This window comes from Pleurodeles waltl, chromosome 2_2, assembly GCF_031143425.1.
Source record: "Pleurodeles waltl isolate 20211129_DDA chromosome 2_2, aPleWal1.hap1.20221129, whole genome shotgun sequence".
In the NCBI taxonomy this organism is placed as follows: domain Eukaryota; kingdom Metazoa; phylum Chordata; class Amphibia; order Caudata; family Salamandridae; genus Pleurodeles; species Pleurodeles waltl.
In genome coordinates this window covers 593,074,837-593,363,194 of record NC_090439.1, presented here as the reverse complement: position 1 = coordinate 593,363,194, position 288,358 = coordinate 593,074,837, and the positions used below count along the sequence as shown (strand labels likewise).

The window sequence follows — 288,358 nt, the reverse complement described above, 5'->3', positions numbered from 1 at the left end:
CACTGCATGCAGTATTTAGTGGGCACCTCTAGACCTGCAGATCATATTCCAAGGACACAAGAAGACCAGCAACAAAGAAGACCCAAGGCTCGAGAACTGTATTCCTGCTGCACTAAGAAAAAGGTGCCAACCCCTGTCTGCCGCACCCAGAACTCGACAATCACCACTGAGAGCTTGCTCGGGCATTGGACGGCCTCTAAAAATCCCCAGAGGACCTCCACTCTTCTGAAAATTGCCAAAAATCTCCCTCTATAGTGAAGGCATCACTCTTTTGCAACAAAGACCCAAAGACCAGTGAAGTCCAGTTCACTAACTGGCTGCTGACCAAGGAACCGGACGCTGCAGCTGGACCAAATTTCACCTGAAAGAACTGGAAAACAAACCCTGCAAGTCTGCCACGTTTAGTGCCACTGCACCCTCAAGTGGCTGAACCGTGCAATAGCCCGGGTTACTGATCCCTCAACGTTGGACTACAAGAAGAAAAGTCCACAACGGACTCCCAAAGGACCAGGAGGAAGCCCCAGTCGAGGGATTTCAGAAACTACCAGATCCACCCACCAGAGTGGCCCTGCTGACCTGAAAGTGACCCTCAAAGTGACATCCCTCCTGCACCCTGCCTTCCTGGGCCCTGCATCGGAGAACAATTGTGCTCTAAGCATTCCACACCCCTTGCAACGTCTACACTCCAAGGGGCCCACCGGACTTACCTTGAAGTCCACCTGGGCCTCGTTTTTCCAAGTGGTCCACCGCAGCGGTCCTGCACCAGCTCCAAGGACTATTCAGCTGCCCTTCCAGCCAAAACCATGAACAGCCCGAACTACTCCTGCTGGCCCACAAGACTTCTTGATGGCCTTGACCTAAGAACAAAAGAATTGGTAAACGCATTGTCTGATTTTAAATGCATTTTTAAAGTTTTCTCCCATTGATTCCGTTGATGCATAATTATGCACAAACATTTTTTTTCTAAACTTTGAAAAATCATAACTTATAAAGTACTTACCCAATTTTGATGATCTTGTTCTTTAAAAATTCATACAAATCTGAAGTATTTTTGTAAATTGGTCTTGAGTTATTCCTTTGAGTGTGTGTTTTACTTTATTGATACTGTGAGTACAACAAATGCTTTGCACTTCTCCATGATTGGGCTAACTGCTCGACCAAGCTACCATATAATTAGAGCATTAGGTGGTCAGTTTTTACCTCTGTAAACCAATGTGTGGTTGCTCTAGACTCTCTGCACAGTGTGCCTGGTTTTGCACACTACATACTGTAGAGAGACAGTCTCCTACACTGGTTAAAGAACGTGCTGTCCGGCTGGGTATACTTGAAAGACAGGAAAGTTCACTGTGTAGCAGTTCATAGATATTGACAAATTATTACAGGTAATAGGTAGTCTTGGCAACGTTTTGCATTGTCTACTGTGGACACTTCAGGTTCAACAAATTAGTAGTACCCCTGGTGGATGTGTTAGTGCGCTTCAACCCAAGATTAATAGAGGGTCTCCTCAGGATAATGAATTTGACTGGCCTAACATGCAAATGCATCTAGCTCCACAGTAAATGAAAGCACGCAGGTAGTTTGGAGCAAGCTGGGGGGATCGGATGCCAGAGGGATCATGTCATTCAGTCCAAAATGACTTGAAATTACTCTTTCAAGATAAGAGGTCTGGAATATTTTTTAAACAAGTAGTTTCAGCCTGCTTGGTGCTGATTGTTACCCCAGGACGAATCAGGTGTATTTATTTAACTCAAGTAAAGCCGAACTCAGGGCAGGCTTTAGCACTGGTCGTGCCTTGTGGCACCCTGTGCGACACTCCTTTTTGGCGCCCCCCCCCCATGACCTCCACCTCGGATTCCTCCACTACCACCGAACAAAAGTGACCTGCATCGCTCCATAGACCCTGTCTCACACAAATTTTAAAGTGCTGGCAAGGGCTGGTTTTACTAATCCACTCAGCTATCCACATCTGTTCTTTGCAGCAGGCATATTAACCCTTTGTGCTACTTTGTGGTGAGTCAAAACTGACGTTGGACAAAACTCCATCTTGCTCTGTCAGGAACGTTAATAACAAGAGCAGTGGCGGTTTCTGTACATGGGCGTCGGGGCTCCGCCCCCTTTACAATCACAAACTAAGCAATCATTTTTTTAAAAAAAATAAAAAATAATACCCTCCTTTTTAACTTTATCAAACAGGGGGGACACTATCTTCCCCACTCACCAACACCAGCATTGTTGTTGTTGCTCAGTGTGGCAAGTGACGTGATGTCACATGATCATTTTAACTGATCCCCAGGCCCAAAGTAAGTCTATTTGCCGGGCTGGCAATCTCACGTCCCTGAGGCCTGTGAGGTCATCAGCTCAGCAAAGACCCAGCATCAAGGCCTAGTCTCCACCCCTGATGACGCGGAGGCCAAGTTAGCCCCAGGCGTTTTTGATTCAAGCCCTGATGCGCATAGCCTCCACGTCAATCAGGGAGTGGAGAGCATTGTCACCCCATCCTTTCCCAACCGTGGGTGGGACCTCACCCCATGACGAGCTGGGAAAGGGTGTGGCAGGCAGGAAGACCCGGACTGAAAGCACTGCAGGACAGGTTCCTGTTGCAGTGTTGCGAATTGTGACTTGTAGTGGTCGTGGACTGTTGTCTCCAAGTCAGAGAAGCGGAGAGCCACAGTGTAAAAAACACAAATAAAAGGTAAATATTGGTTTTGTTGATTGTTTATGATTATATTTCTGATTTAACTGTATCTATTGTACGCAGCCGTCACCAATGTTCGACTACATGACGGTTCTTTAAGGCTCTAATTGGCCATTACGTGCAGAATATAAATTGTGAATGACTAAATATAAACTACATGCAGGGGAACCGGGTTTGTGTCTCTGCGTCGGCTCAACCTCCTGTGATCCTGGGCAAATCACTTCATCTAAATCTCCCTGTGCCTAAAAATAAATGAATGTGTCTTTGTGTAAGGTAACTGGCTCTGATGTAAAGTGCTCCAATACCTACTTACACCCTGGCATGAAAAGTTTTTTTTTTTTTTTGCTACTACGCAGTAGGGCACCTGTAGGCAGCACACGCAATGCTGGCTGTGACTCAGACACACCACAGACACGAGTTAAGTTACAGTGAATGCAGTGCTTTAAATGGGCCGGTACTGTCCTGTATGGAGTACCAGCACTTTTTTATTTTAAGAGGGAGAGTACCTCCACTTCTCAAGAAAAACTTGATACTTTTAATTGGAGAGTACCGGCACTTCTCAGAAATAAGCAGGTACTCTGGCGCAGGGTACCTGCACTTTTATTTTTCCATTTCAAGCGCTGAGTGAATGTCTCTTGGTGTTTTGAAGGCCACAGTGCTTGAATATCAGGGCTCTGTGCTGTATGTCGAGACTGCGACTCGCTCACATCAGCCTGTGCGTGGCGGTGGTGGCACGCATGCAACTGCAGATAGATTGTGAAATCATGGCTGTCAGTGCTAATGAATTATGGTAGAAATTGATAGAGCGCAATTGTTTGGCAATTGGAAATGCGCAGCTTAATTATAAATGAATTGATTCATTGTGAGTGACTGGCGTCCCCGAAGCAAAGTTGAGCTGCTCTGGCCGATGCTGTGTTTAAATCTAATTCTGCGTGGTCTGAAGGGTACACATGGGCTACTACTAATTATGATCAGCAGTGCAGCACACCGAGTTGAGTTCCTAGATGTTGACACCTCACCTTACCTTCAGCTCAGAGACATACTGGTTGAAAAATATTGTTTCCAACTATACTAAAAATGTCAATTAGAGAGGATGTAGTGTTTCTGTCATACTTGCTTCAATTTATTCACAGCTCACTGCTTTCCACTACACAGTTTCTGTTTTAGACTGCCGGCATAGCTGGGTGTTATATCACTGTGTTATTACAATTCTTAAAATAAATTGACATAAACAGCCATTGTAAACTATCCGAGCCAGCTTCACCTCCCCCATAAGCACCCAAACATGATCTCTATTGTAAGTCCTAAAGTTTCAAAGTTTTTCAAATGAGGAAAGACCTGTTAACTTTTCCAAATTTATTGCCAAACACTCTGGTTGATTTGATCTGCTGCTTGCAGATATAAAGAAATAAAACTTGAATAATTCACAATGAATTGTCGCCGCACAGCAAAGGCCAGAGCCTGGTGTTTTCTTCACCAACAAAGCTCTACAGACGGTCCTGCGAGCCCTGCCTGTTTGCCAAAATCAGGGTCTTCTGCCCCTTCCAAATGCAGCCAATAAATGTAAGCCGTTTTTTCAGGACGTAAGCAAAAACACAGACTGTCTGGTAACAGATCCGATGGTCTTGCTCTGTAGTTTACTCTGCTGTAGAATTATCTTTGGGAAAAGGAAATCCCTGAGAAATCCAGTTGCCTTTGATCATACACACTAGTGTGCTCTTGTGACAAGGCCACAGAGTTAACAGATGTGCTGTGCAGTGCAGTAAGCTTTATCTACAGCACACAGTGACGGAATACATATTACGTATAACTTATAAGATATATTCTTAAGAATATCGATATACCTTATAAGTTAAATAAGATGCGGAAGTGGCAACTTACTTCCAAGCAGTTAGAGAACATCTTCCTGCCTCTTTTAGCCTTTTGTAATAATCATAACTTCTAGCAACTTTTTGAACAAATTGTATATTTTGCAACAGGACATGTTTTATTGTAAAGCGCGCTTAACCCTTTGGGTAATGTTTGCACTTTATAAATCTTCTTGCTTTCTTAAATTTGCTTTAAAATGCCCATTTGCTCACTCTTTTTCCAAAATATGGCTGGAAGGAGAACACCCGAACCCTCCGCATGATGGTTGGGCTCACTGGCTTTGCTCACTCTGCGCAACATTCATCCCAAACGTTTACACTCCACCACTTTCAAAGGTCACAACGCGCCACTGCACAAGAGTTATCTTGACAATTTTTAATGTTGCCTGACAGATGGACACACATGGAACTTTGCTTCTGGTGCTTTTAAATTCTAAGTTACTACTAAACACAGCGCCCCCCTCGAGGTCGGCCCCCAGTGTGGCCACACCAGTCGCACTCCCCTAAAGCCAGCCCTTGCCGAACTGACCGAGTTGTGGCTTTTTACAAAAAATATTACAGACCTTGAATCGTGGAAGAACCATTTCAAGTCATTTTTGGACCGACAGCCGTAATCTCTCCAGCATTGGACGGCCCTGTATTGCTCCAACATACCTTTGGACTTCATTGAGGAGCTTGTGATATTCAGTAATGAATGCCTCGTGTCGTGCGCGGCAAAAGAAAACAAACACACACGCGAGGTATGGTGCCGCACTGGAGTCGCGGGTAACTTCCAACAACTCCAGCGCTCCGATTTTTATTTTCCCTCGCGCCCGTCCCGGAAGTCCTTTTTCCTTCCGGTTCGGTGTTCCGTGGCCGGTCTCAAAGTAACTAGACCATCACGGAATATTACATCCCTCCCCAAGTTGGATCAAAAGTTGTTCTGCATACAAAGGGGGTCATTTTGACCCCGGCGGGCGGCGGTCGCCGCCCGCCTGGAGGGAACCGCCATATGGCCGCTCCGCGGTCGAAAGACCGCGGAGGCCATTCTGGCTTTCCCGCTGGGCTGGCGGGCGACCGCCAGAAGGCCGCCCGCCAGCCCAGCGGGAAACCCCTCCCCACGAGGAAGCCGGCTCCGAATGGAGCCGGTGGAGTGGGCATGTGCGACGGGTGCAGTTTGCACCCGTCGCGTATTTCAGTGTCTGCTAGGCAGACACTGAAATACACAGTGGGGCCCTCTTACGGGGGCCCCTGCCGTGCGCCGCCATGGGGGATTCCAAGGGCAGCGGTAAACCGGCGGGAGACCGCCGGTTTACCCTTTCTGGCCGCGGCAGAACCGCCGCGGTCAGAATGCCCTTTGGAGCACCGCCGGTCTGTCGGCGGTACTCCCGCCGACCCTGGCCCCGGCGGTCTAAGACCGCCGGGGTCAGAATCACCCCCAAAGTCTTTTAGCTTCTGGCTGGGTGGCGGATTGGGTCTCAAATTGTACCTTCCTGTCTGGGAACTGGCCTCCCCTCCCTGGGTCGCTGGGGCGGCACTCACCGGTTGCCTCAAACCGCTTGGTCCAGCCGCCGGTGGCAGTTCACTCTCACAATCTAGTTCAGGGCTCTCGGTGGCTGAACAGCCAGGGAATTGATCCTCCACTTCCTGATCACCGGACGTCTCCCCAAACGTTGCTTTCTTAAACCACGAGATGTTTCGTGTCACTTGATCACTCCCTTTCTTTGCTGTCATCATGGTCCCGGACACCCTCGTCACTGTCCATACCCCAGGTTCATAGGGTGTGAGGAATTTCCATCCAGGCTTCCGATCGTTAACGATCACCTGGTCACCGATTCGAAGGTCTCTTGTCCTGGCCCGCCTTCCTCTGCTCACTTTATCATTGACTTCTTTCCTCTTGGCTTGTGTCTGTTTCAGGTGATAGGGGTGGGTTTCCACCCAGGGGCAGTAGGGGTGGTATCTCGCCTCGGCCCGGCAAGCATCAGTGACCAAGGAGTCTGGCCAGTTGTACAGTGAGGGGTTCCTCTGTATTCTCGTAAAAACTGATAAAGACTGAGTTCCGGGTCAGCGGTTTCCAAAACAGCAATTCTAAGGGCTTTGTTGAGCGTGCGCATGAACCGCTCAACCTCTCCGTTGGCTTGAGGCCATAGCGGCGTGATTCTTCTGTGCCAGATGCCCAAACGCATCATCATGTCCTGGAATTCCTTCCCGTGGAAGGGTGGCCCATTGTCCGTCTTAATTTCCTCCAGGAGACCGAACATGGCACAAATCCTTTCAAGAGCTGGACCCACCTGTGTGAAAGCAGTGGACGCGATGACCTTGACGATGGGATACTTAGAATACCCATCTATGAGCGCCAGGGTGGTCCTGCCGTCCAGAAAACTTCCAAAGTCCAGACTGACCTGGGCCCAGGGTTTGGTGCAGGCTTCTTCTGTCAGGATTGGGGCTGGTGCTTCGGGGCTAGCGCTTAACTGACATGCTGGGCATTGTCGCACGCATTGGTCCACTCCCTCTTCGAGTCCAGGGAACCTCACCTTTTCTTGCATACGCGCCTTCATTTTTGTCATTCCTTGATGTCCTCCATGGGCTAGTAGGATCACATGATGTTGTAGTTGGCTGGGTATTACGAGCCGGTGCCCATGAAGAAGAAGGCCATCTGCTGTTGAGCTTAGCTCCTTCCGTACTCGCCATAATTTTGTTAGACGCTCCCGCTCAGGTGGGGTCCACTGATCCGTGTTCCAGAGGAACTGGTGCCATGACCCACCTTCCAGCGCCTGCTTCACGCGCAGCAGCACCGTATCTTCAAGGATCGCTTCTGAGATCTCCTTCGTGCTGAGGGTTTTGGGACAACTCCTCTGGGCGAGCGCATGCACATGCGCCTCAGTGGCTGCCTCGTCTTGATTGGGGACTTGAGTCTGGTCTGGAGGGTGCCGAGACCGGAAGTCTGCTGGGTTCTTGGCCCCTGGTTGGTACACCACCTCCATGCCAGAGTGTTGCAACTGGATGGCCCATCTTTCGATCCGCGGAGGCGGATGTGGTGCACTCCCCCTGAACAGGGGGACAAGTGGTTGATGGTCTGTGACCACTCGGAAAGGTCTTCCTTTGAGGTATAGGTGGAAATGCCCGCACGCCCACTTGATTGCCAGGGCTTCCCTCTCGGTCTGGGAGTAACATTGCTCTGTGGGCGTCAAGGCTTTACTGGCGTATGCTAAGGGAGCCCACCGACCTGGTTCACTTTCTTGGGCTAGCACTGCCCCGAGGCCTACTGGGCTCGCATCAACAGTCAGTTCGGTCAAAATATGCCATCGCAGTGTCACACAGGAGAGCCTTTTTGAGTTCTTGGAACGCTTCTTCTTCTCGGTTCCCCCATGCCCACGGTGCATCCGCTTTCATGAGGGCTCGGAGTGGCTCTGACAGCGTGGCCGGTCTTGGGATGAATCTGCCACAATATGTTACCATTCCCAAGAAACTCCTCACTTCAGTCACAGTTTTTGGGGTAGGGGCTTTTCTGATGGCGCTAGATTTTCGGGGATCTACTTGGATGCCTTCCTGGTTGAAGACATATCCGAAAAATTCTATTTCTGTCTGGAAGAAAACGCATTTTGTCTCGATGGAGAGTAAGACCATGTTCCGACAATCTTTTGAGAGTGTCTCTCACCTGCCGATGGTGGTCTTCTGCCGTTACGGAGTATATCAGTATATTGTTGCTTACGTTCATTACACCTTGTAAGCCTGACAAGGTTTGTCGAATGGCATCCTAGAATACCTCCCCCGCCGATGACACGCCGAAACGTAGGCACTTGTACCTTCTCAGCCCAAGGTGTGTCGAAAACGTGATGATGTACCTGCTTTCCTCCACCAGTCGGAGTTGGTGATATCCGGCGTTTAGGTCTAATTTGGAAAACCACCTAGATCAGTTTAAATCGGTTATTATATCGTCTATAGTTGGTGTAATATGCCTTTCACGCTTAATGGCCTGGTTGGGCAACCTCATGTCGATGCAGAGGCAAATTTTTCCTGGTTGTTTCGGCTTCTCCGCGATCACCATGGGGGATACCCAGGGAGTGGGGCCGGATACCTTTTCGATGACTCCCTGTTCTTCAAGGTTGGCCAGTTCTTGTTCTACTAGTGGTCTTAAATGAAACGGTATTCGCCGGTGTCGTAGTGCAACCGGCTTCACGGCCTTGTCAATATGTAGCTTGATCGGGGCGGCTTTAAGGCAGCCAAGGCCTGCAAATAGTTCTGGGAATTCTTTAAACATGTCGTCAATTTGGCGCGACCATATATTTCTTGCAAACGTCACCAGACCCAGCTCCTCTGCTGCTTGACTGCCAAGCAGAGTGTCCACCTCTCTGTCGACCACATGGAATGTAGTGTCTATCATTCTTTCCGACGCCTTCAATGTTACTGCCATGCGTCCTTTTAGAGGTAAAGGCATGCGACTCCCGTAGGTGAATATTTTGGTGCTTGATGGTGCCAAGGGTGGACGTGGTTGGAGGCGACGATATTGTTGCACTCCCATTACATTGACTGAGGCTCCTGTGTCTATGAGGGCTTTGACTGGGGATCCTGCTATTTCAATCATACACGTGGGCTGAGGTCGCCGGTGCCTCTTTAAATCAGTTGTAAATGATATTAGAAATACTTCTTCCTCTTCGTCTTCTCCTGGGGATGAGTCCTTTAATGCATGGCGCGATGATGGGTAATTTGCCCTTCGTGTCATATGGTCATCTAGTGATAGTTGTTTGACTGCTCTGGTCAGGGGACGCCTCCCTCTTGATCCTCTTCCTCTCACTCCTCCTTTGCAGACAGCTGCAAAGTGATTAAATGTTCTGCAGTTGGAACATGTCCTCCCTTGCTCCGGATAGTCTCTTGGGTTGTGTTCATCTCTCCCACAGTATTCACATCGTCCCCCTGACTTGGTGGGAGCATATGTCTTAGTTTTCCTCCTTGTTTACGATGATTGTACTGCGTCGGCACGTTCTGTTTTGACCACAGGGGTCCTCTCTGGCGTGTGTGATATTGCCATGTCCATCTCAGCTGCTCTTGCCGCCGAGAGATCATGGGACCGTGCCATGATCAATATCTCCTCCAGAGTAAACTGTAAACTTTGCACTTGTATAGCGCACTACTCACCCGTTAGGGTCTCAAGGCGCTGTACTCATACCGCTGTGGAACCCTCCTGGCTTTTCCCTGTCAGTCACCCACTCCTGGACAGCCCCAGGGTGTAGCCAGGCATCCAAGCGTTGTGAGGGCTGTTGTGGAGATTAAGCAAGCTATTGCCCAGAGTTACAGAATGGGACACATTAATTAGATTAGGCACCGAGGCGAGGATTATCTGGTCCAAGGGAATTGATCCCAAGACCCGCTGAGGTGGGAATTGAACCCTGGTCCCGGACCAGATCTCTGCATCAGGGTCTGCCTCTCTAACCATTGTGCCATTGTGATGTTTGGTTGTCTCAGTATTAGCCCGCTTAGAGTCTTGTTTCTGCGTCCCTGTATTATTTGTGCCCGTACCTCTTTCTGTTGATCATCGTCAGTGCACATACTTGCCAGTTCCCGGAGGCGAGCGTAAAACTGGTCGATGGATTCTCCTTCTCTCTGTCTTGCTTGTCGTAGTTTGAATCTTTCGAAATCTGGGTTTAGTTGAGGATCGAAGTGTGCATTCAAAGCCCTCTCCGCCGCCTCGTAGTCGTTGTGGGCACCTGTGTTTGGTAGGTGTCTGAAGAGTTTATATATTTCGTCACCTACAAAGTGTAGGAGCAACGACCTCTTGACTCCTCCATCCTTCTCACGGGTGGCCACAAAATAGTTCTCCAGGCGCCCAACCCACACCTTCCATCTAGGTGACGCTGTGGCGGGATTCGCAAGCTCACTGAACGGCGGTAGTGTGCCTGTCATTGTGTGTTGTGGCAGTTGATGGGTGGCGGGCGCTGGTTCATCAGCCATAATGAATGCGTTCTGCGTGCTCGTCGTCTCAGGCTCACCTCTCTCAGTCTGTTGTGTCATGGTGCACCCTTTCTGCGCTCACGTCGTGGTTTGTCACAAGCTGTTGACGTTTTGGTTGGCGCAGTGTCACTTTGTGATGTGCTGGAGTGTGACGTTTTCCTTACTTCTCCCTCCTGGGTTTGGTGTCGGTGCATCTCTCTGACTTGGGTCTTGACACGCTCATCTGCCTCTTCCTAGCAGGTATTCCTGCGCTGCACGTGGTCCCGAATCTGGATGTCCTGCATCTTATCTGGCCACTTGACTGAGCAGCTGGCTCACCGTCTCAGTATCTGTAGCCCAAATAGCAGCAGCAGGTGTCCTCGTCGGTTGTCTGGCATACATATGCCACAGCGCGCGTCCAGCACGTGTCAACAGATGTGCCAGAAACTACCCTCGTCGCCAGTGTGATATTCAGTAATGAATGCCTCGCGTCGCGCGCGGCAAAAGAAAACAAAAAACACACACGCGAGGTATGGTGCCGCACTGGAGTCGCGGGTAACTTCCAACAACTCCCGCGCTCTGATTTTTATTTTCCCTTGCGCCTGTCCCGGAAGTCCTTTTTCCTTCCGGGTCGGTGTTCAATGGCAGGTCTCAAAGTAACTAGACCGTCACTGAATATTACAGAGCTACCTGCTTTGACCTGCATGCAAGGCCGAAGAAGCCCCTCTCCTCATTTCGGGTCAAAATGCGCTGACACATCTATCAAAGCAACACATGGCGATAAGGAACAACTAGGAGCCATTTTGAAAAGGTGGATACTGACGTTTCCCGAATTATACAACCAATTACCCCTGATTCATCTCTTAGTGTAAAGGACAGACAGGCGATTCCTAACCGTATTTTCTTTCCTATAAATTATCAACTGGGACTTAGATTTATCATACATATCATCAGTGCTTAATTTGTAAATAAAAACGTGCTGGTGCTCAAAGCCCTCCTCTTAAACATGTGGCTGCTGCAATTAAATGTGCTAACACGGAATACTGAGGCAGCGTAATCCCAAAGCCATCTCGGGTCTCTTCAATCCATTTAAAGCCCCTCCCTGACCCTTTAGCTCACTCTTGCAGCTTTCTGCTTTCCCCCATTGTGAAGCTTTTTCGTGTTCCTCTTCCTCCGTTTTTCCCAAATGTGTCTTTTGCTCGCTGTAAATGCTTGAGGCAGAACAATAAGCTTCGGCCCTCAAAAATAAGTGTCAGTGCTTAGCACCGGTTTCAACAAGCACAAATTAAGCACTGCATATTATTATATATATAGTTTTTGAATATATTGTTTTGTATTGAACCTATGTGTGACCATTTCAATAATTTCTAAAAGATGGTTTTATATGAAGTATTAAAATGATTAACTACTTCATTGTTCCTTTCAACGATATAATCATCAAAAAACGTTTAGATGTGAGTTTTTTTTCTTAGTTTTTTCCCAGACTTAGGCATGCATGGCAGGAATCTCCTCAGGTAGATCACCCAAGAATAGAACCCAGACTTTCCATCTGAACAGCCTCTGCATGGCCACTTTATCATGATCACCCTTGTATCCAAGGTCAGAGGTTTGATTTCTCAGTAATTAGGTAGAATTCCCCTTTCATCTGTTATCATCCATCGTACAGCATCTCCTTTGACGCTGCTAGGCCACTCCATACCGCCACTGAGGAATGTGGACGTAAAAGAGGCGCCCTGTTACAGTGAGGAGCCCTGCACTGGACGACGGCACCCACCTGATCCAAACAAGGCAAAGGCTGTAAGGTGGCGGATAGCTGCTGAGTCGGGAAAAGGCAGCAACTGATTCCGGCGCACTGTGATAGTGGCACCCCCAACAGAGTCCTCGGCTGCGCGTGCCCCATCATTGAGGAGGAGGTGAGGAAGGCTGGCCTAACGTGCAGGAAGCATGGCAGGCAGAGAGATGAATGAAGTGATGGCCGGTGAGGGCAACTGTGATCCAGTTAACCAGCCGGTGCAGCCGGCAGAAGTTGCCAGGGAATTACGATTCTTGTAGGTTTACTGAACAAAGAATCTGGATTTTATTAAGGACAAGGAAGGTTAGAGTGCTTGGAGAGGGGTATGGACCCTGTGGAAGCTGATGAGATAGAGGTGGCCATTTTTTGGCATGGTTATTTGAAAAACATTTGTCTTGTAATACAGTCAATTGTATAGATCTACAACCGCAGCTGCACATTCTTTGCAATAAGGGTTATCAGTTGGAAGGAATCCTTTGATATGCAGAGTAATGCAAGGGATTCGTTTAAAGAGACTGCCTAGACTGAAATATCAGACATTGTGGGATGTTGATTTAGTATTCAAGTAATTTATTTCCTGGCCAGATAATAGATTTTTGAAGGTAAGGGAATGGACTTGGAAGTTGACTACCTTATTAAGTTTAATTTCTTTTAGAATAGTTTCAGATGTTCGAGATTTAGAAGTATTGCATAGATTTTTTCAAATAGATGGAGTGTTTTTTGAGATATGCAAACATACTAAAACTATGCCCGAATCTATATTCTACCCCAGATTTGATAATTTGCCAAAATTGTGTGTGGTCAGATGTCTGATGGAGCATGAAAGTAGAATGTCGTATAAAAGGAGTGCAGGAGAAAATCAATTGTTAATTTCTTATGTGAAATCCTTTAAGGCAGTTGCCAAGGCAACAATTGCAAAATGGGTTAGTGCTGTAGTGAAAAAAGCAGGTGTGGATTTATCCAAATTTACAGCACATTTGGTAAGGGGTGCGATGGCAAGTAAGGTTTGTAAGATGGAAAGTCGTTTGGAAGTCATTTTGAAAGCTGCAAATTGGTCAAATGCTGAGACATTTCGGAGATTTTATTTCAAAGCTGTAGAGCATGTTTCAAAATATATTTTTAAGAACATGCATAATGCTATCCTCCTGTCTTGATATAAAATGATGATTCTTATAGGTTTACTTAATAAAGAATCGAGATTTTATTAAAGACAAGAAGGCTAACATTATCCCACCCTCCCTTCCCTTTTGGAAGGATGTGTACACAAGTTTAAGGATATAGATGTTGAGAAGATCAGAGAGTGATAGAGGAAAGAAGACAAACACAAAAGGAAGAATATGGTGGACATGCTGTATTTAAGGGATTCGAAGTTCTATTTCATTGTCATGTTTTCTTATTCTGATTTTGAAGCGTTTAAAGTTGCTGCTCAGAAGTGGTGAATAAAAGGTTTATGCATAATGTTATCCTCTTGTCTTGACATAAAATCTGGTTCTCTAGAGTGTTGGGCCCCTGGAGGTGAAGTGAGGAGCCAGAACTGCAAATGCCAGGTCCTGGCAGGCATCAGGAGCCTAGTGGATGCTGGGACACACGGGGACCCCCACCTTTCAGACGATTGTTGTGAGTGCCCTGGCCTATCAGGGTGGATGGGGGCGGGGAGTTCTACAGCCTAGTGAGTGTCACAGCCATTATTGGCTGGTGTTGGCTCCAGGGGTGAAGTGCACAATGCCCCAATGCAGGGAAGACTCTGTGGCTGCTCCTGCACCTCCCCGGTGTGGTGGGCAGCATACAGCTGCAGGAAAGCGGTGAGACCCACACCCTCAAACACTGGTGGCAGGTAGTATGCAGAGGTGACCAGGGTCGTTGTACCTAACAGTACTGAGCGACACAAGGGCCTTCTGTGCATTCGGACACATGGGAGGCCAGTAGTGAATCTCACAGATGCCCCCAATGAAAGACAGGATGGTGCAGGGGGAGCCTCGAAGGCCCAACAGGGATCCATTGACAAATACACCAAACTTGTCCCGACTGAGGGGCCGCCCTCATCTATAGGCTCAGCAGGCAACCTGTCAGGAATACGGCCTTGCGCGGTCCAGGTCCCGCCCGAAATTCCACTGCGCAGCTCTGCGGCGCTTTATGTGCACCACTTGTCATCCCCTCTTGTTCCAAAGGTGGCCGTCAGCGTCGTCTGCACTGTGGCAAAGCTCATAGAGCTGCAGGTTCAGGACATTGGAGGACAAGATGCACTTATCAGTGCTATTCCATGAAGGGACTACAATTCCCATGTTTTTAGAGGCAGCAGCCATCTTGGGGTGTGGCAGGCCTATAAAGCCCAGCCGTACCCAAGCAGTCAGACCTCGTGGGGGTTTCTCTGAAGAAGAGCAGAGTTCCTGCATGGCAGAGTGACATCCAATCGAAGTATCCTTGTTTCCATGGTGAATTAAAAAACGAGTAGGTCGTACTTGTAGCTGTAAGGCCTTGATGAATTCAATTTTGGAGGAAGTTGTTACTTCCAGAAGTAAAGCGCCCCTTAGCACAACAAGCAAAGCATTTTCAGTTTCCAGAGTACAGCGGCGTTGGCGCAATGATCAAAGGCGTTTCAGAGCACAGGCTTTACGCGCTCTTTGCACGGCAATTCAAGCACTTCAGTCCACAGATTTAAAGCAGTCTAAGCAGGCAATTCAAGCGCTTCATTCCACAGGTGTAAAGCACTCGGCACAGCAATTCAAGTGTTTCTGTCCACAGGTGTAAAGCGCTCTTGGCACGGCAATTCAAGCTCTTCAGTCCACAGGTGTAAAGCGCTCTTGGCATGGCAGTTCAAGCGCTTTAGCCCACAGGTGTAAAGCGCTCTTGGCACGGCAATTCAAGTGCATCAGTCCACAAATGTAAAGTGCTCTTGGCACGGCAATTCAAGTGCTTCAGTCCACAGGTGTAAAGCGCTATTGGCACGGCAATTCGAGCGCTTCAGTCCACAGATGTAAAGCGCTCTTGGCACGGCAATCAAAGCGCTTCAATCCACAGGAATAAAAAGGCTCTTGGCACAACAATCAAAGTGATTCAGGCCACATGAGTAAAGCGGCCCCTTAGCATAACGAGCGTAGCGCTTCAGGCAAGACAAGTAAAAGCACTTCCTGGTACTATAAGTAAAGCGCTTTAAGTTCAATGAGTAAACACTTTTCGGTCTTTATAGTTGTGAATGTGAAAGTATTTTTGGAGGTAAGCAAATCATAGTTTTCATTGTTTTTTGGAAAGCATAATATGTGAAAAGCATGTTTAATTCTTTGAGATTTTCTAGGTCATGATCAAAGGTTTATGTTATGAATGCATAGATGTTACAGGATTGATATTCTGAGTATGATCACAGTGCAAAGCTCTTGCCATCTCTTGGTTCTGTAGTCGTAGTTTATTCTTGTTCCATGATTCAAAGAAGGGGTATTTGCCCTCATTTCAAAAGGGGTCTCCATCTGATATCACGGAGACGCATTTAGTCAAGAGTCTATTGATGAGTTATATTTCTATGAATGAGTAAGTGCATGTTTGTTCTAACCTTTTCTTTTCAGATCTCTCTCCCTGCTGTTCCCTACCCTTCCCCCTGATTGGCTTCATCATAACTCTGTGCTATGATAGCTTTCTGAGTTGGTGACGCCGGAAGGTGGGCCTTTTGTTCAGCGGCGTGCAGATCCAGAGGAAAGGACACTGTGACACAACCTGCCCTGGCAGAGTGATATGCTGTCCACATCTGCTGTACTCCAGGCTATATCAGAATCCCAATAAGCCCGTGAGGGACAGGTAGATTAAGTGGGATCAGAGGTGCCCCTCATTCATTAAGACTGGTGGAAGGTGACCGAGGTCGAGACCTGGATCTCCTCTGTGGAAGATGAACTTAGAGCCCTGAAAGGTGACGTCACAAAACTCTAGGAGACCACCCTTCAACTAGAAAAGTGAGCTAAACATATGGAGTGCAGATCTTGGTAGAACAACGTATGCCTCATGGCAAACCTGTTGGGCCTGGAAGAAACTCAACCAGAACAGTTCTTCACCAAATGGTTCCATAGCTAGGTCACAGAGGACCGGTTAACCGCTTGCTTTGCCATTGAACATGCACACAGGTCCCTCGCTCTGCCCCCGCTGCCAGACGCTACCCCCAGACCAGTGATTCTCCTGCTCCTCAATTATGCAGACAGTGATGCCATTCTAGCGGCAGCCTGCAGCCAACAAACAGTACTGTTAGAGTCGATTAATGTGATTATCTTCACAGATTATACACAACCGTGCAACAACAGAGGCATATTTTTACGGCAGTGAAAATTAGGCTTTAAGTGATGCAGATCACATGCATGCTTATGTGCCCGGCAAAACTCAAGGTCATCTTCCAGGGGAAAGCTCCGCTTGTTGAAGATACAGAGGAGACATGGAGCTAGGTGGATGAGAAACGTCCCTCAAGAACAAACCAGCTGAACATTGATCCACAGAAATTGACACCTTGAGGGTTTCCTTTCCACAACAAGCCAAGAAGACAGGAAAGCACAAACAAACATTGTAGGAAGTTGGCTCTGTATGTACTATTTCAAAGTAAGAAACAGCATGCACAGAGTCCAAGGGTTCCCCTTAGAGGTAAGATAGTGGCAAAAAGAGATAATTCTAATGCTCTATTTTCTGGTAGTGTGGTCGAGCAGTAGGCTTATCAGAGGGTAATGTTAAGCATTTGTTGTACACACACAGGCAATAAATGAGGAACACACACTCAAAGACAATTCCAGGCCAATAGGTTTTTCTATAGAAAAATATATTTTCTTAGTTTATTTTAAGAACCACAGGTTCAAGATTTACAATCAATATTTTAAATGAAAGGTACTTCACTTAGGTATCATAGGAACTTTGAATCAGCAAAATAGCATGTACAGTTTTGGCAAAAATGGCAATAAGCTATTTTAAAACTAGACACTGCAATTTTCAACAGTTCCTGGGGGAGGTAAGTATTTGTTAGTTTTGCAGGTAAGTAAACCACCTACAGGGTTCAAAGTTGGGTCCAAGGTAGCCCACGTTGGGGGTTCAGGGCAACCCCAAAGTTACCACACCAGCAGCTCAGTGCCGGTCAGGTGCAGAGGTCAAAGTGGTGCCCAAAACGCATAGGCTTCAATGGAGAAGGGGGTGCCCCGGTTCCGGTCTGCCAGCAGGTAGGTACCCGCGTCTTCAGAGGGCAGACCAGGGGGGTTTTGTAGGGCACCGGGGGGGACACAAGTCAACACAAAAAGTACACCCGCAGCGCCACGGGGGCGGCCGGGTGCAGAGTGCAAACAGGCGTCGGGTTTGCAATGGAGTTCAATGGGAGACCCAGGGGTCTCTTCAGCAAAGCAGGCAGGCAAGGGGGGGGGCTCCTCGGGGTAGCCACCACCTGGGCAAAGGAGAGGGCCACCTGGGGGTCGCTCCTGCACTGGAGGTCGGATCCTTCAGGTCCTGGGGGCTGTGGGTGCAGTGTCTTTACCAGGCATCGGGTTCTTTGAAGCAGGCAGTCGCGGTCAGGGGGAGCCTCTGGATTCCCTCTGCAGGCGTCGCTGGGGGAAGTCAGGGGGGTCAACTCTGGCTACTCATGGGGTCGCAGTCGCCGGGGAGTCCTCTCTGTAGTGTTGTTTCTCCGCAGGTCGAGCCGGGGGCGTCGGGTGCAGAGTGGAAAGTCTCACGCTTCCGGCGGGAAACGTGCAGTCCTTTAAAAGTTGTTTCTTTGTTGCAAAGTTGTTTCTTCTTTGGAGCAGAGCCGCTGTCCTCGGGAGTTCTTGGTCCTTTTAGATGCAGGGTAGTCCTCTGAGGCTTCAGAGGTCGCTGGACCCTGGGGAACGCGTCGCTGTTGCAGTTTTTCTTGAAGTGGAGAGACAGGCCGGTAGGGCTGGGGCCAAAGCAGTTGGTGTCTCCGTCTTCTCTGCAGGACTTTCAGGTCAGCAGTCCTTCTTTGTCTTCAGGTTGCAAGAATCTAGTTTCCTAGGTTCTGGGGAGCCCCTAAATACTGAATTTAGGGGTGTGTTTAGGTCTGGAAGGGCAGTAGCCAATGGCTACTTTCCTTGAGGGTGGCTATACCTTCATTGTGCCTCCTCCCTGAGGGGACGGGGGCACACCCCTATTCCTATTGGGGGAATCCTCCAAAATCAAGATGGAGGATTTCTAAAGGAAGGGGTCACCTCAGCTCAGGACACCTTACGGGCTGTCCTGACTGGTGGGTGACTCCTCCTTGTTTTTCTCATTATCTCCCCTGGACTTACCGCCAAAAGTGGGGGCTGTGTCCAGGGGGCGGGCATCTCCACTAGCTGGAGTGCCCTGGGGCATTGTAACACGAAGCCTGAGCCTTTGAGGCTCACTGCTAGGTGTTACAGTTCCTGCAGGGGGGAGGTGTGAAGCACCTCCACCCAGAGCAGGCTTTTGTTTCTGTCCTCAGAGAGCACAAAGGCCCTCACCACATGGGGTCAGAAACTCGTCTCTCAGCAGCAGGCTGGCACAGACCAGTCAGTCCTGCACTGAACAATTGGGTAAAATACAGGGGGCATCTCTAAGATGCCCTCTGTGTGCATTTTTTAATACATCCAACACTGGCATCAGTGTGGGTTTATTATTCTGAGAAGTTTGATACCAAACTTCCCAGTATTCAGTGTAGCCATTATGGAGCTGTGGAGTTCATTTTTGACAGACTCCCAGACCATATACTCTTATGGCTACCCTGCACTTACAATGTCTAAGGTTTTGTTTAGACACTGTAGGGGCATAGTGCTCATGCACCTATGCCCTCACCGGTGGTATAGTGCACCCTGCCTTAGGGCTGCAAGGCCTGCTAGAGGGGTGACTTACCTATGCCACAGGCAGTGTGAGGTTGGCGTGGCACCCTGAGGGGAGTGCCATGTCGACTAAGTCATTTTCTCCCCACCAGCACACACAAGCTGGCAAGCAGTGTGTCTGTGCTGAGTGAGAAGTCCTTAGGGTGGCACAAGACATGCTGCAGCCCTTAGAGACCTTCCCTGGCATCAGGGCCCTTGGTACCAGGGGTACCAGTTACAAGGGACTTACCTGGGTGCCAGGGCTGTGCCAATTGTGGAGACAACTGTACATTTTAGGTGAAAGAACACTGGTGCTGGGGCCTTGTTAGCTGGGTCCCAGCACACTTCTCAGTCAAGTCAGCATCAGTATCAGGCAAAAAGTGGGGGGTAACTGCAACAGGGAGCCATTTCCTTACAAACATGATCGGTGACCAGCAGACTAAACAGAAAAAGGGACTCCTCACTTTCAGAAGAGGACCACCCAGAGGCCACAGGCCTTGCCTCACAGTGAGATGAGGAGGTCTGGGGAACTTCAGGGCTGGGGCCTGAGGGCATGGACTCCCCTCGTTGCTGTGATCCCCTGCTGAATAACCTGGAGTGGAGGGTCAGCAGAGGTGGATACCAGGAACTAGAGCAGATGCAGACCCAGGAGAGGAGACTGAGCTGGAGGAGCCACTGGACAATGTTGGGGACCATATTGTGACTATTACTACTGTTATGGGTGTCAAATCTGTGTTTTTGAACAATGTTGTGAGGTTTGTGTTACTGGGCGACAGATACTTCCATTCTAGAAGTGTGGGGTGAGGGGAGTTACATTGCAGGAAGTGTACATGGTCCAGCGGTTGGGGAGGTTCATTGTTTTTTCTTGTTGACAAGGCTGTAGGTACATTCTTAGTGATACCTCGAAAGGAAGGCCTACCAGGGTCCCTCCGCCACCAGGGTGTGAAACCTGACCCCACAGGTGAGATGCAGGCAGAAACAAATAACAGAAATGCTGAGAAGAGCTTTATCGCTCCTCGGATCCAGTGCTTTTTCCCAGCCAGACTGGGAGTCCCGTGACTCATGACAACCCATGGCAAGACTTACATTAGGTGATACAGACCGACTTAAGCTATCGTCCTGGAACATTAGCAGCCTCCTGAACAAGATCAACAGGGGTTGGGCACACAATATGTTTGGAGGCATGCACCTGCGTCGGTGCTGCTTCAGGAGACAAATCCTGCAGATAACCACTGCTTCTGCTTTAACAGATGTCAATATACAATGCTCGCACTCACATGATATACTATGGGATTGTGAGGGTTGGCGATTCTGTCCAAACAAAATCTTCATTCCAGGTAGTAAGGACTTTGCCGGATCCGGGGGCAGATTTGTGAGTGTGCTGGACTCCCGAGGTAGGAAATTATTGCTTATACTCAGTGTGCACCCACCACTGCCATCTTCAACAACCTATCTTAGAGGCATTAAGCCACATCCTTATAGAAACAGCAGCCGATTTAGATATCATAGGGGAGGCTTAAACGCTGTTGTGGACATGTAGCTCTATAGATCTGCCTCAAGACCACCACATGCGCACATTCTGTCTTCTTTGTCACAATTTATATCTGCCCTGGGGCTTCTTAACCTGTTGAGAGTCAGACATCCTTTGACTAGAAATTACTCTCCAGGGCCCGCAAGTCATTTTCCTGCTTTGACTATATCCTAATTCCATCTGCAGAATGCCAAGCCACCATGTAACTGAATATATGCCCAGGGGATCTTAGGCCACACATCACTCTGAGTCATGTTGGGCTCCAAGCTCCTGGGCAGAGTAAGGAGGAACAACTGGAGATTAACCAGCTTGGATTTTCAAAATAGTGAGGTGGTAGCAGAGCTCCATAGAGAATCCTCCCTCTACTTCGATGAAATGGTGGGCATGGTGGGCTTGTCTGGGGTGGTTTTGGGAAGCATACAAAACAATGTTTTGGGAAAGGCCCTAAAGCATCATATCTCACAAGAAACAACACAGGGAAGAGTGGCTCATAGCACTTGAACAAGAGATTCATGATACAGAGGAGGCATACAAGAGCAATAAGGCCCAAGTGTTTTTTTAATAAAGAACTTTATTGGTTTTTCAGAAAAGGAGAGTAAAATAATACAAACATAAAATGGTAAATGTGTGACACCGATCGGTGCTTAGAGACAGCTGCTACCCCAACCCCAGGACAAGTCCTCGTAGAAAATCTTAACAGGTGTTGTATTTCTCGGGAGAAATTTGATAAGACCATTCAATGGGTGAACAGGAGGAGCAGGCCCCAACCCCCAGAGTTCCAGTAATGGTAGAAGGATCCTCATGTACCACCTGGAGATCTTAGTCCGTTTAAGTGCACAGAGTTGCCTCCCATCCCCCCCACACCTTATAGTACTTATTTGGGCAGCCTCTAGCTTCATATACCAATTTTTCACGTCGGGCACACCAGTCCATGCCTCGTCTCCACTTGGTCAAGACCGGCGCTACTCCAGCCTTCCAGTTCGCCACTATATTTCTCTTAGTCACCAGGCATCCCATTCCCAGGAAGATTCTCTCCACTCTTCTTAACCCTATGTCCCCCATTATTCCCAACCAAAACGCCTCCAGCGCCATTTCAAGTTCACAGCCCAGGACTCCAGAAATCTCCAGAAGGACCGCCCTCCAGTAGGCCTCTATGGATGGACAAGACCACACCATGTAATAAAAGTCGGCATTCGGGCCCGAGCATCGAGGGCAGTCAGCCCGGGACCTGAGGCCAGCCTTAAACAATCTAACGGGCGTGAGGTATGTTATGTGGAGATATTGGGATTGTATTAATCGGAAACGGGTGGCCATAGTCAGGGTGCGGGGCCATTAATGCTTCTCTCCAATCTTCTTCTGCTATGGGGCCCAACCAGTCCTCCCACTTCCGGCGAGGCCCCTCGAGTGGGCGGACTGTGTTAGCTATCAGGGAGTGGTATATCTGTGAGATCCCTCCCCTACCCAGACTCCCCATCAGCACCTTTGCCTCCAAGGGGCTGTATTCAGGTATAGAGTCTCCTACTTGGACGTGTGTCAGTAATGCATGACGGAGTTGTAGGTATCTATAGAATTGGGTTTTATTCAAGGAGAAGAGTTGCTGGAGATCTTCAAAGGATCGTAAATGTGACCCGCCCCAAACATCTCCCAGTGTGGAAATTCCTATGTTATCCCAATTCCGGAATCCCTTCAGCGCTGAGGATTCGGCAAACCATTTCCCTTTACACAATGGGGTTTGCTGGGTGAGGCGGCCCCACCAACCCGAGATGTTCTGGGCCTCCCGCCAGCCCAGCAAGACCACTCTAGTCACTTCGGGCAATGATCGGGGGACTGGGAGGTCGTATAAAGCGTTGAGGATCGCAGGATAGCCCAGCCTTTGAAGTTCCAGTCAATATGCTGGGTCTGACCAACCACCCTCCCATCAGTCGTTTATCACGAGTAAATGCATTGCCAGATGGTAATAGTAAACTTTGGACATTCCCAGGCCTCCATCGAAGACATCTCTCTGACAGGTAGCTAGGGCTAATTTGGGGCGAGAGTCGCCCCATAGGAAATGATGCGCCACCGTGTCTATATCTTTGAACCATCTTCGAGGAATTGGGTGTGGGAAGTTCTGCAATAGGTAAGTGCTATTCTGCCGAGCAGGTTGAGGGGCAGGGTACGCCAACAGTGGAGATCGGCTTTAATGCGTCGGGTAAGTGGGGTCACGTTTAGCGCCCACGCCAGTTCCGGCAGCAGAGACACCTGTACTCCAAGGTATCTAAAACAATTGCGCCTGATCGGGATGCCTTGCTGACAGTCAATGCATTCTCTAGAGGGATGCAGGGGGACCAACAGGGACTTGCCGGGGTTAAGTGCCAGGCCCGATGCCTCGAAGAAGAGACCCAAGAGCCGCAGAACTCGGGGACCACTTTTGACGAGGTTGGAAAGATATACGAGCACATCATCTGCATATAACGCTAAGCGGTCCTCAGGTCCGGCGGGCCATGACCAGCCCTCAATCAAGGGGTCCTCCCTCAGCAGTTTCACCAGGGGCTCTATCACAAGCGCAAAGAGCAATGGGGACAGCGGACATCCCTGGCGGGTACCCCGACGTATGAGGAACTGGTCTGAGATCACCCCATTCACCAGGACGCGGGCGGTCGGGTTAGTGTAAAGGAGCTTCACCAGGCCGCGAAACCTGGGCCCAAAACCGTTGCTCAGCAGGACGTGTTCCAGGTACGACCAGTCTACAGTATTGAAGGCCTTCTCAAAGTCTAGTAAAAGGAGAGCTAGGGGTGATTGGGTGAGGCTTTCCCGGTGGGCCAGGGCCACGTGCAGGCGTCTAATGCAGTGTCTTGTGCTACGCGTGGGCATAAACCCACACTGGTCAGGGAGCACCAGTAAAGGGAGCACTTCTTTCAGTCTGGCAGCCAGGATTGTGGACAGTATTTTGATCTCGGTGTTTAAAAGAGAGATGGGACGGCACGCTGAGCAGGGCTGTGATGGTGGTTGGGTCTTTGGGATCACCACGATTGTTGCCTGATCAATTCCTGATGGGAAGCAGCCAGTTTTCTTGGCTTCTTCGTACATGCTTAGCAAATGAGGGCCCAGAATGTCTCCGCATCTACCGTACAGTTCTGCCGGGAACCCGTCGGGACCAGGCGTCTTTCCTGGCGCCAACATGGCTATCACCTTATTGATCTCTTTGAGGCTTAGGGCTTCCTCTAGGTTTTCCCTGGTCGTTTGCGAAATCTTTAGGAGAGTGATTTCATTCAGGAGGGGGGATTCTCTTTCAGCCTTAGGCCGGGGGCGCTCCGCGTAGAGTCGAGTATAGTAGGAGGAAAAACATTGTGCAATGTCACTTGGTTTCCTGGACTAAGCCCCTGATTCGTCAACCACTTCAGGGATAACTCTATTTGCTAGTGGTCGAGTGGCCAGCCAGTGTAAGAGCTTCCCGTTTTTGTCCCCCCAACCGTATATTCGGGCCGCTGATGCCCGCCAGAGATACTTTGCAGTTTCCAGCAATAATTGTTTAATCTCGTCTCTGACCGCAGTGAGCTGCCTCAGAGTAGGAGCTGAGGCAGAGACCGCATGTTGGTGCTCGAGTCATAGCGCCCTGGCCGCGAGGTCCGACACCCGTGCGTTGCGAGCACGTTCTTGCACATGGAGGCGGTGTTTGGCATATCCCCGTAAGGTAGCTTTGCACGCAGCCCAGACCGTGCCCGGCGATCGCACCGACCCCATGTTTTGTTCATAGTATTGGTTAAGATGGTTCTGGATCGCCAGTGTGTATTTGCCATCTTGTAAGTGCCATGCATTCAAGCGCCAGGTCGGGCGCTGTGTGGGCTCTGCACCTCCTAGACAAATTTGTATTGGAGCGTGGTAGTGGTAGTATTTCAGCCCCAGCGACTCAGGCCATGTCTAATGCCGGCATGAGCACCAAGTTGATTCTAGTGTGTGTTTGGTAGGCTGCTGAGGTGTGTGTGTATTGCCGTGTCCTAGGGTGCCAGACCCGCCATACCTCACACAGGCCAAGGCTCTCAGCCCAATTATTTAGGCTTGCTGCTCGAGATGAGCGGATCGCAGATATGACGCCAGATACATCTAGTCTGGGATCTAGAACAGAGTTAAAGTCCCTACCGATTAGGGTTGTCCCCTGGGGGAGTCCCGACAGAATCCCACGGAGTACAAGTAGAAAGTTGTCAAAGGCTGCCGGGGGGACATAGGCGCTCACTAAGGTGATCGACCTACCGTAGAGTGAACCGGTCACAGCGGTCACTCTCCCCTGGGGGTCAGTGTGGGTGGCAGTAACCGCCATGGGTAGTGAGCGATGGAGCAGGATGGCCGTTCCCCTGGAGCCCCTCGAGAATCCCGAGTGATAGACTCTATCGTACCCTCCATGTGCAAGCATGGGGCATTTATTGCCCATTAAGTGGGTCTCTTGTAGTAATACTATGAAGGGGGCATGTCTGCGGAGTGTGCTAAAGACTGCGGATCTCTTGAACTTGTCAAGAAGTACGTTTACATTCCACAAGAGGACTTGTGTCTGTGAGGGGCAAGCGTGGAGCGCCAAGGTGTGTTCAAGTGTTGAGGGCCCACCTGTGGGTCTAGGGGCAACCATCCCAAATAAGAGGAGGGGATGAAGGAAACCTTAAAAAACCTTATTGAAACCCTATAACCTAATCCCTTAATAACTTTCTTACCCCCCAACTGCCCCCCACCCCATACTTCTACCCCGGAAGCACCTGTCGCCCTATAATCCAAACTAAACAACACAGCCAGGTAGACTGCTGTTGGAGTGGAGTGGTGGACCCCTCCCTTTAGACGGATCTTCTGCAATTTTAGATAGATGCCGGCACGGGTCCGCAGGAGACAGACACCGGCCTGAGAGCCCCAGGGTCGGGGGAGGCCCCGTCCGGGGCAGCATACATCTGCGCCGCATCACATCAGTCGTCCCCGAGGCACCTCATAGGGAGCCGTGCCTCCACCGTCAGCCAAGTGTAGGGGTCTGGCTCAAGCGCTCTCCCACCATTACGCTGTCCGGGTCTTGGGTTTCTGAGGCGTCTGGGGGGGTCCCATCAGCCCGAGAGCCAGGATCTATTGATTTGTCCTTGTCCTGAAGGCATTCAGGGCTTCCTCGTCTCCCACGTCGAGACCTGGTGCGCTTTCGACCTCTTCTTGTGTCCGCTCGAAGTGCAGGGCAGCGAGTTGGGACACCCCCCGTTGGGTCAGGAGGACCTCTTCGAGCTCCGACACCTTCCTCCGTCAACCAGTCCCATGTCTCTTCTGGAGATTCGAGGAAGTGGGCTCTCCCATTCATAAGGACCTTCAGGCGTGCGGGGAAGAGGAGCATGTAGGAGAGTTGCATAGCTCTAAGTTTTTGTTTGACATGTTCATACGACCGGCGTCGTGTTTGGACTTCTCGGGTGTAATCTGGGAATATCAGAATTTTATGGTTGTTCCAGTGAAGATCACCACATCTTCTGGCTTCCTTGAGGATGTTGTTGCGGTCTTTAAAGTTCAAGAAGCATGCTATCATTGGCCGTTTGGGTCCACCCGGTGGGGGTCACGGTGTCAGAGCTCTGTGTGCTCTTTCAATTGCAAACCAGGGCAAGAGAGCTTGGTCTGGGACCCAGGATTTGATCCAGAGCTTGAGGAAGTCAGGGGCCTTGTTTTCTTCCGCTCCTTCCGGAAACCCTACGAAGCGCAGGTTGTTGCGCCTGGAGCGGTTTTCGGCAACTCCGGCTCGGCAGTGTAGTTCGCCCGTTCGAGTCTATAGTTGGGCCTCCTTGGACCTGAGATCTGCTAGGTCATCTTCTGTTTGGGAGACACGGCTCTCGACCTCCGTAATTCTACCCACCGCGTTTCTGAGGTCTTGCTTTATAAGGCCCATGTCTTCGCGCACCTCTCTGATCTTAGTTTCTATGGCCAACTGCGAGGATTGGATAGCCTGAAGGATTGCATGTACCCCATCGGGGGAGGACCCCCCGATGCCAAGTCACTCCCGCTCCGGGGGGTTGTTGGTGCGGTGAATTGGTCTATCCTCTGCTGAGACGCCGGAGGCTGCCTGGTGGCTCTGTCCTTGCCCATGGCAGCACCGAGATTCAGTCCAAGGCCTCCTGCGTTGCAAACAGGGTTCCTCTGGGCTGTGTTCCCCCAACGGTTTCCTGGTGTTCTCTACTACTAATTCGATGGGTCCTCCGGGGGGGGGGGGCCTCACATTCAATTGGAGGGACACCGACCAGCACCTTGTGGTCTTAGGAAATACAAGAGAGGGTTTCGCACGTAAGGGCACTCCAGGGTGGTATTTCCAAGCGGAGAGAGGGAAGGGCGCGCCCCCAGCGGTCCCACGCAGCCAGGTGGGGGCCGTCGGTCCAGACCCACTCCGCGCCGCGCCACCCTCAGTCAATCAGTCAGGCCAGGGGTTCTTGTTCAGGGGGTCTCTGAGGTTGTTTTATTTAGTGACCCAGAGGAGGAGGGCGTTCTGGGAGGTGGGGTTAAGGCACACACTCCCCCCCCCATCAAGAGGCCCGACTTTGGGCCGTATTGTCTAATGCCTTACGCATCTCCTCCAGCCTCTGTTCCCCGGGTGGTTTAGCAATGTCTCTAGGGGCCCAAAACTGCCCAGTGTCCAGGGGGGGCCCCCAGGGGGTCCAGGCGCCTCACCTGTTTCACCTCACGACGGCCGCTGGTCCACTCAGCAGGATCAGTGGGCCAGGGCTCTCTTCGTTACAGCTGTTTCTTACTGCCGCCGAGGACCACACTTTCAGGCGTCTCGGCTGGCTGGTTGGATCGCCTCTTCTCTCCGGGCCTGCGACAGCGCCCGCGACCAGGGCCGACTGCCGGAATTCGCCACGGCGTGTTCAGCCGGGCTGCCCGTCTCAGATCCTTCACAATGGGGGGGGGAGCCCCGCCCCCGACTTGCGGCACGGGGCTGGCTCCCGCACCCACGAGGGCCTCTTGTGCTGCCCACAAGTCCGCTCGAGTGCGTCTCGGCCCCGGAGCCTGAGGGCCCGGCCCGCACCCTTTGATGTTGCTCCCGCCCTTGCCCACTGCCGCAGACCGCTCAGGGATCACCCGGGCCACCGCTCACCGGGTCCGCTCGTTGCCCCCCTCCGACTCACTCACTCTCTGCCCTCCGCTGATACTGATTGTTTGGGCGGCAGCGTCTCGCAGATCACGGGCCCCGCGGCCGGCCACAGCTCCCGGCCGCCATGTTTCAACCTCCACTCTGGACCCGGTCCAGGTCTGCCTTGTGTGTGTGGGCCCGTCAGCAGCCCATTCAGCAGGATCGGCGGGTTCTCGGGCGAGCTACGGCTCCCATAAAGACCTCCGGGGTTAATTATACAGGTAGGATGGTAATGGCTTCAACGGGCGGATGACGGAGGGGTCCGGAGCACTCTTAGAGTGCGACCGCCATTGTGACGCCCGAAGCCATGCCCAAGTGGTTTTAAATTGCCAGGAAGCCCTCTGCAAAGAATACTATGCCCTTACACATGCCTTGGCAAAGCAATACTTCCTGGTGACTTAACGGAACCTATACGAAGTAGGGGACAAGGCAGGTCGCCTCTTGGCATGGCTCAGTAGAAGAGGCGGTGAGCAGTGGTTGAGATGGAGGCGCCTGATGGGACTCGCATCACTACAGATTGCAGGATTGTGAAAAGGTTTGCCCAGTACTATCAAGGCATAATATAGCGAGAAGCTTTCTGCCTCGAAGGAAGATGTAGGGGCCTACCTGGTTGACCTGCCCCTCACATGCTCATGGGAGGAAGACAGAACTTGCCTAGAAGTCGACCTCTCTGTTGATGAACTGACAAAGGCTGTGTGCCTAATGCAGTTGGGGAAAGCTCCTGGCACAGTATGCCTGTGGAGTTCTACAAATACACTCTGTTGGTAGTGGGACTACATATACTTGTTATGCTGGAGAAGGTGCTACAACTAGGTGAACTCCCATTCAACGTATGTTAGGCAACTATCATAGTCATACCCAAACAAGGAAAGCAGCCCACCTAAAAATGGAGGTTAAGATCCTCTCAAAAATATTGGTGCACCACCTTATGAAAGTCATCCCAACACTTGCACACAAGTACGAGACAGGCTTTATGCCAGGCAGAGCCACCCGGCAAAACCTGAGACTACTCCATAACTGGTTAGACTACCTCCATAACAAACAGGAACGGTGAGCACTATTTGCTTTGGACGTGGGAAAAGTCATTAATTCCACCAGCTGGAAATCCCTTTTCCAAGTCTTAGATAGAGTGGGATTTGAACTGAGATGCTATGGCTGAGTGCGGCTGGTTTACTGCCGCCCGACAGAGAGGGTGAAAGTGAATGGTGTATTCTCTGAGGAATACCAGCTGAAACAAGTGATGAAGCAGGGTTGCCAGTCACTGTTGCTGTTCGCCCTGTTCGCCCTGAAGCCATGGAGAGCTGTCTGAGACTCAGGACAGATATAGTAGGTATTCCAGAAGTAACGGGTGAGCTGGAGAAAGTGTCTCTATACGCAAAAGATATACCAGTGTACATTGCCGAGCCAGTAACCCCATTGAGTTTTCTCAGTATTCTGCCCCTTTGGACGCTATGCAGGCTACAAAATTAGCTGGGACAAATTCATCCTGTAAGAGATAGGTCGCTGGCTCCCTACAGCTGTGATCCCCCTGGAAATCATGGTCTCAACAGAGGGTTTCCGATAGATGGGGATAAATATCACGCAATGCCCTGTCCTTTTTCTGGAGCGGAACCTAAAGGCGGTCTACCAGAGGTTCAGAGAAGACATTGACTGCTGAAGATGCTTGCCTCTTTCAACTATGAGCAGTCCTGCCCTCTTTAATATGTTCAAATTCTTGGGGCATAGCTAGCACAGCCAAGATAGCAGATGCACTCTCAAAAGACTCCGCGTGGAAAACCCTGTTATCTTTAATTAATCCTACTCAGACAGAGCATCTGATGCCACTGCAGAAGCGCTGTATCCCCTAGAGGCTACTGTGTCTATTGATACCCTTCTTTCACCTCTCACATGTACGAAGGTGAAGCCCCAACTGCCTATGTCGGGAGTGCGAGTGAGGCCCTCTGACTGAGGAGCGTTGGGGCCTGGCCCACTGGGGACACCCTGCCTGGTCTGGGGAGGCCAGAGGCGGCTGCAGTGACGATACGACTCAGGCCTGCCATTGGCAGGACACAACTGTCCTAGGGTGCAGCAATACAACATCAGAGCCTGGCAACCGGAATACATATTATGGAGCAATTGAGCCCGCTGGCTAAGTGCAGGTGAGCTGGGGATCGCATTGTTGCTTGCCCCTGAGACGCTACACCTTTCTTCTGGGTGCCCAGGCAGCCCTGGATGAACTGAGCACTGAGGCATTGCCAACTGCTGCTGACAAGTTAGGGAGGAGCTGCACCAAGGCCTGCCCGTTGGATACACACAAGAGTGCCAGGGACCCATAGGCGCATCATCTTGCCGCCGTGCTGCGACTGTGAAGTTAGAGGGCCAAGAGCATTGTCAGGTCCAGGCCTGGGCCTCTGAATTCTGGCTGAGCACTGCCGTCTGAGGTGGGAGGGGATCTGCGCTGAGGCCTGCCCGTAGAATGCACATGAGAGTGCCAGGGACCTGTAGGAGCGTCATCTTGCCACTGCGCTGCCACTGTGAGGTTGAAGAGAGGGCCCAGAGACCATGTTGGGCCGGGCCTGAGCTGCTGAGTTCTGGCTGCGCGCTGCCGGCTGAGGTAGGAGGTCTGGACCTAGGTGGATGCGAGCGAGAGAGTACAGACCCCCCCTGCAGTTTGCCTGGGCCTAGTGTATTATTGAACTGTGCCAGATACTGCTAAATGAGAAGCGTGGCCTGTACTTTACCACTAGTATGTTCAAGCGGGCACTTTTGCTTCTGCACTGGCTACAGCACTCAACAACAGAGACATGAGAGGCATGGGGCAGATTCAGGTCCAGGCTTCTATGTTATTGCCCAGGGTCCTTTATTGTGAAGCACGTGTCACCTGGCTACCTCTCTCCTTGCCCCCCCCGCTCCTGGATTGGACTCTAAATTTGGCACCCCGTGCAGGAACGGGCCGAACACTTGGACTGGGAGCACATACATCTGTAGTAGAAGCCGCAGAGGTGCTTTAACGGTGCACAGATAAGGTGGCACACAACCAACACCCCAAGCTTGCCACCTCCTGATCAAGGCTATCTCACCTTAGCGCACAGAGCATGACCACACTGAAATGCAGAGCTGACCCCCAAGTTGGCATTTAACTGATGTTTTTTCTGCCAGCACCAGGCATTCGAGCATTCTTCTCTTGGATATAAGAGTCGTTGGTATATGCCCAGTCTCACCCACTCGAGCTTGATTGTTTGCATCTTGGAACTTGCCCTGGCCCAACAAGTTTCTTCCTACTGGATGCCACCCTTACCTGACCACTGAACGACACCTGAGCTAACTTTCTGGTGGTTGATGGTCTGCATGGTCCCGGGAGCAGCTCCAGCGGGTGCCCACCCTGCCTCTGCATTGGTTGACCTTGCTGACATCGTGGTGGCCAGAGAACAGGAACCTGCATCGAGGTTACCTGCTCCATCACCCCCCAACGCATTCCTGAGACTCACCATACTGACTGACGGCTTTGGGTGTGTCTGAGACGTGACCACCGACTATGGGCCACACACATCCTAACGCGCAGAATGCATTGACAAGCCCTGCACTGATTCCTGCCGAATCTGAAACAGAGATGTCAACACTATAGCCCCGCACTTCTCCAGCATCCATAGAGGATAAATTAAACATGGTACTAGCTACAATTAAACACTCCAGAACGTCATTATAAGCCAAGACTGATAGTGTGGCCTCAGATTTTACACTCTTACAAGCAGACCGTCATAAGTTTGAGGACCGAGTTGCTCAGAAGGAGCAGGCTCTCCAAGACCCCCAATCGCAGTTGAAGGATCTAACCTCATCTCAGAAGACGTTCCGAGAACACGTCACCTTTACGTAATGGAGAGCTGAAGATGCAGAAGGGAGGTCGAGAAGAAATAACATCTGCAAGGTTGGACTCCCGGAGGATAGGGAGGGCCGAGACGCTGTACGTTTTATGGAATAATGGCTGTGAGAACTACTCCCTCCACACATGTTCTCACAATATTTCTCAATTGAAAGGGCTCCTTGTGTGCTGGATAGAAAGTCTCCGCCAGGGCCTAACTGCCACCCAATGATACTAAAATTGTTGCACTTTCAGAATAAAGACTTGAAACGGCACAAAGCCAGGAGAATTCAAGAGATTAAAAGGGATAATGTTCAAGTTATGTTTTTCAGTGATTACACAATTATGGTCCAAAAAAACACAGCTCTTACATGGCAGTAAAGAAGCGACTTCGGGAGCTAGACATGAAGTATTTGCTACTCTTTCCTGCACGCCTGAGCATGGTTGCTGGAAGCACCACACATTTTTTTGAAACTGCTAAAAACGCTTGGCACTGGCTGGACACGCAGGGGCCACACACCTCTGGCCTGTCTCAGTCGGATGCATAAATGCCCGAGACAACTGGGCAGTCACTGCCACCGGATTCAGATTGAGATGGGCTGATCATTTGCATCCCAGACTGCTCTAGACCTGGAACAAATCACTGTGGAACAACGTCAGGTGCTGCAAGATGCTGCCACTCTTACTGACAGGGCGAGGTGCTCTGGCAAGGAAGATGAACTGCCCCGCTCTTCCAGCGACGAGAGCTCTATCGTGACCTGACCCTCACATGTGGAGATGGAGCCCCCACCTGAGGTGACCCCACAAACTGCCAACGACATCATGTGACCTGCCTACGTATCTGATGTTCCAGCATAACGTCCCTGCAATGTAATGTAAAGATACAATATTCATATGCTTCAAAGCCCTGTTTATCAGAACCCACCAATCAGTGGTTCATTGTTCCTCCTAATATAGATAGTCACTATATGCTTATTCTAGAAACAACTATGTTTTGCTGATGCTGCACACTACTGTGATATTATTTCTCTGTTGTCTCTGAATTGCAGGGGTTGTAGCTTCTCACGCTTCTGCTCCCCCTTAAGCGTGTGTACTTAATAGTATTCCTATGAGACTGTTACAGACTAGTTTGGGTAGGGGCTCAGTTGGTGCACAGCTGTCATAGTGTTCATGATGATTGCTTTTATAGCTATGCTGCATTACGTTTTATTACACATGCTACACATCTTACATTTACCCTCAACAGTGCTGCGTTCATGCTTTCTGTGACAATATAGCGCTGCCACTACCACTCCAGGACCACTGTTTTCCTACCCCTTGTCATTACTATGATCCCAATTAAAGTGCTTACATGGAATGTTTGTGGCATTCACACTCCCAGCCGGAGATATGCCATTTACTCAAACCTCCTCAGACATGGCATAAATATTGCCTTCCTGCAGGCATCACACATCACAAGCCAGGGAGCTTCTAGAGTACAAAGACTCTGGAAGGGACAGGTCTATGCCACTGATTACTCCTCCTATGCCCGCGGGGCACTCCTTTGGGTTAGACCAGGCCCTTCATTCACGCAAATGAGGTGGTTGTGAACCCAGAGGGCAGATATATTTTAGCAAAGGGCAGATTGGATGGTTGCCACGTCATATTGGGAAGTATATACACCCCCAGTGTGGACCAAGGAGCGTTCCTACACTCCACATCTCAGGTCCTTTCATGCTGCAGTGGTCTGTCTTGGTTACTGGGGGGCAACTAACAGCATGCTTGACACAACACTCAACAGATAATTTACCCCATTATCACACACTACCACTTCCTCTAACGGTCAGGCCCTCACCTCTAGGCTGTAGCACTGGGGCTTACTTGATTACTGGTGAAGTCGTAATGAAACCCTACAGCTTATTTCTTTTATTTGGTCCCTCATTTGCTACATGTGAGGATTGACAGCCAAGTGGGCATGCCAAATTTTGCCAAATTTTGCTCCTTGCGTAATGAGCATAGATTACCTGGGCCACAACCACTCTGATCATAATCCCCAATGCCTTTAATTTGCCTGGGACACATGCACCTCCCCCCATCCCGACGTGGCACTGGCAGTGCTGGAGGACCCACCTTTTCGCGAGTCTGTCAATGCGGCCATTAAAGGGTACTTTGATAATAACACTGATACCACAACAACGAGATCTACAGAGTGGGATGCATTTATAGTGACACTACGGGGACTCTGCATGGGGGTCTGTTGGAATATACATCCACAACTAGACACTGACGTAACACGCATAGAAAGACGATTGATGCATCTGGAGAAAGCAGCTACAACCAATCCATACAACAGCCACAAACTTGAGGGAGGCCCGAGGCGTGTACCTCGCCTTCCTCGAACACTTACATTGCCATAATTATTCCTCCCACTCAGCCAAAACACATGCAGCCGCTGACAGAGCTGGCTCTCTCCTGGCGTGGTTGATATGTCACGAAAGGCCAAGTAACCCCATAGTAGCACTGTGGTCTGCTATAGGACCTCTGCTATATACCCAACACAGCGTTCAGTGCAAATTGACAAATCACTATACCTCCCTATACCGCTCAGTTTTAGTGGCCACTGCAGAAGATATTACCTCATTTTTAGCCACAGCACCCCTACCAAGGATTACCCATGACCAACTGGAAGAATTAGATGGCCCCACCACACCTCTCGAAGTAAGGGAGGCAATAAGTGCATTAGCGACTGGGAAGACACATGGGCGGTCATTCTGACCCTGGCGGTCAAAGACCGCCAGGGCGGAGGACCGCGGGAGCACCGCCGACAGGCCGGCGGTGCTCCAATGGGGATTCCGACCGCGGCGGTAAAGCCGCGGTCGGACCGGCAACACTGGCGGGCTCCCGCCAGTGTACCGCCGCCCCATTGAATCCTCCAAGGCGGCGCAGCTTGCTGCGCCGCCGAGGGGATTCCGACCCCCCCTACCGCCATCCAGATCCCGGCGGTCCGACCGCCGGGATCCGGATGGCGGTAGGGGGGGTCGCGGGGCCCCTGGGGGCCCCTGCAGTGCCCATGCCACTGGCATGGGCATTGCAGGGGCCCCCGTAAGAGGGCCCCTAAATGTATTTCACTGTCTGCTGCGCAGACAGTGAAATACGCGACGGGTGCAACTGCACCCGTCGCACAGCTTCCACTCCGCCGGCTCGATTCCGAGCCGGCTTCATCGTGGAAGCCTCTTTCCCGCTGGGCTGGCGGGCGGCCTGAAGGCGACCGCCCGCCAGCCCAGCGGGAAAGTCAGAATTACCGCCGCGGTCTTTCGACCGCGGAACGGTAACCTGACGGCGGGACTTTGGCGGGCGGCCTCCGCCGCCCGCCAAGGTCAGAATGAGGGCCATGGTCCCAATGGCCTGCCTGCAGAATTCTATAAGGCGTACACTGTACTCCAACTAGATGCGCTTTATACTGAGGTGTTGGAAACATCTCACCTTCTGACCTCCCTCCGCAAGGTGCTCCTCATTTCCCTGCCAAACCCAAACAGGGACCATACAAACTTAAGCTCATATTGCCCATTGGCACTCTTATATATGAAATATAAAACCCTGGCAAAATATTAACGGACCATCTGTCTTCGCTGGTACCGAAATTAGTACATCTGGATCAGAACAGATTTGTTCCAGCTCGAAATACCTCATTTAATGAGGCAATTATTTTGCATACTGGACTGCTGCCCATCGAGGTGGCCTAATGCTGGCTGCCTGGTCCTTAATTTGTAAAGGGCATTCAATTCACTGGAGTGGCCATACTTGTTTGCAGTGTTGCCACGCTACAGTGTTGGCGACCATTTTCGAAGGCTTGTTCATCTACTCTATACACTCCCTTCAGCCCGCGTCAAGGGGCTCTCGTTTCTGAGTTCATTCTTATAGAGCAGGGCACAAGCCAGGGATGCCCGTTGTCACCATTTCTGTTTTCACTGGCAGTGGAGCCTCTGGCGGTACATCTTCGCTCATTGGGTAAAGATTGGGGCATCCCCCTAGGCGACGGTATCCACTCGGTAACTCTCTACGCTGACGATCTACTCATTTATCTGAGAGACATATTGTCTATTCTTGAATCAATCCCTCGTGCCCTTCGTCGCTTTGCTGCACTTTCGGGACTAGGAGTCAACTGGGCTAAATCATGTGTTTTCCCACTTTCCCCTCAAATTCAAGACCCAGGAGTAGTCTCCTCTACACCTCTCCTGAACTGGCAACCACACACGTTCAGATATCCGGGCTTACAAATCTATCACACAGCTGAGGATCTGCTCGATGGCAACTTGACACATGCTGTCGTGTCCCGCGATCCCAGATGATATTTTGGCAGTGGCTAGCCATGTGGCACTTCTTAAAATGGTGGCGCTCCCCTGCTTACTGTATTATTTTGACAATCTGCCCGTTAATATTCATGCCTCCTTTTTCCGTTCTTTTGAGGGAACAATCCGAAACTTCATATGCACTGCCTCTAGATACCGAGTGGCACTCCATAAGCTATATCAGCCCACAGATTGGGGAGCTTGGCAATAGCCAACTTCGAATAATATTACCTGGCATCCCAGCTCCAGTGGCTCACAAGATGGCTGGCAGCATTGCAACTTACTGACACTGCTACACTCCAGCCACCCTGGAGTCAGTATAGAATTCTCCAGCTGTTCCACCCATGTGCTCGATCCCCACCACCCCACCCAGCACTAAGGTGGCACACCGATGTTTTAGGCGCAGCCTCTTCCTTACAAAGTCGACTTCTTTATGCCCCAGCCTTAGTACTCCTGGGCATGCCACATGGTGGACAATAGACCTCAACAGTGGAACTTTCCACATGATATGCTGCGGGGTCCAGTCGGTTGGAGATCTGAACAGAGACGGTACACTTCTGTCTTATGAAACACTGGTAATGGATATGGGACTTCCCACTGGACAATTTCTCTTACACACCTCGATGATTGGTACACTACAACAAAAATGGGAGGATATATCAGGTGAGCCCTCTATGCATCTGGCCATTCAATATTTCCATGTCCTGGGTCTGGGACAACACTTGGTACACCGACTGGCTGGCTCTTAGCGATCCCATACAACGCCATCACTTGCATCCCCACTTGGGCACTGGGAGTCAAACTTACAGCCCCCCTGCTCTGACAGGGATTGGTCTGCCCTGCTGGAAAGTCGTATACGCATACCACGGAATGCACTGTTCTGCTTGATTCAGTTGTACATTATGCACAGGGCCTATCTCACCCCTCTAATGTAAACTGTTTTTTCCATTGCATCACAGCTGCCTGCCCCTGCTGTACACTAATAGATGCGGATATAGTATACACGATCTGGGCGTGCCCCCACCTGGCAGCCTTCTGGTCTGGTGTCACACGCTGCATTGTGCATTGTACCAGCAGGGACATTTTAGATGCATGGGAGGTGTGTCTGCTGGGTCTTTATCACAGGAGCAAAAAACATAAGGTCACATCCCATTTTATTGACCTGGGACTAATTGTGGCTAAACGCCTAACAACTCATAGGTGGAAATTGCCTGAACCCTCTCACCCTACAGCTTGAATAGAGTCACTAACAGCCTTGGTACAGGTGGAAACTGTGGCCCTACATACAGAAGATGCCGCGGGATTATGCAAATACCCAATTGGCCAAAATTGGGATGCCATAATGACTGATTTACAAAGAGACATTCCTGATACGCCCCGGTTCCAGGACTCTCCGGCGATATGTGACTCGGCCACTAACGGGGAGGTCTTAAATGTCTGGCCCTCCACTGGGAACTAATGTTTCCTGCTTACAGTGGAGGCCACCTAAGTGGAAACCGGATTGGTCATTAGGATGGGGGCTGTGCTACTACGCACACACAAATCTCTGTAATGTCTATCATGGGCAAAACATAGCGTAGCATGGGCTACCATGTCAGTTAACGTTGTTATTATCCTTCTTGTTCACTATTGGTTGTCCCAGTTGGGACCTTTAAGCTACTTGTACCAATTATTGTGACGTGCCAACAAATGTGTGCAATGTATGTCTTCAATGGTGTCCTTCATGGTGGACTCTGCTGTAGATATGCTCCAACTTCCTTATCGTGGTTTTCCCAACTCTACACTATAATATGGAGTGTGTGAACTGCGTACTAACCATAACATGTCCTTCTCTCTGAGTCCAATATGGACTGGTATGATATGTTGGATACAAGCATTTATCATTGTGCAGGATGCGTTCACTAAGACATATCATTATTGTATACTTTACCCCTGATGTGATTGTACTTGGAAAATGTTTAAAAGAAATGAACAGATTTAAATAAAAAAAGATGTTCTAATTCTTATATGTGCTCCAAAACACTCCCTGGCCAGCGCTACAGAGCTTCCTCAGCAAGTTGGAGGGGACCCTGCGCTTTCTTCTCTGGGATGGCAGTAACCTCTGCATTGCACTTGTACCTTACATAGGTCTGTATACAATGCCAGCAATGTACTACCATACCTCAGGGCACACAACATGGCCTCCCAGCTACAGACAGTGAACAAATAGAATCACACACCCCAGGACGACCCAGCAACAAAGTTAGAGAGATATTTGATGGAAGGTAAATCTCAGTCTCATATGCATGAAATTTACAGTTGACCCTTCAGGTCCCCCTGCTGAAACCCATGAAGGCTTCTCTTGAGGCCTGAGACAAGGGGTGACCTTCAAGGGCTGGAAGGGTCAATTATCTCGAAAGACCCCCTTGTGCGTGGGTAGTCAGCTGCGAGAGCTGCAAAAGTTGACAGAGATGAGACTCTTGGACCTCATAGGGATCTCAACCCTTAGAGACCTAGATGGGAGTGAGGGTATGAAATCATTCCAAATGCACTGGAGGAATATGAACTACAGGACTCTCTGTTTTATTAATACCTACAGATCTAACATGCTCTACGCACAGAGGGTGTTGCATGGGGAGAACTAGAAGATTGTAGTACCATAGAAAGCTGGATACTCTTGGAAGGGATGTCATTTAAAGCTATCTTGTATCCTTACCGCACACTCATAAACAATAGCCTCAATAGTCTCCGCCCCCTCAGAATCAGGTGGGAGGTTGACATGGGCCCAATGGAAGACGTGAGCCCGGAAGCAACATTGATGCACCCCCGAAATGTGGCGATAAAAATGAGTTTGAGTCATACATCTCAAGGTCCGCCATAGGATCTACTGTAGGCAATAGTTATTCATGGTGGGCAGGGCATAGACCCCCAATTGTTTGTGATGTGAGGAAGGGGCAGGTTCCTTTCTCCACACGATGTGGGAATAGCCCCTTATATAACGATACTGGCAGGCAGTAAACTCGAGGCTGACTTCCATCCTGGGGAAACGGGTCTCTTATACCCCACAATTTCTTATAAAGGGTATCCCTAATGTCGTCGACCCACTCAGGAAACAGCTTCTTTTCTGTACTTTAGGCTTTGCCCTGGTGAAGCAAACTATTGCCAGAGGATGGGACATGCCAACCCCCCCATCTCGACTCTAAATCAAGAGGTCACTGGTATGGCAGACTGTATGGAAGTAGAAAGGGTGGTCAATAGAGCACAGGGCTGCTCGAACAAATTCCACAGTGTGTGGACTCTGGTTATAGCATTATGGTCTGGAGCAGGAACCAGTAACTTACCCGAACACCCTGGTGGGAAGGGGTGGCTCCCTAGGGGAAGGTGATCCCTCTGGAACACCGAGAGCACAGTCTGAGGACTAATGGAAGTGGGGAGGGCCAGGAGAGTGCCCCGTTGGCTGGGACTACATCTCCCTATCATGTCAACTGGGGTTTCATAGCACTTCACGCAGGAATGCTTCTGCATTTGTATGTAATGTATGCAGATTGCATATTGTACAGTTGTGATCTTCTGGTTTGTGTTGTCACCATTCCAGAAAAACAATAACAAAATGTTTAAAATAAAAAAATGACAGAACTCATTCTGATCTCTGAGAATGCAACAATTATGTCCTTTTAGCACTCTCTGGGTCTCTCCAAGTTTGAGCCCCAATCAAATCCGGCACAGGTTGAAGTGTCCAGTTTCCTTAGTAGGCTTTGATGATACCCACCTTCGACAGTCGGTGGAGCCTGTTTTATGATATAATGCACATACTCTTCTGCAGCTGAAGAGTGCTATGTACCAGAAGGAATCATAAAAAAAACTGTCTGTATTGTGCAGATTATTCTAAAATAGTTGTGTACTCTTAATACCTACCTTTCAATATATAGCAGCTTTGAGTCCTGTAATTCCCAAACATTGAGCACGTGTTGTATAAAGTGGGAATTTATTTCAATACAGGAATAAGTGAAAATGTTCACAGGCCCGTACAATCACCAGATGCCTTTTCTGTTTGATGCCTCTTCTGACTTTTCTAGGGTGAATCTGGAACAGGATCACTCTGTTAACCCCTTTGCTGCCGGGCCTTAACCCCCTAAGGTGCCAGGCCTTTTTTGGCTGTTTGGGGCAGTTCGGGCTTAGGCCCTCATAACGTTTTGCAACCTACGCCAAATTTGTGTCATTTTTTTTCAACATCCTAGGGATTCCAGAGGTACCCAGACTTTGTGGGTTCCCCTGAAGGAGACCAAGAAATTAGCTAAAATACAGCGAAAATGTTGTTGTTTTTTAAAACATTGGAAAAAAGGGCTGCAGAAGAAGGCTTGTGTATTTTCCCCTGAAAATGGTATCAACAAAGGGTTTGCGGTGCTAAAATCACCATCTTCCCAGCTTTCAGGAACAGGCAGACTTGAATCAGAAAACCCCATCTTTCAACACAATTGTGGCATTTTACTGGGACATACCCCATTTTTACTATTTTTTGTGCTTTCAGCCTCCTTCTAGTTAGTGACAGAAATGGGTGTGAAACCAATGCTGGATCCACAATGCTAAACATTTCTGAAAAGTAGACAAAATTCTGAATCCAGCAAGCGGTAATTTGTGTAGATCCTACAAGGGTTTCCTACAGAAAATAACAACTGAAATAAACAAGGTCCATGCTGGTTGGTAGCCACCACCCCACTATTTTTTTTTTGATTCCCTGGCATCTAGTAGACTTTCTACCTCCCCCCGGGTGTGGATCGGGGGTAATAGCCTAAATACAATTTGTCCCCCAGGGGAGCAACCCTAGCCTAAGGGGTCGCTCTTTATGCATAAAGTAAATTAAAAAAAAGAAATTCCCTGGTGTCTAGTGTTTTTTTGCCCCCAGAGGGGCAGAAATGGCCTAAAAAAAATGGCCTAAAAATAAGCCTAAGGGGTCGCTCCCCACATATAACAAAAAAAACATTAGCCCTGGTGTCTAGGCGTTTTCGGCCCCCTGGGGAGCGATCCTTCCCTCAGGGGTCACTCCCCACATATAAAAAAAAAAAAAAACCACAAAAAAAATATCCCTGGTGTCTAGGGGTTTTCTGCTCCCCCCCCCCTCCCCAGGGGCGGCTCAGCCTAATTGTATTAGGCCGATCTGACCCTGGGGGGGGGCAGAAAGGGCCTAAAAATAAATCATCCCCTTGGGGAGTGGCCCTTGCCAAGGGGCCGCTCCCCTAATGACAATTTAGAGACAATTCCCTGGTGTCTAGTGGTTATTTCTGCTGCCCGATCGCAATGCGAGAGAGACATGAAAGGAGAGGAAAGGCCTTTCCTCTCCTTTCATGCCTTTTTCGGCCCCTCTAATGATCGGAAGAAAAATGCAAAAGCATATCTCTTCCGATCCGTGCTGGAAGCTGGGCAGGCCTCTGATAAGGTCAGCCCCTACAGGGGGAATAGGGGGTGGGAGTGGAAGGGGAAGCGATTCCCCTTCCATCCCTGCATTGGGGGCACTGAGGCAGGGCTCATGGGGGGACCGCTAGTACCAGGACGCAACGGTTACGTCCTTGGCGCCTCTGCGCCACAGCCAACGACGTACCTGTTACGTCCTTGACTGGCAAAGGCTTAATACGGTGCTTTAACCACTACTTAAGTGTCTATGTTTGTATGAAAGATTGCCATGCGGTTAGCTTCTGCAATGCGTACAATGATCAGGTCAACTGCAGTTTGTCACTGTGGGACTCCTGGTATATTTGACGTTTTTTAGTCATGTCTTGCAGGGTTGCAGTGGTTTAAGAAAATCCTGAACGTATCATGCATGTTTTTCAGCTCTCCCAGAAATTAAGAAAGTGACAGCACATTGGAAAACATTACAGAAAATACCATCTCTAACTCGCTTCTCCCAGAAGACAGCACAATGGAAAAAAATGCATAAAATACAATCTGTAACTCACTTTTATAAGCCTCCCCCAGAGGTTCCAGCATGGCATTTCCGCTGGTACATTAAGTGAGTGTTCTGTTGTGATTAATGTTTGCTGACGAGGACTCCTGTGACCAGAATCCTGTTGTCTCTGTTGTGGTGGCCGGAACTGGGGTACACACAGGGTCTGTTGGACAGGGTCGGTGCAGTAACAAAACCACCAGTGATACTGTGTTACTGTGCTACTCTTGTCTTTCCCGCGAGAAAGCAGCTATATTTATTCGCTTGGTTCACCCCGTCACGGTTGCAACCACTATGTGGTCACATGGCAGGGTTTAACATAAGGAGTCCCCTGGTAATGAGGCACAGTGGGTCGGGCCAAATGACAACACAAAACATAACATTCAACCCACAATTCCGAGGAAGACAAATAAGAGGGTGAGAGAAAGAAAGAAAGAGAGAGAGCGAGAGAAAGAGAGAGAGAGATGGAGAGGGAGAGAGAGAGAGAGAGTGAGAGAGAGAGAGGGGGAGAGAGAGAGAGAGAGAGATATGGCAGGATCGCTTTGTTAATCTCTTCCACTTTCAGTCCTTGACGAAGTCTATGAGCTGGGACTAGACGCTGGTTTGGGACTGAGATCCCTGACTCCGCTGACTGGTTCCAGACGGTGACCTTGGGCCTTCAGGTTCGGTCATTGAGATGCCCCAGGGCATGTCATGCAGAAAGTGAATGTGATCATCAATGGCAATGCCTGTTCCTTCTTTAGGATAGAATATCTCAGGGTTCTCATTGTCAGAAACACTCTCTCCATCATTGATTTGTTCTGTTTCACCAGATATTGTCAGTTCCTTATGTGTAGGATGGCTGGCAGGCAGGTAGTGCTTCAACAGAGCTATGTTTCTTGTGATTGTCTCTGCTCCCTTCGCAGCGGTGACCATAGTGCCTTTAATTTTTACTATTCTCCAGGGAACGGACTCAAAAGGCAGATTAAATTTACTACACGGATGCCGATCTCTTACTAGTACCAGATCCCCTGTCCGCAGGTGCCGGTGTCGGGCCTTCCTCTTGAGGGACATCTTGTCATTCTTCGCTTTCATGCGGAGAAGAGCGTCTGATGCTTTGTCTTGGAGAGCAGAAGGGGGTTCTTAGTGAGGTATAGTGCCATTCACGAGACGATTGAAGCACAAATTATTTGGACTGACTCTGGTAGTGGAATGTGGGGTTTGCCGGTACCCTCAGAGGAAGGCATACATAGTGCAGTCCACGTTTCTCCCTTCAGCCACTGCAATGCAAATTGTTTGTTCAACCTTCTCATCAGGCGTTCCACTTCCCCATTTGCTTGGGGCCTCCGAGGCATAATTCTTGGGTGCTGGATGTTTCATGATTTGAGATAGTAAGTGAAATCCTGACTGGTGAAAGGGGATCCATTTTTCATGAGCAGTTTGTGTATGAGTCCATGTGTGGCCATGATTTTCTCAATACAATGAATTATTTGATTGGCTGATGTGGTCTCAACTATTTCTAATTCAGGGCACTTGGAGAAATCGTCCACCATGACGAGCATCTGGGGCCATCCGGTAGTCTGCCAAAATCTGCACTAGCGCAGTGCCATGGGATTGGTGGAATATGAGTTGTGATGATAGGTGAAGGAGGCTAAGCTGGAGTGATGGCTTGGCACATTGAGCATTGGCTGATGGTTGTCTCTACCAAATTATCCAGCAAGGAGAACTACACTGTGTCTCAGCCTGGCCTTTGCCTTCACAATGATTTAATGGGTGGAATGGGCAAGGTCCACTACCCAGTGTTGTAGGGCATAGCGTATCACAATGCAAGGTCCTCTCAGCAGGCACTCTTCTGGAGACTTCGCAAGCTCATCCTGGACATGTTGTAAGGAGGTGAGGGTCTGCCCCGCTTCCGGTGTGCGATGGGGAAGGTTGCAAGTTACTTTGTCCCAGTTACTAGAAGACATGGCGGTCTTTGCCAGCTGGAGGCAGTCATCCTTTTGAGTTCCATAAGGATCTCTTCCAGCGACATTGGTAGTGGCCTTTCTACTACCAGCTTGACATATTTGTTGATTTCATCTGCTTCCGTCTCCTCCCATGTAGTGGCAGGTCTGGCATGCTGGGATAGATAGTCAGCTGGTGTTAGCGAGCCGGGGCGATAGACCACCGAAAAACAGTACTCCAGGAGCTGAAGAATCCATTTCTCTATGGTGGTTTGGAGGAAGATCCAGAGAATAGTGGGATGAGAGGCTTGTGGTCTATCTGAACTGTGAATGGGTGTCCATACAGGTATAAAAGGGAATGTCAACATCCCCAGTGGATGACGATGGCCTCCTTCTCAATGTAAGAATACCTCTGCTCCATGTCTGTAAATGCCTGGCTGGTGTACGCCACAAGGGCCCAGTCCCCATTACTCTGTCTATGGGAGAGTATGGCTCCCAGTCCTGTGGAGCTAGCATCTACAGATAGTTCTGATTCCAGTCGTCGGGGTTGAAATAGGCATGGGAGGTATTCTCGGACAGGGTGTCTTTTGTACCTCGGGATGCTTGTTCTTGCATGGGCCCCATTCCCACACAATGGTGGGCTTCGTTAGTTCATTGAGGGGAGCTGTCAGTGCTGTGAGGTATGGAATGAAACATCCACAATAAGTCACCTTCCCTAAGAAGCTTCTCACCCCTGTGACGCTGGTGGGTGCCAGTGCAGATTGGATGTCCTGGACCTTGGTTGATGTGAGGCATGGCCCCGCCCTCTGAGAACTTATAGCCATAGAAACTGACTTCTTTATTGAGCAATGCACATTTGTCATGGTGTAGTGTGAGTCCATGGTCTATAAGCCATTGGAAAGTGGGCTTTAACCTCTCTAGGTGTTCTTCAAGGGTCAGGGCATGTATCAGGATGTCATAACTGGCATTAACGGTCCTGGTGAGTCCTGCCAGTACCCCCCAGATCATGTCTTGGAACACCTCAGCCGTGCACGAGACTCCAGAGCTGAGGTGCTTGTATCTTCAGAGGCCTACGTGATTGGAGAAGGTGGTGATGGGCCTCGACACAGGCATCAGCATCAACTGGAGGTAGCCTGCCCAAATATCTACTTTTGAAAACCATGTGGAGCTGCTCACTTCGGGTACTATATCATCCACTGTGGGCATCAGATGCCTTTCTCGCAAATCACCTGATTAGGGAGGCTCATGTCCATGCATATCCTGACCTCGCCAGGCTGTTTGGGCTTGCGAGCTCCAAAGATCAGGGATACTCATGGCGTGGGGTCATCAACTCGTTCTATGATGTCAGCCTCCTCTGGATTCTGCAGCTCTGCTTCTACTTTCAGGCAACAATGAAATGCCACCCGGCGATGACGGAGGGTGACGGGCTGGATCGATATGTCTATGTGCCGGTGCACAGTTCGGTCTTTGAGGCATCCAGTGCCTTCAAACAGTCTTGAGTAGGCTGCTATCAAGGCATCAATTGCTGACAGGTGTACACTGTACGTGAACATGATGAGTTGAAGACGTTCTGCAGTCTTGCAGCTTAGTAACATCCCGACCCACTCGGGTGACGTAGACTTTGACTCTCGTGGTCTGATCTGCGTGCGTGATCTTAGCTGTGAAGGCACCAGCTAGGGGTAGTGGCATTGGCGAGCCAAAAGCATACACTTGCGTGTTTGTGGGTCACAGTGGTGGTGGACCAGGAAGGGTCTGGAACACTGGTTCACCATTCTATTAATGGAGGCGCCTGTATCGATGAGCACCGAGACGAGGTGCCCTTCCACAGTCACCATGCATTTGGGAATGCAGCATCCTTTCCTATTTTCAGGTTGCATTGCCTGGATGTCGTCAACCTTTCCTTCCATGTCATCGTCGTCCATTTCATCATCACTGTCTGGCATGCTTGGCAGTTCTTGGATCTGCGCAACTCTGGTCTTTGGTGTGGATTTGATGGTTGTGGACTTGCAAACCTTTGCAAAGTGATTTATCTTGTTGCATGCTGAACACCTTTTTCCTTGTGCAGGACTCTTGGTGAGGGTAGGGGTCCCCACACCAGTGGCATGTTTTTGGAGTTGTGATTGGTTTCGGGTGGACTTTCTTCCAGTCTTGCGGGTGGCGGTAATGGCATTAACTGGTTTAGTCTTAATTGGTCGCTGGAGAGCAGCTTCCATGTGTGTTGTTTTTTGGATCGACCTAATGTCAGAATGTTGGCCATCAACATTCCTGGCACCTGGAGTATGTTTTCCCGCAATTTGGTAGATGAACACCCTTGTATGAACTGTGCCCTGATCTCATGTTTCGCATCCAGCAGAGTGCACATGCTGGACAGTTCTTTCAACCAAGCGTAGAATGTATCCACTGACTCACCCTGTTGCTTCCTCACTTGGTGTAGTAGAAACCGTTCATAATCAGAGTTTGCAAGTGGTTCAAAGTGCGTTGTGAGTGCTTGTATTAAGTGTGTTGTAAGTATGCTGTGGTCACGCTTCTACAAGAGACCGTGCTATCTTGTGTATTTCAGCACCTCCCAAGTGTAGGAGCAAAGGGCATTTCCTGACATTTTCCATTGCCATTGCTGCGAAATATGTCTCTAGGCATTCTACCCGATCCCTCCACTTAGCTGCGAGAGAGGATGGAGGTCCATCGCAGAGGAAAGGCTTAAGCACCGGAATTAACGTCATCTTAGTGCAGGAAAGCTGGAAGTGCCGCAGTGGGGATGCACTTCGGTGTGGTATACTCGTCTTTCAGCTTCCCTCCCTTTTCTCTTTTTTTTGTGTTTGCACAGTCTTTATTCTGTCTCCCATGTAGGTGTTCACAACATGTGAGGAGTGAAAGAACCAAAAGTCAGTGGCCACATGGTGTTAACGATTGATGTGGCAAAATGCAGCATGTCCCCCACAAGCATTCAGACAAACAGTTGTGACATTATGCGTGAAACAGGATACAAATGAGCTGTGAGAGTGAATTGTACGACGTAAGACAAAGAAACTCACAGTTCCAGGCCAGGCCCTGTCGGGCTGGGAGGCAGAGCATCACTGCAGCATGTACAGGGGTAGAAAATGTTCGAGGAAAGATGGCCTCGAGGTGGAGCCTGCGTGTGGTCTAGCTCAGTGAGTGCTGGGGCTCCATTACTGGACGCAGGAGTGAGGTAGCCCAGGCCATGAGGTGGTGAAGCGAGGAGTGATGCTCCACCTTGGGCCAGCTGCAGAGACTTCAGGAAGGTCGCGGAGGGCAAAGCAGGTACCGAGGCAAATGGCACAGGGACACCGGGTCCTGCAGAGGTGCTCTGCGTGCGGCAATTGGTCTGGGTAGTGTTGGCTGAGCTAGCGGTGGCAGCAGGGACCTGCTTATCACCAGTTGTTGTGGTGGCCGGAACCAGGGTACACACAGGGGCCTGTTGCGCAGGGTTGGCGTAAGAACAAAATATCCAGTGACACTGTGTTACTGTGCTGCTTTGTCTTTCCCGTGGGAAAGCAAATATATTTAATAGATTTGTCCACCCCATCACGGTTGCAACCACTATGTGAACACATGGCTGGGTTTCACACAAGGAGACCCCTGCTAATGAGGTAGCACTGGGTCAGGCCAAATAACAACACAAAACATAATAGTCTCTTTGCTAGTGGAGGAGGGCCATTGCTCTTATAATGTAGCTCATGACCTGCAACTCTGGATGCTTGCTGATGAGGACAAGAACTCATGACCAGAGTCCTCCTGCCTTTTTGCAAAGGAAGGGGCTTTCATGCTTATAGCGCACCTCATTGACCAACAGGATGGCACGCACTGGATAATTGCTAACATGGACCAAAATCCTGTTGCCTCGTTGCTATCCTCGGAGGACTATAAGAGGGGCCTTGACAGGTGTACCAAGTCAGTGGATTTAAAATGTATGTTAATTGTGCGAGGACATGAACAATCTTGAAATATCTGTAGACAATGCTCTGTTCATAATGTGCATTATAGTGTTGACACCGTATGTTGAGCTACTACCTCTCCAGTCCAAGGCCCAAAAAGCTTTAGTATTATCATCCTCAATCACAGAAGATATACATTTCCAATACTCTAAATCAGAAAGTTGCTTAACAGTCTTTCTGTGGATACTCAGCAGATTTCTCACCTTAGAATATTCCCCAGGTGCTAGACTGGATTCAGAGATCTTTCATAGCAGTGCTGTCACAAGCAGTTCCATACCACACCAGGAATGATTGAGCAGACACACATATAAGCAATATCAGTGCCCAGTCTTGTCCTCCTTTTCCACACCATCAGGAAATTAAATGAAAATTAATTTATAGTTGCACAGCTACTTCAAAGGGTGTTCCAGCACTAAGCCATGGGTGGAGGTGATTAGATTTGAGAAAATAGCAAGTTTTTCAACTTCTTTTGAACTGCTGTTCCAATTCAGCTAGCAAAGGTCAGTAGGAAAATTGTTCAATGCCAAAGGACCCAGGTAAGAGAAAGAGCATCCACCTGCTCTGGAAAGACAAATCCTGGGTACTATGGCAAGGAATTAAGCGTCTTGTTCAGGAGATATGTATGTTCCCTAGAATTAAGGTAACTGGGTCCAGTAAGATGTAGATCTCTGTGGATGAGTACCAGAGTTTTAAACAAGATGTGTTTTCTCACCAGAAGCCAAATTATGGAGTGCAGAAGAGAGCAAATCTGAGCTCTAAACAGAAGCTTAAGAAGCAGGTAAACAGCTGCATTTCACGCCACCCGTATCTTGTTGACCAGGTATTGAGGGAGGCCATTAGCTGATTTTCTACATGGAAAATTAGACATAGATCATTAACAATTGTTGTATACATTCTGCTGAGTATTAACTTGGAACGATTTTAAATGCAAAAGGAGTCCACTCCATAAAATGGGGGGGTGGAAGGGCAGTGAGGAACCTGTGGTTAGACAGAATATTCACCATAGTGCAGTCAAAGGTAAGTAGCTTGTTCTTCTGAAGGATACTTCTAATCGCAGATTCCTCACCTTAGAACAGATGCCAAAGCAATACCTGGATTAGGTGGAGGGTCTGCGGAGTGGGCTCAGACCAAAACATCTTGCAGAACTCAGTGGGCAAAGTGTTCTTCCCAGTGTACCTGGCTGTCAGGGCAGTAGTGCTTCGTGAACGCCCACTTCACAGTCTGGCAGATGCCAAGGACTGACACCCCTTGCACCAAATAAGTGGTAGGTGCCTTGGCCCTGGTAGAATGCACTCACAGACCTTCTGAGGAATGCTTCTTTGTCAGTTGTTAGACTTTTCATCCTTGGCGTGGTCTCCCTTAACTTTTTGCCTCTGATGCACAGGTTGTTGATGTGTGCTGGACTCTGTTTTTGCTGTTTTTGTTACTCTGGGCACTTTGCCACTGCTTACCAGTGCTAAAGTGCAAGTGCCCTTTTACAAAATGTGTATGTAATTGGTTGATCCATGATTGTCATATTTGATTTACTAGTAAGTCCCTTGTAAAGTACACTAGAGGTGCCCAGGGCCTGTAAACCAAATGCTACTAGTGGGCCTGCAGCACTGGTTGTGCCACCCACCTATGTATCTCTGTAATCATGTCTCAGACCTGCCACTGCAGTGTCTGTGTGTGCAGTTTTAAACTGTAAATTCGACTTGGCAAGTGTACCCACATGCCAAGCCTAAACCTTCCCTTTTTGTACATGTAAGGCACCCCCAAGGTAGGCCCTAGGTAACCCCAAGGGCAGGGTGCTGTGCATGGTTAAGGTAGGACATATAGTAATGTGTTTTATATGTCCTGAAAGTGAAATATTGCTAAATTCGTTTTTCACGGTTGCAAGGCCTGTCCCTCTCATAGGTTAACATGTGGGCTACCTTTCAATATGATTATAGTGTAGATTCCCATAGGGAGCGGATAGACATGTGGAGTTTGGGGTCTCTGAGCTCACAATTTAAAAATACATCTTTTAGTAAAGTTGATTTTAAGATTGTGTGTTTGAAAATGCCACTTTTAGAAAGTGAGCATTTTCCTGCTTAAACCATTTCTGTGGCTCTGCCTGTTTGTGGATTCCCTGTCTGGGTTAGTTTGACAGTTGGGCTGGTTGCACCTCTCACTAGACAGTGACACAAAGGGAGCTGGGGTGTAGTCTGCATTTCCTGATGAGCCATCTGTGCTAGGAGGGAGGGGAAGAGTGGTCACTCACACCTGAAAGGGCGGTGCCTGCCCTCACACAATGCAGTCTCCAACCCCCTGGTGTGTGTCTGGGGCCTTGCCTGGGCAAGGCAGGATTTCACAAACAAGAGAGACTTTCCTTTGAAGTGGGCCTACTTCAAAGGGCAAAATTGGTATAAGAAGGGTACCACAAAACAACAGACTTTAGAACACTTCTGGAAACTAAGAGGAACCTCTGGCTGGAGAAGAGCTGAAGAGCTGAGGAAGAAGAGCTGCCCTGCCTGTGACTGTGCTTTGTGGAGCTATCCTGCAGTTGCTGCTTCTGCCTGTGCTAGAGGACAGAGATTGGACTTTGTGTTGCCTTCCTTCTTGTGAATAACTCTTCAAGGGCTTGATTTAGAGCTTGCTTCCTGTTGTTTGAAGTCTCAGGGACAGCAAAGACTTCTCTCTGCCAGCACCTGGAGCCTCTGCTGGGACTCCTACTCTGCCAAGTGGTGCCCATCCAGTTCCTGGGACCCTGAAAGGAGAAGCTGGCAGCCCAAGAGTGAGAAATCCACACACTGACCGCCGTGTGGGGAAAAGATTGATGCAACTCCGATCGGCGGCTGAAAAACTGATGCGCTGCCAGCTTCGCGACTGAAAATAGACGCTCTCTTGCAACGCGACCAGAAGATCGATGCCCGTGGCTGGAGAAAGGAGGCACAGCATCGCTGATGGAGGCTGGTGAGATCGCAACCAGCGCTGTGTGGTTTTCAGACCATAGTGCGGCTGAATTTCTGACGCAAACACCGCTAAATGTGAAAAAAACAACACAAGGCCTGCCCAGACCTGAGGGTGCTGACCGGATCGACGCATCGCTCCATCGCTCTCCTGCAGAGAGAAGAAGGACGTCTGCCGACTCAACTAAAGGAGAAACGATGCAAGGTCTTACTCATGAGTGAAATCGATGCATCGCAAGTCCTCTTTGATGCACACTCACCCGTGCAGGGTTATTTTTGACGCACTGAAGGTACATTTTCACGCTAACAACGTTAGCGTTGTGTTTAAAATTACATGAAGACTCTTTTTGCATTTTTTGTGATGACTTGTGTATTGTGGATATTTGTCGTTTTGGTCTTGTTTTGTTTAGATAAATATTTTCTATTTTTCTGAACCAGTGTTGTGTCATTTTGTAGCGTTTTCATTAAGTTACTGTGTGTGTTGGTACAAATACTTTACACCTAGCATTCTGAAGTTACGCCTACTGCTCGTGCTAAGCTACCAAGGGGGTAAGCAGGGGTTAGCTGAGGGTGATTCTCTTTTACCCTGACTAGAGTGAGGGTCCTTGCTTGGACAAGGGGTAACCTGACATCCAACCAAATACCCCATTTCTAACATCAGTACAAAGCAGATATTAATGGTGACAACTATCCACCTTGACAAGGTCTTTTTCTGGACAGCCTTCCCATTCTTCTCTCCAGAGAACCCCACAAAAAGTTGATTGTCAACTCGAAGATCCTTGATGCGATCAATGTAAATGCAGAAAACAAAATGATGGAGTCTCTCCTCTTCTTTTAGGAGTAGTAGAGTGAGGGACTTCCCAACATGGAAGGGAGTTAAGAATAAGAAGGCTACCAAGTCCTCAGCATTTACTTATTTGGGAAAAAGTTAGAGTAGGGCGCTTGCACTGAGTGCCTGGAATTTACTTACATTGAGCTGACAATTGCAATGAGGAAGACAGTCTTCACAGTCAGGAGACACAGCAAGCAGCTATGCAAGAACAACTATGGCATCACAAAATCTGTCAAACCTTTAATTAATTTCATCACAACAGGTGGCTGGTCTGGTGACCTTTTACAGTGCTTGCTGCAAGGTCCTGTGGGACTAAAAACAAACAAAAATAAAAGAACATCTGACAGCTTTGCCTGTGAAGGGTCTGTACTCCAGGTACCATACTGGGCCACAATTTTGTCCCAGCACTTGGCAGTTCAGAGAAGGGCACCCTGCAGCGAGGATGACATCCACCACTTTAGAAAGCAAGTCAAAAGCAGTTAATTGCCACTGCTCACTCTTCACGAATAGAGGTCTAAGTTGCGTAGGCTCGGGTGAATGACCCTGCCCTGTTGCTGAGACAGACTAATGACCTGCAGCCTCTGAAGAATAATGTGGTGCTGACATCTACTGGAGACCTCTCCAGGTGACTCACCTAATCCAGTAGTGCCTCTCCGTCACCACTGACAATTTTGGATGAAGAATGGAGAGTGGCCTGCTGCGGTTTACGGTCACTCAGCAACCACTGCTGATCTTGAGCTATTACCTCTGAGATCTGGATGGTGTTAGAAAGGCGTCCCTCATGCTGAGCTCACTGGAGTTCAAGTTCCAACTTAGGGTTCGATTAAGCCACCTGAATACAGAGGACCTCATTCAGGCATGTCTAGAAAGAACCGCATGGATACCAACCATCCTGCCTGGGCAGTCTGTGGTATCCAAGCCTGCAGGGATAACATATTTGACTGCATCTTGCCCACCATGTATTGTCTGGGTCAAAGAAGTCCTAAGATCTTCCAGGACTGCCAGCCAGTTCTCACATGCTATGTCTCAAAGGGCTTGAGTGTTTTGGTGCAGCCAACAGACTTCATTTAGAGACCGCAGTGCCAGACCGGCTGGAGAAAACATATGCATACCAAAGGCATTCATCTTAGATTCTCTACCCAGAGGAGTGGTTAGAAATAAATTAAGATTTACTATACTAGTCGAGTCCTGGACAATGAGGCTGTCTTGACGGTGGTACTTGGTGAGAAAGTCCAAGTCACTAGGAGCTTGTCTGTTGTCTGGCCAACTGCTGTTGACAGGAAGACAAGCATACTTGTTTGACCAAGTAACCATCAGAGTGTTAGTGAGGATACCATTAAACTAGAGCAAGGGCTCCAACATTGCAGACCCAGGCTGCAGAATGTCAGTTAAAACATTTATTGTAGTCTCAGTGGAGGGCAGCTGTAACTCTACCAACTCAGCTGCTGTTGGAACCACCAGTGCAGATGAGGCTTCTCCTCCATTGAGGGTCCATGTTGCAAGTCAAGCCCACTGGCGTTTCGTAAATCAAGGTATAAGGCATCATCAGTATAATGAGAGAACAAGCTATCACATCACCATCAACAATACCCTGGGGTGTACCATCCTCTGGCAAACAGTCAGAATCAAAACCAGAAAGATAATTGAACATCTAATGATAGCTGTAGAGGCACAGGACTGGAGTCACGCTGCATGGCAATCAGTTGTACTTTAGTAATTTCATAGCGCAACACTGGTTAAGTTTGGGTTGATTTTGGTTCAGGGTCCTACATGGCGTTTAGCACTGGAACATCTTCCGGTGCTGGTAGCAGAAACCAGTGGGCCGAATAGAAGTCTATACCAGAGGCAGGATGAGCTCAGAAGTAAACAGAACATTTGCAACATGGCCTCTTTGAAGGCCGCAATCTGCTGTGAGGTTGACGTCAGCCAGGGTAACTCTGGACATGTAAGGACCATCTGAAGAATTAGCTCAGTGCTCTGTGACTTCAACAGAGTGTGACTTACATATTGATCCCCCTAGCGCCTCCTATTGGTATGAGTGGCAGGATGACGCTGAGTTCAGATTCACTTTTTATGCTTGTATTTGGACTTATCTAAACACTTTCAGTGGGAAGTGAAACAGTTGCATGAGTGGCCCAGTGACCAGGATGGAGTCCAGACCCGGGACTTAGAGCAGGAGAGGAGACCTGTGCAAAGGCTGCACATTTTGTTTGTGCTCGGCAACAAATAGCTTTGTCTATTTGGCGGCTTTGGGATCAATTATCACACAACTATGAATGCTGGCACCAAAGACACATCTTGTGTGGATTTTTGACAGACATCTGCTTCTTGCAGTCATGGCACAGCTTGAATCCTTCCATTTTCGGTGGGGACATTGTTCCTTAATGCCCTATTAAACGTTTGGAAGTCATCAGCAGAACCAAGAAATTCTGGTGCGCAGCTCCAGATCTGCATCAGATAGCAGGAAAAGAAAGAAACTAACCTCAGCGTACAGGGGTGTCGTTTATATACAGGTCCTCTCTGTCACTTCAACTACTTTGAAATATCTCTGGACCCATCTGATGCCTAGGGAATATTCTACGGTGAACAATCTTCAGTTAGAAGTATTTATCAGAATTACATTGCTCTTCAAATGTTTTAATTCAGCAGCATGCATCTGGGTCCTATGTTACTGGATTCTTCAAAGCAAAAGGACAAGGGTACGCTGAGAACTAAGAAGTCTGACACTATAGAGGAGCTTACAGAATTGCTGGTAGATGGCAATGTTTCCACTATGAATTTTAGTGTATTGCATTCATCACACAACTCAACCTAAGCCATCGTATTTGGTGTAGAAGGGGACAATGAAAATGGTTTCGACTTTTAAGGTGATCTTGTAGTTGAAAGAGTCAGAACCAAGAAAACCTCCACATCAAAGAGAAGATGGCTGAGGCTTGAAGGGGGAATATATTAGCCACTCAATTCAGTATCAGAGGGAGTTCAAGCAGAAACTAGTAAAGATGAGACATCTCAAATTCCATTACAAGAGGTTCAGATATTCCCTTTTCTTGTTTTCTTTTATGAGTAGTAATGTAGAGCTTGGGTGCATTTTGTATTGTCTGCAATTCAAAAAGACAGCCATTTAAAATTTCATCCTAAGCAATGTTCATTGCAAAGTCAGGCTCTCGCCACACCTGTCAGAACTTACAGATACCAGCTGTGGAGTACTCCAAGGATCCTCGTTGTGCCCCACGCTGTTAAACATCTACATGATCCCTCTCGCCTCTATCGTTAGGAGCTACTGTATGAACATCATCTCCTACACCGATGACACCCAGCTGATCATCTCCCTGACCTTCCTCATCAGCCTGGGACGGCTCCTGGTGGCCCTCAACACTCGGCAGGCTCCCCACCCCCACAGACCACACACGAAACCTCAGCGTCATCCTCGACTCAGCGCTTACCGTGACCAGACAGGTCAACTCCATCGCATCCACCTGCTTCCCCACCCTCCGACTCCTACAGAAGATTTTCAGATAGATACCAACCGACTGCTGAAAAACGGAGACACACGCCCTAATCACAAGCAGACTTGACTACAGCAAGGCCCTCTATGCCGGAACCTTCAAGAAGAACCTGAGCAAGCTGCAACAGGTTCATAACGCCACCACCAGACTCGTCCTGAACATCCCCCGCCAAGAACACATCACAGAACACCTGAAAGACCTCCACTGGCTCACCGCCGAGAAGCAGATCAACTTCAAACTCTTTGTACATGCCTAAAGAGCTCTCCACAACATCAGGCCCAGCTACCCCAACCACCTCATCGCCTGGTACTCCCTTTACAGACCTCTCCGCTCATCCCAGCAGTCGCTTGCCAATGTACCCAGCATAACCCTTGGCTGGAGAAAGATCTTTCACCTCGGCAGCAAGAGGTTGGAACACCTTACCTCTTCACCTCAGACAGTCGCCATTGCTGCCTTAATTCAGGAAGGACCTCAAGACCTGGCTCTTCGACTGAACCCTGAGGAAATACCCCCTCAGCGCCTTGAGACCCTAAGGGTGAGTAGCGCGCTTTAAAAATATTTGATTAATTGATTGATTCATTGGTCTCCATGTCATGGGTACCAAACAGGCAGAAGAAAAAGTTACTTACCTTCAGTAACGTTTTTCTGATAGATACTCTAACCGCAGAGACCTCACCTTGTGAATATTTTCCCAGGCATCAGGCTGGGTCAGGAAACTCAAAAGCAGCGCTCTACAGCAAAATCTGTAGGCGTGCCTGTAAGTGATGTCATCATTCCGTTCGGACAGTGACAAGTGGGACTGCATATAAGCACACCCAAGGTGCAGCTGATGTCAATTATTTTCAAAGGTTTGTCTGTCTTCTAAGGTGCAGAGCCCTTCATCAAATTGGCTTGACCAGTGTGCATTTCTCTAGATTGGGACCTTTTTTACTGAAAAAGAGACCTAATCACAGAATGGGGAGATGGGAGGTCTGCACAGAATCTGCAGACAGATGAATATCCATCAGAAAGTGCATTACTGAAGGCCAGTAAGTTTGTCTTCTGGGGAATACCTCTAATCGCAGATTCCTCAACTTGTAAATAGATACTAAAGCCATACCTCTCCTGATGGTGTGTGTGTGTGGAATGGCTCAGATTAAAAAGTCCTGTAGGACCACAAACAAAATACCCACGTCTACAGACTTGACTGTCAAGACATTAGTGCTTTGTGAATGTATGCACCTATGCCTAAGTGGCAGACTGGCAAAAATCCAGACCAGGTACTCCTCATCCACTGCTGTCCGAAAGTAGCCTCTTTTTAGCATGGGTACCCCTCCCTTTTGCGTGTTTGTCATTGTGTTTGACTGTGTTCACTGGGATCCTGCTAACCAGGACCCCAGTGATTATGCTCCCTACCTTCTAACTTGGTAACTTCTACCATTTTCACCCCACATTTGGCATACTGGTGGCCCCATATAAGTCCCTAGTATATTGTACCCAGGTACCCAGGGAATTGGGGTACCAAGGGATCCCTATGGGCTGCAGCATGTATTATTCCACCCATGGGGAGCCCATCCAAAGTGTTCAACAGACCAGCCATTGTAGCCTGTGTGAGAGGGTGCATGCACCCTTTTTCACTACAAGTCACTGCACCAGGTCACTGTAATTCACCCCAGAGGGCAGGGTGCAATTACCTGTGTGTGAGGGCACCTCTGCACTAGCAGTGGTGCCCCCAAAAACTCCAGTTACATTTTCCTGGACTTCGTGAGTGCGGGGACGCCATTTTATGCATGTACTGGACATAGGTCACCACCTATGACCAGCTACATAATGGTAACTCCAAACCTAGGCATTTTTGGTATCAAACATGTCGGAATCATACCCCAATACTATTGCCAGTATTGGAAGTATGATTCCATGCAGTCTGGAGGCTCTTTAGAGGATCCCCAGCATTGCTCCTACCAGACTTCTGGGGTTTTCCAGGCAGCCCAAGTTGCTGCCACCCCTCAGACAGATTTCTACCCTCCTGCTGCTTGAACAGCTCACACCTAGGAAGGCAGAACAAAGGATTTCCTTTTGGAGAGGGGGTAACACCCTCTCCCTTTGGAAATAGGTATGGCATTGCTTGGGAGGTGTAGCCTCCCCAAGCCACTGGTATGCTTTGAAGTGCACATTTGGTGCCCTCCATGCATAAACCATTCTACACCGATTCAGGGTCCTCCAGTCCCTGCTCTGGTGTGAAATTGGACAATGGAAAGGGGAGTGACCATTCCCCTGTCCATCACCACACAGGGGTGGTGCCCAGAGCTCCTCTAGACGGTCCCTGGGTTCTGCCATCTTGAATCTAAGGTTGGCAGGGACCTCTGGGAGCATTTGAGTGGCCAGGTCAGGGTGGTGACATCAGAGCCTCCTCCTGATAGGTGGTCACCTGTCTAGTTGACCAATCCCCCTTTTAGGGCTATCTAGGATCTCTCTCTTAGGTGGGTCATCAGATTCAGCTTGCAAGATTCCAGCAGGACTCCTCTGCAAATCTTACTTTGACTTCTAGCCACTGGATCTGAGACTGAACCCTCCAGGAACCGACAATCTGCATCCACAACAAAGTTTCTGCTTGCAACATTGTTTCCACGGCTCCTTCCAGGTTCTGCAACATTTCCCCAGGTGTGCATCCTCGGTGGGCAGCAAGCCTTCATTCTGCATGAGAAAGAAGAAGGAATCTCCCTTGGAGTGAAGGAGTCACTCCCCTTCATCCATAGGCACCAACTTCAACGACAACTGGCTGTTTGGATCTCCTCTCATTCTGAGCTGCATGGATCCTGCATCACGGGTGGTGGTCCGGAGTAGTCCTCTTGGTCCTCTCTGCATTATGTCCGACTTTGGTGGAGGTAAGACCTTGCCTTCCCATGCAGGACAGTACCCCGTGCACTACGTCTCTTGCAGCTACCAAGGCTTGTTTGCATCTCCGCCAAGGGATCTTCAGGCTCCATGTAGCCTTAGCATTCCTCCCTGCAATGCACATCTCTCTGCGTGCTTCTCCAGCGGCATGGGAAGCTTCTCCAGTTGTGCTGCGTGGGCTCCTCTGCGACTCCTGATTCCTTATCCAGTGGGTCTCCTGTGTGGGCTGCCTGTACTTCTGTGGACTCCCTGTCTTGCTGAGGGTCTCCCTTGGACTCCCCCCATGGGCTGATTCCTCATGGAGATTGCTGGGCCCCAGCAGATCCACTTTTGCTTCACTGCGACTTTTGCCTTTGCCAAGGCTTGTTGGTGGCTTTTTCACACCACTGACCAACTGCATCCATTATTCCGGTGTGGGACGTCGACTGCATCCTCAAGGAACTCTTCACCTGCTCCAGGGCTGCATTCCTGACTGTCTTTGTCCTACCATCAACCAACTCCTGTATCCACAGCTGGGTGGGTAGTAGCTCCTACTTCTCCTGGACACTCCTGTGACTTCTGGACTTGGTCCCCTTCTACCACAGTTCTTCCTCTTCGGGAATCCACCGCTGTTTTCTTGCATTCTTGTCTGGGTGTTGCATTTTCTTAATTTTCCTCCTTTTGGGTAGTTTGGGGAATTTCCAGTAACTTACATCTTCCTTCCTGGTCACTAGGGGGCACTATGGTACTTACCTTTGGGGTTTCCTAGTACCCCCAGCTCCCTTCTTCACATTCCACTTACCTAGGTGGAGGTCCTGTGTTCGCATTCCATTTTTTAGTATATAGTTTGGGCTCCCCTTAGAATCACTATTGTCTAATTGCATTTGCACGGTTTTCTATCACTTTCTATGCCTATTGCTGATATCTAGTGTATATATTTAGTGTGTTACTTGCCTCCTATTGGCGTGTTGCCTCTCTAGTACTTTTTAGTATTTTGTCACTAAAATAAAGTACCTTTATTTTTGTAACACTGAGTGTTTTCTTTAATGTGTGTAAGTGCTGTGTGAGTACAGTGGTACTGCATGAGCTTGGCATGTCTCCTAGATAAACCTTGGCTGCTCATCCACAGCTACCTCTAGAGAGCCTGGTTTCTAGACACTGCTTACACTACACTAATAGGGGATACCTACACCTGGTTTAAGGTATAAGTACCTCAGGTACCCACCATGCACCAGGCCAGCTTCCTACAGCTTCCTTTTAGCTAAGGCACAGAAGATTGGAAAGCAGAGAACTAGTTATTTTCTGCACTGCCTTGCCCTTCTTTACTCCCAAGAAATTCACTCCGAGCCAATAGGCATTTTTCCCTTGTAGGTTCAGTCTCAAAAACAGATGGTTCTCTTGGGATCCTAGCAATGCTGACTCTCTTGCTCTTTCAGAATGTAAGGCAGGGCAAAGAACATCAAAACTGTGAGTCTGTCGGATATAAATGGATGTTACCACTGTAGGCAGGGATGCTGCTTGTATCCTCAAAACTATTTTGTCAGACAAACAAAGGTGTGTGAGGCAGGTGGACTGAAAGCACCTAAAGCTCGATCATACATTGAGCTCATACACTGAGGTGATGTTATGGCAATTAAGACAACAGTTTTTAAAGTTAAAAGATGCAGCAGACACTTGTACATCAGCTCAAAAGTGGTGCATATGAGAAAAGTAAGGACCATAATTCATCACAAAAGGTATTTTTAACAAAGAAGGTTGATCTAGCAACTGGAAAACAGTCGAAAGAGCAGACAAGTAGCCTTGGACCAAACCAAAAGCAAGTCCTTGCTCGACCAATGACAAAACAATACCACTTCAGACAGTTAAGCTTCGTAAGGTGTGAGAAAGGGACTCTTGGCATGTTTAGCACCCACGTTTTGCCTGGTATTTGACTTAGTTTCGAAGATGTCAGTGCCCAGGGCCCCTGCTAACCAGGTTCCCTGGGCCAGATCTCTTTACCAAAACTGTTGTGATGCATTGGCACAATTGGAAATACCTTTAGGTGCCCCTATAAGTCCCTAGTAAATGGTACTAAGGTGCCCAGGGCATGAGGTACTAATTGTAGGACCTTGAGCGTAGCAGCACAGATTGTACCACCTTCAGGGATCATTCATCTAAGTGCACCCAATACTGCCATTGCAGGCTGAGTGTCCTGGTGCAATCCCATTATGCAAAACTTATATGGCACATAACTTGTATGCCCTGTCCACTATGCACTGCATGCAATATAGGTAAGTCACCCATCTGTCAAGCCTTCCAGCCCTAAGGCTGGAAGTACTATACTGCATGTGTGGGCATAGATGTATGAGCAATATGTCCCTACTGTGTCCCTGCCAAACCTGGGGCACGTTCAATGAACAGAGCAGCCTTTTACATGCATGTGCTGGACACTGGTCAGTATGAGTTTCACAGCTACATGATGGCCATTCTGCACCCTGGGTTGTTGGGTAACAAATAACTCAGAATGCTAAATCCAAACTGGTCCCAGTATTGGATTAATTGCAAAAGATTCCCCTGACATGAGAGCCTGAGAACAAACCTTTTCCTGGGCAGAGGTGTTACACCTCCTCCCCCAGGAATGTGCACAGCCCTGCCTATGAGCTTCAAAGGGCTCACTGCCCTTTAAACTCGACCTACAGCCCTGCTGCTAGCAGCAGATGACCACCCTCATTGCAAACCCCTACTTCTGTCGGGAGCAACGGAAGGAGAATGCGCAAAGTGGACATCCCCGGCTTGCACCACCCCTAAGGTATTGCATGCGAGGTGACCTATCCATTTCATTTTCTTCAATCTTGCATGGTATGAAAATAGCCTATCAGGGGTAGGACAGTGACCTCTACCCACAGGAAGTGGTCACATAGTGGGTGGTGGGTGTAGCAAACCTAAGGTAGATGACCCATTGGTCACTACTAGGTACTCCCCTGAATGCCCACTAAATGCAGTATTTAGTGGGCACCCCTAGACCTGCAGATCAGATTCCAAGGACACAAGAAGACCAGCAACAAAGAAGACCCAAGGTTCGATAACTGCATTCCTGCTGCACAAAGAAAAAGGCACCAAACCCTGCCTGCTGCACCCAGGACTCAACAATCACCGCCGAGGGATTGCTCGGACATCCGGACTCTAAAAATCCCCAGAGGACCTCTACTCTTCTAAAAATCACTGAAGATCTCCCTCCAGATTGAAGGCATCACTCTCCTGCAACAAAGACCAAAAGAGCAGTGGAGTCAAGTTCACTGACTGGCTGCTGAACAAGGAAGTGGATGCCTCAGCCAGACCAAATTTCACCCAACAGACCGCGAGGACAAAATCTGCAAGTGTGCCACATTTGGTGGTACTGCGACCTCCAGTGGCTGAACCATGCAATAGACCTAGGTACTAGTCACTCAAAGTCGGACACCAGGAAGAAAAGTCCACTCCGGACTCCAAAAGGACCAGGAGGAAGCCCTGCTGACCTGCAATGGACCCTTGAAGTGACTTCCCTCCTGATTCCAGTGACATCTTTGGACACAGCTCTTGGCTCATCTATCTGCTCTGCACCCGGCCTCCCTGGGCCCTGCACCAGAGAACCAGCTGTGCTTTTGGGGGCCCTCACCCCTTGTGACCTCTACAATCCAAGGGAACCCACCAGACTCATCTTGAAGTCCACCTGTGCATTGCTTTTCCAAGTGGTCACCTGCAGTGGTCCTGCACCAGCTCCAATTACTTTTCAGCCGTTCTTCCCACCTAAACCGGGAAACGCTCAAACTCCTCAGGCTGGTCCACAGGACTTCTTGATGACCTCGACCTATATGCAAAAGGAGAGATTGGTAAATGCATTCCCGGATTCTATATGTGTTTTTTAAGTTTTCTCCTATTGATTCCTATGGTGCGTAATTATGCTCAAAAAGACTATTTTTGCTATACTATGAAAAATCATATCTTAAAAAGTATTTACCCTATTTTGATGATCTTGTTCTTACAAATTGTATAAAAATCTGAAGTATTTTTGTAAATTGGTCTTGAGGTATTCCTTTGAGTGTGTGTTTTTATTTATTGATACTGTGAGTACAACAAATGCTTTCCACTTTTCCAAGATTGGCCTAACTGCTCGACCAAGCTACCATAAAAATTAAAGTGTTAGGTGTTCTAGTTTTTACCTCTGTAAACCAATGTATGGTTAACCGGACTCTGTGTATAGGGTGCCTGGTCTTGCATACTATATAGAGCCAGCCTCCTACATCTGTCAGGTGCGCACCAGGCCATAAACATGTCCCAGCACCCATTGTACACAGATTTCCTAGATGCATCTGGTTCCCAGAATAACATCAACAACCTAAGCAAGAAAAGCACAGGGAACTAGCTGCTGACATTTCATCTTCATGAGTAAAGATGCAGATTATAAAGGTCCAGGTGCAGGACTGTGCCATGTTGCTATAATTGTAGATCCTCCGGAAGGGCAGCTTGATCAGGGAATAGACGCTCATGCTCAAAAGTTATGGGTACCAAACCCTGCTGATACTAATCTACAGCCACTAAGACTTTGCCACAGTTAGTCTTTACCATCTTCAGAAATCAATCAGGAAGGTAGAGGAAGGAAGACAGATAGGAGTCCTGAGCTGCACTCTAGGAGGAATGTGTAGAAAGAAATAGGAGGGCGTGGATCCGCTGGACAATTTGAAGGGCCCATGTGTCGGAAGTAATGTTTCCCTATCTTAGGAGGAAATGTCAGATCTTGCCTTCAAAAAGGTGGGTGTGTATTGAAAAGGACACACAAGTTCTTTTGCAGCTGTAGTTGCTGGAGGGGTAGGAGAACTAAGCTGCAAGTTGTCCTTGATTCCCTAAGCATTGTCTTTGGGAGCCATAGTCTCCGCCAGGAAAGAGTGGTGAAATTTGATATGCCAGCAGCAGGGTGTTGATCAGGAGATTTTAAAAACCAATCTCGCATCCCCAAAGTGGGCGGTGCTGTTCGGAGAAGTGCTAAGGTCAGACAAAGCCAAGGAACGGGCTGTGGCAGGACTTTATTTAAATTGTTCCAAGATCGAGTCTGCTGTCTCAGCGAGGAGTCGAAAGCTGTCAAGTGGCATGTCCTTAAAGAATGCTTGAACACCCCCTGAGAAGCCTGTAGACCTCATCCAGGCATGGCACAAAAACACCACACTTGGCCCGACTGCCCGACCCAAGCAATTAGTTGTGTCCAAACCAGTTGGAATAACAAATTTCACTGGATCATGGCCATACTAGATGGTTTAGGCTAAAGACACCTATAGGTCATCCGGAACTGCCAGCAGCATTTTGTGTACCATGTTACACAATGCTGTAGTGACTACAGAAGCAGCTATCATTGATAGTACATAGGGCAAAGTTGGCAAAGGAAAACCTGCTTGCCAAAGGCCTCCAGCCTTTGGATTTATGTTCAGGATGTCATTGTAGGAAAGGTATTAGAGTTTATGTGCTTGTGGATGCCTACACCAGAAAACTCTCAGGCATTTAGTATTGAGTCAAGGAGTCCGGGTCGCCCAGCACCAGTCTGTGGTGACGAACGACCTACTTATTATATAGGACTTTTCTACAGAGTCCGTCTATAGAGGCTTCATTAAAGGGCACGAAACGCTAAACAGATACCTGGCCAACTGAAGAAGCTCTGTAAAGGCATTGGCATTTACTTCCCTGGTAGGGAGCTGCAATCCATTTACTTTGCAGCCCTTTGCATGATTACAAATGATGATGGGTGACCAAACAGGAGTAAATGGCGCTTCTTGTCCACTATCCAATATATTCAAGAATTGTGATGGTGCACTTAAAAGAAGATCACCCTTTGCTTCTTAATCTCAGTGACAAATCACTGATAATTATGTAGATTTATATAAGGCACATATCCAAACATGAAGTCCATTAAATAAAAGTTCATATCTTTATTCCTCGATTCTGAAACAATCATGCATATCCTTATTATTGAAATCTTCAATATCCAGTCCGTTCGTATCCAGTCACTACCAGAATTCGCCAAATTCCATGCCCATGTCCTTATTCTTGAAATCTTCAATTTCTAGTCAGTTAATATACAACCAGAAATCACCAAACTCCGCCAACACGTGTTTCGTCAGGGGTGTACCCCATGACTTCCTCAGGGCTGTTAAATCTATATTTCCATCTTATAAAGGTTTCTCAGAATTTATATTGATGACTCCGCATTACTGCTGTTCTCTGATCTTCGTGAGTGCGCCTGTTTTACTAATTGCATGACAACAGCAAAAAATAGCACTCTCTGTGGCAAGGAGAGTGGCAGAGATAAGTCTAGTGTCTGGGGAGGCATCCCGTAGTTTGTCATACCAATCTTTCCCAGCATTCTGTGGGACAAACTTGTACCTTTCATCATAGTTGTAGATTTTGTATGAATCAGAAACAAAGACCTGGTGCTCTGCTGTGTGGTAAGGTCAATGTGTTAGAAGGGTTGTTGTGCTCCGGTGGGATCAGAATGTGGCCTCAACCAAGGTGGAGAAGAGTTTGGGCCAGACTCAGAACTTAGCATGGGATATGAAGCCTGCTCTGGCAGCATCAGCACCAACGTCAATGTCAAAGAACCAAAGTTGGCACTAAAGCTGGTACAGGCACAGACAGCGCCAAGGGCAAACCCACCAGTGGAATCCCGACTGGAGGCCTCTTTGGGGTTTGAAGGCACCAAAGAGATCCGGATATGGAGAGCATGGCCTCCTTAAGGCCTCGACATGCTATGATATTACCAATGGTTCTGGAAATTCAGGTTGCACAGTGACCAGATTCTGAATTGTCTCTTCTGGACCAAGACAGTCACACATTTACACCCCCACACCATCTCTGGAGTTTGAGAATGGTGGAAAATACAAAATACCTAGAGCTCTGGATCCTCAGCTGCAGGGACATGAAGAAAGGAATAGATGTCAGCTCATCTGGGTGGCGGTTATATGCAGTTTGCTTGTCACTTCTGGAGCAGAATGACGTTGGTGAAGAGCAGCATGACACTATCTATATGAGTACTGCTTTTAAGTTTCAGGATCCAGTATGATGCCTAGGAACACATTGACAAGGTAAGGATACTGCGGTTAAAAGTATCGATCAGAAAAGACACTTGGAATGCCAATCTTGCTAGCACCTGATGAACAATTTTAAATGGGGACATTTTCAGATGCAAAAATAAGCGTGTTTGGGGTGCAGCCTGGACACTGATCATGGTGGCTACATCTTAGGACTGCTCTACTCTGCCACCCCAAATCCGACATGATCCTGATCAACACTTCCACTGAGGCACTGTCATCCTGTGCACCATGATCCCCAGAGGCTAGAATGATATAATAAGTCCGCCTTTGGTAACTGGGGTACCCTCCTGAGTGACCAAGAGAAGGGACGGCTGCTGGGTGCAGCTGTGAGGTGTTAAGGACCGAGGCAACGTTAGGCACCAGCAGCAGTGTGGAGGAGACACTGCACCTGCCCTGTTAAGGCACGGGGTGAGGAGCTTGGTAACGAGGACTCAGCAGTCCCTTCCCCCAAGGGACCCCTAATCGGTACAGAGTGTGTCTGGGCCTGGCCCGATCACCTGAGCATTGAAGATGCTCTGGCATTGGAGGGTTGGGGGGTGCTCCGTTGCTGAGGTGGAGCCTGTGCTGCGACCAGGAGCACCAGATCTGACAATCAAGGGTGGAGGGAGCCGTGCATGGTTGGGAGGCCCCCAGGACGTACCCCCAGATGACTACGGACAATGTGGAGGTGAGGAGGCGGAGGGCCCTGGGGACTAGTGTAATAAGACCTGGCAAGGGAGCAGAGAGCTGGGCAGAGGTGTGACTGGGATTTTTCTTCCCCTTGATAGCCCTCTGGGATGCAAGGTGTGTAGTAGAATTCACCTCTGGGAACAGGCTAGGCCTATGGGTACAGTTGCCACTGGTCCAGTTTGAAGCACAGCCTGAGACCCACAATACACCCTCTGCTTCAGCGTATTCTTGGTGTGACAGGACAGAGGTCCCAGGGCATGTCACATGGATCAAACCCCCTCTCACACTGGGGGCTGTGAAGTGGTGACAGAGCTCCTGACTGATGGACCTCTAGTGACCTGACTTGAGGATGGAATGTGGAGGTGAATTGTCCCCCCCAGGCCATTGAAGCACTGTGATGAGGGACTAGTTGGAGGCCACATAGGGGGCAGGGACACCGGCAGACAGGAGAGTTGAGTCTGATCTTGGAGTGATTTGCATTGGGGTGCACCTCCCCTTGTCCACCACCCCTGAATGTCGTGGTTTGTCTACTCAGACTGGGCGTCAGGCCCTGCTATATTAACAATAACACGGCCTGGGTCTCGGGCTCTGACTGCTCGTGCTGCCCCGTAGTACTACAGTGGGCGTCTGGTGAGTCAGTTGACAGGCTGAGTGTTCTGCACAGTGGGGACAGTGCCATCTAACAGAGCATCCTGGATAAGTTTGCTTAGCCTGGGGGGCCTGCCTCACAGTTGGATGGCCGTGATCTCCAAAATTCAGTGGAGTCGATCGCTGAGGCAGAACCCGGATCTCAGGAGTTGAAGACTCAGTAACGTTACTTCAACAAACGGGGGTCAAACTCTCCTCTGTGACCAAGGAAGAAATAAGTTACTTACCTGTAACTGTAGTTCTCCAGTATTGGAATCTTTCATAGATTCACATGCTTGAATCATTCCCCGTCGTCGAGATGGGAGCCCCCGGTATAAATTACACAAGTAGTGTTAAGATATATTAACAAAGAAAGGCCCTAGGCCTCTTCACTTTAACAGTCTATCAGAGTCATTTTGTGAAAAGGACCAAACTTGAGTATCCACCAATCAGGCGACAACACCCTCTAGAATCCTCCTGAGAGAAGCTCCAGCACCTCAGATTTTCCAAGTACAAGTGCGTTAAAGATAGGAAAAAGAGAGAGAGACAAAGGTGAAGTGAGCTTCTCTGGGGAGGTGGGTGGGTCGCATGTGAATCTATGAAAGATTCCAATACTGGAGAACTACAGTTACAGGTAAGTAACTTATTTTCTTACTCCAGTATTGGAACTTTCATAGATTCACATGCTTGAATCAGAGTAGAGAGCAGTAGTTATGCACATTGTACCATAATAACCATATCTGATAGAAAACACGTTCATAAATAAAACATCAGTATATACATGTATATAAATCTATGTAACCATAAAGGCATACACCTATATATAAATATATATCAACACATATACACATATATATATATATATATATATATATATATATATATATATATATATATATATATATATACACACATATATAAATCTAGATCGACATACAACTAATAATATCCCGAAGCACGTATGGAATATGAATACTATCATTAAAAATGTCCACTTATCTGTCTGTCACCTTGTTCTCTTTTCTTTTGTTTCTTTCTTTTTTTTTTTTTAACTCTGTAAGCGAATATAAGGGATATAAACAATGTGCATATCTGTTCTAGGATGGAGGGACGGAGAAGAGATGGCTCACCTTCACCTGAAGAGATTCCTGAGAACTGCTTGACCCACTGCTACTTCTTCCTGAGATAGAGATTCCAAGCAGTAGTGCTTTGTGAATGTATGACAGCTCATCCATGTTGCTGCCCTACAAATGTCTAGTAGGGAAACTCCGGCGAACAGCGCTGCTGACGAAGAGACTGCCCTCGTGGAGTGAGCATGTACAGATGAGTGCAGAGGTTTACCCGCTGCTTGATGGCAGAAGCGAATGGCTGAGGTGATCCATCTGGAAATACTCTGCTTGGAGAGTGGATGGCCTTTTCTAGGAGCACTGTATGCTACGAATAGCTGATTAGAGCATTGAAAATATTTAGTTCTGTCCAAATAGAATTGAACACATCTTTTAACGTCTAAGGAGTGTAATGCCCTCTCTGCCGGAGTAGATGGATGAGGAAAAAGGATTTGAAGACTAAAGGTTTATTGATGTGAAAGTCTGAAGGAACCTTCGGAATAAAATGCGGATTAGTCCGCATTAGCAGTCTGTCGTGTTTAAGCTGTAGGAATGGCTCTTGAATGGAGAGGGCTTGCACCTCGCTGACTCGTCTGGCTGATGTGAGAGCTACCAATAAAGCAACCTTCCACGAAAGGAACTTGAGAGAAGCACAATGGATTGGCTCAAACGGATGTTTCATCAGTTGTGCTAAGACGATATTTAGGTTCCACGAAGGAGATGGTGGTCTGAAAGGAGGGAAAACTCTGAAAAGCCCTTTCGAGAGTGAGGGTGAAGCATCCGAACATCTGTATGCTGCTATTGCTGCTAGGTGAACGTCAATGGAAGAATGTGCCAAGCCAGCTTGAGCTAACTGCAATAAGTACGTTAATATTTCCTCTGGTGGTGAAGCTAATGGGTCAACCTGCCGCTGATGACAACAGACACAGAATCGTTTCCATTTACAAGAATAGCCTTATTGGGGCTACCCGCTCTAGCTTTTGACAAGATATCCCTACACTCCTGTGGAATATTCAAATGTGCGAACTCCCTGTGCCCAGGAGCCATGCTGACAAACGCATCGACTTCGGATCCGGGTGCGATACCTGCCCTTTGTTCATTGTTAACAATTGGGGTAACAGCTTCAGTGGAATGTGAGGCTTGATTGACAGAAGAAGAAGTTCCGCAAACCAGTGTTGACACGGCCAATACGGAGCTATCAATATCAGAGTGCACAGCTCTGCTTTCATCTTCGTGAGAACTCGTGGGATCAACGGAATTGGAGGAAAGGCGTAAGCAAAGATGTCTGACCAGACTATCAAAAACGCATTCCCCCAAGATCCCTTTTGGTGATGCCAACTTGTGAAGAACTGGCATTTGGCGTTGTGTTTGTTTGCAAACAGGTCTATTGTTGGTGTTCCCCACTGGGAAAAGATGTGGTCCACTATTGACTGGTCCAGCTCCCACTCGTGGCAGCTTGACTTCTGCCTGCTGAGTTAATCTGCTGTCTTGTTGTTTATCCCCGGCAAATGCACAGCTGAGAGTGTGATGCCTTGCTGCGAGGCCCAAGTCCAAATTGTTTGGGCTTCTCTGGAGAGAGTGAGAGATCTTGTGCCTCCTTGTTTGTTGAGGTAATGCATCGTTGTGGTGTTGTCTGTTCTTATTACCACTTGCGATCCTGAGATCTTGGGCAGAAAAGCCTGAAGGGCAAGGTACACTGCTCTGAGCTCCAGCCAATTGATATGCATCGTTGCCAGTTGCTGTGGCCACTCGCCACTTACTTGAAGATCCTGTAGCACGGCTCCCCAGCCTTCCAGGGATGCATCCGTAGTGATGGTCTATGGAGCCGGCTGCTGTAGGAACGAAAGGCCGATTGATAGATGATGCCTTAGAGACCACCATCTCAGAGCCCTGAGCATTGTTGGAGTTATGTGTATCTGATCCTCGAAACTCCCTGAACCTGGAGCCGTTGCCGATTCAGTTGCTCCTGTAAGGGGCGCATCTTTAGACGGCATAGAGGAACTAGAGGTATGCATGATGACATCATGCCCAACAGAGACTTGAACAGACGGACAGTAACCCAGCTTCTTTTTTGTATAGAACTTGTTAGTGTCAGTAACCTTTGTTGCCTCTCTAATGTGGGACATGCCATGGTGGATTGAGTGTCCAGTTTTGCCCATAGAAAGGTAATACTGCGCGCTGGAAGAGGTTTGGATTTCTCCCAGTTGATGGTGAGTCCGAGGTTGGTTAGTAACGAAACGCACTTTTTTGTTGATCTGCGCGCTCCTGCGTAGGTCTTTGCCTTTATCAGCCAATCGTCTAAGTATGGAAACATTTTGTGTTTTCTCCTTCTGAGGAAGGCTGCGATTGCTGCTAGACATTTGGTAAATATTCTGGGAGCTGATTTCAGGCCGAAAGGAAGGACATGAAATTGAAAATGGCTGCCGGCTACGGTGAATCTCAGGTATTTTCTGTGGGCAGGGTGGATGGGAATGTGCAAGTATGCGTCTTTCAGGTCTAGTGTAGACATGAAATCTCCCTGGTTGAGGCGCAGGAGGACGTCTTGTAGGCTGATCATACGGAATGATTGCTTTTTTAAGTAGGTATTTAGATCCTGTAAATCGAGAATCGGCCTCCAATCCTTCCACTTTTTTCAAATGAGGAAGAACCTGGAATAAAATCCTCTTCCCCGCTGAGTTTGCGGCACCTTCTCTATAGCTCCTTTGAGAAGCATTTTGTCGATCTCCTTTTTGAGTTGTTGAGGGTATCTTGAGTCCTGCGGGGGGGATTGGAGGGAGGCAGTTGGGTGAATTCTAAAGTGTGGCCCCGTTTCACTTGTCCGATGTGATGGCTTGCCATTGTTTGAGGAATAGGGATATCCTTCCGCCCAGACTGAAAGGAGAGGAATTGGATGTAGCCGGAGCCTTGGATGCATCAGGCTCTCCGAGCCGAATCTTTGGCCGGGCGGGTTGAGCATCCTCGACCCCCGGGTCTACCATAGGCTGGTTGCGGCGGCTGCCTCTGTGGGTAGTACTGACGGTATTGTTGGGAAGAGGAAGGATAGGTGGAATATCTGTACTGTTGATATCCTCCTCTGTATGAAGGTTGGCCACGCCCTCTAGCTCGAAAGGCAGACTTTCGATATTGCAGGGCCCCTAGTGACCTTGCTGTGTCTGACTTAATGGATTGTAAGGCGTCATCGATGTATTTTCCAAATAACGCCTGGCCATCAAAAGTTAAGTCCAAGATCTTATTCTGCACCTCTGGACGGAAAGAGGTAGCTTTAAGCCAACCTTGCCTTCTAATAACAGCTGCACCAGCGAGCTGACGAAAAGCAGTGGTTGCTATGTCCATTGCACAGTCAATAAGTTCTGCAGACATGCGTTGACCCTCCTGCACAGTTTTGTTTGCCTCTGATCTTGTATCTTCTGGCAACTGGCTAATATAAAGTGCAATGTCCGCCCATAGCTGCCTATCAAACCTAGCCAATGAGTTGGCAGCTCTTACCACTAGGCTAGCCATAGAGGAAAATCTTTTACCGATATTATCTAACCGTCTACCCTCTTTGTCTGGGGGTGCGGAAATCGGGGCAGAAGGATTCTTGGATCATCTTTGTGCTGCTTGAGCTACCACTGAATCCGGAGGAGGGCGAGCGAGGCAGTACTGCTGTAACTGTAGCCGCATTATGCATGACGTTCAGGCCCTCTTCCCACAGATAGTTAACCATCGGGATAGAGCGCACAGATTTCTGGAAAGGCTACTTAAAGTCGTAGAGGAAACAGTCTGTTTGCTTGGTTGGCATTGGCAAAGCAAAACGTTTGGCAGCTCTTTCTAGGAGATTGTGAAACGCTCCTATGTCTTCTGGTGGGGACTCCACCTTAGATTGAGAAGGAGAAGGAGAAGAAGGAGCAGGGATGATGTATTCATCCCACTCGGAATGAGTGTCCAGCAGCTCCCCTTCTTTCTGATCTCCCTCTGAGATAACCGTATCCTGAGGAAGTGTCATATCTGGAGTAGCCACATTCGTGAGAGGTAAAGAAGTAGGTCCCTGACGTGGAGTGGTAACCCCAGAGACGGGCGATGGAGGAGGTTGTTCCCCTTGAGGGGGAAAATGCCTGCTGTAGTCAGCCAACATCGCTCTGAGGTCGGACAATAAGGAGGATGGAATATATGCTTCCTGTTGGTATTGCTGTTGTTCTACATAAAATTGAGGGTCATAGGATTCATCATATTCCTCCTCTTCCTGATACTTCACTTTTAATTGGGATGGACTATGGGCTGCTCCGAATGGCCCCTCGTCGTCTGAGTCTTCATCTCCCTATGAAAAGGTGCACTGGAACAAGGGAGGACACCTTACTAGGTGATGTATGTGTTGGCGTTAGTTTTTCCAAATTTTTTTGATGTTTTTCCCCTCATCGACGATGTCGTTGACGATGTCGTCGTCGACGCATATATAGACTTCGTCATGGGCGGTGTAGTAGACGCTGAACGCACGTAGATTTTTATGGAAGAAAGTCTTGCTGACGAGTCTACCGTTGACGACGGTAGAGCTGACACTGACATCAGCGCCGTCGACGATGACGATGTGTAGACGGTCGTCGATGCTGATGTCGTAGATGCAGTTCTCGTCGACGGTGGGGTACCTGTCCTTGTCGACGTTGTCATCGGCAGAGCCGTCGACGGAGGAAATGTAGAACTTGATGTCATCGTCGGGAAAGCACTCACCGACGGTACCGTCGACGATGAATCTGTCGTCGACGGTGCTTTTTTCGCAGTAACAGAGAATGGTTTCTTAAAAGGCACAGATGGAGGTCCAGAGGAAGATTTTATGTGCCTCTCTGAACTGCTAGAATGACCTCTCTCCCCTTTTCTGGAAGATTTCTGAGGAGAGGAAGATGGGCTGCGGCCCTTATAAGACACTGAAGCAGTCTTTTTGTGGGCTTTCCTTGAGAGTTGGGAGGGAGATCTTGTGTCTGATCTCGCCCTCTTTGATGATCTTTTAGATGTTGAAGAGTAATCACTCTCAGAGTCAGAAACTAAATTTTCTCTGTGTTTTAGTTTCTACAGCCATATCAATAATCTGCCTTCCCTATCCTTTAGAGTCTTAGAGGAAAAGGTACGACAAACCTTACAGTCTTTGGCTGAATGGTCTGGGTAGAGGCAGTAAATGCAATCCTGGTGAGGGTCTTCAGAATGAAGCCTTCTTTTTCCACAAGTCTTGCAGTCTCTGAAAAGACCCCTCTTCTCCTTGTCAGAGATTGTTGAAAAATAGTTGACCAATCAAGTCAGATAAGTTTCTCTGAGAGAAAATGTTGTTGAAAAAGTGTGAAGAAAGAGCAGAGCTCTCAGGAGACTCCCTAGCACGACGTGCGGTAGAAAATCTGAGGAGCTGGAGCTTCTCTCAGGAGGATTCTAGAGGGTGCTGTCGCCTGATTGGTGGATACTCAAGTTTGGTCCTTTTCACAAAATGACTCTGATAGACTGTTAAAGTGAAGAGGCCTAGGGCCTTTCTTTGTTAATATATCTTAACACTACTTGTGTAATTTATAGCAGGGGCTCCCATCTCGACGACGGGGAATGATTCAAGCATGTGAATCTATGAAAGTTCCAATACTGGAGTAACTAGCGACACAGGTGGAGGATACAGAGGGCAGGGTGCGCTGCAACAACCTTTGATTCGTTGACTTTCCAGCACACTAACCCATGGTTAGGAATATACGGTCAGTATACCGTTGTCACGGTCACACTACACGGCAAATCTCTTACACTGTTGAGTACATATGCCCCTCCTTGGACAATCCATTATAGATCTAACAACAGGACTTTAGGGAGACCTCCCTGGTGGACTTATAGTACTGGAGGGTGATTGAAACAGAGTGGTGTCCCCGGCTGTGGGCAGGCCCTGGAAATTGGGAAAAAACATTCATCCTTTATATCTGTGTTGGGTCTGACAGATGTCTGGAGGGCTCTCCATGCATCAGCAGGGGGTTACACATTCTTTTTGACCGTTCATGGCTCCTATTCCTTCCTTGATTACTTTTTGGTTTCGCGCATTTATATGCATAGGGTGTCCGACATCACAGTACTACTTAGAAGACTGTCTGACCACACCCTGGTGGTTCTAGTGCTCTGGGTAGGCCGCTGACACCCGGCATTCCATTGGTTCCTCTCACTGTGGAGCCTTCAGAGCCCAGATTACCGTGAACAAATAGAGCACTCCATTGACTATTACTTCACACATAATGTGGGTTCTGCGACATCCCCTGCTATGCTGTGGGAGGCACTGAAACCCACTTTACAGGGGGCATACATTAGCTACTACAGTGGTTGTAGGACACTGGAATTGATAGAGCTTGAGGCCCAGATTACAGACCTAGATGCAAAAGCTCACCGGAGAGATGCCCAGATGGCACATAAACAACTCAGTCTGGTACGGCACCAATATCAGGAGACTCTATTAGACAAGACCAAGCTGGCCTGGCATGTGTCCAAAAGTCACATATATCAATGGGGAAACAAGTTGAGTCAAATTCTCCACAGATTGTCAGGATGTTCCCCACTTAACCCCCCTTTCTGGTGATCAGGGATGGGCCTGGTGCCTTACTCACAGATCCTGAGGGGATTGTAAGCAGCTTTGCTTCACATTTCAAAGAGGTCTACACCAAGAAGGAGGTGCTACCCAGGGCGTAGAGAAAGGAATTTGTGCAGGCTCTTCTCTTTAAGCCCTCCTCCCCAAATGATCATGCATCTTTAGAACCATGAACACATATTAGGGGGGATCAAGTCCACGACAGCCGTGGCTTTCCTGCCCCCAGACTGTTGCGACACAGAGATCGTGGTTTTCCCAAAGCCAGGCTGGCCAGTGGATGACCATTTATCATAACACCCAATCTCCTTGGAAGTCAAGATCTTGGCCAATGGGCTAGCAAGTGGACTGATACAGCACATCCCAGATCTGGTACATCCTGACCAGGCCGGCTTTATGCCCCATCCGCAGCCCATCATAATATCCGACATGTATATAATGCGCTGGCACTGGCAGAAAGGCTGGAGGAACTAGCGGCAAATATACTGGCAGACATCAATGCATTTGACTGTGAGTTGGGAATATTGGTACACTTTCCTCCAACGTCTGAACTTCAGTCAGAGATTCCTTTCCTACCTTAAACTGTTATATACAGACCTAACAGCATTGGCGCAGCTGGTGAGTGCCAGGTCAGATACATCTGCCATACAGCAGAGTTGACCCCTCTTCTATTCACCCTTGCCATGGAGCCCTTGGCAGTAAGGGTGAGGATGGATGCAGAGGTGCAGGACTTTGAATGGGGGGAGGAACTCTCCGATAGGACTGCACTGTATGCAGAAGAAGCCCTCGTTTTTTGCTTACCATACCTGACTCCACAAGCCTAGGATATTGCACATACTGCATATATTTGGGAAGACACCAGGTCTGCATATCAATACCTCAAAGTCTACAGTATTCAGTGTGGGCATTAGCCCTGGAAGATCGAACTGCGTTTTGCAACCTGCAGATTCTAATATTTGTATGTGTTTGTGTCCCCCAAAGGAGATAGTGGCATCGACAGCTAATGTTGAGCCGGTGCTCGCCCACCTGCAGAAGGCCAAAGATTTGGTCAGTGCACCCTCTATCCCTGACTGGATAGTCAGAAATCTTTAAGATCTTGTCCATACCCAGACTCCTTTATCAACTGCATAACTTACTGTAGGAGGCTGGACTGGCTTGTAGTGAGTACCAAGGGGTACTTACACCTTGCACCAGGCCCAGGTATCCCTTATTAGTGTATAGGGGTGTCTAGCAGCTTAGGCTGATAGAAAAGGTAGCTTAGCAGAGCAGCTTAGGCTGAACTAGGAGACGAGTGAAGCTCCTACAGTACCACTAGTGTCACTTGCACAATATCATAAGAAAACACAATACACAGATATACTAAAAATAAAGGTACTTTATTTTTATGACAATATGCCAAAAGTATCTCAGTGAGTACCCTCAGTATGAGGATAGCAAATATACACAAGATATATGTACACAATACCAAAATATGCAGTAATAGCAATAGAAAACAGTACAAACAATGTATAGTCACAATAGAATGCAATGAGGGCACATAGGGATAGGGGCTACACAAACCATATACTCTAGAAATGGAATGCGAACCACGAATGGACCCCAAACCTATGTGACCTTGTAGAGGGTTGCTGGGACTGTAAGAAAACAGTGAGGGTTAGAAAAATAGCCCACCCCAAGACCCTGAAAAGTGGGTGCAAAGTGCACCTAAGTTCCCCAAAGAGCACAGAAGTCGTGATAGGGGAATTCTGAAGGAAAGACCACCACCAGCAATGCAACAACGATGGATTTCCAGACGAGAGTACCTGTGGAACAAGGGCACCAAGTCCAAAAGTCACGATCAAGTGGGGAGTGGGCAGATGCCCAGGAAATGCCAGCTGTGGGTGCAAAGAAGCTGCAACCGGATGGTAGAAGCTGAGGATTCTGCAAGAACGACAAGGGCTAGAAACTTCCCCTTTGGAGGATGGATGTCCCACATCGTGAAGAGTCGTGCAGAAGTGTTTTCCCCGCAGAAAGACCGCAAACAAGCCTTGCTAGTTGCAAAGCTCGCGGTTAGGGTTTTTGGATGCTGCTGTGGCCCAGGAGGGACCAGGATGTCACCAATTTCGTGAGGGGACAGAGGGGGCGTCCAGCAAGACAAGGAGCCCTCTCAGAAGCAGGCAGCACCTGCAGAAGTGCCGGAACAGGCACTACGAAGTGGAGTGAATCGGTGCTCACCCGAAGTTGCACAAGAGAGTCCCACGCCGCCGGAGGACAACTCAGGAGGTCGTGCAATGCAGGTTAGAGTGCCGCGGACCCAGGCTTAGCTGTGCACGAAGGAAATCCTCGGTGAGTGCACAGGAGCCGGTGTAGCTGCAAAACACGCGGTTCCCAGCAATGCAGTCTAGCGTGGGGAGGCAAGGACTTACCTCCAACAAACTTGGACTGAAGAGTCACTGGACTGTGGGAGTCACTTGGACAGAGTTGCTGAGTTCAAGGGAACTCGCTCGTCGTGCTGAGAGGAGACCCAGAGGACCGGTGATGCAGTTCTTTGGTGCCTGCGGTTGCAGGGGGAAGATTCCGTCGACCCACAGGAGATTTCTTCGGAGCTTCTAGTGCAGAGAGGAGGCAGACTACCCCCACAGCATGCAGCACCAGGAAAACAGTCGAGAAGGCGGCAAGATCAGCGTTACAATGTCACAGTAGTCGTCTTTACTACTTTGTTGCAGTTTTGCAGGCTTCCAGCGCGGTCAGCAGTCGATTCCTTGGCAGAAGGTGAAGAGAGAGATGCAGAGGAACTCTGATGAGCTCTTGCATTCGGTATCCAAGGAATTTCCCAAAGCAGAGACCCTAAATAGCCAGAAAAGAGGGTTTGGCTACTTAGGAGAGAGGATAGGCTAGCAACACCTGAAGGAGCCTATCAGAAGGAGTCTGACGCCACCTGCTGGCACTGGCCACTCAGAGCAGTCCAGTGTGCCAGCAGCACCTCTGTTTCCAAGATGGCAGAGGTCTGGAGCACACTGGAGGAGCTCTGGGCACCTCCCAGGGGAGGTGCAGGTCAGGGGAGTGGTCACTCCCCTTTCCTTTGTCCAGTTTCGCGCCAGAGTAGGGCTGAGGGGTCCCTGAACCGGTGTAGACTGGCTTATGTAGAAATGGGCACCATCTGTGCCCATGAAAGCATTTCCAGAGGCTGGGGGAGGCTACTCCTCCCCTGCCTTAACACCTTTTTCCAAAGGGAGAGGGTGTAACACCCTCTCTCTGAGGAAGTCCTTTGTTCTGCCTTCCTGGGCCAAGCCTGGCTGGACCCCAGGAGGGAAGAAACCTGTCTGAGGGGTTGGCAGCAGCAGCAGCTGCAGTGAAACCCCTGAAAAGGCAGTTTGGCAGTACCCGGGTCTGTGCTAGAGACCCGGGGAATCATGGGATTGTCTCCCCAATACCAGGATGGCATTGTTGGGGCAATTCCATGATCTTAGACATGTTACATGCCCATATTCGGAGTTACCATTGTGAAGCTACACATAGGTAGTGACCTATGTGTAGTGCACACGTGTAATGGTGTCCCCGCACTCACAAAGTCCGGGGAATTTGCCCTGAACACTGTGGGAGCACCTTGGCTAGTGCCAGGGTGCCCACACACTAAGTAACTTAGCACCCAACCTTTACCAGGTAAAGGTTAGACATATAGGTGACTTATAAGTTACTTAAGTGCAGTGGTAAATGGCTGTGAAATAACGTGGACGTTATTTCACTCAGGCTGCAGTGGCAGGCCTGTGTAAGAATTGTCAGAGCTCCCTATGGGTGGCAAAAGAAATGCTGCAGCCCATAGGGATCTCCTGCAACCCCAATACCCTGGGTACCTCAGTACCATATACTAGGGAATTATAAGGGTGTTCCAGTATGCCAATGTGAATTGGTGAAATTGGTCACTAGCCTGTTAGTGACAATTTGGAAAGAAATGAGAGAGCATAACCACTGAGGTTCTGAATAGCAGAGCCTCAGTGAAACAGTTAGTCATAACACAGGTAACACATACAGGGCACACTTATGAGCACTGGGGCCTTGGCTGGCAGGGTCTCAATGACACATACAACTAAAACAACATATATACAGTGAAATATGGGGGTAACATGCAAGGCAAGATGGTACTTTCCTACACTTACCTTATGACATTCCACGGCGGTGGTTTCGTAGGTTAAATTACCTCCTTAATGCCTTTTGATGGAGCGGGTTTGGGCTGAACTCCCCACGTTGCCCTCGGCAAATGCTTTCAGTCTACCTGTGGTGGGGGCATAGCAGTGGCCGATGTCGAATCATACCAAGTGGCTCACCTTCGTATTACAAATGACTGGTGGTGTGATAGCTAGGTAGACCAAGCATATGTGTTAGATAAATGGGCAATGGGAACTACCCCCCTTGAGGCGCACTTGAACAGTGGGTGCGGGAGGGTGGGTCTTCCTCCAGCTACTAGAGTGCTGCTAAATCTTTGGCGTTCTTTTCTCCAACGCCTAAAGTGGTGGGGTAGGTCAACAGAGCAGACACTACTGTGGTGAGACCATGTGCTTTCGCAGGTGGCCACACTGGAGGGATTCAAGAAATGGGACCCCATCAGAGGGGAAATTCCTTATGAGCAATCTAGGTTCTCAAAAAATAGCAAACATATACGAATCGCTGATCACCACTCAATGTGACACCTTTGTTGCCTTCCGTCCGGCGTGAGAGGCAGACATAGGAGAGTTGGAAAACCAAAACTGGACCAAAATCCTGGGGGCGCCACGAGAGGCTGCTATTGTGGCCAGGCTCCAGGGGATTCAATTCCAATATCTTCACAGGGGCTATTATACAGGACATTGGCTTTGGAGGATGTGGGGTAATTGACTCCCCAGCTTGCCTTCGCTGAGGAGTGGCTGAGGGCACTTCTTTCATACAGTATGAAGCTGTCCAGAGCTAAATAAATTCTGGCAGGGAATGATGGCATGCCTGGGTGAGGTCCTATCATGACAGATCACCCTCCTACACCTCAGAGGACCTTGGCAGGGACAAGTATAAACTGTCCTTGGTTTATCTAGGGCTGACACTAGCAAAGCATGATATAGCTCGGGAATAGAATGCAGTGACCCCCCCCATTTTTGGAAGGACGGAAGAGGGGGATGGACCACTGTTTGGGGATAGAGGTGGCGGTGTACAAGATGAGAGGCTGCCCCCATAAACACCTCAAGAAATGGAAGGGATGGGCAGATTATAAAGGTATAGGATTGGTGCCAGTTCACCCCATCAGCCATTTATTTGATGATGAAAGCTTGGGCATTCAAGGGGGATGGGGGCAGGCCGAGCAGGGGTGAGATGATTAGTCCAATATTCCTGCTTTATGTCTGGCAGAGGATATGAGAGATGGGTAGGAAAGGGATATAAAGGGCTGGTACATTTTGCTGTTCATGTTTTTCTTTTCTATCAGTTTATCATCTGTAGGCCACATGAGCCACGTTGAATACTGCAATCTCAAAATAAACTATGTTTTTAAAAAAGTGTTTGAAAAGGAAAGAAGCTGAATGTAAATTGGAGAAAAGACAGAGAGGACAAAAGCATTTAAGAAAACCAGGCCAATACACTCCATGGTGAAGGAAAAATTGGAACTGAGCATCTCATTGGGTGCAGGAGACTGTATAAAAAAAAGTAGTGCCACTTAATTCCTGGTGTAGCCACTAGAGGTACGGTTTTCTTATTTAAAAAATATTTATTTTTAAATCCCACTTTAAATAAAAAAATATTTTACATGTCCTTGGGTACTGGTAGTAGTAATTACATTTATAGTACAAGCATCCATATAGCGCATTTCTGACACTAGTATGGACTAATAATGCTTTTTATTCAGGAGAGGGTGTCTGTGCTTTCTGAGCTCTCTTTCTGGACAAAGTCTAGACCACTTCACAGGTGTCCAGTATGGTATGTTCTTTAGACATTGCAGACTAACGAAGAGCCTCAGAAGATTTGGCATACTCTCAGTGACAAACAATTCATGTGACATCATGTTTTCTAATTGCCATGCATATCAAAATGGAAAGGAGTGTGCCTTCCGCTATCTATATATATTACCTAATGCAGGTAGCCAATAAGTAGTTATAGTTAGGACCTAGTTTTTTGACTTCGCTATATCTTTGGCGCCGTTTGAAGATTCGTCACAAATGTTTCCAAACAAAAGTGACAAGTTGAGTCTTGTGCATATAAAGTTTCGGGGTGATCTGCCAAGTAGGGGCCGATAAAAAAAAAAAAGGGGGGGTTAATTAAAAAAAAGTCTATTTCCCATGTTAATTCCCATAGAGTTTTTAAACATGACTACAGCTTGAGCCGCTGGAAGGAATTACACCAAATTTGGTAGAAAGGTACCTCTTGGTCCAGAAGGTGCCTTTTTCGTTATTTAGTGTAAATCCACCCAGTGGTTTTTAAGATATTTAAAGAAAAGCAAATTTGCATATCTGGGCAGAGCTAAGTACAGATGACTGCCAGCACTTTAACCAGGAAATGCTGACAGCCATCTTTGGTCCAATACACATGAACACATGATAGCATCCACTGAAGTGCAGTGAGTAGAAGGTTTTGAGGGTCACAAAAAGGAGAACATATAAAGGGTGATAACAGATTTTACTTACAATATAGATCATTTGTTGATGGTAATATACTAATTTTAGAAATTGTGGTCTGTTCTACGATGATTTTACTCTGTGAAAAAGCCTTCTGCTGAGATATCCTGAATCATGTTTGAGAGAAAATTGTTTCATCATGATTTTCCCATAAGGGTGATGGATGGCGTTCCAGAAGCTAAAACGGGAGCATATTTTCTGTAAATTTTATTACAAGACTGAAAAATCATATTATCCTTCTTCACAACGACTGGTTGGTTCGGATAGATCTTCAGGATGCCTATCTTTCAGTTCCTGTGCATCCCTCGTTCAGGAAGTTTCTTCAATTTCAGTGGAGAGCTTCTTTCTTTCAGTTCAAAACTCTTCCCTTCGGTCTTTCGTCAGCCCCTTGGTGTTTCACCAAGATCCTCAAACCAGTAGTATCCTTCCTCAGAGGCCAAGGAATAAGACGTATCGTCTATCTCGAAGATTTCCTTATCATGGCTCAGGACAAGTCCTCCCTCCTAAATCAATTGAATCTTTGTCAGGACCTTCTGTCTCCTTTGGGGTTTCTCATAAGTCTTCAAAATCAGTACTAATCCCTTTCCAACGCCTCAAGTTTCTTGGTTTCATAGGCAACACTGTGGAGTCAGTTCTTCAGCTTCCCCTACACAAGGCGTCCTTGATCAAGAAAGAGATTTGACATGCCTTATCTCTCCCTTGTTGTTCCCTCAGATCCCTAGCTCGTCTGGTAGGCCTCCTTTCTTCCTCCATTCAAGCAATCTTTCCTGTTTCTCTTCATTACAGGGCTCTTGAGAGGCTAAAAAATCTGGCATCTTCGCAAAGGCCTAGCCTACTCATATCCGGTAATTCCAGATCCAGAATCCGGAGAAGAACTCTCATGGTGGATGACTCATTTAGACGCCTGTAACGGGAGAACAAATTTTCTCTGCTGCCCCAGATCTGGTCTTAGAATCAGATGCAAGTCTGACAGGTTGGGGCGCAAAATGTGGTTTACTCTCGACTGGGGGTCCATGGTCCGTTCAGGAGTCATCACCGCACATCAACTGTTTAGAGATGTTTGCAGGTTCCTTTGCCCTCCAATCCTTTACAAAAGACAGGATAAAGTGCTCAATTCTTCTGAGAATGGACAATCTGTCTGCAGTCAGGTACATCAACCGGTTAGGTGGAACGAGATCCGAACCTTTGGCCCTTCCGGCCAAGAGTTTGTGGGAATTTTGTCTCTCCAGAAATATTTCGGTCAAGGCAGAATACCTCCCAGGCAGCCTGAATGTAGTGGCAGATTGGTTTTCCAGACATACCCACGACTCAAGGGATTGGCATCTTCATCCTTCCATATTCAAGCTCCTTTCTTCAATCTTTGGTGCTATGTCCATAGACCTCTTTGCTTCAAGGATCAATTCTCAACTCCCTGCCTTCTTCAGTTGGAAACCAGATCCGTTAGCCTTAGCCATGGATGCTTTTCGACAAGTATGGCCTCCCTCTCTTCTGTATGCCTTTCCTCCCTTCCTATTTATTGCTTGAGTTTTAACGCAGGCCTGCAGACAACACTCTTCCCTAGTTCCTATAACCCCATTCTGGCAATCTCAGCCTTGGTATCCAACTCTCTTGGAAATTTCCTCAGACCTCCCAGTATTGATACCTCCGTTTCCTGAACTTCTCTTGAACCCTCAGAGCCAACCCCATAATCTTATTCTAGAGGGCTCTCTTCATCTCATAGCATGGAGAATTTCGGGGCTTCCTGGAGAACCACAGGAATTTCTGAAGAGGCGGTCCAGTTCATTCAACAGTCCTGGGCTCCAGGAACTTCAAGAGTTTACCGCTCCACTTGGTCAGTGTGGTGTAGCTGGCATGTGGACAGGAATTCCGATCCCGTTTCAGCAGATGTTACCTTAGTGGCAAACTTTTTGGAGTCTCTGGCTTCTCAGGGTAAGGCATACCGTACAGTGAATACTTCTAGATCTGCTATCTCTTCAGAGCATATCAGAGTGGATGGAAGACCGGGTGGGGGAACACCTGTCCGTATGCCAACTTTTAAAGGGAGTCCATTTTGCCAAATCTCCTGCCCCAAAATATAACGTCAGGTGGGACATTGACTCCGTCCTCAGATTACTCCTCTCATGGCCTGATAATGCTGATTTATCCTTAAAATATTTGTCTGCTAAGTTAACTATGCTCTTGTGGTTAGTCTCGATTAAACGTGTTTCAGATGTTAAATCCCTGGACGTTTCCTCCTTTCATTTTTCTGCTTTAGGCGTTTATTTCCAAGTGTTTAGATGTACTAAGACTTTTTTTGTCTTCTGTCCTTTATCCGTTCTTTCCTTCGCAACCTAAATTGTGTGTAGGTAGTTGTTTGAAAACATACGCAGAGCTCAGGATTCCCTCCTTGTCTCAATTACTTATTTCCTTACAACAGCCACACAAACCTGTTTTTACTCCCACATTGGCTCATGGGGTGAAATGGCTAATGTCCCTGGCTGGTGTTCCTACCCTATCTTATGGTGCACATTAAGTGAGAGGAGCTACGGCTTCTTGAGCCTTTTGGGCAGGGGCTAACTTCCAGGATATCCTCAGATCTGCAGACTGGTCAAACGTCCGTACGTTTTTATTGTAAACCTGTTGATCATTCCATTGGATACTGTTATTTCATTGCTTTAAACAAGCATAATATGAGCCTCCGGTCTTGGTATAAAATTCCTACTCTCCTGTTGGTTCCTCTCAGTTCTTCAGGGCTGTCTGCAAGGATTTCCTTTCTGTTTTCATGACTTTATATACGGTTTTATGGTTCTTCTCGGATTCTACTTTGGACTGACTTTTACAAGAAAAGAGGACTTGGTGCTCTCAGTCAAGATGGTTAAGAGGGGGCTCGTCATGGGATTGGTCAGCCCCATTGTGATGTCATGTTGTAGTTTTTTCCCCCAGAGGTTTCTGGGACTTTTAGTTCTTGGCTGCTATTCAATAAAGTAAGGAAAGATAACCAGAGGTGGTGGCATTGGATGTGGAAGTGTGTAAAAGAACAGGGAGGGTTAAAGCAATGTGGCGGGATAATTCTCACCTCCGTGTCTTTAATAAAATCGGATGGAAGGTGTTCCAGAAGCTAAAATGGGAGCATATTTTCTGTAAATTCACACTATCTTTTTCAGCCATATGAGCATAAATTCTGACATTCTCAGTAAAATTGACTTCGGAGCAGCCTGTTGATCCCCTTTTGTTCTACTGCAGCCTCCCAGAGTGTTCTAAAGAACAACTAGAGTGCTAACAGTCTAACTTATGATAAAAGTGTCACTCCTGAAGCCATCTTGATTGAATCAAACTGGTGAAACGTAAACCATTTATTTTGGAAATACAATTGGGGGGGTCATTTTGTCATAGAAATTATGGTTAGTGCCGTAAAAAGAAAAATTAGGACATGTTTTAAGTGAGTTCTCAAATATCTTTCTCTTCTATTTCACTAAAACATTCTGACATGTAGACTGGAACATGCACTTTCAATACTAGCAGCAGACTGAGCGTTAACACCCTGGTGACCAGCAGCTTACAGTGTTGCACTGAGCAACTAAAGTACTAACATTCTGACTTTATGCCAAAAATGTGGCACATCTGAACACCATTTTGATGGCATTAAAGTGGAAAACTGAAAGCATTTTCTACTGAGGATACTGCAGAAAATAAGGAAATCAGAGAGGATGGCCAGCAGAGAAAAGAAAAGTCCAAATGCAACACACACACACAGCTCACCCACATATAGCCCAAGTATAGGCCAATGACAGAAATGGGGGGAAAAACGCTTTTTTTTTTTTGGTTCAAAAAACACAGACTTAACACAAAGGTATTGGAGTGCTATATATGAGCATCTGTTACATTACACAAGGACATAGTCATTTTGGTTTTAGGCATGAGTCAATAAGTGAGCCCAGATTCCAGGATGTCGAGCTGACGCTGAAACGCAAACCTAGTTTCCCAGTTGCAAAATCTGAAGCTCTGGCCGTAACCCCACATTTTCTCATCCAAGTGTATTAAATTATTAAGTCATCAACTGTATAACAAAAACATAAAGACAGCAAATCATTTAGAAGTGCTTTGTCGCTGTTTGAGAACTCAAAAAAATGTCCTCATTTTTGCTTTTTAGAGCACTGACCATAATTTCTATGGGAATAAGACCATCTAATTTTTATAATTTCTAAAGGATATGCTACAGGTATTGCAGTTCTGATTACATTAATATGATGACAGGGGTGCCACATTTTTGTAAAAAAATATAGAATGTTAGCAATCTAGTTGTTCATTGGAATACTGTGGGGAGACAAAGGCCAAGGGCATGGCCTAAGATAATTGAAGGCAGGGAGGAGAGTGCAGAGGCAACAAGTTTACCATGCTGGGCAGGTGGGAGGGGCAGTGGCAGTACAAATGGAGAGCAGAGGAAAGAAACCAACCATGCAGGACAGGCAAGAGAGGTTGTGGCAATATAACTGACCATTGAGGTACTGAAGGAAGAGGCAGTGGCAGTACAAGCATACATGCCATCAGACCTGATTCAGGCAGGAGTTTCCCAATGTTTTTAAGCTCAAAAGGGCTTTATTTTATCTGGCTCCTGTCTAAAATCTCCTCTTTTTGAATGTAAGTCAGAAAAGGGAAATCAATTTCCCAGGTCTTTTTTTCCCCTCCAAAATCTACCTCTTACCTAGTTCAAAATGTTGGCAAGTATAGTACATTGAATCATCGAGGGCATCAGGAATGGGGTAGGGAATGGACTTAGATAATATAGCAGGAGAGAGATGGGCAAGGGCACCAAACTGACCTTAAAGGGCAAGGGTCAGGGGCTGCAACAGCACAATACAACACACAGGGCAAGTGGGACGGCAGTGCAGCACAAAGGACCATGAAAAACAATATGGAGGGGACAAGGCAATGCACATGGACAACAGAGAGCAGAGGGGAAGAGGCAAGGGCAGCAAGATGGCCATACTGGACAGACAGGAGAGGCAGTTGCAGCGTAACAGACCATGAAGAGCAGGAGGGCAGGGGCAGTGGCAGCACATCAGACCATGCAGGGCAGGAGGGAGAGGGATGGTGCACGAAATCAGACAAAAGAGGGTCGGGAGAAGTTGGATGGGGCAGAAATCTAACTGTTCAGGGCAGTGGCAGAACAATGGCCACACAGGACTGTAATGATGGAGCAGGGACATGGACAATGGATGGCAAGGAGGAGGGGGGCAGACGCAGCAATCTTGGGTGGGGACATAACAATGCCAGGCCCTGAATTCAAACCCCCACAATGCATTTTGATGAGCATCTTAACATAAAAAAATAAAAAAAACTAGAAATTCACTGAAAGAAAACAAAGGTTACTAGGACGTTATAGTTAGGAAATAGGATTTAAAAAAAACGTTAGACATTCACAAAAAAAAAAAGTTTAGAGAGATGTTAGTTAGGTTCAGATTTTACATGCACAAAACAACCATCATTCAGCTACTAGAGTTAATTCAATTTACTATAACTCATGCCATCGCCATGCACTGCTAATTACCCATTATTACATCACTCATGACACCATCCTTGACATCATTGATATTATCACTGTAATATCTGCAGTAAAATGTATTGATATGAAAACTGTGCATGGCGAGAGTACAAGTTATAGTTACCTTAGGGTACGAGCTATACTTACTTAAAACAACTAACAGCTGAATTTCTATGGTTGTGGGTGTGTGTGTGTGTAAAATCTGAACCCAACTATAACGTCTCTGTAACTTTTGGTTATTTTAGTGTGTGTATGTGTATATATATATATATATATATATATATATATATATATATATATACAAAAAATATATATACACACACACACACAATTATAAGACATTATGCAGCAAACAGCTAATATAGTCCAATATTGTAAGCAAGGGATTCTAGTGACATCATAAACCATGAAGCAGTGTTGCTGGTAAATTTTATCAGAACGTTAAGTTGGCAAAATAGATCCTTATTCCACATTATTTGTTCAGTGTTTTTATGCCATATGTTTATTTTGGGTAATTAGCTTGAAAAACTTGTGTTTTTTTAAAGTGCGACTAAAAACGTGCACTGGCTTCAGTAAACTGTTTAGATTCACCATTTGTGAATAAACAGTTGATTAAGAAATGGACAATGATTAAGGTTGTACACTTATGCGATTCTCTGGCTGCAGCCTTTACCATAGTTTTGGATTTATAACATTATACACATAATTTGAAGATTGAAAAAATGTGTTAGCTCAAGTGGGTGAAAATAAAACTCCCAGAGAATGTGCTGCACAATTTCCCTAGTTTTGCCTTGTGATTTAGTTAAATTGCCACATAAGATTATACGGCAAGGTTATTGAACAGACCTAAAAATGATAAAGGGCTGCAAGTGGTTTCGGGATTGTCATTAGGAGGGTGAAATTCACATTTCACAGGGAACCGTGAGAACTGTCCCTTATTTCAAGGCTCCCTTGAAATATGGATTTTATACCACTACGTTTTGTGCAACAAAAGCACCCAAATACGTAGTTGAAAATGGGTTTTGCAAAACGCTTTGGACATTTTTTCATTGCATAACAGCATGAGTTCATTAACAGAATAAAAAACATCGACAAGGGAATCATTCCGTTCTTCTCCTTGATTAACTTACGGTTTGTATATATTGTTTTATTTAAAAATCTTTCTAAAACACTAACATGACCAAAGGGTATCGGAGCACTGTGTTCAAGGCAGCAATTTACAGCTTACACATTACTCATTGTAGAACAAAGGTAGAGGAAAAACAGTTGTGAGCAAATAGATACTAAGTCATACCATGCACTATACAGTGCACATTGTAATATTGGTTGAACAGAAGTCCTGCCTGTGCTGAGGCCCATGCAGACTATCCAGTGCTACCCACCGCGCCTCATGTTCCTTGAACCAACAGGAGCGTCAAGCAAACTCGTTGTGCAGCTTACCAGAAAGGAAGAGGTTGATGAGCGAATTGTGCCTCGCTCCTAGTTCATGGGAAGCATGTAGATTCCAGGATCACTCGTCTACCGGAATGTCTTTGTGGAGATAGAAGTTCAGAGTATGAGGAATCTGTTCATCAAGATCATTTTGGCCTCCATGAATGTGATATAAGGCGGGTTGGTGCGAATCTCAGGTGGGAGGGAGTTACAGATTTTTAGAGATGTGCCAGAGAAGGTGTAGGGCCTTTATTCTTGAATCTCTGCTATTTCTGTCAGAAGGAGTTGGAGCGGAAGAGTGAGTGTCGGCCTTCAGAAACGGTGAGACTGCACATTAGGTATTTAGGGAAACTCGGGTGTAGGGATTTTCGAGTTAGAAATTTTATCTTGAGCATGCTTCTGAACTGAGAGGGGAGCAACGAGGAGGAATTCAGTTTATTTGAGGTGGTTCTGAGAAAGCCAGACTTGGACCTTTGCCGACACATTGCTGAGAAGGATAATGCCATCAGAAGATATTTTGGGTATAATTGAGTGTTACCTGCATAGATGTGGTATGCCAGATGTGAGGGAGAATATCAGTCAGTGTCAGTAGCTGCATGTAGAGGTTGGAGAGTGTGAGAGAAGGTGCAGCCGGGGTGGTGGGTGGTGGGGGGTGGACTCCTGGGATGAGTTGGATAAGGAGCCCTTCATCTTCATTAGTTGTGCGTGCTTATCTAGGTAACAGAACTGTTAGAAATGGGGTCTCTAGTTAGCAGTCTGCTTACGACCTGTCCAAGAGTAGGGGCCCTTTACTCTAGTCAGGGTAAAGGAGTCACACACCTAAGATAACCTCTGCTCACCTCCTTGATAGCTTGGCACAAGCAGTCAGGCTTATCTCAAAGGCAATGTGTAAAGTATTTGTACACAAACGGTAAGCCAGTGAAAAACACCACAGAAGCACTCAACACTAGTTTAGAAAAATAGCCTATATTTATCTTCGTAAAACAAGACCAAAACGATAAAAAATCCAACGTACACAAATAAAGTTATCACTTTTTAAAACAAATCAGTGGTTATAGCCTGATAACACACATTGCCTTGGATGCATCAAAAACAAAGATAATGCGGGCCAAAAAAGGAAGTGATGCGTCAGAAAAGCAAGCAATGCGTGGATTCTTTTCCTGCCCAGCTGCCGATGCGTCAATTCTTTCCCCGCCTGGCTGGCGATGCATCGATTCTTCACAAAAGGGGACAAGCTCAGTTTGAGTGCTTGGAAAGAAGAATGTAGAAAGCCAAGTCCAGTTCTTTCACTCCCAGGATAGAAGCAGCAGGTCAGCACAGCAAAGAAACAGGTAGATTGGCAGTTCCTCCTGCAGCATCCAGCTCTTCTCCCTGGAAGAATGTCCTCAGCCCAGAAGTGTTCTAAAGTTGTGGGGTCAGCAGTCCAATAGTATACTCATTTCTGCCTTTGCAAACTTCAAAGGAAAGTCTTTGTAGTGCACAAGACCGTATTTCTCCTTGTCCTGGCACCAGACACACTCTAGGGGGTTGGAGACTGCTTTGTGTAAGGACAGGCACAGCCTTATTCAGGTGCAAGTGTCAGCTCTTCTATCCACTCTACCTCAGGAAGACTCATTAGGATATGAAGGACACACCTCAGCTCTCTTTGTGTGACTGTCAAGAGTGAATTTACAAACAACCCACCTGTAAGTCTGACCCAGACATGTATTCCACAGCCAAGCACGAAATGCTCACTTTCTGAAAGTGGCATTTTAAAACTTACAATCTAAAAAACAACTTAACCAAAAGATGTGTTTTTAGATTGTGAGTTCAGAGACCCCAAACTCCACATCTTTATCTGCTCCCAATGGGAAATTGCACTTCAAGGCAATACCCATGTTACCCTACATGAGAGATAGGCCTTGCAATAGTGAAAAACGAATTTAGCAGTATTTCACCCTCAGGACATGCAAAACACACTAGTACATGTCCTACCTTTTAAATACACTGCACCCTGCCCAGGAGGCTGCATTGGGCCTACCTGAGGGGGGGGGGGGGGGGGGGGAGGACTTAACATATACTAATAGGGAAGGTTTGGGTGGGCACATGTGCCAGGTTGAAGTGGCAGTTGAAAAACTGCCCACAGACACTGCAGTGGCAGGTCTGAGACATGTTTAGAGAGCTACTCATGTGGGTGGCACAATCAGTGCTGCAGGCACACTAGTCGCAATTGATTTACAGGCCCTGGGCACACAGTGCGCTTTACTATTAAATCAAATGTGCCAATCACGGAAAAAACAATCACCAAAACAATTTGCACAGGGAGCACTTGCACTCTAGCACTGGTCAGCAATGGCACAGTGCCCAGAGACCTAAAGCCAGCAAAAAGAAAATTCAGTACAGGATAAAAAAATAAAAAAAAGGGATGTTAGATGCAAAATGTCAAAGGAAAAAACGCCAAGCGCTGACAGGTCTAACAAGAACCATTTGAGACCCTTTCCTGCAAACCCCTTTCCGTACCTGAGAGTCCTCAGTGAGGGTAATATGGCTGACAGTGCCAAAAGTCAAAGATAAATCAAGAAGGATGAGAAAACTGGAGCGCCCATAATGTGTAAGATTTCCGTCTGTGTTGTACCTGGTCTGAAACCAGAATGAAAAATGTGGCATGCTCAACAACTGCAAAAGTTTTGACAGTTGTGTGAAAGCATATTTCTCTAGTACTTTAACCATGGACAAAAATTGCTTAGGTCTGTCGGGTCAACACCTGATTTTTACCACGTCAGTAGCCCAATTTCAGGCAGTCAGGAATTGTACCATAGGTGAGAGATTGACGTGGTGCATAGAGAAGAAAAAAGGTGACAGATCTTTTGAAAGAGGACACCGGAGCAGTGGTGTGAGGGAAGGGTTTCAGTGATACTACCCTTTAGATGTCAGATTCATCAAGTCCTAAATTTGTCCCGTGTAGCACTGTTCTTGGGCTTGGGAATGGTTGTGAGCTGAAACTGCATGCATGTGTTTTTCTTGGGAGGAATGAATATAAATGTGTGTGTATATATATATATATATGTGTGTGTGTGTGTGTGTGAACTCTGTCGAAATATACATAGGAATTCTAGAAACTATCAACCATATGGAACTGAAAAGATAAGTCCACAGGGGTGAAACAAGAAGGTGATGATTGGGGGTACATAATGTATGAATTATATACATACCTGGATTATATTGCAATGGATGCAAACTAGGGTAGACTATGGACCTGATTTAGAACTCAGTGGATATCCCGCCTACCAAACTCTAAATCCCATTATAGCCCATGGGATTTAGATTTTAGCGGACGGGATATCAGTCACCGTTGTAACAGAGTAATCCATCCACTGAGTTCTAAATCAGGCCCTATATCTTGTAGTTAGAGATGTATATTTTACACAAATAAATGTATAGAAAAATTAAAAATCTTCAATTAAAAAAAAAAAACCTATTTTATTGCATGATGATTTCCTCCATTATTAGATATCGAATTGAATCACTGTCTTTTATGTTCATTATTATGCACAGCAGGTGAATGGGTATTTAAATGCAAAATATTATGGCACTCATTGTGAGCAAGGCTACAGAACAGCCGAAACGCATCAGCAGTTTTGAAAATTTAGCAACACGCAAAGCAGACCCTTTTGAGTACAGAAGCCTCTGTTCGGCGAGAATGTGGCGATGATCAAAAACATGAAATGAGGGGGAGGTCCTTGAATTAGTGAGGCACCCTTTCCACTTGGGTGCATGCCGGCAGCCCACCATTCTTTACTGTTTATAGATAATCAATCAATAAAACAATTAAAAACGAAGTTATGGTTCTACCTCAAACATGCTAAAACACTGAAATTTGGAAATATTTTTACATATATAGTGAAAACCATACCTGGTTTTAAAGGTTTCTTTTTTTCAGTGAACTTTGCTTGCAAGAGAGGGTTTTAACTTTCTTTTCAGTGTTTTTGCTTGCGGTGCCTGGTATTTCCAAGAGCTGAACGCAAACAACTAACAATAATGAAACTTTGTTGAACAAGACTAATTTCTGGAACATACATTTTGGCCGTCACTTTTACTGATGAGGAAGCTGTAAACATACTCCATCGCTTAATACTGTTGCCATACAGTATGTGTTTTTCTGAATTAACGGTTGCTGCTGTGTCACATTTACTTATTTGTTGGTTAACTCTTTCACAGTTCAGAGGCTGTTTTATTCAACATCAAACGTGATGTTTTCAAAAGGTTTATTTCACCCTTAACTCCCTTTGCCACTACCGATCCCCAAATAAATTCCCCCTTACCTCCCTTTACATCTACTCACCAAGGAACCCTACAATGACCCTTATCTCTACCAACCCTAAAGCCACAATTCACACTTGCCTCCATTTACCTATACCCCAACAATCATTCTTACCACCCCTTTACATCTACCCATCCCGAACCCTAAAATCACCCTTACCTCTTTACCTCTACCTACCCCAAACCCTAAATTCCCCCTTCTCTCCCTCCTGTACCTCTACCCATCCCAAATTCAACCTAACCTCCCTTTAACTCTTCCCACCTTGAACACTAAAATCGCCCTTACCCCCCCTCTTTACCTCTACCCACCAAACCCTAAATTCAACCTAACTTTTACCTCTACTTACCCCTAAACCTTTAAATTACCCTTACCTCTTTCTCTCTACCTAACCCTAAAATTAACCTATCCTGCCTTTACTTCTACCCATCCTTAAAACCTAAAGTGACCTATACGCCCCTTTACCAATTCCTACACTCACTTTTGTTGATAACATAAAAAGTATGAAATTAAAAAGAAATACCTGTGAGGTAAGCTATTGTGTGATAAAGGTAAAAATTACTTGTGAGGTACTTAATACTAAGAAAACTTATCACTGCCCTGCATAGTACGCACTAGCCATGTCACAGCGGTTTTTATTCCTCGAACTTGCAGCTGTACTGAACAGCAGCCATGCTGCTGTAGAACATGGCAAAAAGACGCTGACAAAGCCAAGAGTTCTTGCATAGGTGAGACCTACGGGTTTTGACAATACTTGGTTTTGTTTTCTTGCCATTCATAAATTTGGGTTTGAGCATGGAGGAATGAGGGAGCTGTGCCATGTGTTGTGTGCATTGGAAACCATAACTGGTAAATTTCTGTGATTTTACACGTTTCCACCAGAACCATAGCTCAGGTTTTTAATGGTTTAAAGTTAATTGGGTTATTTTTATGATGTACCCTCCCATCCCCCAAACGCAGTTGTGCATGGCCTTGGAGGTGATGCATACATGTGCCTACAGAATAATGCAACAAGAAACAGTGGTCACGTCATTGCACCTTTTTTTGCCAGTGTTGTGCAGCATTTTGCCAACAAATTGTACTGCCAAAGCCAACAGGTCCAAAAGGTGAGGCCTAAAGGCTTTGTTAATGCTTTTTTTAAATAAAGTTTACAGCATAATTATAGCACATAAGTGTGGGAACAATGAAAATGTCCAAAATACAAATAGCAGTCATTTGCGGTATGTGCAATTTTGTGCTGATTTGTTTTTTTTTTTCCACGCAAAATGCGTCCTCGTATCCCAAATAGACTCCAGGACGCATTTCACATTAAAAATACAGAGCTAAATGTCATATCTGCATTTCACACAATTTTCCCAGAAGAGTTTGCATAATTACACAAAAACAAAATACGCAAATTTCAACACCCCTAGTTTAAATGCATAATGCAAAAAGAAGGCAAATATAACCAGCCTACTAACTACAAGTACGTTTACATGGTGATTGCTCAAAGACACCATGTTAAAAGCTCTCGGCTCAAAAGAGACTTGCAACTTCTCCTTTTGTTGAAAAGCGTTACACATGTACTGCCACTTGTTATAATTTATTAGTTAACTGTATTTAAAATACCAACAGAATTTTCATATAAGGAACATAAAAAGGTAGATAAGAAGCATGTGGGCCCGTCACTCAGATTGTCTGATATGCTTTGTAACAATGCTCTAAGACATCAGCCTCTCACTTTGATACAAAATAGAAGCCCATGTGACTTAATCAGTGATTAAACAATTCCAGAGGTTCAGGACGAGAATTGTGGCAATTTCTATCCAAAATTTGCTAAACTATGGTGGGCAGCCCTGAATGCGACTACTCCAATTACAGCTCTGCTAAGGCGACTGTTTCCAGATGGATCAAAAATTACCTTGAACTTTAAATACAGTAACATTTATTTGTGATTAACAATTTTTAATCTGGCAATGCATGAGAGGCAGTGAAGCCAAAGCTGACTTGGCAGTGTGTATGTAAACAGGTAGATGGTCACAAAAAAAAAAAGGTAACATTCCTAAAACCTACAGCTGAACCAGCCCCGTGTGTAGACAGAAAGGCATACTCAAGCACCAAAGACGTTAATTCTACAGACTATAAAACTGTATGGCAATGTATCACTGTGTAGTATGTTCAACTACAACCGATGCTGCGACAACCTTCAAAGCCGAGTAACTGAAATGAAAACTGTTATTACTAGAGATAACCAATATTATCTCTTAGGAAACCGGGATTCCGAAATGACTGGATCATACGGCGGCCAATGTAACAGCATTTGCTGGGCCTGGTAAGATACTTGCAGAATTTAAACGCTGATGCCACTGTGTTACACTATAGTAAGAATAATTAGACATTAACTTCCAATACTGTGCAAACTGTAGGTTATCACAAAAATAAGTTTACGAAACAAATCGTTAGATGTGGTTTGTGTACCACACAGAAATACCGAAGGAATTAGAGTATGGGAAACACATAATGACATAAATAGCACACCTGTGGAGGACGCTTTCCACATTTTATTTACATTTTAAGACTAGCTTTAATCTCAGAATCATATAGCCATACACCTATTTTCATTTTTCGCTTCACTAAAACTTAAATGCATGGTTTATTAGAACAAAGACTGTAAACAAATGTTTGCCATTGTCTGTTAAGAGTAACACACAGGAGCTGCTTAACCAACAAAAAAAATAATAAACACCTCCCCTTCCCCGGTTCATAAATACTAGTCATCAAAACAATCCTGACCTGACCAAATCTTGTTACATCACTAGAAGTCGCTACCCCCGCCTCGGCAAAAAATATTCAACAAAATGAGCAACAGTAGTCACTGTACCTGCTACATTAACCAATGAACATTTTAACTGCAGCTCATTTGCTAAGCAAGATGAATAAAGCATGCCGTGTGTGCTCTTCTTTTTAAATTTTGAGAGCGGCTTTATCCCAAGTAATCGGGTTTCCATGTCATGCGTTCATCTTGTAAAACCAGGAATCCACCTTCAAGCTACTCCAGACTCATGATAAAAAAACAAAGTTCCTTGGTTATAAAGAAAAACTGCTGCTGCACTGGTTCTCCAATTTGTGCCTGAAAACAAAATGGGCATATGCATTTCGGTATACCAGTAAGGGATATTTTTACAATGTGCAGGCCACACAATCACTGTCAACCAACATTCCTATAAATATGTGGGTGCTCTGCAATGTGAACTTTAATGGTGACATCAATAGGAGTAGAAGGTTGTTGTTTGAAGACAGAAGTTTGAAAATCAGCTAAATTAATTGCAGTAAGATTGTCCTTCCGGAGGTTGAGGAAGCTTCATGTTTTCTTTGGCCATCATTATACGCCGCAGCTCTTGAAGTACAACTTTAATGCTATACGAATTTTGCCACTTTGCTAAAACTGGTATGCTTCGGGAATCCACCTATTAAAATGGCAAACAGAAAAAAGTGAATATTTGGTGCACAACATGGTACAGAAGAAAATTAACATTGATGTTATACACTGAGGGTCTTGCAGACTGAACCATGCTCCCAGATCCCATCCCTCATGTCCAGCCATCACAAAGGGCCCCCTTCCGATAGGACCTAGCAGTAATAAATATATTAGGACACTGGTGCAATGCAAACCTGTCGAACACTATCACTGGATAAATCCAACAACAAGCTTGTTTGAGTGCAAAGAGACTATGTTAGGTGAAAGAAAGATAAATTCAGCACACTCGGACATTCAAAGGCTTAACTCATAGCAACGAGTTCTTGAAGAGAGTGATGGGTTTTAGCAGCATGGATTATAATCTCTAAAAAGTTGCCGACATGTTTATTCCTCATTTCTTAGATAATCTAATATTAAGAATATCAGTCCTTGCTGCCCCAGGCAGGTGAAACTCCTATGCGATTAGTTTCAAAACGAGGAAAAACATTTTCTCAAAATGTTTTAAAACATGAAACAAAATATAAAAAGGAAAAAGGGGCAAGAGGGCCAAGACAATGGCACAAGTGAATAGGTACTAATGTATAGGAATGGGTATAGATATTGATAGAGGTATTGGGGTATGTGCAGGAGTAGAGGTACTAGGCCTTAGGAAGAGCTATGGATAGAGGGGAAGGATAAGCGGTAGGAGTAAAAAGGTATAGGACTGGTTAAGGGTATTATGGTACAGGCAAGGTAGAGTTAATGGCAAATAGTCGAGTGTGGCTATAGTAGAGTGTAGGTAGTGGTAAGGAATAGGGCATTGGAATGGGCAGTGCTAGCATACAGACATAGGTAGGAACTAGTTGAGTACAGGTAGGTGTAGAGAAACAATAAGAATATAGAATGGAATTGTTATAAGCAGGACTCGGGGCTATAGCCATCGGTACTAGGGTAGAATTAAACAATGATATTGGTAGTGTACAAGGTTATAGGACTGGAAGAGACTATGCTTCTGCAGTGTTTTATGAACAAATGAGTTTGAAGCATTTGGCTCAAAATTCATTATCTGCTGCATAACCTGTAGATTTCAATTTTAAAATAAGTGCTTCTAGCTCAAATGGATCAGAAGTTACACAAAAAAAAAGAAACGAAGTGACGTATTGCCCTGGAGAGGAAGGCCCTTCACAAAGGTTGGCTAGTCACCTTTCAGCTGTTTATTGCTCTATTTGGGTGTTTAGCAGGTACCTATGAAGAGTAACATTTTCTTGAAGAACTCTTAACCTGCCCCTCAGGTTGAATGCCCCGTCTTCCTTTGACCAGGACATCGAAGAGATAGGCTTCATCCTATGGAGGGCAGTAGAAGTAAACAGCAGAGCCTGCAAAAATGGTCAACGGGCTGGGGTTCACCAAAAATGGTCGACGGGACTGGGGTTCAAGGCAGAGAGGAAAATAATACTTTCAAAATACAGCAGGGAATTAGAACGTGCTGCTTAACTCATGTGCCAAACTTCAGGAAATGTAAGCAGTTGTTGCTCGTGTAGATGGATATCATGGATCCACCATCTACTTTCTGCTCCAAGTTCCAAATTGCTTTCTATGATTTTGTTTTAACTGCTATTAAAAACCAAAATTATATATGCACTGTGTAAGGGCTGCACTCACCCCGTATCACACTTACTCTCCTGTGGACACTGGCTGGGCTTTGTTAAGTGTTAATGCACATATGCAGCAATCTTAGACTGCCATACATTTGCCAAGTTGGCTGTCACACATACCTGAAAGCTATAAGGCAAAGCCATAGCTTCTCGGCTAGGGTCCACCCTTTGATGACATGTAGGTAAAGTTAGCCCCAGGCATATTAGGATGAGGCCCTGCAAAGCCAAGGGCTTACATCAGTCAGGGACTGTAGCCATGCCCCCACCACACCCTTTTATAACTCCTTAAAGGTTCGTGTGTTGTTAATATTGCTTACTGGCCCCAACCTACCCTGTGAAAAATTGTGACTGGATGAGGTTAGAGCAGTAGTTCTTAACTATTTCAATTAAGTGCACCGTCATTTAATCATGACTGGAAGCCGAGCTGGGGACCACCGCTGAATCATTAGAATCTAGAGACCCCCACTAAGTCATTAATGGAAGTCAGGGACTATAGTTTAAGTAATTTTAATGATTTCAAACTCTGAACAAAAATATATAAACAAACATTCAGCAAACAAGAAACACAAATGGTGAAATATTTAATTTAATTCAAACCAAATATGAAAAATAAAACAACATTTTCATTAATTCAATGGGAAGATAGGGGTTTTTCTAAATTCAACTGAGGCCAGCATAATCCATATTATATTTTGTTTGGTACATTTGCGCTGCTATCGTAAATCACAGTTAACTTTAGCCTCCATTTTCATATTCCTTCACATTTACAGAACGCTTTAAAATGTTAAATTTTACATTTTTGCCTCTTTATTAATAACTTCTACAGCGAGCATATTATTAATTAGATAAGCACTAGCCCCCTACCCGCGGTTCTATAGTGGTCCCAGGACCAAAGCTTAAGAACTGTTGGGCCAGAGGATGCGACACGCCATCACAAGCCCCCACCCAATGAAGAGAGAAAGGAGTAGGAGTAGGAGTGCTCTTGCACATGTGAGAAGTGGGGTTTTCGGGATACCTCCCCACATTTGAGGAAGGCATTGTTGGAAATAGGAGGTCTCCTCTTTCCGGCGATGCCTGCCAAAAATTCCTGCTTGTGGAGCTGGAAGCAACTGGACACTAGATACTTTAGAGGTGTTTTTTTTGGAGTGTTGTGTTTGTGTTTGGTGGGATGGGGGAGGGGGTGTGTGCAGGTCACCCCCATCCGTACATAAGGTCGACCCCCCTGGGAGCATATATTTATGGCATACATGACCCCTAGTGGAAAACTTAATATGCACAATTTTAAGGGGGTTGGTCCTTCTGACACTGGCTTGACCCAAATGGGGGCCTAAATTAGTTCTGAATAGGTTTGTTTTCCCAGGGGGTGGCGATTGTGGCCCCTAATAGCAAATAAAACAGAGCACATACGTTTTGGGGGTTTAATCTCCTGACTCAGAGGCCAACTCCTTTAGGGCAATTTATATGTGCAGTTTGTTTTCCTCAAGGGTGCATTCAGGTGCCTCCAATAGGAGAAAATAAAATGACAGAGCTGAGCTGGCTCCTGCAGGAGTCTTGGGACCCAGGTGGTGGACGTTCCATCTTGGACACCCCCAGCATATAATCCCGGCCCCCTGATATACCTCTCCGTAAAGAAACAGTTGCCCAAACATTTTCATTTTGATTTGTATTTTTGGATCATTAGAGAAATCATTTAGCTTGGGTAGACACTGCTGATCCGGGCCAAATTTTTCTGAAGGACATTTTTAAAAATGCCGATATGTTGCAGTGATGTAATATTTCAGGAATCATGAGACTAATGCATAAACATACGTCAAGTAGTCTTATAGAGACAGAAAATAACTTCTCAGAAAAACCCTAGCGCCATTTCCCAAAATGTTGGCTAAAACAGAGGCAGAAGACACATATATAGAAATGAAACAAATAATGTTTTTTAAGCCCTTTATGTATACACCAAACAATGTTTATGATCTGAATATGAAAAAACATGTTTATCACTCCTGTTTTAGACATCTTTTCATAGTTCACTTTATTTGTTTTGGCAATCGCTCATGGTACATTTGCAGAATGTTGAGCATTTGAAAAGAACCATATCGTCAGGGACATCTTTTTGTAGCACAGGTTTTTCATGTATGTATAAGTTCTGTGGGTAGAGGCTTTAGAGATTTTGTAGGTTTTAGCACCCCATCAATATCTTCCCAACCAAATTCACATGGATCTTTCTCTACATATGAATGATCCAAAACAATTACAAATCTTCTGATCAAGTAGAACGCTTTTTTAATGTGCCCACGCACAGATTATAACGTTGGTCGAAGGTCAATTAGAAGGACTAATCTCTTGAATTCACTATACTGAAGTTCATCAAATATGTGGCAGTCGGAACTCATTTTTCACACACAAAGTATTTTTTTTCAATGCCTTTAGAGTCACATTCCTCTACTGTCTCAGCAAATTCTTTTAGAAACTTCGTAGGTTCAGCAGGCAACGCTCCAAGCTTTGTTCCAATTCTGCTCATAGTGTCACCACCTATAAGAATAAGTGCCTTAATAAGAAAACTAGGCATCTCTGGGTCAAGTTTCTTGTACAGAATATGAAGTGGGATTAAGTGTATTTTCTCGCCTGATCCATAACGTATCCTTAACTCTATCAATCCTTGACTTATGAAAACTGCAAAAAATCTAAGTAGCACAATAATAACATCTGTATCATTTGACAGTAGAATGAATCGACTGGCACCATTTCGAACAGCCTGCCCAACATGTGGCACAACACGTTGTTTAGCTTCCTTTAATTTGCTGTTAAGTTCTTTAACAAAATGGCCTATACATTTTGAATATATCTTTGCAGGCACCAACTCCTCAATGACAATTATTCCACTTGCAATAATTAGAAATTCAGTGTTCACTGAAGAATCAGCAATGTTTTGGCGAGTTAACATTTTCAAGTTCACCTTGTTCGATGTTGATGACCAGAATTTATCAAGTTGCACAGGTATAGGTGTCAAAGTTTTGATGCAGGAAAGGTCAATTGTTTCATTGTTGACATTCATCTGATTCTCACACATTGGTTCACACTGACTCTGATATCTGTAGAATAGTCTGAATGACCTCTCGGAAGTTTTGAATAGATTAAATTTTGACCATTTACAATTGTGACATAGTCCACAACAGCAGTTTTTAAGTAGGACACCTTTTCAAATAGAAATTCGTTTGGTGATTTTTTTTTTTTTTTTTTTAGCTCTTGTACGAGTTTGTGCTTCACTGGTTGCAGCATCTCCATCAGATAATGCATTTGTTGGAAGTAGATCAAGCAACACAATGTCCTTGATAAATTCACTCCTTTGTTTTGCTACATTGATCTGCGTGCTTGCAAAAGTTATTTTGTAAGCAATTTTGTAGTGGTTGGTTGGATGAAACTTAATTCAGCAATTAAGGCATGGTAGTTTAGCTTTAGTGATTATGTCAACCAGCCTTTTCTCTTTCAATACAAATCTCTCTTGTTAAAGTTCTGCATATAGTTTTGATCCACGTTCCAGGACATCTAGTAGATGTGTCTCTATATCGTTATCAACGGATTGTTTGGTCACGAAGTTGTGTAGTCGCACAGGCTCAGTCATTTCAAAGGGGTTTCTTGCTGCTGCATGAAATGAAAAAGCCTGTTAACATGTTTATTAAAACGTTCCCCTCTCTTTCCCACAAATTTGTGGTGAGAAACAGTTTCATAATTGTTCATTAATTTTGAATTTGGCATCTCTCTGAAACATTGCAAATAGTAAGAAATTCTTGGTAAACTACCTACCATTGAGCAACATATTCACTTTTATGTTTCTGACCAACAATTCCCTTGGCAGCTTTTCTGTGATCTCTGGCTCGTCTGTTCCAGTTTCATATCAGGAACCACAGCACTGAACCTTCCCACTCTGTCTTGCAAAAGATGTCTTTGAATGACTTTTCTGTAGAGGTATGGTTTTTCCACATCTAGCTTCTTCTTCTCTCTTTCCAAATACCAGGACCCATATCACAGGTAGTTCATGCAATCGAATTCACAAAACAGTAATCATTGACTCCACAGTCTTCACGTGCAGCTCCCAATCACCTTCCTGATCAGCATGTACCGAGGTTTTCACTAGAGCTATCACGTGTAAAACATTTCCCCAGTACATGCAAAGTTCAGATTTTTCTTCACGTTCTTTGATAAACTCTATGAATTTTGTTTTCAGATTCTCGTAATGAACACAGCCTTGTTTTGCACTACGTCTTTTGAATGAAGTGCACCCTGTGGCCTTGTTCACTTGTGAGGTAAGCTATGCAAAACCTAATTTGTCATGTGCAGCGGGGTTTTCTTTTTGCTGTGATGCAATTCGTACGACATGATTTGGAAAAGACAGTACATTTGCACAGCATAAGCCTGTCGGTTCATGGGAGTGTCTTCCACTTCTTCGCTTATATCTTCAAAGCCATCATCAATGTTACTGGTTTCTGTTCTGAACTTAAGAACTTTAGTTTGTAACAGTTTTACTTTGCTTATATTAAGCAACGATGTAAACAAAAAACGTTAAGACAACATTAGGCATTCTTGTTAACTCCCATGCGTTGTAGAGCTCTGGGGCATCATAGACTTTGTAATTAAGTCCAAAATCTAAATCTTTCATGATGTTTCTTTAAATGGCTCCTGCTGATTTTACTGAATCCTGTGATCTTATTTTGGCAGTAAGAACTACAGGAGTCAAATTAGCTGAGACCACCATAAGTGGCTCATTCTTTCTGTTAGACTGACAAAAAAGAATTCTGTCATACATTCTCACCAGAAAAATCTTAATTTCATTATTATGGATCAATAGTTTCATCAAAGTTGACCATTATTTCTATGATCTTACAAAGCGTGAATCCGTAACCAGCACTCAAGAGTGGCTTTAAAATTGAATTAGCTTTTACAGAGAGTTTAAACTTAACTGAAGGCTGGTGGTTACTTTGCTGCTGGGAGCTAATTGTACATTCATATTTCTAAATGTATGCACGCATGCAGTTTGGGTGGGCACACAAATCCGCTGCAAATACATTCACCTCACTGTTTACATCAGCTACTTGGCTGAAAATTTCAACTTGGAAGAAACTAGCTGCAGATAAAAGCATGTTTGCCCTTTGAGACTATCATACTCTGTACTTTCATCAATCCCTTTAGCCCTTGTTCTGGCTAAACCACAGATAACACTGAAGATCCTCTGCTTTCTGATCAGTTGTAGGAGGTGGACGAGGGGTAGCTCTTCTAAGTGGATGGGCACTGGGTTTGGTTGTCGTTGCTTTCTGAGAAGACTCATTCTTGTTGTGATTCACTCATTGCTGCTATCTATTGACATTTGTTCCAGGCTCTTTACCATTGTATATGACTTGTGGCACTTGTTACAATGATAAAATATTTGATCCCCTTCACCAATCAGTTTCAATCTTTTGTGAACTTCGTCTTGCCGTATTTCTGCAGCAGCTCCAACTCTCTTCTGTCCAGCCGCAGTTGATGTTAAATTTTCTTTAGGGTAAAGATCCTGCGCTACCACTTGCTTCGCTCATATTTACAAATTTGATTCAAAGGAAAACCTGAAACAAAAACAATATTAAAATAATGACCAACATGATGGCTAAAACACATCATTATAGAGCCGCCATTTTGGAAAATGGCAGAAGGGTTGCTCTGAGGAGTTTTCTGTCTCTGCAAGACAACTTGACCCCCAAAACCTATGTTTTGACACAAAAACAAAGTATATAGGTCTCATGGTTCCTGATGTATTACATCATCACTGCAACGCATCAGCCATTTAAAAAAAAATTATCTAGGAAAAAAATGGCCCAGATTAGCAATGTCTACCCAAGCTAAATTACTTCTCTAATGATACAAAAACACAAACCAAAAATTAAAATCTGCGGACATTTTTTTATGGAGCTATATGAAGGGGCCAGGACTAAAAGGCTAGGGTACCCACTCTCTTATTGCCTTGTATGTTTTACAGTTTCAGGGAAACCTGGACTGTAATGGCAGCTGCAACATTATTTTTAATGTTCCGATTAGCTAGCTGGATCACTCACCCCCTCGTGATTGTGAATCCTGCAGGAACCCCCGCTTGATGGAATACCACAAAATATTGCAGAAATGAGCTGAGGTGGAGGAACTTTTTTCTGGGGCAATTTTGTGCAGTTACCAGCAAAACAAAAAATGCTCTTCCTACAGCAACTTTCACTTACGGCTGCCACAGTGGTATAGAATATAGTTATAAGGTTTTCAGCCTGACCTCTTCATCTATTGGTCTGATGTGGTGTTATTCACATTTTATCCTATCCATCAGCTAACTTCACAGTTAGTGATGGCGTTCTGCCTTTTCATATGGAGCATGTCTGCACATAAAGTAGAGTTCTTTAGTTCCAGAGGGTAATATGTCAATGTGTGTCTTCATAAGACCAAAGTCAGATTTTTGCTTTCAGGTAATTTATTTTTATATTGGCAACCGGAAGGCAGCTTCCCCAACAATACATTTTTCCGAAAGCCATGTCAAAACACAGTAAGTGCTGAGAATGCCAAAAATCTGGATGCAACTGGCAGACTTATTGGCTGTGGTTGGGTAGCTATCTGATTTGGTAATGGGGGACACTTATTGTGGTGACCAGTCCTACTTTCTGTGAGACTCTGATATGGCTTTGTTTCAGTTGCCACCCATCTAAAATTGTCTCTGCAGTTTGTGAGCACCATAAGAAATTAACAGAGTGGTTTGAAGTGGATGAAGTATGCTGCAGTTTTGTGTATCTGACAAGTTTAAGTATTTTTTTTTGTCTCTTTTAGTATCCTTGTAGAAGTTCTTTGGGGAACGGTGAGTGTTAGAAAACTTATGGACTCCTGAAAATTCCATAACTTTCCAGTACAGGAATGCGCAGAATCTGTGTTTATAACCACAGTTTGAGGTTTGTAAGGACGTCTGGGTAGAACAACCTTGTAACAGCCACGGAAGTCATGCCACCCTGGAGTCTTCCAGGTGTCTAGTTTTCAGAAATGTGCAGGTTTGGTAGGTTTCCATGGGTGTCAACTGAGCTAATGTGAAAAATCCACAGCTATTCAAACTGCAAAAAACAAAACAAAAAAAAGATTAGCTCTGAGTGGAAAAAAAATGATGTATTTTGGGCCCTTTATTTTTGCGCGTGCTAGGCCCTCCTACACAAGTAGGCACCATTTTCACTGGCAGATGTCTGGGAATACTGGGTAGTTCGAAAAATGTAGATCCCACAGAATCCAGAAATGTCCAGCACAGAAATGTGGGGGAAAAGGTTTGTTTTTAGCTTAAGCTTTGCAAGGGTCGTTGGGTAAGAAAGCCTAGTGAGAACCAAACATGTCACACCATACTGGTGGTGCAATGGTCTTAAATGTGCATGTTTGGTAGGTTTCTTTAGGTGCCTGCTGAGCTAGGGCCCAAACTCCACAGCTACCCACATTGTTAAAAAAAATATATATATTATATATATATATATATATATATATATATATATATATATATATTTATTCACATGCTGTGCATATACTTCCGCCATCTAGTGTTGGGCTCGGAGTGTTACAAGTTGTTTTTCTTCGAAGAAGTGTTTGAGTCACGGGATTGCACAGGGACTCCATGTTAGATTGTTTTCCCGCAAAGGGTAAGGTAGGAGTGATAGAGTATAAAGAAAATAGATGTCCATGCTAATGGAATGTTAAATATATATACATATATCTACATATGTACAAATATTGTTAACTTAAACGACTACAGGCTGCCGGGGAGGTGGTAGGGTGCATGTGAATCTGCAGCGGAACATGCCACGAACAGATGTACACTGGGTAAGTGACATTTTCCGTTTGATGGCATGTGTAGCTGCAGTTACACATGCTGTGCATAGACTACAAAGCAGTTCTCCTATAAAAGCGGTGGTTAGCCTGTAGGAGTTGAAGTTGTTTGGAATAATGTTCTGAGTACAGCTTGGCCTACTGTGGCTTGCTGTGTTGCTAAAACATCTACACAATAGTGTTTAGTAAATGTATGTAGTGTTGACCAAGTAGCTGCTTTACCTATTTCAGCCATTGGTATGTTTCCTAAAAAAGCCCCTGTAGCACCTTTTTTCCTAGTGGAATGTGCTTTAGGAGTAGAATTGTCTTTTGGCTTTAATGTAGCATGTTTGGATACATCTTACTATCCATCTTGCTAATCCTTGTTTTGAAATGGGGTTACCAGTTTGAAGTTTTGAAAGGCAACAAACAGTTGTTTAGTTTTCCTGAATGGTCTCATTCTATCTAGTTAGTACACTAGTGCCCTTTTAATGTCCAATGTATGTAGAGCTCTTTCTGCCTCAGAATCTGGCTGTGGGAAGAAGACTGGTAGTTCCACTGTTTGATTGATATGAAAAGGTGATACCACTTTTGGAAGAAATTTAGGGTTAGTTCGTAGTACAACTTTAAGTTTGTGTACTTGTATGAACAGTTCTTCAATAGTTAAAGTTTGAATTTCACTGACACTTCGCAATGATATAATTGCGACTAGGAAGGCAACCTTCCATGTTAAGAATTGCATTTGACATGAGTGCATAGGTTCAAATGGTGGGCCCATAAGTCCTGTAAGCACTATGTTTAAATTCCAAGAAGAAACTGGAGGTGTTCTGGGTGGAATGATGCGTTTTAAGCCTTCCATGAAGGCTTGAATAACAGGAATTCTAAATAAAGAGCTGTGCGGTACTTTTTGCAAATATGCTGAAATTGCAGTAAGATGTATTTTTATGGAAGAAAATGCTAAATTTGATTTTTGTAAATGAAGTAAATAACATACAATATCTTGTATTGATGCTGTAAGAGGGGCAATGTGTTTAGATTGACAGTAATATACAAATCTTTTCCATTTGTTAGCACAGCACTGTCTAGCAGTGGGTTTTCTTGCTTGTTTAATAACCTCCATACATTCTGATGGTAGTTGTAAATACCCTAACTATATCCTCAGGAGCCAAATCACTAGATTGAGTGTTTTGGGATTTGGGTGCCTGATTTGCCCTTTGTTTTGGGTCAACAGGTCTGGTCAGGAGTTTGGAGTGTGGTACTAGTGACAGGTCTAACAATGTTGTGTACCACAGTTGGCGAGCCCACGTTGGTGCTATGAGTATCATATTGAGTGTGTTTTGACGCCATTTGTTGATTACAAATGGAATGAGTGGGAGAGGGGGAAAAGCGTAAGCAAATATCCCTGACCAATTGATCCATAGAGCATTGCCCATGGAGAGGGGATGTGGGTGTCTGGATGCGAAGCTTTGGCATTTTGCGTTTTTGCTAGTGGCGAACAGATCTACTTTTGGTGTTCCCCATTGTTGAAAGTATTTTTGAAGTACTTGAGGGTGAATCTCCCACTTGTGTGTTTGTTGATGATTTTTGCTGAGAACATCTGCAAGTTGGTTGTGTACCCCTGGAATGTATTGTGCTACCAGGTGCCCTTGGTGTGTATTGGCCATTTCCAAATCTTTTGAGCTAGGAGGGAGAGTTAGGTCAAATTTTTTCCTCCTTGCTTGTTTAGGTAATACATGGTGGTCATGTTGTCAGTTTTGGTCAGGACATTCTTCCGAGTGAGAAGAGGCTGAAAAGCTTTGAGTGCTGGGAAGACAGCTAACAACTCCAAGTGATTTATGTGTAGCTGTCTGTGTTGGCGATCCCATTGTCCTTGGATGTTGTGATTGTTGAGGGTGAGCTCCCCAGCCAATCACTGATGCATCTGTTGTAATTATGGTCTGAGGCACAGGGTCTTGAAGAGGCCGCCTTTGCTTAGATTTGTGGAATTCCACCACTGAAGGGACATGTATGTTTGGCGGTCTATCAACACTAGATCTTGAAGTTGACAGTGTGCCTGTGACCATTGTTGTGCAAGGCACTGTTGTAAGGGCCGCATGTTTAGTTTTGCATGTGGGACAATTGCAATACATGATGCCATAATCCCTAATATTTTCATGACAAATCTGACAGTGTACTGTTGACCTGTGTGTATCTGTGTGATTATATTTTGGAATGCTTGCATTCTTGCGTATTTGGACTTGCTAGCGCTTTTTGAGTATTTAGAATTGCACCTAAATATTGTTGTATTTGCGCATGTTGTAGTTGCGACTTTTGGTAATTTGAGAACCCTAGCGTGTGCAGGGTTTGTATTACGTAATGCGCATGGTTTTGACATTGCGTATGACTGACTGATTTTATCAGCCAATCGTCTAGATATGGAAAGACATGTATATGTTGTCTTCTTAGAAAGAATGAGACTACTGCTAGGCACTTTGTGAATACCCTTGGAGCTGTTGTTATTCCGAAGGGTAACACTTTGAACTGATAGTGCTTTCCTTGAATGACAAACCTGAGATGTTTTTTGTGCGCCGAGTGGATAGGTATATGAAAATACGCATCCTTGAGATCTAATGTTGCCATGAAATCGTGTTTTTGGATTAGTGTGATAACATCGTGGAGAGTTACCATGTGAAAGTGTTCTGACAGGATGTAAAGACTGAGGGTCCTGAGATCTAATATTGGCCTTAGGGTGGCATCCTTTTTGGGGATCAGAAAGTACAGTGAGTAAACTCCCATCCCTACTTGATCTTGTGGCACTGGCTCTATGGCTTGTTTGAGTAATAGAGATTTGACTTCTTCCTGTAACAGACTGATGTGGTCTGTGGATAGTTTGTGTGGTTTTGGTGGAATATTTGGTGGAGTTTGTATCAATTCTAGGCAATAACCATTGCAGATAATTGATAATACCCAACTGTCTGTGGTAATGTTTTGCCAATTGGTGTTGAATCTTTGTAGTCTTCCTCCCACAGGAGAGGTGTGGATTGGGAGGGAATGAAACAAGTCACTGTTTAGTGTTTTGTGAAGCTTGTTTAGGTGTTTGATATTTTCCTCTACCTCTGGGGTACTGCCCTCTATATGTGCTCTGAAAACCACCTCGTTGGTATTGAGGTTGGTAGGCTGGTTTTGGCTGCCATGTGGATGCCTCTAAATCCACCTCTAAACTGAGGTTTCCGAAAGGATCCCCTGTATTGTGTGGTGTGTAGTGCACCCAACGCTTTTGCGGTGTCTGAATCCTTACACAATTTTTCAATTGCAGTGTCCACTTCTGGGCCGAACAGCTGTTTTTTGTTGAACGGCATATTCAACACCGCTTGTTGGATTTCGGGTTTGAACCCTGAGGACCTGAGCCATGCATGCCTCCCGATTGTTACAGCAGTGTTGACGCTCCAGGCAGCTGTGTCTGCTGAGTCTAGGGCAGACCTAAACTAGTTATTGGTGATGGCTTGCCCTTCCTCCACTATCTGCTGTGCCCTCTTTTGGTGTTCCCTGGGGAGATGCTGAGTTATATCTTTCATCTCATCCCAATGGGCCCTGTCGTATTTAGCCAACAATGCCTGTGAGTTGGCTATTCTCCATTGGTTGGCTGCCTGGGATGCCACTCTCTTCCCTGCAGCATCAAATTTTGTACTCTCTGTCTGTTGGGGGTGCATCACCTGACGACTGCGAGTTTGCCCTCTTCCTGGCAGCGCTTACCACTACTGAGTCTGCAGAGAGTTGCTGAGTTATATAGACAGGATCAGAGGGAGGTGGCTTGTATTTTTTCTCTACCATGGGAGTTATTATTCTTGCTCTGACAGGCTTGCTAAATATTTGATCAGCATGTTTTAGCATGCCGAGGAGCATAGGGCGCGACTGGTATGTTGTGTGCGTGGAGGAGAGTGTATTAAACAAAAAATCGTCCTCCAACGGTTCAGTGTGCACGGTGAAACTATGGTATGCTGCAGCCCTAGCTAGTACTTGATTGTACCCTGTACTATCCTCAGGTGGTGAAGGCTTAGAGATATAGCAGACAGGGTCATTATCGGGAATGGGATCTGGATCCCATGGGTCTACATTATCTTGTTGCGTGTCAAACGAATGTGATGGGGACGGCATTGGTGTAGGACTGGTAGGAGGAGAGATATGCAGGTGTGGAGAGAGAGGAGAAAATTGAGGGGGCGGTCTCTCCTTTGCCACTTTAGCTGGAGGCTGAGTAGTGTCCAATTCCTCCTGAAAGCTAATTTCCTCTTAGGTTTTAAAGGAGGTGCTGTTAATATTCTGCCAGTTTCTTTGTGGATATGAATCCTAGCTTGCCTTTCGTCCATCACCAAGTATTGGCTGTACTTGGGTGTCCTCATCAGAAGTCTTATGGCTTTCTTTGAGTGTCTTAGAAAGTCCATGCTCCTCAGTATAACCTGCTATTTTCGGCTCCAAAGCTGGCTTTTTCAGTATAGAAAAGGATGGTGTTGTGGATGGTCTTGGCTCTGAAAGTGATTTTTTTTAATTTCGACTCCCAAGAGCGGTGTTTGCTCGAGTCGGAGACGGAGCCTTTCGTTGACTCCGATGGTTTCGGAGGAGTGGTCTTTTCGGTGCCTAACTGGCGGTTTGGTCACCGGGTGTCTTCTTTCGGGTCGAGCCATGGCCTTCAGGCAGTGGCGTACCCAAGGCCTTATATTTCGGTCTTTGGGATGGTACAGGGGCAGGCGTACTCACGTGCTGTCCTGCCATGACCGGTCTGTCTTGCTCGGATTCCTGGTCAGAGTTGAAACCTCAAACGGAGACTGCTCTGTGCATGATCTCTTCCTCTTCGACGTCAAGATGTTCGGAGCTTTTGGACGCCTTCGAGCCTTCGTGCTCTTCTGTCCTTAAGTGTCTTTTTTGATCGGAAGGATCAGCAGGCCTCGCAATTATCTTCCCGATGATCTGGGGAAAGGCAAAGATTACAGACAAGGTGTTGGTCTGTATAAGGGAATTTAGCGTGGCACAGAGGACAGAATCTGAATGGAGTCCGATCCATGAGGCTTCCACGTGGTCGGCCCGATCAGGCGCGTGCGCCCCGAAGGGTGAGTAGAGTTGTCTGTTCCGACGGTACCGAAGTGTCGATAGAAGATGTAACGCGATCGATATAATGCCGCCGAAAAAATTTAGCATTTTCAAAGTTTTCCGTATCGAACTATAGGAGCGAAAGGAAACACGTCCGAACCAGACGGCGGAAAGAAAACAATCTAACATGGAGTCGATGCCCATGCGCAATGGAGCCGAAGAGGAGTCACTCGATCCCGTAACTCGAAAACACTTCTCCGAAGAAAAACAACTTGTAACCCTCCGAGTCCAACACTAGATGGCAGAAGTATATGCACAGCATGTGTATCTGCAGCTACACATGCCATTGAATATATATATATATATATATATATATATATATATATATATATATATATATGTATATATATGAATTTTGTGAAATCTGTCTCCAAGTTGCATTTGGAGTACTTTATGACACAGGGACTATGCTTAGCAACACAGGTTGGGTACTACTTATATCTGGAGACGTGTGGGAACACAGAATAATAGAACATTAGTTATTACCAACTGGAGTTCTCTACATTTCCAGCCCTTAAACATAAGCCAGTGTGCAAGAAAGTAGTCATTTTGCAAAATGCCTTATGAATCCTTCGATGATACCCACAAAGTCAAAGGTGTAAAAATAACCACTGCTCCTAAACTTAGTGTCCTGTGTACATTTGAGAAATAAAAGGATTTCCTTCATAACCCATTTTTCACTTTACCATACAAACTGCTCTACTGAACTGAATTCACACAGGTTTCCCCCATAAACTGCAAGTAGGTTGCAACGAGAAAAAAAATAAAAAATAAAACAAACAATTAGGGAAAACGGGCTACCTCTTAGAAAAATGTCAACACTTTTTGATATAGCTCTGCATGTTCTTGAGAGCTGGGAAGACGATGATCTAAGCACTGCAAACCTTTAGTTGATGCCATTTTTAGAACAAATATACTTTCTTGCGCATTCCTTTTTTTTTCCAGTCTTTGAAACAAAAACCCAACATTAAGAGCACCTTTAGTATTCCAAGGATGTTTGGAAAAAAAATGCACACATATGGCGTGGAAACCTTATGTGGGAAAAAGAGTGGAAAAGCCTCTGCTGTTAAGGGGTTAAGGTAGCACCACTTTGATGACTGGCCCTGGTGCTTTACTGAACAGCTTTCTTTTGTTAACTTATAAGCGTGCCCAAAGTGATTTTGTTAATCATAAATCAAAGTGCAATAAGGCAGGAAGCTTTGCATGCATACAAATGATTTTCCAGCGTGCTCTGGATGATAAACTAAGTGCATAGAGCAACAACTAATTTAAAAGCCCTAATTACATCCTACTTTTACTTTTGCTTTGAGGACAGTATTTTAAGCAATGTAACTCACATCACAAAATAAAGAGGAGCGCAGTTTTTTCACAGAATTTCGCACTTCACAACTGTCCCCACTGCTAAGTAACTTAAATAACAGTCTTTCATTGCCATAGACTTCCTTCGATAGATACTTCTTATTACCAATGCTGCTGTAGCAGGTATTTCCAAAAGAGGTGACCATCTCACTTCTCTGTTGTTGTAGACACAGTATCCAAGCCTCGGCATTTGTGCAGCAACCTAACATTTTCTGGGCATGGCAGTCCTGCTTTGCTTCCATAAACCTAATTAGACTAACAAATGATCATTTGCAGTGAAAAGTACAAAAATGGAAACTGTGTCCGTTATAATTGATATGGAGTTCAGTGAACACCTTACTTCAGAAACACAACACACTTTAGCTCCTTCAAAGTGCAAGTCTTTCTTATGGAATTTGTCCACGGAGGTTAGCCGAGAGTTGTTTCCAAGGACAATCTTAATTAAGGATGAACCATTCATGCTCAAGTTGGAGGGGGGGGGGGGGGGGGGGGGAGAAGAGGGCAGGGTCTAACAGGGATTTTCACAGCATCTTTGTGGTGCTTCCCCCTTTGATAACCTTTACAGGGGCCAAAGTGGAATTTCGTCTGTGTCAGTTTATGCACATCAATGACATCATCCCAACAGACAGTCTGCATCGAGGAGCAGAGAAGGGCAGCTCTGCACGTCTGGTGAGATTTCTCTCCCTAGTGGCCACCATTGTTTTGACAAACAAATAGCTGGAAAGAGGAGATTCTACCATTTCCAGTGATGTCTCTCTCTAGAGGATTCCTGCTTATGGTTCGCACACATGCCGTGATTCATGAGCACGGATCACCACCAGATACCAGGAATGGTTGCTTTGTTCAGAGGGTTGGGGGTGAACCTCATCAACCACTTCCCAAGAGTATAAATCTCCTGACACTTGGCAGACAAATATTCCACTAGAGGTTGAATTTTGAACAACCTGCCATGGTATGGCTATCTGGGGCAGAGCTGTAAAATCATCACTGAAATTCAGCATACACTGCAGGACTAAAAATCTATTTCTGGATATTATCTTTGTGAATCTGGGTGTTGCACATACTGTATTAGTAGACCAGGAACATTATGAAGTTGGTTTGTGCACTATTACCATGAGGAGTGAAAGGGCCCAAGTGAAGTACACATATGTGCCCTTGAATGAGGTGCCAGAATGCCTCCATGCTCCCCCACAAACTGTTACACAAATTTGTTTGGTGAGCAAATTTCTAAAGGAAGACATCATCCAGAAAAAGATGGACTTAGTCAATGGGAAAGAAAATTGCAGTACTGACTTTACATTGAGCATCTCCATTAATTGGGTTGGGGGGGTTGGGCTTGACTACGGCTGGAAACTATTAAGGGGTGCAAAGTTGGAACTCTCCATGTGCTTTGCATGGTACCTGTCTGGACTCAGGACTGGAGTAAACGACCACAATCTCTCATCTGCACAGACTGTGCTTGCTAAGGTACACCATGACTGCTTTGGAATCCCTAGGAGATAAGTCATCAGTGGATGGAACTCACGGTACACCATGACTGCCATGTGCTTTGGAATCACTAGAAGACAAGTCATCAGTGGATGGAACCCCAACTGAAAAATCACTTCCGAATTTGCATCCATGATCCTCTCTCTCAGATGCAGTATCAGAAACTGCCTCACACATCTCCTTGATTATTTGAGTTGGGGCAGTAGTCATCCAACAAGATGTCACCTCTGTTGGCTACCTAAAACTTTCTTCCTCAAACACTATGTTGTAGACAGAATGCAGAGTTACTTGTAGAAATGTTAATGCCTTGTAAATGCAGAGCATGTCATATGAGCTGAAAACGAGAATGTAATGAAAGGCTGTAAGACGTAATGGAGAAGAAAAACAACTATCTAAATAAAAAGGAAAATAACATGTATTTTATGACTGATGTGAATAACTACCCCAAATAAGCTAAGATGAATTAAAAAGAAAAAATATCACTTCAACTTGTAACACATGCAGTAAGACAAATTAAAATACAACGTTTTATTATCTGGAAAAGGACATATTGCCATATACGTACATGACATTGAAATGAACAACTGTGTGAAGTTATTCTCCTTGTTAACAGGCAGAATGTGGTCACCGACAGTGATAGAAGCCAAGGCTAAAGTGGGCTGATCTCCTGCCCCATGATGTGGTGAGCAGAAGCAAAGTGTGAGTGACACAATAACAGGCCAATGACTGAAGTGAGCTGATCCAATGCCCCATCTTATGCTATAGAGGACGGAAGCAAAATGTGAATAACAATAAACCAATGGCTGAAGTTGGCCGACCTCTTTCTTGTGCCATACTCGATGCTGTGGTGGGTTTGAAGCAAATTGTAAATGTCAAGAAACCACCAATGGCTGACTTTTTACCCCCATTGACAAAATGTAATTATGCCCACGAGGGTCAGCCATTGTCTAACTGGAGACTGTCCGTTTACAGTGTTGCCCCTTCTGTCAGGACTGCTGCCTGGGGTGTCAGAAAGTCTCTGGGCAGGAACAACCACAAACAAAATGGTCACTGTATTTTCTATTTCCTGGGGGATGATCGTGCCTTCCTAGGGGTCTGATTGGCCCCACATAACCCCCGTTAGTACATGCCAAGCTATAGAGCTCATTATGGCATCAAGATGGACATGTTGGCAAAAGGACCACTGGTTATGTATACAGCTTGAAAGGAATTGGTAAGGACACCTGTATAAATCTTTCAGACTGCCTGTCTGTGTTGGAAATTAGTGAGAAGACGGTATGGAAGCTTGCAAAATCTCTCCTTCATAAAGGACATACCCGTTATACTGATGACTTACACAAGTCCCATTGTTCAGTAGGCTGTACAATGGTGGCATTGTGGTGTGTGCTACCATTTGAATAACCACAAAGGAATCCTGGAGGAGCTTTTTTGTGAGAAGCCTCAAAAAGCTAGTGCAGAGCATCCCAAGTGCTAGTTATCAAATTCCCAGAAGGGCAGCAATTACATGTGCTCAGTACAATTCACGAAGAGAGCACTTTCCAGGTCATGGTTTGGGGTTAGGTGAACTGTATACTTGATTACAGCAAGTACATTAGTGCAGTGGATAACAATGACCAGGTACTTCAACCATATAATACACATTCCACTAACCTCGCAGATGGTGTACAATGTTGCCTACCCAGTTTATCTACTTGGAAGTATGCAATGTGCATTTTGTCTATAGGAGTCTGCAATGGGAAGACTGACGTTCTTCCTTGAGTTTTGGAAGGCAATTGATAGCCTTACTGTTGTAGAAGCAGTTGCCTCCAGTTCATCTGCTGTTGGTGATATTACAAGGCTGCAGGACAGGATGTTAGCCAAATGCATTCCTGCAACAGACAAAACAAGTACTCCATATTGCATTTGGAAAGGAAAGGGGCAGGAGTCCCAATAATTGTCCACAGTGACCATCTCAGCTAGGATGTTTTTTCCAACTTCCTTAATTGTGTACCACACAAAAGTGAAGTTCTTGAGAAACTTTACTTAAATAGACCAGTCAGATTAACAGTTAGTATGCACCTTTGAAAGGCTGTGCATGAATGAATACCTTCCACGGGCAATTCAATAGTTCTCACACAAACTAGTACCATAATCATATACTTTTCTTTCTTCCTATATTACAACTACTTCTTTACTGTTTCCAGTAAATAGGTACAGACTGGTCATATTTGTGGGCCTTCTTGCCACCTTTCTTTTCTGTTAAAACGTTGTGGATGTTCCGCCTGCCGTATTATTAGTGAATTATAGTCCATAAACAACGTAACTGCAACTGGACATCTGCCATGTTTTGAACGTGAACCATATTCGCCAAACCCTAAAGCCTCTATAGAAAAGCTTTTTAGGGCATCTGACACAACATGAGTATACCACCTTTCAAATCTAGATACGCCCACACGATCTCAAATTCAGCTCAACAAGACCTATTCAAGACATCCGCGACTAGCATGCAGTAAGAAAAAGTAGTGGAAGTCACGCAAGTAACTTCACCCTCGCCACCTATGTGTTTACTTTTTAGATATGTCTGGTTTGGTAGATTTCCCTGGTTACAGTCGAGGCCGGGTCTAAATACCACTACTACCACAGTTGACCAAAATGGGTCCGTTTTCATGTCTCTAAACTTGATGTCTCCACGCAAAAGACGCATCAACACATTAATTGAGAGAAGTTTGGGAATAAAGAATAGTAGAGCATTTGTTTATTATTAGAAATTAAATTTCTCGCAATTTTTGGTTTCTACATGTAATCTAACATGCAAGAACCACGCTGCAGCTTGGGTATCCCCATAATCAGAATTGTACAATTACAGTCACTATTCGTCAACTCTGCATTTGCAGTCCATTTAAAAAACATGCCTAAGCTTTGTTCATATGCATTTTTCACTAGTTATACTTTACCATGCAAATTGTTTCATAGTTAGTACACAAGTAAATATCATAATAAGCACAGCTCAGTTATTGGATAACTATATTGCATGTTTTTGGAGACACACTATGTTGCTTCAACCTTAAGGGTCTGACAGGTGTAATGATATACGTTTGTAAATCTGCCACTAGGGCATCTTTTTTAAAATTTCAACAATTCGTTTTTTTTTTTTTTGGTTTTTTTTTAAAGAAAACCATGAGCGATTGAAACTATGCCAAATTTAGAACTTTGTCTACTTTTCAGAAGTCGGTATAAACTAAAAAAAAAGAAAAAAAATGACTACCACTTCGAGACATGCAAAAAACTGTAGGCTTTTGTTCAGCAGCTTGTCCCTGAAAGCTGGGAAGATAGTGATCTTTGTCCAGCAAACCTTTAGTTGATGCCCTTTTGCTTTAGAAAGAAACACTTTTGTACAGTGCTTTCTCCCCATTTAATGTCACGTTTTGGCTTTTTTCTCAGTTCCCTCCTGGGGGGTCCACAAGCCCCGGATACCTCTTGAATCCATGACATGATAGCAAATAAAGACTCAAACCTGACTTTACTACCTTTTATGGAAGGAGGGTGATGAGGGCTTACACACAGAGTGCCCAAAGCATACAAATCACTTAGCACAAGGGAAGGAAAAGCTTCAGCAACTAAGGGGTAAAAATGCCCATAGCAAATAAACAACATTGCATTCCTTCATTAATATACAGAAAAAAAAAAAAAACTAAAAATACTACTGACGGCAGAACTGCATAGCGTATGTTTGGAAAAACGTACATAAGTCTATATTATCTTTGTTGCAGTGATTCACTGCACTAGGCTTCCTTTGAAGGCAGGGATAGGCACTGTGGGCAATAGCCCAGAGCCCTGCACTAGTTCACCACCATAGAGCCATGCAGCCACTTATCTACACTAATCCTGTGCTCACTCCCTCATTGGGTCCTCACAACATGCTACAGAATGATACAGTGGGATGTTAGGGAAGGATGCAAAGACTGGGGGAGGGACTGAAGTTGTTTGGATGGCAAATGATTTGGATTTGCCATGCGTGAAGGTGGTTATGGGAGCAACAAAGAGGTTGTTCTACATCTATGATCTACAGACCCCTAGGGGTCGGCAATAGTTTAGAAAATAAAATATTTGCAGATTGATAAAAGCGTACTTCGATAAAGACCAAATTTAAAACTTTAAATCATCTTGCAAATAATAAGAAACTTGAAGGCTAAAAATGAAGTTGGTATCATCTTGCTCTGTAGGAGCATTGAAAGTACAGGAAAACATAAACGTATGGGTGGTCTCAACTGAAAAGCCAACAAAAAGAAAGCTTGCATTAGGTGCAAAAAACAAAGACAGCAATATAAGGGGTCTGGCATATTGCTTCACCTTTTGGAAGTGAAATATGTCCACATTTGGGCATTTGATGTACATCCGTTCCTGTAATTTTGTGTATTGTTTTCAGTTTTTTTGGTTTTTGTTTTACATTTTTTTTAATTAATTTTATTATAAAACAGTGAGAACAATACAATCAATGTCCCACAACTGAAAGGGCAGTATTAACATCACACAAAACAAGCAGAGCATATTTATCAGCGACATACAACCGTCTCACAATGTCTGCCAATCAGGATTTCAGCTTGACTATGCATAATATCTTACCACCCACAACAGGGCTCTCTCAATGAGCACATTAAAGGTCAAGACAACATTGATAACAACCATCATATACAAACCCAGAAAACTAACAAGAGAGAAGGAGCGGGCAAGGAAAGAGAGGAATAGTAAGAGGAGAGAGAGAAAAAGTGATCAGGACAGTTCTGCCACCTGAATAGCATCAATATTCCTACCGGCCTTGTATGGTAGCGTAGAGGAAAGAAGAACTTTCTAGGACAAGCTATAGGAAACGGCAAGCATCTAGTCGCTGCCAAAAGTTCGATTTAACAGAAAAGCATGGCGTGGACCCCATATATTTTAGGGATGCGAGCCCTCTGGCATGAGCTCCCAGTATACCATCAACTGCTCCTGACAGTACGAAGCATCCCGCAGCCACTCACGACTCAGGGGCACTCCACCACGTCCCCAGCACATTGCAACCCTGCGCTTAGCCTACAACAACAGCAGCCCTATCAGCCTTCTGCGAGCAGTCGGGACCTCCTCAACATAGCCTAACAGGGCAAGCTTAGGAGTATGTGGCAGCTCAGTATCAGTCATCTCAATAATGCGCAGCACCTCCATCCAAAATGCGCTCACTCTGGCACAACGCCATGCAAGGTGGAGAAAGTCCACATTAGGGGCCCTACATCGTTCACAACGCGCTTCTGCATGCAGCCCCATGCGGCTTAAGCTACTGGGAGTATGATACAGCCGGTGTAAAAACTTAAAATGAAGGAGGCGAAGTCGATAAATAGGGGACAACTATCTCATATGCGTGCATCTGCGCCACACATCATCAGAAATAGCCTCACCGAAGTCCGTCTCCCAGCACACTCTCGCCCTCTTCTCAGGTGACTCGCTCTGCACACAGGCGTACAGCTTGGTAATAAGTCTACGCGGGGACTGCGTCTGGTATAGGAGCTCCAGTGCACGACACACCGGCGGCCTCGCGGGGAAGCAGGGGTGGCGCAAGCACAGCATAGCCCCAATTCTGAGCACAAATAGCCGGTCCACCGCTTAATGCCACCTCAGCCGAGATGACCAGTCCATCAGAAAACCAGGAGCCCAAGGTAGCCAGGCCGGACTCGCGCAGGAACTTATGCACACGCGCAGTTGATGGTTATCCCAGAGAGCCGTCCAAAACACTTTCATGGAGCAGAACATCAAGATGTCGCTGAGGGTCACGGGCATAAAAAGCATGCATGCATGTGCTGGGTGCAATGGACTGTACCCATGTCCAACTGGTGCCACCTGCAGCAACAGAACTCTTCTATAGGAACCGCAAGCACACACATTCCATAAATGTACAGGCCATCATAGACCGCCTTGGGCTCTTCAGCAACATCCTGACAAAATATTCCGACAGCGTTTATGACGCATACATCTTTCGTCAATGCACCATCACCTGTGGACAGGTGGAGCCAAGTTCTCTTTGCATACAGAAGCTGCTCACAAACCACTTCAAGTGTCAACAGGTTGACAACTAAATACAGATCTCATACACACATTACACCAAACAAAGAAGCGCACAGGCATGTCAATGGCATAGGCTATGGTCATTTTGAGGAAGTCCCACATAGGTACAAGCCTACGTAAACCATAATGTGCAAACCTCTGACAGAACCTAAATCAAATGCCACCCAAGGGATGCCATAACCAAATATATATGTCAGATAGACATACCCGACATACCTGTAAATGTGCACATAAACCTGTCTACTGCACTGTGTCACACACATACAAAATTACCTGCCATAAAAGGCTGTGGGGCTGAATCATGAGATATGGGGCAGCACCTACTCCAGTGCCACCTCACATGCGCCCCTAGTGCCCCCGAACACCACCATGTCCCGTTGCAAATACCAGAAACGGTCCTACATGGTGATGAGTCTGTAAAAACATTAACAATCATGGATGTCATAGTAGGACCCGTAGGAGTATAAAGGACATACCTGACCTTGCATGCACCGTACCAAGGGACTCATGTTAAAAATAGCTGCTCCCCCTCCTAAAGCATGCACTGTGCGTGTGTAGAAAGTGCACTGCACCAAATGACATCATCCTACAGTGTGATACATACCCTCGTACACTTGATGGCTGGCACAACCATAATCTGTCACAATGTGTCACACTGCATGTGTAGTGCCACATGGTAACATGGGTGCAAAAACAACAGATGATGGACGAAATGCAGAACAAATCAAACATTGACCTCCAGTCACAGATCTGTGTTTAATCCATCAGTTTTTTTTGCTTGCCATGCCATTCCAGTTTGGACCCAGCCACATCAAAATCAGTCTTGACCCTGTTCCCCATGGGAACAGTCCAGCCCGAACTGCCAAGCCAGGTCTTCCCTGGAACAGAAACAAGCATCCTGGGACCGGTTTCAGGGTATCACTATTCATCAGCCAGGCTAGCTTGAATCTGGTGGCATAGCAAGCACGGCACAGTCTGCCCTTGTACAGCAACTATGGCATTTCAACATCTGACACCACTGTGGTGGTAGGTTCCATCGAACGATAGAACACAGCTTCAAATATGGACCACACAACACATTTGCCTAAATCATAACCATCATTTTGGGATCAACATACATTTACCCAGGCTCTTGAGCCACTACGCAAGATTGTCAAGTCCATCAACAGTCCAATTAAATCATTTCACAAGAACAGGAACATACACTATAGCACAAGTAAGACAGTGTCACGACTCCAACTAGAAAGTACAACTGCCATGGTATGATCCAAACCACTATCAACACATCTTCTGTCTATCCTTTGTAGCTGATCAAGGGTATGGCATACAGCCGTGGGTGATGACCCCATTTGCCAATCCCACAACCTTTGAAGAGCAGGGCCTACAACCAGGGACACAGGAAAACTCGCAATGTGGTGGAGAGGACATTTGGGCTTTTGAAATCCAGGTTCAGGTGCCTGGCCATGAAAGGAGGAAGCCTCTTGTATGCTCCATCACTTGTTTGCAAGAGCATTCTGGCATGTGCAATCCTGCAAAACATGCGTGTCCTGACATATCCCCTGGGATGAACAGGCTGATGTTCCCGGCAGAGAGGAGGATGACGATGGAGCAGATAATGTGGAGGGGGAACATATGAACAGAGCTGCAGGAGTTCGAAGGAGACTCCACATTGTGGAGAACTTGTGCACATTGTCACTAGACTATAAACATCACAATGTAAATAGCACAAATAAATCTCTTTGCACCTTAATGTCCTTGGTCTACTCATTCTTCACAATATACACCATTGAAATGTGACTTAAAATTCAGTGAGCAGGTAGGTTACACAAAGGTGATCAGTATGGTAGCAACATCATTTGTGACGTAAGAGGGTCTACTGCCACCATCTCACATATCAGTGACATGCAATTTGCGGCCATGTGACTCCTGAAGGTCTAGATCCATGCACCACTATATATCTTGTTCTGTCAAGTGGGCAAGGTGCAAATACCTAGCCCATTCACCACAAAAACTCAGTGCATCACCGGATGTTTGCAAGAGGGGGCACACATAAGGTAGGGGTTGTCAACAAATGCATATCAAGTTACGTAGGAACTGAACACTGTCACAGCTCGTGGTGACAATAGCTTTGCCTGCATGGTACGTGTGTGACAAGGGTGGAACAGCATTGCTAACTGTGGTCCTTCAGTAAATGTCCAGGGATTGTAACCAATGCCAGATGCTAGGCCTGCACAATATATCAATGGGAATGTTTCCTGGCACTGCCATTGGCTACAACCCTGGCACATGGAGGACTGTACCTCACTTATGGAAAACACGTTAGCTGTGGAGTGCGCAATGGGTTGCCTGACTAAATTATCAGCTATGGGTGCAGAATCACTATCCAAATACATGACCCATAGTCACGAACCATGGAGTTATTCGGAAAATGCACCACCACATTTTTATCTGGGTTGAATGTAGGCAGAGTGTCTAATTTTCACTATGTACATGAAGTGCACACTTGGCACACATGTCTGCTGTCTAGACACATGCCTAGAGCAAATCCAGGCAAATGTGAAGACGTATGTATAGGTGTACATCCTAGGTAGCCACAGGTTTGCCAGTATCAACAATTAATGACGTGTCTACATGTATACCTAGTATGCTGTGTATAAACAAATCACACAGCAAAAAGCAACACAAACTGCTCATTGTCACTCACATGACAGAACAAGTTCATGATAGCAACAGTAACAAATTGTCCCATTCATGTTGTGGCCTCCAACATCACAATCAGGAGTGGGATGTGCTACTATGTTCAGCACTATTGAAAAATTGTCTTGAGACACAACACCAGTCTGAGTGTAAGTAGACCTAGCCATATATGTAGCAATTGGCAAATGTACTGTACAAAACTGAGAAGATTTCACACCTCAATATCATTCAGTCATGGTAAGAGTTACCCAGGTTAGGTTGTGGATGAACAGCTTCGAGACACTCACAGATACTTGCAAATACAACATGGGAGGTGAAATGGAGACAACACAAGTGTTGTGGCAGGAGTAATGTCATGTGTGTGGAACTCATGACATCTCACAAATATTGTCAATGGAACCATAACTATCAAGTAGCCAGTCGAAGGAGATGCGTACATCTTCCAACTACACGTCACGTTGCCTCATGTCCATGTATGACCAGACAGTGATGCTGTAGAAGATGTGTAAAAAGTGCAAGCAGCCTAAAGAATGGGAGCAATCTCGGTGACAATACATGCCGTACCAGTAGTGCAGAAATACACGGAGAAGGGACACATATAGACCAACACTAACTGTACAACACATCCATGTCTACATGTCAACATTTTACATATGTACACAGAGGGTGGGCAGGTCAGTACAAAACCCAGTCATGTTGGGCATTTGCCTACTGTGGTATTTGCCTACTGCATGCCACCATGATAGGAGGCTGTGACAGAAAACTCGATCTGTACCCTGGCACGTTTCCTATATTGAAGTCACAACAGATATACAACCCCAACAAGCTGCACAAGGAAATAACTAAGGACATCAAATACTGTCACATGTCCCACATGTGCAAGCACCTGCACTCTGTACATGAGAGATGAAAGTTTACATCAAGTACAGCAGAGGAAAATGTGGTATCTGTATGACCACAATTGTGCATGTGTCTGTTGAGGAGTGTGCATAGTTCTGCTGAGTAACAATCATAAAGAGGCTAGGTCCATGCTCAAACACACACACCACTGCTCTCGCTACACAAACTAATTTCATTGTCAGGGGCCTGATGCATGTGCACAGGGGGCTGAGTAAACTGCAGCTCTATCAACTGGCCCCTTCACATGCACCCATGGGTTTGTGTTGCCATACAAACTCACACAGTTGTGATGAGTAGGCTGCCATCTATGTCAGAATGCAACACAGTGGTATGCCATTGTTTGTGACTGTCATAACAAACATGATGTGGACAAATGTGAATGCCTAGTTGATGGCATGCACACATATGCCACATTTCACAGCACACATGTACCACTGTAATGGCTCAGGCATGGCAAATGTGTATAGATTCCGAGCAAAAGGCAACCTAGCACAATCCTAAGGGAATAGATGTCACTAGATTAGTGACTGTAAGAAATTACCTTCACATATATTCAGACATATGGAAACATAGGCGGCACTGATGTGCCAATGCCCGCATTTGTCAAATGCCAGCATGTGTCCATGCAGATAGTAATATGAGGTTTCATAACCCATGAACACACCACTGTTGTCATATGTTACAAAACACATCAATACACACACAAAGGCATATACCAATCTTCACCAACACGTGTACAGAACATCTCCTGCATGTAAGATGCATGGGGGACCAAATGGCACACATGCAGCAGAACAACACAAAGTAAAATCCAACACCACACCACAGAGTGGACACACATGCACACTAAAATTGGCATGGTTTATGTGATGTCATTGCAGTCCAAGTCCACTGAATACTGTGAGTAGAAACCGTCATGGTTGTCACATGCTTTACCATGTGTTAGACATAAGCTGCCATCTATATTGTGTTGTGTACATTTGCATCTCTGACATAATGTAGTCCACCCACAAATCAGTATATATACATGTGTACACACATAGCACACATGTGCCAATGTGTGTGGACACAGTGTAGCTACACATGCATAAAGTATGAGTAGTCGCGTTCAGTAGACTCAAACAAACCTATAGTTGCGTTCAGCAGACTAAAACAAACCTATAGGTTCAACATACCATTGTCACTGCAATGACAGTACTGGACATACACGCAAATGTCATAATACATATACAACATTCTTGCACAGCCCATGTAACATGTTAAGTTAATCAGGGTGCACTCAAGGGCTACAATGCAAAAATCCATGATGTGTCAAAAAAAAATTACGCAAACGCATAGATCACACATTGCAACGTTTGTAAAATGACACCTGGGCCCTGAGCGGCAACTGCATGTACACATGCCTCTAAACGAACCATGGTGTATAATCCACGCATGACCATCATGGGTCAAAATTTTTCAAGCATACAATACCCCTAAGCTAAAAGACGCCTAGTCCCTGAGCGTCTATTGCACATACACAGGCCTTTTCACGCTAATGGTGAGATAAACAACGTATGACCACCATGCGTAAAACAAAACAAAGCATGACTGGAAACGTGACGCACACGAAGTGATGAAACAGGACATCCTGCCTCCAAACATGGTACAGTGAGTTCACCTTCATTTCAAAGTCTGTGACTGAGTGAGGGTGTGTGAAGGTGTAGTTGGAGTTTGACTGGTGCTTTTTGTAGTGTTTCTTCTGCTGTTTCTTGTAGGTGTTGTCCTTAGTTTTCAAACTTGTCTTTTGTAATGTAATTGTTCTGCATTTGGTTTCTGTATTGCGGGGTGTTTGGGGTAGCAAGGTTTTTGGGTTAGGGGTTAGGTTTACTTTCATTTTTTGTTTAGGGTGCACTGCATTTGCAGTATGTCTGGAAAGGGGAGGATGGGGCAGATGTTTAGTAGATGAGCTGGGTGGAGGGTTCATCACACTCGTACAGCACTACCTCCCTTCGATGCACCGACTGGGTGGCCAGGTAATCCTTGGATACCCCACACAAGCACAGTGACTGCAGTGGGGCAAGGTGCTCCACAACGTCACCAGGATATTCAGCAGTGGAAGGAACGACCACCAACTAAAACATCGATGGGTAGATTTTTTGCATTTTTGCATGTGCATGACAGTTGCAGATACATCTGAGTGCTGCATGTCATGCCTGTGGACATGTCGTATGCTACCTGCATGATGAGCCCAGCGCCACCTTAGGCCTGCAAGTCAGATGTACAATGATCAAGCCAATGCTGGGCAGATGTACCATTTTCACTGCACAGCCGTTACAAACTGTTGTGATGCATGCACAGGATAACTCAGTGATGAGCAGCACCAAATGAGGCCTGCGCCATGCCTCATGTATGGAAGGGGCTCCAAGACCTGTATGGGTGGCATATGTATAAGCCACTGAGTAAGTTGGGAAATCTCTTAGTACAATTATACATGCACTCTGTACAGCTGCTGAGAGCAGGTGTGATAGGGGATGATGAAAATGTATGAACTGCGCCCCCAATGTACTCAGTAGACGTTGTGAGGATCTGTTGCAACTACTGCTGAGTACATCATTTACCTACAAATAAATAGATCCATTTGGACCCTACCTGCATTCTGTTGTGCCTTAATTCTCATTAGGCGCACACATTGGGGGGGTAAGGGATGCACTGATGGCCACAAGGACTGTATTAATGCAATTGGTGCTGAACCCCTGTTGTTCTATTGGCCCCTTTGTATCATTGGCCAAGGCCATGTAAGGGAAATTGACCATGCAATGGGTCCAGACTACTAGCACTTCCCTGTTCCAGTTCCTTGTGCATCACACACACCCATACTATTTCTATTACTACACACATGTGCAGAGTCAGTTCGACAGGCCTGCTGCTTCTCAGTGACAATATGGGGCGGCCCTGCATCTGCTCCTTCACTGGCACATCACTCTAACCTGCACCAACAATGCATCCTTGCACCACAGAGCAAGTGTTTCTGGGTTGAGGCATATTCTATGCCCATGTCCTTAACCCTCCCTGGACAAATAATGGTACACCATGCCAACAATGCTTGGCCACACACTATTGGCAAGACATCCATTATTTCGATCAGTCATTATGCAGGTAGGTACAACTATCTTCACATTAGTATACTCCCATAGCATCACTGCTCATGTGTGCGGCTTGTGAAGGGGCACACCCATTACTGACTTCCCTGAAGGATGGATCACGTCATTCCTCAACACCTTGGAATACACCCACAACCCCTGGGTAGTAGTTTGTCAGTTTGCTGTGACAATGAGGTAGATGTCTACGACATCTGAGGAAGCCCCAATTGCTATGGATGTCACAATAGGACTGCCACTGAAACAACCATTACATGCCCCTCAGATGCAACATACAGTGTCAAGCAGTCCCATATGGTCATGGAGGTGTAGAGCTAACAGAAACTTGCGTGACAATGCCATGTATAAATGGTGCAGTGAGAAGCACCACAGCAGTGTCAGGGACAGTGATAGTTTGTAGGTATGTGTGTCTACATTATGAGACTGAGTGTGATTGACCGATCACAGATGTTTGTTAGTTGCTCAGCCCTAACACTAGGATGACATGCTCACTCAGCCTAACATGTTTGCAGTATACAATGTTGTCCATTTATAGAAATTTACAAATCACACTAACCAATGTTTTTCATCCATGTCTTGCAGGTGGACCTGCACCCTATACCGTGGGAGAAGTTACGCGATTCGAAGACCCTGACGCATCTAGTAAATATCATAGGTGATAATCCATGATTTGGTGTGAGTCAGCCTGAAGTGTGGAATGCCAATGAAAGATTGTTTTGCCTGACCAATGAGCTGATATCATTGGAGAATGGATGGTGACATCATGTATGTTAGAATGTTGTGCAATGAGACTGGCTTGCATGTAGTTCAAGGGGAAACGTAAGTGGGCATGGAATTGTGTGAAATGGGAATTGTCATGGCTGGCAAGTTAGTCATTGGTATCTATCACAATAGGTCTTAGGGCAGCTGTCTATGTACATAGAATGCCTGTTTACAGTCACTGTCACAGCACCATTGTCAGCACAGTGTGCCACACATAGTTTACACTTACTGACACGATGGTTCAGATGTGGGTGACATCTGCAGAGGTCTCTAGGGGGCTTATGTAGGAGATGAATACATTACAGGTGCCTCAGTACCCTTCAGATGGAATGAGTCTGATGTACAGTACAAAATGGCTCCTTGCAGTACTACAATCACTAGTGTACACATTTATTAGACAACTAACCTCCAGATGGTTGTTTGAAAAGTCTATGATTTTTCCCAAACCAGATCTCAAGCAGTTTTCACAACATGGTCCTGCCACCATGAGATCTGTGAGATGTAGGTCACATCACATATGCATATGATGTGAATGTGGTGTGCATACCTGGTTCTTTGATGATGTCTGACATGCATGTGCAAATGATGTAGAATGTTTCTGGATACTGTTGCAGCACCCACTGCAGTGCCAAACTCACTGTGAGCCTAAGGGCACCTATACAGGTACCATGTGTGTGCCATTTATGACATAGCACTACAATGCACAGGGTAGGGGGCTTCAGTTCTGGAATGTCTTGACAACTCTGATGTGCAGCTCAGGCTTAAAGCCAAACTTTCTGGGAAGTTTCAATCAGTTGTACATGTGGGCACATCATGGGCAATGGCTCAGGTCAGGTCTTACAACAGGACACTAGTGTTGATTAATCAAACCTTTGAAAAGCAGGTGGAAAGTTACCTGATCCACTATCATGTGGCCCACACCTTGCCTCCATGACTGGGCAAGCATTGATTCACCAGGTGTGTCGAGGTGATGCATTGCTTGCACAACCCCCCTTATGCACAGGGACACAGGAAATCCAGACTTGTAGAGGCACATGCTCTTCACAAGTTAGAAGGCACAAATTTTGATCATCGACAATTCTGTCCACTAAGCTCTGGGCTTGGTTGTTTCAAGTACATTTCCGTCATCCCAGTGACATGTACATTATACTGATGATGGCTGGTAGGATACAGTCATAGATGAGGAGTATGTCATTTTTGAGGAATGTATGTTGGACTGTATGTGTTATCTGCAGTTGCAGTGTACATTATATGTCTGTACAACCTCCACCTAATGCTGATAGTTGCTTCTTCTCATGTTTCAGCTGCCAACATGACTGAGGCACAGAGGTGAGGCTTCCATACGACGATACCGTCACATAATGGAGGTTGAGGATGCCTACCGCAGAATGGGCAGTAGATTCCGTAGGGAAAAAGCATCAGGGGGAATGGTGTGCCTTTCTCCATGGGGGACCTCCAAGACAGCCACAACAGGACACTGGGGACAAGCCATCAGGGGTGCAGGGGGCCACAGCTGGACCACAGCCCTCAACATCAGCTTGCCCCAGGGACAACGCTGCCACCACCACAGCTAGTAGTGCCCGGTCAATTCGAGCAGGACGTGAGGAGGGACACAGGCCACATTTTGGAAAGACTCAACAAACTGGGGCAGGATGCTGCAGAGGAACGCAAGTTATTGAAGTACATCAAGAAAAAGTGGAGAACAAAAGCAAGAAATGAACAATTAACTTGTGGTATAACATCCCAGTTCATTCCTGTCCCTTTTATAGTTTTGTATGGTTTATATGTTTTTTTTTTTTTTTTGATGAGTAGTGTTAGGTTAGTGTAGGGTTGGCCTAGGTTAGGTTACATATTTTGGGGGAGAGGGGGATATTTCTAAAAAAAAATGTAATTGTTGGGGGTGGGATTTTATGTTGGGGTATGTGTGTGTATAAAAAATAATAATAATTTTTAGGCCATAGGTTAGTACATGTGTAGTCATAGTTTATGTTGTCCTACTTGTATCTTGTTTCTTAGATGGAGGGGGGGAGAGGAGTTTAGAGTGTGGTGTTACATGTGTAAGATAATTTTAGAATAGGTTAGATAGGTGTAATTATAAGTTAAGGATAGTTAGTATTTGTTAGTTTAGATTGGGGGAGGTTTTAATTTGCTTGATGGTTTTGATATGAAATACTGTTCAGCTTAGCCTAATTATTAGTTTTGTAATTAATTGGGTCTGGGGCTTGTCATGAGTGCACTAGCCAATTTTGGGGAATGGCCTAGGGTATTCTTTGTGTCTTGATTCCCCATATGCATCCCCGTGATCAAGGAGCTGTCAGAATGGCAGCTACATACTGTCTACTAGTGCATACATTTGCCATCCTGTGTTCCAGCTATTCACAATTTGAATGTAATCTTTATGTTGGGCAGGTAAACATGGCAATTCACCTGTAATTGGTGGGGCCCTGCTATTTCAATGTTGGTAAGTGTGGTACATCTGACAACTCCCTATTTTGGAAGTTAATTCTGCAACATTGACAGGTGGCCATCACTGATTAGGTTAGCTTTACTTGTTCCACACAAATCAGTTGTACTGGTACTCCCATCTGGGTTAATTTTAAAAAATAGGGTAATGAGCTACATATGCCATGTGTCTTCTTCCAATGATATGGGTTCCAAAGCATTTAATGAACACAGTTAGTTGGCTGTTGCTCTCAACACCATCATTCAGCTTCCTCTTGTTTGGATCCTAGTGTGTGGCCTAGTGCTGGACAGTCATGCACTCATGTACTGATATTCTGAACACATTGACATGAATTGACACAATGAAAACTTTTAGCCGAGTAGATTGATCACAGTAAACGTAGAAATGTTACATGTGTACAAGGCGCTTTATTTACAGGTGCAATAGTTATAGTGATTTCTATACAAAATACATTTCATAGACTCCATGAGTGAACGTTTGCCATATGTAGCACAATCGGGAGTCCAGGGTTGAGGGAAATGTCAAGAGACATTGTTAGGAATAGTGCGCATTAGTAAGGAGTGCCTAACATTGCCATTTGGTATGGTAGAGACAATGACGGCACATAGCAGACATTTCTACAGTGTTTAGGTGAAGAGGGCACATGTCATACGGTCACAACACTGGCGTGATCTTAAGCCCAGAACAAAGGAGAAACTGTCCCTGTGGCACTGGTACTACCGGGTGCTTTTCCTTGTGAATGTCATTCCTTCCACATCTTCATCTTCTGATGTGTGTGGTGCCTCCTGTGCCAGGGCTGATGCTGTTGTAGAGGGGACCACACACACTTCAGGGGACAGAGATGTGGAGTCAAAGGACCCGGCAGCTGCCATTTGTGGCAACACATAAGGCATCACTGCTGCAAGGAGGAACTGCTGATTCTTCAAGACCGCTACAACATCACGGTGGTAGGCAGCCAAGTTCTCCCTGAGGGAAGCCACTTCCTGCTGTATGGAAACCACAGGGTATTCTGCATGCTGCTGGTATTTTAGGAGGTCACGTAGCAGAGAGTGGGGGTGCCTCTCACAGCAGCTGAGTTGTCCTTATTTGGACTGAGGCACGTCTGCACTCCATCTAAGCTGCCTGCCACGGTCTTCATCCCTACTCGAACCTGCTTTGCCAGCTCCCGCTGGACTCCTACCACTGTCCTCTGATAGGTGAAATCTGGGCCCTCTGAGCCCAGGGCTGAGAGAGTACTGGCTGGTGGCATGTGTTGTTGGTTCGTGGATCCTCTGAAGCCCGCAAAAAACTGTGTCCTCCCTGCAACTGGAGATGGTGTATGGAGTGCTCAGAGGACATCCTGGAGGGTCTATTCATTGAGGCTTGGCAGCTGGTCATCACTGTCATCAGGGAAATCCAGAACAGGCAGGTCGGCAGGAGGTAAGCTATCATCCTCTTCAATGAGGTAGTGTAAAACCAATATTGTTTTGCATCAGCTGTAGACATGGGACATCATGTATTTGCCACTGGAGGCTCACCCACGTCACTGACCCAAAATTGTGGTTACACTTATATGTAGCATTGTGCATCACACATGGGTCAAGCTTGCTAGTAATGGAATATAATGGAGCGCAACGCTGTGCTCAGAGTGGCAGCGACCCACAGGGTCAATTGCACACGGAGGGATGAGCTGTATTTATATGCATATGGAGCACCACCGTGTTGTCCCCTTTGCTGGCACTACACTGGGCTGCCTAGCACCAATAACACGCATTCCTGCACCAGCGTGCAAGGATGTCTGCGTTGTAAGGTTTGATTGTTTATGTGTGGGAAGGTGTCCGTTCCTGCAAATACACAATCACTCAGGCAATTTGGCTCCTCTGTGTGTGCTGCAGAATGCAGCTAGCACAGAAACATATAAACAAGGGGAAATACATGTATGCCTACTCGTTGGGCCTTGCTGGCACCACCCCTGGGGTGGCCTTAGATTTTTGCGCTGCCACATGTTCACTGATACTCATAAATCTGAGGCAGGGTCCAAATGCAATGGGTGTTGCAGTGGGCTTGCCACAGCAACACCCATTGTATTTTGACACTACCTCAGATTTACGAGTATTTGTATTCCGGACGCTGGCCCAATATCTGACATGAGCCTAGGGGTGGGTTTCGCATGTCATGAAGAAAATAAGTTACTTACCTGTAACTGTAGTTATCCAGTATTGGAATCTTTCATAGATTCACATGCTTGAATCATTCCCCATCGTCGAGATGGGAGCCCCCAGTATAAATTACACAAGCAGTGTTAAGATATAGTAACAAAGAAAGGCCCTAGGTCTCTTCACTTTAACAGTCTATCAGAGTCATTTTGTGAAAAGGACCAAACTTTAGTATCCACCAATCAAGCGACAGCACCCTCTAGAATCCTCCTGAGAGAAGCTCCAACACCTCAGATTTTCCAAGCACAAGTGCGTTAAACTTAGAAAAAAGAGAGAGAGACAAAGGTGAAGTGAGCTTCTCCAGGGAGGTGGGTGGGTCGCATGTGAATCTGTGAAAGATTCCAATACTGGAGAAGGAAAATGTCACTTACCCAGTGTACATCTGTTCGTGGCATCAGTCGCAGTAGATTCGCATGTTCTGCAATAGCTCGCCATCTGGTGTTGGGCCGGAGTGTTACAAGTTGTTTTTCTTCGAAGAAGTCTTTCGAGTCACGGGACCGAGTGACTCCTCCTTTTGTCTCCATTGCGCATGGGCGTCGACTCCATCTTCGATTGTTTTTCCCCGCAGAGGGTGAGGTAGGAGTTGAATTGTAGTAATAGTGCCCATGCAATGGAGTGACTAAGTATGCACCTATTTAAGGTTGAGATGATACATATATAAATAATTGAAGGTAACTTCCAAACTGCTACAGGCTCCCGGGGAGGCGGGTGGGCACATGCGAATCTACTGCGACTGATGCCACGAACAGATGTACACTGGGTAAGTGACATTTTCAGTTCGATGGCATCTGTCGCTGTAGATACGCATGTTCTGCAATAGACTAGTAAGCAGTTATTTCCCCAAAAGCGGTGGATCAGCCTGTAGGAGTGGAAGTAGTCTGAAATAATGTCCTTAATACAGCTTGACCTACTGTGGCTTGTTGTGCGGATAACACGTCTACACAGTAGTGCTTGGTGAATGTGTGAGGCGTAGACCATGTGGCTGCCTTACATATTTCTTGCATTGGGATGTTTCCTAGAAAGGCCATGGTAGCACCTTTCTTTCTGGTTGAGTGTGCCCTTGGTGTAATGGGCAGCTGTCGTTTAGCTTTAAGGTAGCAGATTTGGATGCATTTAACTATCCATCTGGCTATACCTTGTTTTGAAATTGGGTTTCCTGCGTGAGGTTTTTGAAATGCAATAAAGAGTTGTTTAGTCTTTCTGATGTTCTTTGTTCTGTCAATGTAATACATTAATGCTCTTTTGACATCTAATGTATGTAGTGCCCTTTCAGCTACGGTATCTGGCGGTGGAGAGAACACTGGAAGTTCCACTGTTTGATTTAGATGGAACGGTGAAATAACCTTTGGCAAAAATTTAGGATTGGTCCTTAGGACGACTTTATTTTTGTGTAGTTGTATAAAAGGTTCCTGTATAGTAAACGCCTGAATCTCGCTTACTCTTCTCAGGGAAGTAATGGCGATGAGAAATGCCACCTTCCAGGTTAGGAACTGTATGTCGCAGGAGTGCATGGGTTCAAAAGGTGGACCCATAAGTCTAGTTAGGACAACATTTAGGTTCCATGAAGGAACAGGTAGTGTTCTTGGTGGTATAATTCTCCTAAGGCCCTCCATGAATGCTTTAATGACTGGTATTTTATATAGGGAAGTTGAATAGGTAGTCTGCAGGTATGCAGATATTGCTGCAAGGTGAATCTTAATGGAAGAGAAAGCTAGGTTAGATTTTTGTAAGTGAAGCAAGTAACCCACTACATGTTCTGGAGTTGTGTGTAATGGTTGTATTTGATTAATATGGCAGTAGCAAACAAACCTCTTCCATTTACTTGCATAGCAGTGCCTGGTGGATGGCCTTCTTGCTTGTTTTATGACTTCCATACATTCTTGGGTAAGTTGTAAGTGTCCGAATTCTAGGATTTCAGGAGCCAGATTGCTAGATTCAGCGATGCTGGATCTGGGTGTCTGATCTTTTGGTTGTGCTGTGTCAACAGATCTGGCCTGTTGGGCAATTTGATGCAGGGTACCACTGATAGGTCTAGCAGCGTTGTGTACCAGGGTTGCCTTGCCCAAGTTGGTGCTATCAATATGAGTTTGAGTTTGCTTTGACTGAGTTTGTTTACCAGGTAAGGAAGGAGAGGGAGAGGAGGAAAAGCGTAAGCAAATATCCCTGACCAGTTCATCCATAGGGCATTGCCTTGGGATTGTTTGTGTGGGTATCTGGATGCGAAGTTTTGGCATTTTGCGTTCTCCCTTGTCGCAAACAAGTCTATCTGAGGTGTTCCCCAGAGTTTGAAATAAGTGTTCAGTATTTGGGGGTGAATTTCCCATTCGTGGACCTGTTGGTGATCTCGAGAGAGATTGTCTGCGAGTTGATTTTGTATCCCTGGTATAAACTGTGCAATTAGGCGAATTTGGTTGTGAATTGCCCAATGCCAAATTTTTTGTGCTAGCAGGCTTAACTGCGTGGAGTGCGTCGCTCCCTGCTTGTTTAAATAATACATTGTTGTCATGTTGTCTGTTTTGACGAGAATGTATTTGTGAACTATTATTGGTTGGAAAGCTTTTAGTGCTTGAAAAACTGCTAGAAGTTCTAGGTGATTGATATGCAGTTTTGTTTGATGTACGTTCCATTGTCCTTGTATGCTGTGTTGATTGAGGTGTGCTCCCCACCCTGTCATGGAAGCATCTGTTGTTATTACGTATTGTGGCACTGGGTCTTGGAAAGGCCGCCCCTTGTTTAAATTTATGTTGTTCCACCACAGAAGCGAGAGGTAAGTTTGGCGGTCTATTAACACCAGATCTAGAAGGTGACCCTGTGCTTGAGACCACTGTGATGCTAGGCATTGTTGTAAGGGCCTCATGTGCAGTCTTGCGTTTGGGACAATGGCTATGCATGATGACATCATGCCTAGGAGTTGTAATACCATCTTTGCCTGTATCTTTTGTGTTGGATACATGCGTTGTATGATGGTGTTGAAATTTTGAATTCTTTGTGGACTTGGAGTGGCTACTCCTTTTGATGTGTCTATTATGGCTCCCAGGTATTGTTGTACCTTGCGTGGCAGAATTTTGGATTTTGTGAAATTGACGGTGAACCCTAGTTTGAAGAGGGTTTGTATGATATGATTTGTGTGATTTGAGCACTCTATTAACGAATGGGCCTTGATTAGCCAGTCGTCTAGATATGGGAACACATGTATTTGCTGCCTTCTTATGTGTGCTGCGACCACTGCTAGACATTTGGTAAAGACTCTTGGTGCGGTTGTTAATCCGAAAGGCAGTACCTTGAATTGGTAATGTATTCCTTTGAATACAAACCTTAGGTATTTCCTGTGCGATGGGTGTATTGGTATATGGAAATAAGCATCCTTGAGGTCTAAAGTTGCCATGTAGTCGTGCAGTTTTAGCAATGGCAATACTTCTTGTAGTGTGACCATGTGGAAGTGGTCTGATTTGATGAAAGTGTTCACTACTCTGAGGTCTAGGATTGGTCTCAGCGTTTTGTCCTTCTTTGGTATCAGAAAGTACAGTGAGTAAACTCCTGTGTTTATTTGTGTGTTTGGCACTAATTCGATTGCATTCTTTTGCAATAGTGCCTGCACTTCTATCTCCAGGAGATTGGAATGGTGTGTTGTTAAATTTTGTGCTTTTGGTGGTATGTTTGGAGGGAACTGTAGAAATTCTATGCAATAACCATGTTGGATAATTGCTAGAACCCAAGTGTCTGTAGTGATTTCCTCCCATGCTTTGTAATAATGACCTATTCTTCCCCCCACTGGTGTTGTGTGGAGGGGGTGAGTGACATGTGAGTCATTGTTTAGTAGTAGGGGTTTTGGGGCTTTGAAATCTCCCTCTATTTCTAGGGAATTGCCCTCCTCTATATTGTCCCCGAAAACCTCCTCTATACTGTCCTTGGTAAGTGGACGGTGTTGCTTGTGAGGTGCTGGCTTGTGTGCTTTGACCCCGAAACCCCCCTCGAAAGGGCGTTTTACGGAATGTGCTGTAATTCCCTCTGCTCTGCGGGGAGTAGAGTGCGCCCATGGCTTTGGCAGTGTCTGTATCTTTTTTGAGTTTCTCAATCGCTGTGTCCACTTCTGGACCGAACAGTTCTTTTTCATTAAAAGGCATATTGAGAACTGCTTGTTGAATCTCTGGTTTAAATCCAGACGTTCGGAGCCATGCATGCCTTCTGATAGTTACAGATGTATTAATTGTCCGTGCAGCTGTATCTGCAGCGTCCATGGAGGAACGTATCTGGTTGTTGGAGATGGTCTGTCCCTCCTCAACCACTTGTTTTGCCCTATTTTGGAAGTCTTTGGGCAGATGTTCAATGAGATGTTGCATCTCGTCCCAGTGGGCTCTGTCATAGCGCGCAAGTCAAATCAAATCAAATCATTAACATTTATAAAGCGCGCTACTCACCCGTGCGGGTCTCAAGGCGCTAGGGGGGAAAGGGGGGGTTATCGCTGCTCGAACAGCCAAGTCTTTAGGAGTCTCCGGAAAGCGGAGTGGTCCTGGGTGGTCCCGAGGCTGGTGGGGAGGGAGTTCCAGGTCTTGGCCGCCAGGAAGGAGAAAGATCTCCCACCCGCCGTGGAGCGGCGGGTGCGAGGGACGGCAGCAAGTGCGAGGCCAGCGGAGCGGAGGGGGCGGGTGGGGACGTAGAAGCTGAGGCGTCTGTTGAGGTATTCCGGTCCCTTGTTGTGGAGGGCTTTGTGTGCGTGGGTGAGAACTCCCAAGTAGTGCCTGGGAGTTCGCGATGCGCCACTGGTTTGCAGCTTGTGCTGCGACTCTCTTACCAGCTGCATCGAACTTGCGGCTTTCTTTATCTGGGGGTGGTGCATCTCCAGATGTGTGAGAGTTGGCCCTTTTCCTAGCTGCTCCTACAACAACAGAGTCTGGTGGCAGCTGTGTTGTGATGAAAACCGGGTCCGTAGGAGGCGGCTTATACTTTTTTTCCACCCTTGGTGTGATTGCCCTACTTTTGACCGGGTCCTTAAATATGTCTTTTGCGTGCCGGAGCATACCAGGGAGCATAGGCAGGCTTTGGTAGGAGCTGTGGGTGGAGGAGAGTGTGTTGAACAAGAAATCATCCTCGACCTGTTCTGAGTGGAGGCTTACGTTGTGAAATTGTGCTGCTCTAGCCACCACCTGAGAGTACGCGGTGCTGTCTTCTGGTGGAGATGGTTTTGTAGGGTATGCCTCTGGGCTGTTATCTGACACTGGGGCGTCGTATAGGTCCCATGCGTCCTGATCTTGGTCACCCTGGCTCATGGTGGTGTGAGCTGGGGAGTGTGATGGCGTTTGTGCTGGTGAAACGTTAATCACGGGCGGAGGAGAGGGTTGTGGTGTAACTCTTTTCACCACTTTTGGTTGTGGTGCTTGTTCCGTCTGGAACTCCAACCTTCTCTTTCTCCTAATGGGGGGAAGGGTGCTTATTTTTCCTGTTCCCTGCTGAATGAAGATACGCTTTTGCGTATGGTCCACATCAGTTGCTTGTAGCTCTTCCTCAAACCTATGCTTTTGCATTTGGGAGGTTAGCGAGTGCTCTTCTGTATAAGAGCCTGAAGCTGGGTCGCTTGCAGTTTGTTTCGGCATCGAAACTTTGTCTGCGTGTTTTTTCGGCTCCGAGATGACTTTTTTCCTTTTCGGGGCCGAAACCTCTCGGCGTCGATCTGTTTCGGTGCCGCTGTCTCGGCGTCGAGACGTGTCCACACCGGCATCTCGGTGTCGAGGCTTGTCTCCAGCACTTTCTCGGTCCCGAGAAGGCTGCGCGCCGGTGTCTCGACCAGAGTCGGACGATCTCGGCACTGTTTGGGCCTTTTTCGGTGCCGACGGTCGGTCACCGAATTTATGGGTCGAGCCATGGCCTGGTGGCAGTGGCGTCCCCTGGGCCTTGTAAATGTTTCTTTGTGTGGTTTTCGACGTCTTACTCACGGTTTGTGTATCGTCGAATCCTTCGGAGTCTGAGTCTTGGATCGAGAAGGTACCTTCCTCTTCTTGTTCCTCGAACTCCCGTTGGGCTGTCGGTGCGGACGCCATTTGAAGTCTTCTGGCTCGACGGTCTCGGAGTGTTTTTCGGGACCGGAACGCACGACAGGCCTCGCAGGTGTCTTCGCTGTGCTCAGGTGACAGGCACAGGTTGCAGACCAAGTGTTGGTCTGTGTAGGGGTATTTATTGTGGCATTTGGGGCAGAAACGGAACGGGGTCCGTTCCATCGGCGTTCTTCAGCACGCGGTCGGGCCGACCAGGCCCCCGACGGAGGATCGAAAAACTACCCCGAAGGGCACCGGAGCTCTTCGATCTTCGATGCGGTGTGGAATCTAAGTACGCCGATCCCGAACGCAACAATACCGACGAAAATCTTCCGAAATTAACTATTTTTTCCGTTCCGAAACTCGGAGCGACAGGAACACGTCCGAACCCGATGGCGGAAAAAAAACAATCGAAGATGGAGTCGACGCCCATGCGCAATGGAGACAAAAGGAGGAGTCACTCGGTCCCGTGACTCGAAAGACTTCTTCGAAGAAAAACAACTTGTAACACTCCGGCCCAACACCAGATGGCGAGCTATTGCAGAACATGCGTATCTACAGCGACAGATGCCATCGAACCTACAGTTACAGGTAAGTAACTTATTTTCTTACTCCAGTATTGGAACTTTCATAGATTCACATGCTTGATTCAGAGTAGAGAGCAGTAGTTATGCACATTGTACCATAATAACCATATCTGATAGAAAACACGCTCATAAATAAAACATCAGTATATACATGTATATAAATCTATGTAAATCTATGTAACTATAAAAAAGGCATACTCATATATATATACACATACACACATACATATATAAATCTAGATCGACATACAACAAATAATATCCCGAAGCACGTATGGAATAGGAATACTATCATTAAAAATGTCCACTTATCTGTCTGTCACCTTGTTCTCTTTTCTTTTGTTTACTTTCGTTTTTTTTTTTTTTTTAAACTCTGTAAGCGAATATAAGGGATATAAACAATGTGCATACCTGTTCTAGGATGGAGGGACGGAGAAGAGATGGCTCACCTTCACCTGAAGAGATTCCTGAGAACTGCTTGACCCATTGATACCTCTCCCTGAGATACAGATTCCAAGCAGTAGTGCTTTGTGAATGTATGACAGCTCCTCCATGTTGCTGCCCTACAAATGTCTTGTAGGGAAACTCCAGCGAACAGCGCTGCTGACGAAGAGACTGCCCTCGTGGAGTGAGCATGTACAGATGAGTGCAGAGGTTTACCCGCTGCTTCATGGCAGAAGCGAATGGCTGAGGAGATCCATCTGGAAATCCTCTGCTTGGAGAGTGGATGGCCTTTTCTAGGAGCACTGTATGCTACGAATAGCTGATTAGAGTGTCAAAAAGATTTAGTTCTGTCCAAATAGATTTGAACACATCTTTTAACGCCTAAGGAGTGTAATGCCCTCTCTGCCGGAGTAGATGAGGAAAAAATGATTTGAAGACTAAAGGTTCATTGATGTGAAAGTCTGAAGGAACCTTCGGAATAAAATGTGGATTAGTACGCATTAGCAGTCTGTCGTGTTTAAGCTGTAAGAATGGCTCTTGAATGGAGAGGGCTTGCACCTCCCTGACTCGTCTGACTGATGTGAGAGCTACCAATAAAGCAACCTTCCACGAAAGGAACTTGAGAGAAGCACAATGGATTGGTTCAAACGGATGTTTCATCAGTTGTGCTAAGACGATATTTAGGTTCCACGAAGGAGGTGGTGGTCTGAAAGGAGGGAAAACTCTGAAAAGCCATTTCAAGAACCTCTTGATCAGACGAGAGGAGTAGAGTGAGGGTGAAGCATCCGAACGTCTGTATGCTACTATTGCTGCTAGGTGAACGTTAATGGAAGAATGTGCCAAGCCAGCTTGAGCTAACTGCAATAAGTACGGTAATATTTCCTCTGGTGGTGAAGCTAATGGGTCAACCTGCCACTGATGACACCAGACACAGAATCGTTTCCATTTACAAGAATAAGCCTTATTGGTGCTATCCGCTCTAGCTTTTGACAAGATATCCCTACACCCCTGTGGAATATTCAAATGTGCGAACTCCCTGTGCCCAGGAGCCACGCTGACAAACGCATCGACTTCGGATCCGGGTGCCATACCTGCCCTTTGTTCATTGTTAACAATTGGGGTAACTGCTTCAGCGGAATGTGAGGCTTGATTGACAGAAGAAGAAGTTCGGCAAACCAGTGCTGACGTGGCAAATACGGAGCTATCAATATCAGAGTGCATGGCTCTGCTTTCATCTTCGTGAGGACTCGCGGGATCAACGGAATTGAAGGAAAGGCGTAAGCAAAGATGTCTGACCAGACTATCGAAAACGCATCCCCCAAGATCCCTTTTGGTGATGCCAACTTGCGAAGAACTGGATTTGGCGTTGTGTTTGTTTGCAAACAGGTCTACTGTTGGTGTTCCCCACTGGGAAAAGATGTGGTCCACTATTGACTGGTCCAGCTCCCACTCGTGGCAGCTTGACTTCTGCCTGCATCTGCTGTCTTGTTTATCCCCGGCAAATGCACAGCTGAGAGTGTGATGCCTTGCTGCGAGGCCCAATTCCAAATTGTTTGGGCTTCTCTGGAGAGAGTGAGAGATCTTGTGCCTCCTTGTTTGTTGAGGTAATGCATCGTTGTGGTGTTGTCTGTTCTTATTACCACTTGCGATCCTGAGATCTTGGGCAGGAAAGCCTGTAGGGCAAGGTACACTGCTCTGAGCTCCAGCCAATTGATATGCATCGTTGCCAGTTGCTGTGGCCACTTGCCACTTACTTGAAGATCCAGTAGCACGGCTCACCAGCCTTCCAGGGATGCATAAGTAGTGATGGTCCACGGAGCCGGCTGCTGTAGGAACGAAAGGCCGATTGATAGATGATGCCTTAGAGACCACCATTTCAGAGCCCTTAGTATTGTTGGAGTTATGTGTATCTGATCCTCGAAACTCCCTGAAACCTGGAGCCATTGCCGATTCAGTTACTCCTGTAAGGGGCGCATCTTTAGACAGCATAGAGGAACTAGAGGTATGCATGATGATATCATGCCCAACAGAGACTTGAACAGACTGACAGTAACCCAGCTTCTTTTTGTATAGAACTTGTTAGTGTCAGTAACCTTTGTTGCCTCTCTAATGTGGGACATGCCATGGTGGATTGCGTGTCCAGTTTTGCCCCAAGAAAGGTAATACTGCGTGCTGTTAGAGGTTTGGATTTCTCCCAGTTGATGGTGAGTCCGAGTTTGGTTAGTAAGGAAACGCACTTTTTTGTTGATCTGCGCGCTCCTGCGTAGGTCTTTGTCTTTATCAGCCAATCGTCTAAGTATGGAAAAATGTGGTGTTTTCTCCTTCTGAGGAAGGCTGCGATTGCTGCTAGACATTTGGTAAATATTCTGGGAGCTGATTTCAGGCTGAAAGGAAGGACACAAAATTGAAAATGGCTGCCGGCTACGGTGAATCTCAGGTATTTTCTGTGGGCAAGGTGGATGGGAATGTGGAAGTATGCGTCTTTCAGGTCTAGTGTAGACATGAAATCTCCCTGGTTGAGGCGCAGGAGGACGTCTTGTAGGCTGATCATACGGAATGATTGCTTTTTTAAGTAGGTATTTAAATCCTGTAAATCGAGGATCGGGCTCCAATCCTTCCACTTTTTTAGAATGAGGAAGAACCTGGAATAAAATCCTCTTCCCCGCTGAGTTCGAGGCACCTTCTCTATAGCTCCAATGAGAAGCATTTTGTCGATCTCCTTTTTGAGTTGTTGAGGGTATCTTGAAGGAGTCCTGCGGGGGGGATTGGAGGGAGGCAGTTGGGTGAATTCTAAAGTGTGGCCCCGTTTCACTAATTGGAGGACCCACTTGTCTGATGTGATGGCTTGCCATTGTTTGAGGAATAGGGATATCCTTCCGCCCAGACTTAAAGGAGGGGAACTGGATGTAGCTGGAGCCATGGATTCATCAGGCTCTCCGAGCCGAATCTTAGGCTGGGCGGGTTGAGCGTCCTCGACCCCCCGGGTCTACCATAGGCTGGTTGCGGCGGCTGCCTCTGTGGGTAGTACTGACGGTATTGTTGGGAAGAGGAAGGATAGGTGGAATATCTGTACTGTTGATATCCTCCTCTGTACGAAGGTTGGCCACGCCCTCTAGCTCGAAAAAAAGGCTTTCGATATTGCAGGGTCCCTAATGACCTTGCTGTGTCTGTGTCAGACTTAATGGATTGTAAGGCGTCATCGATGTGTTTTACAAATAATGCCTGGCCATCAAAAGGTAAATCCAAGATCTTATTCTGCACCTCTGGACGGAAAGAGGTAGCTTTAAGCCAACCTTGCCTTCTAAGAACAGCTGCACCAGCGAGCTGACGAAAAGCAGTGGTTGCTATGTCCATTGCACAGTCAGTTTTGTTTGCCTCTGATCTTGTATCTTCCGGCAACTGGCTAATAGAAGGTGCAATGTCCGCCCATAGCTGCCTATCAAACCTAGCCAATACAGCCAATGAGTTGGCAGCTCTTACCACTAGGCTAGCCATAGAGGAAAATCTTTCACTGATATTTTCTAACCGTCTACCCTCTTTGTCTGGGGGTGCGGAAATCGGGGCAGAAGGATTCTTGGATCTTCTTTGTGCTGCTTGAGCTACCACTGAATCCGGAGGAGCGTGTCCAGTTAGACATGCTGGTGCATCGTCCGGTGCTTTGTACTTTTTATCTAAGCGAGGCAATACTGCTGTAACTGTAGCCGGATTATGCATTATCTTTAGGCACTCTTCTCACAGATAGTTAACCATCGGGATAGAGCGCATGGATTTCTGGAAAGGCTCCTTAAAGTCGTAGAGGAAACAGTCTGTTTGCTTGGTTGGCATTGGCAAAGCAAAACGTTTGGCAGCTCTTTCTACGAGATTGTGAAACCCTCATGTCTTCTGGTGGGGACTCCACCTTAGACTGAGAAGGAGAAAGAGGAGCAGGGATGATGTATTCATCCCACTCGGAATGAGTGTCCAGGAGCTCCCCTTCTTCCTGATCTCCCTCTGAGATGACGGTATCCTGAGGAAGTGTCATATCTGGAGTAGCCACATTCGTGAGAGGTAAATAAGTACGTCTCTGATGTGGCGTGGTGACCCCAGAGAAGGGCAATGGAGGAGGTTGTTCCCCTTGAGGGGGAAAACGCCTGCTGTAGTCAGCCAACATCGCTCTGAGGTCGGACAATAAGGAGGATGGAATATATGCTACCTGTTGGTATTGCTGCTGTTCTCCATAAAATTGAGGGTCATAGGATTCATCATACTCCTCCTCTTCCGGATACTTCACGTTTAATTGGGATGGACTATGGGCTGCTCCGAATGGCCCCTCGTCGCCTGAGTCTTCATGTCCCTCTAAAAGGTGTACTAGAACAATGGAGGACACCTTACTAGGTAATGTATGTGTTTTGGCGTTCGTTTTTCCACAATTTGATGTTTTTCCCTCGTCGATGGTGTCGTCGACGGCGCATATATAGAGTTCGTCATGGGCGGTGTCGTAGACGCTGAACGCATGGAGATTTTTATGGAAGAAAGTCTTGCCGACGAGTCTACCGTCGACGAGGTCATCGACGACGGTAGAGCTGACACTGACATCAGCGCCATCGACGATGACTACGTGTAGACGGTCGTCGACGCTGATGTGGTAAATGCAGGTCTCGTCGACGGTGGGGTACCTGTCCTCGTCGACGTTTTCGTCGGCGGAGCCTTCGACGGAGGAAATGTAGAACTTGATGTCGTCGTCGGAAAAGCACTCACCGACGGTACCGTCGACAATGAATCTGCCGTCAACTGTGCTTTTTTCGCAGTAACAGAGGATGGTTTCTTAAAAGGCACAGATGGAGGTACAGAAGAAGATTTTTTGTGCTTCTCTGAACTGCTAGAATGACCTCTCTCCCCTTTTCTGGAAGATTTCTGAGGAGAGGAAGATGGGCTGCGGCCCTTATAAGACCCTGAAACAGTCTTTTTGTGGGCTTTCCTTGAAAGTTGGGAGGGAGATCTTGTGTCTGATCTCACCCTCTTTGATGATCTTTTAGATGTTGAAGAGTCATCACTCTCAGGGTCAGAAACTGGATTTTCTCTGTTTTAGTTTCTACAGCCATATCAATAATCTGCCTTCCCTATCTTTTAGAGTCTTAGAGGAAAAGGTACGGCAAACGTTACAGTCTTTGGCTGAATGGTCTGGGTAGAGGCAGTAAATGCAATCCTGGTGAGGGTCTTCAGAATGAAGCCTTCTTTTTCCACAAGTCTTGCAATCTCTGAAAAGACCCCTCTTCTCCTTGTCAAACATTGTTGAAAAATAGTTGACCAATCAAGTCAGATAAGTTTCTCTGAGAGAAAATGTTGTTGAAAAGGTGTGAAGAAAGAGCAGAGCTCTCAGGAGACTCCCTAGCACGACGTGCAGTAGAAAATCTGAGGTGCTGGAGCTTCTCTCAGGAGGATTCTAGAGGGTGCTGTCGCCTGATTGGTGGATACTCAAGTTTGGTCCTTTTCACAAAAAGGCTCTGATAGACTGTTAAAGTGAAGGGGCCTAGGGCCTTTCTTTGTTAATATATCTTAACACTACTTGTGTAATTTATACCGGGGGCTCCCATCTCGACGACGGGGAATGATTCAAGCATGTGAATCTATGAAAGTTGCAATACTGGAGTAACTAGGAGTGATGCTTACATTTGTACTGCACTTCCAGTGTTTAGTATGTGTGCTGCATTATGCAGCACACAGACTAAGAACAAATCACACTTTCAGGCTGTTATGCAGGACGGAGTTCCTTTCAGCACAGACACATTCTCCCCCTCAACGCAGCCATCCTAGCACTATGGTGCATGGGTGGCTGCACTAGCACACAACATCTGATTACCACTTGCGGCGGAAGGTATATAGGGGAGCGGTGTATTCTAATGTAATTGGTACATCCCTTTTTTAATACGACGGTGCGTGATGCTGCCTAATTTTGAACAGCAGTACACACCATCATTTTCTGTTTGATCTAGCCCTCTAACTTGTCAAATGGTGAGATTGCACCTACTTGTACAGCTTCACACATGATGTTCCCATACATACAGAATTTGTTGTATGTATTTATTCTGTGGCCATTCCCATGTGCCGCATATAGTTGTGTTTGAGTTGTAGTGGGTTCAGCCGATTTGGGTTGTTTTCAACAGATTGCAAGCTTTAGGGCAAATATTTACTCATTTGGAATGGCTCAGGGCAGCTGCAAGATGTTTTGCAGTACATTGCAGAAGATTTGAGACACTGCGAAGTGTCATTTTCCTGAATACAGTAGAGCACTGCAAATCCCCCTGCACCGGCACAGAATATTGCTCCCTGCACCAACACTGGCATTGATGAGGTGGCTGCCTTGAAGTGATGATTTGTTCATGTGCAGGGAGGTGTCCCTTCATACACATGTTCAAGCTATTTTGGGGAGATTGCATTTCAATGTGCGCTGCAAGATGCAGCAAACATGAGTATAGGCAATGCAACATTGAGTTAGGGAAGCATTTTGGCCTGTTACACCACCTTGACACCCCTCCCCGGAGCGGTACTGGCTTCCATCCTAGTCTCTGATGTCTACATTATGTTGGTACAGGGGCTTATTTACATGGTGGAGTATAGCCATAGTGATTGGCCTATGTTGAGGTTGTGCATATGTTGGTGTGCATAGCACAACCACAGTGTCAGTACATACGTGGCTTGGGTGAGGATGGTATGTCTTTACTACGAGCCTATGTGCCTGGATGCAAACCTTTAGCATGCAATGAGCGTGTCCTACGTGCCTCCCCCTTCTGCCATTAGTGGAGTTACAGATATCCCCTCTCTGCAACTTACCCTGCATTTGTGGTGGATCATGGTAGTCAGCGCTGTCCTGAGATTCAAGTGAGCAGTTCCTTCGGGATGACTGCTGCGACCATTTCCTCCAGGGCCTCTAGCGGTGCAGGGCTTCCACCTCGTCTGCAGTGCTGTCTTACGGTTCCTGGCAAGTTTCTCCTTAATTCTGCACTTGCAATCATGCCAGCGCTTCTTGACCTCAGTGACAGTTCTCTTCACCTCTGCAACACTGTTTATTTCGTCCACTATTTCCTGCCATATTGCTTCTCTCTTCCCAACTGGCACTTTGAAGGTGAGGAATAGCGGATGTTGGTGCTCCGTCACTTCTCTGACCAAGGTGTCGTGCTCCTCCTCACTAAAGCGACACTTAAGCTTTCCCTTCTCCTGTGATCTTTATGTACCTTTCTGGCTGGTACTTGGGTATTGGGGGGTCTCCCTGGGATCCCTCCTTGCCTGTTGATTCAATCTTCTGTTGCAATTGCACTCTTTCCTGCGTTTGCGTTTTATTTTGACGCTAATGCAGTGATAAGATGGTGCTAGCCCTTTTGCCACATGTTTACATGCTGCAAAACAACGTTGCACCATTTTTGCAGCATTGTCATTTTTACTTCCGACATTGCACAGCGGTGAGTGCTTTTTTTTGGTGCTATTCATTCCTTAACGCCATCCTACTTCATCTCAAATAGCGCTAAGATGGCTCTAAGGAATTGTAATTGTAATCGTATTTATATAGCGCTTACTACCCCTGACGAGGCGTCGAAGCGCTTTTTGATGAGTAGCACGCTACTCCGGTACCCAACAAGAATTAGTGATGGATTAGTATAATTTAATAAGGAGTACAGTTTTAGTATTATTATGAGTTAATTTGAGTTGCTGATATGAGAGTTTGTTAGTTAGATTGACTGGAGTAATGGAGTGGTGGAGGAGGAAAGAAATCCAGAAGTGTTAATTGGGAGTTTATCCTTCATTTACTCAATCCAAAGGCTTGAGATGAATAAAAGGGGAGCGGAGGGGAAAGAGGATGTGGAAGGGTTAGGGAGAGCATAGTAGCAGGGTGAGATGAATGCAGGAGAATTTAGTAGGGTTGTGTGGGAGGTCACAGAAGTAGAGTGAGGTTTGGAGAGTTAGATGTGGAGGTGGAGGGAAGAGCTTAGGCAGAGATATTTAGGAGATGAAAGTGGTCGAGGGGATTTGGGATGAGTCCGAGTGAGAATGGAGGATAGTTTGATAGAGACATGACATAAGAGTGATGAGTAGGAGCCATGCAATGATCCACAAACATGCCAGGCACAGAAACAACATATACACATACATATATATATATATATATATATATATTGAAAATGTCACTTACCCAGTGTACATCTGTTCGTGGCATTAGTCGCTGCAGATTCACATGTTTAGCACAGTCCGCTGCCTGGTGTTGGGCTCGGAGTATTACAAGTTGTTTTTCTTCGAAGAAGTCTTTTTTGGTCACGGGACCGAAGGACTCCTCCCTCTTCGGCTCCATTGCGCATGGGCGTCGACTCCATCTTAGATTGTTTTCCTCGCAGAGGGTGAGGATGGAGTTGTTTGCTATAAATAGTGCCCATGCAATGGAGTGAATACGTATGTACATAAAAAGTTTATAATAATTATTTACAAATGTACAAATGTTTAAGATTTAAGATCTACTTCTAAACGGCTACAGGCTTCCCGGGGAGGCGGGAGGGCACATGTGAATCTGCAGCGACTAATGCCACGAACAGATGTACACTGGGTAAGTGACATTTTCAGTTCGATGGCATATGTTGCTGCAGATACACATGTTTAGCATAGACTATAAAGCAGTTACCTCCCCTAAAAGCGGTGGTTTAGCCTGTAGGAGTTGAAGTAGTTTGGAATAATGTTCTTAGTACAGCTTGGCCCACTGTAGCTTGTTGTGCATTTAGTACGTCTACACAGTAGTGTTTAGTAAATGTATGAGGCGTAGACCAGGTTGCAGCCTTACATATTTCGCTCATAGGAATGTTTCCTAGAAAGGCCATTGTAGCACCTTTCTTTCTGGTTGAGTGTGCCTTTGGTGTAATAGGCAATTCTCTCTTGGCTTTAAGATAGCATGTTTGAATACATCTGACTATCCATCCAGCAATGCCTTGTTTAGAGATTGGATTTCCTATGTGTGGTTTTTGAAAAGCTATGAACAGTTGTTTTGTTTTCCTGATTAGCTTTGTTCTGTCAATGTAGTACATTAGTGCTCTTTTGATGTCTAATGTATGTAGTGCCCTTTCAGCCACGGAATCTGGTTGTGGGAAGAACACTGGCAATTCTACTGTTTGATTTAAATGGAATGGTGAGATTACTTTTGGATTTGTTCTTAGAACTATTTTATTTTTGTGTATTTGAATAAATGGTTCTTGTATGGTAAATGCCTGTATTTCACTTACTCTTCTGAGGGATGTGATTGCAATGAGAAATGCGACTTTCCACGTTAGATATTGCATTTCACAGGAATGCATGGGTTCGAAAGGTGGACCCATGAGTCTTGTTAAGACGATGTTAAGGTTCCATGAAGGAACTGGTGGTGTTCTTGGTGGTATAATTCTTTTTAGCCCTTCCATGAATGCTTTAATAACTGGTATTCTAAATAGAGACGATGAATGAGTAGTTTGTAGGTAAGCAGATATTGCTGCGAGGTGTATTTTTATAGATGAAAAAGCGAGATTCGCTTTTTGCAAATGTAGTAAGTATCCCACTATGTCCTTCGTAGAGGCATGCAATGGTTGGATTTGATTGGTATGGCAGTAGCAAACAAATCTTTTCCACTTAGATGCATAGCAGTGTCTAGTGGAAGCTTTTCTAGCTTGTTTTATGACCTCCATACATTCTTGTGTGAGGTCTAAGTGTCCGAATTCTAGGATTTCAGGAGCCAAATTGCTAGATTCAATGATGCTGGGTTTGGATGCCTGATCTGTTGTTTGTGTTGTGTTAACAGATCTGGTCTGTTGGGTAGTTTGACACGCGGTACTAGTGAAAGGTCTAGTAGAGTTGTATACCAAGGTTGTCTTGCCCATGTGGGTGCTATCAGTACGAGTTTGAGTTGGTTTTGACTCAATTTGTTTACTAGATATGGAAGGAGAGGGAGAGGGGGAAAAGCGTATGCAAATATCCCTGACCAACTCATCCATAGAGCATTGCCTTGTGATTCGCGGTGTGGGTACCTGGATGCGAAGTTTTGGCATTTTGCGTTTTCTTTTGTTGCGAACAAATCTATCTGGGGTGTTCCCCAAATTTGAAAGTACTTGTTCAGAACTTGGGGGTGAATTTCCCATTCGTGGACTTGTTGGTGGTCTCGCGAAAGGTTGTCTGCTAGTTGGTTTTGGATCCCTGGAATAAATTGTGCTATTAGGCGAATGTGGTTGTGAATCGCCCACTGCCATATTTTTTGTGTTAGGAGACACAATTGTGTTGAGTGTGTTCCTCCTTGTTTGTTTAAATAATACATTGTTGTCATGTTGTCTGTTTTGACACGAATGTATTTGTGTGTTATTATGGGTTGAAAGGCTTTTAAAGCTAGAAATACTGCTAACAGTTCTAGGTAATTTATATGAAATTTTGTTTGGTGTACATCCCATTGTCCTTGAATGCTGTGGTGATTGAGGTGTGCTCCCCACCCTGTCATGGAAGCATCTGTTGTTATAACGTATTGAGGCACTGGGTCCTGAAATGTCCGCCCTTTGTTTAAATTGTTGCTGTTCCACCATAGAAGCGAGAGGTATGTTTGGCGGTCTACCAACACCAGATCTTGAAGTTGACCCTGTGCCTGTGACCATTGTGATGCTAGGCACTGTTGTAAGGGTCGCATGTGTAGTCTTGCGTTTGGGACAATGGCTATGCATGATGACATCATGCCTAGAAGTTTTAGCACAAATTTTGCTTGTATCTTTTGGTTTGGAAACATAGCACTTATTACCTTGTGGAATGCTTGCACTCTTTGTGGACTTGGAGTGGCAATTCCTTTTGATGTGTTGATGGTTGCCCCTAGATATTGTTGTGTCTGACACGGTTCGAGGTGTGACTTTGTATAGTTGATGGAGAAACCCAGTTTGTGAAGGGTTTGTATGACATATGTGGTGTCGTTTGTGCACTTTTTTACTGTGTTGGTCTTGATTAGCCAATCGTCTAGGTAAGGAAACACATGTATCTGTTGTCTCCTGATATGTGCTGCTACTACTGCTAGACATTTTGTGAATATTCTTGGTGCAGTTGTTATTCCGAATGGCAACACCTTGAATTGGTAATGTATTCCTTTGAATACGAACCTTAGGTACTTTCTGTGAGAAGGGTGTATCGGTATATGAAAGTACGCATCTTTTAGGTCTAATGTGGTCATGTAATCTTGCTGTTTGAGCAGTGGAATGATGTCTTGTAGTGTGACCATGTGAAAGTGGTCCGATATGATGTAGGTATTTAGTGTCCTGAGATCTAATATTGGTCTTAATGTTTTGTCTTTTTTTGGAATTAGAAAGTACAGGGAGTAAACTCCTGTGTTTTTTTGTTGTACTGGTACTAACTCTATTGCATCCTTTTGCAGTAGTGCTTGAACTTCTAGTCCTAAAAGTTCTAAATGTTGTGGTGACATTTTGCGTGTTTTTGGAGGGATGTTTGGTGGGAATTTGTGGAATTCTATGCAATAGCCATGTTGGATTATTGCTAATACCCAATTGTCTGTTGTAATCTGCTGCCAAGATTGGTAGAATTGGCTTAGTCTTCCCCCCACTGGTGTTGAGTGAAGGGGTTGTGTGACTTGAAAGTCACTGTTTAGGTGGAGGTGTTTTTGGAGTCTGGAATCTTCCCCTACTCCTTGGGAATTGACCCCCTCTATATCCCCTGAAACCTCCCCTTTGGAATGAACCCTGATATGGTGTGGTTCTTGTTTGTTGGCTGGTGGTGTCTGTGGGTTGGCCACGAAACCCCCCTATAAATGGAGTTTTTCTAAAAGAGCCTCTGCTCTGCGGGGAGTAGAGTGCGCCCATGGCTTTGGCCGTGTCTGTGTCCTTTTTAAGTTTTTCAATGGCTGTGTCCACTTCAGGGCCAAAAAGTTGTTTCTCGTTGAAGGGCATATTAAGGACAGCCTGCTGGATTTCAGGTTTGAAGCCTGAAGTGCGGAGCCAAGCGTGTCTCCTTATGGTGACAGCAGTGTTGACTGTTCTCGCTGCAGTATCGGCTGCGTCCATTGAAGAGCGGATTTGATTGTTTGAGATCGTTTGTCCCTCTTCAACTATTTGCTGCGCCCTTTTTTGGTATTCCTGGGGAAGATGGTCTATGAGAAGTTGCATCTCATCCCAGTGTGCGCGGTCATATCGGGCCAGCAGCGCTTGAGAATTTGTGATGCGCCACTGGTTGGCTGCCTGTGATGCTACTCTTTTTCCTGCCGCATCAAATTTTCGGCTTTCTTTGTCCGGAGGTGGGGCGTCGCCAGATGTATGGGGATTTGCTCTTTTGCGAGCTGCCCCTACTACTACGGAGTCAGGTGGTAACTGCGAAGTAATAAACACTGGGTCTGTGGGTGGTGGTTTGTATTTCTTATCCACCCTTGGGGTGATGGCTCTTGATTTTACGGGCTCTTCAAAAATTTGTTTTGCGTGCCGTAACATCCCTGGTAGCATTGGGAGACATTGATATTGGCTATGTGTAGCCAAGAGGGTGTTAAATAAAAAATCATCCTCTATAGGATCGGAATGCAGTTGGACATTGTGGAATTCTGCTGCCCTAGCCACCAGTTGCGAGTATGAGGTACTGTCCTCTGGCGGTGACGGCTTTGTGGGGTATGAATCGGGATCATTGTCCGGCACTGGGGTGTCATATAGGTCCCAAGCGTCTTGATCCTGATTATCTTGACTTATGGTAGTTTGCGCTGGTGAGTGCATTTGTGGCGGTGTTTGTGCTGGCGATGCCTGTTGTGGTGGAGAGGGCGGAGGCGTGACTTTTTTAACCACTTTGGCTTGTGGTTGTGCGTCATCCTTGAGAAATCCGATCCTTCTTTTTCTCATTATTGGGGGAAGGGTTGATATCTTCCCTGTGTCTTGCTGGATGTACAGTCTCTTTTGTGTGTAGTCTGATTCTACACTTTGGAGCTCTTGTCCAAATCTGTGCATCTGGCCACTTATTCCTTGTTCCTCTGTGTAGGATGGAGGTGTGGAACTTTTCGGCGCCGAGAGAGAATCTTTTTTCGGCTTCAGCACCGACAACATTTTTGTGGCTTTCGGCAGTGTGTCTCGGTGCCGATGTTTTTCGGTGCCGGCATCTTGTTTTTGCCTCTCGGAGCCGCTATCTCGGCTCCGAGGTTGCTCCATGGCGGTCCCTCGACCGGAGTCGGGTGTCTTCGCTATGGGCGTGCCCTTTTTCGGCGCCTTCGACGGCTCGCCGGTTTTATGGGTCGAGCCATGGCCTGTTGGCAGTGGCGTCCCCTGGGCTTTTGTCTTCTCGATGCTTTTTATTTTCGACGTCTTACTCACTGTTTGTTGTTGTTGTTCGACGTCGGAGTCTCCGGATTCTGATTCCGGAACCGAGAATGTTTCCTCTTCGTCGTCGAAACGTTGTTTTGTCGGCGTGGACGCCATTTGTAGACGCCTGGCTCTTCGGTCCCGGAGTGTTTTTCTGGACCGGAAGGCTCGACAGGCCTCACAGGTATCCTCCTTGTGCTCGGGGGACAAGCACAAGTTACAGACCAAGTGCTGATCTGTATAAGGATACTTACTGTGACATTTTGGGCAGAAACGGAACGGGGTCCGTTCCATCGGCTTCGATGTCGCACGCGGTCGGGCCGACCAGGCCCCGATGGGGGATCGAAGCTACCCCAAAGTCTTCCGATGATCGGTGTCGATGTACCTAACTATCCCGATACCGAACGGAACAATACAGACGCTTTCTTCCGAGATTCTGACTAACTTTCCGAACCGAAACACGGAGCGAAAAGGAATACGTCCGAACCCGACAGCGGAAAAAAACAATCTAAGATGGAGTCGACGCCCATGCGCAATGGAGCCGAAGAGGGAGGAGTCCTTCGGTCCCGTGACCAAAAAAGACTTCTTCGAAGAAAAACAACTTGTAATACTCCGAGCCCAACACCAGGCAGCGGACTGTGCTAAACATGTGTATCTGCAGCAACATATGCCATCGAACATATATTTATACACACACACACACACACACACACACACACACACACACACACACACACACACACACACACACACACACACACATGAATACACACACATATGCACATACAATACATAATTAGAATCATGGGTAAAAAATACCTAGTCATCCATCTATCATCCTGGTAAAAGGCGGGAATTCCTTTACCTACTTCGAGGGTGGACGGGGTGTGGCTCAGCGGGCGGAGCTTACAGGTGCATTATAAAGGGAGAACCTTCCACTCTGCGTCTCCAGCAGAGGAAGACAGAACCCGCGCGTCTCAGTCAGACACAGACTACGCTCCAGTACATCACCAGCCCACCTCCAGGAAGGATTCCAGATCCCCTCTGCCATGGGATCTCTGAGCGCACAGCCCGCCCCATCTTTGCCAAGCCCAAGAGTCAGGGTGGCCTGCCCCCTCCAGAAAGGTGAGCCTCAACTGCGGCATCTGCTGCGTTTATAGTGTACATTAGGGGTACGTGATGGGCCATGGGGTAAACGTCTCCAGCAACCTTGTGTGCCTTTGGCAATGTTATTGTTACTAGTGCGTCTTTGTGGAGATGTCCTCGTGCTTCTGCGCATCAACCGGAAACGGCGGCAAAACGCATTGGGGCCGCCCTGGAAAGCTGTCCATCATCCTGGCAAGAGGCGGGAACTCCATTACCCACCCCGAGGGCGGACGGGCGCGGCCCAGCGGGCGGAGCCCACAGGTGCTTCACAAAGGGAGAACCCTCCACTCTGTGTCTCCAGGAGAGGAAGACAGAACCCGCGCGTCACAGTCAGACCCCCGACCACGCTCCAGCACATCACCAGCTCACCTCCAGGAAGGATCCCAGATCCCCCTCTGCCATGGGATCTCGGAGCGCACAGTCCTGCCCCATCTTTGCCAAGCCCAAGAGCTACAGTGGCCCGTCCTTTCCAGAAGCCGAGCCCCAACTGCGGCACCCGCCACGTCCACATTTGGAAGTGCTTCCCCTGAGGTTCAGACTCTGCAAGAATGAGCATCGTGGCCCACCCAAACCGGGCACCCTCCACGAGTATGTCAGTAAGCGCCACCCAGCATGATCCATACGCCCTGATTATATTGTACACTAAGGCTACGCGATGGGCCACGGGGTAAACGTCTCCAGCAACCTTGTGTGCCTTCGGCAACGCGACCGCCACCAGTACGTCCCTGTGGAGACGTCCCCACGCCCCCGAGCATCAACAACGCACCACCAGAATCGGCGGCAAACGCAGTGGGGTCGTTTCGGAAAGCTGTCCACCATCCTGGCAAGAGGCGGGAAACTCCCCTACCCACTTCGAGGGTGGACAGGGCGTGGCCCAGCGGGCGGAGCCCACAGGTGCTTCACGAAGGGAGAACCCTCTACTCTGTGTCTCCAGGAGAGGAAGACAGAAACCGCGCGTCACAGTCAGACACAGACGACGCTCCAGCACATCACCAGCTTACCTTCAGGAAGGACTCCAGATCCCCTCTGCCATGGGATCTCCGAGCGCACAGCCGTGCTTTATCTCTGCCAAGCCCAAGAGCCAGGGTGGCCCGTCCTTTCCAGAAGCTGAGCCCGACTGCGGCACCCGCCACGATCATGATTGTAAGTGCTTCCTTTGAGGTTTAGTCTCTGCAAAAAGAGCATCGTGGCCTACCCAACCGGAGTATTTTCTACGAGTATGTCAGTAAGCGTCACCTAGCATGTTTTATACGCCCCGTTTATATTGTACATTAGGGGTACCTGATGGACCACGGGGTAAACGTCCCCAGCAACCTTGTGTGCCTTTGGCAATGTTATTGTTACTAGTGCGTCTTTGTGGAGATGTCCTCGTGCTTCTGCGCATCAACAACGCACCACGTGAATCGGCGGTAAACGCAGTGGGGTCGTTTTGGAAAGCTGTCCATCATCCTGGTAAGAGGCGGGAATTCCTTTACCTATTTCGAGGGTGGACGGGGCGTGGCTCAGCGGGCGGAGTTTACAGGTGCTTTATGAAGGGAGAACCTTCTACTCTGTGTCTCCAGGAGAGGAAGATAGAAACCGCGCGTCTCAGTCAGTTACAGATTACGCTCCAGTACATCATCAGTTCACCTCCAGGAAGGATTCTAGATCTTTTCTGCTATGGGATCTCTGAGCGCACAGCCGTGTTTTATCTTTGCCAAGCCCAAGAGTTAGGGTGGCTTGTCCTTTCCAGAAGCTGAGCTTCAACTGCGGCATCTGCTACGTTTATATTGTACACTAGGGGTACGTGATGGGCCAAGGGGTAAACGTCTCCAGCAACCTTGTGTGCCTTTGGCAATGTTATTGTTACTAGTGCGTCTTTGTGGAGATGTCCTCGTGCTTCTGAGCATCAACAACGCACCACGTGAATCGGCGGTAAACGCAGTGGGGTCGTTTTGGAAAGCTGTCCATCATCCTGGTAAGAGGCGGGAATTCCTTTACCTACTTTGAGGGTGGGTGGGGCGTGGCTCAGCGGGCGGAGCTTACAGGTGCTTTATAAAGGGAGAAAAAAACCTTCTACTCTGTGTCTCCCGGAGAGGAAGATAGAAACCGCGCGTCACAGTCAGACACAGATTACGCTCCAGCACATCATCAGTTCACCTCCAGGAAGGATTCTAGATCTTTTTCTGCTATGGGATCTCTGAGCGCACAGCCTTGCTTTAGTTTCCAAAGAAACTATAAATAAATAGAAATATACATATAATCTGAAAAAAGGAAAAAAAAGGAATGATGTTAGACGACGTTAAAAACAAAAATAAAAATAAAAAATTAGGCAAAACTGCGTCTGCGCAGTTTTGCGTCATTTTTCAGAAATACGGGCCTAACTTTTGCTACCACTTTTCCTTTCCTCACTCCAGAGAAGCCCACTCAGTGATGATAGTCTAGGTCAGTGGTTCCCAAACTGTGCGCCGCGGCTCCTTGGTGCGCTGTCAAAATTAGCCAGGGGCGCCGCACACAGTCTGGAAACCACTCGGAGGTGCTTTTAATCGGTAGCTTTTCACCGTGGTTTTGGAAACAAAACCCCCTGCATTAATTATTGTGACCAGCGGAGGGCGCCAGAGTACCATTAATAATATCCCTATGACAAAAGAAAAGAAATAGTTTAAAATAAATGGTTTTCAGGAACCTGAACGAGAGAATAAAGAAGTCAAACTGTAAATAGTGTAGGTACAGGTACAGGCTGGGATTACGTTCCCCCACCCGCCAAAAAAAAGTAACATAATGGGGAGCCGTGGCCAACACGGCCAATAGGTCAAAGGAGCCGGGGATCGAAAAAGTTTGGGAACCACTGGTCTAGGTGATGGTCTCTAATCCGATTGATATAAAAACTTGGGGAAGATTTATGAAGGGCTTGCATTACCCCTGCGTGCTCTGCGTGGCATAGTAAATCTGGAGTAATGGAACCAGCGCAAGTCGCTACCTTGGACCATTCTGCCCTGGGAAGCATTCCATGGTTGGAGCATTTCTGTTCCAATGCATCCACCCATAGTTTTAGGTGCATTTCCAGATTTACTAACACTTGTAAACCTGGGAATGCGTCAAAATGGTATACCTTTCCCAGGGGAGGTATAACAACAAGAAGTATGTTTTTTCTTCTAGTTTTTTCCTCTTTCTACATGTGTTGCACTGTGCAACACATGTAGAAAGAGGAAATAGCCTAAGAGGATTGTTTCTGTGCAGGAAGGTGTCCCTTGCTGCACAAACATAATCTAGGTTGTAATGCAATCACCTCTAGCACCACGTTGCAGGGTTGCCTGTTTTGGCTCTTGGCAGCCACAAATGCACCAGTGCAGAGGGCCAGCAGGAATTTGCCATATCTGTTCTGCCCTCTCCCCTTTGACGCAGGGCATCAAGTTCTCTTGCTGGGTTGCACCAAATATTAGTAAATCAGTCCCTTTTTGCTCTCTTGGGATCAAAGCAGTGGAGCTGCTCCTCCTCAGAGGAGGAGTGAGGAGCAGCGTTAAAAGTTGGCAAGGTGATGGCTTGACCTACATTGAAGGGCGTTACTACCTTTGGCAGACAAGCTACTTTTGTCCGGAGAACCAGTTTCTCTGGGGAGAAGGATGTATATGATAGCTAAATATAAGGTTGTGCTGTGGCATCATAAATGGTGTAGGAGGGAACATACAGACCATCTCCTTCAAAAGAAACTCAGTACAACAAGTGGCTTGAAGAGGGAAGGCTGCTCAATCAAATGGAGGGAGGACGAAAGACAATCTTTAACCATTGCCACAGCGACACATAACAAGAGAACATCTGATAACTGGGCATTCAAGGGTTGGAATGTGTGTGAAGTAAAACACCAAGCAACAAATATCTTCCAACTTCCGCCATAAACGGACTTTGTGAATGGATGCCTAGCTGCCAAGATGACACCAATCACTTCAGGAGAAAGACTGATAACCATCAACTGCCACTGCACAATCTCCATGCATGCAGGTGTGCATTATGCAGCCCTGCTGCTGCGACAGAAGTCCACCCAAAAAGGCAGCCAGATTGGAGGACATGTGCTCATGGCCAAAAGAAAGGATGCCACACTTTCCTCGCCCAGTACAGTGTCACTGCCATGATTTGGGCCTGATCACTCTTGATGATCTTTAGGACTCTGGGGAGAAGAAAGAGGGACTGAAAGGCATACAGGAGTGTGTTCTCCGCGGTGGCAAATAGTTCTAGCCAGGGTTCTCGCGGTTGCTGGAAGCTGCCTTGTGCAATCTCCAAGTGCAACTGCCATTTGTGATCTGCGAGTCAACATTAGCTGGGATTGTCCACCTTGACGTTTAAAGATCCTGCCAGGTGTTAGGTGATCAGGGATAGTCACCGAGTATTCAGCCAATTCTACAGAAGCAGAGCCTCCTGGCACAGAGCCCAAAACTTCACACTACTCCGTTTGCGGCAGTACCACATGGTGATTGTGTTGTTTGTGAACACCTGTACATGTGCCCCTTTGATGTTCAGGAGGAACGCCTTCAGTGTCAAGTGACCACTCAAAACCCAAACAAATTGATGTGGAGCCAAGGCTATGCTAGAGGCCACAGTCTTCTGATCTCTGCCTGTCCCGGATAACCTCACAAACCAAACAATTCATCTATTAAAGTTAGCTCTGGATGGGGCAGGGGTCTACCACCGGTCCAATAGCCACCATTGCAGGCCTTCTGCAGTCTCTTTTAGCATCAGTATGCAAGCTGACAAGTCCTCTCTGTGATGAGGCCACTGAGACCTCAGATCCCTTTGCAGAGCCTGCATGTGCCACCAGGCGCGATACACAAACAAGATGCAGGAGGTCAGGAAGCCCAGAAGCCTCAAAGCCACTATCACTTAGATCCAGGCTAAAGACTGAAAAACTGGGATCATTGCCTGAAATGTCTTGGACTCAGCGGAATCTCTGAAAAGCACACTATCCAGGATGGCTCCAATTAAAGATGAAAGGGAGCCTCTGTGAAGGAGTCAGGTGTGACTTTGGCATGTTGCTGGAAACCCACACTATGTCAACAGACTGGCTGTCATTTGGAGGTAAATTTCGACTGTTTCGTGTGAGCCCACCTTCAGGAGCCAGTCATCGACCTTTGGGAAGATTGATATTCCCAACCTCCTTGGATGAGCTGCATCCACCACTATCACTTTTTTGAACATCTGCTGCACATTGGTCAGGCCGAAGGGGAGCACAGAGAACTGAAAGTGCTGGTGGCCCCGCATGTAACATCTGTGGGTCGCCAGGGATGGGAAAATATGCGTTTTGCAGATCCAATGCTACCATCCAGTCACCTGGATCAGGGTGAGCATTTTGAATTTGTCCTTCGGGAGGATGAATTTCAGAGGGTGCAGGTCAAGAAGGGGGCAAAGGCCACCATCCTTCTTCAGCACCAGAAAATAACAAGAGTAACAGACAGTCCCAGACTCTGATATTGGCACCCGCTCTATTGCTCCCTTGGTCAAGAAAGCGACATCTTCTCCATGGACAAGTGATCCTCCGGGAGCTTTCGAGGGGTGGCTGGCATGTTCAGGAGACAGGACAGAAAAAGGAGGGATTATCCTTGCTCCACAAATGGAGCACCCAAATCTGTAGTTATGCTCCTCCAGCCAGTGAGGTAAAAGGTGACTCAAACTAAATTAAAGGGGTGTTACGGTAACTGCAGAGGAAGGGGTTGAAGTCTGAGTTGGCCCTAGACGCCACTAGCCAGATCCCAGCCTCATCCTCAAAAGGACTGGAGGCTTATTGCTATTGAAACCCGTATTAGTGTGGCCTTTGCTTACGGCCTCTACCAAAGCCTCGAAAGGGCTGCTGTGTTGGGGAAACTAGTAGTGGCTTTATACTCAGGCAAGAGCCAGCCTTCAATGTGAACAAGTAAAAGCCATAGATAGCATGTTCAATAAAGACTGCTGGACACAGAAGGAAAAAACTGCAGCAAATCCAGGCATAGTTCCCGAGCACCACATTGGTTCAGTCTGCCCTACCCAGGCAGTCAGTAGTGTCCACACAAGAGTGAACTGAATATTTTGCTGCATCATGTCTGTCCAAAATGAGACCCTGCAGGGTTAGACAAAGTTCTTTAGGACAGCCTGAGGGGATAGGGGGTGTTGTCAGTTGGGTCATGTGGGCCGAGGTGCTGGGAGCAGCACCAGGCGAGTTGCCGGGACTGACATCAGTGAAATCTGATCTGAAGGGTGCTCCAGAGGGATCAGGCAAGGCACCAAAGGCCTTCTCAAAGGCCATCAGCTATCTGTTGCAACGTCACTATCTATTCAGGGTGGAAGCAAATCGAGTTCAGTGTCAGCATGGTGTCCCTGGAAGGAAACCGGCTCCACGGGCCAAGAATGCCTGGTCGTCACGCGACTCAGAGTGGCAAGATGGAGCGCTGTGCTTCATCTCTGCCATGTAACTTCGAGGAAGACTGTTCATGTATGAGACCAGTAATGGAACGGATCTGCACTTGTAACTTAGATCAGGACCGCTTCTTTAACCTCCCGAGTCCAGTGACTACTAACTTGGCTTTACATTCTTGGATGGCCTTTTCATTAATGTTCTTACAGCAGTCAACTTTAATTCAAACATTTCATCCATCACCTTGTTGTTTTTGCATTTAATGCCTTAAGTCTGCTGGCTATGCCTAGACGTGGGTATCAGCTCACTGTGCCACTGGAACGCGGCGGCCGCATAACTCAAGGGTAAGGATAAGGGATGAGGTGGGGGTGGTGCACGGATGGGGATGAGGACAGAGGAGGTAAAAATATATTTTTTTAAAGCACGGACCTTGCCTCCGTCCCTACCACCTGACGCTCCTCTTCTTCTGGTGTCCCAGCATTCACTGCTGGGACACCAGCAAAAGCTCCCCAGCAATCCTGGCGCTGGTTTCATGCAAAACTCTGCATGAAAGAAGCACCAGGATTGGTGCGAGCAGCAGTGACTGCCACTCAGACACAGCACTGGCGTCTGTGCAGTTTCTCCTGCTGTGCTGCGAAACACAGCCGGGCTGGTGAAACCTAAGTGCGCATGGGTGTTTGGCGGGCCTTAGATGGCAGGCCAAACACACATCCACACTTAGATGCACTCTCCCCACCCCACCCCCCCTCCCGTGGCTCAGCTCTGCCCCTCCTTACACGACTGGCTGTGCCAGAAGTAGAAAAATGAAACAATAGTTTAATATTGTTTTATTTTTCTGCTTCTGGCACATCCAGTGAGGCAACGCTCTTTCTCCATAGCGAAGGAACTGCCCATGCTGGAACCAAGCTACACCTGGCTGAAGAGACCTAATAAGAGTGAAACCAGTCTTGTGTTGCTTGTGTTCAGGTTCAGGGAGGACCAGGTCTGGAAGTTCGGGATGAACTGTTCCCATGAGGAGCAGGGTCAAGAGACTTATTTGCATGTGGCTGGGTCTAAACTGAGGCATCATGGTGAGCGAAAAGCAATGGATTAGGATGCGGCCTTAGCGATTGCCAGTGGCTTACATTAATTCAAGAATTCCACCCATCGTCTTGTTTTTGTGTTTAGTGCCAAGGCACAAGTCATTCATCATGAGTGCTTTTTTAGGGGGTGGGGCATGTAAAGCACACTTTGGTGAAAAATTTGAGAGACATCTGTCAGAATGACAGGATGAAGAGCAGCAGGTGCATAAAGGAACAGGCTTTAGTGCGCGCAGGTAGTGCTCCTATATTGGTCTTGACATATCCAGAACCAACTGACCTGTCACAGAGCTGCACGGCAACACCTGTCAACGAATGAGGCAAATGCTTCAAAGTTCCCAAATCCACCTCTGGGCTAGGTGAAATTCACAAGGAATCTGTAGTTACAAGTATCTGTCAGAATGCTGTGTGTACTATGGGAGGATCAGTTGAGGGATCAACCATGTGCTTCTCACTGAAGTAAAGGCTGATTTAATTCTCCTAGGTTTCTGATTCAAGAACCGAGGACTTAAGTAACAACTGCAGATGAATCAACCAGAATTCACGGTCTGAAAACAGGACTGAGGAGGTCCCAGAATGTTTTAGATTTGCAGCTTCCTTGTTCATGTTGGACAGCTATCTGTGCTCTTAACTACATATTCTGGGAGCAAGGAGGTATACCTGTTGAACGTATGCCAGATGCAGCCCACAGTAAGCCATTATGGCACTGGAATTGACCTGTCTCAAGTAGAGATGATCAAGCCAACAAAGAGGGAGAGCTGAGGAAAGGGATCAAGCTTGCTTTAAATAGCCAATGCACAAACCTTTAAAGATTTGGCACGTAAATGATGCAGCAAAGGTCATGTACAAATATGATAGACATTTAATTAGCTAAAAAAGGATCTAACTGAAGGCTTATTTTTCACTTTGGTGTATTAGATTATGTCATTGCATTGACATCCATTAAGTAACAATATTTAAGCATGAACTTGGAAACAAATAGGAATTCCTGTTCTCAAATGTCCAGATGATGCAGCTATTAGTGAACCAATGGATGTCATTTTGTCATGGGCACTGTATATAAGGCCAATGTTATATTACTTCAAGGTGCTCTTAGATTTAGCAATCAAAATGAGGCACAATAGAGTAAAGTGAATTGGTTAGGATCACAGAAGTTAGTCAAGTAGGCCAACCAGAAATTGTTAGGTTTACAGTTAAACATTTGACCACTGGTTGAATACCCCTTCTCTCCTGTTTTACAATAAAAGAAGAATGCATTTTTGTTCAATTACTTCATCAACTAAATTAACACACAGTTCAACAAATACAAGTTAATTCATTCGGAAAGATAACTAAACTATATTATTTTTCTTTTAAGTATATCCTACAATAAAGGTTTTACAAAAGCAATGTTAAAATATTTATTTTTGACAGTGTCACTTTGAAATAAGTTTTTGGGCGCATGAGCAGACCATTCTTTTACCATTCAAACAGACCACACCAAACATTTGTTGACTACAATACAAACCTTGAAAAAATCCCAAGGCTGGGATGAGAAGCATGTCAGTTGCGAAAAGCAAATGGCATTTTGAGTTATTAATGTTAAATGGGGATCAAGGATATTTCTGAGCTCTGTTAAGGTGTTTTTTTTTTTTACTTTGAATGTCCTCTATGATCAATGTTATGACCCAATAATACACTGACGAGCATGCTTTATCTCTACTTGCTTGAAGTCAAGTTAAATATTCTCAATTAAGGCGTTACTGTGCTACATAGAAAAGAAAACTTATAAGAGAGCTCATAGCGTACTTAAATTACCCTTGTATCCCTTACCATTCCATTTGAATTGTTTATTCCATTCATGTTCATTTTTGTTACAAATCGAACTGTTGGCGGTGCCTCTGGATATTTAGGTCCACATTCTATTTTCAGGCTGTATATTCGGTTTTCATAATTCGTCTGGACGATCAAAATAGTTTTGTTAGCTGTTGCTCAGGGTTCAGTTTAAAATACATTTTATTTCAGCACCCATCAGTACTGTCTATTAATTATAAAGAAATTTAAAACTGAAAGAGTAAAAAGGCCTTCACATTACTACATCAACTAAGGATAAAGGGTTAAATAAAATATGACAGTGAATGAGAAGATTACACGTTAACAAGTTTAAAGATACAATGACAAAATGTGTCCAGGTTTTTCAAGTACAGAATTATACAATGTGGCTGTCTAAATTTGCTACAGAATATAAAGTACCTGCCATGTTCCTGTTGAAAGACACAGGCCAGTTCAGCTGAACAATGCTTCTATTTCCTGTAATCTGCATGCCACAAAAACTTTCAATGAAGTGTAACATTCTCATTTAACAGAAGCACGGACTCTAAGGAAAGAAAGAAGAAACTACCAACTAGCTCTTGTACCCTTAAGCACATAGGCGCATCCCCATAAACTGAATGTTCAGAAACTCATAAGTCTAGGGTAAAACCTGACTGGTGTGGCGAGCAATCCCATGTAGAATTGACCATGCTCCTCTCTCAAACTGCCAGATTGCACTATGCATCCCTTTCTTCAACTATATGTTGTGATGCAAGCTTACTTAAAATCCTTAACCTGGAGCTGACCTTTTGGTGGAGGTTAGGTTTTAAAACTATGGAGAAGCCTAGCGACAAGCTGGCATACCAAAGGCACTAGATATTTCTTATTACCTTACCCCACTGTATAAGGCAACTATACTTTTTTATTAAAGGAGATGGAAAGAGGCATAAAACAAGTAAGTTTTACGGATAGTTTACAAATTGCTTAGCTGGACTTGTTGCCAACTAGTACTTAAATGGCTGTGCTTATTGGACTTCCCAAAAGATTTTCTAGATGTGAATATGTTTTTAAAAAATGGGGTACTCTATTTCTAGCTATGTGAGAAAATAAGTCCCTTAAAATTAGGAAATCAGCTGAAGGCTGCAGAGGAAGGAGGAGGAGAATGAGAAATAAGAAAATGGTGAAGATTATGCCGGAAAAAGAGGAAGGAGTAGACAGGGAAAACGAAACAAGGAGGCAAAGCATGAAAAGAGCAGGAAGATGTTGAAGAGGAGGAAGAAAACAACGACAGACTGGTATCAAGAGCTTGCCTTTGTGGCTCTATCATGCTTTTTGGGTTTTAATCATGCCTTAGAAGCGCTGATAATGTTTTCCACCACTAGCTAACCCAGGAGAGGGTTTGTGTACTTAATGATTAAGACTAGACTTCAGAAAGGGTGCTGCTGCTGGGTGTGGTGGAAAAAGAAGCGGCAATGGTTTCTTCACTGTGGTCTTAAACGCCTAAGCTTGGGATGCACTATCCTCCCGTTTCTGAGACCATGTTGGATGGCAGAGGCTGTGATAACTAGGCCAAGGTGAAGTCAATATTAATAGGAGCTATGTTTTATGGTATACCAGAACTTATTGTTGTGGATCCACAACCAGAAGGGTTGTGTTTCTGTATGCTGAAACACCTGGTGTGTGGTGTTCTTAAATGAACTAAAAGAGGTACTTTAGAGACGGATTTTGATATTAATTTGTATTTGGTTGACAGTTTTAAAGCAAATTTGAAACACATCTTAGGCTTGCTATCAAATCCGGGTACAGCAATAAAATAGCGGCCTCCCGCATTGCGGATTAAGTAAACCATGCTACCGGGAGACATAGAAGAGGGCCACGAGTTTAGGGAAAAGGTCAGAGGCATACACTCAATAGAAGTCTACCAGTAAACCATCAAGCCCAGGCACCTTTATCACTCGTCAGTTCTTTAATCACACCCCGTACCTCCTACTCGGTAACATCAGCACCCAATTGAGCCGCCACTGTGAAATCGAGAACACTGGGGAAGAATCTTCAATATAATTCAACATATCCACTTCACTACACCCAGCACCCATGGAGTACAAATCCCAACAGTGTTGGAGAAACACCTAATTCCCTCCTGTGCAATGACATCCTATCCCTAGACATCTCGTAGCTGAAGAATGGTGTGGCTATGACTCTCACAGTGTAAAACCCATGCAAGCAACCTACACGATCTATCTCACAGTAAAGACCATCGAGCACTCCTACTGAATATCAGAGTGCAGCTGTGGCCTACACCTGCTGTGATGGGGATGCAATAGCTTTAAATAACCACCCACATGGCCTCCCACTCCACAATGAGGCAGAATCCGCTTGTGGAGCCAGTATTGTACAATGCATATGCCCAGTAAGACTCAAAAAGCCTAATCATTGAGCAGCAGTTTGGGGTCGAAGCTCCATGTAGGAACATTAGGTGTAGGCAAAGATCACTGGAAGGAACACAATACAGAATGATTGGGGCACGTTTTTGCCAGATACTCTACCCCCACCACCCTGCAGTACAGCAACCTGCAACTATAAATTCTATCAAGTCGGACCTCAAGGTCGTGCAGGCCACAGTGTTATGAGTATACTCGAGCTGTGGGTTCTGCACCCACAAGAGTCTACCAGATCCCACTGTACAACCCAGGAGCAGGCAGCATCCGCCAGCCTGCCCACTGGTGCACCACACATGGGTGGATGTGATCTATCCAAGCTCAGGTCTACAACATAGGTAAAATCATCCCCTAGTACTCTCCAATAGGGGACCATTAGGAGATGGGCCAGTCCAGTGAGGAATGCTGGATGGCCTATGTTGGGGGGTATAAATATGCAGCAGGGCAATATCCCTACCATCCAAGTAACCTAATACCATAACATAGCGGCCCTCTGGGTCAGTAACTGCTCGGTGAAATCTGAAGGTGACCCTAAGTATAATCCAAATAAGACTGCCTTGTGAAAAAGCAGAGTAAGAGGTAGCATATAGTCAGCCCTGTCTGCACCCCCAGAGGGCCCGACCCCAGTCTCTGTAAGACTGGTCATCGGGAGGAAAACAATGTGCACCCCTGAACGTTTCAAATCAGACATGACATCATAACACTTAGAGGAGGAAGATAGGCCTGCACATTCTACGTGAGCAATTTAACTTGTGCTGTCATGGAAAATTGACCAAAAAAGGGGAACAGACACAGGGACCCCACACTCATCTGCTCCCAATAAAAACAATAGTACCTGAACATACCAAACATACAAATCCTACAACCAGATATGCTCTGCCACCAAGAAAAATGTAAACTCAGATCTCAGCCCCTCCCCAAAGGGCTGAGACATACAAATATCCTGTCCAAGTAGCACAAAAGGCCCATCAAGCAGCCAACAAAGGGCAAAATAGCCAACTAGTTCCATAATGGAAGGCTATGTGTAGGGAAGGAGCTGCTGGAACAACACTCAAGCAGACAAACAAATTCCACAGGATACATCCAGAAAACCCACCTTTCATTTGACACCCCCGCTCAAATTACCCCAGACCACCCAAACATGAATAAATATATCAACACAGGAGAAACCAACCACAAATCCATCCCAACATCATAACAAACGAGGAAATCAATGCAAAATGTTTGTGGGATGCCAGGTTGGCAGCATCAGACAAGATCATCCAGTGACCCCAGGGTGAACCCCAGCAGAGTATTGTCGAGTCCAGGAGTAACTGAGTCCTCGAGTCAGAGGTTGAGCTGTGATGTTCCAACAATGGGCGCTGAGAGGAGTCCTCACTGGCCCCAATGGAAGCAGTGGTTTCAACCGTTCGTCTGCTCCAGTGCCACACCACCTATGATGTAGTAGGTCGAGGTTCCCCCTACGGTAGGCTTGCTGTTGCTTGGGACACAAAGGCTGCGGCTGGCCTGGCACCTCAAGCTGCACAGTTTCTTTGTCAAAAAGCAAAAGCCAGTCCCATGCTGCAGATGGGTCAGTGAAAACTTTTTACCTTATTCGCTGTCTCCAGGGCCACCATCTCCGGAAAGTCGACAGTCACTCAACACATTCAGGAAGTCTTGGGATGAGAACACTGTTCCGCCTCTTGGTCACCCACGTGAGCAGTCAGGCGCTGAGTCTGTGCCTCTAGAGCTGTGATGCGGTGGAGCACAGATTGAATAGCTGGTGTCAAAGATTGCACAGTGCCCTCTAGAGTAGCAACCCTCATCAAGATCTTCCTTGAGTCCTCCTAGATAAGGACCAGTTCTACAGAGAGAGGTCAATTTTACCCTCCAAATGCTCTCCAGATGCGCCACTGGCAGCCAGACGTTTCACAAATTTACCATCCATGTACGCCATATCTCAGTCGATAGCGCCCTGCTTAATCCCCTCTAGGGTGTGGGGGTAAAGGGGCAGCTCACTTGCAGTTGCATTATCCTTGGTCCACTCCATGCACCCGATAGTCACCCCAATGAGGGCACAGGGAGCGCAGGAGAGCAGGGCAACTGCACATCGCCACCACCCGTGGTCCCAATGTAGTAAACTCCACGTGAGGTCGCAAACTCAACAGGCTGCTCATTCAGTGTTGTAACAAGCCAGGAGGGCACCAAAGGGCTTAACACAATAATTCACCAAGACCAAAACAGGACAAAGAGGACCACTTCTCAAACAGGGAATAACAGTGAGAAGCAGGCACCAGGAACAGTAAGTTTGGCCAGCCAACTAAAACGGTGGGACACAAAAAGATCCATCTCCCAGGACCTCTCCAAACAGCCCCCACACACTAGGCACTGATGGGCCTGTAAAGTCCACTGAATAATCACTCACTGATGGGAAAGGGCAAGTGTGTCATGAACACATCCCATGTGGCGTACAGGAGGATCCATCATATGACCATCAGGGCCCCATCCACCCCCCCCCCCACACACAGGGTGCAGTGAGTAAGAATCCAAGCATAGGCACCCCCAGATCAGCAATGAGCCAAGGATACTGACGCTCCACCTCAGTCATAGAGTCCACCCCCCTGCAGCATCCCCACAGCCAGAGGGCCCTCCGATAACTTTGATACAGGCTGACTGCCCAGTCAGGGGTGCGAGGCTAGTAGATCCAACCCCAAGATTTTCCACAGCCTTCACCCAGGTCCGGAAACCCCCAACACAACTTGCCTGTTGAACCAGGAGGGGCACCAACAAAGGAAGATGAGCTGGAGAAGCGAAAGTGCTGGCGGCTGCTGCAATCAGAGCGGACCCATCATCTTGGGTGAGGGTGTAGACCAGCCGCCAGCTCCGTCAAAGTCCACGAGAGATGTCTGCAGGGTCCCACGCACCCTTGGGTACCCGACTCAGGCAAGAGTGGCAACCTGGAGAGGCTCAGGAAGTAAGCTGCAGGTGAAATCCAGTGTGACCACCGCTAACCAAGCGGCCCGCCATTTTAGGTACACCGAGCTCTGGTGCAGATATTTTGTCACAGACCCCCGCTCAGTGTTCAAGGCAGCGTCCGGGGACTCCCATAGGGGTCCGGCTGCCCGCAGGTACTTCTCCATCAGGAGTGGGCTTGGAAGTGGCCGATAGAAGAGGCCAGGGTTAGCGAGTGGCAAGGACCTCAAGCCACCCGTGTCCTCAGGTCACAGCTCTGCTCCCCCTTCTTTCCAAAAGGTTCCATATACACCTTTCAGAATTACCAGCCCATGTGCATTTCTTAAGCAACTGAAGGACAATGCCTCAGACAATGCTACAGCTTCTGGAATAGTGTGGAGAGGCCATGGGCCAGAACAGAGGCTCTACATTCAGAATCAACACTCAGCTATCCCACCTGACAATAACCAATAACCTAAAACACTTCCCAGGCAAATCACTGCAGAACCCAGAAAGCAGCAGGGTGGAGGACTGGGCCCTGCAGTCCAATACGGGTGGTACAATGCCCAGGAGGAAACTTCCCTCTCATATTTACACTACACTAAACACTATCGTCACCCCTACCCATCTAAACTCCTCCACACATGCCATTGCTATTTCCTAGGACAATAGACATAAAGGTCCTCAAGCCTTCTCTTTCCCTTTAGAAGATATTCACTGACAAGATAACACAAGGGACCAATAAATATCCAGACATATGGTTTGGGAGAGCACCAAGTGATGTGGCACAAATTGAAGATAGCTAAAATGCACTCATTGTAATCTGACAAGTGAGCTATAACACACTTAAGACCCAATGTTTATCCCTGCAAGGATTAGAGGAAGGCAGCAAAATAAATCCAACTACATGGAGACGTACACTTAAGTACAGGACCCTTTGTGTGGTTACAAAGACTGTGGAATTTTACATTTCCTGCAGAAATGTTTTCCCTTGGCATGGCCTTTCCTCGGATTTGTACTAATGGTTACGCATGGACACACCTACAGAGGCCCTCCTCCGTTTTTCCATAATTTCACTAGATCTTTTTTCAACTTCAATTTTCATGAGAAGGCTCATTTCATACAAAATGGTAGTGCTATTTGCATTTTTTGATGATTTCAAGTGCAAGAATAATCTAATTCACTGTCTTTGGTATCATAATAGTCTGGCTTTCTTGGCAATGCTAGTACTGTTACTAGACATTATTCCGTTATAGTTATAATAAAACTTTTTATGCATGTGACAAGGTTGTGTCTTAAATTGATGGGTATATACCATTATGATGTGCCTCCAACACTGAGTATAAATAAGCTATGGGAAACCCTAGACTTATGAGACATAACATGTCAGCGCTGTACTATCAAACGAACACTGCTGTACCACAATAGAGGACCAATGAAGAGAGACCTTAAGACAGAAGGAAAAATACATACCATTATTTGGCAGTTGTTTCAAGCCATTATTAACTGTGTGTGCTGACCTTATTATAATTTGCAAGCTTTTTTCAGGAAAGGGCTGTGGTCTACAAAGTTAAGTAGCAAGATGTTCTGTGTTTAGTACTATACTTTTGTACACTTGTTATCCAAAACAAGATGACATTTACTTGTGTGTACATTAAACACTGCAGCTGCTCGTCATGTGGCTTGCCTTTATGGATATGGGACTGAACTAATTACACAGGTTAAAACAAATAAAAGAAAATAAGAGCAAGCCCAGTCCAATAACGCTTGTAAAAAACACCTAATCCAAAACGGATCTAGGTGCTTGCAGCTGCAAATCAGCAACACAGTTGACATAGAACAGGATGGTCTTGACTTTTGCTGATTTAGGGACTGTTTGAGATCAAGAAAATGTTGATTCCAAGGCAGCACATCACCAGCAAAAGGTGATCCTCCAATCTACTTCTTTCAAAATATAGTACATTTAAGACATGTTAAATTTGAAATCTCAGGGGTTGCAGTGAAGCATACCTATGAAAGGATTATATTACTTACCCTGTAAGCATCTGTTTGTGGCCTGTAGTGGTGCAAGTTCACATGCTGTGCATACTCTTGCCTTCTAGGTTTGGGTCTGGATGTATGCAAGTTGTTTTCCTTCTAAGACGTCTCTTGAGTCACAAGGCAAAGTGACTCCTCTGTGATAATGCACCTGGACATAGACTGGTTTCCCGCAGTTGGGCAAGAAGGGAGTGCAAGAGTGATACTAAAGAGATGCCCATTTGTATGTGAGTGAATAAGATACTGCAATGGCCTTAAGTGTCTGTGAAGGCGGGCGGGCGCATGTGAAACTACAGCACTACATGCTTCAAACAGATGCTTACGGGGTAAGTAACAATCTGTTCAATGGCATGTGTGGCTGTAGATACATAGGCTGTGCATAGATTATAAAGCAGTGCCCTGCTGAAAGCAGAGACTAACTTGTGGGTGCTGCAGTAGTTTGAAAAAGTGTACGTAACACTGGCTGTCCTATATTATAGCTTGCTGGAGTGCAAAAACATCCACAGAATAGTTTTTAGTGAAAGTGTGTGGAACGGACCATGTAGCTGCTTTGCAGATTTCAGCTATTTATTGCCTAGAAAGGCCATTGATACTCCTATTTTACGAGTAAAATGAGTTCCTAGGAGGTGTGGGCAAAGTTCTTTTAGCTTTTGCGTAACAAATTTCAATGCATTTAACTATCCATCTTGAGATGCCTGGTTTAGATATAGGCTGTCCTGCATGAGGGGGCAAAAAAGCAACAAAGAGTTGTTTGGTTTTATGAAACTCTTTAGTTTTATCAATGTAATACACTAATGCTCTTTTAAAATCTAATGTGTGCAGGTCCCTTTCTGCAACTGAATTAGTTTGTGGAAACCAAACAGGTACTTCAACTGACTGGATTAGGTGGAAAGCGGACACTACTTTTGCAAGGAATCGTGGATTAGTACAAAGGACTACTCTGTCCCTTATGTAGTTTGAAGAAAGGTTCTTCTAAAGTTAATGCCTGGAGCTCACCGACACGTCTAAGTGAAGTGATTGCTACTCGAAAGGATACTTTTCATGATAAAAACTACAAAGAGCAGTTATGTAAATGTCGGAATGGTGGACCCATGAGCCTAGAAAGAACAATGTATAAGATTCCAGGCTGGTGCAGGGGGCAGCCTGGGTGGAATTGCTCTTTTAAGGCCTTCCATGACTCCCTAAATTACTGGTACTTTAAATAAAGATAAGTGTTGCCTATTTTGTAGGTAAGTAGCTATTGCTGCTAATGTAGTCGTACTGAGGTACATACTAGACCACAACTGTGCAAATACAGTAAATAAACAATATTTTGCACTGTTTTATTGAAAGGGTCACTTTTTACTATAGCAGTAGAAAACAAATATTTTCCATTTAGCCGCACAGAATGCTTCCTTGAGAATGGACATACATTCTTGTTGAAGATTGAGGTAACAAAACTATGACTTCAGGGGGCAAATTGCAAGGTTGAGTTCCTTTGGATTTGGGTGCCTGATTTCTCCATGGTTCAGAGTGAAGACCAGGGTTGAGGAGAAACTTCTCCTGGGGCACTACAGAGTTCAAGTAGTGTGGTGAACCATGGTTGTCAAACCCAAGTTAGAGCTACTAGAATGAAGGTGAGAGACGTCTGCCTGAGCTACCAAACCACAAACAGAAGGAGAGGGAGAGGTGGAAAAGTGTAGGCAAATCTCCCTGACCAGTTCATCTGTAGAGCATTGCTGTTGGATAGGGGGTGTGGGAACCTGGAGTCGAAGTTTGGGCATTTTGCGTTGTTTGCTGTACCAAACAGGTCTATGTGCTGAAACCCCCCCATTTGCAAAAATATGGGAGGAAGATTTGGGGATGGAGTTACCATTCGTAGACTTGTTGCTGCCTCGTGCTGAGGAGGTCGACAACAGTGCTGTCTGTGCCAGAAAGGTGTTCCACTAACAGGTAAATATGGTGACGTATTGCCAAACAACAAATTGAAAGAGCCAGGCGTGTTAACTGCAGAGAGAACATCCCCCCTCAATTTACATAGTTAAAATATGGCTGCTGTGTTGTCCGTTTGGACTAATACAATCTTCCCAATTAGGTGAACTACATTGGCCTTCAATGCTAGATGAATGGCTTGAAGCTCCAGATAGTTGATGTGTAGAGTTTGTTGTTTGGAGTCCCAAAGCCACTGTATTCTGAGGTTTTGGAGATAACCCCATCCTGTGAACAGGGTTGAGATACAGCTATGCCTCTGATAGGTTTTGTATGTTCCACCACTGCAGAGAGTGATGAGTGTGGCTGTCTACCAACACTAGCTCTTGTAATTGAGACTGAAATCGATGGCTTGCCAGACATTTCTGCAGTGGACGCATGTGTATTCTCATGTATGGCCCTATTGCAATGCAAGAGGCCTTCATTCCTAAGAGTTGTTGTACTATTCTGACTGTTATACGTTGATTGGAACATACCTGTTTCATGAATGCTGTGGTGTTCTGAACTGACTGAATTCGGGTAAGCTAGTCCTAGCTGTGTGTTGAGAATAGTTCCCAAATTTCATTGAACTTGTAAGGGTTGTACGTCTGACTTCTGTATACTGATTGTGAACCCTAATTGATGAAGAAGGTGAAGAGTGGCTTGTGTGTGTTGATGGCATAATGTCAACGTACTGGCTTTGATAAGACAGTAGAGGTACGGGAAGACATTAATAGTCTGTCTGCATAGATGTACTGCAACTACTGCCAAACACTTAGTGAAAACACGAGGTCCAGTAGTAACTTCGAATGAAAGCACCTAGAATGGAATGTTTTCCTTGTATTGCGAACCTGAGATAATTGTGGCGAGCTGGGTGAATTAGGATGTGAAAGTAAGCATCTTTTAGGTCTAGTGCAGACATAAAATATCCTTGCTGTAACAGAGGGACCACATTCTGTAGGGTTACCATATGAAAATGTTTTGAAAGGATTTACTGATAGAGAGGTCTGAGATCTAGAATAAGCCAAAGTGAGCTGTTTTTTTTTTTGGGGGGGAATGAAGAAGTATAGGGAGTAGACTCCTGTGCCTTGTTGCTGTGGAGGAACAGGCTCTGTAGTTTATTTGTGAAGTAGAGCCTGCACTTCCTGTTTTAATAAATCTGGATGTTGTACGGAAAGTTTGGGTTTTCTTGGTGGCATGTTTGAAGGTGTTTTGATGAGCTCCAAGCAGTAACCATGATGGAAAATGTCCAACACCCATTGACCTTTTATGTTTTTCCAGGCTGGGAGAAATTGTTCTAGATGTCCCCGACAGGTGTTAAATGGCTAGGTGTGGGGAGTAGAAAGTGAGTCACTGTTTGCAGGTGGAGGGGGTGGCACGAGTGGGGTCACCTTTTCCTCTCTTTTAAACTGTTTGCTCTATATGAGCCTCTGTAAAAGCCACTTGAAGGGGATGTTTGATATTGCTGCCTGTAACAGGAGGTAGAGCGATCTGTAGAAATTGTCTTAGGGCCATGTTTGTATGAGGGGTGCCAAAAAGCACCACGGGCATTTGAAGTTTGACGTGCCCTCATAGATTTGGCAACTTAGTTGTCTGTCTTAATTTTCCCTAGGGTTTGGTCCACTTGTGGACCAAACAAATGTTGTTGGTCAAATGGGGTGTTTAAGATTGTCTGTTACACTTCTGGCTTAAAGCCGGATACATAGCCAGGCATGTTTGCGTAATAAAATACTTGTATTCACGCACCTGGCTGCTGTGTCTGCTGCGTCAAGGGCACATTTAATAGAATTGTTGGAGATTAATTTACTCTCCTGAACAATTTGCTGTCCTTTTTTCTTATATTCTTCGGGGAGATGTTGTAATAATTCCTCCATTTGATCCCAAAGGGCTCGGTCATATCTCACCAGTAATCCTTGTGTATTTGCTATGAACCAGTGACTAGCTGCCTGAGCTGCTACTCTTTTACCAGACGCATCAATTAGTGTGGACTCTGTCTAGAGGATGGGCATCTGATGTTGTTTGTGAATTAGCCCTTTTGAGGGTATTAGATACTACTGACAAGTCTGGAAGAAGTTGGCCCTTAATATACTGATGATCTGTGGGTGCAGCCTTATATTTTTTATCTACATGCGGAGTAACAATATGTGCCCTTACTGCATCATTAAAGATCTCCTCAGACTGGTTGGTCATCCCTTTTAGCATAGGCAAATACTGGCTCTGGCAGTGGAATTTAGTGTTTCAAATAGCAACTCCTCTTCTATTGGGTCTTTGTGTAATGGGACCTGGTGGTAAGCAGCTGCCCTGGCTATTAGTTCCTGAAATCATGTTGCATCATCTGAGGGTGGAGGATTAGCTGGATAGAGGTCTGGCTCATTATCCTCAGGGGGGTGAAGGGGGAAGGGAGGGGTCAATGTCATAGGTATTCCATGGATATATGGCTGTTTAATGTATAGAGTCACCTTCTCCCTGATCCCCTATAAAAGACTGTGGGGAGCCTTGTGGTGTAGCCTCACCTATATCACTAAACATGTGATGTGGTGGTGAGAGAGGTAGAAGGTGGTGGAAGCGAGGCAGGCAAAGATGGATGACTATGACTAGTAGCAATGTACCGAAAAGAAAGGTGGTCCTTGGACGGCGTAGGCACAGACTACACTGCTTTTGCTAGAATACATCCTGTAAAAGGTTGAATATGAATGTTCTTGTTTTGGGTTGATTTCTCCACCCAGAGTTTTTAATATCGGTTCCGGTGCCAAGATGGTGTGTTTCGGAACTGAAAGTGACCTGTGATTCGGTGGTCGGAGCCGAAGTAGCAGAAGTCTGGTGCTTACCATGATCCGAAGGCAGTGGTGGAGCGGGAGCTGAAATTTCGGTCGAAACCGATTGTAGGAAGTTGGCTCTGTATGTGCTATTTCAAAGTAAGGAATAGCATGCACAGAGTCCAAGGGTTCCCCTTAGAGGTAAAATAGTGGTAAAAATAGATAATACTAATGCTCTATTTTGTGGTAGTGTGGTCGAGCAGTAGGCTTATCCAAGGAGTAGTGTTAATCATTTGTTGTACATACACATAGACAATAAATGAGGTACACACACTCAGAGACAAATCCAGCCAATAGGTTTTTATATAGAAAAATATCTTTTCTTAGTTTATTTTAAGAACCACAGGTTCAAATTCTACATGTAATATCTCATTCGAAAGGTATTGCAGGTAAGTACTTTAGGAACTTCAAATCATCAAAATTGCATGTATACTTTTCAAGTTATTCACAAATAGCTGTTTTAAAAGTGGACACAGTGCAATTTTCACAGTTCCTAGGGGAGGTAAGTATTTGTTAGGTTAACCAGGTAAGTAAGACACTTACAGGGCTTAGTTCTTGGTCCAAGGTAGCCCACCGTTGGGGGTTCAGAGCAACCCCAAAGTCACCACACCAGCAGCTCAGGGCCGGTCAGGTGCAGAGTTCAAAGTGGTGCCCAAAACACATAGGCTAGAATGGAGAGAAGGGGGTGCCCCGGTTCCGGTCTGCTTGCAGGTAAGTACCCGCGTCTTCGGAGGGCAGACCAGGGGGGTTTTGTAGGGCACCGGGGGGGACACAAGTCCACACAGAAATTTCACCCTCAGCGGCGCGGGGGCGGCCGGGTGCAGTGTAGAAACAAGCGTCGGGTTCGCAATGTTAGTCTATGAGAGATCTCGGGATCTCTTCAGCGCTGCAGGCAGGCAAGGGGGGGGTTCCTCGGGGAAACCTCCACTTGGGCAAGGGAGAGGGACTCCTGGGGGTCACTTCTCCAGTGAAAGTCCGGTCCTTCAGGTCCTGGGGGCTGCGGGTGCAGGGTCTCTCCCAGGCGTCGGGACTTTAGGTTCAAAGAGTCGCGGTCAGGGGAAGCCTCGGGATTCCCTCTGCAGGCGGCGCTGTGGGGGCTCAGGGGGGACAGGTTTTGGTACTCACAGTATCAGAGTAGTCCTGGGGTCCCTCCTGAGGTGTTGGGTCGCCACCAGCCGAGTCGGGGTCGCCGGGTGCAGTGTTGCAAGTCTCACGCTTCTTGCGGGGAGCTTGCAGGGTTCCTTAAAGCTGCTGGAAACAAAGTTGCAGCTTTTCTTGGAGCAGGTCCGCTGTCCTCGGGAGTTTCTTGTCTTTTCGAAGCAGGGGCAGTCCTCAGAGGATGTCGAGGTCGCTGGTCCCTTTGGAAGGCGTCGCTGGAGCAGGATCTTTGGAAGGCAGGAGACAGGCCGGTGAGTTTCTGGAGCCAAGGCAGTTGTCGTCTTCTGGTCTTCCGCTGCAGGGGTTTTCAGCTGGGCAGTCCTTCTTCTTGTAGTTGCAGGAATCTAATTTTCTAGGGTTCAGGGTAGCCCTTAAATACTAAATTTAAGGGCGTGTTTAGGTCTGGGGGGTTAGTAGCCAATGGCTACTAGCCCTGAGGGTGGGTACACCCTCTTTGTGCCTCCTCCCAAGGGGAGGGGGTCACAATCCTAACCCTATTGGGGGAATCCTCCATCTGCAAGATGGAGGATTTCTAAAAGTCAGAGTCACCTCAGCTCAGGACACCTTAGGGGCTGTCCTGACTGGCCAGTGACTCCTCCTTGTAGCTTTCTTTGTTCCCTCCAGCCTTGCCGCCAAAAGTGGGGGCCGTGGCCGGAGGGGGCGGGCAACTCCACTAAGCTGGAGTGCCCTGCTGGGCTGTGACAAAGGGGTGAGCCTTTGAGGCTCACCGCCAGGTGTCACAGCTCCTGCCTGGGGGAGGTGTTAGCATCTCCACCCAGTGCAGGCTTTGTCACTGGCCTCAGAGTGACAAAGGCACTCTCCCCATGGGGCCAGCAACATGTCTCTGGTGTGGCAGGCTGCTGGAACTAGTCAGCCTACACAGACAGTCGGTTAAGTTTCAGGGGGCACCTCTAAGGTGCCCTCTGGGGTGTGTTTTGCAATAAAATGTACACTGGCATCAGTGTGCATTTATTGTGCTGAGAAGTTTGATACCAAACTTCCCAGTTTTCAGTGTAGCCATTATGGTGCTGTGGAGTTCGTGTTTGACAGACTCCCCGACCATATACTCTTATGGCTACCCTGCACTTACAATGTCTAAGGTTTTGTTTAGACACTGTAGGGGTACCATGCTCATGCACTGGTACCCTCACCTATGGTATAGTGCACCCTGCCTTAGGGCTGTAAGGCCTGCTAGAGGGGTGTCTTACCTATACTGCATAGGCAGTGAGAGGCTGGCATGGCACCCTGAGGGGAGTGCCATGTCGACTTACTCATTTTGTTCTCACTAGCACACACAGGCTTGTAAGCAGTGTGTCTGTGCTGAGTGAGGGGTCTCTAGGGTGGCATAAGACATGCTGCAGCCCTTAGAGACCTTCCTTGGCATCAGGGCCCTTGGTACTAGAAGTACCAGTTACAAGGGACTTATCTGAGTGCCAGGGTGTGCCAATTGTGGATACAATGGTACATTTTAGGTGAAGGAACACTGGTGCTGGGGCCTGGTTAGCAGGGTCCCAGCACTCTTCTCAGTCAAGTCAGCATCAGTATCAGGCAAAAAGTGGGGGGTAACTGCAACAGGGAGCCATTTCTTTACACCGATTGTCTTTTTTGAAGGTTGGACAGGGGTATCAGTACTCACTGTGTGTTGTCCTGATGGAAGATCTTGAGTCAGCACACAGAGTTGTAGCTCCATTGTAGCTCAAAATCAGACTCGGAGTCTAGAATAGAAAACGCCTCTTCTACTGCAGAGGCCTCGTGCAGTTCTTTCTCATGTTCGGTGTCATGGAGACCAAAGAAGTGGGGCGTTTTGTCGAGGTCCCTAGGCTGCATCTCTTTCCAACGCGCTCTGCAATCCCACAATGTCTTCTTTGATCAGAACGACTGACAGGCTTTGAGGTTCTCCTCGCTGTGGTCGGGAGACAGGCACAGGTTATAAACCTGGTGGAGGTCAGTAGTGGGGATACTTTGCGTGGCAGCTAGGACAAGATTAAAATGGAGTCTGTTCCAGTAGCAGCTCATCGTAGTTGGAGTCCAACGAGATGAGAGAAGAAAGCCTAGACGGTCAAGGCCTGAAGGCCACGAGTAAAGCACGTTGAATCGACAAGTGACGGTTTTCTTTATTTTCAAAAGATGAGATAGGGAACGTGAGTGAGAACAATATCGACGAGTATTGAGGTGTAAATGTACCGAATGGAGCCCCAAAAAACAGTTTTGAGCCAGAGCACCGAAGAACACTTCCGAACCTGATGGCTAAAAGAAAACAATCTAACAATGGAGTCGATGCCCATGCGCATTATCACTGAGAGGAGGGGTCACTTTACCTCTTGAATCGAGAGACTTCTTTGAAGAAAAACAACTTGCACACATCGGGACCCAACACTAGATGGCAGGAGTATGCACTGCATATGTATCTACACAGGCCATCAAATTTGGAGTTTTCAATGTTCAGCCAGTCACTACCCATGATTTTAAAAACTAATGTAAACTTTAAATTTGATTCAGGATGTGATGAAAGCCAATGATGTTTCTGACAAGTTAGCGTTTCATGCTAATGCAGTGGAGGTCTACTGACTACTCTCAACACATGGCTCTATTTTTCTACACTTAATTGGGAATTAAAGATGAGCTCAAATGTTTTGCCTTTTAGGAATATCTGAATTGAGGAATCATCAATTCACAACTACTCACAGTGAGCAGTTAGTCTGGCTAATAGTTGTTCTGAGACCACTAAAAGGTTTGGCCTTTTTCTTTATGCAAAACTAACTAGTTTCATTTCATGTTCAAGGCTTTGTGCTGTTTCTTAATGTTTTGCTTAATGTCATTACAGAGGGATTAATAACTAGTATGTCACATGCATGAAATTCCACTATGCTTGGCACCAACAAGTCATGGAGGGCCTTCACATATAGACAATACAGAAAATAGGGCAGGGCAGAACCCTGTGGCATCCAACAGGCCATTTTAAAAGGTGTTGCCAGCACACACTTTCATTAGAACTAGGAACTTATGATTTTTAATAATAGCTGTTGGGACAAAAATGCCCTCTGCCTCCTTTACAGTTGTGTTCTCCTGCCCAGAGTACCCAACTGGGTGTATCTGATATCTTCATTATTGATTTTGGTCGTAGTCTCACACCAATCTATTGTGTGTCCAAGGGCCTAGGTCTGTCCCTAGACAGAAGTAAGATCCTCGACCAGTCCTGTGGCCAGCAGCTCTCACTGAAGCACCTGTGCACTAGTGTCCCTGTCATGGGTTTCATGAAGGACAGTGATGGCAGTGAACCGTGTTTTGAAAATTGATAGTTGTGATTAGATTGTGCGTGTCACTGGAGTAGGGACTTACTGGCTCACTCATGACTCAAGTTCCACTTCCATGCCCTTAGCCAGATCCTACAGCTAACATCCCAAGTGTATGTGCCCCGTGTGGTACATTAATGATAAGTGAGCAAGAGTAATGGAGGCTTGCAGGATACACTCTGGATGTTCAAAGCTTGTTTTGCTAAAAAAAAAAAAACATGGAGGTGAAGTTGTTTTCCCAGACAGTAAGTTGCAGACATTCCTGAAGCTGGAGAGAGGAACTCTCAACACAGAAGTAAGGAAAGAGGAGAAGAAGCTCTTGTAAACATTCAATTATTTCCTTTGCTAAGCAAAGAGCTTCCGATTAGCCTTCCTGAAGCACTGCAATTTGACAGATTTGGGTGAGACCCAATGTTTTGTCTTTGCCTAATCACACTCTTCAATTTTGCTGATGACAAACATATGGAGAAATCTCACACCTTTGTGCCACTAATGTCAAGTGCTCGAGGCTGAAGGCAACCCTGCTGTGCAAAGCATATCACTAGACAAAGCACGAGTTTGGTAAGGACACTTGAAAGAGAACCACCTCAAACTGGTTATGAAAGTGCAGACAGTGGAACTGCAGCTCCTGTCTGCCTGCTTTTACTGCACAAAAGTGGGCCCCACTGACTTGTTCGTGGTTTCAGCTACAAGTAGTCTATGAACAAGGATAGGAGTGGTCCACACAGTACTCAAAGGACTACTGTGCACCCGGAGCTGGTGTCCACCTGACAGCCAAGTTTCCAGGTGACAGAACATCACAGGAATTTACCCATTGCTGTAAAAGCTGTTCACCCATCTTGAAGTGCCTAGAAACCAATCTGCCTGCCGAGAAAGGGTAGAAGCATTCCAATCCTGCAGAAGACATACCTGTCTAGAAGAAGCGAGGGCCAGCATGACCCCAGTATTGTGGGGTCTACCAGAAGCAGAGAAACAGTGTGGAAACAAATCTGTTTGCCCTAGTGTTGGCAGGCAGCAGCCTCTTCCCCTGCAATTCCTGGAGGGAACCGTGCAGCATGACCAAAGATTGCCACAGCCCAGTCATGGTTGTGATCCCCAGCAGTAGTGAGACTTGAGGGGCTGTACCAGAAACGAAGCTGCTGTATCACCTGAAATACTGTGTTTAAAAAAAAAAAAAAAAAAAAACAGGACAGTGGCATGACCAGATTCGCATTTCCCCAGAGACCAAGACCTGTTCTGGGCCTTGCCATCCAATCACACCTAGTCTGGCCTGTGCATGGTCACACCATCTCGGAATGATCTGATTAGTGATATTGGGACTGTACAGCTCTGTGATCACCTGCTTACAAAGGCAGTGCCAGCCCCAGAGTAGCCACTGCTGATAGCGAGGAACAGCACCAGTGAGCAGAGGCTGAGGAGCGACTACTTTTCTTAGAAGCGGCCGCCCAAAGAGTCCCTGACAAAAACAGACGGCTCATGCTCTCTTAGAATTGGGACAGCAGGAGAGTGCGTGAGAAGATGAGGAGGCGGGTGGCCACACAAGTGTGCCAAACTGAACACAGACTGAGAAACATTGCTTGGTGAGATAAATTAAACTGTGAAAAAGACAGTGCACATTGGCAGAGTACACTGGTAATCCACAGTGTAGCCTAATCATCTTTCAATTGACCAAGGAAGGGAACTGTTTGGATTATGGAGGGGAAACTGAGGAAATGGCTCTAACAACCACAAGCACCCAGAATACTAATGGCCAGATTTAGACTTTGGTGGATGGAGTTAACTCACTCGGGTGGTGGCTGACTATCTCAGCCATTACGAGGGACCTCCGTGTGCTAAATGTGTTGTCATGGCTCTCTTGAGACAACCCTTTACTTTGACAATCAGACCTTACATTTCATCTTGCTCATGTTGTGTGTAGTATTTACTTCTAATGTGCAATAAAGTACATCTCTTCTTTCAAAGAATTAGCTGGCGTGGACAATCCCTTTTTACACTAATGTGCATTTGTTGAGTGCTGAGCTCGAACATCCAAAAACTACCTCCCTGAGAAGATTAAATCCTTTCCATTACTGCTACTGAGTCAAGTGATGAAATCCCTGTACTCTGCCCAGTTTGCAAACCCATCGTCGGACAAACCCTAGAATACCAGAGGTAAACAAAACCAACACCCACATTTGAAGCCCAATAGCCTCATGGCCCCAGAACAATGTCTGACAATAGTTTTTTTTAAATGAAAAAAGAAAAGTACACCATTACTATGAATTACTGTTCACCCTCATCACAGTAGTAGCCTTCCTATCAGAATATGATAGTCAGTCTACTATGTTGAAGACAATGGCCAGGTCTAACACCAACAGAAGTGATACCTTCCCTCTGTACAACACCACAAATTGCAACCTAATGTATAAGGCTATTTTGTGTAGCTCACCTAAGACTGAAGTCTGCATGCCCCCTAGAAACATGTACACTACAATAAGGCCAGACAGATGAGATGTAACAAGGTTTTCCATCACTCTGGCTAAGAAATAGGCACCTGAAAACGTGTCTGCATGGTTCGGATTTTTTTTTTTTTTTTTTAAACAGTGGTGTGATCCAAGACTATTTAAGACAAGACTGTACATTACCCTTTGTAAAGTCGAACTGACAGTCTTCGACATCCGTACTGAAAGCGAATGTGCTATTTTTATTTTCTTTTGAACACAGCTGGTTAAGCATGGCTCTTCTAGACAGTATGAAGTATAGAGGCCCGTAACAGTCTCGCCCACTTTTGTGAGAGTTACATATTTTATCGCAAAAAGAGATTCTCTCAGTTTTGAGGAGTGGAGCATGTGGAAATTTCTCCTGAGCCCAAGAAACTATAGATCTAATGCCATTCCTTATTTTAGCAACTTTATTCTGAATTAAGTCTTGAATCTGGTGTTCACTGCAAAACTTTCCTCTTGACATGCTAACATATTTCTTTAATAAAGCTGAACAGTACTTTCATGCTATTGTCTGCTTCATTTATCCTCAGAGTCTAATTGTATTTTAACAGCAGGTCTATATTGCCATCTTAGCTTTTGAGAGCAATCCTAACATTATCCTGCATTACCAGGCTCCTTTACTGTAGCTGCCCTCAGGTTGCATTTGATCTGGTAAAGAGCTCTATAGCATAATTTATTTGCCACACTTTGTTTTGGAAGCACAAACACATCTATGAGATTAGTCAATGAAGTATTGTAAAATGAGTTAAATTAATCAGCATCCCAAGCTGCAGTGATGTGTCTAAGAGGAGTACGATTTCCCTGGAACTTTTGTGAGTGACAGCATTTAGATTCGACAAAATGACATTCTGAGAGAGCATGGATAGATATTAAGTAAAGACAACGCCTTGAAGACCATGAGACTGGAAGGATGGTCAGGGTACTATTTTGGTATTAGATGGTGATCTACAGTTTGGTGTATCTACAGAGAATATATGTTGAAAATAGGGGAAGGCTTTTAGTTGGATTACTGTTTACAATTCAGTCCCCTTTTAAAAACATATGCTGTTAAAATGCATCACTGAACTTTGTTACTGTTCATATGAATGACAATGCAAGGATGATGGCTCTCAGAATCTGACTTGGATAAACCTCTTCTGAATATATCAAGTCACTCTCCTTCCTTTTGCTCTGCTTGTAATGAAAAATAGAGGTGGAATTATTATTAAAATCTAAAACATTTTCATAGCAGCCAATTCACAAAGTGGAGAAGATCCTGAATATTACAGGTTAAAGATTCAACAGTCTTTATTGGTCGAGAAGAAATATGCCAAAAAAAAAAAAAAAGGACAGACAGACCATTACTAAAGATGCTTCAGAAATACTGCATTGCACTTCACCATGCCAAATATTTTGTCAGTGCTTGTGATTCTTCTGGCCCAGTATATCAATAAGCTACCAAACAGGAAAATACGAAAACTACCTGAGCCTTAACCAGTCAACCAAAACAATGGGGCAGACTCACTAAAAATGGGGCAAACAAAATCTATACATCACAAATATGTGCATGCATTTTAACTGCACTTATAGTTTGCAGATTAGACATGCTTGCTAAATTAAGGCTGGCATACCACTAATGTTGTGCAGCTTCCTTCAGCCCCCTAGTCCACAAACACTAAAGCAGTAGAGCAAGTCTCCTAACTGAACATTCATTTGCTGGGCTACGTCAGCCACCCACGTCGTCTAGGAAGATAAGAAGGGTCTTGAAGAAAGCATCCAGCAAAGCAGATAGGAATTATCTAGAACTCTATTCAGGAGTGGGAAGAAAGAAAAAGTTAATTAATGTCATCAACCATTTTTCTGGTGAGTATTCTGTCTACCTGCTGATTCCTCCTCTGTTGATTCATCACCTGTTGAATATTCCAGGTGCCAGATAGGATTCAGAAACTTCTGACAGCTCTTTCCTCTGGACCTCTCCACAGCCTGTAATACAGTCTCCCACAACTCGCTTATTAGAAAGCTTTAGCACTTGGGTATCTGTGGACTGGTCCTCAAGTGGATTTCTTCCTTCCTTATGAACAGAACTCTGTGAGGCAGACTTCCCCCCTATATCTCTGAACCCAAGAAACTCATCTGGGAGTCCCTCAAGGATTGTCACGGAGCTGAACACTCTTCAACGTCTACATGACGCCCCTCATGGACATCACAAGAGCCCACAGCATCAACATAGTATCCTACGCCAACAACACAGTTCATCCTCTCCCTTACTGACTCAATCATCACCTCCAAGGGAAATTTCACCAACTGTATGAGCAACATCACTGCCCGAGTGAAAAAACAACTGCTTTCAGCTCAACACAGACAAAACTGAAGTCCTTATTTTCAGCAACAACCACTCCCCCAGGGATGCCTCTTGGTGGCCGTCTAAACTTGGCCCCCCCACTCAACCTTGCGGACCATGCCAAGAACCTTGGAATCTTCCTGGACATCAGCCTCTCCATCAGCAGACAGATCAACGCTGTCACCTCATCAAGCTTCCACATCCCGTGAATGCTACTTAACACCCGACAAACAGTCACCAGGGGTCCTATCATTAGTACACTGGAAACATCCTCTAGCTCGGATTCCCAGGCCATGTTCTACGCAGATTCCAAACCACCCAGAACACCGCCGCCTGTCACATACTGAACATCCTGCGAAAAACCACATCTCTCCACACCTCAACAATCTCCACTGGCTCCCAGTACAGCAATGATGTAAGAAATAAGTTACTTACCTGTGTAGGAAGCTGGCCTGGTGTGTGGTGAGCACCTATGCTGTTATCACCTTATACCATGTCGAGGTATCCCCTATTAGTTAAGTGTAGGCAGTGTCTAGGAAGCCACAGCTCACTAGAGAGGTAGCTGTAGATGAGCAGCCAAGACTTATCTAGGCAACATGCAAAACGTATGCAATACCATCAGAGTCCACAGCACTTACACACATGAAAGAACCACACAGTGTTACAAAAATAAAAGTACTTTATTACAATAACAGAGGCTAGAATACTGAATAGGCAATCCCACAACTGGAGGTAAGTAAACACACCATTATATACACATTAGCTATCAGTAAATAACATAGAAAGCAATAGGCATTGGTAAAAGCAATAGTAAATAACGAGGGCCCTAAGGGAGGGCCAAACCATATACTAAAACAATAGAATGTGAAAGGCAGTCCCCCCACCCAAGGAAGTGGAATCAGTAGAAGGGAGCTGGAGGAACTAGGAAGGATTGTGCAAGACCCAACCAAGACTGGAAGAACCCAAAGGTGGATCGTGACCGAAGAGGACCTGCAAAGGAAGGGGACCAAGTCCAGTTCGAGTTGGAGTGTCTACCCACCCTTCTGTGGATTCAAGTCCAGGTCTACGGTGAACAAAGAAGGTCAGCAGTGCAGCACAGGAGATGAAGAGAAGTCCCAGCCCATGTCGTCAGTCGAGATGCAGTCGGCTAGTGGTGCTGGAATACCACCACCAAGTCTTGGCAAATGCAAGAGATGGAGAAGAAGGTTTGCAAGTCTGAAGAGGATCAGCAAAGTCCAGGAGTGACCAAAGGAGGGGAGTCTTGGGTGACCCTCAGCAGCAGTTAGAGTCAAGAAGAGGAGACAGCTCCCATAAGCAACCCACTGGCAGCAGGCACAGGAGTCGCAGTGAGGCCCACTCTGCACACCTGAAGAGGAGTCCTACGTCGCTGGAGCAGCAGACTGAAGACTCCGTTTTGCAGGAAGGAGAGCTGGGGGCCAGGGCTACATGGAGCCTGAAGATCTCTTGGAGGAGGAAGCAACAAGCCTTGGTAGCTGCAATAGTTGTGGTGCGCATAGGTACTTGTCCTGCAAGGAGAGGAAAGGGCTTACCGTCTCCCAAGTTGGACAGCTGATAGAGAGGACCCGGGGGACCACTCCAGACCACCACCAGTGATGTAGGATCCACGCAGCTCGGCAGGAGAGAAGATACATACAGCGGGTCACTGTTGCAGCTGGTGCCTGCGAATGCAGGGGGGTGACTCCTTCACTCAAAGGAGATTGCTTTTTTACTTCTTGTGCAGGCTGAAGACTCGTCACCCTCAGATGTACAGCCATGGAAACGTTGCAGTTGCTAGGAGCCAGAGAAACAATGTTGCAGAGCGGAGCGGTCACTGTTGTTGCAGATTGTCGGCTCCTGGAGGGTCCAGTTACAGTCCCAGTGGCTAGAAGATGAAGTAAACAATGCATAGGAGTCATGCTGGAATCTTACACATCGAATCGCAGGAGCCCACTCAAGAGGGAGACCCTAAATAGCCCAGGAAGGGGGATTGGTCACCTAGCAGGGTGACCACCTATCAGGAGGGGCTGTGACATCACCTACCTGACCTGGCCACACCGATGCTACCAGAAGCCTCTGACCACCTTGGATTCAAGATGGCAGAATCAAGTGGCCACCTGGAGGAGCTCTGGGCACCACCCCTAGGGTGGATATGGACAGGGAAGTGGTCACTCCCCTTTCCTTTCTCCAGCTTCACACCAGAGCAGGGACCAGGGGTCCCTGAACTGGTGCAAACTGGTTCATCTTCTTTATGAATTTTGGAGGGAGAGGAAATCAGAGGAAAGGCATAGGCAAATATGCCGGAACATGCAATCGAAAATGCATTCCCCCATAATCCCGGATGGGGATACCAACTTGCAAAGAATTGGAATTTCACGTTGGGAGGAATCGCAAAGAGGTGAATATTTGGTTAGCTCTACTGAAGGAAGATTTGATTCACTATGTGCTGGTCCTGTTCCCACTCGTGACAAGGTGTCTTGAGCCTGCTGAAGGTGTCTGCTAAATCGTTTTTATTGCTTGTGCCCACTGGGTGTCCAGTTCTTCCTGATGTGGATGCATGTGTATTATGCAGCGCGGTATTAGATGGCTACAGAAAGACATCATGTCCAGAAGAGATCAGTAAAGGCGGACGGAAAGTGACCTTTTTTGTATTATCTTTGCCAGTTTGATCAGCTTTTGTTGCCACTCATCTGTGGGGTATGCTCTATTTAAATTTGTGTATAGCACTGCTCCTAAAAACGTTATCCACTACATCGTATCGAGAGCTGACTTTGTCGGATTGAGCACGAGAACTAACTCACTGAAAAAGTATATGCAAGCCATGGTGGATACTCTTGCTGACTGGTTGGAAGGCGCCCTGGCTAATCAGTCGTCGAGGTAAGGAAAGACAATGTTGTTGCTGTCTGAGGAAGGCGGCTACCGGGAAGAAGTGTTTTGTAAATATTTGAGGACTGAACTTGAAACCAAAGGGTGGTACTCAAAACGGATAATGGCTGCCGGCTACTGTAAACCTGAGGGACCTACTGTGTCTTGGATGGATTGGAAAAAGAAAATATGTATCTTGAAGGCCTAGCGATGACATATAGCCTCCTCTGTTGATGATCTGTAGCATGTAGTGTGACCATCCGGAAAGATTGTTTTAGGAGGTATTTGTTGAGGTTCCTTAAATCCAAGCTGTGTCTATTAAGAAGAAACACGAGAAGAAACCCTTTCCTCTCTGTGATAGGGATACTCTTTCTATAGTCCCTTTCTTTATCACATTGTAGACTTCTCCTTGAGAATGCACAGATCTTTTTGCAGAGAAGCTTGTGGCGGCACTGCAGGCAGTGTCTGTATAAACTCCAATGTGTGTCCGAACCAGACTAGGTCTAGAACCCATTGATCTATTGTTATCTGCCTCAAGCGGTTTGGATGATGGGGTATTCTTCCTGCTAGCTTGGTAGGAACAGTGAGGGAAGTAGTCGGTGCCTAGAATAGATTATTGTCGACAATTCGTGTCCTTGCCTTGTCGTCCAGATTTTTCTCTGGGAGTAGGTCTGACATTGGCCGCTGATGGTGGTTGCCTTTGTTCATATTGGTTCTAATATTGCTGGGCTGAAGAGGAATACGTTGAATAACTGTATTGCTGGTATCCCCCTCTATAAGATTATAAGATAGCTGTCCTCTTCCTCGGACTGCACCAAAGGGAAACTTTCGATACAGCAACGTGCCAGGCGACTTGGCAGTGTCCGTCTTCATTGCTTGAACAGCAGCGTCGACATGCTTTCCAAACAACGCTTGTCCATCATATGGTAGATCCAGTTTTTTGTTTTGAATCTAGGGCCTCAATGAGGTAGCTTTAAGCCAATCTTGATGGCGTAAAACTGCTGTTCCAGACAATTGCCTGAACCCAGGATTAAAAATATCCATTGCACAGTTGAAGACTTCGGAAGGTGTGTGTTCACCATCCATTAAGATTTTTTTTGCCTCTCCTTTAATATCATCTGTAAGCTTGTCTAGATACGGGGCAATATCAGATCATAACTGTCTATCATATCTACGAAGCAGGGTCAGCAAATTTGCAGCTCTCACTGTGAGCACAGACATAGCTGGAAAAAAATGCTTATGTTGTTGAGGCATCTACCCTCTTTATCCGGGGGTGCTGACAGAGGTGATAAAGGATTCCTGGATCTTCTTTGAGATGACTGAATCCGGTTTGGAATGACGGGTCAGGCAGGATAGATCGTCCTCTGGGGCCTTCATATATATATATATATTTTTTAAATCAAGCCTGGGCAACACAGCTGGAATGCCATTACTTTCAGGCCCTAGTCCCAAATGTAATCAATAACAGGCATGGCTCGGGCAGTTTTCCTAAAAGGTTCTTTGAAATCATAAAGGAAACAGTCCTTTCGTTTCATTTTTAGTTTCGTTTCGTTTCAGTCCAAATCAAAGCGCTGCCAATTCTAAGATGTTGTGGAAATCCCCTATAAGTTCTGTCGGAGAGTCAATTGGCATTGGTGAAGGAGATGAGGGTGTTGGCGATACATAATCATCCCATTTATCATGGAAGTCCAGAAGTTCCCCTTCCTCTCTTCCTCAGAAGATGTGGGGTTATCTAACGGTTACCTGCGGAGAATGTGGTAAGTTCGGGGAAGAAGGCAACTGGTGGGTGGGTCTTGGAGTTGAAGGTGGAAGTGGAGCCGGACTGCAGTGAGCAAGACCTGTAACTGGTGGAAATATCTTTCTGTAGTCGGACAGCATCGTTTGCAGATCAGTCACTAATGTTGATGGAATATATACCATTTCTTTATGGTATTGCTGTTTTTGGTGATAGTATGATTGGATTTCATGGTATTGTTCACATTATTCTCCCTTATAGGAATACTCCTGGCATTTTACATTTAGCTGTGATGAGCTAAATGCAGCCCCAAAAAGGCTGTCCTCATCTGAATCTTCATCCAGTAGGTGGGAGGGCAATAATGAAGGCACTTTAATTGGTGATGTGTGTCTCGGAGCAATTATATCTATATTTTTTTTGTTTTTGGACAGGTTTTACCATCGTCATGGTCATAAGCTTAAGAAGTCGTATTTTCTTTGTTGATCATGCGGTTGTCAACGGGGCAAGTACCGTGGAGGGGGTGCTGGTTGTAGTCGGAGGCGTCGTTGTCGGTAGTATCGACGACAGGGTCACTGTAGACAGGCACTTTGCTGGTGGGAACACTGTAGTCAAAGGGAATGTGACGAGGAAGTAATCCTAAGCGTTGACAAAATAGGTGTGGTGGTAGCCAGTGATGACACAGTCAACAATGAAGATGCCGCCACTGACACTGAGATAGTGTTTGCTCGAGACGTTGTTGATACTGCCCCTGTCGACGATGGGATTGTCAATGATTTTCTTTTCAACAGTGAAGTAATTGAGGAGCCATTCATCGGCAGAGCCAATTAAGGCTTTTTAAAAGTGTGTTTGATCTGAGGTGGTGGCCTTGAAGGTTCAGAGGTCGCCTTTTGAAGCCTTTTTAGTGATCTTAAAGCAGTCTTCTCCTCCTTAGTTTTTGAAAGAAGGCTATTCCTCTAAGGAGACTTATAGAGAAAGCTAAGACAACTTATTGGACGCATTTGAGCATGATTCACCATAAGAGTAAGCAGTGGACTCCTATTTACTTCTTTTAATAGGAGGCTTCTGAGAGGACAGAGATGATGTATCACTCTCTTCCTCAGAGACAGGATTCTCTCTTGATTTAAGTTTCTGGAGCCAAAGGATTCACCCATTACGGTCCTTTAAAGACCTATTGGAATAAGCGTGACATACCCTGTAGTCCTTGCTTTTATGGTCAGGACAGAGGCAGTAAATACAATCCTGGTGAGGATCATCTATGTGAAGCCTCTTCTTTCTGCAAGGACAGCAGGGTCTGAAGAGTCCTTTTTTAGGTGTGTCTGATATATTAAATTGTCCGTTTTTGACAACAAAAAGCACAGCATACCAATATCCAGGGTCAATTTATGAGAAGCTCTTGAAAAAACATTAGCAGAAACTCAGTGAAGATCCTTCTAGAGAGGTGAGCGGAAAAACTGAGCAGAGCTTAGTTGAGACTCCCTAGCACGACGTGCGGTAGAAAATCTGAGGGACTGGAGCGTCTCTCAGGAAGGTTCTACAGGATGGCATCACCAGATGGGTTAACTGTTTGAGCCTTCTTTGAATAATGACTTTGATAAGGTACTAAACTGAAAGGCCTATGGTCTCTATGTTTATGTCTAGGTTGAAACTACTTATTAAAGGTACTAGGGACTGCCATCTCAACGATGGGGAATGATTCAAGCACGTGAATCTATGAAAGTTCCAATACTGGAGTAAATTCAAGCTACTCACCCCTGCCTACAAAGCTCTTCACAACATCGATCCAGTGTACCTGAACCACCACCTCATTTACTACCAACCCACCAAACACATTCGATTTGTGCCTCAGGCAAGAGCATACTTCTCTCACATTAAGAAGACCAGAAGCGGAGGACGCTGATTCACATACCTCACAGCCAAGACCTGAAACGACCTTCCATAATACCTCAGAAACGACCCCTTCCTCATGGGCTTCTGAAGGAACCTCTAGAGTTGGTTCTTCCTGACGAAACAGGTATGATATCCTCCTCCCCACTCAGGCCTGCCCCATTAAGTGTCTGGATACCCTCACAGGTAATTAGCTGGGTTCTAATTATACACATAACACCAACTCAGAACAGTCACAGTATCCCGGGACATCACAATAGTGTCCAGCAGATATTTGTTGTGCTGGCACAATACCTGCAGAGGGAGCACTGGTGAGACCTCATGTGCCAATACATGTGTGTGACCAGGAGAATGCCAGAAGCCGGCGGACCAAGCAAGTGAAGAATCCTCAGGGCTGGAATCCAAGTTCTCGCCTGAAACATCAGAATCATATCTCAAATACCTCCAACCCTTTGAGGAAGAGGAAAAGCTGGAAGCATTGTCATGTCCAGTACTGCCTCTATCAAGAGGAGAAGGTTAGAGGGCTCTATCTGAGACTTGGGCATATTTATAGAATACACCAAGTCGTACAGCAGGGATACTGTGGCCTGGAGGTTGTGCAACACCAACAGCAGCATCCTGGCTTCCAGCAGCCAGCCACGGTCATAGAAAAGGCCATAAAAGCTCCGCTCCATAGGCATATCCAGGACAACAACATCCTGAACACCTCCAAATAAGGCTTCAGGAACAATCACAGCATGGAGACCGCCCTTCTCGCAGTCACAGATGACATCAGCTCACTCCTCGGCCGTGACAATACAGCAGCCCTCATCCTACTGAACCTATCAGCCGCCTTCTACATGGACTCAGACCTCACCCTCTGCTCCAGGCTCCATGCAGCTGGCATCCATGGAAATGCACTACAATGGATATGCTCCTTCCTGTCTGGCCAAACACATCCTGCCTTACTGGTCAAAACCTATGGAGTTCAACTGCAGACTTCCACAGGGCTCCTCCCTGAACCCCACACTCTTAAACGTCTGCATGGCCCCCCTCTCATCTGTCAGGGATCAAAAACCCCACTACTGCCAAGAAGAATTTGCACAACCGGATGAAAGCCATCACTGCCTGGATGAAGGACAGCTGCCTCAAGCTTAACTCTGACAAGACCGAGATCCTCATCATTGGACCAATCTACATCAGCCTGGGATGACTCCTGGTGGCCACTGACCCTCAGCACCCCTCCGCCCCCCGCAGATAGTGACGAGGTGCATGGTGGACTGGGATACGAAACCATACATCCTTCAGAACTAACACGGTCATGAAGTCGCTTTGTTGTAGCAATGGTATTACATCCTGTAGCATTACCATGTGGAAGTGTTCTATGAGTTGGAGAACTGGTTTTAGTGCCCCATATTTCTTGGGTATCAGAAAGTTTAGTGTTTACACTCCTTGTCATTAAAATCTGCATGGCGCGAGCTCTATGGCACCTATTTGCAGCAGAGCTTTTACTCCTTCTTTGACAAGGTGTAGATGCTGAGGGTTTAAGGTTTGCTCGCGAGGAGGAATGTTTGTGTGGCTGGCTTTTAAATTCTAGGCAGTAACCCTTGCAGATAATATCTCGTACCTCTCAGTCTGGTGTTAAGCCTGGCCACAACTGATGGGAGAGTTGCAGCCTTCACCCGACAGGTCTGGTTTGTTCTGGGGGAATGGAGGGTAAGTCACTGTTTGGAGGGGAATGCTCCCTTTGTGGGAGTTCCTTTACCTTTCCCTCTCTGCTTAAATCCTCCACTCTAGTACATTCTGCCAGCTTGTTGGTGGTATTGCTGCTGCTGTCTTTGACTTTTGGTTTTAGTGTCAGGAGTAGCAGTTCTGGAACCACCCCCCCCCCCATTTCCCAGACACCTACGAAAGGACGGTTTTAGTGTGCTTGACTGTAAAGCGCCCATATACTTTGCAGTATGTCTTTCTTTATTTTTTCAAGTTGGGAGTCTACTCCCTATTGAAGGGGACATTAAGTGGGTGCTGTTGTACCTCTAGTTTATATCGTGAGAGGCATAACCATGTACGTAAAAATAAGAGGAATTTATTCTTCTTGCAGCTGTGTCAGTACCATCTAGTGCACAGCATATGGTTGCATTCAACACTGTCTGCCCTCTGTAACTAGATCTTCTCCCCTTTCTTCCTGTACTGTTCTGGAAGATGGGTGTATGAGATCTTACATCTCATCCCATGTTGCCCTGTTGGATATGGACAAACGCCTAACTGAGTTTGCTTTATACCAGTGATTGGTGTGTCCAGTTGCAACCCTATTCCAAGCTGCGTCAATACGCTTACTTTCCTTGTCTGGAGGAGGCGCATCTCCAGCACTTTCGGCAGCTGCCCTCATCTTTGCAGTTGCTACCACTAGTGAATCAGCTTTTGGGTGTCCTCTAATATAAAGAGGGTCATTGGTTGAAGGCTTGTACTTTCTTTCAATTTTTGGTGTAAAGACTCTGGACTTGACCTCCTCGGTGCGCATTTCCACCTTGTAGTATTCAGCCTCACTTTGGATGAAAGCGCGATAAGGTGACATATCACCAGAAGGAGATGCCTTAGCTGGTATTAGTGGTTCAAAGTCTGTGTCTGGTAAGATTACGTCAATCATTCCATGGGTCAGCACTTTGTGGAAGTTCCTCCTGTGAATCAGACTTGTGTGTAGTGACTAGGACTCCCTACCTCTTTCTCTGCTGAGTGTGTGGAAGATGGTGACAAAGGTAGTAGTGAGGGATTAAAATCAGCTGGCATAGGGCTTGTGGACTTATTCTCAATAGCTATCCTCTTTGCAACTGCTAAGGCACGAGAGTCCTTCCTTTTTCTTTGTGAGACTTGTACTTTAAAGTATCCTTGCCAGTAAACTACTTTTTCTTCATAATTTCCTGAAGGTTTTCAAAAACATTTCCTTCAGAATCAGTGGCAAGTGTCTTAGATAGTTTCTTCTTTTCTGTAGCTGCATGAGCACAGAGTTCTGGTGTAATAGTGGTTGATGCCACCGCCTTTTTCAAAACCGAAGTGTGGCTGTGTTCCACTATCTTTTTCAGAGACCATGTGAGATTTCACTCCAGTAAGAGGAGTGTCAACGCCATACTGACTGTCAGCACCAGTGGTTGGTGCCGGGGTGTGTGTAGAAATCAATTATTTTTTCGGGACTGAGTACTGCTGGTTATCGGCTCCATGCTTGTCCCTTTGGTTTGGTGCCCAATCGGGATAGAGTATGGACTCTTTCGATCTATGCTCTGAGGCACGCCCTCAGCGCCAACCAGAACCTGAGGGCTGTGGCACACCTATGCAATATTGGGAGGGGCGCAAAAGGGTATTTTTTGCGCGGGGTTGGTCTTGTGTACTCACGGCCCTTTGTGTAGTCTTCATCCTCTGCCACAAACCTGAAAGACTGAGGTCATGTTGTGGCTCCAATACCAACAAGGCTGGTTCCTCAACTTCCTCTTGCTGGCTAGTCATCGGAGTTGACATAGTGTGGACTGGCTAAGATGGCGCCTCCCTCTGCCAGAGCCGTGCCTTCCTCTTCGATGTGAAGATATTGTTCCTCTTCTGGGGCACAATATGCTTCCAATGCCATCTCCATGTTATGGGCTAGCAGACGACCCTGTCTGGAGTGGAGTGTCTTTTTATTTTTGAATCTGTTGCAGGCTGCGCAATCCTGTCTTTTGTGTTCTGGCGAGAGGCAAAGATTGCAGACTTTGTGGGCATCTGACTAGGCGTGCTTTGCCACACAATGAGGGCATTTACAGGAAAGTATGTCCTTTCTATTCTCCATACTTGGCACCAAAGTTTCTCGACTGGTCCTGGAAGGGAGGGGACTTGACGAGGGCGTCCGGTAATTCTATGTCGTCCGAGAAAAAGAGGAAAACTTCACTACTCTTGTCGAAGATAAGTTGGTGATTCTGATGAGGCTGTTCTAAGCCGCTAGGCGTCTAAGAAACTTTTTGGGCACCTAAGCTGCACTGTACTCCAGCGTAGTCTGTGCAAACCAGATGGTGGAAAACATTTTAACAAATGGAGCTGTTGAACACGAGCACTGCCTCGAGGAGATGGAGACTTAACGTCATATCACCAGCTTAAAGACTTCCTAGAAGGAAAATCAACTTGTGAAGTCCGAGCCCAACACTAGCGGGCAGGAGTGTACATAGCATATGTATCTGCAGCCAACACATTATGAATAGATTGTTCTAGAAGTCCAGCAGCTTTTTTTTCTTCTGATGGATACTTTTACCTGCAGATTCCTCACCTGCTGAATAGATTGCAAAGCAGTACCATCTCTCGAAAACGGGTCTGAATAAATGGTCAAACCAAGAGGCCCTAGAGTACATAAAGGGCAAAATGGCTATTCTGTCTTACTTTGGGAGTCCAAACATTTAATGCACAAGTTTTTCCAGTTGAATAATTCCTCTTTTGGACCACCTTGCCCTTCTTTTTGATAGGGTATCCGACAAAGCGCTGTTTATCAGACCTAAGTACTGCCAATGACCAGCACTGATATCTGTGCCAGAAGTGGTGAGGAGTTCAGGGTCAGCTGGTCTCCGACTTAGCTCCTAATGGAAAGAAGGGAACTCTGAAGTACAGGGGAGAAATCGCAAGCAGGAACTCAGACGTGGACCAACACCTTCCCATGTGGCCAATGTGGCCAAAAGGCGCTGCTTGTGCTGGTGGTGGGAAGCAGGAAGATGCTGCTGGAAAATGTCCAACACCGCAGTGGGAAAGAGTGTGGGATGAAATCCACCAACTCAGACTCTGAAGATAAACACTATAACAGAGGATGAGGTATGTTGAGGAGACTTACTCCACATTTTTGAGTGACGTTTTGGGGACTCTTCGATTGATTTTTTTTTCCTCCATCCAAGACTTCGATGATGGAGAATAGCGAGATTGTAACCTTATCCGAGACAGAGAATGCCAGTTGTGGTCACAGACCATGAATAGCCTCATGGTTCCTAATGACCTTTTGTGAGCATCTTGCAGCACTGTTCAAAGGAACGAGAATAAGATCTAGAGCCTAGGCACTACAGTCTGTCATAATGAGGCTCTGTGATGGACATTTGTTTGTCATAGGTGTAAGGAAATGCCTCCTTGGCATGGTTACCCTCTGACATTTTGCCTTTGCTGATGCCATGTTAGGATTGAAAGTGTGCTGGGACCCTGCTAACCAGGCCCCGGCACCAGTGTTCTTTCCCTAAACTGTACCTTTGGTTCCACAACTGGCACAACCCTGGCACTCAGGTAAGTCCCTTGTAAATGGTACCCCTGGTACCAAGGGCCCTGATGCCAGGGAAGGTCTCTAAGGGCTGCAGCATGTCTTATGCCACCCTGGGAACACCTCACTCAGCACATGCACACTGCCTCACAGCTTGTGTGTGCTGGTGGGGAGAAAAAGACTAAGTCGACATGGCAGTCCCCTCAGAGGGCCATGCCAACCTCACACTGCCTGTGGCATAGGTAAGTCACCCCTCTAGCAGGCCTTACAGCCCTAAGGAAGGGTGCATTATACCACAGGTGAGGGCATATGTGCATGAGCACTATGCCCCTACAGTGTCTAAGCAAAACCTTAGACATTGTAAGTGCAGGGTAGCCATAAGAGTATTGCTCTGGGAGTTTGTCAAACACCAACTCCACAGTTCCATAATGGCTACACTGAAATCTGGGAAGTTTGGTATCAAACTTCTCAGCACAATAAATGCACACTGATGCCAGTGTGAAATTTATTGTAAAATGCGCCCAGAGGGCATCTTAGAGATGCCCCCTGAATACCAATCCGACTACTAGTGTTAGGCTGAGCAGTTCCTGCCAGCCTGCCACAAACCAGACGAGTTTCTGGCCACATGGGGAGAGTTCCTTTGTCACTCTGCGGCCAGGAACAAAGCCTGTACTGGTTGGAGGTGCTTCTCACCTCCCCCTGCAGGAACTGTAACACCTGTCGGTGAGCCTCAAAGGCTCACCCCTTTTGTTACAGTGCCCCAGGGCATCCCAGCTAGTGGAGATGCCCACTCCTCCGGCCACTGCCCCCACTTTTGGTGGCAAGGCTGGAGGAGATAGTGAGAAAAACAAGGAGGAATCACCCACCAGTCAGGACAGCCCCTAACGTGTCCTGAGCTGAGGTGACCCATGACTTTAGAAATCCTCCTTCTTACGTTTGGAGGATTCCCCCAATAGGATTAGGGATGTGCCCCCCTCCCCTCAGGGACGAGGCACAAAGAGGGTGTAGCCACCCTCCAGGACAGTAGCCTTTGGCTACTGCCCTCCCAGACCTAAACACACCCCTAAATTTAGTATTTAGGGGCACCCAAGAACCAAGGAAAGCAGATTCCTGCAACCTGAAACAAGAAGGACTGCTGACCTACAAGCCTGCAGAGATGACGGAAGACAACAACTGCTTTGGCCCCAGCCCTACCAGCCTGTCTCCCGAGTCGAAATCCTGCAACCAGCGATGCATCCAACAGGGACCAGCGACCTCTGAAGCCTAAGAGGACTGCCCTGAATCCCAGGACCAAGAAACTCCCGTGAGCAGCGGCTCTGCTCAAACAACCAGCAACAAACTTGCAACTTATCTACAACTTCAAAGACCTCACTCTTCCCGCCGGAAGCGTGAGACTTCACACTCTGCACCTGACGCCCCCGGCTTGAGATCCAGAGAACCAACACCACAGGGAGGACTCCCAGGCGACTGCGACCTCGTGAGTAGCCCGAGATGACCCCCCTGGACCCGTGCAGCGACGCATGCAGAGAGAATCAAGAGGCTCACCCCTGACCGCGACTGCTTGTAACAAGGGACCCGACGCCTAGACCAAGCATGTACCCTCAGCCCCCAGGACCAGAAGGAACCGAACCGCAGGAGTGGCCACCAGGCGACCCTCTGCCTAGCCCAGTTGGAGGCAGGCCCGAGAAGCCATCCTGTGCCATGGTTGCACCGCAAGAGTGACCCTCAGGGCCCTCCATTGGTTTCTATCACAAACCCTACACCTGCTTTGCACACTGCACCCGGCCGCCCCTGTGCCACTGAGGGTGTGTTTTGTGTGCCTACTTGTGTGTCCCCCCCAGTGCTCTACAAACCCCCCTTGGTCTGCCCCCCAAGGACGCGGGTACTTACCTGCTGCCAGAGTGGAACCGGAGCACCCCTGTTCTCATAAGCACCTATGTGTTTTGGGCACCATTTTGACCTCGGCACCTGACCGGCCCTGAGCTGCTGGTGTGGTAACTTTGGGGTTGCCCTGAACCCCCAACGGTGGGCAGCCTATGCCCAGGAACTGAGACTTGTAAGTGTCTTACTTACCTCACAATCTAACCAATACTTACCTCCCCCAGGAACTGTTGATTTTTGCAATGTCTACTTTTAAAATAGCTTATTGCCATTTTAACAAAAACTGTACATATTATTGCTTTTATTCAAAGTTCCTAACTTACCTGTGTGGAGTACCTTGCATTTTATGTATTTACTTCAGATCTTGAACTTGTGGTTCTAAAAATAAATAAGAAAATATATATTTCTATATAAAAACTATTGGCCTGGACTAAGTTTTTGAGTGTGTGTTCCTCATTTATTGCCTGTGTGTGTACAACAAATGCTTAACACTGCCCTCTGATAAGCCTACTGCTCAACCACACTACCACACAATAGAGCATTATAATTATCTAATTTTGCCACTATCTTACCTCTAAGGAGAACCCTTGGACTCTGTGCACACTATCTCTTACTTTGAGATAGTATATACAGAGCCAATTTCCTACAACAGGTATGACAGAGCTTGAACCCTGACTGTTTTAGGGGTGTCCGCCTTTCTGGATCCATGTTGAAGGGCATGGGAAAAAGGACCAACAGGGTGCCAGGGTGGTTGCTATTTGTCTCAAGGGACATGACCAAGACCTCACTTCCAGAGGTGGAATGGAGTCGGCACTACCTACCGGCACAGCGTGTCAGACGTTTCTGGATCTGGTCTCGCACCTGGGATATTAAACAGGTGAGGAATCTGCAGTATCCATCAGAAATCCTGTATACTGATGCTCAGTGCAGTCACTGGGTATACTAGTAGCCCCACTGAATCATCCATTTCTCCTGTGTGACTGTTTTTCTTTTTTTACACCAGAACTCGCCCAGGGTGAAAAGATCGAGGTAGAGCATAAATCTTAACACACAACCTGAAGGATCGGCACATCATATTAGTAAAACATAAGCACAATTTCAACAAATGCAGAGCATTTTCAGAAACAAGATTCATGTGCAAAATCAGCCTCTTTGCAAGCAGATTTACATTACATTACATATATCCTAGAAAGCACTTCTATTTAGCCATTTCCAGACCTGAAAACACATTACACTAAATACCTCAATAAAGAACTGTTAAACTTCCAAAATAAAACTGAAATGATGGAAGTCATGACACTCACCCTTGGTGGTCCAATAATCATGCCTGTCCACCTTGTAAGTGTCATATCTTCATCATCTTCAAGGCCCCAGCTTACAGTACCATCTCCTACTCCTTTCTGGCCTTCTTCAAGTTCTTCCAACAAGCGAAAATTACGAGGAACTTTTACTCCTATGAAGTAAAACAAATATGAAGTTAAATAACAAAAATATTTTCCTACAGAAGTGTAAATAGTCAATCTCAGTATACAGTTTTTTATATCCTACTTTCTTTTTGAAACTCCAATGATTCTCTTGAATCTAGTATGTACATCTACCTGTGAGATTTAGATTTGCAACACGGATTAAAATATTAAGAATATTTTGTAATGACAACAATTAATTCTATACTGTGTTAATGAAGAATCTTTCAAATGATTAAGTATGCTCCATTTTCTTGCAGATTGCTTCCCTTTGGCTGTAAGGTTAGACAACTTTTGAGTACTTTTTCAATATAAAATATGCTCAAACAAAATGTGCACCGTTTCATCTCAACAAGGTTGAGTGTTTAGAGAAAAGTACACACTTATACAAAGACTTGCAAATGAACCTTCTACCAAACATGTACAATAATGTGGAGCCTTCGAAGAATATTGTGATGCTCAGGCCAAGAAGAGCTCACCACAAAACTCTAGCCAAACAAAAGGGGTGGCTTTCTTTGGGTGAGAAATTACAAACATACCTTTTACAACTACAATCAATGGAAATGTGGAGAGCACAAAATGAAGGGCACAATGTGACCACAAGATCCATCTTTGGAGGTGATATCACATATATGTCAAATGGACAAAGATTTATATCTACTTTAAGATGAATACAAGATTGTGCTCAGTTGCTGACTTAGAATGTACCGCAACATTTTTCAAAATGGTATATGAAACACTTGAGAAGGCAGACAGGGGAACTCGCACTCCATCAAGACACGCACTTGCAGGCACCAGTGTATTGCATTGGCTAACAAATGGAGAGGGCAGCCTTTCTGTCTTCGTAAGTGACCTATACCAGAGGCCATTTACAATCCGTAAAGCATGGTAGATATGTGCTAATGTATGGCCTGCTTGAAGGTAAGGAAGTTTGATTTTTGAATATTTATGCTCAACACAGATCATAATGTTTTTTGATGATCTGGTAACAGAGTCATTTCCTTGTTTAAGGACAGGGCAGATATGAGATGGGGACATGCTTGAACAATGCAGGAAACATGATAGCCATTCTCTTGAAAACATCAAGAACAAAAATTAGTGATACATTGATGAAGGTTATTGATAAGGCCTGCGTAACTGATACAGTGAGTGTGCCAAGAAATTATATTCCTTTTATTTAGCACTACATGGCACATGAAGAACTGATTACATATTACTAGGCCACAAGAAGTCATACAAGCTACAGCTCATCACTGACCCGCTCAACACTGAAAACAACCTTTACCTGGGGAACGCAACAAGCTCCAAGAGGTTAACATCAAAGCCCTAGAAAAGGTCACACTCCTAGGACCTATGACAGAGTCTCCAATAGTGTTAGTCCAAAAGACTGATAAAGAACCCCCACCAGAGCTGTACATTCTATATGCATTTGTTTGTGTAAAACAAAAAAATAAGGACAGTGGTTTGGTTAATGTATTCTGATCAGCTTTGATTTATTCCTCACAGGAGCACTACTGAGAAGGATGACGTACATCCAATATTAACTATAATATAATAAACGGCCAGGACTATGCGACTACAGCAGACTGGGAGTACGAATTTGCTGGACTAAGGAAGTTTGATTTTGGGCCATGGTTCATAAACTGGACTGAACTCCTATAAGCTCCTTTAAAGGGTTCCCTGGACAACGAGTGAAAATTGGCAGGATTTTCCCATGCCAGTTTGCCCTGGCACCTTTGGTATCACTACTCCTAGAAGATAGGAAGGAATAGGGTGTTAATGATTGGGTGCACCACACATGGTACCTTGTATAGCCACAACTGTTGTTTGTCATACACAAATTAGAGGCAGCATCTGGATTACAGATCAAAGGGGGCAAATTCTGACTTTTGCCTGTGGGTAATAAAAAGGGGGAACCTAGAATAGATCTTTAAGACATGGAGTGGCAATTAAATGGCTTAAAGTATTCCTGAATACAGCTTGCACAGACTCTTGGTCATTTTGGGGCTTCCTTCCTTTAAGAACAATGGGAATAATTATTCTATCAAAGTGACTAGAGATACTGAAACTACTGTATGAAAAGGCAGGTCTTGCTTTGACTGACCAAGAAAGTCATCATTTAGCTGCACAGTTACAGCATTTGGTATTCTGGTTGTGTGTTTTTTTTTTTTAAATATAATTTGTATTTTCATTTCAGATACAAGTATTACAGAAAATAGAGCAGAAACTATACATAGGTAGAATTCAGCAATAACACGTCATTTTCTTCAGCTGGTTGCTTCACAATATCCTCCTGTAATCCTTTAATTTTGGTCGATCACTTGTATTTCTTGGAAATGTTTGCTATGCTTCCTTTGCTTGTAAAAACCACAACACGCTCAGAACAATCCTTTGATCACTTCGCGATATATAGGCATCCTAATTTCAATCATTTTGTGTAAAGCTGACATAATATTAATGAGCCAGTTTTACTTTCACTCCCAATATTCCTACTGACTACATTGCCTTACTTGGCTTACTATTCCACTAAATACTGCCATATAACTGTAAATCCTTTTATACGCCCAAGACGTTTTGAGAAGGTTTCCTCATATTTCTTGGTTCTTACCATCTTATCCCATCAGTTCTGCAGTGTAGGGATATTTTGGGTCCACCATAGCTGCAATAGCAACAATCTAGCTACTGCAAAAACAATCATAATGAAATATTGTTGATATTTAGCTAGCTGACGTGTTGTCCAAGATACTCCAAACAGAACTAAATTAAGCTTGGCTCTATCTCAATCCTTAAGTTAGAGGTGTAGTTTATTACCTAGTTTATCTCAAACCAAAAAAATAATTAGTTTGGGACAGTTAAAAAAATAAAATGTCGCAAATTTCCTTGTCCCTCCTGATGGCAGCGAAAGCATTGATCAGAAATTGATGGAAACATTTATGTATCATCTCCGGGGTGTAGTAAGCCATCCATCTGGAGAGGAAAGACATTCTTTTATAGTTAGCTGCCCTCAAAGATTTGTACCCAACTTCCGAAATAATTCTCCAATCTTCGCTGGTAATTACACATTGTGTTGTTCTGAAAATTATCCCTAAAGTCTGTAATTAATTCAGAGGTGGATTGATCAACTAGCAATCTGTACCAATTTACTGTCTCTACTACTTTATTCTTGATTAGAGCCCTCCCTATCTGGAGTTCTTGGGTAATTGCCATGGGTATATTAGTACTAAGAAAATTGGAGATCTGGAGAAAACTCAAAGTCTTGTTGCCATATTCTCCAATCTTGTTGCAAGCTCCTCCCAAGAGATGTATCTGCCTCTAAGCAGAAAATCCCCTATCTCTTTGAACCCTTTGTTATTCCATTGAAATATCACTGTTACTGGAAGGCGTAGGTCAACATATTTGAACTCCTGGAGCTGCAAATATATATAACCTGATGTTATTTGATGTGTTTTTCTTAAAATCTCTGCTCTTTTACTAAGATCGCAAATATACTTATATTGCGTTTTTGTGAAAGTTTAGTGGTTTTAATAAATACAGGGAGACTTACTGCTGATTCTGTGACCATCCTATCGACCAAGAATGTTTCCAGGGTTTCTCTGCTATCCAAATATTGTGCCAGCATATCCTGCAATGCAGCCTGATAATAAACTAAAAAATTAGGAAGCGCCAAGCCCCCTTGATTTTTATCGAGCTGGACAACTGCGAGCCTCACCCGTGGGTTTTTTTTCCCCTCCATATAAAACTTGATATCATAGAATCCAATTCACGAAAATAGGAGCTTTTTATTCTTATTGGCACATTGTTAAATAAAAAAAGAAAAAGCAGGAGAATAGACATCTTGATTAAAGAGACTCTCCCTATCAGAGTCAGTGGGAGAACCATGCTTGCACTTTTTCAAGCGCCCTGGCATAGTTAAGGTTAAATAAATGACCATAGATCTTGGTTACACATTTTCCCAGATACCTAATGGGTTCAGACAAATTAGCCTGCTGCTGCAAACCAGATGCTCTGTTCCTGCACTAAATAGGAGAACCTCTGTTTAGTTTTCATTAATTTTGTAGCCCCCTATTTGAGTAAACTCATTAATTTTATCCACCACCCTCTGGACGTAGTTGATATCTGGTTTTAAGTATAAAATGATGTTGTCAGCAAAGAGCTTAATTTTTGGCATAGCTGCTACTGGCGACCATTTTGGCTCGAGCTCCTCTTTATGTAGGCCAGAGGTTCGATAAAGAAGGCAAACAGTATAGGAGAAAGGGGACAACCCTGTCTAGTGCCTCTTTTAATCTAGATTGTGCCTCTGATTTTTGAATTAACAACATTTCTGGCACGAGCACCCTGGTACAGCTGCCTTATCGACGTAAATTGCAAGGGGAAAGCCAAATTTGGTCAGACTGTGTAGCAAGGCCTCCAAGTTGACTAGATCAAAGGCTTTCTCTCCGTCTTATCATTATCATTACCGCAGGGATAGTATTGAACGAAAAATGCTCAACTGCCTGTACTAGTAAATTTGTATGAGATGCCATCAGTCTGCCGTTTTGGTCTTTATGTATTAGTTTTTGTGCTACTGGTGTAATCCTGGTAGCCCAGACCTTTGTTAAGATTTTATAATCTGCGTTGAGCAGGCTAATTGGGCGATATGCATCTGGCTTCAACTGATTTTTATCTTTTTTTAAGAAACTGTCTATTGTTGATTCTTTGAATGTTGAGAATACATCTACACCCTCAAATATTGCATTTTATAAATCTGTTAGGAATGGTACTAGCTCCTCACAGAAGATTATATAGAACTCTACTGGAAAACCATCTCCACCAGACGCTTTTGCACTTGGCATTTTCTGACTAGCTCCCTTAATCTCAGAGGATGCAATCTTCTGTGTTATATCGTTCTGAATATTTAAAAGCATCTTTGGTAACGTGATTGCCTTATAATACTGATCTATCTGGTCAGGCGAAACTACATAAGTGGTCTCAAATTCTAGAATAATGCAACATAAATACCCGAGCAATATCCTTCTCATGAATAACGATTACACTTGTCTCAGGATCCTGCATTTGATGTATAGTCTGTCTTTCATGTTTTATACAGGAGGTCCAAGCCAAGTAATTTCCTATTTGTTGACTTTCTTTATAAACCTGCTGCTGGTATGCCCTTGAGCTAGCTACTTCAAAAAGTAATGCTTTTGTTTGACTGAGCTTGCATCGTGCAGCTTCCTGCCTCCCCCCGCTTTCGTACAATCATCTGTAGCCTTATCTATAGCCATCTGAAGTTGTTTTATTTCAAGCTCTCGCTGTCGAGTCTGCGATGCTTTGAGGAAAATAATCTGACCCCTCCCCTAGCTTTAGCTTTAAATACTTCCCATATGTTGAACAAGGATGCAGAATTCTGATTACACAGAAAGAACTCCTGTATGAATTTTCTCATACCTGTGACCCACTCCTGATTACTGAGTAAGGATCTATCGAACTGCCATCTGGGCCTCTCCTTACCAGCTACCTCTAATTCTAATGTCACCATGAGTGCTAAATGGTCAGAAAAAGCGTTCGCCCATATGTGCGAGTAAACCTCCTTCAGTGTACGTTAAGCTAGAAAAAAATCTATCTGCAAAGCTGTTTTATAACGGTGTGAAAAACAGGTATATTGACTGGCTACTGGATATTCTTCTCGCCAAGTGTCCCTTAACTGAAAATCGTTTTTTTTGTATTTAAAAGCTGGTGCAGCTAAGCTAAGAGGGGGTGGACCTGCTACACCTTAAAATAAAAGGAATATTCAATACTATGAAAAGGATTACCTGGGAAATCCAGTCTAAGACACGTCCAACAGGCAAAAACATGAAGCTGGTGCAAAATTAAAAATGGAAAAAAATCTCTAGTCCAGGCTTAACCGTTCCAGTTCTGCAACCCGCCTCTCAAGCATTACTCCCCTCCTCTACCTTTCAAAACCACTTCTAAAGTGAAAGATGCAATCGGAGTGCAATGAACAGGTAACAGGTAACTGATAGCCGGATAGAGGGCAATTTGCAGAACTACAGTGATAACTAGCACCATCCACAAGAACGGAGCCTTTTCGATCAGACAGAGCAAGGTCAGACTACCATCCAACAAAATAGCAATGGACAACAGACGTAGCCGCTATTTTCCGTGTGCAGATCTAAAGAGCTCAAAGAACCACCTAAACTAGCATTTCCAGGGGGACGGTTAAAGGAGGGGGGCCAGCCCAGACGCAATTCAGTACCTATTCACCAGTCTTCATCTTATAATAGATCGAACACTCCGCAACGCTCAGAGCCTTATATCTCTCCCTGGCCAATCAACGATTTGCCGACGCCAGACTCAATTCAGATGGGGGGCCGCAGCAGGGCACCAGGAAGCTGGTAAAAGTATTGAAAATAGGAGCACTGGTTCTGGGCATCCTGGGCAGGTAGAAGGGGGACAAATCGGTGAAGGCTCCTCGGCAACAGAGACCATGCTTCTCCAGATTCTTATGGAACTTAAGGCTTTAAATCTATCACAGGAGGAAGCAAATCTTAAGCCAGAAGTCCAGCTCAGCCTCATAAATAACATACAGCAATTGAGCACTCGTGTTAAAGAAGTCGACCAAGTATCAAATTTGGAAGATGGTGGATCACACATGGGTGCATCAATTGACAGATATCAAGCTGAATTGAACGAATTGCAGATCAGAGTCGACTATGCAAAAAAAAAAAAAAAAAAAAAAAACGCTCCCACCACTCCAACCTAAAGTTTACAGGGATTCCAGAAGGGAGAGAGACGGATCAGACGGTTATTAAATTACAGATCTGATCAAACGGCATGTTTTATCGGAGCCAGCTGATAGCAAGACAGATCTTACCATTACACGTGCCCACAGAGTTCCAGCAGCCCAGGTCCCAGGCGCAAAATATCCACGGATGATAGTGGTCAACTTTGGAGACTATTGAATTAAAGAAATAATTCTTTCATTGGCCATCAAAGCGAAGGCCTTCATAATTCTGGGAGATTACTCATTCAAAATATTCTCTGATATGTCTGCATTGGCAGGCATAGGCGCCATGAATTATTATTTTTTTTTGTTGAAAATAGGGGTACCAGCCAGCCTCGTTCAACAATCAAAACTGAAAGTTTTATATAAATGATGGGCTAATATATTACATACGCTAGAGGCAGCAAAAACATTGACTAGAGGATTAAATCTTTATGGCAGTATCTATCTGCATGCATGGGATCGTGAGCTAGTGGGTGGGGGGCTCGTGGAGGAGACTAAATGGGGAACGTTTTTGGTGTGACATCGAGGGAATATTCCTTGTGCTCTGTGGCACAGCAAGCATGAGTGGGAATGTATTGATGAAAGGTAATCAGGTGTAAAAACAGGGGAGCGCCAATATGGGGAAAGACTACGATGCCGTCCAGTTGTTTCAGCGTCAATGGAGCTATGACAAGGCACCACATCAAGGGTAAGGGGAGGGGCAGCACAACGGAATAGTGGAGTCAAGGCAGGAGCATTGGGTGTAGTCAAGGGATAGGGAGGGGAGTGCTCTGTTAGTCCCTAGACGGGAGGGCCTCAAGCCCAAAGCACCCAGGGAGGGGGTGGGTGGATGGGGGTGGGGCCAGGGGTGGAGTGAGGGGCAGAATGCAGGGGGTGGTGGGGGGTGTTAAAAAGTTAAGAAAATTCAGTTTTTGTCACAAAGTAGCAGATACTGGGCACAGCTGAAAAAAGCATACAGTTAGCCCAATTAAAAGATATAGTGAAGCTTCAGATTATTTCCTGCAATGCAACCGGAATCTCAAATAGGCAGAAATATAAGGCAATGCTAAAATGGTTGACATCATTTAACCCCAAAGTCATTTATTTTCAAGAAACGCATCTAAAAAGTAATAATCCCAAAGTATATACCACAAAACAGTACTCTGCAGCTCTATTTGCTTCATCAGAACTGGCAGTAAGAGGGGTGGCAATATATTTAAGTAACAGAGTTGACTGGGTCATAAAGGAGGTTATTAGAGACCCTAATTGGAGATGGCTCTGGTTAAAGGTTACACTATCAGGAAATCAAAATAATTTGGTCAATTACTATGGCCCACTCATGGATGAAGTTGAACCATTAGTACAGCTATATAATATAGGAATAAATGCCATAGGCCCCTTTTTTTTGGGGGGGGGGGGGAGAGTTTCAATTATATTCAAGACATTATACTATATACATCTAATAGGGGGAAAAGACAACTAAAATCCAAAACTAAGAGAATTTCGAATACAATTTGGTATTCTGGTTCAAATGAAAACACCAGAAAAAGCAGCTGCCAATGCAATGTCACAGTCAGCATCCACGAAGGTACACTGCTAATGGCAAGAGCCCCAGGAGAGAGGAAAAAAATAAATATCAATCCTACTACTCAACTCCCACTGCCCCCATCTGTGCCCTGCAAGCTCCAACAGCTGCAGTAACAGACAATCACAGTCTACCACAGTGTGGATGCACTACTCTCAAGCTAGCCACCACTTCCAAATGAGATGATTCAGTGTATGAGTGGAATCTTAGATGGGGCATGTGGCGGTTAAAAAACAGCTGCAATGCTATGATGTGCTCTGTGCCTCGTCCACCAGTGATAATTTTTGTGTTGACTGCTGCTGGACTGCCACTAGTGTGCGATGGCTGAGGAGGGTAGTGTCTTTGCTGGTTTATCTAGAGTGCAAGTATGGCTTTTTCACTGCATGCACCAGTATCTATTCTTCAGCACAGGCACAATACAGTGATACTGTGTAAATGGGGAACCAGCTGCACCTGTACCACATACACACCCTGCGCATGAAGGGCGCTGTGCTGCACCTGCATTTTAGATGGATTGACTTTGGGGTTTGTACATTGGCACCAAAGTCAGCTAGGAAAAGCAGCTTCTAGAAACTGTTGCACAACTATTCATGTAAGTTAGAGGACTAGCCATGAAACTGAGAAGGGCTGTCTGCCAGCACTAATATGTATATGGGAGACAGGAGGAAACTCTGTACACTGGTGTCTGGTGCTAAGGGTAAACACAACAAGTTGTACACAACATGCTGGGGCAGAGGAATAGTGGCGGATAGCTTGGCAACGGTAAACAGCCAAGGTCCTCACAGTTAAATTAACTACCTGGGTCATTATGTAACCCTGCCCTAGTCTATGTGCAGCCTCATTAATCAAAGCAGACTGTGAAGGCGAACAGACGGAGGAACATAACTCTGCTTAGGGACGATTGCTGCAGCACGGTTTCAAGAGTAGGGCTCTGGTATTGTTAAATACGTAGTCAGCATGTCTTCATGCATAGTCTTTATGAAAACACAAGGGGGGGCATTTTCACACCATTCTCCAACTGGTAGTCACACTCTACTTACTGGAAGTACATTCACACCCCTCACAACAGTACTGTTCACACTACTGAAGCATTTTACATCCCTCACAAACAGCAGCCTCCCAACCCCGATAGCACACTCGCACCACTCAAACTAGCTGTTGCACACTACCAAAATCACTCACAAGCTAGCATCAAACCCAATAACGTTATCGTATAACTAGAGGTGCCTCTTCACGGATTGGTAAGATTGTGTAGCTGAAGTACTGTGGATGGGATAGCAGGTTAAATTGCACCCATGAGGAGTGCATGATGGAAGCATCCAGACACTCATCTGCAAGCCAGACCTACTTTCCCTGCCAATGCTTTTTTCATGTAAGTTCCTGCACACCAACATGAAATAAATTAATCAGCTTTGCTCTTGAAGGAGGCTGCTTCACGGAGTCTAGGCAACGACAACCCAAGCGGAGAATCCAAGGTTCAAGTTATGCACAGGAACAACACACTAATACAATTTTGAAATGCAGTGGGTGATTGCAAACCCCTGATATTGCAGACATCTTTAAGATCTAATTTATGAAAACTCATACTGTATATATATATATTCCAGCATAAAGTACTTTAGTTCTCCTTCTCTCCCTCCTCCCCTGCAGCAAAAGCAGGGGGGTTACAGGGCTGAGGATCTTAGCTCCCGAAATTTCATTACACTCCTATACTGTGGGGTAGGAAACTAAGATTCCCTGATCGCGATAGGAAGGGCCCAGAATTTGACTTGGCACTAGAAGTTCACAAAAAGCTTTTCACCAGGTTGAAAGGGAAGGAGGAACGGTAGTAAAACAACTTTGACCAGGCCAAGTCAGTTGGACTTAAGTAAAAGAAGATGGAAGATCTTCAACTAAATCAATGAGACCAACCTTCAAGAGCAAGAAGATAAATCACCATGTTTCAAGAGTTGCAACTTTGACCTTCTATAGCATCTGGTATGGCATTATTCTGGAGGACCTAATGGATACTAGATGAGTTCAGAAAGAAAAACAAGATGGATACCACTAAATCTGTTTTAGAGGGTGGGAGACTGGAACCCATAAACATGATGGTCACATTCAAGGCACAGAATTCCATCAACAGGTTTCCACTTCCTCTTATGACTTTCTGTGAACTCTTAGCCCTCTCCAAGAAGCATGTCCAGAAACGTTTTAACTACAAACTGAATCTCAACACCCAACTTTCTACTCTATTGAAATGTGTAAGACTATTCAAAGCCCTTAAAACAGTGCAGAATACCAAGTGTCAAGCCCATCCAAGGACTGAACTTGAAGCTTTGGCAGCACCACTGAAACAAATTCTGTTTTGTTCCACTAACAATCTAAAAACAACCTAAAGGTGTTGAGGCACCGTTAGGTTGTTTTCAGATTGTTAGTGGCCAAGGAAATTATCAAAACCTATAGCATACTCATTAGAATTTCCAAGGGCAAACCACTTAAATGTATATTGCATACCAATGACCTAACGATAACAAGGCACTGCCCATTATGGAACAAATGCATCCACTACAGCATACTAACATCCAGACCGCTATTCAAGTGGGGCACCACTTTCCAGGTTCCTGAAGTTATGAAGCGTTTTAACCTTCCCCTCTAATAAAAAGAATTATCAAAGCCTAACTAACTACAAATTCAAAATAGATTACTCACTAAAGTTTATGGTTTTCAGCAACTACAATATGACACAAATAAACAAATGTGTTTGAACGACTACTCAGATCATGTCCGGTGTTAGAGATAACACCACAAACCAGACTTCTAAAAAAAAAAAACATACAAACATGGTCCAAATGTTCCAGAACAGTCAAACCTAATACAATATCTTATCAAATCATGAAAAGAGCTACAAAGTACTCAAAGCCTGAATCTATAGCTCAAAGTGTTCCTGCTTTATCCCAGGGATGTGGAATTCCTATAGCCCGACGCCCGGGACATCTTGTTTGGGGTCAAGTGCAACAAGTTATTATGTTTACTCTGTCCTTGGGACAAGTAGGCCCAACCCTCTGCAGCACAACCCCTTTGGCTGCCTGTTTACAGAGAGTGGAACTCTCTGCAGTTTAGGTAATATGTTTCCAAAAGATAATGCTGTTCGAACTTGTATTTATGGTTCATTATTTCAAAGCCGTCATTATTAGGGTGAGTGCTGTAAATAAATGTTTTAAGGTCACACTTCACTACTGACGTTGGTTCCAGTACAAAAAAAAAAAATGTATACACATGTTTGAAATGTTTAGGCTGTGAGGCTAAGTATAATGCTCCCAGAATGCTCTCTGATTAGATGCAAATGAAGTGTCATTTAGTAAAATGTGTTGATGCATGCTAGTATTTCCCAAAAATATTTCTAATGGAAAATCAGTGTAACCATTTTCAACACGATAATGGGAAGCATGAAAATAAACAAACACTGGCAAAGCCAACTGATCTGACATATTTTCATAAGTCTTTTAGTTTCATCAATGCGTGTCTTGTTTTGACATGGCTTTTGTAACACTTCATTGTTGTGGGAGCTACCAGGCCCTCAACATTGTAACAAACACTGTCAAAAAAAAGAAAAAAAACGTTTTTGAACTCTAAAAGCACACGTTGCCACCAGTGGCATAACAAAGGCCCCGCAGCTGCCCTCCAGGGGGCCCCTTCAGCACAGCACCTGCCCTGAGTGAGTCTGGAGAGGGGGCTCCTCCATGTTCTTTGCAAAGGGGCACCCTCCAGTTTCGTTACGTCACTGATTGCCACTGTAGTTCCCGACACTGAACAAAACTACTTTGTGTGCCAATATGCTCCTTGTGGAAGAGCAGAATGCGATCACTCACAGTAAAGCCAGCCGAAAGAGAGAGATATAGAAGTTTAATAAAAACAAAATGTCTTTGTTAACACCAGACCTAATTAGGGACCAAGACCAACATGTAGGTAGCTTTTTGCATGTCGCAAACAGCGACTTTCTCTGTTTGTGACGTGCAAAAAGCACACTGCGAAACAGAAACCCAGTTTTGCAATTCGGTAACCTGGTTACTGAATCGCAAAACAGGTTTGCGACTCGCAATTAGGAAGGTGTGTTCCCTTCCTAATTGCGACTCGCAGTGCAAAGTAGGATTCATTTGTGACCGTGGCGCAAACCATTCACAGTTTGCACCCATTTCAAATGGGTGCTAACACTTTCGCAAAAGGGCGGGACCCCTTCCCCATTGTGAATGTCATGAATGTCACTGTAAACATTTTTTCAGAGCAGGCAGTGGGTCCTGTGGACCACTGCCTGCTCTGAAAAAATGAAACGAAAACGTTTCATTTTTCGTTTTTGTAATGCATCTCGTTTTCCTTTAAGGAAAACGGGCTGCATTACAAAAAAAAAAAAAAAAAAACTGCTTTATTGAAAAGCAGTCACCAACATGGTGGTCTGCTGTCTCCAGCAGGCCACCATCCCTGTGAGGGCCGCCATTTGCAAGGGGGTGGCAAATTGCGACCCACCTCATGATTATTCATGAGGTGGGCATTTGCGAAGCCCTTGCGAATCACAGATGGTGTCAGTGACACCATCCTACATTTGGATTTGTGACTCGCAAATTGCGAGTCGCTCTGACTAGCAATTTCCGGGTCGCAAATCTGAACCTACCTACATGTGGCCCCAAATTCTTAAAGAAAGTCACAAAAGTGCACCCATGGTATCTGTCGTACCCCTATAAAATATTTGTGAACTGTATTTTAGCATGGGTAAATACGCATGTGTAGATTTGCTCATGTGAAAATCTATTGAGCATTTGCAAGTTCATTTTCCCTCCAGCCACTTTCTTCCCAACCCTGGAAGAAGTTCTAATTCTGCTATTGTCAGGAGTTAATGTCCAACCTTTCTTATTATGGGACAATATTAGAGAGAAGCTGGTGAAAATCTTTAAAACATGCAGGTTAGTAGGTTTGCAGACTCAAAGGCATTCCAGTCCTGGAACTATTGCTTACTGCTTCCTCCAGCCCCAGAATGCAGATCTGCAGAAAGGTGGCAAAATAAGGAAATTGCTACAGTAGGGCTTGAAACTGCAAGTATTCAAGCCCTACTATGGTAGTAGCCCTGGCATAATCAGGGAGGCTATTATCAGAGCTCTTACATAATGAGATTGCTGCCATAATGTTTCGCCACACTACATGGCACCAAAGGATAAGTAGGTCTTTTTACAGGACAAGTAGATTTGAGAAGCAACCTGTCCCCTGGACAAGTAGATATTTTAATAAATTCCACACCTCTGTTTATCCCCAGTACACTTTAGTCTCTAGACAAACTACACCCATCTGGTCAAAATGAATCTAGTTCTTGCTGGATATTCAACCAGGAAATCGCTACCCTAGAACATATGGTCTTTAACTGCCAAAAGCTTCCTCGCAGGTCTAATATTTTCATTATCATTCCAAGATACAAAGATTTAATAAAACACTCTTCCTATTAACACAGGAAGTGTAAGGCAATAGTAATAAAGGTATTGTGAAAACAAATTCAGACCGGAGATAGGCTTCTCGTTTAAACATGCTTACATTAAGATTTGAATTTCAATTTTTTTCAATACCTTGATCCCTATTGCCTTACAGAAAGTAACAACTATTTGGAAATCTGTAAAAGTTCACAACAGAAGGCCAAGCCTCACACTTCTTCCATCGCTCAGATGATATGGAAGACCAATTATATGTTCAAGACGTAGTTCAGGCACTGTCAGAGGACACGCCAAGTGTGTTACAATTAGCACCAGCACTATCTGATGTGCAAAATTAAGCTCGGTCCTTACAACAGGGAAATCTGTTGCTCAAAGATGAACTTGTGCAATATCACGCCAGCCACTCACCCTGGTTATCTGATGCTGGAGCAACTCCCAGAGGTACATGTCCGGTCTTTAACCCTTCGCATTTTGGCAATTTCTAGAATCAAACACACATAGTGGATCGCCTGTCAGATTGCTCCAAATTCACAGACTTAGTTGTCCTGTTGGATCATAGCGTAAATCGAACGAAAAGGAGAAACCCTGCTGGGGAGCCCAAATTATCAGCTGTACGAACTGACCGGAAAGAGGCAGAGTCCAAGTATGAGGACAATACACAGCCTATGCAGATAGGGGGCTTGCACTGCTCTCTGACCCCAGAGGAAAAGGAACATAGGGAAAAAGTTACATTCGTATTTATATTGTCTTAAGGCAGGACACTTTGCTCGTAAGTGTTCTGTCAAACCAAAAGGAATTCAAAAGAATGTCACCTTGACATCTGACTTGGTGCAGGAAAACTAGGGAGCCCAGCTGACACAGGGGTCAACCAGTCAAGTATGGTCCTAGAACAAACCACACATTACTTGGCAAACACCTCACATAAGGCTGCATAACATTTTACAATACAAGTCCCACCTATACTTTCGTCCCAACAGTGGAAGGTCTTACCAATACTTCAGGGCTACTGGAAACATCTTAGACCCAGTTTTTGTCAGTTTGTTACATATTTCACGTGTTAAGAAAAGCGAAACTGAACAAGTTAGAGCTGTGGATGGCTCAGAGCTCTCTTCTGGGATGATCACATATCAAACTACACCAATAACCCTAGTACCGAGACTTTGACCTTTGATGTCACTGATACACCAACCTTAGGCAGAATATTAGGGGTCCTCCGGCCTCAAGTTCAAAATCCCATTATCGAGTGGGCCCTCCGCCTGGTCACCCTGGGTTCTCAATACTGTTGAACCCATTGTTATAAAAGGACACTGGAAGTTCCTTCTCTCCCGACGTGAAGCCTTAAAACAACAACCTATGACAACTTCCTGAAGAATATCAGGATTTTCAAGGCATCCTTGACGAGCAAAAGGCTACCCAGAAGGGGACTTGATTGCCGCACTGACTTTATTCCAGGCACAGGGCTCCCTTGTAATCCTGTCTACGCGCTCTCTGAACCAGAGGCAAAACACCAAAAGACATACATAGATGAGCTGTTAGCCCTAGGTTAATTCATCACTCCACCACCCCTTCATCACTGATGCTCTTCTTCGTCCCGAAGAAGAATGACTAGTTGCAGGCATGCATTGACTATAGAGCATTAAGTAAATGACAGTGAGGAATAGATATCCATTGCCTCTAATACCGGTCTTGTTTGACTAAGTGCAGAAGTCCGCTGTGTATACTAATTTGGACAGGAATGGTGCTTACCAACTTATTTGCATAAAAGAGGGTGACAAGTGGAAAACAGCCTTCCGAACCAAGTTCAGACTATTCAAATACAGTCATGCCATCTGGGTTATGTAATGCCTTTGCAGCGTTTCAGCACTTTATGAAGGACGCTCTGTGAGTTCTACCTGAATGAATGAATGATTATTTTATTAGTTAATTAAAACCATAAAAATATTCCTTCAACATAAAATTAAGCAGAACAATATTGGTGCGAACATTAGTAGTGCAATAAAACTGTGAAATGAAAATAATTTAATACATTGTAGAGGTTTGCCACCACTTTACTCCCATTACTAGTACAAGACTTAATTACAGGTTTGGCTGGATGCGCAACTACATTACCCAAGAGCCCTTTCTCTTTGCGACCTGTTTGTTCATAGTAGGTGGGTTTCATACTCTGTGGTGGAGTGCTTTTATTATCACTGGCTTAATTCCCATCTACTAGCTTGTTTTGGCATGGGAAATTTTGGACGAGCCTAACATTCAGTATGGTGTTTCTTGGATTAAATGTTTCAATGAAAGCGTGTCTGTATGATGTGACCCCTAATTCGTTTAGTTCTTTTTTCAATATTGGTCTTCTTTCAGCAGCCAAAGCTAGACAAATGCAGACCATGTGCACTAGGTTTTCTACCGCCAGATTACATAGGCGGCATTCATGGATGTCTGCTAGCGACCCCTTCTTCCATTTTGGCATGAGGTCTAACGTTGGCACTTCACCCAGCCTTAGCTTTAGAACACGTTTTTTGATTTTCAGTGAATAGCGAGCAGCCAAAAGTGGTGTTTCTTTGGGAGCTTTATATGAATTGAGAATCAACCAGCCAAGCGACCTTTAAGCCAGAACTTCCCCGTCTTCTAGCCAGCTGTATAATTTGCTTGATTTAGTCACTGCTTTGTTAAAAGCCAGGGTAAGAAGTGACTGATCCCATACATCGCCTAGGTTCAGATGGGTTAGACTTTTTCCCAGATGCTTTTTGTAGTTGCTATTACCTCTTTCTAGATTAATTTCCAGCCAAACTAAATAAGCCAGCGTCCCTTCTGGGGCACTGCACAATTTGTAACAACAATTGATATATGCCTCGAGTCGAGCCAGTGTCTGGTTGACCGACATAAATTCCAGTCTGATCTGGGCTGGGGAAGCATGTCCTGGTAACCGAAAGACACACTTGTATGCCTTTACCAGAAGTTTGTCCAGAAGAGCTTCCTCCATCCCCCTCATGAGATCTACTTTACGTTTGCATGGTCGTATACATTGACGAAATCCTCATTCGTTCACAAAACATGACAGAACACAGGTCGTGTCAGGGAAGTAATACAAAGATTCCGAGAACATGCTCTTTTTGCTAAATTGGAAAACAAAATGTACATTTCATATTCAATCTGCTGAATTCTTGGAATACATCTTGTCTCCTGAAAGGGTAAGCACGAAATGAAAGAAGGTTAAGGCCATATTTGACAGGCCAGCACCAGCCACAGTTAAGGAGGCGTAAATTTTCATGGGCTTTTACATGGTTTTTCAAACTTTTACAGACAATTTTTCACCGCTTTTTCTGACATTGTAAGTCAAATTGTCAAAATACTAGGCTTTTAAGAAAGAAGGCACCCTTTGTGTGGTGCCATGAAGCCAACGATTCCTCCGATCCACTAAAAGAAAGGTTTACCATGTCCCGATTCTCAGACATCCAGATTCTACGCAGCTTTACTTTGTGGGGGCAGACACCTTTTTAGGTAGTAGCTGGAGGTATTCTGTCAACGCAAATGAGCAACTTGGCACTTGCACCGATTTGCCTTTTTTCCAAAAATTAATTGCCAGCAGAGCACAATTATACAGTAACAGAAATAGAACTATTGGCAATCAAATTATGTTTCCAAGATTGGTGGCAATATTTGCTAGGTGCTCAACACATTACTATAGACGCTGATCATACGAATCTCCAATTCCTTACGTCATTAAAAGCACTGACCCATAGACAAAGAGGTGGTTATTGTTTTTCAGTAACTGCAATTTACCATGAACCAGGCACACACCAGACTAAGGCCAATAAGCTATCTAGGTGGGGGTTTCACAAGTCAGACACCACAGACCAGCAGGTCTTACCTATACTCCAGGGATACAGGAAACTTCTTCGACCTAGCCTTTGTCAGTTCTTTACATATTCCACGTGTTAAGAAAAGCGAAACTTAACAAGCTAAAACTGTGGATGGCTTAGAGCGCTCTTCTGGGATGATCACATATCAAACTGCACTAATAACCCTAGTATGCGATAATGTGCACACAGAGACTTTCACCTTTGATCTCACTGATACACCAACCTTAGGCACAATATTAAGGATCCTCCGGCCTCAACTTCAAAATCCCATCATCGAGTGGGCCCTCCGTCTGGTCACCCTGGGTTCTCAATACTGTCAAACCTATTGTTATAAAGAGACACTGGATGTTCTTTCTCCCAGGACATGTGCAGCCTTAAAACAACAACCTATGACAACTTCCTGTAGAATATCAGGATTTCCGAGGCCTCCTCATTTATTCACAATACATGACAGAACACGTAGGTGAACACTTAGGCCATGTCAAGGAAGTAATACAAAGAATCCAAGAACATGCTCTTTTTGCTAAATTGGAAAACAAAATGTATATTTCATATTCAATCTGTTGAAATCCTGGGATACATCGTGGCTCCAGAAGGGGTAAGCATGGATAGAACGAAGGTTAAGGCAATATTGGACTGGCCAGCACCAGCCACAGTTAAGGAGATGCACATTTTTATGGGTTTTTATATGGTTTTCCAAACTTATTGTAAACCAAATTAGTAGGCTTTTAAGAAAGAATGCACCCTTTGTGTGGTGCCATGAAGCCAGTGAAGCCATCAATCTACTAAAGGAAATATTTACTGTGTCCCCGATACTCAGACATCCAGATTCCACACAGCCTTACTTTGTGGGGGCAGATGCCTTTCAGATAGTAGCTAGAGGTGTTTGTCAAAGCAAAAAGCACAACTTGGCACTTGCACCAATTTGCCTTTTTTCCAAAACATAATTATCAGCAGAGCACAACTATACAGTTACAGAAACAGACCTATTGGCTATCAAATGATGTTTCCAAGATTGGCTGCAATATATTTGCTAGGTGCTCAACACATTACTATATTACACATATCCATTTTGTGAGCCTCAGGATCTTCCCTGTGTCCTAATACAGCCCAGTGTTCAAGGATTGCAAAAAGACCTAGGTAAGGAGCCCCCAGAATTTTCTTGGTAAATAGTAATATTTGTTCAAAAGTGTTTATTTCAGCTACCTGTGTCTGTTTTACTGTGGACTCTGTGTTTCAGGCAGCCTGGCCTTTTTAAAGTGGTGTTTTTTTTTTTTAATTTGTTTTTGCGGTGACTGTGTGAATTACTTGCTAGTTTGTGGCACATGACTTCATAAACCCTCCCCCCCCCCGTTTTTCTACGTAAAAAGGCTACATACATCTTGCAGTGTGTGTTTTTAGGAGACTGTTTTAATCTGTTTCTGTGATTTAGATTGTGTTTAGAAACTGTCTGTCCTCCCCTCCCCACACATTTCAGAGTGCGCGACCAGCAGTATTCCAGTGTTTGTTTTTAAGCAATCTCTCCCTTACCTGGAAAGTAGACTCTGCTAGCTTGGAAGTGTGGATTAAGCCTGTCTGTATCCAAAGAGATTCTGAATAGAGCAGCAGCTGCCTCCTCCCTGCCCACAGGGACTGGACTTCAGTTAACTTGCTCCTTAAATAAGTTCCTATTGGTTGTTGCATATGTTTTTGTGATAGGTTGTTGGAAGCTGGTCTTTCCATTGGTTGCTGGCTCCAGGACTGGGGTTCTGAAAGGTGGATAGGGCTGAGAATCGGATTGGCTGTTGGTTCTCGGGCTGTGTCTGATTGGCTGTTGGTTTTAAGGCTGTGTTTGGTGGATAGGCCTGGGATTCTGATTGGCTGTTGGTTCTAGGGCTGTGATTCTGATTGGCTGTTGGTTCTAGGGCTGTGATTCTGATTGGCTGTTGGTTCTAGGGCTGGGGCTGTGATTGGTGGTCAGGAATAGGACTATGATTGGTGATTATGGCTGGGTCTCTCATTAGTTATTTGAATCAGGGCTAGAAATTGGATTGGTTAGGCTTAGGACCAGATTCTTATTGGCCAGTGGGGCTATTTAAGCCTAGGACTCAGGGCGTCTCAGCCCAGGCGGAGAGGAAAAGGGCAGTTGCCTGTTTGGGCCTGTTCGGGTAGGGACTAGGGTCTAGGGCCTAGGCCTAGAAATGCTGCCCATTTCACTATGGACCACGAATGGTTTCAGTCCCTACTCATCCATCAACATGCAAACACATTATCTGCAAAGACATCCAACTCATGCATCACAAACTGACCGCATACAGATTGCAATGTCCCATCACCCAACACAATACCCTTTATACAACACATATCCTCCACAACTACAACAAACACCTTCATTCTCACAGCAAACAGTACTCTGTCCACTCCCACTTACATAACCTGCCATCACCCACACAACACAAAACTACAGTATACATTTCTCTCAGCCTTCCAGATACCCACACACACTGCTCATACTACCCAACAACACTATACGCTGTTTGATCCACACAGACCACCTGTCATCATAACAATGCCAAAACCCAGCCTTCCAACAAACCATCTACAAATACCCTTCCCCTCTCTTCACCAATTACACACAACCATACAATCCCCACATTTCACTCCACCACACATATTACCTCTTCCAGTCATCACAACTAACACTAACTCCCCTGACACACATCCATCACCTCTTACACACCTCGTACATTCATCTTCAAAACACAACACCCCATCTAACACTCTAATTCCACTCACCAGCACCAACTCACATACAAATCCCTCACCAAAAACAACTACACCAATATCCCCTCTCACTATTCCACAAAAACAATACAGACCACACACATCAGCACATCAAATCAACACAAACTTTCATTACACTGGTCATACCCACTCCCACCCTCAGGACTACACAAATAATACAAATCCCATCCTATCTTCACCCCTACTTTCTCACTCTTCACAAGCACCCCAACCCAGCAACTTTCATTCACTCACCTCTCCTCCATTGCACAATTTAGAGCCTTACATCATGATCCACATGCTCCTCCACCACCCCTTACCCATACTCCAGCCACACTAATCAAACGCAAACAAAATAAAAAACATGACACTCTTAGCAACCTCGCATCCCCTTGTCTATTACATAATAAGACTACCCTACAAAAAACAGCACACTCTTCATGTCTCTCTCAGCCACCAAGTCCACCACCCACACACACAGACCTAACAAATTGCCTCCTTAACCTGCTGGAAGAGGAACACTATATTGAAAAGCAAGACTATTGTGAGCCTCAAACAGTTATCACAACTAGCAACACTCCTGCTTCAAGCTCATATTATACTACTTACCCTTCTCCTAAACAAAGCAACACTACCACTAACACACCTTTTCTAAGCTGCCAGCTCATAAATGCTCGATTACTCTAAAAAAACAAGCACCACATCTACGACCTGCTCACAGACACACAACCTGACTTACTATTCATAACAGAATCCTGGTTGGGAGACGACATGGCCACAGTGTTGCACAAAGCCCTTCCTCCGGGCTATCAAACCATCACACAACACTGTATAGGCAAGAGAGGAGGTGGACTAGCTATTATATTCAAACAGGCAATAAACCTCAGTAAAACAGACATCTCCATACAAGATTGTGAAGCCCTCCTCACCAGATGCCAACCTACTCCAACTTCCTCCTGTAACTTTCTCCTCCTTTACAGACTTCCACCTAAAAACTCCACATTCCCAGATGCTTTTCTAGATACAGTCTCAAACCTTATTACACTATACTCCAACCTATGCATTCTTGGGGATCTAAACATTTGGTTTGACAAACCCAATATGCCCCATCCAAAAGCTATCACCACTGGCCTAGTCACATTGAACCTACATCAGATTGTACAAAATCCCACACACATCGCTGGACACATCCTAGATGTTATTTTTGCTAAGCCTGAACTAGTTACCATTCATAGCATCACGCCAATCACTTGGTCAGACCACCATTTGATAACTTTCTGACATACAACTCCACAAATTAACACACCCCACAACTACTTACATACATGCACCTATCGACCATGGAGCAAACTCAATTTTGATGACTTAGAAACACAACTAACAGCCAACACAGATCTAGATACAATTAATGTGCCAAACAATTTTATGAGTGGCTACAGGAAGCTTTTGATATCCTAATACCACTCAGAAAAACCAAACACGACAAAAGAAAACCAACACCTTGGAGAAACACAGAACTTAAAAAGATAAAGCAACAAATCAGAACTTTGCAGCGGACCTGGCTGAAAACAAACACCAGTCAAGACAAACTGCAGATACACAGACTTAACAGAATATACAAATCATCAACAAAAAAAAAAAAAAAAAAAAAAAAAAAGGTACTATTCAGACAGAATTCAAAATGCTCAATCTACAACCAAGGAATTTTATCAAATTCTCAATGAATTTTGAAAACCTACATGCACGGAAGGAAGTTATCCCACTACTCAAGATTTCACAAATAAATTGACAACTCACTACACAACCGAGGTAGACACATTGGACTCCTATTTAAAACAGAAGAAAGCCATCAGCACCAACCCCTTTCCTAAAATACCCTCTAAGAATAAACCAACCCAACCTCTACAGTCCTTCCAACAAATATCCCAAGGTAAATCTATGGATTTGGTCAAAGCAAGCAGACCTTCCGGTTGCCCTTCTGATCCTTGCCCACCACAAATCTTCAAGAACATTCTTCTATCTACTTCTGCTGCCACACATGTAAGAAGAATCATCAACAACTCTTTAACTACAGGAACTTTTCCTGTAGACCAGAAAAAGGCATACATACGACTGTTATTAAAGAAAGCAAACCTAGACCCGGTAGACCCAAACAACTACAGACCAATCACAAATGGACATTTCCTGGGCAAATTGATAGAAAGAGCAGCATTCGCCCAGATGTCACAATTCATTGAAGACAATTCTATACTTTCAGACTTCCAAACTGGATTCCGGCCAGGGAGAGGCACTGAATCGGCACTAATAGCAATCTGGGATGATCTTACAAACACAGTCGACCGCAATGGAGTTGCTGCACTACTTCTCTTAGACCTCTCAGCTACCTTTGATACGGTTGACAATGACACCCTAATTCAAAGACTCCACAAAGCTGGCATACAAAGGACTGCTCTCGACTTGATTACTTCCTATCTTCAAAAAAGATCTAATATCATCCACTTGCCCCCCCTTCTCGTCCAAACCCTACCTCACAAAAGCAGGGGTCCCCCAAGGATCAATCATCTCACCTTTGCTTTTCGACATCTACATGATATTGTTACTAGAACTGATCAATGATTTCCATCCCACATGCTACAACTATGCAGATGACACACAAATACTACTTAAATTAAAATGCCCCCAAAAACATTGAAAACTCAGAAACCTTCAGTTGCCTCAGAGCCATTGATCAGTGGATGACCTAGAGCCATCTCAAACTAAATACCTCCAAAACAGAAATACTCATATGTGGTGACTGGAAAAGTTATGACCCTCTGTGCATCTGACCTGACGATCTCGGACCACCTCCTCAATTATCCAATGAAGTTAAAAACCTTGGAATCACCATGGATTCCAAGTTAACTATGAATGCCCAAGTGGACAAATTAGCACGAATAAGCTTCATCACCTTGAAGACTTTACGACGCATCTTCCCCCACCTCGGATTTCCACACAAGGTGCAAGCTGCTATCTCGCTTGTACTATCCAAACTGGATTATGCCAATGGCCTCTACCACGGATCATCTCTATCTATTATGAAAAAACTGAAAAGTATTCAGAACTCCGCAGCATGCTACTATTATATATAAAGCCGCAAGCCCACATCTCCCATGCCTTGAGAGCACTACACTGGTTACCCCTTTGCCAGAAGATGCACTTTTAAGCTGCTTTGTATCACCCACAAAGCTATACATAGAACAGGACCGCTTTTTATCAGAAACAAAATAACCAAATACATCCAACAAAGAAACCTCCACTCAAGATTGGCACCCCGCCTTAGAACACCACCATACAAGAAAAAGACTATAGGTGGTACATCCTTCTCCGTTCAAGCAGCCAAACTATGGAATTCATTACCCCCAACTATAAGAGCCACAGATAACCTTCTTGTCTTCAGAAAACTACTCAAGAGTTGGCTCTTTCCTTCATAACCACCATATTCAAACAACTATGGACTGCATATGCCTATGTTGATAAATATTTTTTCTGATTATGTGTCTATTTCTAGTTATGTATAGTTCTTTAGAAATATATATTGCTACTATGTCATAACAATAAAATACACACACACTCTTTAAACCTGTTTTGACTAAGTATCTTTACCCATGGTTCTAATTATGTATGGTATGTGCATATGTGTGTGCATATGTGTGTGCATATGTGTGTGCATATGTGTGTGCATATGTGTGTGCATATGTGTGTGCATATGTGTGTGTATTCATGTGTGTGCATATGTTGTTTCTGTGCTTGGCATGTTCGTAGGTCATTGCATGGCTCCTGGGTGGGTTGTTATACTAGATATCTATGAATCCCTGCTCTCATCTTATCACACTTATCTACCCATCATCATGTCATGTCTCTATCAAACTATCCTCCATTCCCACTCGGACTCATCCCAAATCCATTCTACTACTTTCATCTCCTAAATACCTCTGCCTAAGCTCTTCCCTCCGCTTCCACATCTAACTCACCAAACCTCACTCTACTACCATGACCTCCCAAACAACCCTACAAAATGTTCCCTCATTTATCTCACCCTGCTACTATGAGCTCCCTATCCCTTTCACAGACTCTTCCCTCCTCCAACCCCTTTTACTCATCCCAAGCCTTTGGGATGAGTAAATGAGGGATATACTACTAATTAACATTTCTGGATTTCTTTCCTCCTCCACCCCTCCATTATTCCAGTCAATCTAAATAACAAACTCTCATATCCGTGGCTCAAATTAACTCATAATCATACTAAAACTGTACTCATATTTCCCGATACTAATCCATCACTAATTTTTGTTGGGTTCCGGATTAGCGTGCTACTCGCCAAAAAGCTCTTCGACGCCTCGTCAGGGGTAGTAAGCGCTATATAAATACTATTACAATATTACAATATGCGCTGATCATATGAATCTCCAATTCCTTAGGTCATTAAAAGCACTGACCCCTTAGACAAAAAGGTGGTTATTGTTTTCAGTAAATACAATTCACCATAAACCAGGCACACAACAGACTGAGGCCAATATGCTATCTAGGTGGGGTTGCACAAGTCGGATACCACAGAACATAATATCCACAGAACAGATCATAGGACTTTTTGAACAAGAATCAATCCTAAACAGAGTTCAACAGAGCATGAACAAGGAAGACATGGTCTTGTGGGTGGCTGGAAAGGATAATCCTACACATAACAATCTTCCCTACCACAAAACCATCCTATATGTCCCCACAGAAGAACTAAAACAAGAAGCATTAATCTGGTATCATGGTACTCTGCTATCTGGACACCCTGGAATTCACCAAACTCTGTCAACAAAATGTTTTTTTCACCAACTCTGTCAGAAGATGTGCATGATTAGGTCCAGACCTGCCCTATATGTTCACAAAATAAGGCATCTCATTCTGCCCCTGCAGGTCACTCACAAATATTGCCTGTGCCCCCACATCCCTGGCATACCATTAGAATGGATTTTATCACAGAATTACCCAACTCCAATGGCAGTAATACTATTTTGGTGATGACAGATCTCTATTCCAAAATGGCACACTTTATCACCGACGCTCACATGGCACTGCACAAGACCGGACCGGACCAGAATACCTCAACAGGTCCTTCTACACCCCGACCTTGCCCTCACCACCGTCCCACGCATCCACAGAACAACTGCCAGTGGCAGATCGTTCTCCCACCTCACCACCAAGATGTGGAACACTTCCCACCCGCCTGCGACAGACACAGGACCTATTTACCTTCAGAAGACACCTCAAGACATGGCTGTTCGAGCAGTATCAGCCCATCCTCCCCCCCCCCCCCATCAGCGCCTTGAAACCCTCACAAGTGAGTAGTGCGCTTTACAAAAGCTCTGATTGATTGAACAGATACCCACTGACAAGACGCTCTCCATGTCACTTGGCAAACACATCATGCAGTTATATGGTTTTCCACTCCATCATGATTTCAGACAGTGGCCACCGATTCATTTCCCGGCTTTGGTGCAGTCTTTGCACATCCTTGGATATTGAGGCTAGATTCATCTACTTATCAGCCACAAACTGATGGGCAGACTGGTGAATCAGGTAGGGAACAGACACTGTGATGTCTTGTGTCTCCTCCACAAGGGTGAAAATCGTTGTTACCGTTTGCTGAATTTGCGTACAATAATGCACAGCATTCTACCACTGGGAAATCCCCCACTATTGTGTAACAAACACAAATCTACGTTAAGTTACCATAAAATGTCAAACCTTCTGAAGATGCACCTACCATACAAGACTTTGTACAACATCTGTCGAACTCACAGCAACAGGTGTTAACACACTTACGCAACACAACAGGATAAAGGACGGAGTGCTGGAACTTTTCAAACACTCTCTTCAGTTACAGGTCTGGGTTTAATCCATCATTATGTTCCCCCACCATGCAACGCCAGTTTGGACCCCGCCATATGTATATCAGTCTTGACCCTGCTCCCTGTGAGAAGTTTCAGCTCGAACTGCCAGGCCACGTCCTCCCTGGACAAGAAACAAGCATCCAGGGAACCGTTTCAGGGTATCACTCCTCATCAGCCAGGCTAGCTTGAATCCAGTGGAACAGTGAGCAAGGGGCCCATGTCTGGGCATAACTTGGTCACTTTAGTTGACTTTAGCAACACAAAAGGATGATAGACGGAGTGCTGAAACTTTTCACTCACTCACCCCCAGCAAAGACTGATGTGCATATGGCTGGTCCAAACTGGGGTGGCATGGCGAGCAAAAAAACTGATGGATTAAACCCAGATCTGTCACTGGGGGTAAATGTTTGATTTTTTTCATCTTTCCGTCCATCATCTGTTCTTTTTACTGTTAACACATGCATCAAGCTAAACAGAGTATGGAGAAATATGCTAACAGACACCGACAACAAACGGCCTATAAAACTGGAGACCAGATTTGGTTGAAACCAGACTACAGGGTCCACGTAAATTACAACCCACAAATGTAGGTCTATTTCCAATAGAACGGATCATTAACCCAGTAGCAGTGAGATTAAAGCTGCCAGAAGATCTACCAATTCACCCAGTGTTTCATGTATCCCTCCTAAAACCTTATGATGCACAAACCCGTCCTGCTTCACCTCCACCACTCAATGTTCATGCCCCTCCCCTGGTTCGTTCCTTCCATGCCCTCCAGTGGAATAAGAGGTACAGCATTGCCTCTGCAGTCGGAACCAGGTGAGTGTGTGACGATTTGTGCTTTCTTAATTCAGATATATTCAGACATACTTGCACTGTTGATTTTCAAATGTTGTTGTGTGCTACAGAAAAGTACCCAGAAAGATTGTCATATAACTCCTCTCACTTTGAAGTCAGAGAAACGAAAGTAAACACCAAGCTCCTTCAGAAGACAGAGGCTGACCTTTGAGCTCAGCCTTTCAATGCACAGCAAATGAGACAAGATAAGAACGAAATGTACTGTCATGTTTAGAGAAATGATCACTCATGGAAGAGGTAGAAGGAGAGGTAGTGTGAAAAAGTCTAGCTCCTTCAGAGGGACAACCTCAAGCCGGACAGCCTAAAACAAACAAAGACAGCAAATAAAGAGCCAGAAAATGTGGAGTTACAAACCACAAAGCTAATGGCAAGCAACGGGTGGAATACATTTCAGGGATGCTTTCTGCATGTCCCCACGATGTCTTTAGGAAACCAGACAGCTCTGCTGCCTGGTAGGCTATGACCTAAAAAGAGGCCAGAAGCAAACTAATCCGCTTATCACCTGATCTCTTTATTGGATTTTTTGTGTTAAAATTGTCAAAAATGTATTAATATATTTTAATTACATGAGTTAAGGAACACAATCTTCTACCGAAGAAAAAAATGTGGTTTCGGACCAGTGCACTTGTTTGCTGATCCATTGCATTTCCCGTTGTCACCTGACCCTTATGTCCATTAGAACTAGTAAATCTGCCTTATACTACCACTTTGTGGATTTCAGGGCAGCCTTTAACAAATGGAGACTCTGACTACACATATAACCTTTTTGCACCTCTCCTTTACTAACACTCGAACTGGACCAAAATAAAAATATAAGATAAGGTACATAAAGATGCAGAATCTGCGCTACGAATTGAATTGCCAAGGCTACACCTTGGCCTCTATTGTTCTGCCTCTTCCCGGATCAGCTTCATCCACTCCTGAGCAAAGATGTTTCCAGTGTCAATGCTGCTATTTGAAGATGATGTGGACATCAGTGATCACACCCTGTCAATTCAGAACATCTTCTTAGTAAGTGGGTCACTGTTTGCATTCAAACCACCAGGAAAATAAATTGTACAAGGGTCATAGCACTGTGCTGTGTAAAATTATCAGGAAATCACTCCTGGTATATGGATGAAAAGCAACTCTAGAGGGTTTTCATATATTGGAATCTCTGTAACCTCTTTAATTCAAATATGAAGTGGACTCAACAATAAAAGATCTGACTGATAGGGCTGTCTATCTCACAAACTGATTCAACATTCTAAATGCTGTGGCAAGGGAGTAACAGTCATCCAGTCTCACTAGCTGTGTCACACCTATAGATCCAAAAATCTATATGAGAAATGAGAAAGGCTACCAATAGGTACAATAAAGGACACTATCAGGCTAAAGATTCTCTGAAGCACCAGTACTGACAAGACAACAACTAATGAGCCCTAGAAATGGACAGCAAGAGGAACATGGGACACAAGGTGAAAAATAGGTTCACACTTGCTCACATAGGTTCATGCGATAAAGCCTAGGGGAGACAGGCACTACCTTTCTCTTCAAAATGTTTGAGTGGCTCAGCAAAACACGAGCCCTCCAAAAGCAGCATGGTTTGAAGCATTTTCTTTAGATAAAGGATGAACAACAAGTTTGCAAACGGAGACCAAAGTGGTCAGATAGGGGTGTAGCAATTTACAAGAAGATGCAAATCTAAGGAGGTCCCCTGGGAAGACAGACTTCAGGTAATAGAAAGAAATATAAATTCACAAACCAGTCTGCCAAAAACAACGAACGCAACAACCTTCATGGGACTGACTGAATATGCTCATCTCTCATTATACAGAAAATAGGTATTGACAGCTTTCTCTTGGTAACCTGTAGGTTTGTAGCTGAAGGTATGAGCGCATACAACGAATTGCCAGAGTCTAGCCTTGAGATGAACAGAGTCTAAGTTACTCTGAAGTAGATGTTCACATAAAAGGGTTGTGCTCCTGGCCAAATAAAAGGTACAAATGACAGCATACATGTATTTTGACAGCCAATGCAGCTTTGCAGTCAAATCTATAACCAGGTTTTTCTAAATGGCCAAACTGCAAGAGAATGCAGCCACAAAGAAGAAGTGAATTGTATTCCTAGAAGTCTCTTGTTCTTAAATTCACTGAATGACAAAGTGGGTCCACAAGCATTTGGTTTCCATGTACCATATGTCCCAATCCTGCACACGTCTTTACCATCCCTCAGTGTTGTATTTCTTTACCATGTGGCTACAAGTCATTCTCAAACTCTGAATAACCACGTTAATATGTTAACATACCGGGGGGGGGGGGGGTTTGGGGTGGGGGGCGTGACCAACATGGTGACCGGAGCGGCTGCATAAACTGCAGCTCCGCTCCCGGCCTTTGCCAAACACCCTGAAGAAGACGCCTTCGACCTTCTCAGTGGAAGACGTCACCCTCCCTGCTCCCAGGACCCTCACCGGCGACCATTGATCCGGCTTGGGCGCTGTAAACGCCTGGGAATCGCGAACTGCCTGCCGGACTGCTGGGACACATTCCAGTGGGCGCGGCCAGGTCAGGCGCGGCTCTGGGCCGTGGAGCTGCCCTTCATCGCTTGCGCTCGGCGTGGACCCGTAGGGCCCGGACAAGCACGGAGCGGACCGACTGGTGCAGCGGGCTCGCTGCCCTTACAGCAGGTGAGAGCCGGCTTACGTGCGCTGGCCCCAGGTGTCTCGCATTTGGAAAACCGCACCCCTACGAGGGTGCCGTCTCGGCTACCATAACGGGCGGCTGAGCCCCGCGGACCTTAAGGCCTCAGCTGTCCTCGCTAAAGTGCAAGGATCAACATATGTTAAAATTACTCGGACGCACCTTGATGCCGCGCCCGACCCAACAGGAAACTGCGACCACGCCGATCATGAGCAGAGCTGCAAGCCCCAAACAGAAGGCAGCCGCGATCGCACGGGATCCGAAGAGGCTGTAGAGATACCGGCTGATAGAGTATCTGCCTAACTCCAGACAGACATCTAAATATAGCTCTGCGGCCGTCTTTGCGCCCCATCAATTGAGTTGCGGCGCTCCCACGATGTACAATGCCCCTCATGAGTACGCATGAGCAAATAAGATCCCATAAACATAAATTTATTGGAGAAGCGCCTGTTCTTGACTGTTCTGTGTGTTGGCGCAGCCGGTGACTCTCTCCATTGACTTACCGCTGGCTACCCAAAAGTCCAAATCCTCTTCGTAGCATACACCAATCAGCTAGAGTGATCCTCCCTCAACCATACCTGTTCGGCTCTGCCTGTCCTGAGAACTATGATTTAAACCCACAGACAAGGATTAGAGCAATCGTACAATAAATTACCAAAATTCCGGGATCTACCTGCTTAATATAATCCTACTGACCACCGCCCTTAGCTCTTGGGAACTGGGAAACTACCCCATCAAGCACAAATCAGGTGGCCTGCATAGTCACGACAAGCTCATCCTACGCCCGTCGGCTTGCGCCTCGCAAAGGGCACACAATAACACCATAAGACACTAATAACAGTGTTAACCCTACTTTTTACTCAACCGGAAACTCACCAACTGCGACCCCAAGACATTTCAGATATTCAATGGGCAAACCGAAGTCCCCGCGCGCGCCCCCAGGGAACATAGACTCAGACAATTCACCTCCGCCCGCGGAGCCCTCCGTTACTTACCAGGCACTACAGAAGATGGAGTCAACATTACAAACGCAGACAACACAGTTTGAAAAGATATTGAAAGCTATCCTAGACACCAAAACTACCTTGGAAGCAAAAATAGGATCAGTTGTCAAGGATGTTAACTTGCTGCGGATAGACCAACAAGCTCTGACTGAAAGGGTAACAGTACTAGAAAAAGATACAACACTCCTCTCACCATCGATAAAGGACCTCCAATCGCAGATGACAGCTGTGTTGGCCGAAGTGGAAGCCTTAAAATGTAGAGCCGAAGATGCCAAAAGCAGATCACGCCGCAACAACATTCGTTTTGTGGGGTTCCCCGAACGGGCCGAAGGACCTGGTACAGAACTAATTATTGAACAATGGCTCACGGGAACAATACTAAAAAATAACATCCCAACATTTTTCTCTATACAGCGTGCCTACAGGGTCCCTGGCAGGCCCCCGCCGCCTGGTGCTCAGCCCCGCCCTCTAATAGCAAGACTCCTTAATTATCGCGACAGACTTTATCCTACAAGTGTTCTGAAAATCAGGTCCTATATGGTTCGAGAACGCAGAATCACAGCCTACCCAGACTTCACCGCAGAAGTACAGAATAAACGCAACTCCTTTTTCAGGAATAAAGAACGATTACGCGAGCATGACATCAGGTACGCTTTGCTGTTCCCTGCCAAACTCCGAGTACAAGACGACACCCGCACTCTTTTTTTCACAACTCCAGAGGATGCATGGACCTGGCTGCACGCTAAAGGCCTTGCTGACCCGGTAAACCTGAGAAACCCTATGGAAAAATGGTCTTCCCCGAAGGCTAAACGCAAGCCCCACAGAAAACAAGACACCAAACCTTCACCTGAGCAGTCTCAAGCGGAGCGCTCCTTACTACTACAGGCCACATCCCACTTTGTCAATGCATCCCCAACCTCCCTGTCTGCCCAAACTGAAGCAGATCCTGAACTAGATACAAATTCTGATTCCGCAGACTCCACCTGAGGTCCCACTCTCACGCCAAGTACAGCAGATGACATTTGTTAGTTATCCAAGATCTAAATATCGCTGTGCACTGGACCATGCCTCTCCTATAAGGACACAGCCCACCTCGAATATCTGTCTGGGTCCTGGCTGAATGCACCCATGTTTTATCCCTACTCTCAGCCACAACATATTAGTCGCCAGTGACCCTGGGCAGAAGTACCAACACCAAAAGCAACACGGCCCGGGAATCCCAATGACTCAGAACCATCAGCCTGAAGCACCCCCCGCTCCATACGGACTGTCTCTCCAAGTTGGCAAACACTGGAACACCACCAGCCCTGCCACAACCACAGTTATTGTTATATATAGTTACTGTTTTCATTTTCACTAAATGGGTTTCTCCCATGTTACACAATGTAGTCTACGATAATAGCAATATGCGTCACAACTGTGTTATTAATAAGTACATACTAGGTAATACCAACGGTACAGAACGGCTGGTTGTAGAAGACACTGAGCGTTATAGGCACATACAGGGCAAGGGCCACAAACTTATTGCGTTCAAATAAACCTAATACTTTATGACCTCCCAAAATCAGCAATACACCCCACAATATAAAATACTCACATGGAATACATCAGTATGTCATCCTTACGCAAACGGCAAAGGATTTATGCATACCTTAGGAGATACCAGATACATTTTGCCATTTTACAAGAGACTCATTTGGCTAAGTCCTCTCTGGAAAGCTCACGTGCAAAATGGAAGGGACAATTGTATGGCACTACCTTCGACATTTGCCCGTGGGGTGGCGATCTGGATAGCCCCAGGTGTCCCATTTGTTATGTTCCGTACACAATGTGACCCAAATGGGCGGTGAGTGATTCTGGAAGGTGACCTAGAAGCCCCCCCCTAGCATTAGTTTCACTTTATACTCCCAACGCAAATCAACGTGAATTTCTTTGGACACTTAATAATAGTAATCTTAGTAGCCCGGCGATGGATAGCATATGGGGCGGCAATTTTAATTGTGTTCTCGACACCCATATGGAACGCTCATTTCCCCCACTCGCCATCCAGCCAAACGAACTTCACTTGACCTAGCAGACTGGGCCTCCAATAACGGTTTGAGAGAAATCTGGAGAACTGGACACCCCACACACCGCGAATACTCTTATTATTCACCAGTGCACAAACTACATACCAGAATAGACATGCTATTCGCATCAGCTGCCATAATCCAAAAAATAAACACATCTGGGTACATTGCTCGTACCATTTCAGACCATTACCCGTTATATGCTACATTGTTGTGGGGCCGCAAACACACTTCCGTCCCAACATGGCGTCTGCAGCCAGATGCCCTTACAGACCCTCCCTTTCATGCAGAGCTGTCCAAATGTTTATCGGACTATTTTTCCTTAAATAAAAACACAACCTCATCATGCACTATTGAATGGGATACCCATAAAGTTGTGATGCGTGGCCACTGTCTAGCAGCCTCCATGGCGGTTAAAAGAGCACTCACTAAAGAGCTACAAGAATTGGAGTCCAAACTACGTAAAGTAGAGGGGGGTCTTCATAAATGAAGCCTCACTAGCAGCACTGAATTTACTCAGGGCTAGTCACAGAGAGGCTGAGATTAGGTTGGGCAAACACGATTACAGACACTTTAAAGCGTAACAACATGCAGAGGGGGATAGATCGGGCAAGTTGTTAGCATGGCTGGTTCGCCAGCCATCGCAATCCTCGCCCATAGGTGCGATTAGACTGCATTCAGGTATTGACATTAATACTCAGGTTGAAATGAATGCGGCCTTTCACATGTACTATCGCTCCTTAAACCAACCCTCCACCCCCCCCCCCAATGGACTACAGTTGACTGAACTTCTGACGTTGATCACCCAAAACCCGCACATTACGGACAACGCAGACATACTAGATGGCCCCATCGCTATGGAAGAGCTACGCTTAGCTCTCTCTCAAATGGCACGTAACAAAACCCCTGGTTCAGACGGACTGCCAGTGGAATATTTCAACTCACAAGCCACTCCTCTCCTGCAACCCCTTTTGGAGGGGTTTAATGAAGCACGCAATAGGAAGAAGCTAACGGACTCCATGCACGAAGCACTGATAGTTGTGCTCCCAAAACCAGGCAGTGACCCCTTGGATGTTAAATCTTATAGAAAGCTTTCCCTTCTAAACTCTGACTGCAAACTTCTAGGGAAGATCCTAGCCAACAGGCTACCCCCTTACCTACCAAGCTTAATTCATCCTGATCAATCCGGATTAATTCCAGGGAGAAATACTTTCTTAAATATTCGGCGATTAATCCGCATAATGCACAGAGTCACAGAGGCAGAAACAGTAGCTATATCCCTGGAGATAGAAAAAGCGTTTGATACGCGTAGCTGGGACTATCTTTTGCGCCCTCTTAGTGCGCTCGGTTTTCGACACAGCTTCATTAGCTGGATCAAAACATTATACTCCAAACCCACAGCCCGAGTCAAAACAGGACAAGTCATCTCCGAAGCATTCCCCATTGGCAGGGGCACTAGGCAAGATTGCCGGCTCTCTCCATTATTTGTTATAGCTATGGAACCACTAGCAATTAATATCCGTAGCTACGCTCACACTTGGGGCATCCCAGAATTTAATACATATCACATTGTATCCCTATATGCAGATGATGCCTTGATATACCTGCGCAATCATACTACTTCCATAGCAAGGGTATAGCTAATACTGGACAATTTTGCACTCGCCTCGGGCTTCCACATCAACTGGACTAAATCAAGTATTTTTCCTCTCACCCCTATGCCAAATGGGAAGCACACAACACTACCCCAATATCAATTGCCATGGTCTCACTTGACCTTTAAGTATTTAGGTATTCATATTTAACATTCCATGGCAGACTTAAGAGAAGGCAATCTGGACAGACTGCTCAGGTCTACCCGTGGCTTGCTGTCATTCTGGAGTTCGCTCCCTCTATCCCCTATGGGCCGGACAGCCATAGCCAAAATGCTAATCCTACCGAGATTTTTATATTACTTCACCACGCTCCCAATACCTTTGCCACGCTCGTTCTTTCATAAACTACACTCCCTACTGACTGATATGCTATGGGGCAAGGATAGACGTAGGGTAGCACTAACTATTACACAATACCCACAAAAGGAGGGCGGACTGGGCATGCCAAATCTCGAAATATACTACGCAGCAGCTCAGCTTCAATGGGTAGCCATGGGGCTTAGTGGTCCGCCCTCCCCAGAGTGCGCAGCAATAAATGCATACACGGCACCACAAACGATATTAACAACATTATTGGCTGGACCCCCCCTACCCACTGAATAAGTCTCCTCTGCTGGATGCAGCCAGATTCTTCTGGCGGAGATATGTCCAGGGCAGAGCCCCATCCCATCCTTACTCCCCTTCATTACCGTTGTCTCAAATACAGGGTGTTCAGGCTCTCTCTCATCTTATCACGATATGCATGTCACTAAATCATTAAATATGGGGTACCTCTACTCGGGCTCTAATATGAGTGCCTTCGCAGAATTGGTGTCTGCTGGGACTATGCAACCCGGGGCCTTCCTGACATACAGTTTCATTACAAAACTTCTACACAGCTTTTGGGGATGCAGCCACTCCAAACCCAGCAAATCTCCTCTCCTTACCACAAACCTCACTATGGGCAATGTAAAAGGCACTATTACTAAGTTATACAAAATATTTGTAGCAGGTGCCCGTACAGACTTATCTCAGGTTAAATCCCGCTGGGATGCCGTCCTCACTGCACCAATCCCACAGAAAACCTGGGAAGCGTTCCTCGCCACAATTAAGTCCATTTCCCTCAATACCGCACTAAAGGTACACCCAATTCAACTACATTCATCAGTACTATTTATCCCTGGCCCGTATCAATAAAATATACCCGAATTCGAAACCAGAGTGTCCTAGATGTGCAACCCCTGCAGCTAATTTTTATGACATGGTCTGGGACTGCCACCCAGTAAATACAAGCTGGCAGCGTATCACGGAAACCACAGCAGACATCGTTGCCCATACACTCACACCCACTCTGGAATCATGTTTGCTGGGCATATGACACCGTGCTACCGGAGATAAACACCTCCACACGTTTATAGACCTCGCATTTGTGGGATACAAGCGCTTGATCGCCACACACTGGAAGGCCCCACACGCCCCTCCTTACTCCTCTTGGCTCCACGACCTGTATAGTCACACACAAGTAGAGGCTCACACATTAAGACAACTTCAATATAAGGGTCAGACACAAGAAGGTGCTGAAATTTGGGATAACTTTGTAGTAAATATAGAAACCAGAGACAACGTGTACCCCCCACCCCCCCAGAATTATCGGACACCTGATAGTGAACTCCCTGCTCAACATCCACATCACACGATCCCTCACACCCTTCCTATTACTCCAGCATGACATTACCACACCCAATGGAAACATAAAATTAAGCGACTAATAGAGCTCCCTCCAAGTGTGACCCCAGGGAATAAGATTTGGTACCACAAGCCCGTTAGCCCGGTTCTTGCCTACATCGTACACATACAAAGCAGATGTGCCTTTCTTGTCTCTCCAGTCTAATGTTACCCCCATTATTTGTGACGCCAATATATATAAGTGTAATAATCAAAAGTGACAATAATTACAAATTGCACAGTTTTAAGTTGCATGCCAGTACACTAAATTGTAACCAAATTGTACAAAATCAACAAATACGTGTAAATTAATACAAGAAGGGAAAATTCTTATTCTTTTTCTTAAATAAGTGAAATGTACTGCTGCTTTTGCACCTCGTTTAATAAACAGAATATATATATATATATGTTAACATACATGTATGTATTTATGAACTCTTTACATCTAGACCAAGCCAACAACTCACTAGTTTCACTACCTAGCGCTAAATGTTTTGTTCTTTGCTTATTTGTATTACCATTTTTTTTTTCGCTGAGCCTTGTCTGATCCTACTGATCTGATTGCCAAGTCCAACTACATAGTCAAATATTGTAAGCGAGCAGGAACAAATGAGGGGTACCATCAGCACAGTTCCCTGTAGGCTTCATGCTTGCGCAGCCACACATTTTCTCTTGATAAAGTGCAGAGAGATTTGTACATGCACACACTTCATCTAGAAAATTTAAAATACTTTTGTTCAAACTCATAACTGTTTCCTACGCTTTCACTTTATTTCAACCGTGATAAAAGAAAGAGTGAAATAATATACAGAATGGAAGGTACAATAGCTAGTTTCAAAAGCTTTGCAAAGGAATATCGGCTTCAGGATGTTTTCATTTCTGAAATGAACAGTAAATGCTCCGGGGTGTGGAATTCCTTTAGTCAGACGTCCAAGACATATTGTTTGGGGTCAAAGACAACAAGTTTATGTTTGTTTTGTCTTTGGGACAGATAGGCCCAACCCCCTGCAGCACAAATCCTTTGGTTGCCGGTTTACAGGGAAGGAAACTGTCTGCAGCTGAAGTAATATTAGAGTCCACATGTTAATGCTGTGTGAACTTGTATTTATGCTTCATTAATGCACAGCCTGTATTATTAGTGTGAGCGCTCTAAATAAATGTTGTAAGCTCACACTGCACGACTGACTGTGGTTCCAGTAATAAAAATGTTTTGAAAAAGTTACACGTTGAAAAGTTTAACAATATGAGGCTACGTATAATGCTACCAGAATGCTTTCTGCTTAGATGCAAATGTCTGTAGTAGCTTGTATGCAAGATTGATGATTCTTTTTTTTCCAACATGAAATGTTCAGAAAAAAATGCAAGTAAGAAAAAAATAACATTTTAATACATTGCTCTGAAGTTTTAAGTAGTGTTTCTTGGACGCATCATTTAGTAAAATTTGCTGATGCATGCTAATATTTCCAAAAAATATCGATAATGGAATATCAGTGTAACCAGTTTCAACAAGATTATGGAAAGCATGAAAATAAACAAGCGTTACCAAAGCCAACCGATGCGACATTGGTGGTCAGTCTTTTGGAGTTGTCAATGCGCATCTTTTGTAAAACAATATTGTTGTGGGAGATGCCAAGCACTCACAATTGTAATAAACATTGGCAAAAAAAACAATTCTGGTCTCAAAAAGCACACACTGTCACAGTAGTTCCTGGTACTGAACAATACTACTTTGTGTGCCAGTATGCTCCTGTGGAAGGACAGAATGCTATCCCTCACAGCAAAGCCAACCAATAGATGGAGAGAGAAATAGAACTTTAATAAAAAAACAAAAAGGTCTTAGTTAACTCCAAACCTAATTAGTGACCCAATTCTTAAAGAAAGTCACCAAAGTGCACCAATGGTATAGGTCTCGTCATTGGTGCAGAATTATAGCTTTAATGAATTTGCAAGAATTTACAGAAGTAGACCTGGAAATCGTGCTCCCAGAAAATATTTGTGAACTGTATTTTAGCACAAGCAAATACGCAAGTGTAGATTTGATCATGCAAAAATCTATTGAGCATTTACAAATTCAATTTCTCTTCAATCGCTTTTTTTCTTTTAACCTGGAAGAACTTGCACTACTTCCCTTGTCAGGAGTAAATTCCCAACCTTTCTCAGAATGGGAAAACAGAGACGAGCTAGTGAAAATCCTTCAAACATGCAAATTAGTAGTTTTCCACAGACTCTTAGGCATTCCAATCCTAGAACTATTGCTTACTGCTTCCTGCAGTCCTAGTATGTAAATCTGTGGGAAAGCTGGGAAATAAGGTTGTTTCTAGTATTCGAGCTCTACTAAAGTATTAGCCCTTTTTTTTTGTACAGGACAAGTCGATTTATGAAGCAACCTGTCCCATGGATAAGTAGATATTTTGTTAAATTCTCCAACCTTAATATTCCTGGCTGCTTGGGAATGATGGAGTTTGACCAGAAAGCAGCTTCTTTATAACAAACAAAAAAATGCACTCACATCTTGACTGTTAGGACAGTTTGAGTCTTTCATATAGTGTATTCTCCTTCTGCATACTTTTTTATGTGTAAATAACATTAATTTACACCATCTCAAAATATACTGAAGACAAAGAGGTGTTTTGAGGGAAGGGTGGAGTTTCCAACCTAGCCACATCAAAAGGAGGGGGTGGGGAGAAATCAGGTATAGTGTGTTGGTTGCACCCAGTGATTACATTTGTAATATAACAGCAATATGGGCATGACCAACAGTTTTTATGAGGCGGATAACAACTCTGCCACCATGTGCACTGCTGCTAATGAATATCCGATACAGCTTTTTCATTATGAAAATGTACACTGCTTTTACATGTCCTCGTCTGGATACACACTCAAAGCATTGTGAAAAGGTTTTCGAATGGGCTGTTGGAGTCAGAAACCGATCACCTTTGCAGCAAACGTGAACTTAATACATGTACACGCTTTTGTAGCGCCTCACTCTAGTGACAGTTTATTTCGAATAGATGTCAACTGAGGCCAAGGGACGTGAGGTGACTTTCCAATTATCATGCAATGTGGTGCAGCTGGGACATCTGACTTAACATAAATCAACTGGAAATGAATGTGCAGACAAAAGAGACAGTGTGAATGTGTATGATTTTTGGCACTACCCTTGGATTTATATTTTATGCAACTCTTATTTTTTATTTCTCCAACTGCCTGAAGAGCACCCATTGTTTTGTACCTAGATGGCACTTTATGAATGACAAAAAACAAAGAGAGAAATGACATGTCTATCAGCTTGTTTGTCATTTTATCCGTCTAAGGCTGTCTTTGCAGATAAACTATGTGCTGCTGCCGGGGTCAGACTACTTTGTTTTTATGTGTGTGTGTAGGTTTGTCAACATTATATGTGTCTAAATGTCGTATATATGCATTGATGGCAGTAGTAAAAAAAAAAAAAAAACAGGGTATCAAAAAATTAAGGAGATGCAGGCTGTATTCACTACACACATGCATTTCACCCCGGCACACTGCACAATAGCAAGACCTGAGAAGGATATAAACACAAATGTTTTCGAGCAATGCAGCGTTACAACCAAAGTTTCTGCACTGGGTTGCATCAGAGGATAATATAAAAAACAGCACCATTTCTACTACGATACAGCACTGATTTTCACTTCACCAGTGCTGGTGCACTTTGGGCCAACTCACACCTCTGCACTAAAGTGCAAGGGTGGGTGCATTATCTCAACCCTAGGATTTGTACCGGAAGCAGACTATCAGTACAAAAGCTATGCCTTAATACTATTCCCACCTTCTAGTGAGCTGCACAGTGCACCACAGATGCAATGCTGGAAGGAAGTTACGCCTGCCTCGAGGAGGTGTAATATTCTGGTGCAAATCCAGGTCTACATAACTTACCAGACAGTGATTTGGAGGAAAAAACACACGGGTGGCTGCATGGGAACTCAATATACCACCCACGAAACGCCCCCTATAATGTAAAGTAATGCATAGCACTGCTTTGTGTTACATTAGGCAACTTTCCAAGCAAAGCAATGTAAATCTCAAAACAACACTGTGTGAAGGCTTCTGTCACTTTTGCGATGCAAACGAAGTCCAGCACTTTGCACTGGGTCTTTGTCACTCTTGGGATGCAAACCTGGCTCAGTTAGCAAATATCATAAAAAGTGAATACTTGACAGTAAAGGGAAAAGACCGACAGGAAGACAAACTTAAAAGTATGCTAGAGATCAAGCAAGGGCAACTGGAGAAAGTGAAATACAAACAATAAAAGGAGAAAAAGTGGGACAAACAGAATGCTGAGCCAAAGAGAGGGACATGAAATTGAAGAAAGTAAAAGCAAGAAAGAGAAAGATGATGAGCAACATAGAGACCGCAAAGAGTTAATGAGAGTGAAAGGCAGAGACAAGAAGCATGAAAGATGTAAGAGGCGTGAAAACTTTACAAATGGTGTCCCATTGTAAATGACCTAGCTTTTGAATTAACATTCTCAGATTAATTCTTAAAATGAAACCATAAATAACGGCGCACTGGAACCCTTGTCAGTAATGCAGTGTAACCTTAGAACGTTTATTTACAGCACTCAGCCTAATAATAAAGGATTTTCAATAATGAACCATAAATACAAGTTTGAACACCATTAACATATGGACACACATTAACTCGACTGCAGTCAGTCCCTTCTCTGTAAACTGGCAGCCAAGGGGTTTGTGCTACAGGGGGCTGGGCCTACTTGTCTCAAAGACAAAATAAACAGGAAAACGTGTTGCCCTTGACCCCAAAAAAATGTGTCCCGGGCATCAGGCGATATGAATCCCACATCCCTGTAAAACACATTGAAGGAGACTTTCAGCAACTGGCAGCCCTGCCACTCCAAATCTTATGCAGAATCTCCTTCTTTAAAATGAAGATCCTGGCTTGTTTTCTCTACACCCTGCAGAAATTTCAGATCGAGATCTGACCGCAACAATTTGATATTTCCTATGGGACAGGCACCCTCTCTGTGCTGCTCTAAATAAATGTTTCCAGCCGACATATGTTGATGGGCTTGGCATGGGTGACGTCCAGCTCTATCCTGGGCATCACACTTACTAGTGATCAATGACTGGCTGAACAGGAGCTGGGAAGACCCGGCATATGAGGCTCATATGTTGGTCCTGGGACTAGACAACATTCTCGGGCCTGTTGTACAGTGGCCCCATACCTCATAACCTTCCAACACCTACCAGAGCGGTCCTCCAGATCTGGAGGAGGGTGACACAGATGATTGGCTGGGATAGAAAACCCACACAACTCGCACCTTTCTAAAGCAGCACCTGGTTCTGCCATGCCACCCAACTCTAAGAGTTCACCAAATGAGATAGGATTGGGATCACGTTCAAAAGGAGGTCTGTCAGGGAACATCGGCGATATGTTTTCAGGCACTGCAGTACCTTTTTTCCCTTTCCATTACACAATTTCAAAACGACCTGAAACTCAGTCATATACTTGCACCCCATTCCATAAATCTGCATAACCCACCGAAATTCAACTATCTTGAAGATGAACTTCTGATGGTAAATTCTGATCCCAGATTTACAAGAGAATGTTCCTAACAAGTTAACACCACTTTCAAACAAACAGGACGAATGGGTGGCCATACTGGACGAGGCAGAAAGGAGAGATGGTTGAATGCTTCCTTGCCATGCTATCACAGCTGTGCTTGAAGCAACTAAACTACTTACATACTACACCCCCAAAGTCTCCGGCATGCTCCTAGCATATCACCATCCACTTGTTTTCCAGTGCTCTGGAAACGGACGTCGACTTAGTACGTAGTCCGGACCTGTCCCTTAGTGACAATATTCTGGGTTTTTGAGACCCGCCCACTTGTGCTGACTCCAAAGACTGCCCTCTTGCAGATTATGGAGGACATGGGGAGCAAACGAGGCCAGGGCATACACGTGGGCTTGGCCACACTCCTGGTGAAAATAGATATTGCCTGATGTTGGAAGGACAAGCTCCCGTCCAGTTTGCAGGACTAAAGGCTGGCCATCGGCTGTTGTGCCAAGATGGAGGAGCCGATTTACAGAACCTGAGGCTGCCCAAGTAAACGTGTAAAATATGGGGAAGATGGTGGGAGAAATCTGAACTACTTAGGGGATAAGGGGACTTGTGAGGAGTCCCCTAATTTAATTCACTCTTGAAGTCCTATCTTTTCTTATTGTGTATGGCGAGAATGGGGGTATTTATGGTTCATAAATACAAGGGTGAACGCTTTAGGGAAATGTATGCTCAAACTATCCTACAAACAGGTTCAAGGACAAAAAAAAAAAAGTATACATGTATGAAAAATTTAACAATATGAGGCTAAGTATATTGCTCCAAGAATGCTATCAGATTAGATGCAAATATCTGCAGAAGCTTGAAAGCAAAAGTGATGATTCTTTGCTGTCAAAATAAAATATTCACAAAAAATGCAAATAGGAAAAAACAATTTTTCTAAACTACTGTGAAATTCTAGGTACTGTATCTTTGAACCATTAATTAGTAATGTGTGATGATGCATGCCAGTATTTTCAAAAAATAATAATGGAAAATCAGTGTAACCAGTTTAAACAGAATTATTGAAAACATGAAAATAAACAAGCACTGGCAAATCAAATAGGTCGGACACTGGTGGTCAACCTTTTGGATTCTTCAATGTGCGTCTTCTTTTGACATGGTTTTGTAAAACTATCGCGGAGAGGGTTGCTGGACCATCACCATAACAAACAGTGGCAAAACGCAAAAATATGTATGGTTTCAAAAAGCACACATTGCCATAGTAGTTCTAGCACAGAACCAAAATACTTTGTGAAGGAGATATGCTTCATGTGAAAGAGTGGAATTCTGGCACTCACGGTAAAGAGAGCTGAAAGACATAACTTTAATAAAAATAAAAGGTTTTGGTTAATACCAGACCTAATTAGAGGCAAAATTCCTGAAAGACACATAAAAGTGCACCCATGGTATACGTCCTTGCATTTGTGTGGGTTTACCGCTTTCATAGAGTCACAAGGATTTACATAAGTATGCCAAGAAATCACACTCCCAGAAAATATTTGAAACTGAATTATAGCATGAGCGAATATGCAGGTGTAAATTTGCTCATGCGAAAACCTATTAAGCATTTACAGGGTAACTGTCCCTCCAACCACTTTTCCCCAGTCCTGGAAAACGCTTTACTTCTGCCCTAACCGGGAGTAAATTTCAAATATCTCTCAGTATGGAAAGAGATTAGAGAAGAGCTAGTAAAAACACATACAACATGCAAGTTAGTAAGTTAGCATAGACTCGAAAGAGCATTCCAATCCTTAAACTACAGCTTGAAGGCCCAGCTCTCCCCTTGCAGCTGCATCGCTCGTTTTTGTCTTCTCCTTGCTTTCCCTTGTTTTTTGTGTGCTTAGCCTTCCTCTTCCCTCGTTATTTCTGCTTTCTTTTTTGCTCCCCACCCATTTGTTGCACCCCTCCTTGCTTTTCTCTTGTTCTCACAGCTCTCCCCCTACTTTTACCTCATTCACCCTATCCCCCCCCCCCCAATTTTTTAGTGCCTACTCCTCGCTTTTCTCTCATTTTCACTGCTTTCTCCTTTCATTTTTTTGTGCCTTTTCCTTGCTTTACCCTCCTTTCTCCGGGACCTTCACACACTCGGATACCCCGTCAGATGATTAGCTGTGCTTTACAAATCCTGATTGACTGACGACTACCTCCAGCCTCAGAAGGTAGATCTGCAGAAAGGTGGCACAATAAGAGAACTGGTAGTATTCAAAGCCTATGATACTTGGCATAATCAGATAAACTACTGACCTGGTTAAAAGAGCCCTCACAAATATTTTACTGCACTAAAGATGCAAAAAAATAATCCGAGGGAACACTGACCATGAATAGTCACCGTATAGTTGTGAGAGTGCCTGGATCACAGACAAGTAAAATCACTCCAACAGAGGAATGAAAACGCGGAAGGGGTATTGGGAAGCAAGTTCAATCTACACTACATGGATGGAATTACTAAATGGGCATGCCAATGGTGGTAATATGGGCCAACAGCGTTCTCGTACTTATTGTCCCAGCAACGAAATTGATGCAGAAAGGAAACTGACAACAGTAGTGACAGTACAGACAGCAACGTATGCCAGTTCAAGGAGCTGAAACAAGGATAGATAAGGCCTGTAATAAAGAGAGGCAACCAGGAGTCTGAATAGTGTCTGAGGACTGAAAAGAGACTTCGAAAGGGCAGTACGACCGTAACGATGCTCAAAGTACACTGACAGACCACCATCGAAGCGATAGAGCGCTGCTACAATGACTGCAGCTGTGACGGTAACAGGCACCGTGGTCCGTGAAAAGGCATTTGACATAATGGCACTAGGCACTTACACCAGACAACATTACTGACAATTACAAAAAATATTTAGGAAAAGTCACTGCATGTGTTCATTCAAAAGGCAAGGGATACAACGGCTACTTGGTTGGAGGACAGTGACAGGCACTTGCCATGTGCGTCCCACTGCGGATTAAAACCCCTTTGTCGCACGTCACTCCCACTCCAACGAACATAAGGCCTTCTCTAGGGAGGGTCCTGCAACCACGGAACCTAAGGACATCTCAAATCAGCTGCCTCAGAAAATACGAATGCGCCAACTGTTGTTACCTCCCCCATCTCCTCAATGCCTGGCACAAGCTTTAAGGTACACGTTATACCCAACCCCCAGCAGAGACCCCCACACCCACCTGCGCTGACGGCCATCTTGTCCAGAACAAGAGCCGCGCCGGTGATCGCACGCACGTGACGTCAACACGACGTGAACCAGCAGCTCCGCAGCGCGGGCCGCGATGTCTTGTTCAGGGCCCCGCCTACCAACCTCATTTCCGCCTCTGTTGTCAATGCCGTCACAGAAAGAGTTGGTGACTGTCTTGTACAGCTACACTCAGTTTCGGATCCCATCGGACATTTTAAAGCCCAGAACTAAAGCATGAGCAGAGCTATCAAAAGCTGTAAATCAGACAATATGTCCTGAAAAATAAGATAGACTGTTAAATGAAAACAAAATAGTTTTCAACATTTATCAGTGTCTCAAGTACATACATTGATATCTCTGAACTGAGTGACATTTATTAAAAGTATTTTTTACATAAAAAAACATGAGTATAGATTTTTGGATAAGACCAAGTATACCAATGCCTCCTGCCTGGCTGATGAATGTTATGTACTACCCGAAATGTATAATTTTGTCATATTCTAAGTTTATATAACATATATTGTTATTAAATATGAATCAACACTATTTTCTATTAACTATTTGTAAGTGATGTTTTTGTAGTGCAGTCTATTACTTCAATGTGCTTCCAAACCGGATGATAAAGGAAAAAAACACAGTAAAGCGAAGGATGCTGGGGGAGCCAGGTTTGCACCCAGGACTTCATTTTGTACAGTTCATATAGTGTCCTTCTTGCTTTCATTTAACGCCAAAGGTCAGTGCTTTTTGTTGCTGTAGGTGTGCACGTGGCGGGAAGTAAACTGCATTCTCTTAGTAAAGTCATTTCAAGTTTTTTCATAATCTCTTAGTAATCTTCGTAGAGTCATTTCAAGATTTTTCCCCACTTTGTAAATTGACATGAAGCATTTAAAGGGAGTCAGCATCAATAATACATTTCATATTTTCGGAACCAATGTGACTAAGCAGTAAGGACTGGGAATCAGTTACTAAAGTTAAAAGGATTTATTTCAAATTATTGATCAACCTAGTACATAGGCATGCCAAGAACATATTCAAAAAGGTACAGCAAACAGCTGATGGTCTGAAATATACCAATAAGTTCAGCCTTAGCAGAATAAGATACAGAACAGTAACAGCATCTGCAATACGGAAACAGATTTAGAAATAGGTGTTCCATTAAGAAATTCTGGTTCTCTCTTTCTTAAACATAAAGTAATTCTAAGGTCATCTAATCATAGCTCTAATTAGGGAAATGGGAACATTTTAGAATAGGGTCTCAGGAAATTCAGAAAACAAGGGAAAGGTGAGCCGGGGTCAGAGAGTGAAGACTTCAGAAAAAGTCTTCTAGGAAAAAAGAATGACTGTTTAGCATAAAGATTCACACTTGCAAAAATGAGAGTGAAGCAGAGATGTCTAAACCCCTCGAAATCTAAGAGAATCTGCCCTAACTACTGTGTGAACATTAGTTGAAACAACAAAAGCTTCAGTAACATTTGTATCTTTTCCCAAACCACCGGAAACTAATCTGTTAATTTCTCGTTATGTGCATTTGCAACTTCACCTCGGTTTCCCATCCCACTGAAACGTAGGCAGTTACTGCAACCCTGAACATCTCTTGTTCCTGGCACACAAGAAGTTCCTGCTCGTTAGGTCTCCATGTTCCTTGCCAAGATATTTCTTCTCAAGCCTTACTATCAGTTGTCTAATACATACAATACTCCTTTCTCTCGGTAATGGAAATCATGAGAAAGAACATGCTGACCATGCAAAGTACATTTTAAAGACAAGCATTTGCAATGAAATGGGTCTCGCATTTGCTCGAGTTAGAGCTATTAGCTTTTTAAACTCCTAACAGGAATTTTCTTGCCACATAAACTGAAAAGTAAAACAGTTTCACATAAGTGAGCAGACGGTTGCCATGAGTACAAAGCAGACACACAAAAGGAAACAGAGTTCACTCACAGTGAAACATATCAGCAAAATTGCAACTATCCATGTAACCAGCGAAAGTGCAATTATCCATGTAACAGGGTTGATGTCATACAAAGCGCTTGACTACTGCCCAGCGCGATCGCAGTGCCTACGAAATAAAGAGAAAAAGTAGATCAGAAAGCATACTGAAAACATGGAGCCTTGTATGTTTTCAGTACTTGGCCGGTGCGCTCGCAGTGGGCCAAACACCAGAAAAGGCATGAAGTATGCATGCCTTTCACTAATTAAATCAAGCAAATTTTAAAAGGCAAGCCCACAAACCTACCAAGCTGATGGGCGGGATATGGGCGTGGTTAAAAGCCCACAGAGAGATTACACCAGGGACTGTGCGCTTTGTCCTCAACCAAAATATGTCCTGTAGTCAGGCTAACTTTAGCTAAGTATTTAATGTGCATTTCAAATGTATAGTTATTTCTGCACACATGTAACTTTCAAAATAAATGCAAAATGTGAATACAAGAATGCATGTGTACCTATGCAAATATAACTCTAAGTGTAAATGCAAAACATGAATAATGAATACATATAAGCATTTTTAACTAAACATCAGTGCACACATCTATAAATCTCCAATTTCTTCAGGGGTTACATTTCATTAATACATTTAAATGTTTCACACACATTAATATGATTAAGGCACATTGTAAATATAGTGTTGAATATAGATGCATAACTGAGCAATGGTGATGTTTAGAGGGTGGAGTCTAAATTGCGCAATTCCAGTCCCCCTCTATTGGTGGTCTAAGCCATCACAAGCACACATATAAATCTTATCAGATGAGACCGAGTCGAAACCTTGAGGCTATCAACAATTTCCATTTAGTGTTTTCCAAGTGTTTGATTTCATTATGGATTCTACACTGACTTCCTTTCATCCCATCTCCCTTCTCGTTCTTTTCAGTCCTCTTGCATGTTGCTCTTTCTTCCTTTCCTTTATACTCTTGTATCCTTTAAAGATAACAAACATGGCAATCACACAGATGGCAATAACTACAAGATATCTCAAGATGGAACCCACTACTCCACTTCCTAGGTTTCCAAACCATTTGTCAATGTTAGTAAATCTATTTCCAATTGCTTCCTAAGCACCCGTAGCCTCCAAATCCTTTAAATCTTCATTTAAATCAGTAATGCTCTTAATGTATTGTTTTATCTCCTCACTCTTATCAGGGATGCAGGTATAACACTATTGAACCTTCAACATCTTACAGACCCCACCCTTCTTCACAAGAAGGATTTCTAATGCAAGACTGTTCTGCAATACCATAGATCTCATAGCTATTTTATCAGTATCTACAGCTAATAATGAACGTGCTGTACTTGTGAACAACTTATCCACTATGGTGGACCACTTTTTAATCTTCAAATGATAAAAAAACGACTCCTACAATAAAACCATTGCACCAAATATGTCTCCCATTAATTTAGCACCACTACCAACATGCTTAGTTCTAACTTTCGTTTCACAAACAGGATCATTAAATGTGCTATGTGATATATATTTGGAAAAACGTCAGCCAAATAACGTGCCAGACCTCCCTTTGGGTAAACAACCCAAACATAATAAAATCCAGGAATAACAGTATCTTGTTAGCCATAAATAAAGGGCAACTTCCTCCATAATCTAAAATGTGATCACAATCCCTAATGCCCACACTTTTAGTGTGAAAATCAGATTTGACTCTACGCACACATAGGTGGTCATTACAACCCTGGCGGACGGTGTTAAAGCTGCGGTAATACCGCAAACAGGCCGGCGGAACAAAACTGGGAATTATGACCGTGTGGAAACCGCCAACATAGACAGCCACTTTAACACTCCGACTGCCACGGCGGTACAGACAAGCAGCGCGGCGGTCACCGCCAACAGACAGGCGGAAGACAAAGTATCACCCACAGTATCACGACCCGCCAATCCGCCACCTTTTCCGGGGCGGATTCACCGTGGATAAAAACACGTCGGAAACAGCTTTTGCAATGGGAAAACGCTCACCTGAACACACTCAACGACGAAGGAGGCCACCATGGAGCCCGAACTACAAATACTCCCTGCGCTTGTCTACCTGCTGCTCTACGATCACCATCTACATAGGCGCCGAAGACAACTGTGAGTACAGCACCTACGACATAGGGAAGGGGGGAGGCAAAAGTAAGAGGGACACACACAAAAGACCCCCACCCGACCCTCACCCACTACAACACACACACCAATGCACTTCCAAACAGCACAGTAACAACCCCCCCCCCGGGAAGAATGCAAAGACAAAAGGAAATCAGGTCAAACATTGTAATGTATCAAAATACAGTAAGCTAATATATACATATATATTTACACATTCCAGAATTGATACATGACGATTAGTAGTGCAGGTATGCACATATCAATGTCCGTGGACCAATGGGCCCACAATGCATGGGCGAGGCCCACACTAGATACCTGTCCACAAACGGAGAGAACACTGCAGGGGCATCAGATAGAAATACAACAGGCACCTCAGGGGGAAGGGAAGGGGGGGGCACCTCAGCCGGATTACAGCACCACGCCAGATCCACGACGGGGCTCCATGCCCATTGATGTATCCTGGGGAGTGCAAAGCCACAGTCTCTCAAGTCTCTACAGTGGGTGGTTTGCCCACTGCCATATCCTGGGGAGTGCAAAGCCACAGTCTCTCAAGTCTCTACAGTGAGACTGCACTACGCCGTGCTCTTGGCCTCTACAGATGCAATTCCTGGGATGTGGCCTACATGGCTATGGTGGTCATCTGCACACATAGATGACACAGGGGCATGTATACCTGTACTAGGCACTCTACAGAGGTGGGGTGGAGTGGCACATGGCCTGCATTACGGAGGGGCCTAGCCTACGGAAGTCGCCCTGGCCTAGGGAAACCCACAGCCCTCCTCCCCCACCCAGACCCCTCCACTGCACGCAAAGCCTGCAGAATGAGAGTGTACTCACCCCCTTGTGTCTGCTGTGATGCCCTCAAGCGCCCATCCAACTCAGGGTAGGCCACCGCCAGGATCCTGGACATCAGGGGGGTCATGGTGCGACGAGCACCCCTCCCACATTGGGAGGCCATCCCCAGCTGAGCCTCCGCCGTCTTCTTGCTCCAGCGGCGAATGTCCTCCCATCTTTTCCGGCAGTGGGTGCCTCGTCTCTGGTGGACCCCCAGGGTCCGGACGTCCTTGGCGATGGCACGCCAAATCCTCCGGTGTACCGACCGCTGGTGGACCTGTTGACAATGGAGGAGCGACATTTAATCATCACCTACAGGTTTGACCGTGCCACAATCCAGGAACTGTGTACCCAGTTGGAGCCAGACCTGATGTCACCAATCCACCATCCCACAGGAATCCCCCCTGAAGTGCAGGTGCTATCAGTGCTCCATTTCCTTGCAAGTGGGTCATTTCAAACAACAGTGGCCATAGCATCAGGGATGTCCCAACCTATGTTTTCCAACGTGTTGTCCAAAGTGTTGTCTGCCCTACTGAAACACGTAAGGAGCTACATCGTTTTCCCTCATGTGGAGGATTTGGCTACAGTGAAAGGTCACATCTATGCCCTTGGACATATCTCCAGCATCATAGGTGCTATTGATGGGACCCATGTAGCTCTGGTCACCCCCGCAGGAGTGAACAGGTGTACAGGAACCGGAAGAGTTATCATTCCATGAATGTACAGATGGTATGTTTGGCAGACCAGTACATCTCCCAGGTAAATGCTATGTTCCCTGGCTCAGTGCATGACGCCTACATCCTGCAGAATAGCAGCATCCCGTATGTGATGGGTCAACTCCAGAGGCACCGTGTGTGGCTATTAGGGGACTCTGGTTACCCCAACCTGTCCTGGCTATTGACCCCAGTGAGGAACCCGAGGATCAGGGCAGAGGAACGCTACAATGAGGCCCATGGGCGGACTAGGAGGGTGATCGAACGCACCTTCAGCCTCCTGAAGGCCAGGTTCAGGTGCCTCCATATGACAGGTGGTTCCCTATTCTACTCACCAAAGAAGGTGTGCCAGATCATCATTGCCTGCTCGATGCTTCACAATCTTGCTTTGCGACGCCAGGTGTCTTTTCTGCAGGAGGATGGTCCAGATGGCGATGTTGTGGCAGCTGTGGAGCCTGTGGACAGTGATGAGGAGGAAGCTGAGGAAGAAGACATAGACAACAGGGAGTCAGTCATACAGCAATATTTCCAGTGACACACAGGTGAGAATATTTTGTTTTACTATTACATTCACTTTCACACTTCTACCTCTATCCTGTCTGTCATTTAGTAGCAGTATATGGTAACTGATTTGTACCTTTCCATTACGGTTTCACAGGTGTGGTTACCAACGTGTGTCATCTGCTTGCATCCTTCATGGACTTGTGATGTGTGACATAGGTATGTTGACATTACAATTGAAAATGCATTTTGACACTGTCATTGATAATACAAATTTACCAAATCACAGACTGACTCCAGATTGTTTTGTGCTTCAAGGGTATTTATTTAAGTGCTCAAAAATGGGGCGGGGTTGTAAAACTTGATGGGTGATGGTGGAGGAATGTCCATGGCAGAGTCCAGTCTATTCGTCTCACATGTGCTTTGCCCATATGGGCATAGGAAGTGGAGCTGGGGCAGTTCCAATCTGGACAGGGTTACAAAGTGGGACAGTGGGAGGACAATCAGGGTGGTCTCATTTCCTGGCGGGGGTCTTGCCATCTTGCTCTGTCCTGTTCCTGGATCTCAGGGACCGCTTGCGGGGTGGTTGTCCGTCTGCAGGGGGTGGGGTGCTGGTGTGGTGGTCCTGTGGCGGGCGTCCTGTCCACTAGCAGCGGCGGAGGTGGTGGGCAGTTCATCGTCCATGCCAGTGTCAGGGGCCCCTTGGAGTGCCACGGTGTCCCTCATGGTCTTTTGTATGTCCTTCAGCACCCCTACGATGGTGCCCAGGGCGGAGCTGATGGTCCTGAGCTCCTCCCTGAACCCCAAATACTGCTCCTCCTGCAGGCGCTGGGTCTCCTGAAACTTGGCCAGGACCGTCGCCATCGTCTCCTGGGAGTGGTGGTATGCTCTGATGATGGAGTAGAGGGCCTCGTGGAGAGTGGGTTCCCTTGGCCTGTCCGCCACCTGTCGCACAGCAGCCCTCCCAGTTCCCCTGTGTTCCTGTGCCTCCGTCCCCTGGACCGTGTGCCCACTACCACTGCCCCCAGGTCCCTGTTGTTGTTGGGGTGGTGGGTTATCCTGGGTTCTCTGTAGTGGTGGACACGCTGATTGACGTGTCCTGGGTACGGAGGTATGGGCCCGCTGGGTGGGTGCTGTGCTGGTGTTACCAGAGGGTGGAAGGTCAGTGTTGGGCTGTGCCTGTGCAAGGGGAACCGACTGTCCCGAGGCCCACGATGGTCCGGGCTGGCCATCTGGATCCAGTTGGACAGAGCTGCTGTCGTCACTGTGGGCCTCTTCTGCGGGTGGAGTGGAGATGTCTGGACCCTCCTGTGTGGTGACGTTCCATAGTGGTCCTGCAGGGGTATAAGAGCATGATTATTGCATGTGTGTGTCATGGTCTGCAATGGGTGGGTGTGCGTGTACACCAGTGCAAGCATTCCTGTGTGGGGGTTTCTGTGATGACGGTTTAGGGGGTTGTTATGGGTATGTGCAGTGAGCATGCTTTACTGAGGGGTGACCATGCTTAGTTGTGTCTTGCAGGGCTTGGTGTTGGGATGGGTGGTTTGTGTTATTAGTACATTAGTGAGGAGTTGGAGTGATAGGGGAGGGGGTGAGGGTGGGGGTGTGTGATGGCATGCAGGTAGGGTGGGGGATATGATAGTAAGATTTGACTTACCAGTGTCCATTCCTCCACCGACTCCTCCGAGGCCCTCTGGATGCATGATGGTCAAGACCTGCTCCTCCCATGTTGTTAGTAGTGGGGGAGGAGGTAGGGGTCCGCCGGCAGTCCGCTGTACCGCGATGTTGGACCACTGAACGCACCTTCCCCCGTAGGTCATTCCACCTCTTCCTGATGACCTCCCGATTTCTTGGATGCTGTCCCACAGCGTTGACCCTGTCCACGATTCTGCGCCATAGCTCTATCTTCCTGTGCTGCACCTGTGAGCCAAATAGCTGTGGCTCGACCCGTTGGATTTCCTCCACCATGACCCTGAGCTCCTCCTTGGAAAACCTGGGGTGTCTTTGGCATGACATGGGGTGGTGTGGGTGATGTGTGGGGTGGTGTATGTGGTGATAAGTGTGGTGATATGTAGTGGTGTGTGGTGTTTTGTGCGTGGATGTTGTGTGGGTGATGGTGTTGTGTGCCTCTGTGTGGTGAGGTTGTCTATGCTGTGCTCTTTCTCTGTCGCCTTCCTCTCTAATTTGTGGTCGTAGGGGTTTGTGGGTGATGTGGGTGTGTGTTTTATATTGTGTTGGGTGTGTGGGAGTGTTGTTTGTATGTGTATCAGGTGTGTGTATTTGGAATTGTCCAATGTGGCGGTGTTTTGGAGATGTGTGTGTATTTTGAGCGCTGCGGTGTGGACCGCCAATGGAATACCGTGGTGGAAAGACCGCCGCGTGGATTCGTGGGTCGTGATAGCATGGGCGTGTTTCTGTTGGCGTGACGGTGGAGGAATTGTTTTCGGCAGTTTAACACTGACCTTTGGTGTGGCGGACTTGTGTGGGTGTCTGAATTTTGGCAGATTCCGAGATGTGTGTCATAATAGCTATGTACGGAATTCCGCGGCTGTGTATTGGCGGTCTTCTGCACGGCGGTAAGCGCCTTTTACCGCCAATGTTGTAATGACCCCCATAGTGTGTTGCCCATCTTGAAGTAATGCAGGCATGACTCCTGACTCTTGGTGTTTTCATTATCCTTTAGCCCTCTTTCCTTAATACTGTTGATCCCATCCTGTTTTTTTCCCATTCATCTATTGCGCTCTTCCTGACTTCTGTAAAATCTAAAAATTTCTTCTCAACCTCAGTTAAAGAACAGGTCAAATTGAGTCTATGAGCATAAGCAGTGTCTAGTGGTATAATTGGTTTGAAGAAGCTGACAGCTGTTTCCATCGTTTTAGCACTGGGATGACGATTCAAATGCTTAATCAGAGAAACTTCAGAAGATATCTAATCATAATTCAAGTAATAATAATACTGAAAATGTCCTTGCCCATACAAAAGACTCAACAGAAGGCTAGATGTAACACCATATGTAAAAGGGATATGGTTAAAGGGAATCACTTTTGCAGCTGACCCAGGCAATTGCGTGCAGACATTGAAATCTTTGGCATCCATAGTATCAATATACTTATAAAGCAATTTAAAATAAGCATTTGAAGAGTAATCTCCTCTTGATGAATCTTCATGCAAAGCCTTGTGATCTAGGGCCAGATGTAGCAAATGGTTTTACCCATTCTGTGTCTATGGGAAAATGTGTTTGTACATATGGCCCCTAGTGTATGCAATCTATCATCATTAGGACTTGGAGTTTTAGGGGTAACATTAGACTTAATCTCAGCTAATGTGGAGAATGTAGATGAAGACAATCCAAAAAATCAATCAATCAGTACTGCAACAGTGACAAATAACACTCCCACTAATATGAACCTATGACTATAAGTTTTATTAGTTTCCATGGCTTCTCTAGAATAAGACCGTTGAGTAGAAATTAGCAGCAAACAGAATCTTCTCTGTACGTTTTTACTTGTGCAAGTGGAAAAACAAAGTTCATGCAATGTGCAATAAAATTATGTACAAAATCTTTATTGAGTTTTCCCTAAACCTTCTCTGTCTTCTTCTAAATTACACCCTTCGCTCTTTCTGCAGCCTCGGGTCTAGGGAATATTCTTAATTCTTTTTAACAAAGTCCATCTAGTAGTCCCAAATGAAACCATAGATCAAAATTCAGTTCAAATGATCATGTCAATAGTAACTCAAATCAGTTAGTTCAATGAGAAAGCAGGTTCAAGGCACAGATCATTTGCAAGCTCATGTTCACAAAGGCTCAACTGGGAACTCACTGTTGCCCTCCAAGTCACAAGTTACCCTCTAACTACTGTTTGCAGCAAAATATGTCCATTCAGAGGATGAGAACCTCCAACATAGTACTCTAGCTCTCTTTGATCTCCTGAGTAAAGGTTGCTTTTCTTCTCTATCAGTCAGACCAGAGCCTTCAGTATCCTCTGGGACAGTACTCAGTCCTCATTCTGTAAATCTTAGTCTCTCCCTCTCTTGCCTTCTCGGTCAATGGTCTCCAGTCTCTACTTGACGTGACACATAACTAGGCCCTTTGTCAGGTTCTGAGTCTGGCTCAGGTAGCAGTTAAGGCCAAGACTCTTCTAATGTCAGCTCATCAAGACCCTTCTCAGGCTGAGGATGTGTTGTTACAGGCTCTTGCAGTGTCTCAGTACTCTGTGCAACCTCCTTTCAATGTCTCTCAGTTGTGGGTTGCACTTCAGGGCGAGGAACAGTCAATCATCAAGAGGACACCCCACTTTATGAGTGTGAGCTGCATGAATACAGTTGGGAAGACTCCCACACTTAACAGCAGTATTCGTCACAACAATGACCTGGAAAGGACCACACCACGTAGGCTCCAGACATGTCTTCCAGACGTGATTCTTTACCAAGGCCCAGTCGATGGGACTGAGATTATAGCACTGCTCCAAGTGTGGAAAGGCAGCAGCAGCTTCAACCTGGACACAGAATGGAAGACATCAACTAGTCCCTTGCAATAGTCAAGAACAATTACATCCAGAATGTTCACAAGCGCATTTGCAAGCACTGCAGGCAGCCTTATTGCTCTCTCCATGATTATTTCATGTTGGGACAGTCCTGTTTTTCGATCAGGGACACTGCGAAGACTCATCAGCACAAGAGGCAAAACATCAGACCATTTCAGGGATGTTGAAACACACACACTTTAGCCAGTCTGCATTTCAACATGCCATTCCCTGTTTGACAATGCCTGAACCCTCTGGCCGATAAATGCAATGTAATCTTTGCTCCACCTGTAATGTTGCACACAACATATTCAGAACCTCATTTAAGAAATGGGTCTCTTGGTCTGAGTCCAGCGAAGTCGGGCAACCAAACCTCAGTATTAACTCCCTCAACAACAGCTTGACTCCTATGAGGCTGTCAATACTCATGGTGGGGTAGGCTTCCACCCAACACAATAAGATACATACAGTCACCAGGACATATCTCAGCCCGATGCAAACAGGCATTTCGATGAAGTCCATTTGCATCCTGTTGAATGGACCTCCTTGACACACAAGAAATCTGTGACATAATTCTTCAGTCACTAGTTTGAATTGGGGTTAAGCCAATGTTGCAGAACAACCTGACCATTACATCCCTCCCAGTGTGCGGGTCCATGGAAGAATCTAGCCTTTGGGGACAGTAAGTTCTCTGGTAAAGCTGGTCTTCAATCCACAGATACCTATAGGTCACTGTAGGAAAGTACCATCTTGCCTGGCATGTTACCCCCATTTTTACATGTATGTCAGTTTGTTTTTGCCTGTATCACTGTGATCCTGCTAGCCAGGGCCCCAGTGCTCATAGTTTGTGGCCTGAATGTGTGTATCTGTATAGTGACTAACTGTGTCACTGAGGCTCTGCTAACCAGAACCTCAGTGCTTATGCTCTCTCTGCCTTTAAAATTGTCACTATAGGCTAGTGACCATTTTCACCAATTCTAATTGGCACACTGGAACATCCTTTTAATTCCCTAGTATATGGTGCCTAGGTGCCCAGGGTATTGGTGTTCCAGGAGATCCCTATGGGCTGCAGCATTTCTTTTGCCACCCATAGAGAGTTCAGACAAATCGTCCACAGGACTGCCACTTCAGCTTGAGTGAAATAACGCACACGTTATTTCACAGCCATTTTACACTGCACTTAAGTAACTTATAAGTCACCTACATGTCTAACCTTCAATTAGTGAAGGTTAGGTGCAAAGTTACTAAGTGTGAGGGCACCCTTGCACTAGCAAGGCGCCCTCACATAGTTCAGGGCAATTTCTCCAGACTTTGTGGGTGCGGGAACACCATTACACGCGTGCACTACATATAGGTCAAGACCTATATGTATTTTCACAATGGTAACTCCATATATGGCCATGTAACATGTCTAAGATCATGGAATTGCCCCCCCATGCCAAATCTGGTATTGGGGTGCCAATCCCATGCATCCCCGGGGCTCCACTATGGACCCCAGGTACTGCCAAGCCAGCTCTCTGGGGTTTTCTCTGCAGCTACTGCTGCTGCCACCCCACAGACAAGGTTCTGCCCTCCTGGGGTGTGGGCAGCCCAGTCCCAGGAAGGCAGAACAAAGGATTTCCTCCCTTTGGAAATAGGTGTTAAAGACTGGGGAGGGGTAGCCTCTCCCAGCCTCTGGAAATGCTTTGAAGGGCACAGATGGTGCCCTCCTTGCATAAGCCAGTCTACACCGGTTCAGGAAACCCTCAGTCCCTGCTCTGGTGTGAAACTGGACAAAGGAAAGGGGAGTGTCCACTTCCCTGTCCATCACCACCCCAGGGATGGTACCCAGAGCTCCTCCAGTGTGTCCCAGACCTCTGCCATCTTGGATCCAGAGGTGTGAAGGCACTCTGGAGGCATCTGAGTGGCCAGTGCCAGCAGGTGACGTCAGAGACCCCTCCTGATAGGTGCTTACCTCACTAGGTGGCCAATCCTCCTCTGGGGGCTATTTAGGGTCTCTCCAGTGGGCTTTTCCTCAGATAACGACTTGCAAGAATTCACCAGAGTCCCTCTGCACCTCTCTCTTCGACTTCCGTCAAGGATCGACTGCTGACTGCTCCAGGACGCCTGCAAAACTGCAACAAAGTAGCAAGAAGTCTACCAGCGGCATTGTAGTGCCTAATCCTGCTGGCTTTCACAACTGTTTCCTGGTGGTGCATGCTCTGAGGGCTGTCTGCCTTCACCCTGCACTGGAAGCCACGAAGAAATCTCCTGTGGGTTGACAGAATCTTCCCCTTGCTCCAGCAGGCACTAAACTTCAGCGTCACTGGTACTCTGGGACCTCTCTCATCCTGACGAGCGTGGCCCCGGAACACAGGTGGTGGACCCAAGTGACCCAGACTGTCCAGTGGTCCAACTTTCCAAATTTGGAGAAGGTAAGTCCTTGCCTCCCCACTCCAGACAGTAATCCTGTGCACTGCGTGAACTGTAGCTGCTAGGGCTTCTGTGCACTTTTGCAAGGAATCCTTTGTGCACAGCCTAGCCCAGGTCCCAAGCACTGCGTCCTGCATTGCTTAACTCCCTTAGTTGACCTCCGGCTTCGTGGGACCCTCTTTTGTAGTGTTGAGATGACCACCGTGCTTAGTCTTCTTGAACCCGTGTTCAAGGACTCCTGCGGGTGCTGCCTTCTTGTGCGTGGGCTCTCCATGTTGCTTAGGGCCCCCTCTGTCTCCTCTCCCAAGTGGTGGCATCCTGGTCCTTCCTGGGCCCGAGCAGCACCCTTTTTCTTCAACCGCAACTCTTGCAGCTAGCAAGGCTTGTTTGCAGTATTTTGCCATTGAAACAACTCTGCATCCTCCAGCACTCCATGGGACGTCTTCTGCACAATGGAGAAGTTCCTAGCATCTTTCGTTGTTGCAGAATCTTCAGCTTCTTCCATCCAGAGACAGCCATTTTGCACCTTCATCTGGGGTTTAGTGGGCTCCTGCCCCCCAGGACACTTTCATGACTCTTGGACTTGGTCCCCTTCCTTTGCAGGTCCTCAGATCCAGGAATCCATCTTCAGTGCTTTGCAGTCTGTTGTGGTCTTTGCAAAATCCTCTATCACGAGTTTAGTGTGTTTCCGGGGAAGTAGCAGCACTTTACTCCTACTTTTCAGGGCACTGGCGTGGCGTATCTTGGACACCCTTAGTGTTTTCTTACACTCCCAGCGACCCTCTACACACTACACTAGCCTAGGGGTCCATTCGTGGTTCGCATTCAACTTTCTTAGTATATGGGTTGTGTTGCCCCTAGGCCTATTGCATCCATTGTAATCTACACTGTTTGCACTACTTTATGACTGTGTTACTTACCTGATTGTGGTTTGTGTGTATATTTTGTGCATTTTACTTACCTCCTAAGGGAGTATATCCTCTGAGATATTTTTTGCACATTGTCACTAAAATAAAGTACCTTTATTTTTAGTAACCCTGAGTATTGTGTTTCTTATGATATAGTACCTATATGATATAAGTGGTATAGTAGGAGCTTTGCATGTCTCCTAGTTCAGCCTAAGCTGCTCTGCTATAGCTACCTCTATCAGCCTAAGCTGCTAGAACACTACTAATCTACTAATAAGGGATAACTACACCTGGCACAAGGTGTAAGTACCTTTGGTACCCACTATAAGCCAGGCCAGGCTCCTACATTGGTGGTGCAGCTGTGGGATGGGTACTTGTAATTGCTTTACCACTTTGTCATTGGTGCTTTTCATAAGAAAACCATATTCTAAATACTTAGTACCATCAGGTACCCACTATACGCCAGGCCAGCCTCCTACAGTCACCATCTCTGTTTACACAATGTGCTCTGATCCAACCCTGCTGTTCTGCACTTTTTCCTGCAATCTCATCAGCATATTGGCTGCCAGCTGTCACAGTCATCGTGGGCAGAACATTTTACAACTTAAATTTTTGTAGGCAGCTCTAATGCTTCAAGCAGTCTCATGACATGTTTCCCATTGTGGATCGGGGATCCAGATGGTGTCATAAACGCTCTTTGTGACCATAACTGTTCGATATCGTGAACAACACCAAAACCATACTGACTTTCAGTAAATATAGTCACTCTCAGCTATTCAGAGACACAACAAGCTCTAGTAAGAGCAATCAGTTCAGCCACTGGTGCAGAAAACACTCCTCGAAGCCAGGAGACTTTAACTACTCCTGAGCCTGTGCAGATTGCATAAGCAGCTCTCAGGGCTCCCTCACTGTCTCTAAGACAAGCCCATACACAAACAGTATGTAATCAGAGTCTACCAGTGGCTCATTTCGTATATTTGGTTTTGGCTTGGTGCATAGTTCAGTGAGATCGAGACAGTTACGATCAACCTCTCCATCATCAACTTCATGCTCCAGCAGTAGCAAAAGTGTTTACAGGATTCAGAGAGGCACATCTCTTCAAAATAACATTGTCAACCGCAAGCATGATCTATTCATATTTTGTCAGGAGACTGTTTTCATGTGCTGAGTGTAGGTATTCATTAGCAAAATCTTAACTGATTGGGGAACAAGAACACTTAGGGGATGTCCAATGACATTACTTTCATACTGTTATATACTGACACCTACTGCTGCTACTGCTTTAAGGCATCCAGGCAGTCTTGCAGCTACAGGATCAAGAGTTGCAGAAAAGCAAGCCACAGGTTCTAAAGCATCTCCATGCATCCGTATAAGCACTGAATGAATGCAGTCCTCCCTCTCACTGCAGAAAAGAGTAAACGTTTTATTGTAATCAAGCATTTCCTGTCCTGGGGCACAACATAGACTTTCTCTCAGCTGTAGAAAGGCAAACAAGAAGTCATTATTCTATGGTATTTGATCAGACACATCCTTGTGTGCCAGCCTCTGTTAGGGCTTGGCCATTAGGGAAAAGTTTGAGATCCAATGACAACAGTAGCCTGTCATTCCCAAAAGCATTCTGACTTCACCCTGGGTGGTTTGCAGATTCATCTTAAGAATCACAGAGATTCTCCTTGCAGCATCTTCCTCGCTCCTTTCTCAATGTGTCTGAGATATAGAACTTCTCTTTGACAATACTGCAACTTGTTTGGGGACACTTTATATCCATTTTCATCCAAGGGGTTCAACAATGCAATATTCTCTAGTTTACAGGCTTCCAGGCTATCCGATGCCAATAACATGTCATCGGTTTATTGGACCAGGACAGAATTAGAGGGTATGATTAGAGACAAAAGGTTCTTTTTAAGAATCTGGTTAAAGATTGAGGAACTTTCTGTATTCCCCCTGCAGGACTCACCACCATGCCAAAATATGGTTCTGGAACTGGAAGGAGAAAAGGTATTGACTGTCCTCATGCAGCGGAATAGAGAAGATGCCTGACACAAATCAATGACAGTGAATCACTGATCCTCTCATTGAATCTGAAACAAAATCACAGCTGGATTCGGTACCACAGGACAACAGGGAACAATGATGTTATTAATCTTTCTCAGGTCTTGTACTATGCAGTGTTTTCTGCCAGATGTCTGCAAGCCCATAGTGTGTTGAGTTGTGTGGACTCCCCATTATGTCCTTCAAAATGCCTTGTATCATTGACTCATCACTGTAATAACCCCAGCAACCGTTTTGGGAGTTAAATCGTACTGTGGAGTTCTTGGTTATTCAACTCTGAGTTTTGCCTTTACGTGGACTGGCTCAACTCCCTTTATAAGATTAGTGACCTTTCCTGAAAAGTTCCAGATTTCAGGCTTCACCGTATGTTTAAAATCTAGCTACAAAACTTCAGATGTCATCATAGGATAAAATCCAAAGTTTGTCCCTTGATTCATCAATTTGAAATCGATTTCTTCATCATGAACCTGAAACTCCACACCCTTCAAAGTACAATAAATGGCACAATTTAACTTGCACAACAAGTCACTTCCTAAATGATTTACAATACTCGAATCGCACACCGCAAACTTGTGATTTTCTTCAAAGGACCCTATTTTGACAGGGACGTCTTTTGTGATGGGGTTTGTCAGTTGCTGATTTGCAATTTCTACAACTTGGAGTCTTTTTCCTGAGAGGGGTAGGTTTGGAACTTCAGCCGTTTGAACAATGGAATTGGTAGCGCCAGTATCAATCAAGAATGATAGGGGCTGGCCATTTAACTCACCTGTCATGAATGGACCACTCTGGTCTATGGCTAAGACTGCACCAAGTACGTAATCTTCAGCCCTCCCCAAGTACCGTCATTGTGACAGATCTGAGCTGTAGCCATCACGTGTATCAAACATGAGAAACTGCTGATACAGGTTCTGATTTTGAAAGGTTTTTTCATAAAATTTGGGGCGTGATTTGAATTAAATCTGGGACCATTTATATTGATGGGGTATTGGGTCTTGTGGAATCTGATCAATGGACCTTGTAGCACATCAGAACTTTGTATTCTCAGTCTCTGTACATTCTGTGTCTGTACAAGGTTATTACACTGGGGCTGTGTCAACCCTGAATTCTGCACCTGGTACTCATTCATCACTCTGTTGGGATTAAGATGACATTCTCTCTTCCAATGCCCTAACTTGTTGCAAAAATGACATTAATTCGATCTCTCCAACGTTGCTACATCAATCCCAGTACTCGGGTCAGTCGGAACACCACAACCTCTACCTTGTTGCGGATAACCTTTTCCACCTTGCATCAAAGGAGCTCCCTACTGATACCTTGTATAGCACCAACCTTACCTACATAAGGTTGACCCTGACATCATCTCTGTGCCGCTTTCATCTGTGCCAACATCAGTGTCTTCTTCAAACACTTGTGTTTCATCACCAGTTCATCACTACAATACTTTCAATACCTCAAAATCTCCTCAAAGAATTTATTCTGCCAAGAAGTCAAATCCCGTTGAACCATCAGACTAATTATGGGTCTCAATCCTGTCACAAACGGAGACACAAAATTTCCCATATCATTGGCTTCAGGATTCCCCATTCCTCTGTGGTGCTTGGACATTTGTAACACTCTCTACTATAGGCATGGACAGACTCTTTGGGCTCATGGATCATTCTCTCAATCTTAACCCAATCAAAGTCCTTCGCTGGTTTCTTTCATTTTACTTTTTGATACTTTTTCATCACCAACAGTCATTGGACATGATATCGGATTTCTCTGAGGCTCTTTTTTTGGCCACTCTATAGCTCCTTCTCTGGCCAATCTATAGCTACTTTACACTCTGGCCATAAGTCACTCGGTACCACAGTGTTGAAAAATGTATTAAGATCCACCCATAACACTTAAGATGTCTTCACAAACCAATCAAATTGTGCATACCATTCCACTGGCTTCTCTCTCAATTTAGGTAGATCATTAGTGAGTGGCGCAAGATTACTCCCACTCCATGGAACATGAAAGTTACCTTCAGAAGGCACTTCCATCATTAAAGATGGAGGCCACTCTCCCCTTGCTTTCTTCTGATCATTCTTCTTAGCCCATCTGCCTTCCCACTTGTCCAGCTTGCTCCATTTCCAGATGCTGCCAATTAATTCTCTGATCTGCATTTTTATTCCTGATGTTCTCATGCTGAAAATGTCACTTTTCATAAAAATATACACAATAGCTTTTCTGCAATAATTTAGTTCTGCTTAAATCTACAGCAGATGTCCAAGCCAATTCAGACAGCTTATCATGAACTTCTCCTGCACATTTGGTGACATCCTTGCACATGTATTTGAGCTCATTTTTTTGGTAGCTATCTAATCAAGATAGAACAAGGTTTCCTAACATCATCTCATCCAATTCCAATTTCAGTCTGATCGCATGTAATGTGTTCTCCCTCATAGGAGACTGAATTTCTCTGCTTAATCCTAAACCTTCACCCTCTTTTGGGGGCCCACTGAAAAACCTAATCAAATCCTAATTCTCGGGCCTTGGTACCATTTTGTACTCATGAGGTTTTTGGCACCATCCCTTCTCGGGGATTACTGCTAGTAACACACTGATGTAAATTCCAAATGGACAGGTTAGAATTTTGCAACCACTGTGTGGTCTCTCCTACAAGAGTAGGTCCTGTCTGATTTATGGTTGATACTGCAAAAGCTACATAAGGTGGAGTGATCTGATTCAGAACTAAAGGAGTTCCTCCCATTCCTTCCCATCCAGGGACGACAGGAACATTATTTGATGTATTTACTCCACTAGAAACCGTCAAAGCATGTGTTGTGGTTGCTAATGACTCAGGTTTATATAAAGGAACTGCAGGACAAATAGTGACCAGGACAGGTATTGCGTCTGGGGCATTTGGAACAGTGGAGTTAACAGGGACACCAATCCCTGAACTTTCTCCTATCAGTTTCTGACCCATACTCATCTGGGCGGATGCTCCTCCAGGTTCCCACTGGTAGATACACAATTTGTCCCTTCAGGTTGGGTCACATTACACAAAGGTGGATGTGTCGACAACAACACATCTAGGAAATCATCACTAGAATAACTATCACTGTCTTTTGCTGAACTCTCTGGGTTTTTTGTCTTATCCTCCTTTTACTTTACTTTCTTTTCTTTCTTTTTCTCGGGTCACTCATCAGTGAAGTGTATTGCTTAGTCCCCTCAATTACATCAACTCTCCATTGTTGTTCGACATACCACCTCGCCTTCACGCAGCTGTATACTACCTTTCACACTCTTCCCTGATTTTTCTTTTTTGTCCCAACATGAGCAGTGTGCTCCCAAGAATTAAGTGCTTTACACCTTGAAGGTCTAGAAGGCAGCTTCATTTTGTGCAATACTCCACTCAAATTTTCAATGATTCTCAAATTAAATGTGCCATTGCGTGGAAACATCAAAGCACCTTCTTTGTCTGTGATATTATGCCATTGACCCAACCAAATGCATGTGTGGATCCCCATATTTATGGCCATGTAATGGCCTGCCATGCCTTCTGGCGGCACCTCTGCTCCTTCTCTAACAGGGACTTTCACATCTTCCCTAGTCAAATCTAGTATATCCTTAAAGAGGTTCATTTTTCAACAATAATATCAACAGTCACAAGTAGTATTTTATTCAAAACAGAATATAATTTTGTTACCCGTAATTCTTGTTCGATGTTATCAACCAATCTTAGCATGGCACTGTATGACATAGTCAATCAATAACACCCTGGCCCTAACGTCAACTGTCCAATCTCACTGTGGCACACTGTGTGAAGTCTTTCTCATTCCTTGCAGCAGCTCACCCTTCTAAACAATTTTTCACGAGTGTTACAATATAAGCACAAGAACAATCACAAAGCAAATTCAACAAAACGTTGTCTGCTCCACTAAAGAATTGATAGTATCCAATCACACAATAAATGGTCCGGAATGACACTTTCCGACATACTCAGACTCACACTTGAGTGAACCTTGACAAGCAGGGAATCACCCAGATCAGTACAGGTTCACCCCTGAGCAAAAGGATCCACCACAGAAACCACACCTTACTCTCACACAAAGGTATTTGTCCCAATCTCAATTGTGTACTCGAAGGACCTCACAACTAATACCACCAGACTTGGCAGACAATCACAACACATTGTATTCTACACTGATAACTTAGTACTATCCTGGGGTCTTAGGGTACATCCAGTCCGATAACCCCTTCAACTTCTTCGCATTAAGCACATCAACATCCGCACAACAACTTAAAACATCTCTGTGTCAAAGCTTATTAGATTTAGGAACAAAATCCAAAGACCAACCAGCCCTTTGAGTGTGAATAAAGATATTTTATTTATGTGCACAGAGACTACTGGCTTGAAAAGCCAAGTTCAAGCAGTCCAAATTAAGGAAGTCATACATTATATTTTATTTCTGCAAACCACAAGGCATGTTCATGCATCTCATTAATTCTCTATCTTAACATGATAATTTCTTGAACATTGTAGATGGTGTTACCGTTAATCTTTCCTAACCCAATACAAAAGGTCAAATAAAATACAGTAAAGTAATTTACATGCAACAGGCATGCCAACGAAGACAGAAGAGAAAAAGAGCTAGAAAAAGGGCACTGCTCCGAGGGAAGGAGATAGTGAAAATAAGAGCAAAAAGAGAATCCATGAAACCCACAGTTCCAACTCCTCCTCCCTTCAGGGGCGGATACAAACCAAAGCGAGATGCGACCAAGAAGTGGCAGAAACTCAACACAACACACTGGCTCACCTTCCAGGGAGGGCCACACAGAGCACAGCTGGGAAGGACCATGGGTGAGCCCCCCCCAAAACAGCCTGGAGCCATGCAGGGGAGCACTGACAATCCACGCACCACATTCTTCACCACAGATGTTGAAGCTTATTAGATTCAGAAACAAAATCCAAGACCAACCATGCCTTTGAGTGTAACAAAAGATATTTTATTTACGATCATGGAGACTACTGTCTTGGGAGGCCAAGTCCAAGCCCCCCAAATTAAGGAAGTCATACATGATCTTTTATTTCTGCAAACCACAAGAAGTATTTATGCATCTCAATAATTCGCTATCTTAACATGTGGTTATTTCTCGAACATTATAGAAGGTATTACAGTTAATCTTTCCTAACCCAATACATAAGGTCAAGTAAAATACAGTAAAGGAAATTACAAAACATGGCCTACATGCCTCATATTGTAAGGTGGAATCTTCCACCCAGCATGGGCAGCACGTACCCAGGCTGGTACATATATTTATTTTTTTAACATATTTTATTGACCTTTGTTAGTAACAATTAGGCACTTTCAGAGCTCTACAGTGATGACCTTCTTTTAACATTATCCAGATATTATCAATACCATTCATAGGTGGTCATTACAACCCTGGCGGTCGGTGTTAAACCGCCAACAGGCCGGCGGTAAAAAAATTGGAATCACACCGTGGCGGAAACCGCCAACATAGACAGCCACTTTAACACTCCGACCGCCAAGGCGGTACAAACAAACACCGCTGCGGTAACCGCCAACAGACAGACGGAAGACAAGGTTCCGCCCACATGTATTACAACAGTCCAATCTGCCACCTTTTCCGGGGCTTATTCACCGCGAACAAAAACACAGCGGAAACAGGACTTGGAAGGGAAAACGCTCACCTCTATACACCCCATGACGAATCAGGACGCCATGGAACACGAGCTCCAGATACTCCTAGCCTTTATCTTCCTGCTTCTCTACTAGGAACAACAAAGACGGCAGCAAATACCACTGTGAGTACTGCACTTACGACACAGGGGAAGGGGGAGGGAAAAAAGAGTGACACACACACGCAACACTCCCACCCCCGCACTCACCCACTACAACACACACACAAATGCCTGTTGATAGATTAAATTAACAACCCCCAACTCCCCCTGGAAGAATGCAAGGACAAAAGGAAATGAGTTGAACGTTTGTAATCAATTCAAATACAGTAATCAAAAATATATACATATATATATATATTTACACTAGAAACAAATATATACACCAAGAATACAAGTCCAAGGTATTCCACCATCATAGTCCGTCGACCACTGGGGCCGAAATGCATGGGCAAGGCCCACACTCAATACCCGATCAAAACGGAGAGAACACTGCTGGGGCATCGGATAGAAATACAACAGGCACCTCAGGGGGAAGGGAAGGGGGGCACCTCAGCCAGATGAGTGCACGATGCCAGATCCACGAGGGGGCTCCATGCCCACTGCTGTATCCTGGGGAGTGCAAAGCCACAGTCTCTCAAGTCTCTCAAGTGGGTGGGTTGCCCACTGCTTTATCCTGGGGAGTGCAAAGCCACAGTCTCTCAAGTCTCTCCAGTGGGTGGTTTGCCCACTGCTGTATCCTGAGGAGTGCAAAGCCACAGTCTCTCAAGTGGGTGGGTTGCCCACTGCTTTATCCTGGGGAGTGCAAAGCCACAGTCTCTCAAGTCTCTCCAGTGGGTGGTTTGCCCACTGCTTTATCCTGGGGAGTGCAAAGCCACAGTCTCTCAAGTCTCTCCAGTGGGTGGGTTGCCCACTGCTTTATCATGGTGAGTGCAAAGCCACAGTCTCTCAAGTCTCTCCAGTGGGTGGGTTGCCCACTGCGTTATCCTGGGGAGTGCAAAGCCACAGTCTCTCAAGTCTCTCCAGTGGGTGGGTTGCCCACTGCTGTATCCTGGGGAGTGCAATGCCACAGTCTCTCAAGTCTCTCCAGTGGGTGGTTTGCCCACTGCGTTATCCTGGGGAGTGCAAAGCCACAGTCTCTCAAGTCTCTCCAGTGGGTGGGTTGCCCACTGCATCATCCTGGGGAGTGCAAAGCCACAGTCTCTCAAGTGGATGTCAATCTCCACTGGTTCTGGAGGGGGCCTTGTGCCCAGAGTGCTTCATCCTGCCAAGGACAGAGGTAGTGGATGTAAATCTACACTGGTTCTGAGGGGGCTTTGTGCCCAGAGTGCTTCATCCTGCCAAGGACTGAGGTAGTGAATGTGATACTCCACTGGTTCTGGAGGGGGCTTTGTGCCCAGAGTGCTTCATCCTGCCAAGGACAGAGGTAGTAGATGTAAATCTCCACTGGTTTTGGAGGGCGCTTTGTGCCCAGAGTGCTTCATCCTGCCAGGGACAGAGGTAGTGGATGTAAATCTCCACTGGTTCTGGAGGGGGCTTTGTGCCCAGAGTGCTTTATCCTGCCAAGGACAGAGGTAGTGGATGTAAATCTTCACTGGGTCTGGAGGGGGCTTTCTGCCCAGAGTGCTTCATCCTGCCAATGACAGAGGTAGTGGATGTGATACTCCACTGGTTCTGGAGGGGGCTTTGTGCCCAGAGTGCTTCATCCTGCCAAGGACAGAGGTAGTGTATGTAAATCTCCACTGGTTCTGGAGGGGGCTTTGTGCCCAGAGTGCTTCATCCTGCCAAGGACAGAGGTAGTGGATGTAAAGCTCCACTGGCTTTGGAGGGGGCTTTGTGCCCAGAGTGCTTCATCCTGCTTGTGGCGGCCTCAGTAGCGTCGGAAGCTGTGGCGCTCACTGGCCTGCGGTGCTTGTTGCGGCGGGTGTCCTGTTCAGCGGTGCTGCTGGCGGCGGTGTCCTGTTCAGCGGTGCTGGTGGCGGCGGGTTTTCTTGCCAGCGGTGCTTGTCGCGGCGGTGTCCTGTTCAGTGGTGCTGGTGGCGGCTGTGTCCTTGGCAGTGGTGCTAGTTGCGGGGGTGTCCTGTTCAGCGGTGCTGGTGGCGGTCTTGTCCGCCGTGCAGGTTTTCGAAGACTTGCTTGTTTTACTGTGCTCCTTCCCCACCTTGGATGGTGGCGCAGCTGTCTTCACACTCCCAACTGTACCCCTGGGAGAGACTTTGGTGGAAGGTGTTTTGCCTCTCTCCTGCCGGGCACTGGCCAACTTGTTGTGCTTTTGAGGTGGGGGACTGTCTGTGGTCTGGCTCCTTGGCACACTGACTGCCCTGCTGCGTGGTGCACTCCAGGAGCCGGTTACTACTGGCACCACTGTTCCCGCAGATGTTGTGGCTGAGGCGCTGGGTTGGGACCTGGAAAGGTGGGCCCTAGGAGACTGAAGGGGGAGGTGAGGGCAAGAGGTCAAGGTTGGACAGGAAAAGTTTTTGGGACACACTGGGACGGGTAGATGGAGGGGGTTTGGGAGTGGAGGAAGAGGTAGTGGTTGTAGGAGGTGTACGTTTGGTGACTTTGGGTGAAGGTGCATGGGCTGGAGGCTGTCGTGAGGTGGATGGCTGTTGGGTGGGTGTGTGGCTGCGTTTGTGTACCTTGGGATGTGGGCTCACAGACACACTGGGGAGGACACAGGAGATGTGTGAATGGTAGTGGGGGTGGTGAGTGCACGTGAGCGGGGTGTGCTGGTGGGTGTGCTGGTGATGGAGGTAGTGGCTGACGATGTAGTGCATACAGGTGTGAGTGGAGATGAGACTGGGAGGGAGGAGGGAGACGAGGAGGAGGGGGACACAGTGGAGGCAGTGGCTGTTGGTATGTTTGCATGTGTATGATGCTTGTGTGAGTGCCTGTGGGATGTGTGGTGCTTATGTTTGCCTGAGCTTCCCTTGTGTGTTGAGGTGTGTGCATGCTGGTCTGATGGTGTGCTTGGGATAGGCTGGGGTACAGGGGTTTGGGTCTGGGTGGAGGAAGTTGGAGGGGGGAGGCTAGAGATAGGGACAATGGCCATCAGTGCTGAGGCCAGAGTCTGAAAAGCTCGCTGTTGGGCTGCCTGACCAAAATGAATGCCCTCCAGGTATGCATTGGTAAATTGCAACTGCCTCTCTACACCCTGGATGGCATTCAAAATGGTAGACTGCCCAACAGTAAGGGACCTGAGGAGGTCAATGGCCTCCTCACTGAGGGCAGCAGAGCTGACTGGGGCAGGGGCTGAGGTGCCTGGGGCGAAGGAGATGCCCACCCTCCTGGGTGAGGGGCCACGGGGCACACGCTGAGGGGCTGCTGGGAGGGCGGTGCTGGTAGGGGGGCGGTGGCTGTACCTGTAGATGCGGGGGCACAGAGGGGCCCGCCACCGCAAGGGAGCTCCCATCTGAAGAGGAGTTGGTGTGGCTGGTCTCAGCTCCTGTCCCTGCCGTGGAGCTCCCCTCGCCCTCGGCTTCTGACTCCGTTGTGTCATCCTCCAGGGCCATGTGGGATGCAGCTCTCTCCTGCTCCGGTGGCAATGCTTCTGCCGCCTGATGATGCTAATGCACACAAGAACAGGGAGACCACAAAAAGGGGGGGAAAGGCAGAAGAAAGACATGTTGAGTGCATCCAATACCGCTACCGTTGGCAGACACTACAGACACCGAAGCCCCCTGCACTACGCCGTGCACTTAGTGTTCCCTAATTAATCACAGGGACATGGGTTCGAAGGCCTATGCCCGATTGCTGCACACATGGAAGTCACAGGAGCCTGACTAGGTGTAGTTGGCTCTGAACACAGGTGGGGTGGGGTGCCACAGGGCCTGCCTTAAGAATGGACGTTGTCTACTAAACTCGCCCTCGCCTAGTGGAACCCACAGCCCACCTCCCCACCCAGACACCTACAATGCACGCTGAATCAGCAGAATCACAGTGTACTCACCCCCTTGTGGCTACTGTGATGCCCTCAAGCGCCCATCCGGATATCCCACCGCCAGGATCCGGAACATCAAGGGGGTCATGGTGCGACAGGCACCCCTCCCACGTTGGGAGGCCATCCCCAGCTGGGCCTCTGCCGTCTTCTTGCTCCAGTGGCGAATGTCCTCCCATCTTTTCCGGCAGTGGGTGCTCCTTCTGTGGTGGACCCCCATGGTCCGGACTTCCATGGCGATGGCACGCCAAATATCCTTCTTCTGGTGGGTGCTGATCTACAGGAATAGTACAGGGGAAAAGGAGAAGATATAACCGTCCGCACCGTCACAGTCATTGGCTCGCATCCCTACCCTTGCCATGACGCACATGCACTCACCGTCATATCATGCACGCCTCATTCTACCCCCCATCTTTCATCAACACCACTCCAAACAGGCATTGCCCATACAGCATGCTCACAGTGTACTCACCTGTTTGTCTGGAGGACCGTAGAGTAGCGTGTAATGGGGGAAGACCCCATCCACTAGTTTCTCCAACTCCTCCGTGCTGAAGGCAGGGGCCCTTTCCCCAGACACACGAGCCATTGTCTATTCCAGACTGAGGTCACAGCAGCACTTGCAGTGTAGGTCCTCTCCTGTCAAAGATTAGGTATCAAGTGATTGAACAGAGAGAAAATGGTGGTGACATCCGCGGCGGTGCGTACCGTCACCGCCGGCGTACATCGTCATTGGCTCCTGGGACCCATAGGGTCCAACGTTAACCAATGCAGGATTGCGCCGTAGTCTTCGACCGCCTACCGCGGCGGTGTACAACGCCAGCGCAGTTACCTCATATCCCCTTGTCCCACATTACAGGTCAGGCAGCCGCCATTTCAGGGAGCCACATGGCATTAATTTTGACTGTGTCACACATATCGATTTTCAAAACATTTCCGATAAAGTTGTGTTTACCTACCTCAGTGTTGGTTGACTCTCTGCTCGCTGTTCTCCTCCATAGAGCCCGTCCGCTGGGGCAGGTGAGGAGGTGGCCGCATCCTCTGGTGTACAGACCACTGGTGGACCTGTCGACAATGGAGGAGCGACATGTAATTATCACCTACAGACTTGATTGTACTACAATCCTGGAACTGTGTGCCCAGTTGGAGCCAGACCTCATGTCAGCTATCCACCATCCCACAGGAATCCCCCCTCTAGTGCAGGTGCTGTCAGTACTCCATTTCCTAGCAAGTGGGTCTTTTCAAACAACAGTGGCCATAGCATCAGGGATGTCCCAGCCTATGTTCTCCAACGTGTTGTCCAGAGTGTTGTCTGCCCTGCTGAAACACATGCACAGCTACATCGTTTTCCCTCAGGTGGAGGATTTGCCCATAGTGAAAGGTGACTTCTATGCCCTGGGACATATCCCCAACATCATAGGTGCCATTGATAGGACACATGTGGCCTTGGTACCCACATGCAGGAGTGAACAAGTGTACAGAAACCAGAAGAGTTACCATTCTATGAATGTGCAGATGGTGTGTTTGGCCGACCAGTACATCTCCCATGTGAATGCCAAATTTCCTGGCTCAGTGCATGACGCTTACATTCTGCGGAATAGCAGCATCCCTTATGTGATGGGGCAACTCCAGAGGCACCGTGTGTGGCTATTAGGTGAGGACATAGACCCAATACAGTGTGACTAGGGGCCAGATGTAGCAAAACTAGGTTTTGCGACTCGGAAATTGCGACTCAGAGCGACTCGCAATTTCCGAGTCGCAAAAGCATATGCAGAATGGTGTCTCAGACACCTTCTGCGAGTCGCTATGGGGTCGCAAAGACCCACCTCATCAATATTAATGAGGTGAGTCGCACTTTGCGACCCCATAGCGAGTCCCTGCACTCACAGGGATGGTGGCCTGTCGAAAGTTGGCCAAGTTTTCAAGGCCGTCTCTCCTAAGGCCGAGTCCTTCCCTGCACTAGAGAATAACACAAAATATGCGCTTCCTTATCATGCTATCGTGTTCAATAAGAGAAAATACGAAAAACACAAGCTTAGTTTACCATGTGGAAAAACACAGCTCATCTGCAATGTCTCAACTGCAATGTCTAACGCCATGATAAAGCCAATAGGCAGCTAAACTGAATACAAAATGTAGTGTCCAACACCACAATAAAGCCAATAGGCAGCTAAACTGAATACAAAATGTAGTGTCCAACGCCACGATAAAGCCAATAGGCAGCTAAACTGAATACAAAATGTAATGTCTAGTGTCACGTTAAAGCCAATAAGCAGCTAAACTGAATGCAAAATGTAATGTGCTACTGGTGAACATTGAACAACTAATATGCACAGTGGTGAAACACAAAGTCACTGGTCAAACATACTTAATTTCATTACATCTCCACTCTCTGACCAATGCCTTTTGTATACTTTTCTCTTATTTCAAAGAAAAAACAAAAAAAAAAAAAACATAAGCAAATCAGGTTTGCGTTGTATTCAGCAACATTAACATAATGATAAAAGCAATCACTGTAAAGCAATGGAAGTGGATTAACGTATTGATCTTATAAACTTTCATATCAGACACACCTACAATGAAAAGATTGAACTGATTGAATAGTTTCTCTAATATAGCAAGTTAGTGTAGAATTAGATGGAAACATCATGAGTTCTAATCATGAAAAGGTACACGGTCCACCTGAAAGTTTTTCTGGAATGTAAGTGAAAGTCCGGTTTCAACACGAAAAACAGACAGCTAGCTGGCAATGTTGCTTTAAGAGATTGGCAGCAGTCGTCAGATAATAACCAACCCTGTGATAGTTCCAGTGGAAGAATGTAATCAAACAAGTTGACAGAACATCCATGATAATGTGTATTGACCCCAAGTAGAACTTGAACCGAAGACCCAAGTTGCGCAAAATGGATCCATGGGTTTTGTACTTTAATCAATCAGGTTTAGGTTGGGGGTGCGGTCCCTCTCCCGACCCCACACGCAAATGCCCGAAGGGAGACCACACAGAACACTCATGGTCAGTGGTGAGTTGTAGTAGGATCTGCAAAAGAAAAAAGTATGACTTTTCTTGCAAATAACATTTGTCATCTGAAATGTGCTCTCCTTTTTCCTTTCCTTGTTTTATCATCAGTAGGACATTATGGGGGCCCTTTGCTATAATTTCTGCAGGTTCTGGAGGGCCATTTGGGGGTTCAACCCACACCTTAGCACTGATGTTTTTATCAGCTGCACCACAGCTTCCCTTTCCTTGCACTGTCAGAAAGGCTGGGGCGGACTCCTTCCTTACCAAACCTCCATTCACTGCACTTATGACAAGTTGGGCAATTCTGTCTCCAATCTGTATGAATGAATCAGATTCTTCACTATTTATCAGAATAACTTTGATTTCAACTTGGTAATCTACAGCAATCACTCTCCCTAAAACCTGATCAATTTGCCATATCTGTCCTGGTAACTTTCCTCTCCCCAACTGATCTTTGACTGTTTGTGGGACAGATCTCTGTTGTGTGTGCTGACAAATAGGACATTGCAAAATCACAGTTTTTATCAAATCTAAGGGAATATGCATCTCTCTAATCTCTGCCCACCTGTAAGTGGCTTTTTCTCCTAGATGTCCACATTTTTGGTGCACCCACTTAGCTATCCCCACCAAGTCAGAATTCTGGGTTGACCCTTCTGTCTTTGCACTTTTGTCTTTAACATCTGCAAGGGAATTGAACCAGCGTTCTAATGAGTCAATGGGACAATAAGCATCTGTGACTTTACTCTGTTCTAACATTTCCCAAATTTCCTGCCACAACTCTTTGCTCCTCACCTGCTTTGAATGAATGAACCAGTTATGTGCAATCCATGTGGAAAGCCAAACAACTAATCCATTGGCAGTGAACCAAGAATCAGTGTGAAAATGACACGTCTCAAGCAGCTCTTGCTTTAAAGTCTGACACACATTGTACAACTCTGCATATTAGTTACTTTTTCCTTCTCCTGTGGTAGACAACAACATCTCAGTAAATGGATTGTATAACACTGCTTTCCATTGTCTTTTATTACCCACGTATTTCAATGAATCATTAGTAAAACAAACACACTTCCTATCCTCAGGAGACAAGAATTCAAATGGTGCACTCAATTTCACTGGTGACTCTTTTACTTGTGGTACTCCCTGCACCCTCTCCTCATCCTGTAAAGGGGCCTGTGACACCTGTTCATTTAGGGCAGCGGTGCCTGTTGGTCCTACTCGAGCCCTGTCTTGTATGTACCAGATCCAAAGTATGATACTAGCCTCTTGTGTCTGCCCTATATTGTGAGATTTATGTGAGCTCGTCACCCACTGCATGATTGATATTTTAGGTTTCAGGATTACATTACAATTTAGTGTGATTTGCTCAGTATTCACTAGAGCCCAGTAACAAGTCAAAAGCTGTTTTTCAAAAGGAGTACAGCGCTCCACAAAGTCAAATAGTTTTCTAATCCAAAGCCCCAGGGGCACCCTTGTCCTCCCGTTTCTGCCACATATTAAAGTTGGCATATTGTCCCTGATTTACATGTAAATCAGTGTTTCCCTCTTGCACTGTGCATAAATCTGAAGTCTATTGAATTATTTCATTTGCCAAATCAAAAGCACACAGCAGCTCCTCGCTCCAGTCAAACTCATGTTCTTTCCTAGTTACTTTGTACCAAAGGGTTAAGATTTTACTCAGATGAGGGCTATACTGTTTCCAAAAATCAAACAATTTCATGAAACTCGGTGTCTCTTGCTTAGTGCAAATAGTAAGAAACTCTAACAAAAAATTCCACTGAATTCCCAGAAACTGTGCATTTTGTGACAGTACCTCTGTCTTGGCTGAATTAATTATACACATCATACTTTGCTAAATTGGTCTGAATATACCGGTGACATCGTCAACTTCTTGCTCAGTGTAATCTTTTAAAGAATGCACTTCAACTCCTGCCAAAAACTATGGGCTGCTCTTCGCATGGAGAACTACGCTCTTCTCATGAGGCTCACACCGGCCCCCACCTTTTTTAACCTCATTACTGGAATGTGAAAAGCCAGATTCTCCAGCAACAGCTTTATAAATTTCAGCTTTATCTTGCAATAATTTGTTCTGGCTAATTTGCTCACGTAAATTCTTATTTTCATGTTCTAACTGTTTACATCTCTCATGTATTTTTCTGTAAGCAGACAAAAGTATCCAAACCCTTCTGTCAAGAACAAAAGGGACATCATTTCTTTCGAAAAGCACCTTTTCTAAATATGAAAACACTTTTGTTTTATCCAAGCACCCATCCCAAAACTTAGAAAGTCCTGATAAACAAGAAAACATGTTTGTCACAGCACCATAAGGCAGTTTAACTTCACATGCATTTTCAAACATGGTCTCCGGTGCTTCCTTTAATTCTCTAAACAACAAAAACAATTACACTTTTAAATCGTGCACTTCCAATCTCCAATTCCACTCCCAGACTGACGCTATGCCAAAATGTTTTGCTTCCACTAATGACCAAGCTGACGAAAATCTCTGGAATGCACTTCTTAGTTTAAAGAAGACATTTATTATTACTTCACCACGAGGTTCCTAAGAGAGTAGATTAGTAGGTTGGAGACACACGTTTAAACATAGTGACAGCAATGAAAGGAAAATATATCAAAGTGATTCTCAACTGCAAAGTACACATTAAATATATGTGATTATATTATAGCGTAACTGCCAAGCAAAGAATAAAGTCAAAATTCATCACCGTAGGACCTATCACTGCTCTTCATCTTTCTCATGCCAGCAAGTTGATGTCCCCTGTTCAACTGCGAGAAAGAGATTTTCCACCCTCACTGGACAGGTCAGGCAGTTGACGTCCATTCCTGACTGAAGTCTCGGAAAATTCCCCCTCGCTGCCGCCCAGGGACACCTTTTATAATATTCAAAACAAGCTGGCTACTGTAGGTCAGAGTTGGAAGAAACAACGTCGAAAGTTGGTCAAGTTTTCAAGGCCGTCTCTCCCAAGGCCGAGTCCTTCCCTGCACTAGAGAATAACACAAAATATGCGCTTCCTTATCATGCTATCGTGTTCAGTAAGAGAAAATACGAAAAACACAAGCTTAGTTTACCATGTGGAAAAACACAGCTCATTTGCAATGTCTCAACAGCAATGTCTAACGCCACGATAAAGCCAATAGGCAGCTAAACTGAATACAAAATGTAGTGTCCAACGCCATGATAAAGCCAATAGGCAGCTAAACTGAATACAAAATGTAATGTCTAATGCCATGTTAAAGCCAATTGGCAGCTAAACTGAATACAAAATATTAGTGGTCATTGCAACATTGGCGGTAAAAGCTGCTTACCGCCGTGCAGAAGACTGCCAACACACCGCTGCGGTCGTGGAATTCCGCGACAGCTATTATGACCCACAGCACGGAATCCACCAAAATTCAGATACCCACACAAGTCCGCCACACCAAAGGTCAGTGATAAACTGCCGATAACAAAACCTCCACCGTCACGCCAACAGAAAAACGCCCACACTATCACGACACACGAATCCACATGGCAGTCTTTCAATCGTGGTATTCCATTGGCGGTACACACCGCTGCACTCAAAATACACACACTTTTACAAAACACAGCCACATTGGACAATTCCAAATACACACACCTGATACACATACACACACCACTCCCACATACCCATTACAATATAAAACACACACCCACATCACCCACAAACCCCTACGACCAGAATTACCGAGACAAGGCCAAAGAGAGACACCACAAACAACTACCAAGCATCCACAGGCACACAATACCATCAGCCACAGAACTTCCACGCACCTCACACAACACAACACTAAATAGCACCACACTTATCACTATACACACCACCCCACACATCACCCACACCACCCCATGGCACGGCCAAGACACCCCAGGTTCTCTGAGGAGGAGCTCAGGGTCATGGTGGAGGAAATTGTCCGGGTAGAGCCACAGCTATTTGGATCACAGGTGCAGCACACCTCCATAGCTAGGAAGATGGAGCTATGGCGAAGAATAATGGATAGGGTTAACGCAGTGGGAAAGCACCCAAGAAATAGGGATGACATCAGGAAGAGGTGGAACGACCTACGGGGGAAGGTGCGTTCCGTGGTATCAAGACACCACCTTGCGGTTCAGCGCACTTGCGGCGGACCCCGACCTCCTCCCCCACAACTAACAACATGGGAGGAGCATGTCTTGGCGATTCTGCATCATGAGGGCCTCGCAGGAGTAGATGGAGGAATGGACTTTGGTAAGTCAAAGCTTTACTATTACATCCCTCACCCTACCTGCAGGCCATCACATACCCCCACCCTCGCCCTCACCCCATCACTCCTACTCCTCTTTAATGTCCCACTATCACAACCGACCCATCCCAACACCAAGCCCTGCATGCAACAACAAAGCATGGACACCCATCACCAAAGCATGGCCACGGCACATGCCCATACACCCCCCTAAACCACCATCACACAAGGTCCCACACAGGAATGCAAGCACTGGGGTACACGGTCACCCACCCATTGCACACCATGGCACACACAGATGTAATAAACATCCTTTTATACCCCTGCAGGACCCCTACCCAACGTCACCGGACAGGAGCGTCCCCACATGTCCACACCACCAACAGAAGAGGCCCACAGTGATGACAGCAGCTCTGTCCAACTGGATCTAGATGACCAGCCCGGCCCATCACACAGTCACAGGCCACTACAGACCTTCCCCCCTCTGGAAACACCAGCACAGCACCCACCCAGCGGGCCCATACCTCTGTCCCCAGGACACGTCAAGCAGCAGTGTGTCCACCACTACAGGGAACCCAGGCTAACCCACCACCCCAAGGGACCTGGTGGCAGTGGTAGTGGGCACACAGTCCAGGGGACAGAGGCCCAGGAATACAGGGGAACTGGGAGGTCTGCTGTGCGACAGGGGGAGGACAGGCCCATGGAACCCACTCTCCATGAGGCCCTCTTCTCCATCATGGGAGCCTACCACCACTCCCAGGAGACAATGGCAACGCTAATGGCCAAGTTTCAGGAGACCCAGCGCCTACAGGAGGAACAGTATTTGGGCTTCAGGGAGGAACTCAGAACCATCAATTCCACCCTGGGCACCATTGTAGGGGTGCTGAAGGAAGTACTCAACACCAGGAGGGACACTGTGGCACAACAAGGGGCCCCTGACACTAGCATGGATGATGAACTGCCCACCACCTCCGCCGGCGCTAGTGGACAGGACGCCCCACCACAGGACCACCACACCAGCACCCCACCCCCTGCAGAGGGAGAACCACCCCGCAAACGGTCCCTGAGATCCAGGACAAAGACAGAGAACGATGCCAAGACCCCCACCAAGAAATGAGACCACCCTGAATGTCATCTTTCTGTCCCACTTTGTCACCCTGTCCATCCTCAAACTGCCCCAGCTCCACTTCCTAAGCCCATTTGGGCAATGCATCTGTGAGACTAATAGACTGGACTCTGCCATGGACATTCCTCCACCATCACCCCTCACCATTTTACAATCCCCTCCAATATTGAGCACTTAAATAAACACCCTTGAAGCACAAAACAATCTGGAGTCAGTCTGCGATTTCGAAATAGTGTATTAGCAATTACAGTGACAAAATGCTCTTTCAATTGTAATGTCAACATACCTATGTCACACAGCTCTAGTCCATGAGGAAACAAAGCAGATTTCACACTGTGGGACCCACATCTGTGAAATCGTAAGGGAAAGTGACTACTCAGTGACCATACACTGGGTGAAAACGACAGACAGTAGAGGGGTAGTAGTGTTAAAGTACATGTAGTAGGCAGGTCTGTATTCTTACCTGTGTCTCACTGGACATATTGCAGGATCACCGAGTTCCTGTTGTCCATGTCCTCCTCTTCTGCTTCCTCGTCTTCACTGTCCACAGGCTCCACAGCTGCAACAACACCGCCATCTGGACCATCCTCCTGCAGAAAAGGCACCTGTCGTCGCAAAGCTAATTTGTGAAGCATACAGCAGGCCACGATGATCTGGCACACCTTCTTTGATGAGTAGAATAGGGATCCACCTGTCATATGGAGGCACCTGAACCTGGCCTTCAGGAGGCCGAATGTCCGCTCTATAATCCGCCGAGTTCGCCCATGGGCCTCATTGTAGCGTTCCTCTGCCCTTGTCCTGGGATTCCTCACTGGGTCAGTAGCCATGACAGGTTGGGTTAACCATAGTCACCTGCAAATGGCGAGGGACAACTGTTAGACACACACTAACCTGTAGGGATATCCCCAGACAACCATTCCCACTGACTTGCTTCCAGGTGCTCACCTAATAGCCACACACGGTGCCTCTGGAGTTGACCCATCACAAAAGGGATGCTGCTATTCCGCAGGATGTAGGCGTCATGCACAGAGCCAGGGAACGTGGCATTAACATGGGAGATGTACTGGTCTGCCAAACACACCATCTGCACATTCATGGAATGATAACTCTTCCGGTTTCTGTACACCTGTTCACTCCTGCGGGGGGTACCAAAGCCACATGGGTCCCATCAATGGCACCTATGATGTTGGGGATATGTGCCAGGGCATAGAAATCACCTTTCACTATAGGCAAATCCTCCAACTGAGGGAAAACGATGTAGCTACGCATGTGTTACAGCAGGGCAGACAACACTCTGGACAACACGTTGGAAAACATAGGCTGGGACATCCCTGATGCTATGGCCACTGTTGTTTGAAATGACCCACTTGCAAGGAAATGGAGTACTGACAGCACCTGCCCTTGAGGGGGGATTCCCGTGGGATGGCGGATAGCTGACATCAGGTCTGGCTCCAGCTAGGCACACAGTTCCTGGATTGTGGCACGGTCAAGCCTGTAGGTGATGATCACATGTCTTTCCTCCATTGTCGACAGGTCCACCAGCGGTCTGTACACCGGAGGATGCTGCCATCACCTCACATGTCCCAGCGGGCGGTGCCTATGAAGGACAACAGCGAGCACAGAGTCAACCAACTCAGAGGTACGTTCCCACAGCTTACACAGAACGCGAATCATAATCTGAAATTTGGCCTGTATGTGTGTTGAAGCTAGGCCTAGTTATGTGTGACGCAGTTAAAAATTAAGCCATGTGGGCCCCTGAAATGGCGGCTGCCTGACCTGTAAAGTGGGACAATGGGATGTGAGGTAACTGCGCTGGGGTTGTACACCGTCACGGTAGGCGGTCGAAGACCGTGGCACAATTCAGCATTGGTTAACATTGGACCCTATGGGTCCCAGGACCCAATGATGATGTACGCTGGAGGTTACGGTACGCACCGCCGCGGACGTGACTGCCATTTTCTATCTGTTCAATCACTCGATACCTGATCTTCGACAGGAGAGGACCTACACTGCAAGTGCTGCTGTGACCTAGGTCTGGAAGAGACAATGGCTCGAGTGTCTGGGGAAAGGGCCCCTGCCTTCACATCAGAGGAGTTGGAGAAACTCGTGGATGGGGTCCTCCCCCAGTACGCGCTACTCTACGGTCCTCCAGACAAACAGGTAAGTACACTGGGAGCATGCTGTATGGGCTATGCCTGTGTGGAGTGGGGTGGATGAAAGATGGGGGGAGATTGAGCTGTGCATGAAACGACGATGAGTGCATGTGCCACATGGCAAGGGTAGGGACGGGGGCCAATGACTGTGACAGTGAATTTGGTAATAACTTTTCTTTTCCCCCTGTACGATTCATGTAGGTCAGCGCCCACCAGAAAAAAGATATTTGGCATGCCATCGCCAAGGACGTCCGGACCCTGGGGGTCTACCACAGACGGAGCACCCACTGCCGTAAGAGATGGGAGGACATTCGCCTCTGGAGCAAGAAGACGGTGGAGGCCCAGCTGGGGATGGCCTCCGAACGTGGGACGGGTGCCCGTCGCACCATGACCCCCCTGATGTTCAGGATCCTGGCAGTGGCGTACCCGGAGTTGGATGGGTGCTGGGGGCATCACAGCAGCTACAAGGGGGTGAGTACACTCTCATCCTGCTGATTTTGCGCGCAGTGGAGGTGTCTAGGTGGGGGAGGTGGGCTGTGGGTTTCCCTAGGCCAGGGCGAGTTTAGTAGGCAAGGTCCATCCGTAAGGCAGGCCATGTGTACAGTGCCAAGTACACCTAGTCATGCTCCTGTGTCATCCATGTGTGCAGATGTCGTCCATAGCCTTGTAGGCCATGTCCCAGGGATTGAACAGTGGAGGACAAGTGCGCGGCGTAGTGCAAGGGGCTTCTGTGTCTGTCGTGTCCGCCAACTGTAGCGGTGATGTATGCACTCAACATGTTTTTCTCCTGTCCCCCCCCCTTTTTGTGGTCTCCCTGTCCTTGTGTGCATTAGCATCATCAGGCGGAGGAGCAGTGGCACCGGAGCAGGAGGGAGCTGCATCCCACATGGCCCTGGAGAGCGAGACAACGGACTCGAAGTTCACCAGTGGGACAGAGGGCGAGGGGAGCTCCACGGTGGGGACAAGCGATGACACCAGTGACACGGACTCATCCTCTGATGGGAGCTCCATTGTGGTGGCAGCAACATCTGTGCCCCCCGCATCTACAGGTAGGGTCGCCACCCCCCTACCAGCACGCTCTCCCAGCAGCCCCTCAGCCTTTGCCCCATGCCCGCTCACCCAGGAGGGTGGGCATCACCTTCGCCCCAGGCACCTCAGGCCCTGCCCCAGTCACCCCTGCTGCCCTCAGTGAGGAGGTCAGTGACCTCCTCAGGTCTCTCACTGTTGGGCAGTCTACCATTTTGAATGCCATCCAGGGTGTAGAAAGGCAGTTGCAACAAACAAATGCATTCCTGGAGGGCTTTCATTCTGGCCAGGCGGCCCTTCAGCGAGCTTTTCAGACTCTGGCCTCAGCACTGATGGCAGCCATTGTCCCTGCGTCTAGCCTCCCCCCTCCAACTTCCTCAACCCAGACCCAATCCCCTCTACCTCAGCCTATCCCAAGCACACCTTCAGACCAGCATGTACACACGTGAACACACAAGGGAAGCTCAGCCAAACATAAGCACCACACATCCCACAGGCACTCACGCAAGCATCACACACATGCAGACACACCAACATCCACTGCCTCCACTGTGTCCCCCTCGTCGTCGTCTCCCTCCTCCCTTCAAGTCTCGTCTACACTCACACCTGCATGCACTACATCTAGAGCCACTACTGTCATCACCAGCACACCCACCACCACACCCCGCTCACGTGCAGTCACCACCCCCACTGCCATTCACACGTCCCCTGTGTCCTCTCCCAGTGTGTCGGTGACGCCACCTCCCAAGATACACAAACGCAGGCAGACACCCACCCAACAGCCATCCACCTCACAACAGCCTCCAGCGCATGCACCTTCATCCAAAGTCACCAAACGAACACCTCCTACAACCACAACCTCTTTCTCCACTCCCAAACCCCCTCCAGCTACCCGTCCCAGTGTCTCCAAAAAGCTTTTCCTGTCCAACCTTGACCTCTTTCCCACACCTCCCCCACCCCGTCCTTCTCCTAGGGCCCGACTCTCCAGGTCCCAACCTAGCACCTCAGCCACAACATCTCCGGGACCAGTGGTGCCTGTAGTCACCGGAATCTGGAGTGCACCGGCCACCAGGGCAGCCAGTGTGGCAAGGAGCCACAGCACGGACAGTCCCCCACCTGTCAAGCATCAAAAGTTGGCCAGTGCCCAGCGGGAGAGGGGGAAGACTCCAGCCACCAAAGCCGCTCCCAGGGGTCCAGGTGGGAGTGTGGAGTCAGCTGCGACACCTACCAAGGTGGGGAAGGGCCACAAGAAAGTCAGCAGGTCTGGGAAGAGCAGCACGGCGGAGAAGACTGCAATCATCCCGGCTGCCCAGGAGGCCACCGCCAGCACCTGCCCTGCTGCCCAAGAGGCCACCACCATCATCCCCGCTGCCCAGGAGGCCACCGCCATCATCCCCGCTGCCCAGGAGGCCACCGCCAGCACCTGCCCTGCTGCCCAAGAGGCCACCGCCATCATCCCCGCTGCCCAGGAGGCCACCGCCATCATCCCCGCTGCCCAGGAGGCCACCGCCAACACCTGCCCTGCTGCCCAAGAGGCCACCCCCATCATCCCCGCTGCCCAGGAAGCCACCGCCAGCACCTGCATTGCTGCCCAAGAGGCCACCGCCATCATCCCCGCTGCCCAGGAGGCCACCGCCATCATCCCCGCTGCCCAGGAGGCCACCGGCAGCACCTGCTGCCCACGAGGCCACCACCACCAGCCCCGCTGGGCCAGAGAGGACCGCCAGCACCAGCCCCGCTGGGCCAGAGAGGACCGCCAGCACCAGCCCCGCTGGGCCAGACACGACCGCCAGCACCAGCCCCGCTGGGCCAGAGACTACCGCCAGCACCAGCCCTGCTGGGCCAGAGAGGACTGCCAGCACCAGCCCGCTGGGCCAGAGAGGACCGCCAGCACCAGCCCCGCTGGGCCAGAGACGACCGCCAGCACCAGCCCCGCTGGGCCAGACACGACCGCCAGCACCAGCCCCGCTGGGCAAGGCACGACCGCCAGCACCAGCCCCACTGGGCCATGAAGAACCGCCAGCAGCTGAGTCACTGCAAAGGACCCCTCCGCCACAAGCACCGCTGAACAGGGCACCGCCGCCACATGCACCGCTGAACAGGGCACCGCCGCCACAAACACCTCTGAACAGGGCACCGCTGCCACAAGCACCGCTGGCCCATGAGCACCAGGTGCACTGACGCTTCTGAGTTCGTCACGAGCAGGATGTAGCACTCTGGGCACCAAGCCCCCTCCAGAACCAGTGGAGATTTACATCCACTACCTCAGTCCTTGGCAGGATAAAGCACTCTGGGCACCAAGCCCCCTCCAGAACCAGTGGAGATTTACATCCACTACCTCAGTCCTTGGCAGGATAAAGCACTCTGGGCACCAAGCCCCCTCCAGAACCAGTGGAGATTTACATCCACTACCTCAGTCCTTGGCAGGATGAAGCACTCTGGGCACCAAGCCCCCTCCAGAACCAGTGGAGATTTACATCCACTACCTCAGTCCTTGGCAGGATGAAGCACTCTGGGCACCAAGCCCCCTCCAGAACCAGTGGAGATTTACATCCACTACCTCAGTCTTTGGCAGGATGAAGCACTCTGGGCACAAAGCCCCCTCCAGAACCAGTGGAGACTATCATCCACTTGAGAGACTGTGGCTTTGCACTCCCCAGGATGGAACAGTGGGCAACCCATCAACTGTAGAGACTTGAGAGACTGTGGCTTTGCACTCCCCAGGAGAAAGCAGTGGGCAACCCAACAACTGTAGAGACTTGAGAGACTGTGGCTTTGCACTCCCCAGGATGGAACAGTGGGCAAACCACCCAGGGTAGAGACTTGAGAGACTGTGGCTTTGCACTCCCCAGGAGTAAGCAGTGGGCAACCCACCCACTGTAGAGACTTGAGAGACTGTGGCTTTGCACTCCCCAGGATTGAACAGTGGGCATGTGGCCCCCTCGTGGATTTAGCGTCGTACACTCAACCGGCTGAGGTGCCCCCCCATTCTCTCCCCCTGAGGTGCCTGTTTTATTGCTATCTGATGCCCCTGCAGTTTTCTCTCCGTCATGGTCGGGGATCTTGTGTGGGCCTCGCCCATACCGTGTGGGCCCAGTGTTCCACGGACTTCAATGGAGCACTTCCTGGACTACTATTCTTGGTGTATATTTTGTTTATAGTGTATATATGTATATTTTTGCGTCCTGGATTTTAATAGATTACAATGGTTACACTCATTTTCTTTGGTTTTTGCATTCTTCCGGAGGGGTTGGGGGGTGTAACTGTAATGTATCATGCTGTATTAGTGTGTGTGTTGTGGTGGGTGAGGGTGGGGGTGGGGGGTGTTGCGTGTGTGTCCCTGTTTTTTCCCTCCCCCCCTGCATCTTAGGTGCAGTACTCACCGTGGTCTTCGCCGCCGGCGTTCGTGCTCCTGGTAGAGGAGCAAGAAGATAAGGGCTGGCAGGATCTGCAGCTCTGGTTCCATGGCGTCCGGATTCCTCGTGGGGTGTGTAGAGGTGAGCGTTTTCCCTTCGAAGTCCTGTTTCCGCCGTGTCTTTGTCTGCGGTGAATCCACCCCGGAAAAGGTGGTGGATTGGTAGATTGTGATACTGGGGGCAGTACTTTGTCCTCCGCCTGTCTGTTGGTGGTGACCGCCAAGCTGTTGGTTTGTACCACCGTGGCTGTCAGAGTGTTAAAGTGGCTGTCTTTGTTGGCGGTTTCCGCCACGGTCGTAATTCCATTTTTTTTTTCCGACGGCCTGTTGGCGGTCTTACCGCCACTTTAACACCGTACGCTAGGGTTGTAATGACCACTGTAATGTGCTACTGGTGAACATTGAACAACTAATATGCACAGTGGTGAGAAACAAAGTCAGTGTTCAAACATATTTAATTTCATTACAGTCCCCTCAAGGTATAATCCTCAAGATATGATTATGTACTCACTAATTGACTAGGTTATGCATTGTATTGTATTGATCAAGGGGGTAGTGTATTGTCATTTGGTATAGTATCTGAATTTTCTAAGATACATATTAAAGCACTCCAGGCCCAGTCACTCTCAATCAAACCCTGACCTCGTTTTGTTGTAATTTAGTAGCGATTAGATTAAGCATTAGCAGAAGACATCTTGTATTTAGCAACTATTGTGAACATTTAGCGGAATCCATTTGTATTCATGGCAGCCATTATCTCTGCCACATGCTGCCATGTGCTCGCCATGTGCTCTGTCCTACCTTCCTGTTAACTACTCTTGAAAATCTATCTAGTGACAAGTTATATTTAGCATCTCCCACTTTCGCACATGCCCAGTAAGGTCTGCAGCTGTTAGTAATTAGTAACAGACAGTAATGTGTCTACTAGTCCTTGAAAACTGTTAGCCTCTCCTACCTGTTGACTGTGCATTTCCATATGACCTTATATGTATATAAGTCTTGCTTCTATAATTGTACCACCTTCTTTTTAGCCCCTGCGTGGGTATAAAAGGACCATGCTCTCTTAGTTCAGTGTGCTACTTCAAACATTGCCGAAGGGTGCTGTTTGAACTGTAGTACCACCTCTTGAGGTTTAATAAACTTTGGGCCTGATTCTGACCTTGGCGGTCTTTTCGCAAGACCGCCGAGTTACCGCCGCGGCAAAGACCGTCGACCGCGGCGGTATGCCGCTGCGCGTATTCCGACCGCTGGGAGGGTTCCGCCGGAATACCGCCAGCAGCCACACTGGCGGTCGGCGGGAAAGTGGAGACTGGTCAACGTCCACCGCCACGCCAGCAGAACACCGCCCCCAGAATTACGACCCACATTTCTGTGTGGCGGTCTTCTGTTGGCGGTCTTCTGTTGGCGGTCACGTCCCTATGGCTCCCATCGCCTCCCGGAGGACCAACGCACAAGGTAAGTTGATCGTCCGTGAGGGGAGGGGGTGGGGGGGTGTTGTGTGATGTGTGCGTGCATGGGGGTGTGTAGAGGGGGTGTGTGAGTGCGTGCATGCGGGCGGGGGGTGCTGCTGTGCCTTTGGGCAATGTGTGTAGTTCGGCGGGTGCGCATGTCGGCATGTATGTGTGCGGGTATGTGCCCTCGTTGTGTATGTGTGTGTGTAGGGGGTGTGCATACGTGCATGTTGGGGGTGAGTGCATGTCGGGGTGCGTGTATGTGCATGTCGGGGTGGGGGGGGCAGGGGGTTCGTACCACCTCGGGGGGGTGGCAGGGGGGTGGAGGGTGTGGGGGGAGGACTCGTGGGGGGCAGTGGTGGGTGGGGGAGACCCCTATCAGTGCCAGGGAAGGAATTCCCTGGCCCCGATAGTGCCTACCGCCATGGTTCGCATGGTGGTTCCCGACCGCCAAAAACCGCGGCGGTAAGCAGGGTCATGATACGGTTGGCGGTCTTGGGTCGACCGCCGGGCCGGAGTGTGCGAACTCCAGCCCGTCGGTCATGACCGCCGTGGCGGTCGGTGTGGGGAAGTGGCGGTCGATCGCGGCGGTGACCGCCGCGGTCAGAATGACATTTTTTGGACCGCCGCCTCTCCGCCGACCGCCAAGGTAAGAATCAGGCCCTTTGTCTTTTATTTCAGTTTCTGTGCCAACTTCTTCCTATATGGTCTGAGGACTTTGTGCAGAGAAGGGCGAACCCCTTGCACTAGTAGGCCTTGCTGAGGCTTACTTTGACAAATTGGCGCCCAAACAGTGACTCATCGGCGACTCGGACGCCCGACGGATTGGTCGCCGTGAAGGATTGGGATCTCGCTGCGGACGATCAATCCCTGAGGAGACCCGAGTCTTGGCAACCAAGGCGTTTTTCCCTTCTTTCTGATTTGATCGTCCGGGTGGCGCCGGTCCTCGACTGAGATCCTTTTTGTTCATTCGTCGTGCAGCGACCATTTGGTCGATTTTAGAACTTGGCAGTTGGAACCTGGATGCCCTGTGATTGGTAAGAGACGTTTTACGGCACTTGCTGTGGGTTTTGATGCCTTTGTTTGGTAATGTAGTTTAGCACCACTTACTGTGGCTCTCGTGTTTTGGGTGACTAGTCAATTTGTGTCCTTTGAATTGATATATAACTTGCAATTTATATAGGCAGGTAATGAGGAGAATTTTCTCCAATTTAATTTTGATTTGAACGGCACATTGTACTAGAGGTACCTTAAGTGCTACTTTGATTATAATACTGCATATTCTGCACTATTTTTGGCATGCCTGTTTTTAGCGCACTTCGTAGGATGTGTTGCTTTTGTAATGGTACCAATTTGAGACTGGAAGAATCGCAACCGGCACCCCCACAGGGGACACCCAATAGAGATATGTATGTTAAACATGGTCTTTCTTCTATATTGTACAGCACATTATGGAATAAATACACTCGTGCAGATCCTGAGTTACATTGGCCTATGCCTGGGTCATTTGATTTGCGAAAGATTGAGTATGTGGAACAATGTATGTGTAAGCAAAGGTCTAGGCAAGATATGTTTGACTGTGTACGAATGTGGGAGAAAGAAGTGCGTGGACGAGTGAAGTGTGAGCAAGCCTTGCTTGAGAAAGAGCAGCGGAAGAATGTATATGTGAAAGCATTGGAAATGAGAAAGAAAGAAATAAACGATTTAAAGGAGATAGAAGAGAAAGAACGTAAATTACAGGTAACTGGCCAATACACTGTTCGGCAACCTCTTTATCCTATCCTTAATAAACCGCACAATGATTTTTTTGTTACCAGATAGCCCTCCACCTCCGTATGTCGTTCCTTCTGCCCCTCATGAGTTAGCTGAGGTCTCCGGTTTGGAGCAACAGAAGATATGAGACAGTCGCTCTATGTTGCCTGCTGACCGTGCATCTGAGCTTAGCTCTATTGCTCGTAAAACAATTCGTAGCGTTGTCTCTGCTTCTGAACTTTTAGACAACATGAAAGGGTGGACAGAAAAGGAGCAGCTATATTTTACTGAGGCATTTGGCACAGAAGTTATTGAACTACTTCGGAAATATTCTGATGAGTTAGATCCTGATGATGTAGCAGCTGATCGTAAGCAAATACGTGATGGTCTTTTTGTTTTCTCCCAGGTGGCTGATGCAATCAGGCGTTTGGTGAAATTATGTGTTGCGGCAGTCCGTTTGCGAGAGAAGAAAACAGCCGTGGACGTAGTTGCACGGACATCTTAGGCCGGCGGGGTGCAAGCTTCCATCTTCAGAACAGATAAGACTATGATAGTTCACGCAAAACCAATGCGGGAGGCCGGGTACAAGTGATGATAAAACTTCTGTTGATGCTAAGGTTTATTTTATTTATAATTGAGTGTATACTCCTTGGAATAGGGCAGATGTAATGGCACTTAAAACAGCATTACCTGACCCGCGGAAAAATCCAGCCGCCTTTTATGAGGAAGTTGAGGGAGCAATTAGTTCTTGTACTATGACTTTGGCTGACATTGATTTATTTTTCTGATTGATATTACCGCCAGGTATGTGGAGAACTGTTCGTAAAGTTGATGATTGTGTAGCTTTTTGATGCATCATGGAAAGATTTAGAACAAATGGACAGGGATAGGGAACCTGCGAAAAAGCCTTATCAGTTGATTCTAGATCTTCCCGCAGCCACATTAGTTAAGTGAAAAATGATTATTCCCCCTAAAAAGATAGATTGGACTGTTTTAGCGTCTTGTAAGCAAAAGGCAGATGAATCGGTCTCCGATTTCTTTACACGCTTTGAAGAAGCATTTCATGATTTTAGCGGCCAGTTATTGTCAGATGATACGGGCAGACATTTGTTCGTCGATAAATATGTCGCAAATCTGTTACCAGGAATACCTAGTCGTCTAAAAGCTAATGAAAGTTCATGGACTACCTCTACTCTGGTTTCTCTTTTGACTATGGCTCAGTATTATGAACGTCAGGAATTAGAAGCAAAAGGTAACGAGGATAAAAAGATTATGGGGTCATTACAACCCTGGCGGACGGTAGGACCGCCAACAGGCTGGCGGTAAAAAAATGGGAATTATGACCGTGGCGGAAACCGCCAACAAAGACAGCCACTTTAACACTCCGACAGCCACGGCGGTACAGACAAACAGCTTGGCGGTAACCGCCAA

At 46.0% G+C, this 288,358-nt stretch overlaps 1 protein-coding gene across 2 annotated transcripts; it reads right to left on the bottom strand.

Annotated features, from left to right (window-relative positions):
* Positions 1-94,223: 94,223 nt before the first annotated feature.
* Positions 94,224-243,208, bottom strand: UBE2V2 (ubiquitin conjugating enzyme E2 V2). 2 transcript variants are annotated; one of them, XM_069220137.1, is made up of 4 exons: positions 243,077-243,208; positions 197,866-198,014; positions 161,571-161,696; positions 94,224-95,144 (listed from the first exon to the last, which is right to left on the bottom strand). In XM_069220137.1, exons 1-4 carry the CDS (start codon positions 243,090-243,092, stop codon positions 94,998-95,000), a joined length of 438 nt encoding a protein of 145 aa, XP_069076238.1. In that variant the 5' UTR covers positions 243,093-243,208; the 3' UTR covers positions 94,224-94,997. The 2 variants fall into 2 exon arrangements, with proteins under 2 accessions (XP_069076238.1, XP_069076239.1); XM_069220138.1 differs by lacking the exon at positions 243,077-243,208 and adding an exon at positions 242,840-242,963.
* Positions 243,209-288,358: the final 45,150 nt, after the last annotated feature.

Bases quoted from the DNA above. Each gene is read 5' to 3' on its own strand.
- UBE2V2 (XM_069220137.1), bottom strand. The intron at 161,697-197,865 runs GTGAGTGTCATG...TTGATCGTCCAG, and splicing joins TGATTATTGGACCACCAAGG to ACGAATTATGAAAACCGAAT. The intron at 95,145-161,570 runs GTAAGGGATACA...CCATTTTAATAG, and splicing joins TAAACAATTCAAATGGAATG to GTGGATTCCCGAAGCATACC.